Here is a 275,201-nt window from a genome sequence, read left to right as displayed (position 1 = left end):
ATTTCATATAATCTTCCTCACAAACCCTAAAAACAAAAATCAAGAGCATACATGAGCACTAGGACATAAGGTAAAGAGATAATTTTTGATACACAAAAGTTGTGGCAAAAAATTTAAAGCCCAAGTAATTAAATTGAAGATAGTCTTGGTCACCCTTGAATTAAAAGAAAAATGAAGCATTTGTAAAGCTTCAGAAAAAGCCTATAAGTTTATTAAAAGATAGCGAAAAAAAAGTGAACTGAAATTCAAGGCGTATACTATTATGTCTGGATGGAAGGTCAAATAACAAGGTATAGATAAAGTTCCTTATGTGTGTAAAGTTAGGTATTTTGGAATTGAGGTAAAATCCAAATCCAATCGTTCCAAAAAATTTGTGAGTGGAAGCGGTGGTTCACATGCTGGCAATACTTGGATGGTTGTAATTTGAAAGTCCAGAATTCAAATGAATTGTTACAACATGTGACAAGGGCTTTATTATATGCAACCTTTTTTTATGAATGTAGCAGTGGATATGTCCGCGTGTTTGAGTTATTAAAACAATGAGGTTTTGAAAAGCTGTATATACCTGGATGAGGCATATTTTCATCCTTTTTTTTCTTATCTTTTTTTACTAAATAAATTTCAAATTTTTACTATGACGACGGATGGGGCACAACAAACATCGCTTATATCTCTAATAACGGTTGTGGAACAATATATGTTGGTGTCGATTCGAGGACTACATCTAGTACGAGGAAATGATTATAAAGAATGATGATTCAGACAAATATTTACATATGGCGAGTTACAAAAAATTTTCCACTAGGGCGAGAAATATCCACAATTGTAAAAAATTGTTAGCACATATGGAGTGACACGTTAGTTATCGTTGGAAAATAGTTAGTAGCATTCATAAAGCTTCAGAGAATGCCTATAAGTTTATTAAAAGACGGCAAAAAAAAAAGAGAATTGAAATTCAAGGCGTCTACTATTATGTCTGAATGGAAGGGTATGGATAAAGTTTCTTATGTATGTAAAGTTAGGTGTGAGGTAAAATTCAAATCCAATCGTTGCACAGGATCTGTGAGTAGAAGTGGTGGTTCACATGATGAGCAATACTTGGATGGTTGCCATTTGAAATTCCATAATTCAAATGAATTGTTACAACATGTGACAAGGGCTTTATTATATGCAACCATTTTTGATGAATGTAGCGGTGGATATGTGCACGTGTTTGAGGTATTAAAACAAGGAGGTTTTGAAAAGCTATATATACTTGGCTGAGGCATATTCTCATTCTTTTTTTTTTCTTATCTTTTTTTACTTAATAAATTTCATATTTTTACCATGACAAGGGATGTGGCACAACAAATATCGCTTATATATCTAATGACGGTTGTGGAACAATATATGTTGGTGTCAATTTGAGGACTACATCTAATACAAGAAAAGGATTTATAAAGATTGATTATTCAGACAAATATTTACATATGGAGAGTTACAATGTATTTGCCACTAGGGCAGGAAACACCCAAACTTGCAAAAATAAAAAATGTTAGCATTTGTGGAGCCACATGTTAGTTATCGTGGGAAAATAGTTAATGGCTTCCGTAAAGCTTCATAAAAAGCCTATAAGTTTGTTAAAAGATCTGGAAAAAACAGATAACCGAAATTCAAGGCATTTACTATTATGTCTAGATGGAAGGGTAAAGATAAAGTTCCTTATGTACGTAAAGTTAGGCATTTTGGAGTGGAGGGGGTAAAATCCAATCGAATCATTGCACAGGATTTGTGAGTTGAAGATGTGGTTCACATGCTGGGAAATACTTGGATGGTTGCCATTTGAAAGTCCATAATTCAAATGAATTATTACAACATGTGACAAGGGCTTTATTATATGCAACCTTTTTTGATGAATGTAGCGGTGGATATGTGCACGTGTTTGAGGGATTAAAACAAGAAGGTTTTGAAAAGCTATATATATATACTTGGCTGATGCATATTCTCATCCTTTTTTTCTTATCTTTTTTTTATCTAACAAATTTCAAACTTTTATCAGGATGAGGGATTAGGCACAACAAACATCGCTTATATCTTTAATGATAGTTGTGGAACAATATATGTTGATGTCGATTCTATGACTACATCTAGCACAAGAAAACGATTTATAAAGAATGATGATTCAGATAAACAATTACATATGGAGAGTTGCGGTGTATTTGCCATTTGGGCGGGAAATACCCACAATTGCAAAAAAATTGTAGAAAATGTGGAGCGACACGTTAGTTATCGTGAGGAAATAGTTATGGCATCCGTAAAGCTTCAGAAAAAACCTATAAGTTTATTAAAAGATGGCAAAAAAAAAAAGAACTAAAATACAAGGCGTCTACTATTATATCTGCATGGAAGGTTGGATGGAAGGATATATAAAAAATTCCTTATGTATGTACAGTTAGGTATTCTGGAGTGGAGGTAAATTCCAAATTGAATCGTTGCACAAGATTTGTGAGTGAAAGCGGGGGTTCACATGCTGGGCAATACTTGGATGGTTGTCATTTGAAAGTCCATAGTTGAAGTGAATTGTTACAACATGTGACAAGTGCTTTATTATATGTAACTTTTTTTTTATGAATGTAATGGTGGATATGTGCGCTTGTTTGAGGTATTAAAACAAAGAGGTTTTGAAAAGCTATATATACTTGGCTGAGACATATTCTCATCTTTTTTTTCTTTTCTATTTTTACCTAATAAATTTCAAATTTCTACTAGGACGAAGGATGGGGCACAACAAACATCGCTTATATCTCTCAAAACGATTGTGGAACAATATATGTTAGTATCGATTCGAGGACTACATCTAGTATGAGAAAATGAATTATAAAGAATGATGATTCAGACAAATATTTACATATGGAAAAAAAAATGTTAGCACATGAGGAGCGACACGTTAGTTATCGTGTGAAAATAGTTAAAAGCATCCGTAAAATTTCAGAAAAAGCCCATAAGTTTATTAAAAGATGGCGGAAAAATAAAAGAGAACTGAAATTCAAGGCATTTACAATTATGTCTGGATGGAAGGGTATGGATAAAGTTCCTTATGCATGTAAAGTTAGGCGTTCTAGAGTGGAGGTAAAATCCAAATCCAATCGTTGCACAAGATTTGTGAGTGGAAGCTGTGGTTCACATGATGGGCAATACTTGGATGGTTGCTATTTGAAAGTCCATAATTCAAATGAATTGTTACAACATGTGACAATGGCTTTATTATATGCAACCTTTTTTTTTATGAATGTTGCAATGGATATGTGTGTTTTTTCGAGGTATTAAAACAAGGAAGTTTTGAAAAGTTATATATACCCGGATAAGGCATATTCTTATCCTTTTTTTAATTATCTTTTTTTACTTAATAAGTTTCAAATTTTTGCTAGGCCGAAGGATGGGGCACAGCAAACATCGCTTATATATCTAATGACGATTGCGGAACAATATATGTTGGTGTTGATTCGAGGACAACATCTAGTTCGAGAAAATGATTTATAAAGAATGATGATTCAGACAAATATTTACATATGGAGAGTTGCAATATATTTGCCAAGAAATACCCATAATTGCAAACAAATGTTTGCACATGTGGAGTGAAACGTTATTTATCGTAGGGAAATAGTTAATGGTTTCCATGAAGCTTCAGAAAAAACCTATAATTTTATTAAAAGATGGGGAAAAAAAATGAATTGAAGTTCAAGGCGTCTACTATTATGTCTGGATGGAAGGTTGGATGGAAATGTATAGATAAAGTTCCTTATGTATGTAAAGTTAGGCATTCTGGAGTGGAGGTAAAATCCAAACCCAATTGTTGCACAGGATTTGTGAGTGGAAGCGGTGGTTCACATGCTGAGCAGTACTTAGATGATTGTAATTTGAAAGTTCATAATTCAAATGAATAGTTATAACATGTGACAAGGGCTTTATTATATGCAACTTTTTTTATGAATGCAGCGGTGGATATGTGCACGTGTTTGAGGTATTAAAACAAGGAGGTTTTGAAAAGCTATATATACTTGGCCGAGGCATATTCTCATCCTTTTTTTCTTATCTTTTTTTACTTAATAAATTTCAAATTTTTACCTGGATGAGGGATGGGACACAACAAACATCGCTTTTATCTTTAATGATAGTTGTGGAATAATATATGTTGGTGTCGATTCGAGAACTACATCTAGTACGAGAAAAGGATTTATAAAGAATGATGATTCAGACAAATATTTACATATAGAGAGTTGCAGTGTATTTGCCACTTGGGCGGGAAATACCAACAATTGCAAAAAAATGGTAGCACATGTGGAGCGACACGTTAGTTATCGTGAGGAAATAGTAAATGACATCCGTAAAGCTTCAGAAAAAGCCTATAAGTTTATTAAAAGATGGGGAAAACAATAGAACTTAAACTCAAATCGTTTACTATTATGTCTAGAAAGTTGGATGGAAGAGTATAGAAAAAATTCCTTATGCATGTAAAGTTAGATATTCTGGAGTGGATGTAAATTCCAAATCGAATCGTTCCCCAAGATTTGTGAGTAAAAACGGCGGTTCACATGCCGGGCAATACTTGGATTATTGCAATTTGAAAGTTTATAATTCAAATGAATTGTTATGACATGTGACAAGGGTTTTATTATATGCAACCTTTTTTTTTTATGAATATGGGAGTGGATATGTGCATGTGTTTGAGGTATTAAAACAAGGAGGTTTTGAAAAGCTATATATACTTAGCTGAGGCATATTCTTATCCTTTTTTTCTTATCTTTTTTTACTTAATAAATTTCAAATTTTTACCTAGACGAGGGATGAGGCACAACAAACATCGCTTTTATCTTTAATGATAGTTGTGGAACAATATATGTTGGTATCGATTCGAGAACTACATCTAGTACGAGAAAATGATTTATAAAGAATGATGATTCAGACAAATATTTACATATGGAGAGTTGCAGTGTATTTGCCACTTGGATGGGAAATACCCACAATTGCAAAAAAATAGTAGCACATGTGGAGCGACACGTTAGTTATCGTGAGGAAATAGTTAATGACATCCGTAAAGCTTCAGAAAAAGCCTATAAGTTTATTAAAAGATGGCAAAAACAATAAAACTTAAATTCAAATCGTCTACTATTATGTCTAGATGGAAAGTTTGATGGAAGAATATAGAAAAAATTCCTTATGTATGTAAAGTTAGATATTCTGGAGTGGAAGTAAATTCCAAATCTAATCGTTCCCCAAGATTTGTGAGTAAAAGCGGTGGTTCACATGCTGGGCAATACTTAGATGATTGCAATTTGAAAGTTCATAATTCAAATGAATTGTTATCACATATGACAAGGGCTTTATTTTTTACAACCTTTTTGATGAATGTAGCGGTGAATATGTGCACGTGTTTGAGGTAATAAAACAAGGAGGTTTTGAAAAGCCATATAAACTTGGCTGAGGCATATTCTCATCCTTTTTTTTCTTATCTTTTTTTACTTAATAAATTTTAAATTTTTACCTGGATGAGGGATGAGGCACAACAAACATCGCTTTTATCTTTAATAATAGTTGTGGAACAATATATGTTGGTGTCAATTCGAGAACTACATCTAGTACGAGCAAAGGATTTATAAAGAATGATGATTCAGACAAATATTTATATATGGAGAGTTGTAGTGTATTTGCCACTTGGGCGGGAAATACCCACAATTGCAAAAAAATAGTAGCACATGTGGAGCGACACATTAGTTATCGTGAGGAAATAGTTAATGACATCTGTAAAGTTTCAAAAAAAGCCTATAAGCTTATTAAAAGATGGCGAAAACAATATGACTTAAATTCAAAGCATCTACTATTATGTCTAGATGGAAAGTTAGATGGAAGAGTATAGAAAAAATTTCTTATGTATGTAAAGTTAGGTATTCTGGAGTGAAGGTAAATTCCAAATCGAATCATTCCCCAAGATTTGTGAGTAAAAACAGTGGTTCACATGCTGAGCAATACTTGGATGGTTGTCATTTGAAAGTCCACAATTGAAGTGAATTGTTACAACATGTGACAAGAACTTTATTATATGCAACCTTTTTTTATGAATGTAACGGTGGATATGTGCGTGTGTTTGAGGTATTAAAACAAGAAGGTTTTGAAAAGCTATATATACATGGCTGAGTCATATTCTTTTTTTTTTTCTTTTTTACTTTTACCTAATAAATTTCAAATTTTTACCAAGACGAGAGATGGGGCACAACAAACATATCTTATATCTCTTATGTCGGTTATGGAACAATATATGTTGGTATCGATTCGAGGAATACATCTAGTATAAGAAAAAGTTTTATAAAGAATGATGATTCAGACAAATATTTACATATGTTGAGTTGCAATGTATTTGCCAGGAAATACCCACAATTGCAAAAAAAATGTTTGCACATGTGGAGCGACACGTTAGTTATCGTGGGGAAATAGTTAAAAGCATATATAAAACTTCAGAAAAAAAACCCATAAGTTTATTAAAAGATGGCGAAAAAATAAAAGAGAACTGAAATTCAAGGCATTTACAATTATGTTTGGATGGAAGGGTATGGATAAAGTTCCTTATGCATGTAAAGTTAGGTGTTCTGGAGTGGAGGCAATTCCAAATCCAATCGTTGCACAGGATTTGTGAGTGAAAATGGTGGTTCACATGATGGGCAATGCTTAGATGGTTGCTATTTGAAAGTCCATAATTCAAATGAATTGTTATAACATGTGATAAGGGCTTTATTATATGCAACCTTTTGTGTGTGAATGTAGCGGTGGATAAGTGAGCCTGTTTGAGATGTTAAAACAATGAGGTTTTGAAATGGTATGTGACCAAGTAATTCTGAGAGCGCTTCTCGATCATTATGATGCCTTAACTAATTATCTTTCCAAATCATTGTTCTTTCTCTTTGACGAGCTTGATTACAATTATACACATGACATTAATGTGAAAGTGCATGAAGGATTCCAAAGACAATTTAATCGAAAATTTATGAGGAATGTTGTCGTAAATCAAGGACCAACATACATCATATGACTCGTACATTTTAAGAACCCAATTGATGAACTGTATGAGAAGTTGAAAAGACAAAATAGTCAACGTGATGTGCCTCTTGAAGTTGGATATATACCGTTAGTTCAAATTGAAGAAATTGGTGAGGTTCCTATTTTGTTTTGTAAGATAACAGAGGAGTTTGTGAGAAATTTACGAGACATATAGCACTCCTTTAAATAACTGCAAGAATGTTAATATTTTATTTAGACTAGTCCGTGAGATAATTATTTCATTTATTTCATTTGTTTTCCTTTTTCATTAATAATTGTACATACACCTTAGTTGGTTGAGAATCCTTTAGTTTTTATTAAGTGTTTCTAGTAGTATGTTCATGTAACATCATACTTTTGGGAATTAAGTTTATGCATTTCTTGTTCTTAAATTATAAAGGAAAATATCAATGATTCAGATTTTATCTAAAATAAAAACATGATTGTTTTCGTATATCCATACATCCTTATAAGCCCAACTTCCATCAAATTATGCATATATAAAAATAAGAAATAAAATTGCCCAGAAACAAAGAGAACAAAAATTAAAATTAAAACCATCTATCACAATTACAACACCAAAATTCCTAAATTTAAATTTCACATAAATAACGCTGCTTCTGCCACTTCCTATTTGTTGGTCCCTTTTTTGAGTCTTTCTCTTCTGGGTTGATCTGCTTTGGAGAATGGAAAGGAGTCGAGTCAACACCAATTCCCCGATTGGATTTATGGCTTGCAAGAGGATTCCTTCGACTTTTGGAAAAAATTGAAAGTTGGATCAGGTTGAAAAGAGCGGGCAAGCTTGGGTTGGACCTTGATGATTCTGATCTGATCGCAGATTGCGTAGACGTGCCACTATTGGGTATGAGACCAGCCCAATAAACCTAGTATATGTGAAGTAGTTATATGTTTGATGGATTCAAGCTTGTTCTGGACTTCTAATCAAGCCATTGTGCTCCAAGGGGGGGGAGGGTACTGGCTTGGATGAGTTCTTTTCTATGCCTCAATCAAGATGACTTAAATATTCTTTCACTCATGCGTTGCTGGTTTGATAGATACGGGCAGTACCTGATCAAACAAGAAGAAAAACCGACGTTGCCCCCTCGATCGGTTTCAAAAACCTAGTACGACCCCAAGATAACCCTAGATAGGGTTGAGATATAGCCAATTCGGGCCCAATAATGCAGTTCGGGCCCAGATAGGCCCTTATCTTGTGGCTAATAAAGCCCTATTAGGGCTTGAAACCCTTATCTTGGGTCCGAATAACGAGAAACTTAAATATGTAAAAGAGGACAAATAGTTTTGTCTACGAGAATATATGAAGCAAAAAACGACAGATATTTAAAAAGTAACTAAAGTAAATTTCAGAAAGCAAAAAGGTTCCAGACGTTGAAGATCTCTCTATCCAACTCTAGTATGATGCCGGGTTGAAACAAGAGCCAAGGATTTATCTATTTAGCTGCTTTTAAATACAAATTACAATATAGAAGAAACATGAGATTTCTCTATCCAATTTAAACAGAAAATATGTTTATAGAAATTCAAATTGATTGTTTCAACAAGAGTCATACCATGAAGATGGCAGAGCAAAAAAAGATAAAGGCATGAGTTATCGACTGGTTATCTGAATAGTAAATTGGCTATTTGAAAAGGTCTTGAAGTTTGTTCAAGTGTTTTCAATACGTTGCATCTGGTTTTGGAGAGAGAGTCCATTTATGCTGTTGTAGAGCCTCTGTATTTATATGCAAGAATTCCTAATGATGAAGGTTGGATGAGGATACCTGGATGTTATCCAAAGTCAGCTATTGGTCTGTCTTTGTGAGTCGGTCCATAGGTGGGAGGAAAGGATATCTCATATGAAACTACTGATCGCAAGGGATGCCTCTATGACCTGTGTCCTTTCGTATCTAGAAATCTAGTTTGGAATCAGTTCCTTCCGGTTCTGTCGTCTATTATCCAGCTTGCTTTCTTGTTGAGAGAGACGGCGGTCAAGTTGTCATTAATGGTGATAACCTCTCTTCGGACCCTCACGTGGGTCGATATGCAACGGTTACCCAATTTCTTAACTTTAATGTAGACCAAATCTGGGGTCTTTTCGTACTACGAGCTTTTCAGAGGATTTCGCCCATTGCTGGCCCAAATCCAAAAAAGCCATTTTCGTCATTTCTAAAAGAAAAAGGTTGGGCTTGGGTTTAACAAATCTTATTTGAGAAATAAAACCATCTTTGACCCATTTTCCAAATATGGTAAAAACACTATTCCTATCATATAAACGTTTCTTCTACCCATAGTCTGAAATATCAATAATATCGAGGATATTTCAGTTTTTTCGAATCACGGATATTTCGGAACATATCCATGTACATATCGTATAAATATCGACAATAATATCGGAAAATATCGATGTCGATAATTTCGCTCACATTTCAGCAATATTTTATCAAAATATCGGTGTAATATCGCTAAAATATCGAAAATATCGATGTGAAGGAAAAAAAAGTTTTTTTTAGAAAAAAAAAAAGGGAAAAAGGGGAGAAAAAAGCACAAAGGGATATGAAGCCCTCCCATTTTACTCCTCCAACACCTTAAACACCATATCACTTATGTTTTTGTAATAATATGCTAAAATATTTATATTTATATGGATGATATGTTAACAATTACATGCAAAACTATTTTGGGGATTTGTCATTTGATGACTACTCTTCACAATACACTTACTCTACACATAGAGACGATGAAGATAGTGAAAAATTTGAACCTCGTAGGAACTCTATGTGGTACTAAGTCATTCATGTATCATACCATGCAATGTATAAAGTGTAAAATATTATAGTAAATCATTATATATAAATGATTACAGTGTATTTAATCTTTTTTCATTAATTATTACATATTTTTTACACTCATAGTGTTTGCCCGCTTGCAGTATAATCAACTTAAATTAGTTAAATCCATCATGCAATGCATTTCCTTCTAATTTTTTGTGATAAACTCATAGATAATTGACTAAATAAACATTCTCCAAAGTTTCAATAAAAATTTTCAAGTTTTTCTTACAATTTTCGTGGTTTTTATTCAATTTTTATCGATATCGATAATATCCCGATATTTCCATCGAAATTTCCATTTTTTTGGACTACCGATATTTCCGATATTATCGATATTTTAGACCTTGCTTCTACCTATAGCTGAACATCCACATCTCCAACTCTTTCGCCTGCCCTTCTCTGCTTCATGAGATGTGATGCTCACACAGTGCGTCCACAGAAGACAAAGAAGAAGAAGAGCATGGAGACCAAGGCCACGGACTCGTGCGCCGTCACTAGCGGCCAAACGACATCGTCCACGATCGACAAGCTCAGCTCCAAGCACCACCTCAGCATGCTCCGCGAGGTCCACCCCATCAACGACCGGAATGCTGACGCGGACCACCACCAGGACATTCTCTCTCTTGCTCTCTCAACTGCTGTCCTCACTTCAGTGACCCGGGCCTGCGGTTGCTTTCTCTCTAGTTTCGATTGGGTTTGCATTTGTAAGGAGAGAGAGAGAGAGAGAGAGAGAGAGAGAGAGGGCTTTTTTTATATGGAGAGGGGCGATGGCAAAATGGCAAAATGGTAAATGTAATGAAGTGGGGTCCGTTGATCCACGGCGGAGATTGGGGTTAGGATCAGACATGTGCAGCACTAGTTGGGGAATTCTTGTTAACAAGACAATATATGCAATTATTTCAAAAATAGTTTGGAGGGAAAATTAAAAAACGACTTGACAAGATTGAATTCAGTGACGTTCAAAAAGTTTTGAAAAGCTTTAGAAAATAGTGGCTTTCTTCTATTGGCTCGTGCAAATGGTAAGTCTGGAAAATAGATACCGCAATTGTTTAACTTTTTCTTTTTCGATACAATTGATATTGGGAGGGTAGAATTGAATTTATGCATAATTCAATACTTTTAATTACTTGAGCTATAAACTTCTTATATTTATTAAATTATTAATTAATTAACATATTTGCCATATATGTACTACCAATTGGGGATGGTAGGTGGCGCAATTATTGAATATTAGGTAGAAATGTATATAAAAATTATTATCGACTAATATTTTAACCAAAATTTGTTATTTTATATCGTTTACTTACATGAATATTTGAACTTAATATCTCTACTTTCAGTCACATACATCATGGTACCTGAGCTAAGCTCATTAATAGCTATATCGTATTATCATGGAGAGTAAAATTTTGTGATAATAGTTATCATTATTGTTAGGGAAACTATCAAGTTTATGTCATTTTTTTTGTATAGATCAAGTTGCTCGATCTCGATGGCTGGTGGCAGCTTGGGGTGGGTGGTCCGGGATGAGTTTAGGTGGTTTCGCTATGAAGCCCTTCATGCGGGGAACAGTGGCGAAAGTCCAACAAGGTTGGCAGTAGGTGAAGGTGGTGGTGGTGGTGGAGGCAGATTTAAAAATCATGATAGATGCTCTTCGGGGAGGAACCAATCTTGATGTAAGGACAAGGAGGATAGAAGAAATTATCCACGATATAGAGTCATGACACAATAACTTAGGTCGGTTTGTTACTCATGTTCCTAGCAATTGTAATACGGCTTTTCATTTGCTTGTCTACAATTTTTTAGTGCTTTGTGACGGTGGATGGGTTCACTTGCCTCCGCTCTGTTATCGTTCTCAGACGTCACTTTAATGATTAATTTATCATTTTTGAGATGAACAAAATATTGTAAAATATACCCAAAAAATAAACCTAGGAAATGTAAATGAATGATAAATGAGTGAGTTGGGATAAAAGTAATGTATCATATGGTTGAGAAATATTAATATTTAGACCTTACAAAACTTTCCAATGCTTGTTCCCTTATTATGCAATTCATGGGTGATACCAAGTAGTCAAGGACGACCCCATGATTTCAAAATGGCATGGCTAAATTTACTTTATGTGAAGGGGTTATGTTTGTATGGGTGTTAGTAGTCATAATCAATCAAGGACCATCCCTACAAGTAATTTGGGTTCAATTCAAGCCCCCATGGTACCGATGACTGAGTTCCCCCCTCCCCTTCCTAACTTTAGCCAAATAAATAAAATCATAGTTAATATTTAGAGTAATGCTACTCTTATCACATTCAGATATCGCTTTATGTGGCAGATGAGGTGTACAACTACATCAATTAAAATTAATTTAACATTTTATTTTCTTTTATGGTTTATTGATACTTTTTAATTGATGTTGTTGTACATGGTGGTATACAAATATGGTAAGAGTAGCATCATTCTAATATTAGGAACTATAATGAAAGGTTACCCAAGTGAAAGCGATGATGCTTTTGAATAGATTACACAATATAAACAATAGGTGGCTTTCACTTTGAATAGTACACTTTTTTTTTCCTTTTTTTTTTTAAGAATAGAAGTGAAAGTCATTCATTAACAGGGACTATTACAGAGGATTTAATAGCTAAAGCAAAGCCCTCAAATCATGGAGGGTTTCTGCCAACTCTCTGAATACACATCAATAAGCACAAGGCCCGGACAAACTTAACTACAAATCCAATACCAAACATAAATTATAGAGCAAACATAACATACAAGCTCAGTGCCAAACTCGAACCCAGCAATGGCCACTTGCCTTAGACTTCGAGAAGAAAACAGCACCACCATGAGAAAGGGTATATCCACTCAACTTCCTCCCAACACATAACTTAAAACCTTCTTATACTTTTGCATTTTACTTTCGTTATTTAAATTCAAACCATATGATGGTGCACATAACAATGGTCATTCATGCCTAATTGTTTAGCAAGTCTTTAAATTAAAATACAATATACTAACCCCATAAGAGAAAAACAAAATGTTGAGATAAAAACTACCTTTTACTTTAGACATTTTATAAATAGATGGATTCTCACATCTTCAAGCATAAGAATATAATAGACCATGTGCTGCAAATTGCAATTCATTTGAGATAAAAACAATACACGATGCAAACATCAAAATGATAGGATGCATAGCATTTATGGAAAATAAGACTCCTTGCTCTTTTGCTTTAACTCCAGAGTACAACTAACTCTTCATTTTCTTCTACTTCAAAGGGCAAATCTCGACAGAAAAAGAACCAGTGAAAGGGTCGTAAGTAAAACTACAATCCTTACGTTTCTCCTCGCGTTTCGAGCACTCATAATTCAAGTGTTCTTCTTGCTTCCCACAAATTGTACAATCCTTGAGAAGTGCATGTCCTATGCTTAGGCCACAACCAGCACAACACGAGTCTCTAAAGAGGCAGCCACATACAAGACATTCAACCACACAACTGTCGCCAACAACTGCGTTCTTTGGGACTCGACACTTATAAGGGCATAGGTATGTAGGGTGCTTATCCACCTTTAAACAATACTTACATTCACCTGTGTGCAATTTGTAAATCCATTGTTAAATACAACAAAAGCAATAAAAATAATCATTTTTTTAAAAGACCATGAATGAATGAAGATGATAAAACCCAAAAATTAGTATTGTGGGCACATTACATTGAATAACAACAAATACATAGATATTATGTCATACAAGAAAAAAAGAAAGAATATATACGTAAATAGAGAAGCTGCATGACCATTTTTTTTCTTTTTTTTGTCCCTATAATCGAAAGCTTACCATAACTTTCTCCATCCTTTGATTTTTCATCCTCTGATTCTTCAATCTCTGATTTCCAAAACTCTTATTCTTCATCATCTTATTCTTCAGTCTTGCTCCCTGTTTCCATGCAATTACATTGTTAAATATAAAAGGAAAAAAAAAAAGTGATGATGTCAAAGAAGTTAGAAGGAATGACATCCATGATCCCATCAACAAATAACTATATTATTAAATATCAATTCTACATCATGTAAACACCAAAATAACTTGGTTGGTAGGATAAATTATCTTTTAACATACGAGTTGCTTTCAACATGACATAGAATAACAACACATACATAGATATTATGTCATAAAATAGAGAACCTGCATACATATTTTTTTCTTTCTTACTCTAAAATAGAGAGTGTACCAATAGAATTAGGAAGGCGGAGGTTAGAGCCCTCATAAAAATAAGCAATAAGTTCTTCTTCCGTTGGTTCTGTAGTCTCTGGTTCTTCGGCCATACTATCTGTTTGCAAGCAATTACGTTGTTAAAAGGGAGGGGGAAGGGTGATGATGTCAAAAAATTAGTAGGAATGGCATCTATGATCCCATCAACAAATAACTATATTATTAAATATCGGCTATCCATCATACACATACCAAAATAACTTGACTGGAAAAAATCATCTTCAAAAACTGATTCAAAATTTTGGCATAATATATACCATCTAATTACTTCAACAAAAATAAGATAAAAACAACACTTTCTTTTTTCAAAACCAAAAAGTACAAGCAAATTTCATATAATCTTCCTCACAAACCCTAAACACAAAAAATCAAGGACATAAGGTAAAAAGATAATTTTTGATACACAAAAGCTGTGGCATAAAATGGTAATTAATTTAAAAGAAAATTGAAAAGCGTACGTACCGATTATTGGCGTATCGCAGTTGAGGAGGACCATAGTTGGAGAGAAAAGATCCTTTCCGCTGCTGTCCTTATCAAGCACCTCCGACTAGGAATCCAATTTTAGGCATTCCAAAGATGGGACATTGTCTTGTCCATGTTTGTGTAGAGCTTGGTATTTGGCTTTGCGGTTGTAAGAGAAAATAGGACGGGCGGTTTTGTTTTGGGTTTTGGTGTAAGATCCCACATCGACCAATGGAGAGGGGGTGATGTGCCTTATATGTGCACACCCGCATCCATCTAGCACGAGGCCTTTTGGGAGCTCACTGGCTTTGGAGTCATAGGAACTCCGAAGTTAAGCGAGTTGGAGGCTGGAGCAATCCCAGGATCGGTGACCCACTGAGAAGTTGCTCGTGAGCTCCCAGAAACAAAACCGTGAGGGCAGAGAAGGGGGCCTAAAGCGGACAATATCGTGCTACGACAGAGCCGATCCCGGGATATGACAATTTAGTATCAGAGCCACTCTACCGTGTGGTGCGAGTGTGCCGACGAGGACGTCAGGCCCTTAAGGGGGGTGGATTGTAAGATCCCACATCGACCAACGGAGAGGCGGTGATGTGCCTTATATGTACACACCCGCATCCATCTCGCACGAGCCCTTTTGGGAGCTCACTGGCTTCGGAGTCATGGGAACTCCGAAGTTAAGCGAGTTAGTGGGCTGGAGCAATCCCAGGATAGGTGACCCACTGGGAAGTTGCTCGTGAGCTCCCAGAAACAAAACCATGAGGGTAGAAAGGGGGGCCCAAAGCGGACAATATCGTACTACGGCAGAGCCGATCCCGGAATGTGACATTTGGGTCTCATTTTTCTTTTTCTTGTATGCAATCGATCTAGGGCCACAAGTAAAAGGGGTGGAATTAGATATTGCACGAGATTTTTTCCTGATTGAATAATAAATTATCATTAAAAACTAATAGACCCCAATTTAGACCAAATTCTATATGCATTCCCTGTCCCCTACCTATGTTTTTGTCATCTGTCCATCTAGTTAACCAACTAATAACTATGTTAACTCATATAAGAAAATTAATAAAATATATTATTTCTTATCCCTTCACTTTCCCAGCCCATCAACTTAGTACCGTCATCAAGCAAAGCTTGGACCTCCTCAACAACCAAATTTTGTCTGTAAAGCCATTGAAGCTGAATTTTTCTTTCAAAACTTTGACCTATTGGGGTTATAAACTTTGAACCATGGCTTGTTCGATTTTGTGGTCTCTTGTTCGTGAGTTTTTTCATAAAAGAATTTTAAATAGGAATCCTCAATAGTATCCAAATTTATCCTAATCAATAGCAGGAGAATTCAATCTGAATTTAGCATATAAATCTTATGAACACAAAAACCCCCCCAATTTGTACTCTCCTTTAGTTTATTCATCTGTTATATGTTTCTTATTCCTTAGGTTGTTGTTCTAATTGATGTATCTGTTTGCCGTTTTTCTGGCTTTTCAATGAAGCCTCATTTAGTGAAAAGAAAAAATATAAAACCGCAAATATAGTATATATATGATACACTTGGTTGGTTGAGTTGAGGCATATTCTCATTATTATTTTTTATTATCTTTTTTTCACTCAATAAATTTCAAATTTTTATCAGGATGCAGGATGGGGCACAATAAACATCGCTTATATCTGTAATAACAAATATGGAACAATATATGTTGGTGTCGATTTGAGGAGTACATGTAGTATGAACAAAGGATTTATAACGACAGATGATGCATACAAATATTTACACATGGAGAATTGCAATGTATTTGCAACTAGGATGGGAAAGGTCTCCCATTGCAAGAAAATGTTAGCATATGTGGACAAACACTTTCGTGATCGTGGAGAAATAGTTAATGGCATCCGTGAAGCATCAGAAAAAGTTTATAAGTTTATTTATAGCTGGGAAACAAAAAGGAAACTATAATTTAAGGCGTCTACTATTATGTTTGGATGGAAGGTTGGATGGAAGGGTGTAGGTAAAGTTCCTTATGTATGTGAAGTTACGCATTCTGGAGTGGAGGTAAAATCCAAATCCAAGCGTTGCACAGGATTTGTGAATAGAAGCGGTGGTCCACATGCTATGAAATACTTGTATAATTGCAATAGGAAAGTCCATAGTTCAAATGAATTGTTACAACATGTGATCAGGGCTTTATTATATGCAATCCTTTTTTATGAATATAACGGTAGATATGTGTGCGTATTTGAGGTATTAAAATAAAGAAGTTTTGAAACGTTATATGACCGACCGATTTTGAGAGCACTTCTCTATCATTATGATGCCTTAGCTAGTTATCTTTCCAAATCATTGTTCTTTCTCTTTGACAAGCTTGATTACATGTATGCACACGACATTAATGTGAAAGTGCATGAAGGATTCCAAAGAAAGTTTGAAGGAGAATATGTGAAGAATGTTGCCGTGTATCAAGGACCAACATACATTATACGACTCGTACATTTTAAGACCCCAATTGATGAACTATATGAGAAGTTGAAAAGAAAAAATAGTCAACGTGTTGTGCCTCCTGAAGTTGGATATCTACTATCAATTCAAATTGAAGAAATTGGTGAGGCTCTTATTTTGTGTGGTAAGATAACAGAGGAGTTGGTGGGAAATTTACAAGACATATAGCACCTTTTAAATAACTGCACGAATATTAATGTTTTATTTAGACTAGTGGGTGAGATAATTGTTTCATTTTTTTTCCTTTTTCATTAATAATTGGAATTGTTTCAGGAATTAAGTTAATGCATTTACTGTTCTTAAATTACTAGCCTCTCTGCACGCGCTTCCGCGCTTGCGAGAGGTTTTTTAAAAAAAGTAAGTAAATTTATTTTAGAATTAAAAAAGATAATGGGTAGTTGTGTTCCATAAAAATAGGATCCATTATCTGCTTTTTCTTTTTCTTTTAATTTTTTTAAATATAAAAAAGTGTGAATTTACCATATTATCCTCATTTAATTAATAATTTGAATTCTTAATGTTTGCATTAACCAAGGGCATTTTCTAGTATTTTATATATATAGATAAAGAAAAATATCAATGATTCAGATTGCATCTAAAATAAACATGATAGCCAATCCATGTATCCGTGTAAGCCCAACTTCTATCAAATTATGCAGATATAAAAATATGAAATAAAATTGCCCAGTTAGTTTTTATTAAGTGTTTCTAGTAGTATGTTCATGTAACATCATACTTTTGGGAATTAAGTTTATGCATTTCTTGTTCTTAAATTATAAAGGAAAATATCAATGATTCAGATTTTATCTAAAATAAAAACATGATTGTTTTCGTATATCCATACATCCTTATAAGCCCAACTTCCATCAAATTATGCATATATAAAAATAAGAAATAAAATTGCCCAGAAACAAAGAGATCAAAAATTGAAATTAAAACCATCTATCACAATTACAACACCAAAATTCCTAAATTTAAATTCCACATAAATAACGCTTCTTCTGCCACTTCCTATTCCTATCTACTTACTTCCCCCACTTCCCCTCACATGCTTAATGTTTCTCCTACCTACAACTGAACATCGGCGTCTCCGCCTCCGAAATTCGCCTGCCCTTCACTGCTTCATGATCGAAAATCACGCGCTTGATGCTCACACAGTGCATCCGCAGAAGACGAAGAAAAAGAAGAGCATCGAGACCAAGGCCACGGACTCGAACGCCGTTACCAGCGGCCAAACGACGTCGTCCACGATCGACAGGCTCAGCTCCGGCCACCACCTCAGCAGGCTCCGCGGGGCCCACCCCATCGGCGACCTGAATGCTGACGCGGACCGCCACCAGGACATTCTCTCTTGCTCTCTCGACTGCAGTCTTCACTTCAGTGACCCGGCGCTTGCTTTCTCTCTAGTTTCGACCGGGTTTGTATTTGTAAGGAGGAGAGGGAGAGAGGGAGCGGGGTTTTTATACATGGAGGAGGGCGATGGCAAAATGGTAAATGAAAATAAGTGGGGTCCGTTGATCCACGGCGGAGATTGGGGGTTAGGATCAGAGATGTGCAGCACTAGTTGGGAAATTCTTGTTAATAAGACAAAATATGCAATTATTTGAAAAATAGTTTGGAGGGAAAATTAAAAAACGACAACGAGATTGAATTCAATCACATTCAAAAAGTTTTGAAGAGTTTTAGAAAATAATGGCTTTCTTCTATTGGCTCGTGCAAGTGGCAAGTCTGGAAAATGGAACTTTTTCTTTTCCGATAAAACCGATATTGGAAGGAAGATTCCTACCGGTGCAGACCTAAATACTCTTATTATGCAATTCATGGGTGAGAGGATATTTTAGCTATTGAGCATACACAATTGGCTCCATAAACCACTTTCTTATGGAGAAATCGTAAAAATGTAACTTTAATCATACTCCCTATCCACATTCTAAAATATGAAGTCCTCTAGGAGCTTTTAAATCTGATGAGAGAGAAAAGATTCCTAATGGCTCCCTATAATTTAATGTTGCTTTATTTAATGAGTATTTTAAACCTTTATTTAATGCTAACTATTTTATTTTTTATTTTTTAATAGAAATGGACCAATCAAAAAAGAGTGATAGTATTTATGACTCTCCAAATTAATGAGTATGGTTGGAGTTGAAATTTTTTAGAGAGCTTCTAAAATAGTTTTCTTATATTGTTAGCTAAATTTTAGCAAACAAATAAAAAACATCATTGTGGATGCTCTTAACTAATCATAATCCATATTAATAGGGTGTTAGTTGGATTTACACATACATACGTGCTCCCAAATAGTCAAGGACGACCCAAGGATTTTAAAATGGTATGGTTAAATTTACTTTACGTGAAGGGGTTATGTTTGTGGGGTGTTAGTAGTTATAATCAATTAAGGACCATCCCTAGAAATAATCTTGGATGGTACCGATGTGTGAGTTCCTCCTTTCCTTTCCTAACTTTAGCCAAATAAATAAAATCATATTTAATATTTAGAAGTATTTTTCAGTATATGGTTAACTTTTGAAAAATTTCAAACGATAACGTTACAATTTGAAATTGAGCTAAAATCAAGCATTCAGGGAAAAGAAATTGTCAATCACGAAATTCAAAAAATCCAATTACATCAACTACTTGATTATTGTACACATTATCCCTTCAATTCAAATGACTCACTATCTTATTTCAGATACACAAGTAATATGTTGACAATCTCCTCCAATAATTCATTTGTTTGATACGAGTTAGATTTATTTATTTTTAAAGTTTGGTAAAGAAATGAGAAAAGCTATCCCAACAGAAAAAAAGAAAATTATTTAATTATGTCATTCTCATTTGTTAGATGTCGTAGACTATACGCTATTGAACGGGCGGCTGAGATTTTCCAAATTTAAATTACAAGTTCTCATATCTTAGGTGAGCCGTAGATCGTGTTATTGAATATTATAGATTTGAAGATAGAATGTATTTGCGTCGTAAGATATACGAACATACGATCCCGGCCAAACCCCAGACTCGCCTATTTTTCTTATTTTATATTTCCCCCCACCCCGAAATCTCAATCAATTTCTTCGCTGTTGTTTTCTTTTTAGTAATTTCATCGAACACTTTGCGAGCGCTATTTCACAGACCCGAAAGCGAACCAAAACCTAAATCAGAAGACAATGTCTCTGCGCCCGGGCACACGTACCGAGGTGCGCAAGAAATCGTACAAGACTGGAGTGGATGCGGACCAGGCTCGGAGGAGAAGGGAGGACAACTTGGTGGAGATCAGGAAGAACAAGCGCGAGGACAATTTGCTCAAGAAGAGAAGGGAAGGCTTGCCTCCGTCCCAGCAGCAACTGCTTGATGGCACCCAAACCGCCGTCGTTTTCGAGAAGAGGGTACTACTTCGTTTTATTTTATTTTTAAATCTTCTTGGTAATACTTTGTGGTTTGTTTTTTTTATTGAGCTTAGTGTCTTAGGGATTTTGAATCGTTGTGGTTGTGGGGTTTGTTTGATTTTTTGGTTTGAATTGTTGTGGGATTAGTTTGTATGGATGTGCTTGGTTGCTGAGAAAGTGAAGGAAAGGGAACGGATTTAAAAATGAGAATTACCGTTTTGTAAGAAATTGATTATAAGGGATGTTGAATCGATAGTTTGCTTAAGGCAACGGAGAATTTTCTGTTTATTCAAGAAGTAAGTTGTATAGCTTGATTCTTTATTCAAGAAGTAAGTTGTATAGTTTGCTTCTTTTTTGTTCAAGTCCTGGGGGCAAAGAAGAATGTTCATGCATGAGATCTTTAGAAAGTTGACTCTTTATGTTCCTCTTCTTGCAATTTGATCTTATATTAAAAGGGTTGGTCATTAATTTATGTTAGTGTTGTTTAACAGTTGGAAAGTATTCCCTCAATGGTGCAAGGAGTATGGTCTGATGATCCTGCTTTGCAATTGGAGGCTACCACTCAGTTTAGGAAGCTATTATCAATTGGTTTGGGAGCAGCTCCAATACTTGAAGTTCATTTCCTATTCCTATTTTGGTGAAATATTCGTGTGGTGTTCTTGACTTTTGGTTTTTCGTTTTTGTGTAGAACGCAGCCCTCCAATTGACGAGGTTATAAAAGCAGGTGCGGTCCCTCGGTTTGTGGAGTTTCTTGGGAGACATGATATGCCCCAATTGCAAGTACGGAATATTTTTGATGTTTGTTGTTAAAATGAAATTATCCTTTAAGGTGTGATCAAACACTGACGTTGACTTTCATCTTTATATGCAGTTTGAAGCTGCATGGGCTTTGACCAATGTTGCATCTGGAACATCAGATCATACACGAGTTGTTATTGAACATGGTGCGGTCCCCATGTTTGTGCAGCTTCTTAGCTCTGGCAGTGATGATGTCAGAGAGCAGGTTGTCTCTCTCTACCTTTCACACTTTTCATCAACTTGAGAGCATTGCCTTTGGATTTGGAATTTCTAAATATTTCGAGTGATGCATATCTGAAAGACTTTCCAGTTTCAATATGATATATAAGTTATTAATAAGTTTCAGAAATTTGACTTCAGAACACGGGGAAAAAGTACTTGGACTTTCTGAATGATTCTAAGTTATGCATGTTTGATATTCTTTCCAATTTCAATATGATATGTAAGTTAGTAATAAGTTTCAGAAAGTATTCTGCTCATTATTTTGGTATATATGCTTCTTTGTGTTCTAAGTTTTACTGGTTCTACAACTTATAGTTTCTCTCCCTTTTGACTGCCAGAAATTTCCATTTGTTTGATTGTACTGGATGAAAATCCTTGCTTTCTTGATTCTCTAACAGGCAGTGTGGGCTCTAGGAAATGTTGCTGGTGACTCTCCTAGTTGCAGGGATCTTGTTCTTGGACAAGGTGCACTAATGCCATTGCTAGCTCAATTAAATGAACATTCCAAGTTATCCATGCTAAGGAATGCTACATGGACTTTATCCAACTTTTGTCGTGGCAAGCCAGCAACACCATTTGATCAGGTTCGTGGGGATTTCGAGAATTTTTTCTGGTTAAAACCTTAATAATATATGTTAAATGTCAGTTGGCATCCCTTCCTAATTTAATTTTGGTTGATGCCTTACGTGACTGTAATAAGTACCCTTTCTGCTTGCTTATCTGCATGTGTTTTGTTTCAGGTGAAGCCTGCCTTACCAATTCTTCGACAACTTATTTACTTAAATGATGAAGAAGTCTTGACAGACGCTTGCTGGGCCCTATCATATCTCTCAGATGGTCCAAATGACAAAATTCAGGCTGTGATTGAAGCGGGCGTCTGCCAGCGACTTATGGAGCTTCTGACGTTAGTTTCTATACTCTCTACAAGCTATTCACATGTGGCAGTGGCCTTCACTGGTCCATAATATCTTAGTATAGTTGTTTAGGATACTCACCTTGAGTGATTTTTTATTCACTACGATTTGTTTATGCCAGTCATCCATCACCTACGGTTCTTATACCTGCTCTTCGGACAGTGGGAAACATTGTTACTGGTGATGATTCCCAGACTCAGGTATTAACACTAATTTGTATTTACCCTTTAGAGCCCAATGTCATCCGAATCTGCTCTTCCTGCAGGACAGCAGTTCTATGTTTTTGTTTTTATTTTTTATAATGCCTTGATTTTCATTGCTATGTATAGCAACAAAGTGACCTCTGTATATGTTCCAGTTTGTTATTGATAACCAAGTGCTCCCTCACCTCCATCAACTTCTCACACAAAATCACAAAAAGAGCATCAAGAAAGAAGCTTGTTGGACAATTTCAAATATCACAGCCGGGAATAAAATTCAAATACAGGTATAAATTCCGTTAAATTGCGTTTGGATTTCTGGATTTAAATTCGACTACTTAGTTTAAATTGTTTGCATCAAATGTTAAAAGAAAAACAAGAAAAGAAAGTTGTGATACTCACTTGTCATGAATTGAGAAAAGCATTTATAAGAACATATATTTCTTGAGCATTTGAAGTCCATCATGTTCCAAATAAGTGTATTTAAAGTGTGGATTTTATTAAATATAAAAATCACTACTTCTCTTGTTAGACAGTATGGACTAAGAAGTCAAATTCAAATATTTTCTTCTAAAGGTACCAAAGTACCAATCGTAGCGCAACATAAGTAAATTTTGCACCTATCAGTTTTTCTTATCTCATGCATTTTGTTAATGCATGGCACCCACTAAATCCACTGTACTACGTTTTCATGTTCAGGGTGGGTGTCTGGTGTTTCATAACCATCTCTACAAGTAGGATGACTGCGTGATATAACTGGATGGTTTTATTTGTACTCTTTTATTTAGTGGTAGATCGGTTGGGGGATTGTTGGGTAAGAGCCCCACACTTACATAGCCTAGTTGTCACAAGGAAGGGAGATTTTGTTTATTAGTTATTTTTATTAACACTTCTATTTTGTTTTGACTGATATTGTTTCTTACCAGTTATATAATTACTTGGCAAAGAAAATGCTTATAAATTTTCTATAGATGTTTTGAATGGTCTCTGTAAATGTATTGGAATTTGTTTTCTTAATCCCTTTTGCTTGTAGGAAGTTTTCTTGATCTTGTTTCTTGCCTTGTCCCGCAATTAATTTGATCTGGGAGGATGTTACTTGATACAGTTCTTACATTTTTTGTCTATTAAATTCCATTTAACAGGCTGTGATTGAAGCCGATATAATCCTCCCGCTTGTGCAAGTTCTCCAACATGCAGAATTTGACATAAAAAAGGAGGCTGCGTGGGCCATCTCAAATGCCACTTCTGGAGGATCTCATGAACAGATTCAGTATGCTCTACCTTTACCACTGGATTAGTTTTTCCACCTTCATTTTTCCACTTGCATACATGGACAGATAAATACATACACCCACATGGAAGATGCTATACAACCTAACTCTATTTCCAATTTTACTTCCAACTCTATCACAGGATTGATTCCACAATATTTGGGGTCCTACCTCATTGAGAGAGTTGAAAGAAAGTTGGGAAAAGAGTTGGGTTGTGCAACATTCCCCAGCCAGATAATAAATGGAAATACATGGTGCTACTCAGCTTTATCAGCTTTTGAGTGGAATCAATATATTGGCTGCCATTCTAATGTTGAAAAACACTGATAGTGATGACCTTCTGGTATATATTTGGACAAAGGCAAAGACAAAATACTCAATTGTGTTCTTTAGTTGAGTTTCTTCTACCAGATTGATTATGTGATAGTGTTCATACTATATCTTCCGATATTTTACATGCATGATTAATGTTCTTGCAGACACCTGGCTTCCAGAGGTTGTATTAAACCGCTCTGTGATCTTCTAATCTGCCCAGATCCAAGGATTATAACTGTGTGCCTTGAAGGTCTTGAGAACATTCTGAAGGTGGGTGAGGCAGACAAAGAAATGGGAATGAATGACGGGATCAATCTTTATGCACAACTGGTCGATGAATGTGAAGGTTTGGATAAGATTGAGAATCTGCAGACACATGATAACAATGAAATTTATGAGAAGGCTGTGAAGATCTTGGAGAGATATTGGGCCGAGGAAGAAGAAGGACAGAACATTCAGGAGAATGGGGATGGAAATCAGCATGATTTTACTTTTGGAGCAAACCAGCCCAACCCTCCCCCTGGTGGTTTCAAATTTTGATAGGATTCCGTTTTTCTAGCAGTGTAGGTTTCTTTACCTCCTTTTGATGAATTTCCAAACCTCATTTTGATTTTCCCTCACTGCCAAGGGCCAGGGTTTTTTGGTTGGCACATAGGCTTGTCTATGGAATTTGATAGATGTGCGCAAGCGGCTGTTTTCTATTATTACTTTGCATTTCCATACTTCTAATAGGAAAAAATTGTCACTCCTTGTGTTTTACCTGGAATTGGAGCAAAAATAATGGCTTCTGTTCTCAGCATGTTTTTGTTTTTTTTAAATTTACTTTTTAAGAATCTTTTGATTGATATTAGTTGTGTTAAGAAAAATTATTGAATTCTATGTTAACCGATGAAACATTCGGGTTTGGCTCGGGTTGCCCGCATTGATCTGGTCTCTGCTCCATTTGCAACAAAATCTCACAAAAGGACAACTTATCATCACCTATAGAATATAATCTTGATATATTCATCATCTCTCATGTAAGATGAGAAAATTCAAATGTAAGATATATAACAGCTTAAAATATTTTTTATTTTATTTGATATTTAATCAAAGATATATTGTAAAATTCGAACCCGGGTTAAATTTGGGTTAAGTTGAAGCGGGCAGGGGCAGCCCAACTCAAACTTTTTCGGGTTGAATTTGGGTTTGCTGCTCCTTCCCGTGTGAAGTAAAAACTTGCTACTTCACGTTCAAGCTGACCTGCCGAAGAAGAGAGCTTTCAACAATGGAACCCAATATCAACAACAAAGACCATGAAGAGAGAGAAGACGAGGAAGAAGACCAATATGGGGTTCTTCTATACTACAAATACACCCAAATTCCAGACCTCGACGAGCTCTTCACCTTCTACCACTCCAACTGCAACTCTCTCTCTCTCCTCGGCCGCGTTCGAATCTCTCCGCTTGGCGTCAACGTCACCGTACGTTCTGTTTCATTTGTAACATAATGCTCCCCAGTTTTATGAGATGGGTTTTCATAATTTCAAGCAAAAACTAACAATTGTTTTGATATGCCTCATTTCGTGTGGATTTTTTATTCTGGGCATTTTGTAATTGATAGTTTGGGCTTGGTTTTAGGTTGGGGGGAAGTTGTCTGCACTGAAGAAGCACATTGCTGCGGTTGAGTCGAATAGTTTGTTCCAAGGAACCGACTTCAAGCTGGCGGCTTGTGGTCGCCCATTGAATGACAAGGTTGCTGAAGAATGCGGGTTCACTTCTCTCTCAATTCGCATTGTCAAGGTGATTTCTTGCCGTTAAATTTTCTTGTCTGTTAAGGTGGTGGTTGTTTTATTTTTTCAAGAATTTGGCTTTGATTTGAAGTGTGCATTTATTTTTGATGTGGATGTTTTGAATTAAAGATTATCACTATGCTTATTACCATTTTATTGATTTATATATATGTCTATGTATTTACATCTTTTTATCATGAACTCAGGAATTGGTTACCCTTAGCTCTAATCCTCTGCTAAAATCACCAGAGTTTTCAGATGCTGGAAAGCATCTCTCTGCAGACGAGTTTCATTCCATGCTACAGAGAGCTGGTTAGTGACTCCCGTCTGATTTTTGCCTTTTTATTCATGGGCTGTTCTGGTTGTTGGACGTGTGAAGAGGAAATTGAAAACTTACAGGTATAATGGTATTCAATAATTGGTGTATGTTTTTCCAGGACAACTAGACAAAGAGAGCACAGAGCGCGACAGAAAACTTGTTCTGTTGGATGCAAGGAATTTGTACGAGACAAGAATTGGGAAGTTCCACACACCAGATGTGGAAACTTTGGATCCAGGCATTAGGCAGTATAGTGATCTGCCCTCATGGATTGATGATAACTCTGATCAGTTGCGAGGGAAAAATGTTCTCATGTGAGTGGTTATATTTTGAATATAAGTTGTCACTCTATCTTATCTTACTTGCAAATTAGTTTCTGCTGTTAGATTCTCAGAGAAAATCTTCCAAGGCAACTAGTTTTATTTTTTTCTTGTTGCATAATCGGTCAGTTTTCTAGGCATAACTACATCCATTAAATTTATACGCCGCTCACTTCATATTTTGGTGCTGTTACAGGTATTGTACTGGAGGAATCAGGTGCGAAATGGCATCAGCCTATATTAGATCAAAAGGTTCTGGATATGAGAACGTATTTCAGGTGCGCTCTTGTAAAGAAGAAGCCTTTTGTTTTTATAGAGTAAGATTCATGCTTCTTGATGATGAACGTGACGACCTCTCATGCTGTATGAATTTATTTGCAGTTATTTGGTGGAATACAGCGTTATTTGGAACAGTTTCCAGATGGTGGGTTTTTCAGAGGAAAGAACTTTGTTTTTGATCACCGGTATGATTCTTTAGGTGCTGAATGCCTCTTGTGGTCATAGTTGGTATACTTTTTTATTCTCCGATTTGGATTGCCAAATAGATGCATGTGAAGAAAAGCCCATGAATTTGTACCCACACCCTGTGCCCTATTTCTGTTTGGCTTGTCAATTTTATCTATATCTATCTGTTTATGAAGGTTAATACTAATTAAACAATGTCATTGAGTATTTTGGTGATAGAAATTCAAAATAAAAAAGTTGGAATACCTATTCTCTTTGTGACTGTAGGATTTCAGTTGGGAGTTCAGATGCAAATATTTTGGGAACCTGTCTTCTCTGTGGCGTGTTGTTTGATGATTATTCTTCACGCCTCCGTTGCTGTTATTGTAGGATGCTTGTCTTAGTTTGTAATAGTTGCCAGGTATGCTTTCTAACTTAGTTTTATCATTACTAATTGAATGATTGACTGTTTTAAAAAGCAATCTCATTATGTTAGTGAGCTAGTTCAAGCTTCGCTGCGAATTTGGTCACCAGTCTTTGGGTTCCTATATTATATTAGGGTGGATCAAGAAGATTTTTGCTTTTGTTTTATAAAAAATCCTGCATTTAAAATGGTATATCCTTTGTGTGTAAGTCTCCCTGAGTACATTGTCCTTTGGTGGCACTCTCTTTAGATTCACGTATTTGTGTCATTGTTACTGAATTTTTGAATTTGTCTCAGCAGAGGAAGGGCTCTGTATATGTCTGTGAGCTTTGCAAGAATCATCACAAGGGTGTTGAGTTGGTTTCTTCCTCTGAAAATGGAAGATTAAGTTCAATACCACAACAAATTGAGTGTGAAACTGTCTCTTCAGATGCTAAGCCCTCGCCTCAGCTGCCTTGGAGACAGGGTAAGGTCTGTAATCTTAATCTCTTTGTACCGACGCATCTTGCATTTGCAATTGGATCCTGAAGTATTAGACGTTCCTCATTTTCATTGTTTTGTTCCTAATGTTGTAATAACTGTTGTCCACAGCCGTTGGGTCTCCTCCAAGAAAACTCAGAATCTTGTGCTTACATGGGTTTCGACAGAATGCCTCAAGTTTTAAAGGAAGAACGGCATCCTTAGCCAAGAAACTCAAAAACATTGCTGAGCTCGTGTTTGTGGATGCACCTCATGAATTACCATTCATATACCAACCCTCAACTGTCACAGAGTCGCATCAGAATTGTACATCACCGCCTTCATCACTACTACAACAAAGTCCTCCACCACCGCCCTCGGAGCATTGCAGGAAAAAGTTTGCGTGGTTTGTAGCACCTGATTTCAGAGGAAAGAGTGAGAGTGAAAGCGACAACCCGGACAGGGAGTGGAAAATGGGAGATGGTCCATTTGATCCTCTGCAGTACCAGCAGCAAACAGCTGGGTTTGAAGAATCACTGGCATACATCAAAACTGTGTATGCTCAGGAGGGGCCCTTTGATGGACTGTTGGGATTTTCTCAGGGAGCAGCAATGGCAGCTGCATTAGTTTGTGCCCAACAAACCCGAAGGAGACTTTTACAAACTGGGGAAATGGAGTTTGGATTTGTGATTTTGTGCTCGGGGTTTGGCATTATGAAGTTAATGGAGGTTGAGGAGGAGAAAATTCAGATGCTGAAATGCCCTTCGCTTCACATATTTGGCAGTGACCATGGAAAAGACAGGCAGATTGCAAATCAAGCAAGCAGGAAGCTTGCCTCCTTATTTGATGACGGTTGCTCTGTTACCATTGAACACGACTCTGGTCATATCATTCCCACTCGTCCTCCTTACATTGATCAGGTCAAGGACTTTCTAGGCCGCTTTCTTTAACTTTTGGGCCATTCTGTTTTTGACAAAATGATATTCTAACTATCCTAGTCATATATGTCCCCTCATGTTAACCTTCATATTAGGCACATTATCATTTCATTAAGCATAAGTGAAGTACCCTAATGTATGATGATCAAACGGGCATATTATCTTCGGCCAATTGACCTAATACACGTCTGTGTACTCATTTGGGCCTTTTTGGTACTGTTGTTTGCTGTTTGGATCTTGTGAGCCCATTGGATTTTTTAATTTTATCTTATCTTGGCCTTATTGTGATGTGATAAATTTGGTTTCCTTTTACCAAAAACAGTAAAACAGTACAAAAGAGAAGGCATCTTATTTTGGATTTGTTTGTTACAAGTCAAGGTCAGTGTCCAGTACTGACTGACAGTAAGCAACAATTTAAAAAATAAAAAAGCAAAATAATTAACTTTGAAAAAAAATCAAAATCAAAATATCGGGAAGCGTGCTTACGCGTTAAGTCCATCAGCATGACGCGGCTTCACCGTCAAACATTGCAATTAACAAAACCAACCAGTCTCTAGATAGATTCCCTACCCTCTTCCACCTCACAGCTCCAAGTTTTTCAGCCAATCAGCAGTCACCACCTCACCACTGACCAGTCAACCCCACAACCATGGTTGAGTTATTAGCTGCCAAGCTCACTTAATTACTTAATTACAAGGGAGCTGCTTACTTAGATGTTTACAATGCGTACGGAAAGATGACGCGTGTCCCCGCGAACAACGCGTTTTCTTCCATCCTTTATTTATCCACCGCCCTATATAATCTAGAACCCTTCGTCTTCCTCCTCACCATTCATCTGGACCACCACCAAGCTCCCCTGTTTACTTACTTAACATACAAGCCTCAAGGTCTTCCAAGTCAGTCAACACCACACTCATAACTGTACGGATCTACCAGAACAAACAACCCACTCACTCTTCTCATTTCATCGCCTTAAAACCCATTTCAATTTTGAAAACCAGAAAATGATCTGAACTTTGATTTTACGATAACCGAGTAACCCGATAACCCAACACGGTTTAGATAAGGGAAGACGAAAGCTTCTATCTTGCTAGACTCTGAGTTTTTGTTTTTCCCGGTTTTGATGGCGTCGTCGGAGAACGTAGCGAGCATGATGGAGCCCTGGGCCTTCAGGACCAACACGTTCGCCGACTCGTGGATCTCCGAGACCTTCTCGCGCGACACCAAAACCCTCACCAGGGCCCTCCAGAAGTCTCTCTCCAACAACCCAGAATCGCTAGATTCTTCCTCCGATATGTTCATGCCGTTTCTTAACAACATCCTCCAACCCGACACGGCGCCCACCCCTACTGTTTCGGGGCTGTCCGGCTCGGAGGATCCCGATACGAGCCCAGCGCTGCCGAAACGCCAGCAGCGAAACGCGATTCCGGTGTCCGGTGCTGGTGGCGGCAAGGTTTCGAAACGCAAGTCTCGTGCGGCGAAACGGTCCCAGACGACTTTCATCACGGCGGACCCGAGCAACTTCCGCCAGATGGTGCAACAGGTGACCGGCGTTAGATTCGGTAACGAGCAAGTCCCCTTGGCGTCGATTCTGAAGCCGGAACCTCAGAGACCTGGTAGCCGGTTACCCGGGATTGGTTGCTGCATGCCGACCCTTGATACTTCGGCGTTTCTCCTGGAGCATCACAATCAGCAGCAGCAGCAGCTGGTAGGGCCCACGACGATGACGGGGGCTGGGCTCAACTCGACATTGACTGGGCTTGGCCCAAAGTCGTTTGGGCAGACGAGTATTGGTGATGACGTAGCATCGGCAGGTGGCGTTGCGTCTGGGGGATTAGGTTTTGACTCCTTCTCGAGCTTTCCCACTCTAGAGTCCTGGAAGGTCATGTGAGATCCACTTGACTTGACGAACCATCACGCGACACGTTGCGGTGATGGTGGTGTATGTGCTGACGTACCTGTCTATACGACTTAATATTAATATGTATTTTGTTTTCTCTTTTTTTATTTTTTTATTTTTAATTTGGTTAGTAGCTTTTTTTTTCTCTTTTGTTCCCTTTATATGATTTCATTAACGAACGGAACAAGGATGTATGGACTTCTGTTATTAGTTCGATTTAATGAATTAGAGTTTTTTTGTATGCTAATTTGTGACATTCTTTATTTACTATTTTGCCATTTTAATTGAAAATATCTGATTTTGGAGTTGAGCTAGTCAGTCAAGCAAAAGGAAACTTAAATTGAGCTTGACTTGACCTCATAAGATAATTAATGACTTCTTAGGTCTTTAATTAAATCTAATAAGAATGACTAACTACCAACTCAAGGCATGCACTACAGTCATATTTAATTTAAAAGTGCTATACTTTGGCAATTTTTATTATTATTTTTGATAGATACTTTGACAATTAAGATAAAACTATGATTCTTTTTATATTAAAGCATCCTCTTATTGGCAAATCTTTGTTTGACCCTACTCAGATCCTAAAGGCCTTTCTTCTAGTAATTTTCATTTTATTTTTTCCCTTTATTTTTTTTTTCCTCAATATTCTAAAGTATTGAAAGTGGGATCTAACTCGAGTGCAAGACAGCGGACACATTAGCTTGGCCAACTCAAGTGCAACTACAAGAAAACAAACATATTAAGTTGATGAATTGGCCCAACCCACTTATAGAGGAACAAAAAAGGGGCCGAAAATAGGGTAGTAAAGAACACAAAAGAAAGCCCAAAGGAGCAGTCGCCCAAAGTTTACCCAATAAGAGAAAATTGTGAAACAAGGGTGTATTGGTAATTTGGAATATGGCTAAACCCCCATTGAGACTGTCTTAAACCCTATACAGAAGTCTGACATGAAGTACCAGAATTGCCATCTTCAAACAAACAAATACTTTACCAGCTTCAGAGATTGTAGAGTGAAAGATTTGGGCGAAAGCAAAAATGAAGATCGTTTTAGGAAGACTTCTGCAGAGAGCGTCACTCAGACAGGTACCTTACCTCCCACTTTCGACATGCGTCTCAAATAGTTGTGTTTTATTTTTAATTTGTTTTCTTATTTGAGCACGTTTGCTTGATGCTTAATCTGTTTCTTTGATTTTTCAAGCTGAATTATCAAGTGGGTAGTTCTCAAATGGTCCATAGGAGTCCAAATTATGAAAATGATGACAATGAAGTCCAAATTGTTGTTGGATTTTGATGATAAAATGGTGTCTTTCAAATTACCTATATGGTTCTGTTTTCAATTTCGGCTTTTGTATTTTTTTTCTTCTTGAGATTTCTGTGTTGTTGTTGCTTAAACGCTCTAAATTTGGTATTTTATGAATTGGATTTACAGGCAATTGGACGCCGTGCATATTCTATCAAGAAAAGTGTTGATATTGGACAGCCATCTCCTGCGTCACATCCCCAGGTGCTGCTGATGCTTTAACATCAATGCATATTGGATGCATAGATAAATTTGTACAACTAGCAGGGTGCACGTGCTAGCGTTCACTGTGGCTTAAAGTGAAAAGAGAAAAATGGATTTATGCTTTGTTTGATGTAAGATTATTGCGTTATAATTGTTGTTTGCTTTTGCAGTTACTGAAAGAAGGGGAAATTACACCCGGCATAACTTCAGAGGAGTACACATTGAGAAGAAATAAGTTGTTGGAGGTGCTCCCAGAGAAGGGTTTGGCCATTTTTGCAGCTGCCCCTGTAAAGATGATGACTGATGTCGTGCCTTACACATATCGTCAAGATGCTGATTACTTGTATATTACCGGCTGCCAACAACCTGGTGGCGTGGCAGTTTTAGGTCATGAATGTGGTTTTTGCATGTTCATGCCAGAAGCAACGTCTCATGTATGCCCCTACTTCTGTGATAATATTTAATTCTATAGTATATTTTGTAATATTTAGCATAGTTCCAGTTGTTGTAGCTTCACATTTCTATTAATATGGTCATATGGACTACCAGTTTCAGATACACTAGCAATTTGGGACCTATAACTTGAGCACATAACCAAACATTGAATTGTATCTTTATTTCATTTATTGGTCTTCAAGGAAGAATGTTTAATTTTTATCATTTCATTCTTCTGAAATGTGCATGTATCATGTTCCTATTATTCTTGTAGAGAGGTTTAGACTGCGTATATAGTTCAGTACAGGCTACTACATAACTTACAAATATTAAGCTGTAGATAAATTTATAAGCAATTTTTTTTTTTTTTTCCGGGTCATTCTTTGGTTAGGATGTTATTTGGCAAGGGCAAATTGCGGGAGTTAGTGTAGCACTGGAAGTATTCAAGGCTGATAGGGCATATCCAATGAGCAAATTACAGCAGGTGAGTCTGACAATTTGAAATTTGGAGAACAGTTCTGATTTGAAAGTATAACAAATTATTTGAGTGCAATCTATTAGTCAGAATAACCATGCCCTGTTCGGTAAGAGTGCTTAAAATCAACCACATAGAGATTTCTACATAATCAATATCATTACAATGTTCATTTTAAAATGAACATTGTGTCAGTAATACAAATTAAAGTGACATTGTCATAGTCATACCAAAATGTGAGAACTTGTTTAACCTGAACAGCTCCATCCTGAGTTGAGTTTTTATAATTTGAACTTCTAAGTGCTGGGCAGTTGTGGCATCACTAGTAGTTATGCCCGTAAACTGCCCTCTAACCTTGTTATAGCTTAAAAACATTCTTACTTTCCTTAATTATGCATGCTATCATTATATATACGTTGGCTTTTCTTTTACTGACTGCAGATCCTGCCAGATATTATGAAGGGATCGTCCGAGTTGTTCCACAATGTGCAGACGGCTGTACCAACATATATGGAATTGGATGCTTTTCAGAAAGCAGCTTCCTCTGGAAAAGTGAAAGATGTTTCAGTTTTCACCCATGAGTTACGGTTGATAAAGTCACCTGCAGAGCTTAAGTTAATGAGAGAGTCCGCATCAATTGCTTGCCAAGTACTTCCAAATCTATACTATTGCTAACTATTTTATCAGCCCATATATCTTACAATGCTTTATCTCATTGCACGAATCTATATGTATGTGGCTTCACATGGGAACTGTGTTGGGGTGTTGGTGTCATTCTTTAAAAGTTATATTTGCACCATCATGTTGTAGTTTCTGTACAAGTTCATAGGATTTCTATATCTTTGAATAAGGTTAATACTGAATGTTCATCATAGATTATTCCCTGACTTGTATTAATCGTAGACATATATTGGTCTTGGACAGGCTCTACTGCAGACAATGTTTCACTCAAAGACACATCCTTATGAGGGTAGGCTATCAGCTAAGGTTGAATATGAATGCAAAATGAAGGGAGCCCAGAGAATGGCGTAAGATTTTTCCTTTCCTGGATGGTCGGATCTGAAAATGTAATTTATTATTTTATCCACTTTATATATACTATTTTACACTTGAAAATGCTGGTGGAATAACAGAAAACATTGTAATTGAAATTTGGTTTGTGATGGTATTGTTGGAGAGATTTTTCCTGTGTTTTCATGTTTTGCAAGGATTTACTAATTTCATCCTCCATTACCAGATTCAATCCTGTGGTTGGTGGTGGGCCTAATGCTAGTGTAATACATTATTCTCGGAATGATCAGAAAGTGAGCTAATTATCAAATCCACTATCTACCTTTTGTGTCATAATATAGACTAAGAGAACATAAATATTCTTCATTTATGCTTACAAATGTTTATGTACATTTTTTTCAGATAAAAAATGGGGATCTTGTCTTGATGGATGTTGGTTGCGAGCTTCATGGTTATGTCAGTGATATTACTCGCACCTGGCCACCCTACGGCAGCTTTTCTTCAACACAAGTAAGGCATTGCTGCTTCTTGTACAAATTCTATTGATTGCTTTCGTTTTTATTCCTCTGTTACTGAAGAAGCTAGTATTTCTTTTGTCTTTATCTCTATTCCATTTAGGCTTAGAGCTTACAACTGTATTTTCATAGTGGCATGCAATCTTATTAACAGAAATATGCTTTAGCCTCAAAGCTTTTTAACATGACATCAAAGATTTTTGCAGCCAAAGAGTCTTCTCAGGAGGAGCCAAATCTTGACACAGCTTTTAGCTTATTTTGTTGGTTTTTATTTTATTTTATTTTTTTGGAACTCTTCAACTTTGTTTTTATTTTGTAATTCTCTTAGTGCATTGGAGCATAATATTAATAAACGAGACTTATCCATGAATCTACATTTCAGGAAGAGCTCTATGATCTTATTCTGCAAACAAACAAGGATTGTGTGGAGCTTTGCAAACCTGGTGCTAGCATTCGAGAAATACACAGCTTTTCAGTATGATCTTTTGAGTCCACGTTGTTATGTTTCTGTTAATTTCACTTGACAATTTCATCTTCTCTGCACCCTCTCATAAGCAATGAGACCCTTATCTTACCCTAATCACTCTCTCTTGCATAGGTTGAAATGCTTATCAAAGGACTCAACGAGATTGGAATTCTGAAGGATTCTAGAAGCAGTTCCTACCATCAGCTGAACCCAACTTCCATAGGTTTCCCTGTCCATTCCTAGACAAAATTTTAATTTGTTGTTTTGCCGATATAGGCATGAATGAAGATATGGTCTTAGTTTGTCGAAGTTTGAATTGGCTAATCAAGAAGTATTACGAAGTTGATATTTTGTTATTGACCACCTTCTCTGTGGGTTTTTTGTTTTTGTTTAAACGAGGTCGATAAGATTTGTTGGTTTATCACTGTTCCCAAAATTTTAAGTTTTTAGGATGTGGGTTAACACTTATTTGTATTAGTTAATCAAGATGACATGTGCCACCAATATATTTTGTAACTGATAAATTTGTTCTCTTCTACTGTCCAGGTCACTATCTAGGAATGGATGTCCATGATTGTTCTATCGTTGGTTATGACCGTCCTTTGAAGCCAGGCGTTGTAAGTTGCCTCCCTTATTTCAAACTCTGGGATGTGCTTCATAGCATATTTAGGGATATAGGAGATAGAATGCAAGTACATATATTGCACACAGAATCCCTCAAATTGTCTTTTTTCATAGTGTGTCTTTATCCAATTGTATGTACACAAGCTCTGGCTAAATGTTTGCACTGCATGAGCGATTCATTGTACGCTCTAATCTTAATTTTTCGTTTTTGTCAAAACTGTTTTGTTTGTGCACAGGTGATAACAATTGAACCAGGAATCTACATCCCATTGTCTTCTAATGGTCCTAAGAGGTATTTTTGGGCTTAGCTCAGTCGACAAAATAATTGTTTTTTTTACCAACTTTGAAATGCTATAAATCAGTTTCCTTACTAGTCAGGCCCATGTACACTGTACCATTGCCCTTGGGCAAGCAGTTGATCTCAAAGAGGTTCAACTGACAAGTCCACCCTACAAAAAAGTTTTAATGCTATAAGCTGACTTCAAACATCATATATTTCTTTTAACTTTTTTGCTCTACTGCTATCCAATGGTGAGTTTGAATGAGAAACTTTTCACTCTGTTGAACGCCTCATGCTCATGCATAGGACATCAATCATCTTACCATATCTTTCAACCTTTTTGGTTTAAGTGTTCTGATACATAAATTGATGTATTTGGGATATATGATGCAGGTATCGAGGGATCGGAATAAGGATTGAGGATGAGGTCCTCATTACAGAGACAGGTTATGAGGTATATCATTAATGAGAAATTTTATATGATTTTTGTTTAGTGTTAACAATTTAGGTTTGCTTGAACCTCCCCGGGTCTCATTTGATGATCCTAGTTTTGTGAATTTCTGTTTTATTAATGCCTCTTTGAATAGCCATACGAATTGGATTTTGATTTCATAAAAGGTTTAGTTAGGAGGCAGATATTAATCCATTGTCTATTATGAGTGACTAAGGCCACTCTGTCTCTTTTCATATCAATTGTCCTCCAAGCAGCGTCACACATTCTCTGTCTAGCTGCTGTAGATTCGTAACAAGCATGATATTTCTGTGCATGCCAGGTCCTGACAGGGTCGATGCCGAAAGAAGTTAAACACATTGAATCCTTGCTAAACAACTTTCCCCATGGTAAGTATAATGCAGAGCCACAACAGTGAGAGAGCTTCATCCATTTGATGTGCCCTTGTAAAATAAGCGTATAATACAGATAGAAGGAATTCGCTCGACCAGTCATGTCATTCAAAAGCAAAGAGCTCGCTAAATGTTCCTATTCAAGGCATGGCATTTTCCTGCAGATACTTGACGTGGGCTTTTAGCAAACTTAATTCTTGTGTATCCAAATTTTCAATCTTTATAATTGTTCCCATTTTGTTCTATTGCTATTATCATTTTGGCCACAGAACAAGTTTTGCTTTTAAATGCAAGTATATTATTTCCAAATAGCTATCTAATCTATTTCTATGCCCCACTCGTACTCCGAAAGCAAATTGGACGTTTTTCCTCTAAACGATAAAGCAATGTGGATTAGTTAAGCACATTCTTTCTTATCGTTATAAAGAATTCTATAGTGATGGTCTTATATATGGTCCTTAGGTGAGGTCTTACCTCATAATTGTTAGATTAAATTGGTTAGCTTAATCCAACGGTTGAGAAATAGAACCTCACTTAAAGGCCATATATAAGGCTTTTACTATAGAATGACTCGTAAATATTAAAATTACTTTAATGTTCTGGCCCTTAGCAGACCTAAAAATTATTTATGTCCCATACCAGACCTAAAAATTATTTATGGGCCATATATATATATATATATATGCATGGAGGGTTTTGACCAGTGGGCTTGTTCAATTCAAGTGCATTTACATGGTTTGGTTTGGATGTTCATAGTTAGGGGGGGGTCATGGTTAACCATTAATGGAATAGGTTGAAGCTAAAGTTGTTGCATTTATAGGATGATTATGAGTGCTATATAGTATATATAATCAATGCATATACAACTTTATCTTTCCTACGCGCTTCGATTGTTTTAGCATTGCACCTACAAAAAGTTCGACAACGATGGATGATTTTAACACTTCTCTTTTAACTTATGTACTCTATAATTTATTAAAAATATTCAATCTGGCACAATCGCGCTAACCTTATCAAACTATCCGTGAATGATGATAACATGAGCTTGGTGTGATTTCTAATTCATGTAATTTATAATAGGGTTCATGGATCCAACGTGATCGTGATTGATTGGATTATTCAAATATCAACCAAGTAGTAAAATACATTTTAAAATCCTTTGTCAAACGCCTTTCGTGGACCCAATTTTCCTCCAAAGATTTGCAGTTGGCTTATACGAAATCATTTTCATTTTTATCCTACATTAGTCCCGTGAGAAACCAAAATTTTCTTTAGTTAATTCAGTTGAACAATCTTCTTTGGATTTATTATGAATGATGCCAAAACTTCGAAAAACAAAATCTTACAAATTAAGAAAACTTAGCACGACATAAATAGACTTAAAAAGAAAAATTCTTGCTCATTAAGAAAAAGATAAAGAAATCGGCCAACCTAGATGTTTGTTGTAGAATAAGTTTTCCAACAAGTAAAATGAAAGTAGATTGAATAACTCAGATACAATGAAGCAGACGCACTATCGTGTCATGCCCTAACCAATTTTGCAGGTGAAAGAGTTGTAAACATACATCTGAAACTCAACGTACTCGTTTAATTTTGTCTACATATGGACTCTTTTAAAATTTGTTGGATGGGCTAAATTGAAGTAATAAAGGGACCCCATATAAATCAATACATATACTGAAAATTTATTAGATGTAGGTGAGAGAGTGCGTCATTTTCTTTCCTTCATTCTCCTTCTCTCCTTCTCCCAACAGTTCACTTATATTTCAATCCCCATAAATAGGTTACCGTTCCCAACTACATCCCACGTGGAGCATTCTCATTGGTTGCCGCCTTAACCCTCCTCTTCCCCATTAATTTCGCCATAACTCCTCCCCAGCTGTGTCATGAATGCATGCTTAATATCATAGTTATTCAATACCCCTCCTCTACACCAAAATTACAAAGTGCCCATGCTTCTGCAGAAAAATTTATGTGAAACGAATAATACTGTTTCTCTATTTCCAATCGATCACGTATGAAAAAGTTATCAAACGTTGCATGTTATGATTGACAGGAATATCAAAACACTACTATTCTCATTTCACACAAGTGTTTCTCATATTTATGTGATAAATTAGCTTGGCTTTATCTAGCACATGAATATTATCATCATTGATGACAAGCATCATAAGTTTACCTCCATCTTGAGTTCATAATCCATTTTTCAAATAATTTATTCATTATGAAACTATCATACTTAACCAAAATGGCACATTTTGCAATTTTTTGGGAGATAGAAGGGCAACTTTTGAATGGCTTGTTGGAGATTTAGAGAATATACAAGGGCAAAGTTTTGGCTTCACACCTATATGAACCCCACCACTTTCAACTTAAACTCCCAACCTCACATTCTCACTTTCTTCAGCATTTTTTAAAACCCAAGAAAGCTCTACAAAGTAAAAGAAACTCGACAAGGAAGCAAGAAGATCAAAATGTCTCTTGTGACAGCAGAGATCAAGAGCAAGGCTGATGAGTTGTACCATGGAGATGGAATCTGCCAAGAAAAGTCAAAGAAATTGCTCACAGAAATCAGCCTGCCCAATGGCCTCTTGCCCTTGAAAGACATGGAGGAATGTGGTTATGTGAAGGAGACTGGGTTTGTGTGGCTTAAGCAGAAGAAGAGCACAACCCACAAGTTTGAAAAGATTGGGAAGCTGGTCAGTTATGCCCCTGAAGTCACAGCCTATGTTGAGAATGGCAAGATCAAGAAGCTCACCGGGGTCAAGACCAAGGAGCTCTTGGTTTGGGTGTCACTCAGTGACATTTACGTTGATGACCCTCCAACTGGGAAAATCACTTTCAAGACTCCTTCTGGGCTTTTTAGGACTTTCCCTGTGTCAGCTTTTGAGAATGAGGAAGCTGCTAACAAGGATGTCAAGGACAAGAAGGAAGTGAAGGAAGCCAAGGGAGCTGTGGAAGTCTAAGAAGAGGGTTTAAAATGTCAAGATGACTGCAAGTGTTTTCATATAAAGGCTTTGTCTTTGTCTGTTGGTTCTTGCTTTTTGTCATTCTGATTGTGTTCTGTTGCTTTCCAGTCCTTCTACTAGTGCTACTTTAAAATGAAATAAAATTAGAGTTTTTTTTTCCCCTTATATTTTGATGGGCAGAAGACAATCTTTTATTCCTTATGGTTAGCAATTATCTTTTTAACATTTAAATTAATAGCTAACAACCATGAAAATGAAAGCCTTCTCAAGCAGATTTCTTGCAAACTTTGGATTTTGGACCAAAACCAGAAGCCATGAGAGGCATAAACCAAAAACTTTGGATTAGATTCTGATCATTCAACCAACCTTGAACAAACACAATCACCCCATCCAATGCCTTGTACCAAATCGCAGAAGCCATTCAAGTTCAATCAATTCAAGGGCATTCAAGTATCATAATGAAAAGAAAGTTGCAACCAACACTTGACACTAGCCACAAAAGAGTCTACCAAATTCAGAAGTTCAAGATAGCTTCTTGATTACAAGGGCTAGTTTTGTAACTTGACCTCCACTACCATAACAAGAACTCGTACGAAACCTTTCCATTTGAACCAGTAATCACAGATGCAAAGCCTGCCAAAAATACACAATCAGACAACAACTAATTAAAGCTCCAAGAACAAATATATAGAAATAAGGAAATATCTGACGGTGCTCAAAGTCATACTATCATCATCATTTGACGCTGAAACTGCACACATGGAGTAGGTTTCAGCAAGCAGGTGGAACTGCAACTTTCAACTCTTATTCATTTATGAACAACGTTTTTCAGATGATTATTTATGAACAACTTTCTGCACCAACTTTCTATTTATTGATCTTTAGGTAAGGGCCCTAAGTTACCAAAAATGAGGATCAATGTGCGAAGCAGAATGGGAACAGGGATTTCATACATCACTTAGCCCGGAACATGGAAAGATGCTTGAACCAATGGAAGTCAAGCTTTTAAATGTATATATCATTTTCCTTTCGAAACTGAATAGTATAGGACCAAATTTTTGAGACTTGGACAAGGCTCTTGAAAATATCCTTGGATTTGGTAGTTCTTCCCATTTTATTTACATTTTTGTTCACTTTATTCATATTTGGCATGCTGGTAAAAGTTTTTAGGAAGATGCTACATAAGTTAGAACTCAGCTCTTTTCCTAACTCTTTAACTGACTCACATGAGGAGGAGGATCCACATGGATTCTACATTATTCTGCATCTCATCTCATGTAAAAGGGTTTAGGTTCTCAAGCATTTTCCAAGTTTTTTTTTTGGTCAAAACATTTTCCAAGTTTATGTGTTGGAAAATGGTAAAACTTTGCTTAATACTTCAATATAAAAAAACCTTGAACATGGCAAAGTAGAACCCTGATGTCAATAAGAGTGGCTGAAAGTTAGATAGATAGAAGTTCATACCCGAGAAGCCATAACCCATTTGCCACCAATCCAATCCTGATGAAGCCTTAACTCAGAGTGCTGAAATTCAATTTCCTCATAGGTGCCCCTGAAGTAGACTATGTATCTTGAGCCCCTAAGAACCTTTGAGATCACACCAACCCACCAACCATCATTGTAATATCCATCGACCTCTTGAAGCAAACTGAAATGATCAACAACAATTTCGGGTGGACAAGGTCGTATGTGCAGCGTATCAATCTCTTCTCTCAAAAATGCTGAATCATCTTCAGTCCTCAAACTCTGGTATTCAATAAGGAACTTGTCCTCCCCCACAGCTTCCACAATAGTTGCAGCAAACCAAGCACCATTAAAACCCTCTTCGTCACTGCTAACCTCAACTGGCGTTCCTTTGGTAAAAATCTCATGAGTTGACACTTTCTGCAACTTAGAAATCTCACCTTGTCAAATTTGAACTAAAGATAAATGAGATAAAAATGACCAACAATAAAAAGAAAAAGAATGTGCCCAGAAAAAGGAAGAAATGCTGACAGACCAAAATGGGTATACAAAAACCACAAAGGAAAGAAAATATCATTTTCTATGCTCTTTAGACTCATATCATCCAAATAAATTTGTTAAGAGTTTCAAATCTTAAAACCTCTAGTCAACATTGGCCCTTGTGAGGCATCATCATTGGTCATTTTATTAATGTGAAACTCTGATGCTTGATTTCTAGTGAAGGAGACTGGACCTCAAAATCTTAAGGGTGCTAGTTGTCTTATTTCCCAAAGTATGATATTGTGATCCCAATGCAAGAAATCCCTTGCAATCTTTTAGCCTACATGCATACACTTTCCTTCTTTATCTAATTTTTACTTTTTACAAATTGATCGGTAAGAAATTTAAATAAATCATATTCACTCAAGCTGCAGGAAATTAAGGAAAAAAAAGGGTCTGGGTCCTCGGTCAATCTCTAACAAATAAAAGGAAACATTTTTTGGGCCATTTTCCTACAAACCAAACAAGCCTAGAAAAACCTTTCGAAAAAAGAAAAAACCGAACTATAAGAACTGATAAGTTTGAAATTTTTTCTTACCTCTCCTTCTTCTTCTTCTTCTTCTTCTTCTTTCAAGGAAGGCTCCAAATTCTTGACGGCCGATCGGCGGTTGATGTTTGGATTGGGTTTGTTTCTGCGTCTCGGAGGCATTGTGGGGTTTTGGGTTCGTGCTTGGCAAGTTTGAGGCCAGTCAATGTTTTAGTTGTGGTCTTTCACTTTCAACTATGTACTTTGAGCAGTATATATTATGTCGACGTGTCAATAGTTTATTGGACAAACATGGCGGGACTTTAGGGAACAAACATGACGAGATTGAAGAGAAGGAGACCATTTAGGCATTTACCAAGAACTGCCACTTGGGTTTTTCAACAAAGTTCAAACCTTTTAGCTTTCTCTCCATCTTAATGAGTTTGGCTAAATTAAAGCCTCTGACTTTAGCTGCAAAATCCACTTTGAATCACAAACCCATGTCCAAAACAACCATAAATTTGTCAATTTTAGAGACCCATTTGCCCAAATGCCAAAATCTCAAGCAATTCAATCCCATACTCTCTCAGATGATCCTCACTGGCTTCATCAGGGACACATATGCTGCAAGTAGAATTCTCAAGTTCTCCACCGACTCTTCCTTCATTCACATTGATTTGTCCCTGAGAATTTTCAATCTGATTGAGGACGCAAATGGGTTCATTTGGAACACTATGATGAGAGCTTATATACAAAGAAACTGCCCTCAAAAGGCTTTAAATTTATACAAACTGATGGTGGATAAGAATGCGGAGCCTGATAATTACACTTACCCACTTTTGGTTCAAGCGTGCGCTATCCGGGTATCAGAGTTTGAAGGAAGACAGATACATAATCACATTTTGAAGACCGGTTTTGATTCAGATGTTTATGTTCAGAACACATTGATCAATATCTATGCTGTTTGTGAGAATATGAGTGATGCCCGGAACTTGTTTGATGAAATTCCTGTTTTAAATCCAGTGTCTTGGAATTCGATTTTGGCAGGGTATGTTAGGGCTGGGGATGCGGAGAAGGCAAAGCTTATATATGATCGGATGCCTGAGAGGAACACAATTGCTTCGAATTCTATGATTGTGTTGTTTGGTAGGACAGGTTGTGTAACTGAGGCTTGTCGATTGTTTAATGAACTGCCCGAGAAAGATATGGTTTCCTGGAGCGCATTGATTTCTTGTTATGAGCAAAATGAGATGTATGAGGAGGCTTTAGCTCTGTTTCTGAGAATGGTTGCTAATGGAGTTATGGTGGATGAGGTTGTGGTGGTCACTGTTCTTTCTGCATGTGCACGCTTATCAATTGTCCATACAGGGAAATTGATCCATGGGCTAGTTGTGAAAATTGGAATTGAAGCTTATGTTAATCTTCAAAATGCCTTTATTCACATGTATTCAAGTTGTGGGGAAATTATGGCTGCCCAAAAACTGTTCAATGCAGCCTACCACTTGGATCAGATATCCTGGAACTCGATGATATCAGGGTACTTGAAATGTGGTTTAGTTGAAAAGGCTAGGACATTATTTGATTCCATGCCCAAGAAGGATATCGTGTCGTGGAGTGCAATGATATCAGGTTATGCTCAACATGACCGCTTCTCAGAAACTTTGGCATTGTTTCAGGAGATGCAGCTTCGTGGAATCAGGCCTGATGAGACCACTTTGGTGAGTGTTGTCTCGGCTTGCACTCATTTGGCTGCCCTTGATCTCGGCCAATGGATTCATGCTTATATAAGGAAAAATGGCCTTAAGATTAATGTATTTTTGGGAACAACCCTTATAAACATGTACATGAAATGTGGGTGTGTGGAAAACGCATTGGAGGTTTTCCAGGGGACTGCAGAAAAGGGAGTTTCTACTTGGAATGCTCTTATTCTTGGGTTGGCAATGAACGGGTTGGTGGAGAAGTCACTTGAAATGTTTTCAGAGATGAAAAAATGTGGCGTGGCACCTAATGAGATAACCTTTATTGGAGTTCTCGGGGCTTGTCGACACATGGGCTTAGTCGATGAGGGGCGCCGCCATTTTGATTCCATTGTCCAGGAACACAAGATAGAACCCAACGTTAAGCATTACGGTTGCATGGTTGATCTTCTGGGGCGTGCTGGTATGCTCAAGGAGGCAGAAGAACTCATTGAGAGTATGCCAATGACACCAGATGTTGCTACTTGGGGTGCCTTACTAGGGGCCTGTAAGAAACACGGGGACCACGATATGGGAGAGAGGATAGGAAGAAAGCTCATTGAGCTTGATCCTGACCATGATGGGTTCCATGTATTGTTGTCGAATATATACGCTTCAAAAGGTAACTGGGATGATGTTCATGAGATTAGGGAAATAATGGTGCAACATGGGGTGGTAAAGATGCCAGGTTGTAGCATGATTGAAGCAAATGGAATAGTTCATGAGTTTTTAGCAGGAGATAACAAACACCCTCAAATAGAGGAGATTGAGAAGAAGCTAGATGAAATGGCTAAGAAACTGAAGATGGAAGGTTATGCACCAGATACGAATGAGGTTTCATTTGACATTGATGAAGAAGAGAAGGAAACTGCTCTTTTCAGACATAGTGAGAAACTCGCTATTGCCTTTGGGCTTATCTGTACAAGTCCGCCAACACCAATAAGAATAATAAAGAATTTGCGAATATGCAATGATTGTCACATGGCAGCAAAGTTCATCTCGAAAGCTTTCAATCGAGACATTGTGCTGAGGGATCGGCACCGGTTTCACCACTTTAAGCAAGGATCTTGTTCTTGCAAGGATTATTGGTAGCAGACTAGTATTACATAACCAAGTTGGTAAGAACATTATTCACCTAGTTAATGTTGGTTTATTGCTTTAGAACTTCTCCGGTTCTACCAAGAACTGGAAAGGCAGGGTGTGGCACCAACATGATGCTTTTGCAATCAAGCTACGTGCACTGACCACACCAAATAGATCATGGGGTTGAAGATCAATGCAGTTACTACTACCTCTGCAAGGTGAAGGAAGGCATTGAAGTTTATTATGTTGGATAGAGGGATGAATTCAGAGTTCGAGAAACCAGTGGTGGACATCTAATGGAATGATCTGAACTGTACAAAAGGTCTCATGTTTCTTTCTTTTTCATGGTCACTGGTTCTAAATCTGAAGACACTCTCTGTAATAGCATCCCACCATATAATGATGTGAGCAACAATTACAATAAGAAACTTGTGAGCATTGATTTTAAGGAATCTCTTACTCCAGTGAGCTTGGATGCTGTTTTGTTAGAATTTAGAATTTGATACGGGAGAGAACTTCATAAGGTACAGTGAGATGACAATGCAATTCATTAAATTCGATGTTGTTTAGCCGTTTCTTTGTTGTTTCATATTTATGGCTGCATGTTAATTCAATTCTTTTCGAATAATATTGCAGGTTTGGAGAGCTGTTAACAAAGAACTCTTGATTCTCTGGAAAGCAGGATTTTTCCCAAGATCGTTTTGTACATGTTGGCTTATAATAAAATAAAAAAACTAATCCTCTTTACCAGGCTGCCCAGTATCATATTCGTTTACAAAAATCTGAGGACATTCTGTTTTTGTCAGTAAGGTGTTTCGGCTTCTGTTCAAGTTCCATCAACTAGGTCATGCATAGAGCAATTTAAATCATTTATGTGCTCTGCCTCTTTCATATGCAAAATCATAACTTCCAAAACTCCATATACCAACTTTATATGAGAACCCACCTTATCTCCTACAACAAAACTATAAACCTGGTTTCTTACCTCAATCCAACTCCTTCCCGCCTCTTTCTTATTCTCCATACCTCTCATCAACTTCCTTGTATTCGCAAATTCCCCCCATTCACCTTCAGCTGCATAAATATTTGACAACATCACATATGTGCCCACCATATTTGGCCTCAAATCTAACATCCTCCGAGCAGCCACTTTGCCTAGATGTGGAAGCTCATGTTCTTTACAAGCTCCAAGAAGTGCACCCCAAACAGACTCATCCGGCTTAAATGGCATACTCTCGATTAATTCATAAGCCTCCTCAACTCGCCCAGCACGGCCTAGCAAATCCACCACACACCCATAAATGTCCTGATCTGGAGTAATTTTATAATCATTTATCATAGATTTGAAATACCTCAAGCCTTCATCAACGAGTCCGGCGTGACTGCAAGCACTCAGAACTGCCATGAACACTATTTGATCAGGTCTTATACCTGATTTTACCATCTCATCAAATAATTCAACAGCCTCTTTTCCATATCCATGAGCCCCATATCCGATCATCATGGAAGTCCAAGAGACTAAATTTCTATGAGACATTTGACTGAAAATTTTGTGTGCGTCAGTTATGCTTCCACACTTGGCATACATGTCAACAAGGGCATTAGCCAATGCCAAATTCTTATTAAGGCCTCCCCGAATAATTCTGCCATGAACTTGTTCACCATAGTTTAAAACTGCTAAGTTAGCACATGCTGATATGACGCTGCAAAATGTGAAGCTATTTGGACTAAACCCTTCTGTATCCATATGCGAAAATATAAGTAGGGACTCTTTAGAATCAAATCTTTCATATCCGGAAATTAAGGTGTTCCATGTGATCAAATCTCTTTGAGGCATTTCATGGAAGTACTGATTTGCCTCTGATAAACAACCAAACCTGCAATACATGTCCAGTATCGAATTCATGACAGGAAGATTGGACTCAAATCCGTGTTTAATCACTGCTGAATGTATTTGCTTGCCAAAAGTATGCGACCCGATTGAAGCACACGCTCTAATTGCAATTGAAAAGCTAAATGGGTTCAGTTCTGCTCCCTCCTGTTTTGCCAACACATTCAAATATTTCACGTACATTGCATAAAGTTATGTACACTGATCCGAAGACTGAATTCTACATATGCTGTAACAAGATATTTACATATTACCTATAGAATTCTTCGAAAAACCAATTCGTTTAAGGAAATGTGTAAGGATGAATCAGCCACGTACCAGCAACATTTGGCGGAAAACTTGAAGCCCGCTATAGCCATTACCTCTGTGAGTGAAGCCAGTGATCAAAGTAGTCCATGACACATCATTTTTTTCATGAATATCATTAAAGACCATGCATGCGTCGTCCATGCTAGCACAACAAGTAGCATACATGTCCATGAGTGCATTTTCCACATAAATGGATCCCTGCATGCCTTGCTTGATAGCCCCCCCATGAACCAATGCACCACACGAAAGAGCTTTCATGCCTTTACAAGCCTTCAGCACACTAGAAAAAGTAAAAGCATTTGGCTCCATTTCATTCCTCACCATCTCACAGAACAGAGCCCATGCATGGCTGTGGTGACTGCAAGACGTGTACCCAGCAATAATAGCAGTCCATGCAACCACGTCTCTCTCCGGCATTTCATCGAACAGCTTACGTGCTTCTTTGATTAATCCCCTTTCAAAACATGATTTAATTAAATTTGTAGCTAAAATATTGGGTCTTTTTGGTAAAATTGATGGGTTTGAATGGGTGGTAAAGTTCCGGGCCCACTGAAGTGAGTTTCTGATTATGGGTGGCATGATATGGAAATGAGTTCTGGATAGTGAATTTTGTGTGCTCATTTGTGCCGCACAAAGTCTTTAAACTCCTATTAATGGTGTTCCAAAGTATGCAATTTGGTTCATCTATTGAACTGAGAGACTCTTGTAGACGTGGATTAGGCGAGTTGGATAAGACAGTGAGCCCGTTCCATTACACCCAAACTTGAGTTTGTAAATTAAATTAATTTAAAGTAATTCAAATTATCGTTGCAAAATAATTTTTTTAAAATACTCTTAAATCAATAGATTCTATTCTATAAAAAAAATTAAAAATAAATAAAAATAAATATCAGTGGGTTCATATTCCAGGACATACCGATTACACAAAATCCTTTGAGATGGGCTAAAGGCCCAAAAGTTTTGTCAAAGTAGCCTTGTGTTGGCCACGCGGCCCTTAAATTATTCATATTTTAATATTATTTTATGTTGGAAATTAGGCTGTTTTTCCTTTTTTAAATTGGCGGATTCTTTTCTACTATTCCTAGTTAGATATCAACCAACCTCCTCTATATAAGGCACACTCGTCGACTATTGCTGCCACCGAGTGTACACACATATAGCATACGAGGGTCTCTCACGAAACCTTGAAAATATCACTTTTCTGACTACTTTCCCGCACTTTCTCGGCCACCAAACATCCCAGGCATGTTCCTACTGAACCAAATTCTTCTGGTTTCTTAGGAAAATTGCTCTCATTACTCCCTGATCATAAAGGTAGCATCTTTCTCGTTCCCTCAAATTTCCTCAGCAGCCAAACATGGGTTTATGTGTTTTTTTTAATTATTATTTTTTATTTTCGAAAATGTTGTTTGGTTGGTTGTCTGTTAACTCTTGCACTGTGCTAGAATACTTGTCACTGTTTCTTTGAGTTCTTGTCTACTTGAGCAACTGTAGGTGTTTTACTTTAACACAGCATATTATTTCTCTTTTTATTTTATGGTTTGGGGCAGAACTTAGAGACTTTGGGCTTTTCTGGTTACTAGTATGGATTCTCTGTTTTATTTTTTTGTCTCCCTTCAGTAGTTGTAATTTCTTGTCCTAGGTATAAAGGTTGCAACTTTTTTTATGTACTTTATTCTTACATCCATGCAATTATAATTGTTGCATTTATTTTCACCTTTTTGATATTTTCTTTGTAATATTATAGTAGGTGAATTTTGCAAGTTTTTTGTGCTAGAACGTGAGGTGGAATTTTGGCTAGTACTTTGGAGAGCCTTGACTTTACATTAGCATGTGGAATCCCCGGAAACAGTAAATTATGTGGAAAGTGAATCAGTCTGGAAGTATCATAAACTAGAACCTGTTTGCTTTGTTTGTCACTTTCTTTATCAGTTAAATGAGTTAGGGTTCTTGTTCATTCGCTTGTGATATATCTCCCGAGCTGATTTTGTTAATAATTTATGAGAGAAGAGTGAATTCAATAATCTGGATATTGTTCTTCTCCAAAAATAAATTTAGCCTCATAAAGGTTATAGTTCTAACTAACATGTGGTGAGAAAACGGTAGCATTTTAACCTACTCTCTATCTCTCTCTGCCGCACTCGCACGCACGCGCGTGCGCATTTGCTTCGTGCATATGGATTATCAATTCTTAAGTTGTTAAGATCTATTCTTAAATTGCAAGATAATGGAATTATAAGATCTGTTATAAAAGTTGCGGGTTTGTGTAACGGCATTGTTAAGACCATCTCTTAAATAAAAGAATCAGGGTATCATCTTTATATGCATGAGAATCTTACTGAATATCTTGACTCAGTCTGGTGTCAACTTGAGTTGCATTTCTATCATATACTTTTAGATTCTGTGTGTCACTCTGATTTTGTGATAAGTTGGCTTTCCTATATTGGCGTAGATTACCATCATTGCTTGTAACTCAAATATGATTATTGTGTATGGCTTATTTTGATACGCTTATGGTAACTATTAGTGAAACATCTCCTAAATATATATTAATCTTTCCTCTTGTGGTTGAACTTTGTCTTATGTACATTACAACCAGTAAAGGGAGGCATTATTGTAGCAGAGAGGCAGACAGCCAGACATGGCAGACTTAGAAAATTTGCTCCTTGAGGCAGCAGGAAGAACCAATTCAGCTGGGAAAAAACGGCAGCGACTTCCACCTAGGAAGCAACGTGGAGGTTCCTATTCTGATGACGGAAGTGACTCCAGGGATGAAGACTCTGATTATGATCGTAGTTATGCAAGCAGGAAGCCCTCTCGAGTTCCTCTGAAGAAGAGGCTTGAACATGAAAGGAGCAGTGATGAAGAAAGCGATTATGGCGATGGTTCTGACCATGAGGGTGCAAACAGTGATGACTCTGATGTTGGCCCTGATCTATACAAGAATGAAGCTGACCGAAAATGGCTGGCAGAGTTGAGTGAACTTGAAAGAGAGATGATTTTGACAGATCGAGCAGAAAAGAAAGATGGTAAGGATTTTATGGAGAAATTGAGATCAAAGAGAGGCAATGCAAGATCTACCCAATCAAGGAAAGAGACTTCTCCTCTTCCATTGTCTCGCGGTGTACGCTCATCAGCTAGGACTGCTGACAAGTCAGCTGCTATGGACGATGCATTGAATCAATTACGAGCAAAACGTCTGAAGCAACAAGACTCAAAGGCTCACCATAAGTTGAGGGACGCATTAAGAGCAAGTGAAGGTAGCCAGGGTACTTCACCGATCAAGAGCAAGTGGAGTCTGAGTAACTCCAGTCAAATTGAGAATGCAAGTGGGTTACACAGTGAAGATGAAGCATCAAGTGCAGATGGTGAATTGCTTGACAGCGATGATGACGTGTCAGAGCCACCAACATTTCAGGAGATAAAGGAAATTACTATCCCAAGGTCAAAACTTGCAAAATGGTTTATGGAACCATTTTTTGAGGAGTTAATTGTGGGTTGCTTTGTTAGGGTTGGAATTGGGAGATCATCAAGTGGTCCTGTCTACAGGCTTTGCATGGTTCAGAATGTGGATGCCATGAATCCTGACCGGCAGTACAAGCTAGAGGGTAAAGTCACACATAAATATTTGAATTGTGTTTGGGGCAGTGAAAGTTCTGCTGCCAAGTGGCAGATGGCTATGGTCTCAGATTCTGCTCCCCAGGAGGAGGAGTTTAAACAGTGGTTTAAGGAAGTAGAGCGTACTGCTGGCCGAATGCCAAGCAAACAAGAGGTATTAGAAAAGAGGGAGATGCTTCAAAAATCGAATACATATGTTTACTCAGCAACCACTGTGAAGCAAATGCTGCAGGAGAAAAAGTATGCCTCATCAAGGCCAGTAAATATTGCAGTTGAGAAGGATAAATTGAGGAGGCAGTTGGAAATTGCAGAAAGTAAGGATGATGAGGTGGAAGTTGAGAAGATCAAGACAAGGCTCCAGGAATTGGAAGCATCCAGGCAAACCCAGGGGAAAGATACCAAGGCCTTTAGATTAGCTGAGATGAACAGGAAGAACAGGGTTGAGAATTTTAAAAATGCTTCAGGATTGAAACGAGTGAATATGAATCTGAAAGCTGGGGAGGCTGGTTATGATCCATTCTCAAGAAGATGGACTAGATCGAGAAATTACTATGTTGCAAGGCCTGGAGGAGGAGGTGATGAAGCTGCTGAGGCAACAGTCGGAACTGCAGGTGTAGCCAGTAACGAGGACAAAGCAACAGCAACAGGAAAGAGTGGCATGGAAGCAACAGAGGCAGCGCTGGAAGCTGCAGCTGGTGCAGGGAAGTTGGTTGATACAAGTGCTCCAGTGGACAAAGGGACAGAGTCAAATATGCTGCACAATTTCGACCTGCCAATCTCGTTGGCTCCACTTCAGAAGCTTGGTGGACCTCAGGGCGCTCAGATTGCATACATGACGAGGAAACAAAAGATAGAAGCAACAGTTGGGTGCCAAGTGCGGGACGACGGGAAGAAGCATGCTTCGACACTGTCTGTTAACGACTATATCAGAAGAAGAGGGCTTCTCAACTAGATGCTCTACCCCGCTATCCGTTTAAGTAGTGGTTTGTAAGCTTTGCTTCTTTAGTTGGGTGAAGCCGCTCTTATAGTGTTATCGTTAGTCTAAATTTATATGCACCTTTCCAGGACTGTTTTTAAACCCAACTTTCAAGGAACTTTCAGTCCATTTTCTCTAAGTCTATCATATTGCATTATCTGGTTTACTGTTACGAATGCAAATTTTATGCTCGGTACTTAGTGAAAAAAGATCAATGGGTCCATAGCTCAATGGTAAGAGCATTTGCATTAATGGTCTCAAGTTCAAATCCCAATGACACCTTCCCCTCTCCCTTTCAAACTATGACAAACAAAAAAAGGTGGAAAAAGGCAATTTAATGAGCCTCAACTAAGTGAACAAACCATTCACAAACCTGGTAATAATTATATATTTTTAAAAAATAAAAAATACAGGTTTTCTCTAAGGAAATTTCAAAATAAGTCCGAAAGTCCCTCTGTTTGAATGAATGAATTGAAAATTATATAGAATTTTTAAATGACGGAATTTAGATCTTCATTGTTTGAATTTATGACATTTAATACTTTCAACATTTGGATTTATGTATGTCGAATTTTGTAAATGACATAAATTATAGTGAAAAATGAATTACTGCTCAATAAAAATTGCAAAATAACGCCTCTTTTGAGGGAAATTAAACTCGGGAATCTTACTTTTCAATTTTTACGATTTTTTATGCGCATCATTTAATAAGTTTCTTGCTTAAGTTACCAAACAATGGAAATAACAATTTCTCCTCTTCAATTTCCGACTTTTAGCCAACTTCTGAGTTATTTTCCTCCATCCAAACAGAGTCAAAATCATACTCTTACTCTGTTAATACAATATAATTCAATTATACATTATTCGGTGTCAAGTACATTAAAAGATACATGGAGTAATGTAAACATGTAGTAATTGTTACAAGTACATACAGATGACAGATTACCTTTCCTGCGGCACCCTTAATATTCCCACCATACCTGGTCATTTTAGTTGCTCATTCCGATCAACTCAACTGATTAATCGGATGGCAAAACAAATGCAAATATCAGAATATAAGAAACGAAAACTGTATAATGCACTTTGAAGTCGACGACTGTTCTCTATCCACTTTTTAGTACCCTATCCTAAACTTGTTGCTGTACAGTACAAATGCCAAATATTTGCCCTTGAAAGAATGAGTCTCATTATATGAGAATCTGAGACTTAGCAGCGCCTCTGGAGCATTTTTTGCGGCCGCTCTTGCTAAGTGCACAAACACAGATCTCAAGAAGTTCATAATCTTCGTCCCAGAATAACAAGGCCGCCTTCTCCGGATTCTCCAACAGCATTTTAGTTGTGAGGTACCCAGCAATAGTCCATGTTTGGTACAGTCGCGATTGCTTTCCGATAAACTTCCCCGTTCTGGTATCGTAGTATTCAGGCCAGCGGTCTGATCGAAGCCTCTTCTCAGCCAAATCAGCTGCCTTTTGAGCTAGATCAATTCTGCCCATCTTGAGGCACGCCAATGTGAACTGAAATAGGATAGCTAAAGAATTTGAGAGGGAACAGCTAAATTTGAATACATACTTAAAGAAGAAGGGAGGTATGCTGAACATGACCATAGATCACATTTTTAAGTCTCTGCTACCTTCCCTGCCTAACTTCTTCACTGAACCTAAACTACATAAATTCTGAAAGTTTCCAATCCCATAATATACAATGGTTGTATCATGACATCCAATTCCACAAAAATGAGAATTCCTCAAAGTATTTATCTAGCCAGGCAAGGCTTACCTGCCACAGGAGTGTCGGCCAAGATCCACTATTATGATATGACCAAGGGCTGTAGGAGTCAAGACAAACATATTTCAGTGATCATGAACAAATTTGACGGTACAACAAGACAATTAGCAAAAAATGTGCAGGCAACTCACGTATTCTTCGGGTCACTGCCAGTTATTATACGCCACTCTTCAAATTCCAAGGCAGGATAGCATATCTTAAGTGGCATATGCCCCACAAGATCATCCCATTTGGCTTCTATCAAATTCAGTACAGAGTCATTTTGCTTTGGAGTACCCAAAGATGAAACAATGGACCAAAGATTTCCAAGAGTGAAAAACCTAAAGTCCATGTGAGCTGGTTGTAGATTGCCAATAAAATACCCGCCTTCCTCTGGAATCCAGTCCATTAACCACAAAGGAATTTGTTCAGGGTAGATATTGAACTTGTTGGTGGCCTCTGTAGAGTACTCTTCTGTCTTATATCGATATATCTCATTTATCTTTTTCATATCCACCCAGTAATATTCTCTGATGTGGAATGACAACGCGCTGAGTCTGTTGTTGATTGCCCTTACCAAAATGTTGGATCCATCATTTAGAGCAAGCATCTCACGGGAGCACCGAAGAGCTGAGTAAAATAAGGCCTGAAGAATCATATTTGGCACAAATGATATTAGCCCAATGCGATACATAATTTAACTTGAATATGCTGCACTAAAACCGATAACACATGGCTGTCATAAGGATGGAATGACCATATAAAAACTGGCATGGTATCATACAAACGGACATGAACAGGACGCAGCCCAAGATTCTTAAAAAACAGAAAGACGTGAACAGGAAGCATAGTTTAAACAATTTTCAGTATTTATGTTCAACAAGGAAACCACCAACATCGTTAATTTGGACCTATAACCTGTTCCACGTCCTTTTTTACAATCTCTAAAAGGGCTCTAAGTGTGACATTCAAACAAAGTAGCCCTCTTATTGTAGACTACAGAAAGAACATAAATTGATGAATACTTTAACATTAATAAGCACCCTCAAGAACTATGCAAGAGAGCTTTTCAACTCACTTGGATCTCAAGGGGATGACCATGGATACCCATACGTCGGTCTATCATGCAGGAGCCATCTGTGACTAAAAGAGAAGGAAACATATCAAACCCATCAGTTAAGCACAGGTTCAGGATCATTTTCAAGCCTGTTTGAACATCCACCCTTTCCTGTAATGCATAGTCACCAGTTATCTTTCCATAAGCCCTCAACAGAATAATCCACCATAATCCTGCCAGAGAAGTTACCCAAATAACAAACCATTAGTCATTAGATACTACAACAGAGGAAATTCTTTAAAAATGAATTCCTTCCAAGAAAATCTACAAGATGCACAGGATGAGCACCCAATAACACCAGGATGGCAACAGCAGCAGACTGTGTGCAGCATCCTATAAAAGAATCACATTTTTCATTGGCACAACCAATAAAGTTCTGATATACTTACCAGAATCCACAGGTGCAACCCGGCCAATAGCTGATTCACCAAAATCGGGATCTAAAACTTCTTCGTATTTATTCCCATCGAGAGGCACAGTTCTAACTTTAAAACTTGCAGGCATCAATCCCTGCCCTGGGCTATAGCAATCAACAGTTTTCTCCCAACTCTAAGATGAAAGCAACATATAATTAGGAATTCAAGAAACCTGAATAATTAATTCAAGGTACACTAGCAAAGAGCGTGGTCCACATAAAAATTTACTGAAGTTATCTATAACATCAATAACTTGAGGGAGAACCATTTTTGTTAAAATATATAGCAGTTGATACGTATCACCACAGAAGAATGTAAAGCTTCACCAAAATCAAAGGAATATATGTTTTGGAAAGAAAATATGCATGATGTCAATCCTTGAAATCCAAAATTAGCAATGTCTAAATGAAATAAAAAGGAAATTTGAATATTTGACAACTTGTTAATTGATAAACCAATGATAAATAAGGTTCCAAACTTTCTATTCATATGGGTTAATCATTCATTAAAAAACTGATAACATGTATAATCAATGCTTGAGAGGAACGAAGTTCGATAAGTGGATGTGAATGATTACCTGCAATTGCAATGTATGAAGAAGGAAGTTCTTCACTATCTCTCCTTCTCCCTTAAGCAAGAATGCAAGCGCTGACGGAACAAAATCACGGATAAAGACCTGATCATAATTCAATGTTTGCTTGTCACCGGGATCATTTGCTGCAACAGTCCCCACAGGAGTCCCACAATACGTCACAACCGAATCCCTCAATAGCTTCCATGCGTCCTTCTCAATATCTGAATACTCTCTCTGCGCATTCACAACCTTAGCTTCATCCAAACCTTCCTGATTACTTATATTCTGTTTTTCATCACTAACTTCTATCCTCGACTCTTCCTCTCTCACAACATTCTCATCCTTATCAATTCTTTCCACTGTCACAGGTTTGACATTGATACCACCCTGAACATATATCCTCTCAAAATTGTTCTCATTCACACGAGTCTCAATCGACGTCGAAAGGTTTCGAAACTTGGACGCAAGCCTAGCAATCACAGAAACACCCCTACTAGTTGTGCCAACACTATAAGACCTAGATATAACCCCAGATTGGCCAAAACTCCAACTGGGAACCTGAGAAGCTTTGAGTGCATCATCGAAAACGTGTCCAGAGGCCGAAACACGAAAAGGGTTGGTGTGAAATTGGCTTATCTGCTCAAAATTGACGCAAAAATTGGACAAATTTCCATTCTTTGCTAAACCATGGTAGCATTTTGCAGGTGGGAACCCGAAAAGCGCCGAGTTTCGACAACTAGTTAGGATTCTACAAGTGGGTTTCATTGTCCAGTGACAAAGCAGACTAAGGGAATTCATAACAAAGAATAAGAAATCTGATTGATGAGCAAATCCAAAACTTTAAAAGACGTACGATATATTATAACTATATGCATATACAGCTACCCTGTTCCTTTGAAGATTGAGATATAGATAACAGCGTTGGGGTTTTCTTCAAACTTACAGAGAGGGAAGCCGCTCATCAGAGGAAGAGAGATTGTGGCAAAAGAAATGGTGTCTGAAAATTTTGGATGAGAGATTGGCTCAGATTAAATAGGGAAGTTAGCTTTTATACGTAAGCGGTGGCGCGTTGGGGACTCCGTTGAAAAAGGGCTCGCTTGGCAAAGAAAATTAATTCTTTAGATATTTTTCCATATAAATGAAAAAAATAATAATAATAAAGTTATCATGAAAATTATATTGGAAACTCTATTTATGACAATTTATAAGTAGATTTGCTTTTCTTTGGCAGAAAATAAGTAGAAGAAAAATAGAAAATTTACTAAAAGAAAAATAGAAAATGTAGATGTAGGCAAGTTTGATGTTTCCTCCAAAAGCATAAAAAATGGCGGCTTCTCCACGTTATACGGTACTTAGGGCCTTGGGCAAGTCTTGGTTAAGATTTTTATTTTAATTGTATGCAAAAATATAGCTATTTTCTATTTTATCATGGTATTTACTAATTTTCGTTATGGCCGTTTAATTCGTGGACGTAAGGCTTTGGAGTTATATTATATTGGATTTGCAGGTGAGGGATAGTGTTGGTGACGTGTCCATGGATTGGTATCCACTACTTTTCAATGTTTTCATCTGCCAATGTGCGCTTGAGAACAACCCAAATCTCAACAGCACGGAAAGAATTTGTAGCTTAAGTAATTAAGAATATTTGTTTTTGCATTTAAAGTTTTAAATAGGTTCTGTTCTCCTTTTTTTTAATATAACTTGTATTAAAAATAATAAAATAAATATCGGGCACCACTATAGATTTTTGCTAATAATAATGGTCATCGGCTCATTTTAAAAATTCTGGGCCAACATTCAAAACCAAAACCTCTGTCAAATGGGTTTGGAGATATTGCCCATTTTTGTTGGACTGACTTGGTATTGGGCCTCAAATTCATCTTTTCCATCTGTGTTTTTCTGTTCTTTTAGCATTTTTGGGCAGTGTCAGGTAAAGTAGTTAGTTAATGATATGGTATGATTATGAATGATAAGGCTGTGGATATAAGCAACAAAATCCAAGAAAAGGAAAGGAGGAGGAGGATAGGGAAACATGGCAAGGTTGGTGGTAGTGCAGCATCAGCAGCAGAGACAACCTTCTCTCTCTCCTCTCCGTTCTTCTCTCTCTGACTTCAGTGGCACCAGACTCCACACTCAACTCCAGGTTCTGCTTTCTGTGTCTGTCTTTCACAAATTTTGTTCTACTTTCTGTTCTAAGTTCCACAGTGTTGGGAATCTCAATGCACTGATTTACCTAATAAATGGACGGCTTGTTTTCTTCGATGATAATTTTATAACTTGGCAATTCTTTTAAGCCCTATTAGCTTTGAAGACATCCTTCTCAGAGCTTGGCTACAAGTAATGTAGTTCTTAACATCAATATACCATTTCCAGTATAGGAGAAAGGTATCACAGCCAAAAGAAGCATTACATGTTACAGCATCAAATGCAAAGAAGAGTCTTACAGTGGGTGGCATCCAATCCATTGGCGTGTTCTTGTCAAGACTTTTCGTCAAAGACGGTCTTCAGGTACTTACCATTTTCAACAATTTTGTCTTTCCTTTTTCCTTTTGCTTATGTGTCTTCTGCCTTTCGTTCTAGTTTTCCATTTCTTATGTCTCAGGCACTTGACTTTGAACTTACTTTGGCAGCTGAGTTTGCTTAGCAGACCAAGAACACCCATCACAGAGCAATTGTCAGGTGAATCAAATAAGGATTGTGCTTATTTTTCTTCAAAGGTATGCTAGAAAGTTGTCCTCTATGGCACACATTTGTGAATTTGCAATGAAAATTCCACATAATTTTTTCTACTTACTACATATTGCTAATATATAATCAGACTAAAGAATTTGCAGTTCCTAGGAGGAATGCAATGGCCTTAATCTTGTCATCTTACATCTTCTCTGGAGTCAGTTTTCAGAGTGTTGCATTTGCTCAACAATCTGTTATTGGGTTAAGGGAATACATAGATAGTTTTGATGGGTATTCATTCAAGTACCCTTCAAACTGGATCCAAGTCCGAGGTGCTGGAGCAGACATATTCTTTAGAGACCCTTATGTTCTTGATGAAAATATCTCTGTGGAGTTTTCCTCTCCTTCATCCTCCAACTACAAGAGCGTGGAAGATCTTGGTCCGCCTCAAGAAGCCGGAAAGAAAGTACTTAAGCAGTACCTGACAGAGTTCATGTCTACAAGACTTGGCGTGAGGCGCGAATCAAAAATTCTTTCCACATCTTCAAGAATTGCTGATGATGGGAAGCTTTATTATCAAGTCGAGGTAAGGTGGTGATTGATTGTGATGTTTGTAAATGTCTCTTCTATGCATTTTACAGCACTTATTAGATCAGCCATAATCTGCCTCAATGGTGGGGTTGAAGAACTCTAGGCTTCCTTTGGTTTGGTAAAAATTATATGATCTGTGTATGCCAACTAATTCTGAAAGAAGCATTTCTCACTTTGATTGTTTGCTTTAAGTTCTTTGCCTGCATTATTTGAGCACTTTATTTATCATGTTTTTTTTAAAATGTGTTTTCTAGGTAAACATAAAATCATATGCAAACAACAACGAGCTGGCTGTTATGCCGAAAGACCGATTAGTTCGCATGGAATGGGACAGACGGTACCTTTCTGTCCTAGGAGTTGAAAACAGTCAGTTATACGAGTTGAGATTGCAAACACCAGAAAATGTGTTTGTGGAAGAAGAAAGTGATCTTCGCCGGGTTATGGAGTCCTTCAGAGTGAACAAGATTGCTGCTTAGATACCATAAGGTTGTACAAAATTTTGTAATCCAAGGTTTCCTTTTCCTTGTCATCCTTTCTCTTAGTTGTTGTAAGATTGTTTAATTTGATGCATGCTCTTAGTTGTAAGATTTTTCTTTGGTGGTATGTTATGTTGTCCACATTTGAGAAATTTGTCCAATTGAATGATTGTGCCCAATTCCAATTTTTCGAAACCATTGTGGATGAATATGATAATCAAAACCAATAACATGAGGCAATTCAAATGTGAAATATTGAAAATTCTAACACCATCTCAAACAAACATTGCAACTTTTTTTTTGTTACAGTTAGTTTGTAATTTGCAGTACAGGGGACAAAATCTTCAGATATGAATTACACCTAAATTAAAGGAACTCTCAAGACCAAGATGCTATGTTACAAAAAACAAATTTACAAATGACGCATTGCAGTACATGATGACAATTAACCTCATTCCGAGCAACTTTGCAAATTGAAACTCATATTTATGACCTGACTTCAAATTCCCCTGCTCGAGTGAGAGCTCGAAAACCCTTGTAAGGCGGTTTTGGTAGATTTTTCAAATCCAGTTTATCTATTTGCAAGCCAGAGAGAGCAACACCCATGATCCTAAAACCCACTTGAAATGTGGGAAACACATGAAGGCGCTCTAATCCTGTCTCAAGCACTAATGTTCCAGACATTGCAGGGGCTTTGTCTTTAGGAATCCGCCCAATTGACCACGAGCAAGTCTACAAAAAACAAGAAGCTTTCATTATGTTAAAACCAAAATCCAACCAGGAGAACTATGCATTCTCATACTTACTTTTTCTGAAACTGCAGATATTGCAATCAGAAAGCATAACAGAAGTGAAGAATATTATTTGTCTTTAGAAAAGAAAAACAGAAGACATTCACTACAATTTCATCTAAGAATTACGACTGATAATCAAAATTCAAGGGCAGTTGTCATGCCAAGGATGAGTTAAATCACAATTCTGGGTTGTTAGTACCTTATTAGCGAGAATGTTCACTGTTCCATAATTTGAAGTCAGGTCAGCTGATAAAATGCATGGAGGCAGTTGAAATTGCACAGTTATTGAATCAATTGTCTTTCCAGGATCATTTCGTATTCCAACCAACACACTCACACGACATGTCCCGGCGTCTGAGGTTAGCTGGGGCTTTACGTAGATTGGAGAGCTCTTCAACTTTCTAACCCTGCATAAAGAAGTATAGAATTATTTAGAAAATAAAACAAGGCCAGAGATACTGAAATACTGCACACTTTATTAACTAGTCTTAGTATCTTCCCCCAAACTTATCCATATTGCACATTTAGATATTGAGCACCATAATAATTAACTATATTACCCTTTCTAAAACTTAAATAAAAACAGTGTAAATTTTAATAACCTAAGTGTCCCTTTAACACCGCACACCTGTAGCTCATCAGTTTAAACTGTCCATCAGGAGGCACAAATGACAGAATTTGTTGGGATTCCCAAGGGCGAAATCGAACACATGGATGGAATCTTACATCATCAAGAATAGAAGGGTTTGCAAATGAAAGAGTCAAATCAGGAACACCTGAGAGATGGGAGTTCACTTGCACTTCACCATATATCTCACATTTCACCAGGACCCCATCCCTGAGCAGCGCACACACAACTTAAGTACAAAACCTTGAGATTAAAGCATTCAATTATAACTACCAAGTCTGCAAATCTTCATACAATAATCATCACCATCCAAAAATGATAACATGTCTTATAAAATTATAAATTAAATTGCAACCATTATCTTCAAGTAGATTATTCTCCTCTTCAAACTTCAGATAAGGCACTACTATTCTCATCCAACTTATTCAAAAAGATTGCGGATGCAAAAGGGTGAACAAAATTTTTCATTCACTTGAAGAGGCCATGTGATTCATATAGTTTGAAAAATGAACAGAAAATCCCAAGCTCCTTATCTGTCTGTTTCTAGATTGTAAAGAGTCACCAATTACGAACAGGAAGCATAGTCATTAATACATGGAATCTTTAATCCATACCAAAAAGAAAAGGATGGAGATATCTTATCAAAGCATTAAATAAAAAAAACAAAGATTGACCTGTTTACAATTGCATCCATTTCTTCAACAAGATCAACATAAACTTCATTGTTAGCATATTTCGGGTCTGCTGTTCTCCATGGAATGCAAGATGATGTTGCACCTGGAAGTGTGTCACTCATGTTGGAACTGTTGCCTGTCACAACACTCAACATCTTGTTAACTATATTTGGTGGAGCAATCATCTCTCTCAGAATATTAGGTTCTGTAGTGAGAGGGAAGCCATTGTCAATCATCTCATCCAGAAGCTGCACATTGCAGTAAAGATTTTAGTCAATTTAATAAGCAAAACTCAATATGGAAAACACTAGATTCTATCTAATTAGCAGCCAGGTCCTAGTCAGTAAACAATCACAGCCATGGAGGGTAAGATGTTGAACTAGGCCACGTTGCTAAAATTCTACATTGTAAGCTGTTGACGCAACAATCACAGACTTAGAGGGTAAAATCTGTCCACACAACAGACAAGCATTCTAGGAGAAATTAAGACACTAGATGACAGCAATGCATTCACTTATGAAATCAAAATAAGCAGAATAAGTATACTTAAGACACTTGCCTCATATACGATGACAAAGTTATCTTTTATCAAGTCTTCATTCAAGCCACCAAGATAATCTGAAAGGACATCAGCTACCCTGCAAAGGAACTATAAGTCAAATGGTTAAACGTCAATCTTGTTTAATGCATACATAATGACATCATAAATGCAAACTACATTCAGCATTGATATTCACCTCAATGGCCATCAAAGGCGGCATTTCAACTTGCGTACATGCTAAAAACGTTATCCCCTCGCGAAGAATTTGGAAAAGATAATGGGTTGGTGAAGCAATCACTGGTTGCAGCTAATAACAAAACCACAAGTATTATATTGAGAAGCATAAAAAATGGAAACTGATAATGTGGCAACCCAAAAACTTAGAAATGAAGGCTAGAAAATATACAATTTGGTAACCAGAAAATAAAGGCCAGATTGCCATAGGTACCTTGGGGAAATCACCTTGAGAAATGGTATGTTCCCAAAACCATGCACATATGGAACGGTCCACACGCTGCCCTGTAAGCTGTTTCTCCAGCATTACCTCACTGTGAAATCCCAAAAATTAGCATAAAGTGAAATCTTTTTTGTTCTACTAAAATTCGTCAATTAAATTTGGAGATCAAATGGGAAATCTCTAAAAGAGAAAATTCAATGACTAAATAAAAGCAATACAAATTCAACTGGGTTGAACGTGATTAAACAAAAGAACAAAAAAAAATAGTAATTAGCTATGATATAATAGAATTCACAGATTTGGCGACTAACCCAGAATCTGATAGCAGAAAAATGCACTGCAACATCTCTCTATTTTCGTCAAGGCGGTAAATTTAACGAGAGTGAAGCTTGCGGAGATGAATGTAATCGCAGATTAGCTCATTAGCATCTCTCTCTCTCTTTCTCTCTCTCTCTGAAGCCAACGAAACAGAAGAAGAAAATACCTGCTTTAACCTCTTCAACAGCTGAACTCTTCTTCTTCGCATCCACATTGTTGGATTCAGATTCTGTGATTGCTGGGCTACTGGGTTTTTTACCATCAACCAATATTGTAGAACGAAAGAAAGGCCCAAAATTTAACCCGAAACCTAACCCAAATGAAAAGCCCAACCCAACTCATTGCCGTTTCGGAGCAATGGGCATTGCCGCTTTAAGGCGCGAAAGTGTTGGTCGGTACGGCGTCGTTTGGACATTTTTTTTTATTTTTTTGAGTGGCTGAGGAGTCGTTGGAGTGTGGATATAAACAAATCAAAAAAGAGTGGTGGTGGGTCATATCCTCTTATCCTCACTGAATGTTCGAAGGAGAGAACGCCAAGAGAAGAAGAAGACGACGACGACATGAATATTTCAAGAATTTCAGTGAACCCAAAAGAAAGAAAGAAAGAAAGAAAGAAGAAGAAGAAGGTTGGTCTCGTGGTGGATACAGAATTCTAGTAATAGAAGAGAGGCATGGCACGGTTGGTGGCTGTGCAACCGCAGCAGAGACACCCTTCCTTCTCTCTCCTTCCTCCTTCCTCTCTCTCTGACTTCAATGGCACCAGACTACTTCACTCCCAACTCCAGGTCCTCTCTCTCTCTTGTTTGAAATGAGTATAAGCTAGCTTGTTCGGTCAATTTAACTCATTTGTAGGAAAGTGTATAACTTTACATGCATTTCTTAGTTAGCGGCCATCTATTAATTGTTGCAGTGTAAAAGAAGGGTGTCACAGCCAAAAGTAGCATTACAAGTTACAGCATCAAGTGCAAAGAAGATTCTTATAATGGGGGGCACCCGATTCATTGGTCTGTTCTTGTCAAGACTCCTTGTCAAAGAGGGTCATCAGGTATTCTCATTCTCTTTCAACTTTCCAACTTTTTACTTTCTATCATTTTCTCATTATGATTTTGCTTTTATTTTCTTTTTTCAAGTTATTTGTACCAATGTACTTGTAAACTGGTTTTTCCTTGAACAATGTTTTCAATACGTTGATAAGTTATAACATCAAGTTTTTATCTTGGCAGGTGACTCTGTTTACCAGAGGAAAAGCACCAATCACTCAACAGTTGCCAGGTGAATCCGATAAGGACTACACAGATTTTGCTTCAAAGGTATTGTACTAGTGTCACTGAGGATTTAAAGTCCTTTACTTTAACTTGGAATTCTTTCCCAGATTTCCATTTTCTAATATTCATGTTCGGCTAGATTCTGCACTTGAAAGGAGACAGAAAAGACTATGAGTTTGTGAAATCCAGTCTTTCAGCTGAAGGCTTTGATGTTGTTTATGATATAAATGGTGCGCATGGTCTTTACCTTTAGCCTCTGTACTTTAAAGTTTTGCACTAGAATAAAGTTCTTGTTTACTATACTTACGCTTCTGTGATAATCTGTACTTCTGTTGGAAATTTTCAGGACGAGAGGCAGAGGAAGTTGTGCCAATACTGGAGGGACTACCGAAGTTAGAACAGTAAGAACAGCCTACTGATGGATTTTCATATCCTAATTAGTAAAGCAACTTGATTATTTCACCTTTATTTCTTGATGGTTCGCCAGTATAGCCATCTTGTCCTGGATACGGTTTTAGATTGGGACTCGTTGAAGTAGAAGTCAACTCTAATTAGCAAACATGTTACGCTTTGTGTGTAATATTGGCTTCTGGTTAGAAGAAACAAGACTATCATAAGAGATTTTATCAAAATATTCTGGAGTATGGAAGATTTGGAAATTCTACAATCTCTCCGTCATAAAGTCAAGCACCTTTTACTGGGGCTTATCATTTTACTATCTCCGTAAGGAAAATAAGCCTGCTAAATATGTTTAAATTGAGGAGAAGCCAGCTGATATAATCAGGTGTACAGAAGTTCAATGGTAATGATGTAGTAAGAGATGTATTGTGAGTCAAAATGGAACTAAAGAATCAATCATGACCTGGAACAATCAACTTTTATAGTGCAGATTAATGATTATGGTTTGTGTGACTACATTGTTCTAAAACTTAACCAAACACTAGCAGGGTAGCACTAATGTTTTGATGCGGAAAAGCTATAGAATTGCAGTTATTTTCTCTTCTATATAATGCCAAATTTTGGAAGATCTAAGAATTCCACTGATTCTCAGGTATATATACTGCTCTTCAGCCGGTGTCTATCTCAAATCTGATCAATTACCTCACTTTGAGGTATGTTTGGTGTTATAAATTGCTTACTTATTCATGTTTTGGGAAGTTGGATCTTTGTTTAAAGAGCATGTAAACAAGGCTTTGTTTTCTGGATACAACTGTGAAATGTAATTTGATCTTTGTCAAAGGCAGAGATTGAAGAATAGCCTTCCCAATTAGACAAAATTATAAATGAAAAGGTTCTAAAACTTTTAACTTGATTTGAATTTGGCATGTCAGAAGATGCAAACATGCTTTTCTCATTGTTGAGCTCAGTCTCTTCTTAGCCGACATTTGTAGATTTTAGTAGTACTCTTGTAGTGTGATTCAAATTTCAAATCAATCTTATCATGGCAGTGTGGAAATTGAAGCTTAATTAGTTGCTCTAGACTATTGATGATGCTCTTCCTAACTATTTTTCCTCTATGCTACTTTTTTATCCCTCCCTATTTCATTTTATTGTCTTTCCATAATTCTTAACTTGATGGGGCCTGGTGATAGACCGATACAGTTGATCCAAAGAGCAGGCACAAGGGAAAGCTTGAGACAGAGAGCTTGCTAGAATCAAAGGGTGTCAATTGGACTTCTATAAGGCCAGTCTACATCTATGGACCATTGAACTACAACCCTGTTGAAGAGTGGTTCTTCCACCGGTTGAAAGCTGGCCGCCCAATCCCAGTTCCAAACTCAGGGATACAAATAACACAACTAGGTCATGTTAAGGTTAGTGACGTGCCAGTCTTAATGTACTTTTAGACATATATATACATATTGTAATTGCAGCATGAGGGCAAGTTTTTAATGTGATTTCGTTTGCAGGATTTAGCGACAGCCTTCATTAAGGTTCTTGGGAATGAAAAGGCAAGCAAGGAAGTATTCAACATCTCTGGAGAAAAATACGTCACCTTTGATGGATTAGCAAAAGCATGTGCAAAGGTAATGACTGTCGATAAGTTTGTAGGTGGACAAAAGATTTGTGATGTTCTCAAACTAAAGTCTGTCATATGTTTTTTCTTTTGTTAGGCTGGTGGTTTTCCTGAACCTGAGATCGTTCACTACAACCCCAAAGAGTTTGATTTCGGCAAGAAGAAGGCATTTCCATTCCGTGACCAGGTGAATATGGTTGCAGAGCATGCATGGCTTGAAAAAACCAAATAGTTTACAGCTTGAACAAGGTGGAACTGATTATGTTGTTGATTTGTTGCAGCATTTCTTTGCATCGATTGACAAAGCAAAGAGCGTGCTTGGCTGGAAACCTGAGTTTGACCTGGTGGAAGGTCTTGCAGACTCCTACAACCTAGACTTTGGTAGAGGAACTTTCAGGAAAGAAGCTGATTTCTCAACAGATGACATCATTCTTGGAAAGAGTCTGGTTCTCCAAAGCTAATTGTTATCATCTCTTTTGCTCCCTCCATTTTCTTCAATCAGGATCAAGAGACTTGTTACTTCTCAAATCTATGGTGCTATAATTTTCCAAATTATTTTTCTTCAATGCAAATCCCCTTGAGCCAATTAGCAACCATCTTCCTTCAGAGGTTGGGATTTAGTCCAATGTCCAAACATTATCTTGAAACTTTCAGTGTGTCAAGTCCAGAGACTATCTAGAAATGTTAGCGCAAAAGTCCAACATATTATTAAAAAATAGACTGTGTGACTAGCCCTTTGAATTGTTCCAATGGATTGGGCTGGCGTAAGGCAATGAAATATATCTCATAAATGTAACTATCAACAATCGAAGATAAACAAAACAATTCCAAGCAATCACTCAGATTCAACCACATTGCTCTTTCTTTCTGGGGATACAATTTGAATATCGGTGCCTCTCAGAAGCAGCTTTGGGCCGATTTTGGCATGACAAAGTGAAAAAACAAACACTATCAATTGGTACAGAGAATAAATCAAATTCGAACACATCATCTCGAGTGCTTCTATTAACAACTTCAACTACAAGTTTATTACATTTGCATCTGAGTATATCCTTCTTTAAAAGTTATAATTTTTTGCTTAGTTTAATTGGAAAACTATTCTAGGAATGAGAAAATCACATATCAAATCAATTGAACTTGTCATTCACAGCGTAAGAAGGAAAGTTCCTATACTAAATATAAAAAAATGCCAAAAGGAGAGTAGATACAAATCAGTGGCTCAAAATCAGGAAATGATAAATAATCCGAAATATCTTGACCGTTAAATCAGAGATCCAAAATTTAAGGAATCGGTCATCCAAGAATATGTGACCGAATATTCTTTTTTAGAAAAATTAGCCATTTTCAGTCACTTTTCTCAGTTTCTGCTATGTTCGTGCCAAGTAGGTCAGTCAATAGTCCAATAGTTCACACTCCATAAATACATTATCTTAAACATATTTTACTATAAAAACCCAAAATATTATCCAAAAGATCTGGTCGGTTAGCGTTATCCTATGAAGTAATGGGGCCCTCTTATCCTAATTTAATTCAAATTGGCCCCACCTATTTAATTTCTTGTGCTAATTAAACTCAAACGCGTCTTACTTCGGACCAACTAACAAAACTAGAAATAAAGAGAAATAAATAAATAAATAAATAAAAAAGAGGGGTGCCTGGTTGCTTCTAGGAGGGTCTACGGTCTACCTTATGCCACGTGGCGTAGCTATGTTCTTGTAAGTTGGATGCTGCCACATGTCACTCCCCTCGCAATCGCGGGACACGTAAAAAATCCAATGGACCCCACTGCACTAGAATATCCCAAAAGTGACCGGTGGTTTGGGTGAAAGTTGGTTTTTACGTGGTAAGATGTGATTGGCGGGCCCCGCGTTAGTAATTTGAGTCTACAGAGAGCGTGCCACGTTTCAGTGCTTTTTTCGACGTGGCAAAGAGCCGGTGAGTTTCGTGTGAGGAGATTTAGAGGTTTGGTCTTTTTCGTTTGGTTGGCACAGCAACCTCTCTGGTCGGTGGTGGTGGAGCAAATATAAACATATGTATTTCTTAATTTTCTATTACCATTTTACCCCTGTATTTTTTTTTATAAAATAAAAATCATTGGTTTTGGCGCTTTTTATTCTTAATAGAAAGATATTTTCATGTTCAAACAAAAACAAATAAAGATATTTTTACGTGGAAATAAAAAAATCATTAATTTCAGTAAAAAGTGGAAATTTTTAATATATAATTTATTTTATAATAAATTTCCCCATACTTTAAAAGATGATATTGGGTTAATAATAAATTTCCCCACTACATGAAAGCAGCCTCGACAATTTCGTATGAATTGCATGTGTAATGATGAAAAAAATACAAGGTTAAAATCGTCTATGAAAATAAAAATGGTGGACGTAGACTTGGATGATCAACAGTTTATTATTTCATTAATTTGTAGCCCATGTCATGCATCGTCCAGTGCCATAATCTCCTCTGGTCTCTTTAACTGTCGGCATAAATCCACCACATTGAATTTGATGTTGATTTTTAATTAGATAACGCCTTGAAGATTTTAGGAGGAAGATTCTTTCATCTTTGAATATATTATGTTAATGACTAATGGGCCCCCAATGGAAAAAGCGACACTCCAAGACCAATCTTCCTCCAAAACTTTCCTCCCAGACCACCAGTAATATTAACTACTTACCATAAGCTTGCATTTTTAACCATAATTAATCCTACCCACCCGTAATTTCCCCACCCCAAAATCAATTAAAAAAATAAAAAATTACCGCCCCAAAATCCTATATAAACCCCCCCACCCCCCACTTCAACTTCATCATCCAAAACATCAAGCTCAAAACATTCTTAAGCAAACACAAGCGCTTTTCTTCTAATCACTTCCTCAAACCCTTAACCACTTCCTCAAACCCTTAACCTTCCTCTCTTCCTACCTAGCAAAACCCACTTCAGCTCAACCACCATGGCTCCAGATATAACCACCGCCACCACCATGGTCCCCGCCACCAAGGCAGCCAGTGGGCCCAGCAGGGCTTACGTCACCTTCCTGGCCGGCACCGGTGACTATGTGAAGGGTGTGGTTGGCTTGGCCAAGGGGCTAAGAAAAGTGAAGAGCAAGTACCCTCTGGTTGTGGCCATCTTGCCAGATGTCCCCAAGGAGCACCGTCAGATCCTGGTCTCCCAAGGCTGCATAGTGAAGGAGATCGAGCCTGTGTACCCTCCGCCCAACCAGACTCAGTTCGCCATGGCCTACTACGTCATCAACTACTCCAAGCTGCGCATTTGGGAGGTAACGTAATTTCCATTTCTGCGTTTGCATGCTTTCTACACGTGTCTCTTTATTTTAGGTTATTGGGTTTCAACGCGTGTCCTGTCGGTTAGGTTTTTAAGGTTACTATAGTAATTTTCATTTTTTTTAAAATAATACTATAGTAATTGGATTATTAAGTTTTATTTGTTCTAAATTTTTTTAATGAATTTTTGCAGTTTGTGGAGTACAGCAAGATGATCTACTTGGACGGTGACATCCAAGTTTTTCAGAACATTGACCACCTGTTTGACTACCCAGATGGCTACTTCTATGCTGTGATGGACTGCTTCTGTGAGAAAACTTGGAGTTCCAGCCCACAGTACAAGATTGGGTACTGCCAGCAGTGCCCTGACAAGGTCCAGTGGGCCCCTGAGTTGGGCCCAAGGCCTCCTCTCTACTTCAACGCTGGCATGTTTGTGTATGAGCCAAGCTTGCCCGTTTACCATGACCTCCTCAGAACCCTCCAAGTTTCTCCCACCACCTCTTTCGCTGAGCAGGTAAATATTGGACCGCCACAAAAAGAAACCTCTCAGTTGGGTTTTATTTATATAATCTGACATGAAATTTGGTGCAATTTTGGCAGGACTTTCTGAACGTGTTTTTCAGGGACAAGTACAAGCCCATCCCTTCAAACTACAACCTTGTGTTGGCCATGCTCTGGCGTCACCCTGAGAACATCCAGCTTGACCAAGTCAAAGTTGTTCACTATTGTGCTGATGTGAGTACTAATCACAACTTTAATCACAGCTTGATCACACAACTAATTAAGATCTCAGTTGCTAATTAAATTTTGTTTTTTCTTTTTTGTTTAGGGTTCTAAGCCATGGAGGTATACTGGGAAGGAGGAGAACATGCAGAGGGAGGACATTAAGATGCTGGTAAAGAAATGGTGGGACATTTATGACGACGAGTCATTGGACTTCAAGAACATTGTGGCTGCAGCCGAGGCTGGAAATGGCGCAGACCAGGTGGACCTGCAGGCATTCAAGGCGGCTCTGTCGGAGGCTGGCGTTGTCAATTTCAGAACCGCCCCATCTGCTGCTTAGTTGGCCCCTGCTGTTTCTCAAAGAGAATGAAGTCTATATAGAATGTATTGGATTTTTTTTTTCTTGTCTCCCTAGGATTATTTAACTTGGGAGTCATTTTTTTTTATGTGTAAGGACCCTTTTTTTGTTTGGTCTAAAGAGGATCATTCATGTCCTCTGTTATTTAGTTCTAAATATATTTTTAATTTATATACATTTGCAATTTGTCACTTTCACTTTGTCCTTTGAAGGCCAACCTTCGAACAAACTAATATGAAGCATTGAGCAAGAAACCAATACAGAGAGTATGAATGGTTCAAACAACCAATATCGGGAAACCCTCATCAGTTATTATTATTATTTCTAATTTATATAAGCGATAACGAACAGCTAAAACTTATTTAGCTGCGCTAGAGCACACTGATCGAAGTGTTCAACTTTAAAAGCATAGATTCTTGAAGCTGATTAATTTCCAGTGAGTCAACAGAGATGCCTAATGAACATCTTAATGCAAACTCATTTGCTTGAAGCAAAGCTGAATTGTTCTCCTAATTGTCTCTTCTGTGACAAGAGATGTGCTGCTTGGATTTGGGGCCTTACCTCCTTGTAAAATCTCACACAGACATCAAACTCCTCTTTCATCTTAGCTGCAGTGGCATTGTGGCTTAGCTCTTTGAAAGTCTCAAGGTTTTGGTCAGCTTGCTTCCCTGCTAGCTCTATAGAAATTAGTGAGAGTTTAGGCAGGTCAGCTGAGGTGGTGCATGGGACAGTTTGTAAATTTGTCACACTTTTTTTGGATTTTGGGTTTTGGATGCAAATCTTGGTCAGGGTCTTGTTAGAGACTGCAAAAGAAGAACCTATGAAAAAAGAAGCAACAATCACAATAGCACAACAGATTGCAGAGCTAGATGAAACCAATTTTTTCTTCTTTTTTTTGTTCTGTGGCCTTCTAATTAGTAACTTAAATACTGGCAACTTAGGCTTAGGTTAATGAATCATTTATATAAAGAATATGCAGTTTCACTTGGTTCTTAATTAAATCAAACCAAATTGACATACTACTCTTAATGCCGCATAAACTTTAAGATTGGTTGATTTGGGTTGGGCTTAAACTTCATATATTTTGTTCATTGGACTGATGTTTAAACCAAGCCCGCTATGGTTTTTTTGTCTGCTATTCCTAAGCTTAGCCCCAAATGATATGTCGTATACAACAAAGGAGATTCGTATGACATCTTTGTGTTAGCCTTCACTCAAATTATTACACTAATTACTGATTCTCGTGAATTTTGTGATTTGATATTTTGTTAAAACTAAGATAATACTTTTACTCCGAAGTATTAAATCTTCCCTAACCTCTTCCCCAATCAAATAAACCAAGAAGGAAATGTATTAATAGGCTAAATAGCATGCGCGATGTTTTACCATTACATTTCAATTAGAATCAAGAAAATTTAATTACGAAAAGTGTTATATCACACCAAAAAGATATTACAGTATTGCAATGTCATATATCACAGGAATTGAGAACAAGAAGTTGGTGTCCGTAACAATACTAATGAAAAAACGCAATATTAAATCAATAGTCCAAATTGCCGGTTTCTTACGCTCAGAATTCGAAGGATTACGACAGTGTGTAGAGGTATGAGACTCTGACACCGAGGGCTGAGGCTAGCTGAGAAGACTCACTCAGCACACCGCCTAACACTCAGAACCCTCTTACTAATAAAAATAGGCAGATGAGGATTTTGATTGCTATGGCTTTGGTTTCTTTGCATGACCTAATGGCTACCCAGCACAACTAGAATTAGGTCTTCTAGAAGCAACCAACCATTTGGATTTCTTAGAAAAAGTTTTAGAAGTTATCTGCTTATAATGCTATTACATGCATGATTATTAGACTATTAATGGTCACTAAACTTTGATTGTGTTATGTTATGAATATTGAAGCTACATGTTTGGCAAAGGATTCACAATCCTAGTCACGTGTTTTTTTTTTTTTTTGGTTGAGAAATTCTATGATTGCATTCATAATTCAGCCAAAACAGCCACTAGCCACAAAGGGCCGATACAAACTAGCCACAAAAGGGCAATTACAATAACGGAGTGGTCTGATATCAAAATTAAGACAATCTGATGTGTCTCCACTAACGATCAGGCAGGATCGAAGAAACTTTGACATAGGCATCCCAACTAAGATTGCAAACTTAGAATAATAAAAAAAAGATAAAGCTTGAAAAAATCAAGCCATAACAATACAAATAAAACTCTCACAAATGAGAGATGAAAAGCTCTCACAAATGAGAGATAAAAACTCTCACAAAAGGAGAGGTGAAAACTACACAGAGAACCCAAAGAGTCTCTGCAACTTATTCCAAACATAAAGAAATTGCAAAACAGATTATGGTGGAGATCTGACGCCGAAATGCAAGTGAAGATCTGACGCTGAGCCGCAGTCGCCTATAATAGTTGGATGAAAATCATAACAAAACTAAGACAAATAGGAAAAACCCTTTGTCTTTGAAAATGGGGGAAGAGGTGAAAGGAGGAAGAGAAGAGGGGAGATGGGGGAAGAACAATGGCTTCCTCCCCCCTCAAAGTGGAAAAAACTCTATGAGTGTTTTTTGGGAGAAAAGGGGCTAGGGTTTTTGGGACAATGACATCGAAATTGGTTTAAACACACAAATATCACAAAACGAAACAAACTCAAAACCTAGTCACGTGTTTGGTCGTCTAAAAATAACTTGAATTTGACTATGTCTAATCATTCTAGTCTAAAATGTAAATGAATTATTCCAAGAAGCTTATAGTTTTAGTGGTAGTTAAACACATTAACCCTTGCACTGGAGATCATAAGTTTGATTCTCCTCTCTCCCAATATCACTTGTATCAAATGTAGTAAAATTATCAATTAATTCCATCAAGAAGCTGTGATTAATCCAATGTAATCAATGTGAACCTCATGATAACATAACATGACCATAGTAGAATTTTATAGTGAGGGCCTTATAAAGCCCTTAGATGAGGCTTATTGCTTAACCGTTGAAATAAATTAGTTAGTTTGATCCAACGATTGAGACTAAAGGCCTTAAATAAGACCATCACTATAAAATGACTCCATGGCCATGGAGGTTTTGATTAGGCGGGCAGCTGGATCAACCCAATACTATGGGCGGACCATGCTAATCATATAGTAACCCAGCTCGAGTTAAGCCTTTGTACCAACCTTGGTTCTATATTGCACCAGCCCAAAGCTCAATATAGTGGCGGTCCTATAAGGTTTTGGAGGCCCTAGGCAAATTACCAAAATGTGGCCTTCTATTCTCTATGTATCTTTTGTAATATTTTTTCGATAAGTTAAAAAAAAATTATATGAGCTCAAGTAGGGGTTGGGCACTCAAACCGGCGAACCGGAAATCCGAACCGAACCGCATCGAACCAAACCGGAAAAAAACTGAGTTGACCAAAAAGTCAAAAACCAGTCAAAAACCGAACCAGACCGGTTTGGACCGGTTCCGGATCCGGTTTCATGTCTTTAAAAATCGAACCGGGCCGAACCGAACCGGTGAAACTAAAAAAATATATAATTTCAATATATAATTATATTTAATGCTATATTTTTAATTTCACTAAAAAAAACTAATATTTATCCAAGTTCAATGTCAAAATATCTCTCTTTTCTCACTTTAATATTTATTTTTTATATGAAATTGAATAATTTGTTAATTTTCAAGTAAAAAAATAATATTTCAGTTGAGAATTGTATTAAAAAACAATTAAAAATAATAATTTTTATAATCCGGTTCAAAATCGAACCGGAACCGGAACCGGACCGAAATCGGTTCAAACCGAACCGGACAGTTTTTGAATTTTTTTTTATTAAAACCGAACCGAACCAAACCGGATGAATAGTATCAGATCGGTTCTAATTTGAGGCAAAAACCGGTCCAAACCGAACCGTGCCCACCCCTAAGCTCAAGTCAGAATTATAACCTAAAAAGAAACAAACAAAATGTAATTCACCAAACAACAGACTGGATCCATGTCCATTTTAATTGAAAAGGTCTCATCCAGTCCAACTCACCAAACAAGGCCAAAGAGAACTAGTTAGCCACAGTTAGCTTAATGTCACAATGAGTAGTAAGCTACAGTTAGGTAAATGGCAATGTTGAACTTCTAACAAAACTATATTAATACATTATTACGACGTCAAAATTGATCTGCAATCCTTATGGTTTCAAAAAATTTATTTGGGAACAAGTGCTCAAAATTCCAAAAAATTTCATGAGGATTTTGTGATAATTTTGAAACCTGGCTAAAGTTTTGAATAAATTTCTTGTGTCTTCTTTTCTCACTAGAATTTTGTGATAATTTTCAAACGCATGAATAGTTTATATATATAAATGTTTTTGTTGTGAACATTGCATCATGTAAATTTGGTTTGTTAAATATTATAAATATATCAAAGTGAATCAAGGTGATGGGAGTCAATTAAGATATTGGAGAAAACTAATAAGTAAATATAAATGTTTATTTCATGCTCTCAACCGTCCACTCCCACATCTTATCAATTACTAGTACTTCAGTCGATGACACGTCAAAAGACAACTCATCATTATGCAAATTATGTAGATTATGTTTATCACTAATTAGAAGTAATTCAAGTCTATCCACACATTGGGTTTAGCTGCAATCCCCTATTCCCCTAGCAATCCTGCCCCATTGGTCAGGGATTAGATGAAAAAATGTTAACAAATTTTAATCATCCTCAGGATTCACCCTTTTTTTGTTTGGTCTAAAGAGGATCATTCATGTCCTCTGTTATTTAGTTCTAAATATATTTTTAATATATATGTTTTTGCAATTTGTCACTTTCACTTTGTCCTTTGAAGGCCAACCTTCGAACAAACTAATATGAAGCATTGAGCAAGAAACCAATATAGAGTATGAATGGTTCAAACAACCAATATGGGGAAACCCTCATCAGTTATTATTATTTTTTAAAATTTATATAAGCGATAATTTACTTTAACGAACAACTAAAACTTATTTAGCTGCGCTAGAGCAATATATCGATTCACACTGATTGAAGTGTCCAGCTTTAAAAGCACAGATTCTTGAAGCTGATTAATTTCCAGTGAGTCAACAGAGATGCCTAATGAACATCTTAATGCAAACTCATTTGCTTGAAGCAAAGCTGAATTGTTCTTGTACTGTCTCTTCTGTGACAAGAGATGTGCTGCTTGGATTTGGGGCCTTACCTCCTTGTAAAATCTCACACAGGCATCAAACTCCTCTTTCATCTTAGCTGCAGTGGCATTGTGGCTTAGCTCTCTGAAAGTCTCAAGGTTTTGGTCAGCTTGTTTCCTTGCTAGCTCTATAGAAATCAGTGAGAGTTTAGGCAGGTCAGCTGAGGTGGTGCATGGGACAGTTTGTAAATTTGTCATACATGTTTTTGGGTTTTGGGTTTTGGAGCAAATCTTGGTCAGGGTCTTGTAAGAGACGCCAAAAGAACCTATGAAAAAAGAAGCAACAATCACAATAGCACAACAGATTGCAGAGCTAGATGAAACCATTTTTTTCTTCTTTTTTTTTGTTCTGTGGCCTTCTAATGGGATTAGTAACTTAAATACTGGCAACTTAGGCTTAGGTTAATGAATCATTTATATAAAGAATATGCAGTTTCACTTGGTTCTTAATTAAATCAAACAAAACTGACATACTAATGTTAATGCCGCATAAACTTTAAGATTGGTTGATTTGGGTTGGGCTTAAACTTCATATATTTTGTTCATTTGACTGATGTTTAAACCAAGCTCGCTATGGTTTTTTGTCTGCTATTCTTAAGATTAGCCCCAAATGATATGTCGTATACAACAAAGGAGATTCGTACGACATCTTTGTGTTAGCCTTCACTCAAATTATTACACTAATTAATGATTCTCGTGAATTTTATGATTTGATATTTTTGTTAAAACTAAGATAATACTTTTACTCCGAAGTATTAAATCTTCCCTAACATCTTCCCCAATCAAATAAACCAATAAGGAAATGTATTAATAGGCTAAATAGCGTGCGCAATATTTTAATTTTTTACCATTACAGTTCAATTAGAATCAAGAAAATTTAATTACGAAAAGTGTTATATCACACTAGAAAGATATTACAATATGGATTGCAATGTCATATATTACATAAGTTGGGAATAAGAAGTTGGTGTTTGTAACAATACTAATAAGAAAACGCAATATTAAATCAATAGCCCAAATTGCCAGTTCCTTATACTCAGAATTCGAATATCCCTGTAAACACGAATTTCCGGTGACAAATGAGACAAGGACATGTGTACAAAATAATATTTATATTAATGAAATTTAGGGTTATAATCTCTGTATTGAATCCTCTAATTCGATCTCCAAAGTGTTTAAAGAAAATTTGTGTTTGATACAAGGGTTGTAGAGACTTGATCTTGATCAAACAAGTAGCACAAGGCTTGTTTGGTGTTTGGATTTTTCTAGGGTGGAGGAACCGGCACGAATTTGTTGTGCTTTGTGGCTCCTTCCAAAGTGAGGTGAGGAATGCAGAGAGTTTTCTATTTCTTCTCAGTGCTTTGTTTGTCTCAGCTCCCCCTTTTGTCTTGAGGCCTCCTATTTATAGGCTCCTGCAAGATGCTTGACCTAAATAGCTTTCCTTCTTTAAGACCTTCCTTTGTGGAATTTTGATTTGATTTAAAATTAATTCCGATAATTTGGCAATTTAACCAAATTATCTTCGATTGATTGACTTGATTAATATTTGAATTAAATTAGAGTCAGTCACAGGAGATTCTTCCCTTTAATATTGCCTTCACTTTGAACCGTTTGATGCACTCCGCTAGATGTCGACACATGTCACCTTTGACAACTAATGAGTCATACGCCACATGGGCGAATTTTGGGGCCCACAATTTAATCAACTAAAATTGTGGTGTAGCAGGAGAGTTGCCAAAGATAATGGCAAAGTCACAATAAACAGTGCCTGCATACCCGTCACTGTTGCTGGATAGAAAGAAATCGAATAGAAATAGATCAGATATGTCAAAAATAACATATCAAAAAGCTTGATGTCAAAAGTGTATTAAGTCCCCTCTCAATATAAAAGGTCCTTAAATATTATTTTAATATTTTTTAGTCATGGACCCCACTACCATTTACTTTATTTGAAAACTTTATGCATCATATGAGCCTCGTTTGCTTTTAAAAATATAATAAAATAATATGATATTTGGCATTTTGAGTAGAGTAAATTTTTTTCCAAAGTGTCAAATTAGAACATAAGCCATCAAATTCAAATTTAACATTTACATTTAACATCTCCGTTGGAGACGGAGATGCTCTATAATCTGACATGAAATTTGGTCCAATTTTGGCAGGACTTTGAACGTGTTCACATGAAATTTGGTCCAATTTTGGCAGGACTTTCTGAACGTGTTTTTCAGGGACAAGTACAGGCCCATCCCTTCAAACTACAACCTTGTGTTGGCCATGCTCTGGCTTCACCCTGAAAGCATTCAGCTTGACCAAGTCAAACTTGTTCACTATTGTGCTAATGTGATTACTAATCACAGATTAAGATCTTAGTTACTAATTAAATTGTAATTGTGTTTCTTTAGGGTTCTAAGCCATGGAGGTATACTGGAGAGGAGGAAAACATGGAGAGGGAGGACATTAAGATGCTGGTAAAGAAATGGTGGGATATTTATGATGATGAGTCATTGGACTTCAAGAACATTGTGGCTGCAGCCGAGGCTGGAAATGGCGCAGAACAAGTGGACCTGCAGGCATTCAAGGCGGCTCTGTCGGAGGCTGGCGCTGTCAATTTCATCACCGCCCCATCTGCTGTTTCTCAAAGAGAATGAAGTCTATGTAGAAAGTATATAGGGGGGCTTTTGTTTTGTTTTAATAATAGTATTGGTTTTTATTTTTCTTCTCTCCCTAGGATTGTTTAACTTGGTAGGCATTTTTTTAAAGTATGTTTTAGGAGTGTGAGGACCTCTTTTTTTTGTTGGTCTAAAGAGGATCTTTCCTGTCCTCTGTTCTTTGGTTTGATTTCAATTGTCAAGTTGGTGAACATATAGTTCTAAATATATTTTAAATTTATATATATTTGCAATTTGTCACTTTCGCTTTTTCATTTGAAGTCCAACCTTAGAACAAACTACTATGAAGAGTTGAGCAAGAAACCAATATAGAGTATGAATGGTTCAAACAACCAATATGGGGAAACCCTCATCAGTTATTAAAAATATATATATATAAGCGATAATCTACTTTAACGAACAACTAAAACTTATTTAGCTGCGGTAGAGCAATATATTGGTTCACACTAATCGAAGTGTCCAGCTTTAAAAGCACAGATTCTTGAAGCTGATTAATTTCCAGTGAGTCAATAGAGATGCCTAATGAACATTTTAACGCAAACTCATTTGCTTGAAGCAAAGCTGAATTGTTCTCGTACTGTCTCTTATGTGACAAGAGATGTGCTGCTTGGATTTGAGGCCTCACCTCCTTGTAAAATCTCACACAGGCATCAAACTCCTCTTTCATCTTAGCTGCAGTGGCATTGTGGCTTAGCTCTCTGAAAGTCTCAAGGTTTGGTCAGCTTGCTTCCCTGCTAGCTCTATAGAAATCAGTGAGAGTTTAGGCAGGTCAGCTGAGGTGGTGCATGGGACAGTTTGTAAATTTGTCACACATTTTTTTGGGTTTTGGGTTTTGGATGCAAATCTTTGTCAGGGTCTTGTTATAGACTGCAAAAGAAGAACCTATGGAAAAATAAGCAACAATCACAATAGCACAACAGATTGCAGAGTTAGATGAAATCTTTTTTTTTTTTTTTTTTCTGTGGCCTTCTAATGGGATTAGTAACTTAAATACCGGCAATTTAGGCTTAGGTTAATGAATCATTTATATAAGTATATGCAGTTTCACTTGGTTCTTAATTAAATCCAACAAAACTGACATATTAATTTGGAGTTAAAATGCCATATAAACTTTAAGATTGGTTGATTTGGGTTGGGCTTGAAGTCCATATATTTTGTTTATTGGACTGATGTTTAAACCAAGCTCGCTATGGCTTGTTGTGGAAAGTCATTTTATAGTGAGGATCTAATATATGATCATTAGGTGAGGTCATATCTCTTAATCGTTGGATTAGAGTAACCAATTTAAACCAACAGCTAATCAATTTGATCTAATGGTTTAAGAGATAGGACCTCACCTAAGGGCCATATATAAGGCCCTCACTATAGAATTCTTCTTGTGTGTGTGTGTTGTTCCTGAGCTTAGCCCCAAGTGATATGTCGTATACAACTAAGGAGATTCGTATGACATCTGTGTTTGCTATAATTTGTCTTGATCCATACTCAAGTCTGAGCCTTCACTCAAATTAATTACTGTTTCTCTTGAATTTTGTGATTTGATATATTTTTTTAAAACTAAGATAATACACTCTAAAGTATTCTTCCCTAACCTCTTCCCCAATCAAATAAACAATAAGGAAATGTATTAATAGGCTAAATAGCATGCGCAATATTTTGATTTTTTACCATTACATTTCAATTAGAATCAAGAAAATTTAATTATGAAAAGTGTTATGTCACACCAAAAGATATTACAGTATGGATTTCAATGTTATATATCACATAAATTGGGAACAAGAAGTTGGTGCGTAACATGACCAATATGAAAATGCAATATTAAATCAATTGCCCAAATTGCCGGTTCGTTATACTCAGAATTCGAATCTCCCTTTTCATAGATTATAGTAATTCAAAATACCAAATTGTCCAAAAAAGAAAACATCATATCTACTTTGCTCTTCATTGCCCTTGTACACATCTAGTTTTGACTTTGTTCATGTATACGTACAAGGAAATAATTATATACTTGCCTAAATTGAAAGCTTTCAATCCGAGCAATGTATCACAAGATTATCTTTTATAATTTGGGATTTAATGATAAAATCAAAGAATAACTCTCTCAGATTTGTTATATAAAACACTTGGATGCAAAATTAAGTAATAAGCGAATTGAATAGGAATGTAGGCAATATATATATATATATATATATATATATATATATATACATCAATGCGAAATCAACAAATCGGATTCTGATTCAGTGTTATGATTGCATGAGATACATTGAACTTTCTCTATGAAGAAAAATCAAAAGGGTTTGAAGCTTAAGTTGACTTTACAGGACAACGTTTTTCCTATAAATACACTGTCTCCTTCATTTCCACACATCACTTTCCAATCACCAAACCCTACTTGAAGCCTTGAACAAAGATCAAAACAATGGCTTGTCCTGACTATTATAAGTCTCATTCATCCCCACGTGTTCCAATGCTATTGGTTCTCTTCTTCCTCGTGATCAATATCACCCCATCTTTGGCTCAAGACACCCAACAACTGATCGATCATATTTGCAGGCAGATGGAGGAGTTTGGGTTTTGCAGCCAAACTTTCAAGGAGAATTTGAAGTCTCCAAACGCTGATATTGTTGCCCTCACCCAAATAACCATAGAGCGCGCTACAGACAATGCCACCAAGACACACGACTTTATCAGGCAGGTGCTTGACAACACAAACGACCCAGCACTGAAAAATGCCCTCAGAGAATGTGAGAATGCTTACCGTGTGCTGATGGAGTCGTTTGACTCGGCTGCGCTGTCATTTTTCCAGAAGGATTACGACAGTGTGCAGAGGTATGAGACTGTGACACCGAGGGCTGAGGCCAGCTGCGAAGACTCACTCAGCACACCGCCTAACACTCAGAACCCTCTTACTAATAAAAATAGGCAGATGAGGATTTTGATTGCTATGGCTTTGGTTTCTTTGCATGACCTAATGGCTACCCAGCACAACTAGAGCTAGGTCTTCTAGAAGCAACCAACCACTTGGATCTCTTAGAAAAAGTTTTAGAAGTTATCCGATTATGATGCTATTATATGAATGATTATTATATTATTAATGGTCACTAAACTTTGTGTTATGTCATGAATATTGAAGCTACATGTTTTCACAATCCTAGTCAAGTGTTTGGTCGTCTAAAAATAACTTGAATTTGAACATGTCTAATCATCTTAGTTTAAAATGTAAATTAATTCTTCCAAGAAGCTTTTAGTTTAAGTGGTAGTTAAGCATATTAATCCTCGTATTGGAGATCATAAGTTCAATTCTCCCATCTCACAATATCACTTGTATCAAATGTAGTAAAATTATCAATTAATTCTATTAAGAAGCTGTGATTAATCCAATATAATCCAATACGAACCTCGTGAATCGTGATAACATGCAAACAATGGTTTGAGTAGGCGGGCAGCTGGATCATAGTAAACCCAGCCCGAGTTAAGCCTTGGCTCAAACTTGGTTCGGTCTTGTACCAACCCAAACCCCAATATAATTTTAAAAGGGCATATGAGAGAAAATATTAAACTTCATATGGCAAATAATCTGTTTTTTTAATTAAAAAAATCAAGTCAAATTATGTTCACGAAAGAAACTTGGCTTAATTATTTAGGTATCCTTATTAACTAAGTCAAGGATCATGCCTCTATGCTTATCAAACTAGGGCAAATAATCTGCTTTTTTTTTAAAATCAAGTAAAATTATCTGTTCACGGAAGAAACTTGGGCTAATGATTTAGGTGTATCCTTATGACTATGGTGTGTAAATTTGCTCAAAAGAAAAAGGACATATGTGAGATTATTTTTGGAATATAAGATAAATGTTCCTAAGTTGTTCATGCACATAAAATCGCATACAAGAATTATATATAAGATAGTACATGCATGCATACTTGAGCAAAACAAATGGCTTCTGCTAATGCTCATTGCTGCATCAATCTTCTTCCTCTAGCCCTCGTCATATTCATCCTCTTCAATGCCGTCCATCCTTGCTTGAGTTTCAACCAGCCAACCCGACAGAGAATCGACAAAGTCTACCACCAAATGGAGGAGTACGGATTCTGCGACCAGACCTTCACCCAAAACATAAAAACTCCATCAGCGGACTTTGCTCGGTTGACCCAAGTAGCCCTAGACCAGACCACACAGAATGCAGCAAGCACACATGCTTTTATACTCCAGCTTCTTTCAAAGATAACAGACAAGCCGCCCAAGAACGCTCTGACTGCCTGCGAGAGCGCCTACTGTGTCGTCATGCAGGCCTTTCTTCAGGAGGCGGTGGGGGATTTTAACAGAAAAGATTATGACAGTATGCTTGAAGATGAAGGTGTAGCGCCTAGAGCTCAAGCCAGCTGTGAAATTACTTTCATAACCCCGCCTAGTCCGGTGGACCCGCTGAAAGAGATCCATAGGCAGATGGGAATTCTCATTGCCATGGCTGTGGTCACTGGCCATGAACTTCTTGGTCACCGAATGATGAAGAGCACCACTTGATTTATTAAATCTTGTTTTTTGTTTTTGTTTTTTGGGAAAATCAAGAACCAACACATTATATGTATGCAATAAGTTGGTGTGGTCTTTTATAAGAATGGAAAGATATTATTTCTACAACTTAATTTTACTAGTAATACTTAATTTATACCATTTTATCTCTTTAGCTCCTACCTATATGGTTCAAAACAAAATTGACCCAAAATTTCTCTTATTTATTTTCTCAATTCATGTACTTGTGTGTATAAACCAACAACAAAATTGATCCATGGTTCAAAACACAATTGACCCAACGTTAAAAAATGCTCTCATAGCATGTGACGAGGCCGTCGGAGACTGACACCCAGAGCTGAAGGCAGCTGTGAACAGTCATTGCCAAGTGGCGGGAATCCGTTAGACGGTCGAAACAGGCAAATGAGGATTGTCATTGCCATGGCACCAAGTTTAATTAACATCTAGCATGCAGCAGACATTGATGTAAAACATATTAAAACTTCAAATTATTCACATAAAACATGGAACCATCCTTGAATCAGAATGCTCATAGAATGAACACTGAAGTCGAACTAACCATACAAAAACTATCTCCTGAGTCACACAAATGGAAGATAATGTTGATCAAAAGATGTACATCTAGAGAAAATAGATCAAGCAACAACTACATAAGAGACAAGAGTGACTCCTGAGGCAGATCATCGGGCTAACAAGGCAACACGATCCTTCTGTATTGCCTGTGTCAGGTTGATATCAAAGAGCTCACATCGTATAGGCATCTCCATCTCATAGAAGGGGTTCTTTAAGACATAATCTGTGTACAATTCATAGATATGTTTCAAGAGACCTTCCATGTGCTGTGTCCCAGGCTCACAGACAACAAAGAACTTTGTCCCTGCAACAGAGATATTATCCTTATAAAAAAGCACTAGTTTTTCAATCTAAGACATTCATGAAATTTCACTTCCAAGGATTAATTGAACTGCAATAGGAACAAAAAGGAAAATGCATCCTACACCCTACTCAATAAGAATGTTTCAATTCAAAAGGGAAAAATGCCAAGCCTAAAATAACAGAGACTTAATTGCTCTGTAAAACTGAACAGCGAAACTTGTCAACACTGAAAGACACATTAACTTTGTGCTGAGCAAATTTCGGACCAGGCAGACAGATCTGAGTCCGCATCCAGGATATTAAACCACCTCATTCATCTTAAGAACAGAATTTGTCAAGATGTTGTATACCTTGTATCATTCGAGTCACTTTTTTGCTTAGGAACAAAAACAGAAGAGTGATATGGTATCCTAGAAGAAAGTAAAGAACTTAGAAAATCCAATATTTACTACAAGAACATGACACAAGGAAGAGGGCATTGCTAGATATGAAGACTAGATGGAGAAAATAAAATTTTCATATTTTCTTTTACCAGAACAAGATAATCTAGTTCTATGGAAATTGATAATATCACCCTCAATCATGTAGAGGGAAACTCTAGTTGTTTAGCCCATCTTCAATATAGAACCCGAAGATAGATGTTGCCTAAACCTCACACCCAATGGCTTACAAGTTACAAAAACACCACCATTAGTTGTTCCAGACATTAAACACATCAACTCACTCAATGAAAATCTTTGGCATTCACCTCACTTCCGAAACTCTCATTGTGTAGCCCATCTTCCAAAATACAGAACCACATAACATATGCTGCCTCCAAATGGCTTACAAGAATGCCACCATTAGTTATGTGAGACGTTAAACACATCAACTCAAATTAATGACAATCTTTAGCACTCACCTCACTTATGAATTTATTCCCCCCTGAAATAAGTTCACTATTTTTAATTCATGAGATCGCAACCTAAAACAATGCAATGCACAACATAATGTCACAAGTGAGACTTAGTTTAAACCAGTATTACAAGCAGTAGATCGCCATATTATTTCTTTGGCTCCTAAGTCTCACCAAATTAAAAAGACGCATATCGGTGTCAATCCGACCAAAAAGTCCTCAGAACCTCACTCTATTTACAATTTACAAAATCAAAATGCTCGATACAATCTAAGTCCTATCTGACATGTTACAGTAACTGTTAACACCAAATCATACAAATCAACTATATCTAAGAGAGAATTCACAATTTTAGTTGCAAATTGGTTGATAACTCAAAATCTTGGCACCCTTACCAAATTTGGTCAATGTGATTGAAACCCTCTAAAATACAGCACAGAGTTTGGAAACAGAAAAGGTTAAATTTTGAAATGTACCAGTGAGTGATTGGAAGCAATGAAGATCGAAAGTGTCAGCTTGGAGGAGCTCGATGCCGAAACAACCCGATATCGGCGACAGCTGCTGAGAAATGGCGTGCATAGAGTGCCACAAGCTTGCAACCCTCAAGCTATCATTAGTGTCCATCCGTCCCGAAGACCCATAATCCTAATTTTTTTTTTTTCCAGAAAAAGAGAAAAAAACCCATCAAAATTCGTTAATAGATGAAAAATTGAAGTTCCGATTACCAGAGTTTTGGGTTTCTTTTACCTTGTAGAAGATCAATCCACCTGATTTGTTGATGATGTATAGGCTGTAAATTGCTGCCATTTCCAAGAGGGGTATTTCGGAATCCAATAGAAATATATGAACAAAAAAGAAGAACGAAGAAGAAGATGCCTAATTGATCAAACAGAGGAAATCAAATCTTTGGCTCAGATTCATATATAAACCCCGAATAAATGGGTCCGACCCGAAATACTGTCCGGAATCCGGAGCCAGTTGGTTTGCGCAAATCGTTACTTACTTGTCTGATGTTTAGCGCGAAGATGCAGGTTCGAATCCTTCTCGAGCCAAATCTCATTGTTTTGGACTTCTTTTTACTTCCTTTTATTTGCTTATTTAAGCTTATTATCACAAAACGTTCATAAGGTTTATGAAACTATTATATTGTATCCTTAATGTTTTTTTGTGTCACTCGTAGTTCTCAAGGTTAGTACATGTGATCACAAATGGTCCTTGCCTTTAGGTTCCATAAAAACTCTGTTAGTTTGCTGACGTGGCATATATATATCACAAAACATTCTTGAGGTTCACATATTTATCACAAATGCTCACTACGAATTTTTTAAAAATTTTCATTTAAAATTCATAAAATTTTAATTTTCTTTTTAAAATTATTTATAAATGAAAAAACCATTTATAGAAGGATTTTAATCTTGAGGACTATTTTAGTTTTTTAATTTTTTAATTTTATGAATTTTAAATTATTTTTTAAAAACTCCATTAGTTTGTTGATGTTGCATATATATGAAGCCCACATCTACAATAATATAGTGTCACATGTATTTAAAATATAATATGTATTTTTAAATAATTTAAAATTCATAAAATTTTAAAAAGAAAACTAAAATTTTATGAATTTTAAATTTAAAAAATTAAAAAATTTCGTAGGGACCATTTGTGATAGGTGGATAAACCTCAATAATATTTTGTGATATATATGTCACGTCAGCAAACTAACGGAGTTTTTGACGAAACCTAACGGCAAGGACCATTTGTGACACACATACTAACCTTGAGGATCACAAATGATACAAAAAAACATTAAGGATGCAATTTGATAGTTTCGTAAACCTTAGGGACGTTTTGTGATAATAAGCCTAAAATAATTGAAGAAATAACTCCAGCCCAATTAGCTGAACTTGTATTTTAGCTCTAAACCCTAAAATAATATGACAAAATTGTATACTTAAAGCGTATAGCCGTTCGGCTATACTATTAAAATATATTCGAATATTTTTAAGATATCCCAGCGTGGCTATACTCATAAAGGGCTCGTTTGGTACACCGTATTAGACTCTGGATAGGAGTAAATAGTCTATGTCAAGTGTTTGGTGTCAACTTGTATTATTTAATTACCCGACTATTTTATACGGGTTGGGCTTTTAATACTCTCCTTACCTGACTAACTAATACAATCCACACACTCCGGTTTAGATAATACACGCTTAATTATACAGCTAAGCATGCGTTCTACGAAAAAAAATTAAACGCTCTTTTCATCTTCTTCTCTCTAGGGTTTTTCTCTGCTATCTTCTCCAAAGGTTATTTTCTTCACTCTTCTCCAGATATCCATCTCTCACTCTCACTCTCTCTCTCTCTCTCTCTCTCTCTCTCTCTCTCTCACTCTCTCTCTCTCTCTCTCTCTCTCTCTCCAATATGCTTCTTCTTACTTCTTCTCTATTCTTTATATATTTCAATTTTTTTATTAAATTTTTGTGGAATTAGGTTATGTATTTTTCATTTTTGAAATTAGGTTATGCTTACTTACATGAATGAAAGCTAAATCGAAAAAAAAAAGAAGTAAGAGGAGGCTCTCTTTATAAAAACCAACATTGCAATGTTGATACCTATTTTTATACGATTCCCAAGCTTGTGGCCTTGGCTCTTTTGATTGCAATGCTTCTGTTCTGCTGCTACTTTCTCCTTCTTGTTGTACATGATTATTTATATTGCTAAAATTAATGCATGGTTATTTATATTACTTTTACTGAAAAAATTTCCTTTAGATTATGCCTAGATATGGATGAAAGAACGATTGTGGTATACTTTATTATTAGATTGTGGTTCTTGCATATCATGGTTTGGTGCATGATGTGATTCATGACAAACTACAATTTGGAACAACGACGCCAACAATGGAATGCCAGTAGGAGTCAAAGGTTTTTCGGGATTGCAACTCGGTCAAATTATTTAGATAATATTATAGGAATTGATGACATACAATGTGTGAACCAAATTAGGATGGATATGAGAACTTTCCATTATTTATGTCAATTGGTTTGTGATGATGCGAGAGTGAGAACAAATGGTTTAGTAATCATAGAAGAGCAAGTGTGTATGTTTTTACATACACTCGCACATCATGTGAAGAATCGTACAATGAGTAGCAGATATTGATATTCAAAAGGAAATGGCTAAAGCATTTGGTGAGATGATTTCTGAGTCTATTGACCAATTGAAAACTATAACTAATAGTTTGGTGAAAGGATCAGAACCAAGACCTGACATTGCTGCTGAATTGGCAAAGATGGACTTGTCTATTAATGACCAAATTAAGGCACTACGGCTAATTTTGGAGAAAGCAAGTGATGAGAGAACATTCTTGACATTAGATGGTGCTATGAGAAAAGCATTTGTTCTTCTCTTACTTGGGACGAGGGTGCTGTGATTCACTCTTTGATGTAGTTTGGTTTATGAACAACTTTCCCTTTTGCTCTTATCACCTTAGTATGTGATCACTTTGAATTATACATTATTTGGTACTGTTTTTATTAACGTATGCGAGTATGTTGGAATTTTTACTACAATTATGATAATGGGTTATATGAAGAAAAAAAATATTGGCAAAAACAATTGAAAAACAAATCTTGTCATATGAATCTTACCAAAAAAAATTCGTGTCATTTGAATCTCAATTTCCATTAAAATTATCAAAGAAATTTTTTTTTTATTTTAAAAATAGTCTGATCTGATGTTATCCGGAACATCACCAAACACAGTATAACTTAGTCTGACTATTTATCCGGAACAGCACCAAACGCCTTATAATATTATAGATAAATAGTCAGTACTCTCCGGAACAAATTAATACTATCCGACAAAAATTAGTCAGTACAGTCCGACGTACCAAACGAGCCCAAAATATATTATTTTAGATGTACAGCCGGGCGGCTGTAAGCATTAAATATATTATTTTAGAGGTACACAAGGCTTGCACTCGCAGTCACAGCCTGAACCCCTCTCTCTCTCTCTCTCTCTCTCTCTCTCAACTCAAGGTTCGATTTTTTTCTTTTGTTTCGGTTGCTGTGTTGATTGGATTGGATTGAACTCTCTCTATGAAAACCATCAAATGTCATTCAGCTATTGAAATCTCCACTATGATAACAACTCTGATGCTATAAAATCTTAAAATCCTTTGAAGAAACTCTCTGATAATCGTTTCTCCATTTAAACAAACAAAAAAAATTGCAAAATCAGAAACATACGTAAATTGGACGCCATGGTAGCAACGGAGAGAGACTCGAACTCGTAGTTAGGCGGTCTGGGCGGAGCTAGGCGGCCCCTAGGCGGTCTGGGCGGATCTAGGCGGTCTAGGCGGATCTGGGCGGCCCCTAGGCGGTCTGGGCTGATCTAGGCGGCCTGCGCAGGTCTAGGCGGGTCTAGGAGCCAACGCAGGTCTGCGTTGGTGTTGAGGTCTGCTTCTCTAATAAACCAGAAGTGCCATGTGAAGAACAAGGATATTAGGAAGTTTCTTGATGCGATTTATGTGAGTGAGAAGAGGAGTGATTAGATTTTTGGGATTTGTACTTGTTAAGAGTGCTTTTTCTTACACAGGTTGGAGAAGTTGAAGTTTAGAACTGCTAGAGGTCAAGCTAAGGTGGCTGGCACACTTTTCTGCATTGGTGGTTTTTCACTTTCTGGAAAGGAGGATACCTATTTAAAGGTTCTGTAAAGAGGCCACTGATAAATATATCTGTTGGTGAGATGAGGCATGTTAAGGAAAACTGGATCAAGGGGGCTCTTCTTATTCTGACGAGTCACATTGCATGGAGTGCATGGCTAATCCTCCAGGTGATTTTATAATTGAATTAAGATGACAACCCTTTATGTCATGTAATGTCCAAGTTTAGTTCTTTGTCCAACTTTGGCTCTCTGGTCTCACAGGCTGTGGTCTCCAAAGTCTACACTGCTCGATTATCGCTAACCAAGATGATATGCTTTTTCGCATCGTTGCAATCTTCTTTTCTTGCTCTGTTTTTCACAAGAAATCCAATTTCATGGAGACTGGAGTGGAACCTGCAACTTTCAACCATCGCCTACTGTGTGAGTGTTCTCTTTCTGATATCTTATTATTAGGTTCGCAACGTTGATTTCAACAATTGATCATGCAAATTCTTATCCGAATCTGTAGTTCGATTTAAAAAACTCACAGCAGAACATGTAGAAGAGAACATTGGCTTTTGTGTGTGTGTGTGTGTGTGTAAAGTAAATAAATGGGACATCCTATTTTGTTGTGTCTTATTGGGTCTTTTTCTCCTTGTTGGTATTAGATATATTTGAATCTGTCACAAGTTCTGGTCTTCATCCACTCCTTACTTTTGCAATAGGGAGTTGTAATCTCAGCATTAGCCTACTACCTGCAAACATGGTGCATCAGTTACAAGGGACCAATCTTTGCAGCTATGTTTAGTCCACTTCAAGTCATTACAGTGGCATTGTTCTCAGCAATTTCTTTCGCAGAGCGACTTCACTTTGGCAGGTAACCTGAAGAACACAGACACCTTCTTCCTATTCCATCTTACTACTTCCACATTTGATGGTTTCACTTATCACGGTAGTTTGTTTGTCATGAAAATTAGTCACAAATTTGATGTGGATTTTGTGGAAGTGGTGGTGTGCAGCTTGATCAGAGCATTTCTCGTTATCGTGGGCCTTTACTGTGTGCTGTGGGGAAAGAAGGAAAGATAATCTTGTTGCTGAACAGACAGATAATGGAAAAGGGGTACTTGAAGACATGAAAGTGCTGGAGAATGATATTTCAGTCATAAATCCAGTCACTAGAGAAAGGACACATGATCATAAGAGTTCAGTTTCTTTTTACACATTATACAGAAGATCAATCCCAGATAAAATTTCACAGAGGTAAATGCACACCACCAAACTATAAATGATTGCCAAATTGATAATGGTTTGAGCCCTACAATCCAATCCATATGAACTTATTAATACAAATCAACAAGAGAAATCCTTGTTCTCTTTCATGGTGTCATTTCAGGGAGTTTTCAATATCAATCACAAACCCGTATATCACAACATTTTTTAGTAGCCTCTCAACAGCTTCATTTGCAGATTGAATTGGAATTATTTCAATCATTGGATGAATTCCATTTGAAGCAAAGAAATCTATCATTTCTTGGATATCATTTGTTCCACCTGTTACACTACCAGAAAAGGTTTTCATACCTGCCAAAAGGCCAATGCATGGAGTTCATTATATATACTTGCAATTGCAATAACAGTTGGATATATAAAACTGTCATTTCAATCATTTGAAACATGCCAATGTACCGATATGAAGGTTGGCAGGACTGATTTTGACTTCACTGGGGAATCCCACTACAAGACCAGAACTCCACCAGTTTCAATAGTTCCATGTATGGATCAAAAGGGTAATCACCAGATGCTATATCAATTATAAAGTCTACTGACTTCACCAGGGCCTACATAGCAAACAATATCCTATAAATACTAAACCTATAGGATGAGCCATCATTTCCACTATTTTTTCTGTAGTTCATGTGATGAGGTAAGAAACTTTATGTATTTTTACCTTCATCTGATTTCTTTCAGACGAGACCACAAAGCTTCCTCTTTCTTGGATATGCTAGTGCTGAAAATTGTTACATTCAAACCAAATGTCTTGCCAAACTTCACTGCCATGTGACCTAGGTCGCCAAGGCCAATCACCCTAGAATTTACCATGTTGGTTCATCATGTGGCGTACCATCGAAGCATAAACAGTAATTCCAGCACAAAGTAGAGGGGCTGCCGAAGCCAATGGATAGTTTTCTGGTATGCTGAAGCAGTACCTGTAATACAGGCCATTTAGATGTGAAATTTGAGGCGAGGGCAAAAAGGTAGTTCATACCCTTCATGGACAACTATATGACTGGAGTATCCTCCTTTTGCGATTGTACCATCAACATCAACACCATTAAAACTGTCGTTGCAGTACTCACAATCTCTGCATGAGTTGACATGAGTTCCCACTCCCATATGGTCACCAACTTTGAAGCGCTGAACATTGGAACCCACCTCTTTTACAATGCCTGCAATCTCATGGCTGGTTCCAAATAATCACAAACAGAACAGATGACTTTAATTAGAAAGATAATAAATTCAGGGTTACTTAATTCATCTATTATAGAATCAGTCCACATACCCAGGGACAACAGGATACTTTGAGTCACAGCCACAGCCGCGCGGCTATACTCTTTAAATATATTTCCAAACAAACACGAAGCTTGCACTCACAGTCACAGCCATTTCGTTTCTCTAGAAGCGCTTCCAAGCTTCAAAGACCCGGTATTGAGCCTCTCTCTCTCTCTTTCAACTCAAGCTTCGAAATTTTTTCTTTCGTTTTGGCTGCTGCGTTGATTGGATTGGACTGGACACTCTCTATGAAAACCATGAAATGTGCTATAAGTAGTTAGGCGGCGTCTAGGTGGCTTGGGCCGATCTAGGAGGGGCCTAGGCGGATCTAGGCGGATCTAGGCGGCCTGGGAGGTTCTAGGCGGCCCCTAGGCGGATCTAGGGGCCTGGGAGGTTCTAGGCGGCCTGGGCGGGTCTGAGCTTCCCTTTTTTTCCAAATGAAGACAGACGAAGCTTGCACTCGCAGTCCAATCTTCAAAATTCAAATACTCGGTCTTGAGCCTCTCTCTCAACTCAAGCTTGGATTTTTTTTTTTCTTCGGTTTCGGCTGTGCGTTGATTCTATTTTTTGTGTTATTGAAGTTGGCAACGTCAGATGAACATCCAAGGTAGTTTCTTAGTATACCAGAAAAAGCCCAGCAGATGGTTCTTTAACCTGAGGCACACCTTGCAGTTTGGCATTGGATTACACCATGCCGGTCTAAATGACAAAGATAGATCTCTGGTTGAGGAACAAGATTCAGGCATTTCTGTTTTACCTCAATAAGCATGAGTCTTTCCTGAAAAACACATTAGGAAAAGAGAATATAAAAAGATCATTTTCTTAATCTATATACTGATTAGGCATATGTATTAAATTATAGGTATTGGTTTGTACCAGCACATTGGCATGGGGTGTAAACCTTCTTGGTCATTATTAAGGTAAGGCAAAATTTGTGCGCTATCTTTTTCATTTGGTTCCTATATTCACAAAGGTTTCTAGCAGGAGTATATTGCAGCAGCTGTTCTTCAGAACAAATTTACGTAAGTGTTGATTCTCTTGCAGTTGCAGGGAACAGAATATTATGATGGGAAAACAAAGAGATATGTTGATTTTCCAATATCAATCACAGATATATTGCAAATGATGGTTTTGGTCACACATGACTATATAGAATAAAAAATGGAAAAAAAAAAAGAAATATGTGAATCAGATTACATGCTTTTCTCCCTTTATAATCAACAGTTGCTCAGATTCTACAAGAAAGATGGGAGTATATGTCCATCACAATCCGCCAGCGCCTAACAATCAATAAACACGAATCATATTACTTTCTGAATATTTGCCTCAAATACTAGGAATCAGGTTGTTTGGGGTTTTGAATATCAGAAAATCAAATAAAGTCAATGGATGAAGTCTTGCAGTCCTAAATCTAATCAATAAACCATTTTCCTTTTTATTTTTTCAAAAATCTACACCTATCTTTTTTTTTTGCTGTTAAAGTTCAGAACGCCATCATTTGCATTGCTGCTGTGACAATGATCCTCTTGTACTTAAATTTGGTGAAGACACAAGTTAAAAGCCTTTAAATGTGCCCTTAGTATTTGATTTATTGAGCCTGTACAAAATCTTACATGAGCGTAGTTTTCTACGGATGTTTAATCCAGCTTACTGTGGCTTGGACAATACTGAACCTGAGTTTGATATAAAGTGGATAAGGACCGCTTAGATGATCCACATGTCAAATCCAATCTGCTATTTCAGGTCAGAGTTGTCTTCAACTATATGTTTTTCGAATAAAAACTTCATGTCGTTTTGCTTTTTAGTTCTCTCATCGTTTTATTCTCTAACCATGCATGAATTCTGCATTCAAGCACATTTCTCGCAGTTAGAATTACCAATCAGTGATTACGTCACAGACTTGAAGTCAGTATTGGATCAAAGTGCGCGCGGATATACTATTTTTAAGAATCATTTATAAAACCAAGCATAGCCGCGCGGCTTGTAGCTTTCTCCTCAACCTTTCAGAATGTTGCAATTGTGATCAGTCATAAAAGTGAAGAACTTATTACGATAATTACATCATACGATTTTCCTTGAAGGTTGACTTATTATGATTATATTCTAATTAATCAGGGCTCTTGGCACTGATGATGTTTCCATAAAAATTACCCACTGTGGAATTTGCTATGCTGATGTAATTTGGACCAGAAACCAACATGGAGACTCAAAGTATCCTGTTGTCCCTGGGTATGTGGACTGATTCTATAATAGATGAATTAAGTAACCCTGAATTTATTATCTTTCTAATTAAAGTCATCTGTTCTGTTTGTGATTATTTGGAACCAGGCATGAGATTGCAGGCATTGTAAAAGAGGTGGGTTCCAATGTTCAGCGCTTCAAAGTTGGTGACCATATGGGAGTGGGAACTCATGTCAACTCATGCAGAGATTGTGAGTACTGCAACGACAGTTTTAATGGTGTTGATGTTGATGGTACAATCGCAAAAGGAGGATACTCCAGTCATATAGTTGTCCATGAAGGGTATGAACTACCTTTTTGCCCTCGCCTCAAATTTCACATCTAAATGGCCTGTATTACAGGTACTGCTTCAGCACACCAGAAAACTATCCATTGGCTTCGGCAGCCCCTCTACTTTGTGCTGGAATTACTGTTTATGCTTCGATGGTACGCCACATGATGAACCAATAACATGGTAAATTCTAGGGTGATTGGCCTTGGCGACCTAGGTCACATGGCAGTGAAGTTTGGCAAGACATTTGGTTTGAATGTAACAATTTTCAGCACTAGCATATCCAAGAAAGAGGAAGCTTTGTGGTCTCGTCTGAAAGAAATCAGATGAAGGTAAAAATACATAAAGTTTCTTACCTCATCACATGAACTACAGAAAACAATAGTGGAAATGATGGCTCATCCTATAGGTTTAGCATTTATAGGATATTGTTTGCTATGTAGGCCCTGGTGAAGTCAGTAGACTTTATAATTGATATAGCATCTGGTGATTACCCTTTTGATCCATACATGGAACTATTGAAACTGGTGGAGTTCTGGTCTTGTGGTGGGATTCCCCAGTGAAGTCAAAATCAGTCCTGCCAACCTTCATATCGGTACATTGGCATGTTTCAAATGATTGAAATGACAGTTTTATATATCCAACTGTTATTGCAATTGCAAGTATATATAATAAACTCCATGCATTGGCCTTTTGGCAGGTATGAAAACCTTTTCTGGTAGTGTAACAGGTGGAACAAATGATATCCAAGAAATGATAGATTTCTTTGCTTCAAATGGAATTCATCCAATGATTGAAATAATTCCAATTCAATCTGCAAATGAAGCTATTGAGAGGCTACTAAAAAGTGTTGTGATATACGGGTTTGTGATTGATATTGAAAACTCCCTGAAATGACACCATGAAAGAGAACAAGCAGTGGCGGATCCAAGAATTTTCATTTCGGTGGTCAATGTGTAAAAGGTTAAAAAAAATTTATACAAAACAAACCCATTGAAATGAAATGATAATACTCTAATTCATAGTTAATAAATAAAACTATACAATAACACTTGTATTTGTTGAACAACTCCTGTTGTCCTTTTCCGTTGTCATTTTTGCATGTTAGCTAGTTGACATTCTTTTTACTCCGTCTACAATCTCCGCCGCCCCAACAGAATTTCAACTCCTCTGTTTTGTAGTTAGTAGTTGTTCAAACCCTCTTTCTTTATGTCTTTTGTGTTTCTATTATTTGCCATCTGTATTGGATGATTTCATTAATGACCAAACGTCCTCACCTTTCACGTAGTTGACAGAAACTCATTCTCTCTCGTTCGCTCTGTATGTGCCTAGGGTTTCTTTCAACAAATGCCTAAACAATTAGCCAAGATTAAAAACATCAGAATGGAGGATCTAATCCCCCACAACAAGGAGGTCGACAAGCGTTCACCTGAAGATCTCTTCTTATTCTTCCCTTTTGTTGGCCTTCTTATCAATTTACTGAAAGGAAAATCATTGATCACTGTAATATATTGTCTCTCTCATGCACAACACAAGTGGGTTCTAAACTTCTAACTGCTGACCCAAATAACTCTTACATTTTGATCATAGATATCTTATGAAAAATAAAAATTATGGTAAGTATGCAAGCTCACATGGGTGTTGTAATTCTTCGTTGGTGTGTTTGGGCCACTCAGATAAGTAAAACAACCAACTCTGAAATACAAGTATTAGACTATTTCAAATTGCTAAGGCTGTTGTGTATGAAATTCAACAATTTCATCTTTGTGTCATATTTTCTGTTTAATTTTCCATCGTAAAGTTATTCCATTCGTGAGATTTCTAAAATATTATTATTACTATGATAATTATGTAAATGAACAAAGCATCTTACCTATGAGTCTGGATATTGTTTTTTCACAGCAACAGATTTGCAAGAAGCTTGATCGATGCTGAAATTTGTTTTAGACGAGTATGACATTTCATGTGAATTGGATGTGGTATGTTATAATAAATGTTGTTTGTAAATTTATTGATTTTTGTAAATATGAACTATGGATCAGTGGGTTTTTTTTTTCAATCTATGTACGGTTTTGTGCTCGTATTGATTACTTTTAGTTATGCACATATTAAGTTTTTCTTTTTAAAATCAAGGTTAGGATGAGAATGTCATCACATTCATGACAACCAAGGCAAAGGACCCATATGCTATTCTCAAGGCTAGATATCTTCTTCTACTTTTGTCAGCAGAAGTTCCTCCTCAAATAATACGGTCCCTTACGAATTTTTTTTCAACAATTCAAATTATTTATTTTTTAAATCTATATTCATAGATGATCCTTGCAAAAAATTAGACAAATTCCGTTTCGACATTCAATTGTAATCAATGAACATGGTGCTTCAAGAAAGTACTTGAATTTTAATAATTTAATTGAGTGGTCAAATGATATCAGATTTAAATGATTTTTTGTAGAGACGAGTATCTCTCAAATAAGCTAATGAAAGCTCTCTATGTGTGTATGTATATATATATATATACATATATATAAAGGTATTGTACAATATAGCCAATTTATTTACAAGGCGTTTTTGCGACTGTAATATTGTAGTTCATATTACACATAAAGAATGCATTAATTATAGTTAACTATACTAATAGCAGCTTCAAAGGCTTCCCACTTAGATTGAGACACTGTTGGGAATTCCCCTGCCAGTAAGTCCTCATTCGTATGAAGATTATGCAAATTATTATTATTTGATTGTTTACTAGTTACGTAGGTGAAATATATATATATATTTGAATTTATTTTTTCATTTGAAATTGGCTCTGGACCAAGGTATTATTAACATTATTATTGAACTGATTTGTTTACTAGTTTGTTGCATAATTAATTTGTTCTTGTTAGCCAATTTGAGAATTATATACGTGCTATGATAAAAATGTGCATGACATTTTAGTAAACAAATTAATTTGGATTCTGATTCATGCAAATTAGTAAATAATAACAATGGGAATCAACCTCATTCCTTTGCTAATTCTATATGTTTAGTAAACAGCTTAATGAGAATGATTCTTCCTATACCGATTCAGTAGTTTCTCAATTCCTATATTCTCTTATTCCTTTCTTTCTCCATTACTAATACGTAAACATGCCCTTAATCTACATGGAGACCGTCACCATTCCTCATTCCCATTCATCCCCGTTTCGTTGCCACATTGCACATTCCGGAAACGGTTATTTTTCTAGTTGGTAAAAAAATTTATTATTTTGTTGATTTCCACTTGGACTCTTTATTTGCAGCCACGTGTCTAACTCCAACTGGATGAGGTGTAATAAAAAGCACCAAGTCCGCAAACTTCCGGGATGTGACTGGTAACAGGCCACGCCTCCTCCCCTCCAAACTCACCCACCCCGCGAAAGCTTTAAAGACTCCACCATGTTCATGTCGACCCTCACAACGCTCTCTCTCTCCGATCTCATCCCTGCTCGTCTGCCTTCGACAGCAATCAGCAATGGGTGTGCAGGTCAACTCCGGACCGACGATCGAGATCAACGGCCTCAAATTCACCTACCCAGGAATCAACGGCCATCCTCCACCGGGCTCCAAGCCTCTGATAGAGGACTTCAACCTCACCCTCAACGCTGGCGATCGGTGCCTCCTCGTCGGATCCAACGGCGCCGGCAAAACCACGATCTTGAAGATCTTGGGAGGCAAGCACATGGTTGAGCCCCACATGGTTCGAGTGCTCGGAAGGTCGGCGTTTCACGACACCGCCTTGACCGGCTCCGGCGACCTCTCCTATCTCGGCGGAGAGTGGAGGCGAGATGTGGCTTTTGCCGGGTTTGATGTCCCGATACAGATGGACGTTTCGGCCGATAAGTTGATCAATGGGGTATCGGGGGTCGACCCACAAAGGAGAGCAGAGCTAATAAAGGTTCTGGATATTGATCTTTCATGGAGGCTGCACAAGGTCTCCGATGGTCAGAGAAGACGAGTACAGATCTGCATGGGCTTGCTCAAGCCATACAAGGTACTTCATTTCCATGTTTGACAGTTTCGTAGGTGTTTTGTTTGTGTGTTTTTTTAATGCTCACCAAGTGTTTGATAATTTGTTGTTGAAATGAAATAGGTTCTTCTGCTTGATGAGATTACTGTGGACCTTGATGTGCTGGCAAGAGCTGACCTTCTCAAGTTTTTGAGAAAGGAATGTGAAGAGAGAGGCGCCACCATCATTTATGCTACACATATATTTGATGGGTTGGAGGATTGGCCTTCACATATTGCTTATGTAGCTAATGGAAAGTTGCAGCTAGCTCTGCCCATGGATAGAGTTAAGGAGATGTACAAGTTGTCACTCATGGTTAGTCAAAAGGGTAACTTCAATATACATTCAATTTCTAATTGTTTGGTTCAATTTACAGAGATTGGATTGGGTTTGATTTGCAGAGAACAGTTGAGAGTTGGCTGAGGAAGGAACGTGATGAAGAGAGGAAGAGAAGAAACGAGAGAAAGGCAAAGGGCCTTCCTGAGTTTGAGCAACAAAATGAGGGAAGCAGCGGTGATGTTCGTGCAGTGAATAATGGCTGGGCAGCCGGACGCTTGAATTCCACCATTGCTGGAGAAGAGAACTTTGTCTTCAGCTCAAATAGAGTTCTAAGGCAATAGTGGATATACTTTGCCACTCAAAATCTTGGCAATATATGCTTACACTTGATCTGATTTTCCCATAGTTATGGGACTTTGAAACCTTTGTATTTCAATCTATTTGTACCTTGTATTCAATTTTAGTGTGTATTTCAATCTATTTGTATTCTTTATGTAACGAAAAATGCCATGAGCTTGGCTTCTCTCCATGTAAAACAATCATTATTTATTGATAAAATTTAAAAAGTAAATTTAGATTTTACCCATAAAAAAACTTTCACTTTTGGAAAAAGCCAAAGCTTTTTGAAAAAAGACAGAATAACCTCTCAACTTTCAAACCAAAGACATGCAAATGTAAAGGATTTCTTAGGAAATCAAAAAATAAATAAGGGCAATTTTGTCCATTTTTGCTTGTTTTAAAAATTTTCTCTCTCCTTTGGGCTTTTCCAAAGTCTCCCGCATTTTACAGCCAACAAGAAACACAAAGAATAACAATGAAATAATTAAACCATGCTAATAAGGGATACTAATAATAATCATGAATTAGCAGCAGCTAGCTGTTTCTTTAATTTGACGTGTCACGCCGCAATTGGATAAGAAGCTTCCCTAGCAATGCCACAGAGTCCTTCCTTGGCAAGAACGTCTCTCTGCAACCTCATGTATCCCCTCTCCCCCCAATCTTCTCCCCAAGAATTCTTGATCAGCCAATACTTAACCCCATCATCACTTGTACCGTATCCAACAATAGTCACAGCATGGGTTAAGTCTGTACCACATGGTCCACCGTATACACCGCCAGAATATTGCTGGAATTCAACGGCATTGGCATCAATGGCAACGGAAACCGGCTGGTAGGCAACAGCCTTCAACAGAGCATTTTCGTCATTTTCGGGCACATTTTCGAAGTCAGTTATGGTTATGGCACCAGATGCATCAGTCTTGTTGTAATCGTCAGCCTTGCAACTGCCTCCATCTACACCCTGGTAGGTGTAATCAGCTTCAGGTGCCAGGCTCCTGTTGCGCTCAATCATGTATTGGAAGGCATAACCAAAGTGACCACCACGGCAACCATCATTGTCCAGACCGACGTTACAATCAACGAGCTCCTGCTCCGATAGCGAAACTAAATTCCCTGTTTTGAGTTTGTTAAGCCCTTCTACAGCTGCAACTGCTGCGAACGCCCAGCCAGAACCTATAACATCATCATCATAATATATTAATATTGAGACAACAAATGTGCATAATTAATCAAAAATTTGTTTAAAATTAAATGTATGATTCAGATTCACAGTTTGACGGTAACGCTTTCTTAATCTTGCATGCTTACCGCATTCCCCTTGGTACTTGACAGGAGTCACAGCCCCCATTGAAATAAAGTTCACATCAGATGGCAAGTTAGTGACATTTTCATATCGAAAATGATCATTTGGAGCTACTTTCAGAGACTTGGAGATGATCGCTGGACCATGAAGTTGGCGACTAGAAAATGCTTCGGCGGAGAAAAAGGCCAAAATGAGGACAAGAGATGATTGCCAAGCAGAGGGATTGGAATTGGTTTGTGCTGAGCAGAAGAGCCATGATGATGATGAAGACGTATTTTTCAGAATGAAGAGGATATTTTCAGTGCGGTTTGGAAGTAGGATTCACTTTGTGGATTGGTACAACACATTGAAAATGGGCATGGGATTTTATACAAAAAATTGTACAGGTCAACGTGACTTTTTACGTGTGTAATAACTCCCCAAGATTAATATTTTTACCGTGTGAATTTTTGATCCTCCCTTTGAGGGAGTAAATAATTTTTTATTTTTTAGCTAAAATCAAGGGAAATAAATGAATTGATTCAATCGATAGTCAGAGCTTGGTTTTCAGTCTTATCCATTTTACCAAGGTCACAATAAAATATTAAAATTAGCGTGTCCTTCAATTAGGGTTTTGAATTATACGAAAAAAACTTAGTCTAAGTTTAATTAGCGTGTCCTTTTTATTGCAAATCATATTTTTATCTGGTATTCAATTATAGTGTGTACAATCATATATATCAATCATAACGTTTATTGACAATTCATCTTGTTGGTTGTCTGTGCAAAGCGTATGAATCATATTACACGGAAGTTGTCGGTTGTCTATGTAAAGCGTATGAATCATGTTACATGGAAGTTCTACCCGTTCTTGTGAGATCCAACGACAGCATAAGTAAAATATCATAAAAATTTAGAGTCACTGGTTTGTTGTATTTGTGTAGTTTACGAATGTGTTATTATATGTGAGACAGATGAAAGGGTCTAGTATTTTTTGTCTCATGATGAAAGATAAAAACGCCAATCATTCTAAGAAGACAAAGAAATGGTAACAATTCAACATCCATCCATTGATTGGAACTCTAAACACAACAGAATGTATGGAATGGCAGGGAAACTAAAAATCTTGAATTATTTAAATCTACAGGGCCAGACGGCATCAATCACTTTGTAGTAATTATCTAAACAAAATACATTCTTAGAATAGTAACACTAAGAAATTCATAAACAGAAGATAATGGACATTCCACTTTGACACATTCAAAACAAGAGGCTGCCGAAGTTTTTGTCATCGTTTTAAGCCTGCAACCAAAGTAGATACAAGCAAGCAAACATGAGTTTGAGAACCATCAAAGACATTTTTACTGCAATGAAGCAACAAGTGAGACCCACCTTGTTTGCTATATTGTTGGACAGCCAGTCAAGACCCTCATAGAGCCCTTCCCCAGAGGTGGCACATGTACTTTGGATGTACCTGAATCAATGACACAGAATGTATCAGATTTAATGAACATTTAATTGCTTTTTTCTGTGTGTGAGTCACACAGAGAGAGTAATCATAGAAACTATGACGAGAGTATTTAAGTAAAATACCAGTGGCGTTGACGAAGAGAATGGAGACCGAGTTTGTCAGTGATCTCAGCAGCATTCATTGCATTTGGGAGATCTTGCTTGTTAGCGAATACAAGCAGCACTGCATCCCTCAACTCATCCTACAGATTCAAGGACTGACATAATCATATACATGAAGAAAAAAAAATGCTTTTAAAAGTCATGTGATGGATTTCAAATGACCTTCCATATATTTTCAACAAACTTGGTGAAGGTCTTGTACGTTTTCCATCAATATAGCATGGTTTTACCTTAACTCTTTCTCAGAAAGAGCTTTCCAAAACAATCTCACTATACTTAGCATACAGATATATAATGTGTTTCTAATTACTATATTAAAAAATCCCTCAAGGGCCAAAAAACTAACAAAGCCTTCAAAAGTTTCAGTACCTCATTCAACATCCTATGCAGCTCATCCCTAGCCTCAACAACACGATCACGATCATTGCTATCAACCACAAAAATCAGCCCTTGTGTATTTTGGAAGTAGTGTCTCCATAAAGGTCGAATCTGGAGGGCCACACAAACATATAATGCACATGTAAGAGGGCATGATACTCATGATCAATGGTTGGTCAAAATCACTAAAGTAGCATAGACAAGCACACATATAGACCAGTTGCAAAAAAAAATGATATGCACAATTGAATAATCAACAAGTCTAAGACAGCAGATTTAACATTTGCTTAAAGAATAGAAAATGTATGCCAAAGCATGGAAAGCATTTCCAATATATGAAGGAAAAACTTTACATAAAAAAAAAAAGTTGGCATAAGTAAATGTAGCTTATGATTATGTTATGTGCTGATGGAGAACAACTAATCAGCACAAGACCGTCAATAAGCACAAGCAAGAAGAAGATCAAACATATAATTAAATCATTAAAGTATAGAAGCTGTCAGCAACAACAAGGATAGCATGTCCCTATGTGATAAGGAAAAGCTAAAAAGACAAGTTGGCACAAGTAAATGTAGCTTATGATTATGTTATGTGATGATGGAGAACAACTAATCAGCACAAGACCGTCATTAAGCACATAATCCATAGAATGGATAACCATGGTAGAAGTATCTCATACTGCCATCCTAGTACCAAAACATCTAATTAGCATAAGACCCTCTGCAAGAAAAAATACCAACAACTACATCTACACAACTCAGTTTGCCTAAAGGCCATGTGAAATTTTCGCCACAGTGTGGATAGCTTTTCCTCACATTTATTGAGGAAAACCTTGAAAGACAAGGTGGCAACAATACATGTAGCTTATGAATTTGTTGTGTGCTAATGGAGCAATATCTAATCAGCACAAGACCGTCCATAAGCACTTAGGAAAAAAAACAAACACAAACATTTACAAAACAACACATATGTGTATAAATTATAAATAACCATTATCGCTTGCATATTTAACAACATCCATCAAAGAAAATATCATTCGGAGACTTATGTTTGATCTACAAGTGCATCCATATAATGCCAAAGGAGATATGTAAGACGTTCAAAAATGTGCCAAATCTTTTACACCATATAAAATTTAGATAGCTTGTTAATGATTCCACAAACCTTGTCCTGGCCTCCAACATCCCAAACCGTAAAGCTAATGTTTTTATATTCCACAGTTTCAACATTGAATCCTGATACAATTGCAAACAGATGTAACTTGTTAAAACCTAAAAATGGTACGCTACTCATGTTAAATAAAAATATTACAACATGATAATAATATTGCAAATGATACCAATTGTTGGAATGGTGGTCACGATCTCTCCGAGCTTAAGCTTGTACAATATGGTAGTTTTACCAGCAGCATCGAGACCGACCATAAGAATTCGCATTTCTTTTTTAGCAAAAAGACGACTGAACAACTTGGTGAAAGATAACCCCATTTTGAAAAGCTGAATTCAGAATTCAATAGTCAGACACAAGTTCATCTATCATTAAGTCACAAACACTCAACTTGGATATTCAACTTATAGTGCATGGACAAAATCTAATGAAAAAAATGATAAGATTTTGAAGGAAAAAAAAATTTACTAACATGCAGAATTGGACATTCATATGACTAAAGATCTGAACTTTCATCAAAATCCAAATATATCAAAAACAAATAGACACAGAAATCCTTTGCGTTGGATATGGGCATGTTTTTCAGATCATGTGACCAAAATCCTTTCTTTTTCTTTTTATATGGGCTTATTGGCTTTCTATCAAATACTTTAATACAAATTTCTCAGTTCGAACAAATAGCCGTCAGAACAACCCAAACAAGCACGACAATAATAGATCTAAAACCAAATGTAAAAGCTACCCATCAAATTCAAAATAAAAACAAAGTCTTGACCTGAAATTTCGCAAAAGAAAGTGAAATCCAAATAGCAGATTCACATCAAAACCCAAAAACAGATCTTGATTGAAAAGAGAGAAAACACAGACTAATCACAAGCCAAAATAACGCTAACCCCTTACTTCTAAACCAAAAGTACACTAACCTATAAACCAAATTTAATATGCCTACTAATCTACATGAAAATGTATAGGCAAATGTTATTAGAGAGAGAGAGAGAGAGAGAGAGAGAGACGGACCTTAGAGGGGGCAGATCTGAGACGCTGCCCTAGAGAGAGAAGAGGTACGATGAGAAATGGGCTCCAGGGTTGGGAGACTATTTGGGCATTTAAATATGTGGGAGATAACAATCTTTCTAACGACGTTTGGGGGCCGTGAAGGATTTGAGCAACGTCATTCAGACGTGAGGTGCCGTTAGGGTTCGAGTGAAATGTAGTTATATTGTGTGACAAGGTGTAGAGCTGGGGGTGTGTATGCTCCAATGTGGTCCAATAGTTTATCTAATTGCTGATTTGCCTCTAAAAAAGCCTATTATACGGAATAAGTACGTTTTTAATGCTTTTCTTAAAGAAGGAAGGGTGGAAATGAGGTGAGTTTTACTAGTTTGTACGTACAATCACTAGTTTGTAAAATATAGGGTTTAGGTAGCTTTAAAAGATTAACTACACACATTATGTGATAAACTTCGTTGATTTGTACGTACATATGACAGATTTGTAAAATATATCAAATACGTAATTTATAATGTACCTAGCTTATTTATAAGAAATTTACAAGATTCGTGGTACAATTTGCCTAACTCTAATAAGAAATTTGCGAGACACATAACAAGCTTGAGAGATATTGTCATGTAGTAAGTTTCGCGCAGGGTTTAAGCATGAGGTCTATTTCTACTTGGCAGATTGCAAAATTATTTCAACATTATATGTATTCAATTCTGATATTTGTGTCTCATCTTCCATGCATTAGGCATTAGCTATGGCACTTGGGTTGAGTTTGAAAGAGAACATATGGCTACTAATGCGCATTTGGTTAATGACAAATATGTATAGCAACTGGGAGGCAGGTGATTGCGGATGATGATCAATCAAAACTGAACCATAAGAACAAAACAAAAGAAGTAAAAGAAAGCAACTTCACATTACAAAATCACAGTACAGTTGGACAAACACAAATATGACATGAAAGTTGGAGTCATTTTTGCTAGAAGAAACTTCCAAATGCAGCTCAAAAGAAAGCAACAACTGGTCCTTGTTGGCCAATCTAATATTACATTTATCTGGGAGGTTCATGAAGTGACCTCAGATAGAAAATGAAATGGCAGCATAGATACAATGCAAAAGGGGAAGTTTGCCTTTGCTGTTGTTCTGTTTGACCCTCTGTATCATCCCATAACGTCACTGTCGCTTTTTGAGTGCACTTGCAGCTGCAGTTCCAAGTCGTTTCTCTCATACTCCTTGGCATGATCTGCCTTTGTTGTGTCTGTTTCTTTTGTTGGCTTCTCAACCTCCGTCTCCTTGTTCTTCCCCCACAGAACAAGATAGAGCCCGCAAACGATCAAAATAGACCCTATGGCACTAAGTCAAGCACAATATGAACCAACAGATTAATTAGCAGAATCAAAGCAGGTGTTTATTAAACATAATTAAGTAAAGAACTTGGAGATGAGTAAACTGTATATACGTACGTTCCAAGGTATAATTTCTCCTCAAGCAGAGCCCAACTTGAAATGGCCACAATAATGAGGAGCAAGGGGCTGAACACCGACACGTAAAGAGGGCCTTTTCTCTGAATACTCCAGGAAGAGAGGAAGAAAGCTAGTGCAGAACCCAAAATTCCCTGAGATTAGCATCATGATCATGATTTAGTATGAAACTAACTAAAAGCTTAACAACTCATGATTAAGTTTATTATGTTAGGACAAACTAGGCATGCAAGCTAATCAGGTACATACAAACTAGGCATAATCATACATTCAACCCTCTGTTTAGTAAGAAACTTCCAATTAAAATGCTGTTAATTAAGCCAAGTGAAGAGCACATACACAATAGAGGGCTGAAATAAGCCGCATGGGATTTTTCAATGACCAAGCAGAAACTTTGTGATCAGCAATCACAGCAATGATCCCACACTCAAAGCTGGCCATCAAACACATCAATGTGGTGCTTGTATAAGGAGCTGGAAAATTCTCCCCAACTTTCGCCTGAAATTAAAAATCAAGAGAAAATAAATAAAATTATTGTGACAATAACAATATTATTCTGCATGCAGAACAAAACTTAGAACAGTAAAATGGGTAAGGATCAGTACTTTAACTTACTTGGATTATGAACCAGAATGCCCAACCTAAGGTGCTTATGATTACACAAAGGGGGCCCACAAAGGAACTTCCATTGGAGCTGGAATTTGCCTGCTCTCCCATTCTCTGAGCATATGCCCAGTGAATTTTGGACTCACCTAAGCCAATGATGTGTCCATGGTAAAATGAAAGCAGCATGGCTCCAGACACACACACAACTGTTCCCATCACCTTTGACAATCCTGGTTTGCTCTTTATTTTTGCAGATTCTTGTCTGCATAATTAAGTTCATCAAACAATCCTAACACAATTAATTGATTAATTAACATGTTGATTAGCACAACACATTACCTGAAAATGAGTGCAAGGATAAATGTCATTGCTGGAAGTGTATTGGTCAATGCGCATGCAATGGTTGGGGTCGAAGTCTTCAAACCAACAAAATAGAAAACCTGATTTGCAGTTGCCCTGCATTTTGAATTCATCTTGCTGCTTAGCAACATTGATACACTTAATTAAGAACTTAATTAGAAGTTAATCAAAACACTTACCCAGTTAAAGAGCATAGAAAAGTCTGGAAAAGAATAGGCATTGTGATCCTGGGTCTTGTTTTCCTATCAGAAAAAAAAAAACATCTTATAAACTTGAAATAGATTTTTTTTTTCTTTGGACCTAGCTATGGCCTAGAGCTAAGCAAAGAAGAAGGAAAAGACAAATGGTGAAAGATGACATGGCAACCATGCAAAGCTGGTGGGGCTTTGACTTATGCCACCCGTCAAACCACTAGGCGGCACGTTAAATTAAGTTCAAATACAGACAGACTGATAAAAAGTTGGACACAATTATCATGCATGGCCTTCTGCGTTTTTCGCGTGCTTCAATGCCAAAACAGATCTCATTCAATTCTGCATCAGAGTTTTTTGCGTCTCCGGATTTTCCAAGAACAACTTTAAATTAATTGCACACTTTCAGCCTTAAAAAACTCTTAAAACCACTTTAACTTTTCGAAGAAGGAAGGAAGAACAAGAGGCTCAAATCAATAAACAGTTTCTATTTGATCAAAATAATAATCTAACTGAGATGAAGAACAAAAAAAAAAAGGACAGAGAAACATTTTGTTCTCTGTTCTTTTCTAGATCTTCTTGTTTTTTGATGAGATAGGGGAAACAAACCCTAAAAAGAAACAACAACTAACTAGTACAGATCAAGTGAGGTCTAACAACTCCTAAAAAATTATCATCTAAAAAAGAGCTAACCCAAACTTCTTGTTTCTTTTTTCAGTGACCAACAAAACCCAAAATTAAACAATTACTTGTTTATACTATCAAAACTCACTTTCTGTATAAAATAATAAGAAACAAACAGGGAAAGCTTGTTTATACATTGAAAATCTTGAAACTCATTTGACTCAAATAAACTAAGCAAGTCAGAGAGACAAAAATCCATGAAACTTGACACATGCATAGCAAACCTAGCAAGCTAATGTGACTTGATGATACAATAAAACTAAAAAATATATGAGGATTTTGTGACATGCATGGACCGAAACTAGGAGATAGGGTTGTAATTTTTACCATTCCATCCAATAAGCAAAGGGGGCAATGGAAAGGGTGGCGAAAACTTGGCGATAAGCAACAAGAACAAGAGGGTTCATGTCAGATTCGATAGCAAGCTTTGAAATGATGTTCATTCCTGCATAGCTCATTTGGACAAGCACCATGGCCAAGAATGGCAAGTAATCACCATAGCCAGCCATTGGTATTTTGTTTTTTCTGTTTTCTGATCTCAAGTTCTAATTTGTACTATATATACACGAAAGGCAAGTGAAGAGAGAGAGAGAGAGAGAGAGAGAGAGATTTCAGAGAATGAGAAATGTGCAGGGCATATGTATTGAGCTAGCTATAGCTAGCTGGGAAAATAAGCAAAACAGAAAGTAGAAGAGAGTTTTGCGTGGAAATAAGAGAAAGAAGCCGTTGAAGATTGATTTCTTGTAACACTTGGGCTTATGCATGGCTACATGGTCTAAATGAGGTTGCCACTACCACATAAAGACGCTTTCAGTTTTTGTCTTTTAAGCAATTATTAGGTAAACGTCAGCCAAGCTGATGAGGTTGGTAGTAGGCGTAGCCAATTGAAAGTAACGCATTAATCTTTTCTGATGCAAACAATTTCATTCACCTTTACACCAGGAAGTCCTTGAAATATTGTGTTGGATTCTCTCTTTCTCAATATCGTTTATATTTATCATTTCATCTCATCATCGAGACTTACATTTAGAAAGAATGCTTGGGTTTAATTAGTACCTTTGGATCTATCACCAAATATGAAAATCACATAAAAGTTATCAATGAATTCACTCTGTACAATCAACCGCAAAGAGTGTATGTATTGAATTTACTTTAAAAGGGAAACCTGAATATATATGGATCTACCAACTTCCAAATACAATACTAGCTTTAGCTATAAGTGTACACGTTAATTTCCAATCATATTTACGTCCTCATCACTCACTATATAATATAAGAGTCCTCGCCAATTTAACATGAATCTCACATAATGGTTCCAAGCGTAAGAGATCACTTATTAATTCTTTACAAAGAAGTATAGAACTATAATTGTGCTAATGTTATCTCTCCTAATGCAAGTTAGCATTCAAGACGAAACTTTCCTTTTATTTCATTTCATGGGGAAGGAGATTCAAACTTGAAACAAAATTTGCTGGATAGTTGCGAGATGTGACAGGATCGGACAATCAATCCAACTATCCTGAATGAATTTGGGCGTCAGCCTTAATGAGAAATATCTTGGGCTCATATATGAGTTAGGTTCATAAAAATGCATGGGCCATAACTCAAACAGGCACAATATTGACCTTCAGTAAGGGAGGTGGTGCTGAAATTGCGGAGGTTTGATAATTGATTTTAGCGGCTTAGATTTGAAATTGTATCCAACACCCGCTTCATCACTGTGTTGACCCGGTGCGACTCGTAACAATGTACAAAGATATGAAAGGTTCAGGCATAACAAAGGGAGAAGATGAGGAGGAAGACGCTGAATCTTTGCTTGAGAATGGAAGAATTCAGAGGAAAGATAAAGGAGTTGTTGGGGAGGGCACTTTTGGTCGTTCTCCTCGTCCTTTTAATCTAGCATTGCATCATCAACAAATCCCAGACAAAAATGCAGCTGCTGCAAACCATGGAAGAATTGCACCTGATGATGAGAAAAAGGTACCCTCATTTTTCTCTTCACTAAATTTTGAATTGACCATGGGATTCATTTAACTGTATAAATCATTTTGAATGCTTTACCAAATTCTTCAATTTTATAAATAAATAATAAATAAATTTCTTGTAATGTTAAATTTTTTTTTAGGGGAGAGAGGATATTTTGAACAATGTGTTATGTTATGTGTGTGATGCATAATTTTTTTTTTATTTTTTTATTCTTGATGTACTTGGAGAGCAAATGCAGATGTCGGTTGTAGTAGAAAGATAAAAATGGATTAATTTAAGAAAAAAACTTATATAACACGGACGTAACATACAAGTTGTTCTCGTAATTTAAATCATAAGTTTAATTTTTCGTTCTCTTAATATTGCTTATAGAGAAAAACTTTAAATAATAAAAAAAAACAATGATTTAATCTTTCGTGTCAGAACACAAAAAAAAAAAAAAGAAAAAAAAAATTCCACGTCTGAAAATTGGAAGTACAGCTTTTAAAAGATGTGGGCTTCTTGTCCACTTTCAAGTCTCGAGTCACAGTGTGAAGCGAAGTGAATAGAGTTGGATAAAAATGGTGTATGTGCTGCAGGGGCTGGGTTGGGCTCAGTCGGTGGGTCTGATTCTGACACTCTCTGGAGCGGTGCTTCTGATCATTCTCTCAGCCTCAGTCGATGGCCATCTTGGTCCAACAAGGCCCGTCCACATCTTCAACTTCGGCGACTCCAACTCGGACACGGGTGGACTCGTCGCTGGACTCGGATACTTCGTCAATCCCCCCAACGGACGTACCTTCTTCCGTAGATCAACCGGCCGCCTCTCCGACGGACGCCTCGTCATCGACCTCCTCTGTAAGTCGACCCCTCCCTTTATACTTGTTAGGATCATAGGATTAGGAACCGTACGTCGATGAAATCGATCTTGTGAGTCTTGGGGGGGCGTAGTTGGCTGGCTCTGTGTCGGCAGTTTGGAGGGTGTGTGTTTTGGAGCTAGGAGTTTACTGTTGTTATGCGAGGAAACGACGTCGTGGAGTCAAAACGAATTACATTACATGACGACACGACGTCGTTTGACCCGAAATAAGTTGCATTATGTGATGACACGACTTCGTCAACGTAAAAGTCTTGATGTTTTTAAAGTTATGTTCTTTTAACTACGTTGGTTAGTTCTTCTGCACGTGCAATTAGATATGCAGTGAAAATTTGATTGATTCAATTCGATCCAAACTTTGGGAAGCTGCACGATATAATCACCTTATTAAAAATGTCAACAATGTGAATATAGTTTGACTTATTTCAGAATATGTGTAGTGAATTTGAATTAGGTGCAGCAAGCCATGTAAGTATGCTGCCATGGATATGGGGTCAAAAGGACATCAGTCAATACCAGTGATCAATCTAATTTGGATCTTGTCCAAGGATTAAATTCTAGTTTTCAATGAGATCTGATTAATCTAATATGGGGTAAGTTTTTAAGTTTTTTTCTGCCAGACAATCTGTCGATACGGGTATGGGCTCGTATCTTTTGTGATTTTAATCTGTCTCACAGCATGTGAATGTGCAGTTTAATAAACTGAATACTACAGACACAGCCTAGTCACCCTTGTGGTCTTATGACAGAGTGAGAGGAGCATGTATTAAAAAATGGAAACTAAGATAATGTTGTTTTCTTGTGCAGGCCAGAGTCTGAATGTGAGTCTTTTGAGCCCATACCTAGACTCTTTGGCAGGGTCCAGGTTCTCAAACGGGGCAAACTTTGCCATTGTCGGGTCCTCTACCCTCCCGAAGCGTGTCCCTTTTTCTTTGAATATTCAAGTCATGCAGTTCATCCACTTCAAGGCTACTGCAGGTATATTTGGAATTTGAATTTCCTTGCTGCTTTGACTGGATTTGCTTTATTTGGCTGATTACACACTGCTGAATGTGAACATAGATATTGAGCTTGTGAAAATATTCTTCTGTTGTGAAGATGTTGTTCTTCTGAAAACCAGCTGATTGAATGATACTGCTCAATGTATGTTTAGGTTCAAAACATTTGATAAATGATGACGGTTTCCAGAAAGCACTGTACATGATCGATATCGGACAAAATGACCTTGCCGATTCATTCACTAAAAACCTTTCATACGCTCAAGTAACAAAGAGAATTCCTTCAGTTATTGCAGAAATCAAGAGTGCGGTTAAGGTGAGTTCAGCGTCTATACAAACGATCATAAAAAGGGCAGGCAGAGTAAAGAAATTATGACAGAAATCCCTAGCTAAATTGATTTGTTAATCACTTTATATCAATGCTGAAATTTCTACTGCATCAATTGTAGGCTCTATATGATCAAGGTGGAAGGAACTTTTGGATACACAACACTGGGCCGTTGGGTTGTCTCCCTCAAAAGCTTTCATTAGTTGAGAATAAGGATTTGGATCCATATGGATGTCTTTCGAGTTACAATGCAGCTGCGAGATTGTTCAACGAAGCATTGCGCCATTTGTGCAATGGGATGAGATCTGAATTGAAGGATGCTGTGATAGTTTATGTAGATATATATGCCATCAAGTATGATCTCATTGCCAACTCCACCAAATACGGTAAGCCTAAGCCTACTTATGCTAATGCAAGCGAGTAGCTTGCTGGTTATTAAGTTCAACCTAGTTTAGGGCAGTACAACTAATTTTGAATGTGTTACAATGTAGGTTTCTCTAGGCCGCTAATGGCATGTTGTGGCAACGGAGGTCCTCCGTACAACTACAATGTTGGGCTGACCTGTGGTCATCCTGGCTCCCAGGTTTGCGACGAAGGATCTCTATTTGTGAACTGGGATGGAATTCATTACACCGAAGCCGCAAACACCATCGTGGCCTCAAAGATACTTTCGATGAATTTTTCCACACCACGCATTCCATTTGATTTCTTTTGTTGCAGTTAGTAAGGGTTAGAAAATCAGTAGCACTGCATGCTCAAGGCTTGAAATTGTAGCGGTTTACTTCCACTTCTCCTTGTACTGGAATGTCCAAATAGCAAATTACAGTTTTAGGAAGTGTATCATGTTGTTGTAAAACATTCTCTTAAGCCTCAATTTTGAATCCCTTGTTATTTTGGACTAGGCATGTGATTCTTTCATTAGTGTGTTTGGGCCTTTCAAATAGTAAAACAAGAAACTCTGAAATAACATATTTTTCCAGACGATCGTCTTAAAAAAAGAAGAAAAAGAAAAGTCAAAGTTATTGTTTTCTTTTCACTTCAATTGTGTTTTCATGAAGGGCAAATTAGTCTTTTTGGTATTAAAAATTTGGGAAATTTTGGAAAAACTGAAAGGGGGGAGAAATTTTTTAAAAGAAGTCAAAATAGACAAAATTGCCCTTATTTATTTTTGGATTTCCTAAAGAATCCTTTACATTTGCATGTCTTTGATTTGAAAGTTGAGAGGTTTTTCTGTCTTTTTTGAAAAAGCTTTTGCTTTTTCCAAAAGTGAAAGTTTTTTTGTGGCTAAAACCTAAATTTACCTAAATTACAGAGATACATAAATTCATCTTTGAGGACATCGTTCGACTTTTCTGTGTGTTTACAATTTCAAAAAAAAAAGGGCAACCACGACGACGAGCCACCAGCTATAAATAGCAATGTCGTCAAGGGCGAGGCTGAGCAGCGGCGAGGCAAGTCGAATTCAAATTCAGACGCCCCCCTAGGCAACCTCTGCGTCCCTATTAAGACCGACAAGTTTGGTGTCCCTTTATACGATGTAGATCTTGATGAAAATATGATGCCATAAATGTAAGATTTGCATTCTAACATAAACTCTAAAGATGGTCTTCTAATCACTTAAGGTTAACTAGTCCAATGTCAATTAGGATTACATGGATCGATTTAATTTAGGGCTTGATATATGACTGTTTCAGATAAATACAAGTTCTTTAGATTTCCTATTTTAAATGGATTGAGATACCTAATCCTTTTGGTTAAAGGAGTTTAAGCAATCCATGATGAGGAAGATTCTTAAACTATGCCTATAAAAGGGAGGTCCCTATGCTAACGTCTAATCACTCTCAATATTATTCTACCCCATCAAGAAGAGATTCAAGAGCCGGATAGCATAGAGAAACTACCCTACTGCAAATCTGCCTAAAACAAGTGAACCAGTCAAGAATACAATGTCGGATCAAGGTATGTGTTTTGAGTATATAAACCTATTAAAGTCTTACAATAAATACATTTCTACTCTTTCCGTAGGCACTTCCCTAGATCTGACGGTACGAACACACCTTCCTTCTTCTCTTGTTCTTGTTCTTATTCTTCTTTTTTTGTTAAATTTAGTGTGCAGGGTGAATATCGAAAGCAGAAGAAACGTCTCCTGAATTTCCTTGTAGAGGTGAGTAAAGTGTTCAGTTTTTTGCTGCTTTTCTTTGTCTCCAGTGGCAGAGCTACTCTTAGACCTGGAGTGACTAGGAGTGACCTTGGCCTCCCCTTATTTTTATCACTCCTCTATTATATTATATATAATATATAGAATTTGTAATAAACAACTTAGAATTTAAGTTAAAATTTCCTCCAAAACAAATTAGACATTACTCAATTAGAAATATTTAGTTCTAAACATGTAAGTATTGAATACTTAGATATTTTATGTAAGTATTGAATACTTAGGTATTTTATATACTTGTATTTTCTACTTCAACCCCTCCTTCCCCTCCAACTTTACTATTCTAGCGCCACCCTGTTTGTCTCTAATTTTTTATTTTGACAATGTAATTGGGATTGAATGTAGGAACTTGAAGAAATTACAGGATGTGAAATTTATATCCGCCCAAATGTTAGTAGTGTTACTTTATTTTGTTTTCTTTTCCTTTGATGGTTGCTGCATTGCAAATTTGTTTCTTTCCAGTTTGGTCTGGTCTTCCATCTCTAGCTGCAGTTGAATGTAGTGAGAATATATATAAAAATAATGATACGTGTTTAATGTTTGTTTGTTCTATATGGGGTTCTGTTCAAGCCGCAAAACTAGTGAAGTATATTGTGTGGGACTGCATTGGACGCAAAGTGTCAGAGGGGATTGAAAGATTATCTTTAAGTGTTCCATGGTCTTAAAAACTTGAGTTTATAATGAATTTGATCTCATCTCATCTCCAGGACAAATTATCTGGACCCCGCCCTAGCTAGGACAAATTAAAGTTTGTTAATTGTAATTATAATTAGTAGCAACTTTTTTTTTTATATAATTTTTTATAATTTTTTTTTAATGAGGAAAAGAAAAATCACAAGACAAAGCCTCAAGGGCAAGAGCGCCCGAAGAGGTCAAAATAAAAGGGGGTTCTAACAGATAACAGGAGTCCAAGCTCCCATAAAACTTGATTAGAAAAACCATGACCTAATTTTGCAACCGCATCCGCTGTGAAGTTAGCCTCCTTAAAGACATGTTGAAATCGAACGCTTGCAATAGAAGAAGACAGGGCCCAAATATCTTGAATAATCTGTTGGATACACCAGGGGGGTTAGCTTTACCCTAGATGCTGTCAATGACGAGTTTAGAGTCCCCTTCAATCACAATTTGATCCCATCCTCTATCAAGTGCAACAGCAAGACCATCACGAAGAGCAACATATTCAGCAACATTAATGGAATTTTCGCCAATATTGTTGGAGCTCGCAATGAGGACATGCCCCTCGCTATCCCGAATGACAAAACCTGTGGAAGCATGATAATTCATAAGAGACCCATCAAAATTCATCTTAATCCAACCGGTTGGAGGGGGATGTCATTTAATCATCATGGAGTCAGCTGAGTCAAGTCTGGCCTTCGAGTTAAGCCTCCAAAAGTCCAAACCAACACAGGCAGCAGCATGAAAACAGCTAGCTAGGGTGGCCTTAGAGTCATGGAACACCACATTATTCCTAGCCTCCCAGATTTGCCAACAGATAAGGAGGGCTTTGGAGAGAGGGTCCAATTCTGACTTTGTGGACGTGGGGCTCAGCGAAAGAAGCCAAATGTACAGATCACCAGCCTGCGAGGGGAGGGGCATGAGATCAGGAGAAAGAGCCCAAACATCCTTAGCATACTGACAGTCCATAAACATGTGTTGAATAGTCTCAGGTAAGCTCTGACAAAAGGGATATATCGGACTGATATGTTGCATGAATCTATGAAGCCTGGCTCTCACTTGAAGTCTTTTACGAATGAGCAACCAGACAAAATTCTTCACTTTTGGAGGAATGTTGAGCTTCCAAACTTTCTTAAGCAAGCCCACACGAGGGTGGGATGGCTGGTCCTCAAATTGTAAGTTGTATGCACTTTTGATAGTGAAAGAGCCATTTGGGTTGGGACCCCAGATCAATTTGTCCTGCAGATTAGATCTTGGCAAAGGAATAGATAAGATTTTCTCAGTCAAATCATCATCAATAACATGAGATAATTTTCCTTTGTGAAATAATTTGACTTTTGTGACGTCCTCAACGTCGCGAATGTGCCATTCCGAGATGGAACCCATTTTGATCCCCACAATTTAGGGATGCACATAAAGTGCAGGGTCCACAGGGAATTGAACCTAGAGCTCTGATACCAACTTTAAGGACCCGCCCCGAATTTTCTCAAAAACCCGAGACGAACCCTTTGGAATTCCTGACATCACCCCGATGTCAGGCCCGCTTACTAAAAACTGAGACTTCCTGCCGAAATTTCGGCAGAGTCTCCCCTATAAATTGGACATTTCCCAAAATTTCAACCTGCATAAAAACGCATTTAATATTCCCAACTGGCAGCATGCACAATATAATTTCATGCAATTCACACAAATGGCCTTCGGCCTTTCAATAATTCCTATCCAACTACCAAACCATTCAAATCCAAATTATGACTAATATTTAGTCTGCGGCTGCACCTAATAACCTCAGGCTGCCTACGTACCCTCCTTGAGGGATCAAGCCACACGTAGTTCTTCCCTAAAACTCAATTCCCCACTTGGGCGATACCTTATTTCATTTCATATAATCTCCCCATACGCCGGTACAACCAACGCCACGTATGGGGTCTGTCTCAACGCCGGATAACCTACGTCACGTGAGACCTGCACATCATATCACATAACTCCCCATACGCCGGTACAACCAACGCCACGTATGGGGCCTGTCCCAACGCCGGATAACCTACGCCACGTAGGACCTCAATATTATATCACAAAGTTCCCCATACGCCGGTACAACCAACGCCACGTATGGGGTCTGTCGACACGCCGGATAACCTACGCCACGTGCGACCTCAACATAATATTACATAGCTCCCCATACGCCGGTACAACCAACGCCACGTATGGGGTCTGTCCCAACGCCGGATAACCTACGCCACGCGGGACCTACTTTCACTTGGTGGTACTTGTAGTGGATCCAACATCCGAGGAGGTACCTAAAGTAGTGCGTATAGCACTCCAAACTGACAATCTAGACTTTGTTGTACCCTTGTACAACCACATATAATTATATTTATATAAATTACTTCTTATATTGTGTAACCCTCCACAACCATCTAGTACCCGATAATCTCCCTTAGAAAGGTGAGATTACTCCGGGAGACTCACGGTCAACCAAGGGTCAAACTACTCTCACCCTGGTCAACCGGACCTGCAGAACCCACGACCTCCAATTTCCGATCTGAAAGTCTCTATGGGTTCTACCAGGTATAGGACACTTGTCCTGCAAGTTTGGTTCAGATCGGACGGTCGGATTTCTCACGATCGCACGATCCGACGGTTAATATAAAATATAAACTTAAAATTATTATTCGGAACATCCGGGGCTCCGATTCGCGATCCGTGAATTCCTACACAATCCTAGAAATACCTAGATCGACATATATTAAATTTGGGACCATCCGACGGTCCCAACCTATCGAACCCGGATAACGCATAATATGCGATTATCCGTTCGATAGTCAAACGACGTCCGAATTGAGATCCGCGAAATCCTACGCACTCGTGACGGCACGAGGATCTCAAAACTGCCCAGAGTCACTCCACCACCCTCGCCCACGCGCTGCCACACGCGCGGGCAGATCGGGTGTCCAAAGCGATTATGGTTCGTCGAAAAATCTCGGAACCAAGACTCCAAACTCCTATCCTAGGTAAAACACCTCATTTGGAGTCACTTTTGTTCTTGGACCTATCCCAAAAAGTGACCGGAAATGTCCGATCACGGCGGCCGAAGTTTCGGCCGATTTTCAATTCGAAAATTGAGTTGCCTACGCTAAGAATTGATGTAATCCTACCCAACCATCAGCTAGAGCAGCTCGAGAGCTTCAAAATCCATACCTGGGTCGACGGAATTGGTGGCCGGAGGAGGGAGATCGACGGCGTTGAAGTTTCGACGACTTCCCGGCGGTTTTCTGCATTTTCCGGCCAGCACAGGTCGCGTCGCCGGCGGAGATCGGTCGGGGAAGGAAGGAGGGGCGACGGCGGTTCGAACGCCACCGGTCCCGTGGCCGGTGGTGCCCTGTGGCGGCGCCGGCGCCTCTTGGAAGGCGACGGCAGCAACGGGAGAGAGAGAGAAGAGAGAGGTCGCGCGGGGGAGAGAGAGAGAGAGAGAGAGAGAAAAAACCAGATTTTTATAAAAAAATCCCATTTTGAAATATTTACGATTGTGCCACTGGACTTCTTTTGACCATATCTCTCTCGTTACAACTCCGATTCGAGCCCACTACGTGTCTATGAACTCGTCTCTGTACGACCTATCTAAAAATATAAGTCACGGTCCCAAACTCTCTCCGGTTAAAAATATGACTAAAATACCCTTAAATAATTAAATAATTAAATGAGGGTAAAATTTGGGGAAATTTGGGGTCGGGGTGTTACACCACCCATCTCAAACCTTTACACAACACCTGTCTAGCATCCAAAATTGACTTCCAAGCCACAGAATGATTAGATTTTTTCTGTATACTAAAAAAAATTTCATATCTTAAATATTTTTTAGAAACAACCTTGACCCACAAGTTGGAATGGTCAGTAATGCATTTCCATCCCAACTTAGCAAGAGCAGCAAGATTAAAATGATTGGCCATTCTCACTCCAATGCCACCAAGATCTTTGGGCATACAGACCTCCTTCCGAGCAACAGGAGGAGTATCATCCCTGCCCCAAAAAAATTCCTGCAACACTTGTTCATCTCTTTGATCACCTGAGGGGGACACTTAAAGCAAGACATGACATGATTAGACATACCAGAAATATTAGATTTAATGAGAGTCAATTTTCCAGCTCTAGAGAGAGTATTAGCTTTCCATCTAGCAAATTTTGAACGAATTCTGTCAATTAACTCTCTCGCATTTTGGGGATCTTTCTAAAAAATGATGTTGTGAATACCTAAGTATTTGCCTATTGTGGTCCTGTGTTGTATATGTAAAACAGTGCTGATATTGTTCTTAACATGAGATTGGACTCTGGGGGAGAAGTAAATTGTAGATTTATGGAAATTTATACGCTGACCAGAGGCCTTTGCGAACGCTTCCAGGACAGCAAGAACTTTCCTGGCAGCAGCAGGCGTGGCCTTGGCAAAAATCAAGCAATCATCAGCAAAGACTAGATTAGAAATTCTATAACTATGAGGAGAAGAAAGCAAACCAACTTGGGTTCTAGTCGACTCGGTTAACTTGTTAAGGTGCCTAATAAAGGGCTCCATGCAAATAATAAACAGATAAGGAGATAAAGGATCCCCTTGTCTGATACCTCTGGAAGGGGTAAAAAAAACCCTCAAGGTTGCCATTAAGGAGATAGAAAAGGAGGCTGTGGAAATACAGTTCATAATTCTATCACACCAGTTGACATTAAACCCAAATTCAATTAAGCAAGCTCTTATATAGTTCCAATCTAGGAGGTCATAGGCTTTCTCCAGGTCTAATTTGAGAGTCATCGCACGCATGCACGGCCCCTTTTTTTCCTTTTAAAATCACTAAATAACTCATGAGCAATTAATATGTTGTCAAAAATGGATCTCCTTAGAGCAAAAGCTCCTTGATTAGGGGAAATTCACTTAGCAAGGATAGGCCGAAGTCTGGTAATGATAATTTTAGTGATGACCTTGTAAACTACATTACAAAGACTAATAGGTCTAAAGTGATCCACACTCACGGGGTTGTCAATCTTAGGGATAAGAGCAATATTTGTGTGATTGATAGGGTTTAGAGGGATGTTATTCACAAAGAAATCGTTGACCAATTGACAGAACAGGTGCTTGGTTTCAGCCCAAAACTGATGAAAAAAAAATTGCATGTAAACCATCAGGTCCAGGAGCTTTAAGAGCACCGATGCTTTTCACAGCGTCAAAAATTTCCAACTCCGAGACATGAGCCATAAGCTTTAGGTTGTCATCACTAGAAATACAGGGATCAATAATACTAATAAAATCTCGAATATTGGAAGTGGCTAGGGGATCAGATTGAGTAAATCTCTTTCTAAAGGCTTCGACAAAGATATTGCCCATATGGGGAGCATAAATCCAATCACCATTGGTGTCCTTAATTTTATGATATGGTTACGCTTTCTACGAATGGTGGCAAAAATTTAGAAAAACTTTGTGTTTTTGTCACCTAGCTGGAGCCAGTTAGCTCTAGCTACTACTTGGTTCTCTTTCTCATATGATTCAAATTCTTTCTTCCTTTTTTTATATCATCTTTCCAAAATTTTACCATTTTTGAAGAAAATAATAAATGTCGGGGGAAAAATAAAAACCCTTAAACTGCAAGTGTAACCTTATGACTCAAGAGTCAAGAGCATAAGGGTGCTGCCAAAAAATGAAAATACAAATCATGACAAGACTCAAGAGCATGTTGTGTAAGTGTAAGCTTATGAAAACAAAAGAAAATTTTTGTATTAGGTAAAGAGTAAGTATGTTGCAAACCAAAAGTGACATAATTGATAGATAGCCAAATAAGTCATGGCTTCCTCCATCGCTAATATTCTGATTGATCAAATAGAGAAACAAACAGTGTATCACTCTCTGAGTCGAGTTCGATTCCCCTCCACATACATACACTATATTGTAGTTTTCAGTATCGATATTGTCCAATAAGCCCATTTTAGTTATACACCTTATGTGGATAATTACATAAAATGAATCAAACAAAAGATGAATTTTACAACCAACTGTATTGCAACTCATATCTTACGCATAACACTCACTAGTAATGAGTGACTGGAGTAATTTATTTATTTTATTTTTTAAAAAAAATAAAAAAGGTAAAGTAATTTGGGCTTTACGCCTTTGATCTTGCCCAAATACTCCCTCGAACTCGCGAGGACCCACATTTCATTCCTGCACCAATTCCTCCGGCCTTTGAATCATCGATCCAACTGTAGTTCATATGGACGGACTCGGTTAAAACAAACACGGGATTAGGTTTAGTTTGCTTCATTCGTTAGTTTGTTAGGAGGAATAATCTTTTCAGTTATTAAGTTTACTTACACAGACTCGGTTAAAACAAACACAGGCTTTGTATATATAAAAAGCCTCATTCTAATGATTTATTCATAATGAGAAAAGTAGAATTTTCAATCCTCTTTCTTTAGGCTTCTTCTTCACTCTCGAGACTTATTGCGTTGGATAAAAATGGTGTATGTGCAGGGTCTGGGTTGGGCTGATCAGTCAGTGGGTCTGATATTAACACTCTCAGGAGCGGTGCTCTTGATCATTCTCTCATCCTCAGTCGATGGCCAACTTTGTTCAACGAGGCCCGTCCACATCTTCAACTTTGGCGACTCCAACTCGGACACGGGTGGACTCGCCGCCGGACTAGGCTACTCCGTCAATCCCCCCAACGGCCGTACATTCTTCGGCAGCTCCACCGGTCGCCTCTCCGATGGACGCCTCGTCATCGACCTCCTCTGTAAGTAGACCCCACCCTCGCCTCCTCCCCTTATACTTGTCAGGATCATAGGATTAAATTTGAAAAATGGAAACTAAGATAATGTTGTTTTCTTGTGCAGGCCAGAGTCTGAATTTGAGTCTATTGAGCCCATACCTAGACTCTTTGGTAGGCTCCAACTTCTCAAATGGGGCAAACTTTGCCGTTGTCGGGTCCTCTACCATCCCGAAGCGTGTCCCTTTTTCTTTGAATATTCAAGTCATGCAGTTCATCCACTTCAAGGCTATTGCAGCTGCAGGTATATTTCGAATTTGAATTTCCTTGAGTTATTTGGCTGAGCACACTGCTGTCATATGTGAACATAGATAGTGAGCTTGTGAAAATGTTCGTGTGTTGTGAAGATGTTCTTGTGAAAACCAGCTGACTGAATGACACTGCTCAATGTATGTTTAGGTTCGAAACATTGGATAAATGATGAAGATTTCCGGAAAGCACTTTACATGATCGATATCGGACAAAATGACCTTTCTGATTCTTTCACTAATGACCTTTCATACGTTCAAGTAACAGAGAGAATTCCTTCAGTTATTGAAGAAATCAAGAGTGCGGTTAAGGTGAGTTCGGCGTCTATACAAATGATCATAAAAAGGGGCAGGCAGAGTAAAGAAATTATGACAGAAATCCTTAGCGAAATTGATTTGTTATCACTTTATATCAATGCTGAAATTTATACTGCATCAATTGTAGGCTTTATACGATCAAGGTGGAAGGAACTTTTGGATACACAACACCGGGCCGTTGGGTTGTCTCCCTCAAAAACTTTCATTAGTGGAGAAGAAGGATTTGGATCCATATGGATGTCTTTCGAGTTACAATGCGGCTGCAAGATCGTTCAATGAAGCATTGCTCCATTTGTGCAACGGGATGAGATCTGAATTGAAGGATGCTGTGATAGTTTATGTGGATATATATGCCATCAAGTATGATCTCATTGCCAACTCCACCAAATACGGTAAGCCTACTTATGTTAAAGCAAGGAAGTAGCTTGCTGGTGAATTAGTTCAATCTAGTTTAGGGGCAGTGCAATTTAATTTTGATGAATGTGTTACAATGTAGGTTTCTCTACGCCGCTAATGGCATGCTGTGGCAACGGAGGTCCTCCGTACAATTTCAATGTCAGGGGGCTCTGCGGTCAACCTGGCTCTCATGTTTGCGACGAAGGAACCCGATTTGTGAGCTGGGATGGAATTCATTACACCGAAGCCGCAAACACCATCGTGGCCTCAAAGATACTTTCCACGAATTATTCCACACCACGCATTCCATTTGATTTCTTTTGTGGCATCTAGTCTAGGGTATGAAAATCAGCATCACTGCATGCTCAAAGGCTCGAAATTGTTGTACTGGAATGTCCAAATAGGAAATTACAGTTATAGGAAGTGTATCATGTTGTTGTAAAACATTCTCTTAAGCCTCAATTTTGTATTATAAAATTGGGGATCCCCTTCTGTTGTTATTATGGACTAGGCATATAATTCTTTTGTTAGTGTGTTTGGGCCTTTCAAATGAAGTCAAACAACAAACTCTGAAATAATATATTTTTCTAGAAGCTAGTCTTAAAAAGAAGAAAAAAAAATTCAAAGTTATTGTTTTCTTTTGACTTCAATTGTGGTTTCATGAAGGGCAAATTAGTCTTTCTGGTATTAAAATTTTAGGGATGGGCCCTTGGATTTGAGCCCAACGGGCTACAATTATTTCCCGCGTACTCCACTTTTCTTCCCTCTCCCCATAATGGGGATATATAAACTCAACTCTGGGTTGTTTGACTTTTCTCTGTGATTAGGGTTTCAAACAAAAATGGGCAATCACAACGACGAGCCTACTGGTAATGAATAACAATGTCGTCAAGGGCGAGGCTGAGCAGCAGTGAGGCAAGTCGAATTCAAATGCAAACGTCCCCATCAGCAACCTCCGCTTCCTCATTAAGACTGACAAGTTTGGTGTCCCTTTATACGACGTAGATCCTGATAAAGAAGTCAATATGATGCCAGAAATAAATTTCTACTCTTTTAGAAACTTATTTTCTTCCAATAAATAGTAAGAAAAGGAATGACAAATATGAAAATAAGGGCCTCTGTCGTAGGTACTTCCTTAGATTTGATGGTACGCACGCACCTTCGTTCTTCTCTTGTTCTTATTCTTCTTTTCCTATTAAATTCAATCCCCAATTTCTACCCTAATTAATTTCAAACCTTTAAATGAAAGTCTAATAAAAAATTGGTTTATTCATTATTTTATCCCTTGAAACGGACGCTCAGTCTCACTTTACCCCCTTAAATTGAAATTTTCTCACTTTACCAATTTCGTCCACTTCTATCCCAAAACCATTAAGGGTGATGATGTGCCATAAGCATTCTATTAATTTTAGCTATCTATATTAACTCTTATGTCTGCCTATCTCTCTCTCACCTCACTCTCTCTACCTCTCTCTTCTTTCCCCTCCCCCACCAACCCCCATCGCACCCCACCCATCCCCCTCATCTCTCTTCTCTTTGCCTCTCTCTCTCTCTCTCTCTCTCTCTCTCTCTCTCTCTCTCTCTCTCTCATACTACCCCTACCAAGAGAGAATATAGGAAGTGCGGTTGAGGAGATTTTTTTTTAAATTTTGAGTGGTGGTTTGGGTGTGTTAAGTAATTCCATGGGGGGTTAGGTACGGGGTGATGGGTTGGGTTTGGTGAGGGGAAAGGAGAGAAGAGAGAGGCAGAGAGGAGAAAAAGGCAGAGAGAAGAGAGAATGTATGCGAATGTAGTGAGAATGTATATATAAAATTAATGATACGAGTTTAATGTTTGTTCGTTTGTTTTGGATTGAATGAAAAAGAATGACCTAGTTGCAACCATAGGGGGTTCTGTTCAAGCCGCGAAACTAGTGAAGCGTATTGTGTGGGACTGCGTTGGACACAAAGTGCCTCCTCGTATCGGGGGGGAGGATTGAACGATTATCTTAAAGTGGTCTTAAAAACTAGAGTTTAATGAATTTGAATAATAATCTCATCTCATCTCCAAGTTGAGATTCCAGCTATGATGAATTTATGGTGGTGGTTTTATCTGGACCCCACCCTCCCAAGGACAAATTAAAGTTTGTTAATTGTAATTAAAATTAATTAATAGCTACTGCTTGGTTCTCTTTCTCATATGATTCGAATTCTTTCTTTCTTTTTTGATATGATCTTTCCAAAATTTCAACATTTTTGAAGAAAATAATAAATGTCGGCCTTGAGCTGTAAGTGTAACCTTATGACTCAAGAGCATAAGGGTGCTGCCGAAAAAAGAAAATAAATATCATGACAAGACTCAAGAGCATGTTGTGTAAGTGTAAGCTTATGAAAAGAAAAGAAAATTTTGTATTAGCTAAAGAGTAAGGGCGTTACAAACAAAAGTGACCTAATTGATAGATAGCAAAATAAGTCATCGCTTCCTCCCTCGCTAATATTCTGATTGATCAAATAGAGAAACAAACAGTATATCACTCTCTGAGTCGAGTTTGATTCCCCCCTCCACATACGTACATTATATTGTAGTTTTCAATATCGATTTTGTCCAACAAGTCTATTTTAGTTATACACCTTATGTAGATAATTACATAAAATCTGAGATACAAACTACATAAATGAATCAAACAAAAGATGAATTTTACAACCAACTGTTATTGCAACTCATATCTTACGCATAACACTCCCTAGTAATGAGTGACTAGAGTAATTTATTTTTAAAAAGAAAAAAAAGAAAAGTCACGCTCCGGACCTAGGGGTTGGAAGAAATTAAACATGCGCCCGGTGCATGGTTAAAAAAAATATGGATTTAAAATAAACTTATCTTATAAAAATAGCTCCAAAGTTTTACAAATGTACAATAAATAAAAAACAACTCTATCACTCCATCTAATTCATCTTCAACTAGTTTAGTCTTTGTCTTGCCTACTAATTCATCTGAAAAATTAAACATGGTGAGGTGTGAGCAACCAATGCTCAGCGAATAGATTATGTAATATGCCAATCAAGTAATGCCGTTTTACACTCTAGAAAATATAATATCTCGGTTATCCTTCATAGCATATAACCAACCACTTGACCCCTATTGGCCTCACTGCCCTATGTCCTACATCTATCCCTCGGATACCCCAACATTGAAATTCTCATGTTCCATGAATAATACACACTTCAAAAAAAATTCCAATCAATATATAGTATGAAAGACTGCTTAACTTGAAATAGAGAGATATTTGTAAATAAAACAAATCCATGATAATTCATAGTTTTCATATTTTATCACAAAATAAGAATTTTTAGAACGCATTACATAAACCACTCACCTAAATAATGAGAACCCTTAAAATAAATTAGCAAGACAACCTATCTACCTATGTCCATGTACTACCACCTAAGCCAAACTCCAAGAATTTCATCACCACTCTTTCTCCTCTTCTCTTACTTTCTCTCTCATTTTCTTCTTTCTCGTTTCTTACTCTCTTATTTCAATTCTAGAAGGTCCTATTTATACTAACATAAGTCGACAATAACAAAGATCCCATTGGATAATTGTTTGGCGGTTAAAAAAGGTGATATGCATGGAAACTATCTTATATAATATAAACTAATATTAGGGGGGCTTGAAAGATTATCTTAAAGTGTTCCATGGTCTTAAAAACTTGAGTTTACAATGAATTGGAATAATAATTTGATCTCATCTCCAGGTTGAGATTCCAGTTATGATGAACTTATGATGGTGGTTTTGGAGTGGGCTAAGCTTCCTTCCTCCATTGCTAATATTCTGACTGATCAAATAGAGAAACAAACATGATATCACTCTCTCAGCCGAGTTCCATTCCCCTCCACACCACATACGTACTCTATATACTAGTTTTCAATATCGACATTGTCGAAAAAGTGTCTTTTAGTTATACACCTTATGTTTGGATAACTAGATAAAATTTGAGATACATATCTTAGGCATAACACTCACTAGTAATGAGTGACTCGAGTAATTTATTTTTTAAAAGAAATAAGAAAAAGAAAAGTAATTTGGGCCCACTTTATTCCTCCGGTCATTGGATCATTGACTCAACTGTATTCCATATGCACAGACTCGGTTAAAACAAACACGTGATTAGGTTTAGTTTGTTTCATTAGTTTGTTTGTTAGGAGGAATAATCCTTTCAGTTATTAAGTTTACTTATAAAGACTCGGTTAAAACAAACACGTACTAGTCACTATTAATTAGGGTTAGTTTGCTTCATTAGTTTGTTTGTTAGAAGGAATTTTTTCAGTTATTCACAGGCTTTGTATATATAAAAGGCCTCATTGTAATGATTTATTCATAATGAGAAAAGTAGAATTTTCAATCCTCTTTCTTTAGGCTTCTTCTCCACTCTCGAGTCTCAAGTCTCGAGACTTATTACGTTGGATAAAAATGGTGTATGTGCAGGGGCTCAGTTGGGCTGATCAATCAGTGGGTCTGATAATAACACTCTCCGGAGCGGTGTTCTTGATCGTTCTCTCATCCTCAGTCGATGGCCAACTTTGTCCAACGAGTCCAGTCCAAATTTTCAACTTCGGCGACTCCAACTCGGACACGGGTGGACTTGTTGCCGGACTCGGCTTCTCTGTCAATCCCCCCAACGGCCGTACCTTCTTCGGCAAATCCACCGGTCGCCTGTCCGATGGACGCCTCGTCATCGACCTCCTCTGTAAGTGAACCCACCCTTGCCTCCTCCCTTTGTACTTGTTAGGATATAGGATTAAGAACCGGCAGTTTCGAGGATTAAATTCTAGTTTCTAATAATTTATAGGGTAAGTTTTTAAGTTTTTCTGCCAGACAATCTGTTTGTGATCTTTAATCTGTAACAGCAAGTGAATATGCAGTTTAGTAAGACTAAGATAATGTTGTTTTCTTGTGCAGGCCAGAGTCTGAATATGAGTCTATTGAGCCCATACCTAGACTCTTTGGCAGGCTCCATCTTCTCAAATGGGGCAAACTTTGCCGTTGCAGCGTCCTGTACCATCCCGAAGCGTTTCCCTTTTTCTTTGAGTATTCAAGTCATGCAGTTCATCCACTTCAAGGCTACTGCAGGTATATTTGGAATTTCAATTTCCTTGAGTTATTTGGCTGATCACACTGCTGAATGTGAACATAGATATTGAGCTTTTGAAAATGTTCTTGTGTTGTGAAGATGTTCTTGTGAAAACCAGCTGACTGAATGACACTGCTCAATGTATGTTTAGGTTCCAAACATTTGATAAATGATGAAGGTTTCCGGAAAGCACTTTACATGATCGATATCGGACAAAATGACCTTTCGTATTCTTTCACTAAAAACCTTTCGTACGTTCAAGTAACAGAGACAATTCCTTCAGTTATTGAAGAAATCAAGAGTGCGGTTAAGGTGAGTTCGGCGTCTATACTAACGATCATAAAAAGGGCAGGCAGAGTAAAGAAATTATGATAGAAATCCTTAGAGAAATTGATTTGTTATCACTTTATATCAATGCTGAAATTTATACTGCATCAATTGTAGGCTTTATACGATCAAGGTGGAAGGAACTTTTGGATACACAACACCGGGCCGTTGGGTTGTCTCCCTCAAAAACTTTCATTAGTTGAAAAGAAGGATTTGGATCCATATGGATGTCTTTCGAGTTACAATGCGGCTGCAAGATCGTTCAATGAAGCATTGCTCCATTTGTGCAACGCGATGAGATCTGAATTGAAGGATGCTGTGATAGTCTATGTAGATATATATGCCATCAAGTATGATCTCATTGCCAACTCCACCAAATACGGTAAGCCTACTTATGTTAAAGCAAGGAAGTAGCATTCTGGTGAATTAGTTCAATCTAGTTTAGGGGCAATGCAATTTAATTTTGATGAATGTGTTACAATGTAGGTTTCTCTACGCCGCTAATGGCATGCTGTGGCAACGGAGGTCCTCCGTACAACTTCAATGCCGGGCGGCTCTGCGGTCGTCCTGGCTCTCATGTTTGTGACGAAGGATCCCGATTTGTGAGCTGGGATGGAATTCATTACACCGAAGCCGCAAACACCATCGTGGCCTCAAAGATACTTTCCACGAATTATTCCACACCACGCATTCCATTTGATTTCTTTTGTTGCAGATAGTCCAGGGTCATGCTCAAGGCTTGAAATTGTTGTACTGGAATGTCCAAATAGGAAATTACAGTTATAGGAAGTGTATCATGTTGTTGTAAAACATTCTCTTAAGCCTCAATTTTGTATTATAAAATTGGGGATCCCCTTCTGTTAGTTATTATGGACTAGGCATATAATTCTTTTGTTAGTGTGTTTGGGCCTTTCAAATGAAGTAAAACAACAAACTCGGAAATAATATATTTTTCTAGAAGCTAGTCTTTAAAATAAAAAAAATAAAAAATCAAAGTTATTGTTTTCTTTTGGCTTCAATTGTGATTTCATGAAGGGCAAATTAGTCTTTCTGTTGGATTTGAGCCCAACGGGCCCACATTTATTTCCCGCATACTCCAAACACTCAACTCTTAATGGGGATACAAAAACTCAACTCTTACGACGTCGTTTGACTTTTCTCCGTGTTTAGGGTTTTAAATAAAAATGGGCAACCACAATGACGAGCTGTTAAGTGTATGCATTTTGAGTTTTTCTTTTGACTTTTCTTGATAATAGTGTAATAGAACATACATTGTAATCATCGAAGCTCAAGTTTCGATTAAGAATAGTTTCTCTAAGTATTCTTATCTGGCTGCTATCTTACGGAATATTAATCATATTGGCAAAGGTAATTTGTACATTGCATCATATTATATTCATTAGATTTTCTTAAGATTATGACTACTCATCTTCTTTTCATATGACTAGTCATCCTTTGCATTAGTAGGATTTCCAACTCACTGGTTTCCAGTTGGATTCTAACAAATCTTTTTGTCCTATTCTGTGAATTTTCTCAGCTGCCATGTGTACTTTTCTGACTAGAAATTTTTGGGTAAATACCCATTGATTCCTCATTTGGCAGCCGTTTCTTTTGATAGGAAGTTTTGAAAATGTTTCTTCATCTTTGTGCTCTCTCTTCTTCCTCAAGAGAAAACCACCATTTTCATCTATGAGTTTTCTAAATTGATTTTTGAAAACTGCTTTTGAAATATGAAATATACATCTAGCTAGAACAAACACATTCTTATATACATCTAGATCAGATTCAAGATTGGTTTCTTGAAGAAATTTGTCTTTTCTCCTTGAATCCAAATTGTTGGTTTCTGTTCGAGTTTGAGTTGGCTATCTAGTGCCATGGGATGAAAAATCTGAAGAAGAAGTTGCCATTGCCATGAAGGACTAAGCTGTTAGCTTTGCTAAGTTAGAGAAGAAGATTGCACAAAGGAAGTATGGCTTATCTTCCTAAATAGATATAGGATCTCTTGAGCTTGCTTGTGTTTCTTTGTAATAATGTTCTTTGTTTAGTGGATTGCCTGGTCAATTGATGACCTCCAGTTTTTCCCAATAGTGGGTTTCTAGGTGAACAAATTATGGTTTGCAGCTTCTTTATTTTCTGGGTTTGTGTTCTTGATAGTTGACTAGTAATCACATGATGTGTTGGCGTGACTTGTGGATATTGACTTACTTTCCTTACACACCAAGAATTCCTATTATAATTGTAATTGATTTACTTTATTTCCTGATTTCCTACTGTAAATAGATTTAGGAATTTATTATTTACTTGCCCATTCAGGTTTCGTTGTATTATAAATATGACCTCCTACAAAGAGAAGAATACACAGAAAATTCCCACAAACAAATATTCTCTCATAGTTTTCATATTTTAGCATGGTATCAGAGCGGCGATCTTGAAATTGCTGACTCTAGTTTCAAACCCCCGCCGCCGTTATGGGGGTTGATGATTTTTTCAACCCTCATGGAGGTAGCACCACCAACTCCTTCTCTCATTCTTAACCAACTATCGTTGAGTTGAGTGCCCAGATGGCTCGGCCCCTACAGATGCAGACTTTGACCCCGAACCCGATCCAGAATCAGGATCCTCTTTTGACGACCCCGACCCCGACTATGACGACGACGACCTCGACCCCGACTCCGAAGACGACCCTGACCCCCACTCCGATGATGACCCCAACCCCGAATTTGTCTCTGATTCAGACCCCGATCCCGATTTCGACTCCGACTCCGGCCCCAACTCAGGCTCAGATTTCGATCCAAATTCCTACTCAACCTGTATCCTATGCATCTTCCGCTGTACAGATTATGACTTCTAGACTAATGACCCAGACACATGGACCAAATTGCGCATATTGTGGTGATCCGAGACACACTTGTGAGACTTGTTTTAAATTGAATGGCTATCCCGATTGGTGGGCTACTCTTACAGATCAAGGACAATGCAATATGACCAGTAATGGTACAGGTTATGGATTCCATACTTCCGATAAGATTGATTCCAAGAGCTGGATAATTGATTCTGGTGCAACTGATCATATGACGTTTGATCCTGATGATTTTCTGAATACTACACAACCTCGACGAACCTGTATTGCAAATGCCAATGGTGTTACTTATCCTGTGACAGGGGCTGGCACTGTTGCACTCTCATCCACTCTCACCCTGTCTAATACCTTACTTGTTCCATCTTTATCCACTAAATTGTTGTCAGTTAGTCAGCTTACTGAACAATTGAATTGTTGTGTACTCATTTACCCGAGTTTTTGTTTGCTTCAGGATATTCACACTAAGGAGATTCTTGGTCGTGGTACTAAGAGAGGGGGGCTATATTATGTCGATGACTTCAGTCCCGGCGTGGCTAACAGTGTGACACATCCCTTTGATAGCAAACAAAAGCAAATCTGGTTGTGGCATCGTCGATTGGGACATCCGTCTTTTAGTTAGATGAAGCATCTTATACCAGATTTATTCTCAGATTTCAAAGACTCCGACTTCACATGTGATACTTGTATTTTGGCCAAGAGTCACCGTGTGCCCTACCCGTTAAGTACGAACAAGTGTACTACTCCATTTACGTTAATTCACTCTTATGTCTGGGGACCTTCGCCTATCACTGCTCCTTCTGGTGTTCGATAGTTTGTCATATTCATCGATGATTGTACACGGATGACATGGCTTTATTTGCTGAAGAATAAAAACGAAGTGTTTTCCCGTTTTTAGTCCTTCCACAAACAGATGAAAACTCAGTTTAATGCTCAAATCCAGATTCTTCGCTCAGACAATGGTGGAGAATTTGTCAATCATGACTTTCAGACTTACTTCCAACAACATGGAATTATCCATGAGACGACTTGTTCTCATACACCACAACAAAATGGTGTTGCTGAACGAAAGAATCGACATCTTCTTGAAACCGGCCGAGCACTTTTGATTGGCACTCATGTTCCTCGCCATCACTGGGATGATGTTATTATCACTGCAGTTCACCTGATCAACCGCATGCCTTCTGGTGTATTGACCTTTAAAACTCCCTTACAGGTGCTTGCGCAACACAGACCTCTGCCCTCTGTTTTGGTACTCACACCCCGAATCTTTGGATGTGTGGCTTTCGTTCATCTCCACAAAAATCAGCGTAGCAAACTTGATCCCTGTGCGCTTCGTTGTGTTTTTGTGGGTTATGCCACTCATCAGAAAGGTTACCGCTGTTATCACCCTCCTACCCAACGAACCTATGTCACTTTAGATGTGACCTTTCTGGAATCTGAGCAGTTCTTTCATGACCCATCATCCAATTCTGCGCTTCAGGGAGAGATACGAAGTGAAGAGCAGAATTGGAGAAACTTGGAAAACAAAGAAATTCTCCTATGTACAGACATGAGTGATCATCCCGAGTTTGGAGCACGAGATTACTTTCTGTTGAAAAGTGACCAATCGCCCATTCATAGCGATCAATTGCCTGACCCACCTGATCCATGCGAAGATATTTCAGATCCAAGTCTCACACCTACAGACAATACAGAACAACAAGATGAAGACCCCCTTTTAACTCAACAGTACCAACAGACCAATCTCCTGAGAATATCCTTGAGGTAACTACTCCTACTAGACTTGTGCATTTAGATGATAAAATTATTGGATATCAATTACTTTTTAGGCAAAATCGTGGGAAGCCACCAAACCGTTATTCACCTGATATTGGCAAGACATCCAAGTATCCAATTGCAAATCATGTATCCACTGAGAAGCTGTCTGAACCACTCAAGGCTTTTGTGAATCAGTTGTCTGCTCTCTGTATTCCAACCAAGGTTTTTGAAGCATTGAAAGATCCTAAGTGGGTCCAAGCTATAAAAGAGGAGATGAAAGCTCTTGAGAAAAATCAGACTTGGACATTGGAGACTATACCACGAGGAAAAAAGACTATCGGATGTAGATGGGTGTTTACTATAAAACACAATGCAGATGGATCTATCGAGCGATACAAGGCAAGACTTGTGGCAAAAGGATACACACAGACCTATGGTATAGACTATGAAGAAACTTTTACACCAGTTGCAAAGTTAAACACCGTCAAAGTCTTATTGTCCCTTGCAACTAATTTGGATTGGCCACTGCACCTTTGATGTAAAGAATGCTTTTCTACATGGCGAACTCACGGAGGAGGTGTACATGGACATTCCTCCTGGATATAATACTACTCAGACTAGAACAGTTTGCAGGTTACAAAAAGCATTGTATGGATTGAAACAGTCACCACGTGCATGGTTTGGACGGTTCAATATGGCAATGAAAAACAATGGTTTCAAACAGTGCAACTCAGATCATACTCTGTTCTTGAAACATCGAAAAGGGAAGGTAACAGCATTAATAATCTACGTTGATAATATGATTATTACTGAGAATGATAAACAGGAAATATCACAGCTACAAGACTATCTGGCTACGGGGTTTGAGATGAAGGATCTAGGTGGACTCAAGTATTTCTTGGGAATTGAGGTGGCTCGATCGCAGCAAGGCATATTTCTCTCTCAAAGGAAATATGTCTTGGACTTGTTGACAGACACAGGAATGCTAGATTGTAAACCTGCGGACACTCCTATTGTTCAGAATCATCATCTTGGAGAATATCCGGATCAAGTTCCAACTAACAAAGAAAGATACTAAAGGTTAGTGGGAAGATTGATCTATTTGTCACATACTCGACCAGACATTGCTTATGCGATGAGCGTTGTCAGTCAATTTATGCACTCTCCAAGTGAAGACCACATGAATGCAGTTCTTCGGATACTTAGATATTTGAAGTCTGTACCTGGAAAAGGACTTATGTTTTCAAAGCATGGTCATCTAAATATTGATGGTTATTCAGATGCAGATTGGGCGGGTAATGTAACAGATAGAAAATCCACATCAGGTTACTTCACATTCGTGGGAGGTAATTTGGTGACATGGAGGAGCAAGAAATAGAATGTAGTAGCTTTATCCAGTACAGAAGCCGAGTTCAGAGGCATGACTAAAGGGATTTGTGAACTTCTTTAGTTAAGAAAGTTGCTTATTGAACTCGGGTATAAACCTACATCCACAATGAATCTCTTTTGTGACAACAAGGCTGCTATAGCCATTGCACAGAATCCGGTTCAGCATGATCGTACTAAACATGTTGAGGTGGATCGACACTTCATCAAACAGAATCTTGAGGCTAAAGTGTTTCAGTTTCCTTTTGTGAAATCCGAGGATTAATTGGCAGATATTTTGACAAAGGCGATTTACAGTAAAGTATTTCACAATTCACTGGATCAGTTGGGCATTGGTGACATTTATGCACCAATGTGAGGGGGAGTGTTGGCGTGACTTGTGGATATTGACTTACTTTCCTTACACACCAAGAATTTCTATTATAATTGTAATTGATTTACTTTAATTCCTGATTTCCTACTGTAAATAGATTTAGGAATTTATTATTTACTTGCCCATTCAGGTTTCGTTGTATTATAAATATGACCTCCTACAAAGAGAAGAATACACAGAAAATTCTCACAGACAAATATTCTCTCATAGTTTTCATATTTTAGCATGATGTTCATGCATTTCTAGGTTTGTGTTCTTGGGGTTGACTAGTCATAATTATCTACTATTTGCTGTTTACTTGATTATGATATTTTTCACATATTTTCACCATAATTGTTGCTAGCACAGGGAATGCCTAAATTGACGGGTCGTTCTGAGTACCTAGGTTGTCACTAGTAATCTTCTAAGCTTGCAGGTATAGATTGTTATGCTCTGTGTGTGTGTTCTTTGTTATGGTTTCTCATGAGTAGCAGTTGACTAGTCTTAAGTATATTTGGTCAAAGTTTAAAGTGTGTGAAGATCACTATGTTTACTTGAATATCATTTAAATTTACCCATCGTCACCTAAGTACCAATTTATTTGTTTGTTTGTTTTGAATAGAATGACCTGGTTGCCGCTATAGGGAGTTCTATTCAAGCCGCGAAAATAGTGAAGCTTATTGTGTGGGACTGCATTGGACGCAAAGTGCCCCCTCATGTCGGGAGGGATTGAAAAATTATCTTAAAGCATTCCATGGTCATAAGAACATGAGTTTACAATGAATTTGAGTAATAATCTCATCTCATCTCCATGTTGAGATTCCAATTATGATGAACTTATGATGGTGGTTTTATCTGGACCCCACCCTCCCAAGGGCAAATTAAAGTTTGCTGATTGTAATTAAAATTAGTAGCTACTACTTTGTTCTCTTTCTCCTATGATTCGAATTTTTTCTTTCTTTTTTTGATATCATATCTTTCCAAAATTTCACCATTTTTGAAGAAAATAATAAATGTCGGGGGGAAAATAAAAACCCTTGAACTGTAAATGTAACCTTATGACTCAAGCGCATAAGGGTGCTGCAAAAAAAGAAAATAAAAATCATGACAAGACTCAAGAGCATGTTGTGAAAGTGTAAGCTAATGAAAAGAAAGGAAAATTTTGTATTAGCTAAAGAGGAAGGGTGTTGCAAAACAGAAGTGACCAAATTGATTAAAGTGCCAAATAAGTCATGGCTTTCTCCATCGTTAATATTCTAATTGATCAAATAGAGAAACAAACATGATATCACTCTCTCAACCGAGTTCCATTCCCCTCCACATACGTACACTATATAGGAGTTTTCAATATCAACATTGTCTAAAAAGTCTCTTTTAGTTATACATCTTATGTTTGGATAATTACATAAAATTTGAGATGCAAACTACATAAATAAATCAAACAATAGATGAATTTTAAGACCAACTACTGTTATTGCAACTTATATATTAAGCATAATACTAACTAGTAATGAGTGACTTGAGTAATTTATTTTTAAAATTAAAAAAAAAGAAAAAAAAAAGAAAAAGAAAAGTAATTTGAGCTTTAGGCCTTTGATCTTGCCCAAGTATTGAAGGAAACATGCATCTAATGCTTATCCTTTATAGCATGTAACCAACCACATTACCTCTATTGGCCTCACTGCCCTATGTCCTCGTGTGGTACTTCTATCCATTGGATACTCCAACATTGAAGTTCTCATGTTCCATGAATAATACGTACTTCACAAATATTCCAATCAATATGTGAAAGATTGCACCAAATTGGACATGTTTGACTTGAAATAGAGAGATATTTGTAAATAGAACAAATCCACGATAATTCATGGTTTTATATTTTATCACAAAATAAGAACTTTTAGAACACGTTACATAAACCACTCACCTCGATATAAAATCTTATAAAATAAATTGGCAAGACAACCTATCTACCTATCTCCATGTACTACGACCTAAGCCAAGCTCCAAAAGTTTCATCACCACTCTCTCCCTATACTTTCTCTTTCATTTTCTTCTTTCTCATTTCTTACTCTTATTTCAATTATGAGAGGTCCTATTTATACTAGCATAAGTCGGCAACAACAAAGATACCATTTGGATAATTATTTGGCGGCTAAGAATGTATGGAAACTATGTTATATAATATAAACTAATATTAATCCTATCACAAAAGTAGATAAAGTATCTAGAGATAAATGATAGTTGCATGTGCTCCTGCTCAAGGTAAACAATTGCATGAAATTGACGCCAACTCTGTCACAACTGGATTCGAGAATAAAAAATATTCTTAAATTATGGTGCGTGAACTGAATGAAAGAAAATAAAAAGATTGAAAAATTTGTTAAAATACATTACCATTATATATATGAAAAAATAAAATTATAATCTTACAAGTGTACAATATATAAATAAAAGTTTATCACTCTAAACTAATCCAACTTCTTTGGTTTTGGCTTTGTCTTGCCCACTAATTGATTTGAAAAACAAAATAGGTGAAGGATGAGCAAACCACCGCTCAATGAGTAGATTATGTAATATGCCAGTCAAGCAATATCATTTTACACACTCTAGAAAAATATAATAAAAAGATACACAACCCAAATCATATCACATCATTACTTTATATCTTGATTATCCTTCACAAATTGTACCCAGCACGTGACCCCTATCGGCCTCACTGCCATATGTCCCCATCTGGTACATTTATCCTTCGGATACCCCGTCACTGAAGTTCTCATGTTCCATGAATAATACATACTTCACAAAAACTCAAAATAATATATATTGTGTGAAATATTGCACAAATTAGATATGCTTGACTTGAACATAGAGAGAGATTTGTAAATAGAATAAACCCATGATTTTCACATAAGAACTTTTAGAACATATTACATAACCCACTCACCATGATAAGTATGAAATATTGCAAGACAAATACACATGCTCTTCATCCTCTCTCTCTCTCTCTCTCTCTCTCTCTCTCTCTCTCTCTCTCTCTCTCTCTCTCTCTCTCTCTCTCTCTCTCTCTCTCTCTCTCTCTCTCTCTCTCTCTCTCTCATTAAAGAATTGGAATGAATGATTGAAGTAAGGAAGCATGATATTTATAGGAATAATGTGACTCATCCCCCTTTGGCCAATGATATCACAACACCACTTATTACGAGCATGCAAGGTGGCATGGCAATGATGATTTGATTAAAATCAATTCGAAGCCTCTACACATGGATAATAAGAATAGTGTCATCTTTCAACTAAATGGATAATCTCATGCTAGGCCTAAGATTTAATAACATATAAATATTCACAATAAATATTTAAATAAGAAAAATTCATATTAATAAATAAATAATATATAGTATATGAATAATTATTATATATGGGGGCGGATCCGTGGCACCATATTTTTGACACAACTTTTGACACAAATTTTGAACCCTTAGATTTAAGCACTATTAATGGCTCAGATTAAATCTCACAGCTAATTTATTATTATCTTGGAAATAATACATTTATTCTAATTATTATTATTTTAATCTAATAATTATGAATTGGACTGTCTCCAAATTCTACCTCCCCCTTCCTCCATGCCCAGCGTAATCTCCTCCACAGCCTCGATGTGCCAAAAATCTCCATTTGCCTACTGCTAGTTATATGCAATTACTTTCTCTCCACTCAGAATCAAAACGAATTTGGGGGAGTTCCATGGAGGGCAGGGTAATCATGCTCTTAGGTTCTTGAAATTTCATTGGGGATGATCAAAATGAATCTCAATCAACTAACTGCTTGATCCTTTTTTTGTTTTTCTCAGCAAGGGGAAATAGAGGTTTTAATTTAGCAGCACCAGAAAAAAAAAACGAAAAAAAAAATTACAAAGATCAACCTTCCTCCTCCCTACGTCAATCTTCCCTACTGGGTATTTGATTTTGCTATATGGGTTGGGTTCGTTGTTTCTTGTTATGGAGGAAAATAGTGTGTGGGCAAAAAGAAGAGAGAAGTAAAAAAAAGGGAAAGTCATGAAAAAGAAGAAGAAGATGTCGTGAGATAGAATGTTGATGCTTTTAGGAAGAAGTGAAAATATAAATGTGGAGAGAGAAAATTGAATAGCAAAGTTAATTAAATTAAATTATAATTATTTTAAGTTGAAAGAATTAGTTTATTTAATCTCAGCCATTTATTGTAGTCTAATCTAAGGGTTTAAAATTTGTGTCAAAACTTGTGTCAAAAACATGGTGCCACGGATCCACCCCCATTATATATATATATTTTACAGGCTCTCACAAACTCCCATCTAAAGCCACCTCTTGCTAGTCAAAGGATGATTCACATATAATTGAATGCATCCATTTCACCTTAAAGAATGATGCCACGTTTTCAAGTTAAAATAATTATAATCATAAGCTAGGAAGATATATATATATATATATATAATTTTTAAAATAAATAGCAAACTATTTAATCTTCAATATATGTACTTTTAAAAAATACAGGTCTTCACAGACCCAACTGTATTCCAAGTGGATAGACTCGGTTAAAATAAACACGTGATTAGGTTTAGTTTGCTTCACTAGGTAGTTGTTAGGAGGAATAATCTTTTCAGTTATTAAGTTTACGTACACAGACTCGGTTAAAACAAACACATGCCAGTCACTATTAATTAGGGCTAGTTTGCTTCATTAGTTAGTTTGTTAGGAGGAATTTTTTCAGTTATCACAGGCTTTGTATATATAAAAGGCCTCATTCTAATGATTTATTCATAATGAGAAAAGTAGAATTTTCAATCCTCTTTCTTTAGGCTTCTTCTTCACTCTCGAGACTTTTTGCGTTGGATAAAAATGGTGTATGTGCAGGGTCTGGGTTGGGCTGATCAGTCAGTGGGTCTGATATTAACACTCTCCGGAGCGGTGCTCTTGATCATTCTCTCATCCTCAGTCGATGGCCAACTTTGTTCAACGAGGCCCGTCCACATCTTCAACTTTGGCGACTCCAACTCGGACACGGGTGGACTCGCCGCCGGACTAGGCTACTCCGTCAATCCCCCCAACGGCCGTACCTTCTTCGGCAGCTCCACCGGTCGCCTCTCCGATGGACGCCTCGTCATCGACCTCCTCTGTAAGTAGACCCCACCCTCGCCCCCTCCCCTTATACTTGTTAGGATCGTAGGATTAAATTTAAAAAATGGAAACTAAGATAATGTTGTTTTCTTGTGCAGGCCAGAGTCTGAATGTGAGTCTACTGAGCCCATACCTAGACTCTTTGGCAGGCTCCAACTTCTCAAATGGGGCAAACTTTGCCGTTGTCGGGTCCTCTACCATCCCGAAGCGTGTCCCTTTTTCTTTGAATATTCAAGTCATGCAGTTCATCCACTTCAAGGCTATTGCAGCTGCAGGTATATTTCGAATTTGAATTTCCTTGAGTTATTTGGCTGAGTACACTGCTGTCATATGTGAACATAGATAGTGAGTTTGTGAAAATGTTCTTGTGTTTTGAAGATGTTCTTGTGAAAACCAGCTGACTGAATGATACTGCTCAATGTATGTTTAGGTTCCAAACATTGGATAAATGATGAAGGTTTCCGGAAAGCACTTTACATGATCGATATCGGACAAAATGACCTTTCTGATTCTTTCACTAAAGGCCTTTCATACGTTCAAGTAACAGAGACAATTCCTTCAGTTATTGAAGAAATCAAGAGTGCGGTTAAGGTGAGTTCGGCGTCTATACAAACGATCATAAAAAGGGGCAGGCAGAGTAAAGAAATTATGACAGATATCCTTAGCGAAATTGATTTGTTTATATCAATGCTGAAATTTATACTGCATCAATTGTAGGCTTTATACGATCAAGGTGGAAGGAACTTTTGGATACACAACACCGGGCCGTTGGGTTGTCTCCCTCAAAAACTTTCATTAGTTGAGAAGAAGGATTTGGATCCATATGGATGTCTTTCGAGTTACAATGCGGCTGCAAGATCGTTCAATGAAGCATTGCTCGATTTGTGCAAAGCAATGAGATCTGAATTGAAGGATGCTGTGATAGTTTATGTGGATATATATGCCATCAAGTATGATCTCATTGCCAACTCCACCAAATACGGTAAGCCTACTTATGTTAAAGCAAGGAAGTAGCATTCTGGTGAATTAGTTCAATCTAGTTTAGGGGCAATGCAATTTAATTTTGATGAATGTGTTACAATGTAGGTTTCTCTACGCCGCTAATGGCATGCTGTGGCAACGGAGGTCCTCCGTACAATTTCAATGTCAGGGGGCTCTGCGGTCAACCTGGCTCTCATGTTTGCGATGAAGGATCCCGATTTGTGAGCTGGGATGGAATTCATTACACCGAAGCCGCAAACACCATCGTGGCCTCAAAGATACTTTCCACGAATTATTCCACACCACGCATTCCATTTGATTTCTTTTGTTGCAGTTAGTCTAGGGTTTGAAAATCAGTATCACTGCATGCTCAAGGCTTGAAATTGTTGTACTGGAATGTCCAAATAGGAAATTACAGTTATAGGAAGTGTATCATGTTGTTGTAAAACATTCTCTTTGTGAAGACCTGTATTTTTAAAAGTATATGTATTAATAATTTGAGAATTAAATATTTTACTACATATTTAGTTATATATTTTAATTGATTATATATATTGGTTATATTTGTTGAAATATAATCCTTCTGCAGATTTCCTAGAGCTGAAGTCATCTTCTATTTTTTGTTTTCCTGCTAAGTCTATTTAAATGATGTAATGAGAACCATTAGATCATAGTCTAGGTGGATTCTCTAGCTTAGATTTGGTATGACATGTGTAATCACCTAATAGGGTGACAGCTGTAATTTTGTTAGAGAGAATCACACTTCTCTCTCTGTCAGTCACACTATGTGTGTTGCAGAATTTGCTGAATTCAATAGAACAGTGCATTCCTATTTTTCTCTTCACTCTCTCTAGCAAAATGCTCTAGAATGAGCACCTCTTCCTAATCTAAAAATACACATACAAACTGAGAATTCTAACATGGCCTCAGAGCCAGGTTTGATTGTTTATTGGGCGTGAATCTGTGAGATTCGAGCTGGTGCTTGGCTGAGCTGACGTTGAGCTCACACAAAATTTCACGAAGCCTTTCTAGCTGTGTCTGATGTCTAACATGGCAGGATCAAGCTCTTCTGAGTTTCGTACACCAGTGTTCAATGGAGAAAACTATGAGTTTTGGAGCATTCGAATGAAGACCATTCTGAAATCTCATGGACTGTGGGATTTGGTTGAAAATGGCTTTGATGCTTCAATCCAATGAAGGAAAAAGGAAAGGAAGAAGGATCTAAAGCTGCTGAAGAAGAGAACTCTACATCGGCTGAGATTTTGATGAAAGATGCTCGTGCACTTGGACTGATCCAAGGTGCAGTCTCAGACCAAATTTTTCCCAGAATAGTGAATGAGGAAACCTCAAAAGGTGCATGGGATATTCTGAAGCAGGAGTTTAGAGGCGATAAACAGGTACGAAATGTGAAACTACAAGGCTTACGTAGAGAGTTTGAATACACTCGTATGAAGGATAGTGAGTCATTCTCTGGTTATGTAGCTAAACTGTTTGATCTAATTAATCAAATGAAAAGTTATGGTGAAGAGTTAACTAGAGAAAGAGTTGTGCAGAAATTGCTTATTAGCTTGCCTAGATCTTATGACTCTATATGTTCTGTGATTGAGCATTCAAAGGATCTTGACACTCTTGAAATTCAAGAAATGGTTGCGTCTCTCAAGAACTTTGAGCTCAAATTGGATAGGCACATTGAAAACTCCACAGAAAAGGCTTTTACTAGCCTAAACATAGAGAGTAAAAGCTCTAAGAATGGAAGTTCTTCTGGAGGTAACAAGTCTCAGAAGAACTGGAAGGAAAATGGGAAGAATTGGAATAACAAGTCCAACTCTAATTCCAAACCAAATGCATCAAATGAAGGAACTAAAACACCCTGCAAGCACTGTGAAAAACTGCACTATGGCAAGTGCTGGTTTGAAGGAAAACCAAAATGCAGAGGATGTGGAAAGTTTGGTCACATGGTTAGATATTGCCATGGAAACCAACCTGTGCAGAAGGTGAATTATGCCAATCAGGTTGAAGAAACTGGAACATTGTTTTATGCATGCAATGCTGTGACAGATGTGAAATTGAACAATTCTTGGTATGTGGACAGTGGTTGTAGCAACCACATGACTGGAGATGAAAGGCTACTGATAGATATTCGAAGGGATGTAACTTCCAAGGTGAAAATGGGGACTGAAGAGACAGTTCAAGTTGCAGGAAAAGGTACACTTGTGATAGAAACCAAGACAGGCAGAAAACACATTCAAGAAGTGATGTTGGTACCTGGTTTAGAAGAGAACTTGCTCAGTGTTGGTCAGATGATGGAACATGGGTATTGTTTAGTATTTGGAAAGGGAATGGTGACAATTTTTGATGATTGGTCACTGCAAAATCCTATAGCTAAGGTTCCAATGACTAGCAATAGGTGTTTCTCTCTCACAATGGTACCTGCTACTTAGTTGGTGCTGAGAGCAAGTGTGACTCACAGTTTGCAGACTTGGCATAAAAGGCTGGGCCATCTTAATGATCAAAGCATCAGGATGTTGGCAAATCAAGACATGGTTCATGGACTGCCTAGTCTGGAGAAGGATTTTGCAGTTTGTGAAGGCTGCAAGCTGGGAAAGCAGCATAGAGACTCATTTCCTGCAGAATCTACTTGGAGAGCTCAGTTTCCACTTGAATTAGTTCACACTGACATCTGTGGTCTAATGCAGATTGCATCAATGTCATAAAACAGATATTTCCTGTTATTCATTGATGACTATACAAGAATGGCTTGGGTTTATTTTCTCAGAAATAAATCTAATGCTTTTGAATGTTTCAAGAAGTTCAAAGCAATGACAGAATTGCAGAGTGGACACAAAGTGAAATCACTTAGAAGTGACAGAGGTGGAGAATTCATGTCAAATGAATTCCTTGCATACTGCAGTGAGGCTGGAATACAAAGACAGCTGACAGTAGCATATTCCCCTCAGCAAAATGGAGTTGTTGAGAGGAAGAACAGGACTGTGATTGAGATGGCAAAGTCTATGCTACATGAAAAGAGTCTTCCATATGAGTTTTGGGCAGAAGTTGTCCATACAGCAGTCTACCTTCTCAACAGGTGTCCTTCTAAGTCTCTTAAGAAAATGACACCATTTGAGGCCTACACAGGAAGAAAGCCAGGTATTGCACACTTGAAAGTGTTTGGATGCCTATGTCATGTACTTATTCCTTCTGTTTTGAGACACAAGTTGGAAGAAAACAGTCACAAATGCATTTTTGTGGGCTATGGATTGTGTGAAAAAGGCTATAGACTCTATGATCTTAAGACTAGAAAGATTATCTTGTCTAGGGATGTCTATTTTGATGAAGAAGCCTCATGGAAGTGGGAGAATCCTAGCAATGCAGATGTGAGAATGCCTATGCCAGATGGAAATCAAGGTACTGCAGAAACTGAACAGAGGCTATTAGATGAACAATCTCAGTTTTTGGATACTCAAATGCAGATGGAAGAAGAAATTGCACCTCAAGGGGAAGAAATGCTTGATAAGACTCAAAGGTTTGATCAGACACCTCACAAGTGGAGGAGTATTAATGACATAATGGCACAATGCAACATGTGCATTGTAGAACCTGACAGCTTTGAAGAAGTAGATTTGGATGAATCATGGAGATGTGCAATGGAGGCTGAATTGGAGATGATTGAGAAGAACAATACTTGGAAATTAGTTGACAGGCCATCTAACAAACCAGTAATTGGTGTTAAGTGGGTCTACAAGGTCAAACTGAACCTAGACGGTACTGTGCAGAAGAATAAAGCTAGGCTTGTGGCTAAAGGCTATTCACAGAAGCCTGGAATCGACTATAATAAGACATTTGCCCCTGTGGCAAGACTTGACACCATCAGAACTTTGGTAGCCCTTGCAGCACAAAAGGAATGGAACCTATTTCAACTGGATGTGAAGTCTGCCTTTCTCAATGGCATTCTAAAGGAGGAAGTTTATGTTGAACAACCTCAAGGATATGTTCAAGAGAGCAAGGAAACCAAGGTGTACAGGTTGAACAAGGCTCTATATGGACTGAAACAAGCCCCAAGGGCCTGGTATGATGAAATAGATGCCTATTTCAACACTGTAGGTTTTAATAAGAGCTTAAGTGAAGCTACTCTCTATATCAAAACAAGTGACACCTCAGGTATTATCATTGTCTCACTTTATGTAGATGACATTATATATACTGGAAGTTGCCCTAAAATGCTTGAAGAATTTAAACAAGATATGATGCAAAACTATGAGATGACAGACTTGGGTCTGTTGCACCATTTTCTTGGCATGGGAGTGGAACAAACTAATAAGCATATTTTCATTCATCAAAAGAAATATGCCATTAAAATTCTTGAGAAGTTTGGAATGAGAGACTGCAAGTCAGTGGCAATTCCATTAGTGGTGAATGAGAAATTGTGTAGAGAAGATGGGAGTGAAGTAGCAGATGAAAGTGAATTCAGACAGATTGTAGGAAGTCTGCTTTATCTGACTGCCACAAGACCAGATGTCATGTTTGCATCTAGCTTGCTTGCTAGGTTTATGCACAATCCCTCAAAGAAACACATGGGAACTGCTAAAAGGGTGCTGAGATACATACAAGGCACATTGGATTTTGGAATTGAATTTGAAAAGGGGAAAACAGCTACTCTAATTGGGTACTGTGACAGTGACTGGGCTGGGAGTGAGGATGATATGAGGAGCACCTCAGGATATGCCTTCACACTAGGCTCATGCATGTTCTCTTGGGCTTCCATCAAGCAAAACACAGTTGCTCTATCTACAGCCGAAGCTGAGTATGTGAGTGCTGCAGAAGTAACTTCACAAGCTAAGTGGCTCAGATTTGTGCTTGAAGATTTTGGTGAAGAACAGGTAGAAGGGACTCCAATTCTATGTGACAACACCTCTGCAATTGCAATGGCAAGGAATCCAGTTCATCACCAAAAGACAAGACACATCAGTAGGAAATTTTATTTTATAAAGGAAGCCATTCAAGCAAAAGAAATTGAACTGGTGTACTGCAAGACAGAAGATCAGATAGCAGACATTTTGACTAAGGCTCTGCCTAAGGATCGGTTTGTAAGGCTAAGAAGCTTGCTTGGAGTGAAATCAGCCAAAGGATTAGAAGGGAGTGTTGAAATATAATCCTTCTGCAAATTTCCTAGAGCTGAAGTCATCTTCTATTTTTTGTTTTCCTGCTAAGTCTATTTAAATGATGTAATGAGAACCATTAGATCATAGTCTAGGTGGATTCTCTAGCTTAGATTTGGTATGACATGTGTAATCACCTAATAGGGTGACAGCTGTAATTCTGTTAGAGAGAATCACACTTCTCTCTCTGTCAGTCACACTATGTGTGCTGCAGAATTTGCTGAATTCAATAGAACAGTGCATTCCTATTTTTCTCTTCACTCTCTCTAGCAAAATGCTCTAGAATGAGCACCTCTTCCTAATCTGAAAATACACATACAAACTGAGAATTCTAACAATATTTATGTGTGTAATTATCTTGGTATATGCAAATATTGTTATTATACTTTTATATTAATTATTATGAATACTATTATAATAATACTTATATATTTCTATGTTTATAATTTTCTTTGATTATTAAAAAAATACATAAAGAAGTTTTGTATTATCCACTTCATGCATGTTAAGTGGCTAAGTTCAAAAGTGCAGTAATCCCATTGCATTTGCAACACTTCCTGCTATTACATTTTATACCTAGCAGTTTTACATTCATTATCACCTTGTTCATCTATTTACCTTGCAGAGCATGAGACATCTCATGCTATAATAATAATTCTGGGTTGCTGATGACATAATTCTGGGCAACCAAGACGCAAAGTGCCTTCTCGTATCGGGGGGGATTTGAAATATTATCTTTTGTCGTATCCGATATGATGAAGTAAAACAACCAACTTTAAAACGAAAATAAAAGAGCTTCAACTATTTCAAATCGTTTAGGCTGCCTTTGTCACGGGATGATTTTTTCGGAGTCTTCCTTCCGTGCGGCCTTAGACTTGATCGTCTCTCGAACAAGTTAAGTCAGCCTCCTTCCTACAACACAAGATCGAACCAAGCAAGAACAATCTCAAGAGCAAGAAAGATAAGAACGCTTAAGAGAGTTTGGGAGAATATATGCTTGTATTGCTACTTAATGCTTTACAAGTTGTGAGGTGAGGATACACAATATGACATCTTCCTTATATACTGTTCCTATCCCACCTACTACTACAATAGATGGCTAAGATACAATCTCACCTACCGGCATCTACCTACCACTGTCACCAACTGTAGTCTACCTACTACTGTACATCGAATCTACACATGTGAGCTAAGAGGTCTAGCATGATCAATCAGACGGGCTGGGCCTTGAACATGCTGGCCGTGACACTTGTCACTGCATCGGTGAAATTTGTTGGAAAATTTATATTATTTAATAATATTTAATTTCTATAGTGAATGAAAAATAAGTGTTGTGTGTCTTATTTGTTTTGAACTTGGTTATTCTTTAAAGTGCAGTTATTAAATATTAAACGATGGGATTCAAATGATCAAGTGGTCTTGTTTCCATAGAGTTGTGTCTGCAACTTTTCAAATGAAAAGCTATTTATGTTTCAACAAGAGGTGTAATGAGTTTTATATAAACCAAATACCCTCACCTACTTGGATATAGAATGAAGAGAGTTCTTACCCGTGAAAAACAAAGAGTATCCCCAATACTCTATTGTTAAATTCTTCCTAGTTTTATCTTGAGAGTACAAATATATAATTGGTTCACCAGAATCTTAAATTGAAGTGCTTCAATTTCTAAAAACAATGTACCGTTTGTTCCACAATGTTAAATTGCTGTGTCTTCTGAATTATGGTTAGGATCAGTATTTCACTACATTGTCAACAACCCCGACTACGGTCAGAGAAGAGGTTTACAAGATAAGAGATCTTCATTTTCTTCTGTTAGTCAGTGGTCCTATTCATCGGGTACAAATGTCTGATCTTTTGTTATTGTTTCTTATAGATAACGTATGAGTTATTTAACAAGTTCAAGTGATCTATGATTCTTCAATGTGATTCCATCTCTTATGAGGCAACAATATGCCAGTAATATTGGTTGCAAGATGACGATTGAATAGTGCTCAGGTTCAATTTATCTATCTGTACTTGTGACATTTCCTTTCGTTGAAACCTCACAGTATTGCTTTTCTCGTCAAAGTGATTTGTTCAGCTATTTCTATTGAATTTCTGATGTTTTTTTGGTCAACTATATTGAATTTATGATTTGAGTGCAGAACATTTTGATTTCAGGCATTAAGAATACTGGAAGGTCCATATGACATCATCCGCCCTGGACATCATATTAATGGGATTTGCACAATGTATAGGATCAAGAGGGTGGGTATTGCTTCCATTTTTATTTGAAGTTGCAGTCATGTCTGTCAATTTTTCTGAAAACAAATCTAAATATGAAAATCTAATCTCGTGTATTGTGTGGTGTGCCAGGATATATATCGTAATTGGAAGCAACGTCTCATGAATATCCCCATAAAGGTGTGTAAATTTAGTTAGATCATGTTGAGTTTTGCTTCTTTTCTTGTTTCTCTAATTTTTCAATAATGTAATTGGAATGTAGGAACTTGAAGAACTGATAGGCTGTGAAATTTATATGCGCCCAAAGTCTTCTTTTTGATAGTTGTATCACAAATTTATTAATTCTGGTCTTCCCAAAACGAGTTTGATGTGTGTTTTGTTTTCAATGGAATAGAATGACCTGTTGTCGCCATAGGAGTTTTAGATCAAGAATTGAAGCTAGTGAGGCAGATTGTCTCCGCACAGTCCTGTTTTTTCAAAATGGATCTATATAATCAACCCAAGACTCTCCACAAGTCAGCCCATTGATCCATTTAGCACAATCAAAACTCTGACCAAAGAAACAAAAAAAACAAGCGCAAAACATTTTCTTCCTTCCTTCCTCTCGAAAATGGGTTCCTCCTTCCTTCCCCTTTCTTTTTTCTCTTTTCTGTTTCCTCTTTGTCATTTTTGTCTTCTCTCTCATTTTTCTTCTTTTCTTTCTCTTTCTTCTTTGTCATTTCTTTCTTCTCTCTCCTTTCTCTTCTCTTTTTATTTCTTCTTCATATATTACTAATGATATATGTTTTATTTTTGGTTCTCACTGTATTAATTAGCATACCAAAAAAATTAGGTTCTCATTGTTTATATAGATCTTCCACACCAAAAAAAATAAAAAAATTTAGCACACCCTTAGAAAAAATTCATGATTCCACCATTGTGTATAAGACAAGGGATACAATTAATAAAGCTGTGAGTTCCATTAGTTTCCTTTATTTTTGGTAAAGATTTATTTGCATACCTGAGATACAATGGAATCTGACAAACATACCCTTTGGTAAAGATTGAAGGTGCTTTGTAAAAAAATAAATATAAAAATTGCACTTTACGAAAGATTACTGAATGTCTATCAATTGTAAATTTTGGAAAACATGGTGACTAATTTGGCTAGATATTTTTCTCAGTGATCAAATTGAATTTTTGTGTAAAACATAGTGACAAAAAAAAGTATTTAACCATTAAAAAATAACTAACCCTCTATTTGGTTGAGGGAAAATAACTCGGAATTTAGCTAAAAGTCGGCAATTTAGGAGGAGAAATTGACAATTCCCTTGGAAATTAACATAGAAAATTTAGAAATTCTGCGTGGGAACAAACATGGAATTTGGAGGTCATAAATCCCAACTTTAATTTTTTTTAGGTCGAAAATAAAAGTCGTCATTTCTAAAATTCTAAGAGAGATTGAGTTTTTTTTTATATAAAAAAAGATAACTTTACAAAGAAAGGTTGAATTATGTATTTAAATATGTTACCCAAACAAGAAACTTTACAAATTCTAGATCATTGATTTCCGTCATTTTAAATTTCATCATTTATGAATTCCTTTGTACTTTTAAATTTTCTCATCCAAATGCAATGTAATTTCCACCAAAATAGGCGTCATTTCACAATTTTCATAGTAGTGCATTTAGATGAGGAAATTTAAAAGTACAAAGGAATTTATAAATGATAGATGTTAATGTGCTAGAATTTGTAAAGTTTCTTGTTTGGGTAACGGATTTAAAATATGGAATTTAACCTTTATTTGTAAAGTTATCTTTTTTTTGTAAAGGACCCATTAGTGTAGTGGTCTGGAGTATTTACTTCCTCAGACAAGGTACTGGGTTCGAGTCCTAGCATCCGTGTTGTGTGTCTGAGTTTAATATGCTACTTTTCAATAGGAAAGGAGCTCAAAAAAAAAATTGGAGGAGCCCCACGGGCCCACATTTGTTTTCCTAATTAATAGGGATACAAATAGGGGTGGGCACGGTTCGGTTTGGACCGGTTTTTGTCTCAAATTAGAACCGATTCGATACTATTCATCCGGTTTGGTTCAGTTCGGTTTTAATAAAAAAAATTTCAAAAACTGTCCGGTTCGGTTTTGAACCGGATTATAAAAATTATTTTTTTAAATTATTTTTTAATACAATTCTCAACTGAAATATTATTATTTTTACTTGAAAATTAACAAATTATTCAATTTCATATAAAAAATAAATATTAAATTGAGAAAAGAGAGATATTTTGACATTGAACTTGGATAAATATTAGGTTTTTTTTAGTGAAATTAAAAATATAGCATTAAATATAAATATATATTGAAATTATACATTTTTTTAGTTTCACCGGTTCGGTTCGGCCCGGTTCGGTTTTTGAAGATATGGAACCGGATCCGGAACCAGTCCAAATCGGTTCGGTTCGGTTTTTGACCGGTTTTTGACTTTTTGGTCAACTCGATTTTTTTCCGATTTGGTTCGGTATGGTTCGGTTTGGATTTCCGGTTCGCCGGTTTGAGTGCCCACCCCTAGATACAAATATCCCAATCCAGAATATATCCCCTTAACCTAAACCCCACACGGAGTTTAGAGAGAATTGTTCTGTGCCCATCAACAAACTCGTTTCTCACGGCGGTGTTCTGATGACAGAAATTCATTCTCTTTCTTTCTGCGCGCAGCCCGACCCGACCAGGCCATCATATTCAAAACTGACGACGACGTCGGTCGACTTTTTTCTCTTTGCCTTTGTGTCTGTCTAGTCTAGGGTTTCAAACAAAAAACCAACCACCACAACACTAGCCACCCAGGATGAATAATAGCAACGTCAACGGCGCTGCAAAGCAGCGAGACAAATACATCGTTGTATTTGACAAAGACGATGAAGACATCACTATGATACCAGAAGAAAAATTCTTGTCCTTCCGTAGGCCCTTCTGTAGATCCGATGGTACGTACCTTCTTCTCTTGTTTTTATTCTTATTTTTTGTTAAATTTACAAGAAACAATCCCAAATTTCTACCCTAATTTGAAACCCTAAACTAGCCCTTAAATGATGGCCTAATCAAAAACCCCTATTTAGTCCACTGAAGATCTAACATAGCTGTAATTCTTTGGTTCTGTGTTTGGGCCTCTCAACTATTTCAAATTGTTTAGGCTGCCTTGTCACCGCAATAGTGAAATTAAACTATTTTCCATCATAAGTTAAAGTTCCATTCTTGAGATATTTAAAGTATGATTTCTGTTGTAGTTTTTTTTTTTAATCCAAAAAGTTTAAAAGAACCAAGCCTTGTCACCTATGAGCCTTTGCTTGTTATTTTGTGTATTTCTTCTTTGTATAATCTACTCTATAGGTTGATCAATCAATCGGTTGTCCCTTTTTTTTTTTTCTTTTCTAAGAACAATGCACCGTTTGTTGCACATGTTAAACTCTTGTCTTTTTAATTATGGTTAGGATCAGTATTTCACCACATTGTCAACAACCCCGACTTCGGTCAGAAATGGTGTTTACAAGATAAGACATCTTCATTTACTTCTGTCAGTCAGAGTTCCTATTCATCAGGTACAAATGTCTGATCTTTTGATATATATTGTTCTTATCGGTAACCTTTGAGTTATTCAACAAGTTCAAATTATGTGTGATTCTTCAATGTGATTCCATTCTCTTACAAGGCAACAACATGCCAATAATATGGGTTGCAAGATGACTATTTGATGGTGCTCACATGTAAATTGTTTATTTATTTATATATTTATGTTAGAAATGTTTACGTCTCAGTGAAAATCTCAGGTTCAATTTATCTATCTTTACTTGTAAAAACTTATGGTGGCATTTCCTTTTGCTTGAAACCTCAAAGTATTGCTTTTCTCATCGAACTGAGTTTGTCAAGCTATTCGTATTGAATTTCTGATTTGAGTGCAGAACATTTTGATTTCAGGCACTAAGGATACTGAAAGGTCCATATGACATCATCCGCACAGGGCATCATGTTAATGGGATTTGCACAAAATACAGGATCACGAGGGTGTGTATTGCTTAAATTTCCTTCCATTTTTGTTATTGCTGCAGCCCTATCTGTCAATTTTTCTGTACACAAATCTAAATGATTAAATTCTTAACATTTATGCTCATATAAGCATTCTTACTGTAGTTCTGGTGCTGGACCTTTTAATTTTCGTATGTAACGTGGTGATTAGATTATTTGTTTGATGTTAGAAAGGTTTAGACCTTGTTAGGGTTTAGTGAAACAAGAATTTTTGTTCTTTTTTTGGTCGTACAAGAGTTGAGGTGATGATTATAGGAGGAATATGAGCCTTCTGGTGCTCTCCGCCACTCAAGATCTGTCTGTAATGCTAGCTGGGGATGTATATGCAAAATCTAAGTTTTATGCCTCTTTTATTTTTTATTTTCCCATAAATATGAAAATCTAATCTCTTGTACGATGTGGTGTGCAGGATATATATCATAATCGGAAGAAACGTCTCATGAATATCCCCATAAAGGTGTGTAAATTGAGTTAGATCATACTGAATTTTTGCTGCTTTTCTTGTCTCTCTAATTTTTGAACAATGTAATTGGTATGTAGGAACTTGAAGAACTGGTAGGCTGTGAAATTTATATGCGCCCAAAGGTTAGTCTTCTTTTGATGGTTGTGTCGTAAATTTGTTTATTCTAGTCTTCCCATAATGAGTTTGATGTGTGTTTTGTTTTCAATGGAATAGAATGACTTGGTTGTCGCCATTGGGGGTTCAGATCGAGAATTGAAGCTAGTGAGGCAGATTGTGTCCGCCTGCATTGTACGCACAGTGCCTCATAGTGTCAAGGGATTGAGAGATTATCTTAAGATGTTCTTGGGTATTAAAAAGTTGAGTTTATGATGAATAATGTTTTACATTATCCAGTAGCTATATTTTCTTCAATTATTGTAAAGACAGTGAGTTAACTTATGAGTGCTGACGTCATACGATCACACTTCTCTCATTTTGGTGGGTTGTTGGATCAAAACCATTTTCCTTTCCCTTTGGAGTATTATGAGTGATCAGAAGCCTTTACAACTTATCTTTTCTTTGTATTTCCTCTAGTTTCGTTCTCTCCTAATATTAATACCGCTTGTGTTTGTTTGTTTGTTTTTTAAAGCTTTTAAAAAAACTCTTTTTCCTACTTTTCTAACCTTATCACGATTCACGGGTGTAACTTTATGAAAAGAAAAAGGAAATTTAGGATTAGCCAAAGAATAAGGGTGTTGCAAAACGTGACCCAATTGATTAGATATATATCCAAATAAAAGTCATGGATTCCTCCACCAATAATATTCTGATTGATCAAATAGGGATGGATACAAACATGATATATATCTCTCTCAGTCGAGTTCGATCCCCTCCACGTACAAAAAAAAAAAAAAGAATAAAAGAAGAAGAAAAAACTCGTTTAGTTATACACCTTTTGCTTGGGTAATTAGGTAAAATTTGAGATAAAGACTACATAAAGAAATTAAAAGATAGATGACCTTGACCTTGATCACCCAAAACTCCTCCACTTCCCTCCTTAATAGGAAATAAATACAGCTTATTCATCATGTTTTGAATACCAGCCGAGCGGAATTGCTCTATATTCTTTCTTACTATGAAATGTATTCATTAATTCATGTTTCCCTCCCACTCCTAAGCCCGAAGATTCTTGTGAAGGCGAAAGAGAGATACACTTGTTGTAGCTCAAGCATATAACTCTCGGGATTATATATTTTCTCGTATGGACGTTGTTGTTATATATTTAAGCCATAATTGCTTGCTACTTATCACGGATTTACACACGGATATTTAAATAATTTACGATTTTTAGTCTTCCTCTATATTATTTTTTGTATTTACCTTTTGCTTTGCCATCCTAGAATGCTTGGTGTTTTAACTTTCGTCATGTTATGTGGATGCAATGTGAATTATTCGCGAAATGTCGATGAAAATCTGTTTCTTGAGCTTCAAGTTATTTTTACCAAACATGTACATATATATATTTGTAAAATGGAACAGTAATCCAAACAAAAAATACAGGACAATAAAACGAATATGAACAATGATTGAAACACTATAGGTGGGAATTTTAGAAGACACCAAGCTATATATGAATTTTAAGAGTCGATCAAATCCAAGGAAAGGATCCATATCCTATTTTAAAGTATCAAATTTTTGGCTAAGTTATTTATGTTATGTCTAAAGAAAAACCAGCAAAACAAAAGCATGTCATGATCAATCTAGTTGTTTGAGTGTTAATCTATCTAATTGGCAGACAATGATACTTCCAAATGGTGATATTAATTGCGCCATGAAGAGAACTTGTTAGAACTGTGTTGGTACGTACATGATTTTCAAATCCATAAACGAAAACTTGAGGTTCAAATTGATATGGTTTATATATCCTCAAGGACAAAGGTGAAATAGCCATATAGCATATTCAAAAACAGAAGAAAATATAGTGTAAGGAACCCTACCATTACAGACAATCTGAAGAAAAAGAGAAAGCATGACAGACAACTCAAACTTACCAGAAGAAAAGCAAATATTAAACAAAATCCAGACAACTGATGGAGTTATATATATAGCAATATTCAGATCTAGAAAATAAAACAAGTGTAGGATCCCTCATCAACAAACTCGTTTCTCACGGTGGCGTTGAACTCATTATCTTTCTGTCTGCGCCCACGAGCCACCCAGGATGAATAGAAACGTCAACGGCGTCGTCAAGTCTGTGTCTGTGTCTAATATCGCTTTAGGGGACAGAGATGATGAAGTCATCACTATAATACCAGAAGAGAAATTCTTCTCTTTCCGTAGGCCCTTCTCTAGATCCGATGGTACGTACCTTCTCCTCTAGTTGTTTTTTGGTCAGAAAATGTGAGAATGTGAAGGTAAAGAGTCTCACATTGGAAAGTTGTGAAACCTAGCAATGGCTTATAAGGAGTTGGGCTACTCTCCCCATTGCTAATTGGTTTTAGGTTGGAACCTCAACTTCCTTCATGGTATCAGAGCGGGTTGCCCACGTGTGAAAGCCCAACGGCCACACGTGCTTCACGTCACCCAAAATATGTTGTCCACGTGTTAGGTTTGAAAATTCACCACACGTGCGGGGGCGTGTGAGAATGTGAAGGTAAAGAGTCCCACATTGAAAAGTTGTAAAACCTAGCAAGGGCTTATAAGGAGTTGGGCTACTCCTCCCATTGCCAATTGGTTTTGGGGTGGAACCTCAACTTCCTTTAGAAAAAAAAAAAAAAAGTGTTATGCAACTGATAGGACTTGAACCCATGATCTCCACTTCTTCTTCTCTTGTTCTTGTTCATATTCTTTTCATTGTTTAATTTACAAGAAACAATCCCAAATTTCTACCCTAAATTACACCTTAAATGCAGGCCTAATAAAAAGTTTTAAAACCCACATGGCATCCCCATCTGTTTTACATGGATTAGGCAGTTTTACCTATTTAGTTTAGGCTGCTATATGAAATCAATGGCTTAGTCCGAGGGTACCACCACACCACACCAGTGAAATTAAACTATTTTCCATCATTCTTGAGATTTTTAAAGTATGATTATTTCTATCATAGTTATGTAAAAGAACAAAACCTTGTCACTTGTGAGTCTTTGCATGTTATATTGCAGCAGCTGATTTGCAAGAGTCTTGGCCGCAGTTGGAATCTGCTTTAAAAGAGTATGGCATTGCATGTGCACTGGATCATGTATGTTATAATAAATGTTGTTTACAAATGTTCACTTTTGTGTATTTGATCTTTGTATAATATACTCTAGGTTGATCAATCACTCATTTGTCCCCTTTTTTTTTTCTTTATAAAAACAATGTATCTTTCGTTGCACATGTTAAATTTTTGTATTTTTAATTTTGGTTAGGATCAGTATTTCATTACATCGTCAACAACCCCGACTACGGTAGGAGCTGCTGTTTCCAAGACAAGACATCTTCATTTACTTCTGTCAGTCAGAGTTCCTGTTCATCGGGTACAAATGTCTTATCTTTTGTTATTGTTAAAATGTTTACGTCTCAATGAAAATCTCAGTTTCAATTTATCTATCTTTACTGATAAAAACTTATGGTGACGTTTGCTTTTGCTTGAAACCTCAAAGTATTGCTTTTCTCATCGAACTGATTTGTCAAGCTATTTGTGTTGAATTTCTGATTTGAGTGCAGAACATTTTGATTTCAGGCATTAAGAATACTGGAAGGTCCATATGACATCATCCGCACTGGGCATCATTTTGATGGGATTTGCACAAAATATAAGATCAAGAGGGTGGGTGTTGCTTAAATTTGCTTCCATTTTTGTTTGAAGTTGCAACCCTGTCTGTCAATTTTCTAAAACAAATCTAAATGATTAAATTCATAACATTTATGTTCGTATCAGCATTCTTACTGTAGTTCTGGTGCTGGACCTTTTAACGTCCAAGAATGAGTGTAATGTGTGTTTTGTTTTCAATGGAATAGAATGACCTGGTTGTGGTCATAGGGGGTTCAGATCAAGGATTGAAGCTAGTGAGGCAGATTGTGTCTGGCTGCATTGTACGCACGTTGCCTCCTGGTGTCACGAGATTGAGAGATTATCTTAAGGTGTTCTTGGGTGTTAAAAAGTTGAGCTTGTGATAAATAATGATCAGAGGGATAATTACACCACTGTTACTAATTGGTTTTCTTAATCTCGAATATACAAGTTTTTTTAATTTATAAAATATTTATTAAATCGTTTGGGAATCTATTTTTCAGCCTTTTTTTTTAATTTCATTATTTTCACTTGAATCGAGCTGAATATACTTTTCCTTTTTCCCCTTTTTTTGTGTGAACTTGTTTCATCAAATTCACTCTTTTCATTAGCGTTGTCAAAGTATAATGCCTTTGAGTTGGCTTAGCGTGTACCCTTTGGTTAGTATGTTCAGGGAGGCAATCATGGTGTCAGCCTGCTTTGTACACACAATGCCTCCTGGTGTCAAGGAATTGAGAGATTATCTTAAGATGTTCTTTGGTATTAAAAAGTTGAGTTTATGATGAATAATGTGTAACATCCCTAAGTTGGGCTATTAAAGAAGTTAAGAGTAGTTATCTCTGCACTTAAAGGTCTTGTCCGAATCCTTCCTCTTTCAATATATATCGCTTGTATTTAAAATAAACAACAACAAAAATTTCTATGGAGTCAACTTAGGTTGCTTCTTCTCTAACCTCTCACATGGCGTCGGCTTTACATGGATCCCACAACATCATGAAATCCATCTTATGAGATTTATTAGATCATATATAGAAAAGATATCTAAGTGGGACCTATTGTAGGTTCTTGTGATGTCTTCAAACGTGGTCCAGTGATTGATGTGAATCAACTAATAAGTTTGCTCATTTTCAAAGGTTGCATTGAATGGATCAAACCTGGTGGTTTAATTTGCTGATGTCAGATATAACATCACTCAATTATTCTCTTTCTTTCATCAATTTCATGCTAATAGTAGTGGTTAAAACTTAAAACTACCCCTAATGGCTAATATAATAGTTTATTTATAACCCAAGAAGATATTTTCTGGTAGAAAAATAATTTCACTGATGGCCAGACCATTGAGAGACAGTGAAAGATTTTAGCAAAGCACATAGAAACAACTTAATTAGTAATTTACAGAAGCTTAATTAACGGTGCTTAATTTCTTAATGCATGCATTACAATATATAAGATACATACATAGTCAACCTGAATTCCACGTGGAGGAAGGTGCACTGCCAGATCATTTGACCTGCGCGCCTCCCAAGCTACAGAGAAAGCCTTAGGTCTAAACCATTACCTCCTTTGTCTTCTTTCTTATCATCTTCTTCTGTTTTAGAGGGACCCGCTTCTCCATGATGACCAGAGCTCTTATCATCCTCAAGGAAGTCTTCTGGTTGAAATGCTGGGTTCCAAGCCCCAGCATCAGCAGCCTTGCCTTCTTCTTGCATCTTCTTCTCATCTTTTTTATCCTTTGACTCATGATTGCTTGAGTTGCCCCTCAAAAGTTCACGCACCTCCCTTGTACTTCTAATCAGAGCAAAGAATTTCTGAATCTTTTCCTCTTCATCCTCTTCTTCACTTTCTATCTTCCTTTTCTTTCTCTCTCCTTCCATGTTTTCTTCTCTTCTTAGTTTTTTGTGAGAGAGAGAGAGAGAGAGAGAGACAGACAGACAGACAGAGAGACAGAGAGACAGAGAGAGAGGGGGAGGAGATATCAGATATGGGCTAGTATAGTTTTTTATTTATTTCTAAAGATTACATCTGAACATGGTCTTTTTCTATGGAGTAGTGCCCATTACTTAATGTGGGAGTGAGTGTATGGGTTGAGAGAGAGAGAGAGAGAGAGAGAGAGAGAGAGAGAGAGAGAGAGAGAGAGAGAGAAGCAATGGACATCATTTTGTTTTCTTCTGCATTGCTTCTATTATTTCTTTAACTGGCTTTGTGTGCGACGGAGAAAGAGAAAGAGAATAGCTAATCGATTGCTTATGAACTCGTAAGTGTGTTGCTTGACTCTATATAAGTCGCTGCCTCGTAATTTTTTGACAAGAAAGAGAAGACAGAGTCATCGATAAGAGGATGACACATTGACAAGAATGCCCATTCGAAACTCTGCATATTTTGACTCGCACAAGATTCCAGTAGTGTAAGAAACCAGTGGTACAAAGGTCAATTCACATTATAGATTGCACTTGCCCAAATAATTGTAAGCGTCATCCCCATAACGTAAGGTCCACCAACTTCGTAGTGACACCACAGTATTATGACATGTGATAATATGACATCTTGCTGGCCCTTGATTCCTTGATATATATATATCATGGGGTCATATCATGATGTAGTCTTTTTTATTTTTAAACCCCATCAAGCTATCTTTTCAAGGTTAAAAGAGATTATAAGTTTGAATCTCTCTTCCCACCGATTGAAAAGAAAAAGCATTCTTACACTTATAGAGAAGCGAATCAATCGAGCACTCATGACTCCCTTAGAACATAAATGGTTAACTCAATATTGTATACTGAGTCATTAATGATTATTTAATTTGGTGACACTTAATATAAACAATTTGCTAAAATGATCAATGATTGAAACATACAGTATCTCATCCAAAAAAATACATACAAAAAGAAACATATTATATGGCAATGTGAAGCAGCGTAGAAGCCATCTTGCACCATTGCTGACCACAGAATTTTCTGTATGGAATTCTGGAAACACAAAGCTATGAAGCGAAGTATTAACACAATCCAAGTGGAAAATAATCATGAATTACATGATAAGGTAAAAGAAAGAGCCCCAAGAAAATAACTTGTACAGAAATCTTAAATTGCTAGTCCTCTGCCCAGCGAACCCCATGTTTTGCCCACAGATAGTATGCTCCTACCGGGCCTCTACCCCCCAGCTCATACAGCTCCGGTGCTATATTTTTCTTGTCTATCTCATTCAGAATTGGGGTTAGAATATTCCATGCGGCTGCGAGCTCATCGCTTCTCAGAAACAGATGGTTGTCTCCATTAATGACATCAAGAAGGAGATGTTCATACGAATCAGGCACCTCTACATTGTACCTGCCATAGTAACGCAAACAAGCACTTTTAAGTCATATAAAAATTGTGTACTGCAGTAAACCTGGCAATGCTATGCTAGAGTGCTTACTTATCCTTATAAAGTAAATTCAGCTCCGGAGAATCCAACTTGAACCCCAATCCTGGAATCTTATTGTTAACTCTGACTAGGATGGCTTCATCAGGTGTATCACGCAGAATCAGTTCATTGGTAGCGAGGTCGATGTTGTGCCCCATACGCTCACGATAAAGGTTTCCTGGGACACGATGAAACTGTATGCGTATCTCCACTCTGCATTGTACAATTTGTACTCAGTAAGAAGATTCTAAGTTGTCAAACTAGATTCTAGCTTAAATGTTTGACTAATATAATGAATTTTCCCCCACAAAGTGGTACTAAAATGTATGTAACCTGTGTTGGATGAGTCCCATGCCAGCTTTGATCAGGAACGGCACACCATCCCAGCGTGCGTTGTCAATGTACAATGCAGCAGCGAAATATGTGGGGGTCAGGCTGTTCATAAATAGATCAACCTTATCTCTAGTACTCCCTTTATATTGGCCAAGTATAACATCACTGGGCTCCAATTTCCGGACTGATCTCAGAAGTTTGGCCTGAAAATAAGCTTGTCATAAAAACAACTATAGGCACTCCTTAGGAGTATAACATGCAGGCCTACCTTTTCATTTCGTATATCTTCCCCATCTAGACTTATTGGTGTTTCCATGGCAAGCAATGCTATTGTTTGAAGTATATGACTGTGTACTATGTCACGAATGATCCCGTAACCATCAAAGTACCTTCAGAAAAGGAAAAGAAAATAAGTTATCATGGCAGTTCTTTCTCAGGTTTTACTGTACGTACTCTAAAAGCAAGGATACAGCTAACAGGATTACCTTCCTGCTTGGACACCCAAGTCTTCTGATAAAATGACCTGCAACACAACTCAAGTGTTTTACATAAAATATATATACATATGAATATGTACATGCTACATATATTTCATTAGATGAAGAAAAAAAAAAAATAGAAAGATAACTTACTTGTACATTGCGTATATATGTACGGCTCCACAGCGGCTCAAATACTAGATTAGCAAATCTTAAAACCGTGAGATTTTCAATAAGGTTCCTTCCTAGAAGATGATCAATCCTGAAATAAGAGACACTGTAAATACATGAATGGATGATGTCAATCTTCTGTTTGATATGTGTAGAAAGTATAAACAGGAGACCTGTATATTTGTTTCTCTTCAAACTTAGAACGCAGAGACTGCGTCAACCGATGAGATGATAATACATCAAAGCCAAAAGGTTTCTCAATGATTACACGATTCCAGCCCTTCAGGGTTTGGGCATTATCAGCGAGAGAACATGCAACATTTATAAGTGCTTCTTGTGGCACAGAAAGATAAAATATCCTGTTCGCTTCAGATTTTCCCTGAGGTAGGTTAGCTGTTACAGAATCAATTATCAAAAGCATCCAGCTAGTAATTTCGAAAGGCAAATAAGTGCTATTTAAGACAGAAAATATTTTCTTAATATCTGTGCATTCATTTTACCTCAAACTGCTTCATCAGCACATTGAGTTTTGACATCCCTTCTCTGTTGTCATAACCTCCATTAATGTAGTGTGTTCTACTAAGGAAAACATCCATTTTGTCTCCACAGTTTCCTCTGAGAGGTATTTGTATGTCCAATGGTTAACTTAAAATGCAGACATCTTTAGGCCCTTTGAAAACGGATGCTATTACATACAACAAAAAATAAAAAACTAGATGACATATCATGGAATATAAGGTGACACAAGAAGCATACTGATGGTCAACACGACAAGTCAAAGTTGAAGCGATCATGGATCTCAGATCTTCATCTGTCATATTCTTTCTTGAATAACCAAAGATACTTACATTCTGCAGTCAAAAAGTAAAACAATGAAAGAAGGAAACACTTTTTTACTCAATGAAATGTAGAACAACTTTGTATAACTTGGTTCTTGGCCAAACAGGATCTTCATTGTACATGCTAGAACCATATTAATCATGGATTGATGATAGTGTCACAACAGAAATGCCCATAAAAATCTGGCTGGACAACGATAGCAAAGTCATCCTACCTCAGGAAGAAAGCCACTGTAATACAGCGCAAAAAGCGCTGGAAAAATCTTTCTCCTAGCCAGCTCACCAGTTGCTCCTATGACCGCAATGCAGAGTGAGGGTTCTTCACCACACTCAACGAGAAACTTGGAGGAATGTGTTTGTGGCATGGACGGAGATTCCACTGAAGTAGTGGGCTCTGTTACAGAAGCATGTGGTTGGGAACTTGGCAATGAACTTTCTTCAAGTTCTGAAGTTATTTTCGAAGTTTGATCATTGGAATCTGCAGATACATCATCTAGAATATGAAAAGACTTCACCATGAAGAAAAAGAGAACATTAATTGTAAAACACCCCTTCTTTTTTTCTTTTTTTTAATTCCTAACCATCAACGAATTTTAAAGTTGATGCGATATACCTTCATGTGATAAAGTCGAACCAGATTGATCTGTTGAGTGATCTTTGAATTGATTTTTAATACTCTTATACTCATTTGTAGGTCCAAGTTTTCTCTGATGCTGTTGATGGTGTAAGTTCTCAAGTATCCATTGTTTTAAGCCACAAAATTTTCGGCACAAATGGAGAGGTCCTCCATGAAGCACAACTCGTCCACCCGACCCAGAACGGAGGTAGTTTGCTGGAGCCTACGAACAACCCAAAAAAGAAAGAATTTTTCCTTAATTAGTACAGATGAAAACTAGCCCTGATGGAGCTGATAAAGCTAGAATAATATGCCCCCATCCCGAGTCCCTGCCCATTCCGACTTATGGGATGAGCTTGGATGAGCTAGAAATAGTCAATGACACTGAATGAAGCAATTAAACACCAATACACACATTTTTATTGGTAATGAAAATTATACACAATTTCATCTCACCCCCAAATCCCTCTTTTCAATCTCTTATTCCCTCTAGAATCTAATGAGACAAAAAAATGAGAGAAAGAGGAAGATGGATAAAAATGTCATAACCTCAAAGCCTGAAGCTCAAACCATCTTGACCTTACTCTATCTTCCTCACAGACCTGCCCCCCAAATTCAGCACTTTGGATTTTAGGAGTTTAAGACAAGTTAACTAACAAGACCTCACTCATGGTGCATAGACTCAAAATCTCATCACCCCACATCTATAATTATTAGAACCCATTTACAAAAGTCCTCCTTTTCCCCTATCTCAGTTATAGCTTCAGCTTGGTTGTCCAAAAAACACAAGACAAAGCAAAGCAAAGCAAAAGAAAAACAAATTTGATCATTTCCATTTTTCCTTTTTCAGTATCCAAAATTTTCACTGCTTCTCACCCATTTTCCCAGAAACCAAACACCCCATTTCACCAAATACTACACTAAGCACTATGCATCACTACACAAAGATAAAAGTACAAATGAATATACATATTTGATAGTTGAGAGCTCACCCCAAAAGAGAACTGGTAAGCACTGGAGGAGAGATAGCTTGGCCTTGAAACTGAGGATGGTACAGATACAGCTGAAAATGACATCGACATCCTTTTGATCTGTTTACGAGCTCAGGCTCTACATTCTTTTGATGTTCTGTGACTGTGAGCTCTCATAGAAGAATACAGAGGACGATTGCAACCAAAGGTTTGTGGTTTTGGGTGCACCCGATAAAACTATCATTGACCCCGTGAGATTAATCGATCGGTTGATAAGTTTTCATGGGTTAAACCAGAAATGATTAGGCGGCGGGTGAGAAAATGGACGGTTGTGATGGGATGAGAGAGTGTTATTTAATCTTACAATCTTTAAATTTTGATCTGTACTACGTTATCATTGCGTTACGTCATGTTCACGTACTTTTTATTTTTGTCGTTTCTTTAAAACCAGGGGCTTTGTCGGTTTGTTCTTATCCAGAAAAAAAAACTGAAACAAAAAAACAACAACAGGGGATTTTTCATGGGCTTGGTATAAAACCTTGTTTGGTTATTTAGGTTGGATCGGATGTAGGTCTTTATAAATCTCCGTGGCCCATTTGTACCCTACACTTTCTCATGGCTGCTATCATTTGTTCTCTAATTCCTTACAATTGACCAACTGACCAAGGGTAAGTTGGAATGTGGCAATCAAAGGAAAAAAACACACCAACCATTGATTTTAATCACCCAATATTTAGACTTTGCATAAACATGCCCTACATTTGTTCTTGTATAGAAAGTCTCATGCATAAAACAAGTTTACACAATAAACTCTTACAATCGTCTTTCATATATTCATCACGTGATTAATTATCGTGATCTGTGAGATATTTATTTATATAGGTTCTTTTTTATGAGTGGTTAAGCTACAAATACTATGATGCATTTATTGCGTTAAACAATTTCCTTCTTTTCAAAAAGGGAAGTGCTTAGTACAATAATTATGAAAGTAGTTTGGTATAATCTGTGACAAACCCACATGTGATCATAGCAAAACTCAATGGAAAAGAAGGAATCTTTGGGTTTAGTAGCTAAATTATCTTTGGTAGGACCAAAACTCAAGCACAAACAATAAACGACAAATCATTGGATAATAAACAGAGAGAACCAAAGAAAAGAAAAAGAAAGTTCCTCACCTAAATTAAATGTACAGTTGCCAACTCCAATAAAGAATGTATGCAATTATGTGGTGCGTGCTATCCATCCAAAGTTCCTCATTACCCCAATATTATATTTCAATTATCAATTATAAATCATCTATAAATCATGAATATATACTCTGTTTTTTGTTGTTTGATAGTGACCCTCCACTAACACGTTCCTTTGCATAACCTCCTCCTCCCCTTCTCTCTCTTTCTCTTTCCCTCTCTCTCTCTCTCTTATAATCAATCCACTTGGAATCTTTACCAGTTGTAAATAAATCATCTTGAGCAGATAAGACTGGTGGTTGAGGCTTGTGAAGATTACAGGCAAGAAAGGCTCTTCTTTTTTCTTTTGATATAATTTTCAGAATCTTGCATGTTTTAATTCCAAGGCTTTGTTTTTCAAGGTAGATTTCTGGGTCTTTGACTTATATCATCATCTGGATGCCTCATCAGTCTGATTCCAATTCGCGTTTTGGTTTTACTTTTTTGGGTTCGGATGGCTTTGTTTAAATCCAGTGTTTCATCTGTGTGGTTTGTCTTGGGAGCTAAATTTTTGGAGGGTCTAGTACAATCTGATATCCACTTTTATTTGATCTTCATGCACTGCAGGATATTGAGTTTTCAATTTATATCCAATTAACAAAATTTATTGTTTGTCAGTTAGTTTAGTGTCTGCCTTCATACAGAGCCATTTTCTCTTGTTGGTGGTGACTGCTGACTCTGAGTTTCTGGCCATGGGGATTTCTCAATTTTGCATTTGATATGGTTTTTCGAATAAAAATTGGTGTATGCAGTCTCATCCATAAAGATGCTTATCTAAAAGAAATGAAAACAAATGGGCTTCAGTCCTTTGATTGGTCTGACTGAACTTGATCGGTTCATCAAGTATTAAAATTGTAATTGCTAGACAGACAGTTGCTAATTGTTTATAGTTTAACTGTTTCAACAGTATCCATTCATATAATTGTTTAGCTGTTATATTATGGTATTAACTACTACTATGCTACGAGCATGATTTAAAGGAAGAGCATTGATATAATGAATCTGTTAAGAATCAGCTTTCGGATTTTAAAGTAACCAATGAGTTTCATAGATAAAAACTTTCAGTGGTGTAAACTCAGCAGGAGCTAAACCTAGACAGGTTGCTGATTGTAGACGTAGACTTCTTTACTCTGTATGTACTTGTGTTTATGCCTCTGCATTTTTTTCACTCATTTCCGGTAGTTTGATGCAGGTACTTAGATATTACTTCCGATTTGATGCTTTAACACATTCCTCAATTAGATATTAATAGCTCATAAATGGGGTCTGAAGGACCTTCAACAGTAACAATTCATGTGACTGGTTTTAAGAAATTCCATGGAGTTTCAGAGAATCCAACTGAGACTATTGTCAGTAATCTCAAAGAGTATGTGAAGAAGAAGGGTTCACCAAAGGGTCTGGTTCTTGGAAGTTGCAGCATTCTTGAGACTGCAGGACAAGGAGCAGTTGTTCCCCTATACCAGACATTGCGATCTGCTATCAGCGAGCAGGATTCTTCAAATTCCAGTAGAATTATTTGGGTGAGTTGTTCTCATGTCTGGTCCATTGCTTCTCATTTTCTAAGCTGGATCACACTTTATTTCAAGTTCCTTTCTTTCTGTCCTTAGAAGCTAGTCTGCTAAGCATATATAACTAGCTAGTAGACTTTAAAGACCCCTACATATCTAAGAATATCAGCATGGTTTGGGTTCAAAACTTGGGACTCAAATTCATTTATCATTTCTCCTTTTAAACAATGTTCTTTTGATTTGTTCATATAGGAACTGGATACAGCTCAAAGAATTTATAGGAATTTGATTTGATGATTGGTTCTTTCCCATCTGGTTTTTCTATTATGTGAAAGAAATTTTTTCACATAAAACTTTAGAAAATAGTCATTATCAACATCATCTATAGAGAAAAAGCTTGTGCACATGTATTAAAGATTTTACTAGAACTTTAATAAATAACAGAACTATCCATCACATCTGTTCAAGAGCATTTCATCGCTACGATTGTTGTACTTGCGCAGATGTATTCATGTGTCATGTGTCTTACCCTTTCTTAATTTTAACCGTAATTATGTAGGTACACTTTGGTGTTAATAGTGGTGCAACAAGGTTTGCTATTGAGCATCAAGCTGTCAATGAAGCTACTTTTCGTTGCCCTGATGAGATGGGATGGAAGCCTCAGGTTAGATAGAACTTGCAGGGGTTGTCTCTGGTTAATTGGGATTTTATTTGACATCAGCTTCGAAGTTCTTCAGATTTTGTTAACTTTTATCATATGTTTTGCAGAAAGTCCCCATTATTCCTTCAGATGGTGGAATTTCACATATACGAGAGGTAGGCTGGGTGGCCATGATTTTTCATTATATGCCTCCTAAAGATTTCAAGTACTTTCTCTTGCACCTCATAAATCATTAAATTTTTTTATGATTACTTGAAGAATACCTGCTTGAAGGACTGAAGTTGTCTTGAAAAATAGGTTGACTTTATACCTTAAATTTCTTTCCTCCATGATGGTTGCATGACGGTTGATTCAGAGGTCCTATTTTGTATTTGAGTATGTGACTACAATGGTTCCTCATTTTCCTCAATCTTGGAACTATTTCTTCTTCTGATTATGTGCAGACTTCTCTTCCTGTTGAGGACATAACAAAGGCCTTGGCAAAGAAGGGTTTTGAGGTGATGACCTCAGACGATGCAGGCCGCTTTGTATGCAACTATGTCTACTACCATTCCCTTCGGTTTGCAGAGCAAAACGGGATCAAATCGCTCTTTGTTCATGTGCCTCTGTTCTTGACCATAGATGAGGACACACAAATGCAATTTGCTGCTTCCTTGTTAGAGGTGCTCACTTCATTAAATTAGCAGTCCATCATCATCCAACCATATCTGTATGCCAAAGAGCTTGATCGAAAAGCTAGTATGAAGTTGCCACGTTTATTAAGGTGGATCAACGCTTCATAAATGGAAATGCTTGAATAATCAGGAAGTGTAATCAAAGCGAAACTGTATTGAAAGAACATTCTTAATTGTGATGTATTTTTCCATAAGTGTTTTCCAGCAGGTTCCGGTAACTTGCCGAAATTTTTCAATCCAGTATGTGAATGACATCCCAGTTTGCTCATGGAGCTTGCTAATACTTGTGTTATGTGCATCTCCTTCAATGTGATATTATTGGATTAAAAGAAAAGAAAAAAGTACATAAGGTGAAGAAACAGAAATCAAATGAGTAGATTTGCCATATACAAAAAACAGGGGAGGATCCAAAACAGAGCAAGAAAGTCAAAAGAGAGCAGAACAATTGCTTGAGTTCATAAGAGTGGGAGAAAAACTTTCCTCTGTGGAGATAAGGTATGATGCACAATGAATGACTAACAAACCGCTACTATTTTCATAGTAATGGGTATGGCAATTACTTGGCACTCTGAGGTTGCATCTAGAATTGCCAAAAGTCAGTGCTTTCTCTGTCGAGAGATATATGTGATGTGGTCCTGTATGACCTATTATGCTAGATGTTATAATGGTGCTCTATGGTCCCCCATTAGATGGACCAATCTAAAAACATCACTGAGCAGAGAAAAAACTTGCATATTCCGGTAGTATATATTGTTTAAGTATGTCTTTCTCTTTGTTTGATTTCTCAAAAATTTAAGAAATGACTTAAAAGTTTTTGAAAGTCCGTCTCTCTTCATGTAACTTGTCAAAATTTCAACGAATGACTTAAGAATTTTGTAATGAGTAACATTCATCACTAATGAGTAAAGCTCAATTTTTTGGGTATGTAACAATATGGACGGCCTCGAAATTTATAAAATCCTATGTAAGAAAGTAAACTTTCAACTTTTGGTTTTGTCATTTTATTTTCTTGCTGAATTCCTTTTCAACCCAGTTTCACCATAAGTCCAATGGTTCACTATAAACTAGTGGAGGCTGTTGCCTACCCACCCCCAGGCAGGCATATGCAGACATGAATTATGACCACAAAGTTCTTTTGTAATTGTGCATGTACCTTTTTCTGCTCTACTGCTATGTTTATTAGTGATAGTTTGTATGACTCACCCTTTTCTTTTGGCATTCACATCCATTGCTTCGCTTCGTAACATTGGCAAAATAGGATTGCAACTCCTAATATCCAAATTTTATTCATATAATTCTAGCTTATTGTTTTATTTTGTCCCAAGAGGGGAAATTCAGACACAGTGTCTTCTGATGAATGATGAATCGTCGAGAGTTATGCTTTTGGCCTCTAAATTATTTGGTTGTCATGATTCTGTTGCTCTTTCATTAATACGCTCTGGTTGTTATTTATAGTATAATAATTTTGTTTCCGAATTATGATCTCGTATGCATTATGCAGGGTATGTTCTGTGAAGGCTACATAATTTTGTTATTTCTAGCATAATAATTTTTTTATTTTTGCGCATCTCAAAACTACATAATTTCTGCACAAGGAGAAGCGTTCAATATTCTGCCGACTTTTAACGGCGGTCTTTCAAACTGCGAATAATACATTCTTTTGCAGCGCTTAAAGACGGTCTCTTTCGCTACTAAAACCCACGAAACACCGTTGCAACAGGTTTTGCTGTCACATTTTCACTGAGAATGTATTTTTCTCTGTGTTTTTGGGGTAGACGTTTGTTTTACTTCCCCTAAAATACTATGAGCAATTAGATAACTCATGTAAAAGCCACAACAAACTTGATTGCACCAATTCAACCCAACACTACAATATATGAAAAACAAGCAACAATTGCTAAGTTACGAAGCCGTAATGAAACGCCAGCTGTGTTAGAAGTAAACTCCACATTATGTGAATATAATTTTGATGTTTACTAATTTGATTACTGAACACAACTTGGATTTAAACGAGATTGAAAAGGCACTAGATTTAAGTACAAACCAAATTTCTAGCTTATCTACAAGCTCTTGGATATTAAGAACAAAACATAAAAATAAAGCATTCTACTACACCATATACCATATATAACAGACTCTTGGACTTCTTAATTACTTGTAATTTCGTTTAGAATAGCTATATTTCTTTGATATGTATCTCAGTTTACTTTTGATTGGTTAACACCTTTCCTTACCATTCTGTGGCAACATTTCTGGAGTGCCCCCCAACAAGCAGAAAACTGGTGGAATTGTAAGGGTCTGCACTGTTCCATATGCACTCCAGCAAATTGGATTTGACACAAATTTTCCTTGGGCAGGAAGCAGTTCCACTTCAGAGAGAGTGAGATTTGTGCATGGCATGGAGTCGCTGCAAGCAAAATGCATAGGTGGGCTTCTCACATCATATGTACCTTTTATCTTTGAGTACAAAATATCTGATATGTGAACTGCAGAGGTTTGGTTAGGGCATTTCTTGGTGAGGCAATAGTACTGATCTAACAAAATCGGGTTTCGAACGGTGTCCATGTGAATGTTTTGGAATGTTACTCTTGACACAGACCCTGATCCACCTTGCCAAGTTTTGATTCGAACCCCATTGTCAGAGTGCTTGATGATTGAGTCCTTAACTGTAATGTTCGAAACACATGCTCGAGAATTGCGAATTCCAAGACTTCCAATGCTACATGGGAAGAAAGAGGATTTGGGTTGAGTGAATCTTGGAGAATAATGGAACTTTAGAAACCATCCATATGTGCTTTGAAGCAGTGGATGTACCTTATTCCATGACTTGGACCACAAGTAATATTCCTAATCTCCACATTATAACAACCTGCTCCAATTGATACGCAGTCATCACCTACATGAAGTGTCAATAACCAAAGAGCAAGGTAAGCATTTGAGAGATTGCACGATGGACAACAAATTGGAAGCTTCTGTTGTGTAATTAGTAATTACCATTGGAGATGACTGAATTATATAGTTTCACATTGTTTGTGTTCTCTATGTGAATTCCATCTGTATTGGGACTTAGAGCAGGTGTTTTTATGTTAAGTGATTCTATGTAGACGTTTTGACAGTTATCGAACCGGAAATGAAACTGGGGGCTGTTCTTAACTTTGAGTCCTATCACACTCAGATTAGAGCTCATGAAAAATCTTATGGCCTGCAACATAAAGTTCATATGTAAACAATATTTCCACCAAAGTTGACCAATGCTTACTTCACAAGTTCTGAAATTTTTTTACTGTGACTTACAACTGGGCTATCACAAGGACCAGGCTGTGTTGTTCCAGTAAAACCCTGTTCCATTGCATATATATAAAAGAACATTGTGAGAAATTGGCCTAAGAGTAATAAAATAAAACCAATGGTGCTGTGAAAGAATAACAAAGATGCTTACTTTGTGCGGCTTGCAAGGAAGGTTCCACCATTTCTCTCCTCTCCCATCTATTACACCAGTACCTTGCATTGACATTTCATTGATTCTGTAGAAAACAAGCCATTGTCTCTTGCTGTTATTTCTTGGCCATGAATCAGGTCCATCTGGTGGCATTAGTGTCCCATCAATCTTCCCCATCAACCAGTCAACGAACACGTTAGATTTCGGTAAGACAAAAAAGTTACCAAATTTATCTTTGTCTCTCAAAGAATTTTGTTGAAAAAGCAATGCATATTTGTGTAGATGTAACTACACAATTCTAGAAAACTCAAGAATACTCATGTTGCTAGACTCTGGCGGTGGAGCATGATGGCTAAACAATAGCCACAAAAATAAATATCGTACAATATATAAGTTTCTAGTATAAGCCACACACTTGTGGCCGGAGGAAAAAGAAGCCAAGTTGGTGGACGTGGTGATGTCGGCAAAGAATGCCTATAAATAGGCATGCAATGCAATGAAACAAGGTGGAGTCTAACAAAAAGAACTCCCAATCTATTAGGGAGCCAAGAGCTGCCTAAAATCCTAAGCTAGAAAAGCTAGGAAACTAAGCAACAAAGCTAGCTATCTAGCTAATCAACTAAAGGTGGTGTGTACGACTCCCAATCCACGAGGGAGCTACATGTGAGATACCCAACCTATGGAAGAAGCTTGAAGACAAGAGCTCAAGCTGGGGCCAAATAGCCCAAACTAGTCTCAATCAAGTGTGGTGGCCAATAAGCCAATAAGCTAAGAAGGAGGCCAATTAGCCTACACCAAGCTATGTACTATTCTCCTCCAATGTAATAAAATCACTTTGTTTAACTATTGTCCCATTGTTCTAAACCCCTTCACACATAAACCAACAATGGTATCATAAACACTCATCACACATCCTAAAATTCCAACAAATTTAAATAAAGTTCCAGCCTTTAAGAGGAGACCTAGATTAATTACCTGCATTTTGAGGCCAGGTTTACATGGCCCTGTGAATATTGTAGACTGTATCATAAAGGTATGACCTTTAGGAACAAGAACTTCTGAATCTTCAGTTTGACAAGCCGTGTCCCAAGCCAGCTTGAATGCTTGTGTGTCATCAGTAACACCATCCCCAATGGCACCATAAGATCTTACATTGAAAATAGTGGTAGGATTGTAGCTTGGGCTAACAGCCTCTGGTGCCGGAGAAGGTGGCAATGAAATTCGAGACATCAGATGCAAACCCTTATCATGTTTAGTGTCAGTACTTTGAAGGCTGCCGTGTATCGGAGGAAAGAAGAAACAAAAAGAGAAGAAAAAAATTTGAATAACAAGTACCCAAGCAAATATCATGTTCAGCATTTGCTTTCACTTAGGTGCATGTGGAGCAAATGGAATGAAAGAACTTTTAGCTACTTATAGAAATAAAGTGCTTCTATTGTCCTAGAGTTTATAGCCAAATTCATGCTGTTGGATTTCAAAGAGTGCAACTGGCAACAAGGATTTTGACAGGCAAATTGTCAGTGTCATCAGCTAGGCATTGTAGGGTCAAAATAGAACTGTAGAAGCAAGGCACCCACGATAGGAAGTTGAATGCACCATAAGAGTTAAGATTTATACAGTACGTGACCACTTTGAGCACCAAACAACTTGCAAGAGATAACGCTACAAGTCTACAATCTTTGGGATAAGAGGCTATTGCTGCAGCAGAGTGAGTGTAAGTACGTCCATTTCATACTTAGAAATAAGTACGTCATTTTCATACTTCGAAAGTTTTAGTGGGAAGCTACTTTTGAAGGTCAGTCCACGCCTAACACCATTCAATAATGCATGTTGTGAGACCGACCAGTTCCATTTAGAGAGAGCTTGCTTTGGCTTTTTGGGCACAATGTGAAGAAGGGTCTGCATGCGAGGAGCTATAGCCGGCCAAGAGAAGAAAAGAAAAGGTTGGTGGATTAAAGAGATTTTTGAGTGGTTTACCATTTGAATGATTATGTGCACCCATTTTGGACAGGAAAAGTTGTTGCTTTGGGATCTTTAAATGAATCCCATTTTGGTTTTTCCATGATTATATTCACCCATTTCATCAGAAAAATGGCAGTTTGTTGTGAAACTGGAAGTTGTATAGCTAGCATGAGTCATGACAAGGGAGTTGTAATTGTCCTTCACCCGAGGTCCTAGGTTTGATTTTCTCCTCCCCAATATTGCTTGTATCAAAAACTCCCATTTTGGTTTTGTTTGTAATAACCAATAGCCTCTACACCCGAGATTCTAGATTTAATTCCCCCTCCATAAAATTGCTTGTAAAAAATAAAAATAAAATAAAAAAGAAGTTGTATAGCATGATGCAAAGGCCTGAAAAAAGAAAAGCAATGATATTAGCCATTTTTGGAAGGTTTTCCCTACATACGTATAGCTTGCAGCCAAGCATTATAGATGATGGGATTGAAAGTCTTGAAGAAGACAGAAAAAGACAGAAATGAAATCATATTTCTTTTGGGATTATTATGAGGTCAACAAAAAGCAAACTTCATGCTTTGAAGAAACTCAATCCACTGACCCACCAAACCAATAGTAGCTTCTGGCTGCTGGTGAGGTCCTTTTATCTTCTTGAAGCAGACACTTCTTTATGTCGACATTCTCTCTTGAATGTCTGAATTAGGGTCACTTGGTTCAGACAATTTCAGTCCTCAAAATGTTGAGGTGAATGAGGCACATCTTTAAGTATAAAAAAGCAGCAATGAAATAAGTAAAAGAACAGGTCCAGAGCTTCGCAGAAACGCCAAGAATTTTGATTTGCTTGCAGTGCTAGCAGGCTATGGCAACCCACCCAAGGCCCACATGATTTATAAATTATGTAAATCAGCCCGTCTATTATTCTAAGAAAGTTGACCAGCCTAAGCATGGCCAATGGGGACAGAAAACTGATTGGACGAATTGAACAATAAGTTTTTTTTTTTTTTTTTAATTCCAAAGGGCCTTATTAGTTATTTACCATCTGTTCTCCAGTCAACTGCATGGCCTCTCAAGGTGTTCTACAGTTTTTATCTTGTTGCTATCTAGGTAAAAAGTAAAAAGTAAAATTTTGAAGAATCCAATTAACCATATATTCATGAAAGTGAGAAGGGGGTTGTTCAGATTTTCAACTGATACCGCCCATAATTTGGATAACTTCAGTTTGGAAAAGTTTTTGTTTTCCTAATAATCAAAAAAGGAAAAGGTTTGTTCTATAACATTCATTTTCCTAAGTACAACTCCCTTGCAATGAACACTTTAGCACATTGCAGGATCAGATTTCGTCCAGACCTATGACCAAATTAACCGTGACAGCATCTTCAACACCGCTTATTAGAATCCTGTTGAAGAACAAATTATTTTTAGGAAGTTCACCCATCAAACAGGACCTCAGTGGCCTCGTGACACGTGTTTCGATGATCCCGTAAGCCTTCCAGCAAAATGGGGGTTCCAAATTCAACTCACCATCTCCCTGAGCAGCGCTGCTGGGTGCAGTTGAACCTGAGAAAGTGTGATGTTTGTACATGGAACTGAGTCACTGCATTAAGATGCACAGGTGGGTTTTTCACATTGTATGTGCTGTGCATGTGAAACATCATATATCTTGAGGGCAGCAGTTTGATTGGGGTAGTGGTCTTTGAGGCAATAGTATTGGTTGGTGATAATTGGGTTTTTGACTTTGTCCATTTCTATGTTGTTGAAGGTTATTTTTGGCCACAGCTCCTGATCCACTATGCCATGTTTTGATCCTAAGGCCATTATCAGATTGCTTGATCACTGAGTCTCACTGTGATGTTCTTCACACAGGCTTCAGATTCGTCTCTTCCCAAACTACCAATGCTGCAAACCAAGAAGAGAATAATCATATGAGTCACTAAGTTTTGGTCTTAAATCTTAATTAATCTTTTAATTACTGGAATAGAAGCCTAACTAAATTAAGAGGAACTTATTCCATGACTTGGACCACAAGTTACATTCGTTATGTCCACATCATGACTACTATCACCTGCATTAGGGGGTTTAGGTAATTAATTATCCCCTGCATAGTTCATTTGTTGAGAACTAATCAGCTTTGCTTACTGGTACTTAATTAATGAAGAATTAATAAGATCTTGTAGAATTATTTACCAGGTGAAATTCTTGAATGGTGTATTTCCACATTGTTGGAATCCTCTATGTGAATTCCATCGGTCTTCGGGCTATCACCCAGTGAGTTTATGCTGATGAACTCTAATCGGACATTTTGACAATCATCAAAGCAGACATGGAACTTGGGGCTGCTTTGAACACCGATCCCTTGAACTTTCAAGTTAGAGCTTTTCAAAAATCTTAGGGCCTGCATTATGAAAAAGTACAAAACGGAACATTACAACAGTTTCTTCATTCAAATGCACGCGGTGCAATCGCCTTTCATTTTCTTCAAAAATCGAATTTCGAGTTGTGATTATGCCTTACGTTGGGGGTATGATCACAGCCACTTCCTTTCTGCCGTTTTATTAATTAGTATAGAAAAAGCTACCTTACTGAAGTACAGGGGAGATTCCACCATTTTTCTCCTCTTCCATCTATAAGCCCACCTCCTTGCATTGTCATGCCATGGATTCCATAGAAGTCCATCCAATCTGATTTACTATTTCTTGATGACCATTTATTGGGTCCACTAGGAGCCACAATCCTCCCATCAAGCTTCACGTTTCAGACAAGAATTCCATCAGTTTTATATATCTATGCAAAAAAAATTTCTTCTTTTTAATTAGTAACATACATAATGTCACATAATTACCTGAAACAGTAGGTAAGATTTACAAGGCCCTTTGAATAGGCTACTTTGTGTAAGGAAGGAATATTTATCAGGAACAAGAAAAACTACAGAGGATCTTCCGATCTGGCAAGCGGCATCCCAAGCCTTACTGAATGCTTGTGCGTCATCAGTGACACTGTCCCCTGCGGCACCAAACGCCCCGTGCGCTGAAGACCTTGGCATCACAAGCAACCACACCAGGTGGAAGTGAATGTGGTGCTGATTTTGATGAATTATGTGATGCTGATTTTGATTTTGATTTATGTGATTCCGACTTTGATGAATGTGATGGGGGTGATTTTTGATGAATGTGGGGGTGATTCTGATTTTCTAGGTAGCTTGTGAAAGTGTACATTAGCTGCATGAACTGTATTTTGAATGGCAAGAATTATAAGAACTGACAAGACAATGAAGAGGGGAACAAATATCTGAGAGACTTTCATATCTTTTAGCTTAAGCTTGATTTTGAATAGAACCAAAACATAAGATTTGCCTATTTATAGGAAAAGCTCCTTCAATTTTTTACTGTTCTTGAGTAACCTTTTTAATAGGTAGAAGCCAGGTTCTGTCTGTTTGACAGCAAATGTGCAATTACTTAAATTGTATAATTAAACAGGTAATGAAAATAAACTGCAGTCTAGCTCGGATTTAACAGTTTCCAAATGTGCATAGCCGCACGGCTATACATTTTTTAATATATAAAAAAAAGAGGACCCCCCGGCGATTAGGCGCCACGTGTCAACACAAGTCTATTTTTTTAAGAAATTGAAAACACAGAGTATAGCCCTGCGGCTGTACTAGTTTTTTTTTACAAGATCCTCTCGCGATTAGGCAAAATAAGTATGGCCGCCCGGCTATACTATTTTAAAGAAATAGTGGTATCAAGGTATAGCCGAACGGCTATACTATTTAATGAAAAATAATTTAAAAAATAATTTGCTAGTTTCAACATATCCAAAGTAGATATTAATATTCCACTATATAATATTTCAATATATTTTTTATAACATATGTTATTCTTATTCAATAATATGTGAGAATTATTTGTATAATACGTGAATTTTGTGTGTCTTAAAAAATAAGTGTATTAAAAGTTAGAAATGCGTACGTATATGTATAATACAACTATTGTACGTTTGCTTCTTAAAAAACGTGAGACGTGTATAGAACACGAATGTATTACGTCTATACTATTTATTAAAGACAATTTATAAATAAATTTTTTTTAAAAAAAGGAGTAAAGCCGACCGGCTATACTATTCTTTTAAAATAAAAACAGAGCAAACGCACAGCGCCTAGGTGCCCACGTGTAAAATAGTATAGCCAAGCGGCTATACGTTTTAAAAAATAAAAATAAAAAGACTGAGTATAGCCGAATGACTATACCATTTTTTAATATAAAAAAGAGGACCCCCAAGCGATTAGGCGCCACGTTTCAACACAAGTCTATTTTTTTAAAAAAAATTTAAAACACGGAGTATAGCCGTTCGGCTATACGATTTTTTTTTAATAAAAAAAAGACCGTCTAGCGATTAGGCGCCACGTGGGAAAAAAAGACCGTCTAGCGATTAGTATCTTTAGGTCAATAATTTAAAATAAAAAAAATCTTTTCAGTAATTAAATTATATCTTAGCCTTGATTTAATTCCTTTCATCTATATATATAAAGCAAAAGGCAAAGAATGGTGAAACATTCAAAATACCAGAAAATGCCCTTGGTTAATGCAAACATTAAGAATTGAAATTATTAATTAAATGAGGATAATATGGTAAATTCACAATTTTTCGTATTAAAAAAATTAAAATTAAAAGAAAATTCAAATAATGGGTCCTATTTTTATGGAACACAAATATCCATTATCTTTTTTAATTCTAAAATAAATTTAAATTTTTTTTAAAAAAACCTCTCGCACGCGCTGAAGCGCGTGCAGAGAGGCTAGTTAGTAATTATGTTCTAACTATTATTTCTCTAGTGAATAATTAGTATTAAATATTTTAATTAACATCATAAATGATATTACTTAATAAATAGTATCTAGTTTTTAAAAAATTTAAATTTAATAAAATTCTTAAATACTAATTATTCACTAAGTAAACAATAATTAAAGTAATTAAAAAAGAGAAATTCTGATTATGGTTTTTATAGAGTATAACCGCGCGGCTGCAATTGTTTATGTTATAGGCTAAGACTTCATGAAAGAATCACAGAATTTACAAGGCAGCTAAGAAAGAAAAGAACAAAAAGGGTAAGGACAAAACCAAAATTCTGTGCTCACAAACAAGTGATGCTAATAGGCATAATTTTGTCATCATAAATAATTAATGTATAATTTATATTTTCACAAAACTAAATAAAGACGTCGTATAATAATATCATCCAATAAGAAATTCTTGGAGATTTGCAATGAGTTCTGAAATGGGCCGGCAAATCAAAGTAATTAGAAGACCAAAGACCACTTTTCTCATTAGAGACACATCTTAAAGTTACCGAGTACATGAACCACTTTCAAAGTTACTGAAAATGGTTGGAAGATAAACCAGTAATGTTACACGAATCACTGTTGATGACCACATCACTAATAAAGGTGGGATATTCTGCCTCTACGCTTCTGTTAAAGATGTGGTCCAAATGATTTTATTGGAGACACTATTTTTCGAGTAACCCAAATTCTAAAAACATGATCTGTCAAAATCATGTTGCAACATTTTGGGGTAACCCTTCATCAAGCATGGGACTTGTCGAGTGGAAAATGTGTCCTTAGGGCCAAAAGCTTTCCAGCAGAATGGATCCAAATAAGCCCCTCCCTGAGCAGGAACCAAGTCTGTGCCCAAAAGGGTGAGATTTTTGCATGGCATTGAGTCGCTGCAAGCAAGATGCATAGGAGGCTTTCGACTGTCATATGTGCCCTTAATGTTTGAGAAGCGAACACTATTTATCATTAGTGCTGAAGTTTGGTTAGGGCATTTTTTGCTGAGGCAGTAAAACTGGTCTATGATAATAGGATTTAGAACTATGTCCATGTGGATGTCCTTGAAGGTTACTTCAGATACACTGCCGGAGCCGCCTTGCCAAGTTTTGATCCGAACGCCGTTGTCTGAATTCTTGATGGTTGAGTCACTCACTGTGATGTTTGTAACACAGGCTTTTGAGTTGCCTTTTGTTGTGAAATTATTGCAAGCGCACAATCCATACAAGTAATATAGAAATAAGTAGAGTATCGTTCCCACGAAGACTGTAATTTCCTATTAACTACTAATTATGATTAATGCATAAGTTTATTTGAACAGTTGATTAAGAAGATTGATTAATTTTAAGAAAACTAAAACAATTATGAAAAATAACAATTTAATTAACAATAGAAAATTAAGATGATGAGACACTAGAGCATCCGACTTCACCATAACCAATTCTACTTAATTCTTATAGCCAATTAACCCTAATTACTATCCATGTTGACAGTTGGTTTCTCCTAATTCATTCGATATCCCATCTCGGGCTCAACCAAAAGTATTCTCAATTAACAACCCATTCTCTCTCGAGCAACGGATTTAGAAAACCAAGAACCCATTAAGTTCTATGAGAACCTACAAGAAAATTGCATGAGTCATGTTAGTCCCTCTCGGGCACTCATTCAAGTCATGGTATTTGTTACAAGAAGCAAACACCAAACATCTCCTCTCGGTCTCCGCTTGGATCATCAATTAAATATTAGCTAGATATTTAAATCATTAAGAACAGTAACAAATACTCAACATGAGATAATAATCAGAAATTAATATAACGATAGAAATTAAGTATTCAAGGTTAGGCTACATCGTAGCCCTAGCAAGGGAAATTAGTTCATGACAGAAGAAAATATAAACAAGAGAATTATTGTCATAAAACCAATTTGGCCGATGGACTTGATCTTCAGAATCTTCACAGGAACACCTTCAAAAGCTCCTCAAATAATGCAGCAGCAAATTCTTGGCTTCCTCTGATATTTCTCTGGTTGAATGAAAGTTGGTGGAAAAATATGGTAGAGAAGACGATGGTGGAAAAAGATGCCCTGGCTATTAGGTTAACGCTTTGTATTTATAGGCCAAGGGACTCCTCCAAAAATAAGGAAGATAATATTTATTTAGGAAGGAAAGGAAAAATAGGAATATTAGAAAAACTAAGACCTATTCTCAAAAGGAAGTAACATGCGGCTTAGTCAAAGAGGGAATTTGCTTTGGGGTTTTAAAGGGAAAATAGGAAAGTATTCTCAAGGGTCCAGCATATCAATTCAACTACACTTGTTTCATATCAATTCAATATAGGAGTAGATAATGACCCGTAAATAACGAGAAACTCTTTGGTATGACCGTCGCACCACCATATGGGATTACTCGTGTTATTATACGTATATCTATTCATAACACCTGAATTATTTTATTTTTCTGCTTTGTTTAAAATTATTTTTCGGATTGGATTTTAAAAGTCATTTGTCAAACAGCGTCCATTTAGTGATTCAGTCCCAAGATTCATGGCTTATGTCTCTCCATTTTCTGCTTCACTTTCTGAAGTTATGGCTTCTCTCTTGGCACAGAATTAGGCATTAGTTTCATTCTCACCTCAACTGTGCCTTTCTTGTATTGTTTGGTATAAGCATTACCAAACAAATCCTAGGTTAACTTTCATAATTCATTATTTGCACTTGCATTTTATGGCATATTCTTTGGCGCGTCCATATATTGTGGGCCGGCCACATCTCACTCCCATCCCAAATTCAACCTTCAAGTTCCAACTTCCAAGTGTAACAACCTCCTTCATTTCTTCTCGTGTTCTTCAAAACAAGATTAGGTGCTACATGAAGACAAAGCTCTTCTCTTCTTAATTCCCTAGAGTTTTTTCTTTCTTGGTTTCAACTTCCAAGGAAACAAAATGTTATATACCTATTTTGGTGTACGAAACTATAATCCCTTCTTGCAATATTGAATGTTGAATGAATCTTTAGCAAACAATGTCTAAATTAAATTTCATATTCGTGGAATGGGAGAGCAACTGAGACGTGCATTTGTTGCGTTTGGATGATGAAATTTGAATTCTAAGGAAGATATCTGTTGGAATTTAGGTGGTGTTGTTATGAGTGTTTGTGATATCATTGTTGGTTTATGTGTGAAGGGATTTAGTGACACTCTGATACCACTTGTTAGATTATTGGGTGAAGGGGTTTAGAAAAATGGGACAATAGTTTAACAAAGTGATTTTATTACATTGGAGGAGAATAGTACAAAGCTTGATGTAGGGTGATTGGCCTCCTTCTTAACTTATTGGCTTATTGGCAACCACACTTGATTTAGATTAGTTTGGGCTATTTGGCACTAGCTTGACCTCTCGTCTTCAAGCTTCTTCCATAGGTTGGGTAGCTTATGTAGCTCCCTCGTGGATTGGGTTGGGTGTTGTAGTGATTAACTCCCACCACCTTTAGTTGATTAGCTAGATAGCTAGCTAGCTAGTTTAGGTTGCTAGCTTACTAGCTTAGATTTGGGTAGCTTGTTCCCACATAGATTGGGACTTGTATTAGTTGACCCTTACATCGTTTGGGAGTTCTTTTTGTTGACTCCACATCCCATTGTGGGTTGCATGCCTATTTATAGGCATCTTTGCCAACAGCAACAAGTCCACCGACTAGCTTCTTTTTCTAGTCCCTTTTGTGGTGGCTTTTAGAGCACTTCCACCCATTTGTCATGACAAAGGGTAATTGGAGGTAAGGCTGTTACTATTCACATGAATAGTGGCATCCTTTGTTAAAGGCTTGTTGTGTTTCCACCCATTGTCATGGCAACTTAAAGGCAACCACTATTCACATGAGATATAAAGAGATGAATTTATATAGAGTTTTGGTATGAGAAGTAAAGAATATAGTTAGTTATTTATAATAAAATAAAATAAATAAATGATTTTTTTTCCCTTCTTTTTTTCCTTCAATTTTTTGTTATTTAAATTGATTGCCGACGGCAGCATTACATCAATTGCCCATGCAACAACATTGGCTGACTGTGCCTGAGGGCTTGCCCAGATTAGTGGGCCCCAAGCCTTGTCCAGGCTTGCCTTTGTGCGTTGGAGCCTTCTTGTGGGATAAACCCTGTCCTGCCCAGGCAAAAGGCTGGAAGTGCCCTTACTAGAAACTTCTATATTGTACAATATTATTTTTGTAGCTATTGTTTAGCCATCATGTTCTACCGCCTTGTTGTTTTCTCCGGCCACAAGTGTGTGGCTTCATCTAGAATATTCTTTACTTTTTTCTTTTTTTTTTGTGTTGCCGACATTTCATCTTCTAGTTTGTAGTTTCTTGAGTTTTCTAAAATTGTGTAGTTACATCTACACAAATACGCATTACCTTTTCAACAATATCACATTTTGGCCAGATTATAAGGGAAGGCAATGGATCTCTATAATTTGGGCAGGAATTGATGAACATGGTTTAAAAAACATGTACACGAGTAATGTGTTTTGTGGAACCGTAGTGTTTATTTTGAAACAAAAATATGGCAAACACTACAAGCACAACAAATAGCAGGATGAGAAAAGGAGAGAGTTTAGGGTTTAGGGTTTAGCATTCTCTAAATATTATTTGGCATTCCAAAAGTTTAGAGCATAAACAGTTGGACAATTCAGACAAAACAAGCAGCTTGCCATCCATGTGAGTGAAAAAATGAACTTTATAGCACAAGACACAACACATTCTCTTTAGTAGAAGAATTATATGAAGGAAATGTTTTAGTCAATACTATAAACCACAAGCTACAAGCCTACAAGCCTTGATGACAATCCATATCTCATCATACAACTTTACTAGTAACATGTTACATGTCAACTAGATCAAAAGAAAGAAATCAGGAACTAGATAAGGATCTGTATCGGTAGCACAAGCGCTAGATAAATGGCGTCCGAAAGACATAGAGGACTTATCCCCAGTCCACAAAAGGAAGCGGCGGATATCCACCCTCTGGAGGAGGCATTAGAGATGGAGGTAGATTGCCCCATGACATTCCCATGCTATCTCTGACCACCACATCTGTGAATCAAAAGGAAGAAATAAATTCTGTTAAAAACAAAAACTAAGACAGCAATGGTCACCTACCAACTGTCTCAAGTCTAAAGCAGCATATCATTTCAAGTTACCTGGCAAAGAGCTGCCCCCCACCAACTGGTTCTCTTGAAAAGTTGAAGACTGATTATTATCAATCAAACCTGTCAACACATTCCAACTCTTGAATTAGATACTGAAAACATATTTAATTCCTTCTCCCTCACATTAAGAAGAAAAAAAACACAAGGGGCATTGTTTTCAATTTCAGGTATCTTTACCTGGTGCCCCTTGAGTAACCATATTCTGCTGATTGTTCTTGGGATGAAGATATCTACAAGAATCCCCGTATGGGCAAAATCCCTACAATCCATGCCAAAGAAAAAGAAATTGACAATAAACAAGAAACCAAAACATATAAATCCAAAGCCAAAATCAATTCAAAACCAAGTATACTATCAAAGCAAACTCTGCCTCCAACACATTATTCAACAGAGTCAACACCTGACCAAATTAATTGGGTTGATTAAAGGAAAAATCAAAATCTGGATCCAACCCATTATAGTAGTAGTAGTGAAATCACGTGGGTAATCAATGAAAATGCGATAAGGAGAAAGCGATACCGTTTTTACAAAGCGGTTGCAAACCCCTTTTGTCAAGCCCTCCGTATAAGCATGACTGGGATCTGCAATCAACGGCAAACAGAGTTGTGATTATACATAGAAATGCATAGAGGGATGCTTGGTAGCTGAGAAAGCAAAGGAAAATGACTTAAAGAAAAGCTCAAAAGCAGAAGATAATGGTTGTATTTATATACCTTTGAAGGAGTCGTACCATTGAGCTTTGGCTCTGAGGTGTTGGAGACCTTGAAGATGGCGTCGCCTGGCGGATGGGGTGTCTTGGAATTCCTTGTCGCAGTATTCGCAGTAATACTTCCCCAACGGCATTGCAACTCTCTCTCTCTTTTTATCGAATTCGAGGTTTCTAACTATTTATAGGTTTTGGGCCTTCCGGCTGACAGAAAAATTTTCTTTTTGGTCCACAGAGTTCTTCAGTTTTAACTGTTTACGGTGATAAGTGGATTCACTTTTTTTTTTTTTTTTTTTTCTCTTAGAAGAAATCCTGCTTGCTTTCAATGGTAGAGATAAAAAACAAAAAATTAATATGAAACATTGAATCTTTCTTTGTTTTTTGGAGTTTAATTGGTGACCTAGAAACAGAAAAAAACAAAAAAGTTCAGTTAAATTTGTACATTTTTTTTTCACAAGCGATATTAAAGGAGGGGGAAGTTGATTTTCCTTCCGTGATGTAAAAGCTTCGTTGGCATTACCCACTTGGATGACTACATAAGCCATCTTGACGCAAATTCCGGCTCATCACTTTGATGGAATCAAGAAAACCAATACTTGGATTGGAAGGTTTATTGTTGAGAGATATCCATCACTTTGACAGAATTGTCTAAAAATTGCATAGGCTGAGGTTGACACAAATGATTTCAACTTAGAATCTATGGGAATTGCTTTTTTCCTACTACAATGAGAGGAAAGTAGCCTTCAATAAACTATCTGCCAAACAACTAGATTACATTGGAAATACGAAACCAGAGAACATTGGTCTGTCTTCTAGAAATACAAATACAGATAAACATTTAGATAAATGCTGCTGTTTGTCTTCTATGTGATGTTACAATCTGGGGATACAGGGATAAGGCAATCATAATACCCATTGAGGTTTGGACAATACAAGATTCAATAGAATACATCTAAATCTGCTATTACAAAACAAGGTCATACATTGAGGTACATTAAATATAATGGAGACAAATAGCAGGCCAGGAGAACACATAGCTTCCATATGGGACCACACTTGAGGTTTCTCACATCTCACAAACTAATCAGATGCCAAGAAAGGGACTTGCTTTCTCGCATGCTCTGGGATCAATTTCATCAAAATCTCCACAGGCACCCCCTTTAATTCTGATTGATAGACCAAGAGTAAGAACTTTGATACAAAGCTTAGAGGAAGAAAAAAGAAATTGTCTCTCAGAACAGCATCATACCGTGAGATTTAAAGTTAAATAAAGGTGGAAGGAAACGTCCATTCGGCAGGCGGGTGTTCAGGTCACGAAGCTCATCAAAAAAGGGGTGGGTCAAGGCATCCAGCTGCGTTAGAAATAGAAACATGGTTGAAAAATTAACAAAATGAAGATAATGGGAATATAAAAAATTAAATGAATTTTCTATTACTAGCACATAATGAAATTTTCTTAATGGAGTTTTGTAAAAAGAAAAAAAAAATGGAAAGAATGAACAATGTGGACATTAAAAAACTCCTGTACTCACAGCTGTGCACCGCAAGTTCGGAGAGTATTGCAGCAGTCTTGAAACCAGATCAACAGCTTCTGGAGGCATACGCTTGTGGAATATCTAAGGAAATAACAGATATAAATATGCTGTCTGGTTTAAGAAATATAAAATGATACATTAATATCTTCCTTCATAATACCTTGTGCCACGGGTGAGCTTTGATTTGAGGGAACTTGAACTCCGTATAGTTAGGATTCATGCATTTGATTTCCTCCCTTGTTGGAGTGCCCAAAACCTACAAAGAGAAAACGCAAGAAGTGAATCACCACACGATAAAAGATCAAAGTTCAAGATGCCATATTTTCACCAAGTACAGAGAGTAATGCATGTCCAACACAAGCATCTAAACAATCCTTTTATCCCTATTCATTGATACCTAAGATTAAATATGTAACTTGTACTGAACTGATAAAGATGTTAAACTTACCTTGATAATCTCCACAAGCTGGTCAACTCCACTCTCACCGGGAAACAGAGGCTGATGCAATAGAAAATTCCTTTCTATTAGAATTGTACAAAACATATATTTCAGAAAATGCAATTGAGCAAAGCATGTACCTGTCCAAGCAATAGCTCAGCAAGAACACATCCAACAGACCAGACATCAATAGCTGTAGTATACTCAGTTGCTCCAAATATGAGTTCTGGTGCTCTGTAGTATCTAGAGCAGATATAAGATATATTTGGCTCTCCTTTTACCTGCTCAATAATAATACAGTACAAGAATATACGCCAATGAAGCAAAAGCCAATATGAGTACAATTGGAAGACAAGGACAACAACAAAACAAAGCATACCAAAACTTTGGCACTTCCAAAGTCACACAATTTTACTTGGTGGGTATGCGGATTCACCTGCAAAAAATATGAACCAAATTTCAAACCTTTGCTGTTTTATTTACTTCATAACCACTCCCATCCCTCCACACACACACACACACACACACACACACACACACAGAGGAAGGCAGTGCTGCACACAACCATATGGTTAACTACATATTAATAGGCATATAGGGATAAGAGAATCAAAGTACATACCAGAAGATTTTGAGGCTTAATGTCCCGATGACACACTCCAATGCAGCGGTGAATGTAGGATAACGCCCTAAAGATCTGCCAAATATGGATGATATGAGGCAAATCTCAGCTAACAAAAACATAAACCCTCAAGGGCAGGGAACAAACAACATGCTTTGAGACACAATTCTAAGACTCAATTAGCCTAAGCCTTGGACTCATGGAGTAAGACCTTAGTCTAACAGTTGAATTCTTAACCTATATTTAAAGTATACAACAAACTGCTCAATTGATGTAAAATTGTATTCTAAAAAGGAAAAAATGTTGAAACATAGAAAACATCACCATATTCTTCAAGTGCAACTTACACAAAGGAAAAAAGAAAAGGCACACATGAAATTCTTTCATTGACATCATACCTGGTATGTGTAGAGTTTAACATATATCAGAGGCATCCGTTGGTTCAACTTGTTATAGTGTTTAATTACACGATGAACCGTTTCAGGAACATACTCAAGTACCAGGTTAAGATAAAGTTCATCCTTTTCAGTCGTTGAAAAGAAGCAATGCTTCAAAGAAACAACATTTGGGTGGTCAAGAAGACGCATAGTTTGCAGCTCCCGGTTCTTGTACCTCTTGTCTTGCAGAACCTTCTTTATGGCCACAGTTTCACCAGTCTCTAAGCACTTTGCCTGTACACATAAAAAATTAGAATTCAATAACAGGAAAACTGCTACTGATTTGAAGGGCCGTACATTTTCAACAGTGAATTATAAAGCAAAAGACTAGAATCTTACTTGGAACACAACTCCAAATGATCCATGCCCGACAACACGCTCAGCCATGTAACTAATTGTCTAATATTACAAAAGATACAACACTCCGTTAGAGATGCAATTAAATAAACTGGGGAAAGAAAATATCAGTGTCTACATCAACTGGAGACTAATGTGCACAGGAGAAACAATATACCTGCTTTGGCTGGCCATTTCTACCACCAATAGTTGTCACGATTATATGGCCTGTCTCTGTTCCGTTACCATCAACGACTGTGGCTTCCATTTCCTGCATCAGTGAGGCAGACCATGACTATTCAATAGCAGACAATTAATAATCCAAAAAATAAAAAATAAACTGTAAGGAGAAAAGACTATGATAAACACTTAACCAATGGCTTACATACTTTGTCATCCCTAATTTTCATGTCATTCATCTCCTCTGGCAGCTTATCCACACCAACAGCATGACCACTGGGTTCTCTCAGACCTGAAGTAGGTGCTACACCCACTGAAGCCATTCGTTGCAAACCTGTTCTGCTCTCTTTATTGTTTTTCCCTGATTAAACCAACCATCAACCTACTGCAATCAATTAAGCAGTGACAGTTAAAATTGCGACTATGAAACTGCAATATGTACAATCTGAGTAGCATTTCTTTACCCATTATCCACAATCCATACTAAGAGCTACGTAAAGTTTTATGAAATATAGAAAACAGGAAATTTGTAGCCGATCAACTCAGCTTAGCTGAAAATTAAACTCATATTTACCAGAAAATAGATAAATACAGGAAGAAATCAAAATTTGTAAACCACAGGCCACAACGGAAATTTTATGTACAGCACAAAAAAGAACAATAAATGAACCCCACAAATGAGATGAAGCAAATAAAAGGCAAGTCTTTGACCTTCTATACATACCCATAAACATATTAACATGAAACCCGAGATCCAACAATTAAAGCCAAACAATACAACCCAAAATTCACACAAATGAACTACCTGAATATCCAGTCATAATCATTCTCTCCCTACCACCAAAAAAAAAAACAAAACAAAACATTTATTTATAAATAATAATAAAAAATAGAGAAAAGGGGAGTTCAGACACTTAATCCTGAATACCAAAACAAGCCGATCCAAATACCCAAAACGAAACCAACAAAAACCACCAAATATATCACAGAAAAAACCCAAAAAAGGAAAGATAAAAAAGGAGCTTTATAGGAGAAGATACTCAGAGGAAGAAAATTGTACCGATTAAGCAATAATTGGCAAAGCTCAAGGCGGGATCATCTGAAAAACTAAGCCCGTCTTGTAGAATCAGAGGCGTAGATCCATGATCAGAGAGGATCTAGGTCTGTTTCCTCTTTTGGATTTGTGTGTTTGTGTGTTTTGTTTATTTTTGCTTTTTTTGTGTGGTGGTGCTGTGATGCGCTGGGGACAGTCAAAGAAGGACCCTTTCTTATTGGCTCAATATTTTTCAAGTTATTAATAATTTATTTACATTAAATATTAATACAGTTTTTAAAATAAGAAATATAAAATCTCATAAATAAGAAGCCTGTGCCTTGCTTTTTTGACCAGTCAAACTTTCTTTTAAATTTCCTCTTTTTTTAAAGTTTTTTTTTTAAATACATAAGATAAATAATTGAACACAAGACTTCAATTGTAAGGATAAATACTCGTAATTACTTTATACAAAAATATTAAAAAGCTCTTAGACTCTCTCTTATTATTATTTTTATTTTTATACCAGTGATAGTTTAAATTAATATAATCTATCAAAAGAAGCTCCAACTTGAATAGAAGAGAACCAACTCAATACCCTTGCTAACTGAACTAACTCTCACACAGTTTTAAAAAGGCAGGAAAGTAACAAATTGTAAAAGTTATTGATTTTGGCACCTTTTGCATAAGGGCACCCACATTTTCACAAGCTGGTTTTGCTTCACATTAATCAATTACTTTTTGTTCTTAAAATAAATAAATAAATATATATATATATATATTACTTTTTGGCATAACAGAAAGAAATAAAACATAAAAGGTCCAAATCCCAGAAAAATTCTACCCTATTTTTTATCAGACAGACCTAACGCCGGATAATGTCTTTTTTGGGTGGGCATATCTGTCTTTTTGTGGAGGGTGCCCTTTTTGTCAAGGAGGAGCGCCCAGAGTGAAAATCCAACATGCGAATATGCCACAACACCTTTTGCCGCTAAAAGAAGAGGCCTAACCTTAAGCAGATCTCATGAATTGATAACCACTCATAATAACAACCAAAATTTCCAACTTGCAGACCAACAACGTGTCTGAATCTGAACAAAGACACTAATTGGATGCCTAATAGTCAAACTTAATGAACAAATCAAGACTAATAAGATTGTGGCTAGCACAAAGTCGTGCTGTCATATTAACTCCTTATCCTAATCCTTCAACAATTTGACCAACAATAATGACACATTTAAATAATTCAGTATGTGAAAATCTCTCAGTTTTATACATTTTTTGTTCCTTTAAATATTCAGAAAACATGTACAAAGCTTCAGACTTCCAAGTCTTTCTTCTGGCTGCAAGAGATATGTACAAAGCTTCAGACTTCAAGTCTTTCTTCCGGCTGCACGCGTCAAAGACAGCTTTAGGCCTCGTATATGGCATGCAGGCTGACACCGTTTGAAGTCAATGTTCCTTGGCATTAGGCACCACTCTGAGCTGAGAATTGGGGTGCTCGGCCAAGGGGTATTATGAGATCCTTCATAAGCTCGTACTGTTCTGCACTTATCTGGGTGTTCTCCAGCACCTATTTAGCCAAAACCAAAATCGCAAGTACAGCTTAAGGTTTTTGTTTAAAAAAGCCCCCGACTATCCAGTATATAAAATTCAAAATCCGAAATTTAGTATGTTAATTACTGGACAACATGATCATCGGCATTAACATCATTATTAATTTATCATTAGTCTATGCATCCTTACATTTAGCCGATAAGAAAATCTAAGACAGCTTACCTCCATCTTATTCTCATTGTAAACAAATAAGTTAATGAGAAAGAAAAGAGTGTTCAGCCTCACCTTGTAAAACAGCATCCTTCTATTTGTCATGTGAGGAGTGAGTGCAGGGATCCTACAAACAGAGAGACCCTCGAGGAAAAGAAGAACAATCACTTGCCACTGTTTCATTCTGAATGCTGGTATCGCATCAATAAAGGACATTGTATTCAACATGCGGCCCTGTACAGAAACCTCTCAGTGACAGCTTCCAAACAATAAATAATTCAATTAAACAGGTTCATAACAGAATCATGATACTAAACAATGAATTATGTTTATACAAAATTAAAAATAAGTTATCATAATCATGTCACACTGAAATCACAGGTGTGAAAACAACCAACATGGTAATCATTATGCACATGTCAATGCGTATGATAACCCTGGTTTATCTCACATCAAGAGCCACCGTAAATAAGTACTAACATATATTTTCAATTGTGGGTTATAAAAAGGATGCTACTAGAATTCTATACAACAAATCAGCATCTTTTATATTTGACTAGAAGGGACAAACTAATGAAAGTCCGTTCATATAATATTTCATCACAATTTAAACAAAACACAAAAAGATTCAAAATCAATACCATTCCTTGCTCTAAACTAGATATTGGTGTTGGAAGCCTGAGTTCGGAAACAACTCCTGGTAGAGCCCGAGCAAAAGATTCGTCCAGAGTTTTCTTGATTTCAGAAGAGCGACCACCAGCCAAGACAATCTTAGGAGGATATTCTCTCCCATTAACTGAGAGAAATTCTTCATGAAAACTTTCATCCCTCCCGTATATATACGCTAATGTAGAAGATGTTATCCATGTAAAGAGTGAATTCCACATTGTTGCAAAAGGTGATAACTGAAATATATGAAAGGTTGCATACTATCAGAAAAATAGCCTGACAATGATATTAAATCAACCCACCCCCCTCTAGAAGTAAAAAGAAATGCACTCTCACGGTTACGCTGAAACCCTCTGGTGGAGCATCAAACCATGAATCCTCAGGGTCAAACAAATCAGAACATGGAATTCCAGGCTTTCTTGGCCACAGAGGAGCTTGTTCTGATTCAAGCATATCAACATCCTCAGTAGGCTCTTCTTCATCCAAACCATCTGGACGTGGCAATATAATAATTCCAGCTCCCGAAACTGATATTTGAAAGGACACATAGAAAGAACACTATTACATATCAAATTCAACAAGTGTAATTTATTACCTATTAACTACACTTCCACACAATGACATACCAGCACCACTGACATCAGATTCTCCAGATGCAACAGCTTCTGCTGCCTGGTTCAATGCCATGGCACAGGCTTCTGCTGATTCCAAAATCTCATTTTCTTGCAAGTCCAAACTCCCTAAAACATCAGCATCTTGCACTTCTCTAACCTCGCAAATATTTTTACTCTTCGTGCTATCAATCTTCTCATCAAACCAGGTATTAGAGCAACCAACTTTATTTTCCACTGAAGGCTTGTGCATACTGCTAAATGCATCAGAGTATTCCATTATCTGTTCCATCTCTCTCACCTCATAAAGGTTTCTGCTCCCAGTGCTATCAATCATCTCGTCAGCCCAAGTAACAGAACGATTAAGTTTCTTTGTCCCTGAAGGTTTAAGAGAGGATCTTAGCAAGGCCTCACCTGATTGCTCAGCCTTTTCAACAATGAACTCCTCTTTTTCTTCTTTAGTGCTTCCATTCAAAACAGTTTGTGAAGCATCTGAGGTCGAAGGCACCTCTCGAATGCAAACATCATCTTTCTTGACATTCTTATTTTTCCCCCCTTTTGATTGTCTGGATTTCTTTACAGAATCATTCTTGTTAAGACCAACTTTTCCTTTTGATTTTTTAAACTTGGTTTCAAAATCAGGCTCCCCCACACTTGGCGGGATTTTTGACACACTATATTCATCACTAGTGATTATAGTACTCATGAAATCCATCTCATTAAAAATTATATCCATCCCACTGCTCATCTTCGCATCTTTACCTTTGGACCCTACAATATAACATTCCTGAATCACTTTAACAACATTAACAGAAAACAACAACCAAGAAACAGTCGAATTCTAGCAACCTGAGCAAGCACTAGATTAGACTCTTCAACATACATACAATTCAATTTGATGAAATTCACAAAAACAACAGACCCCATATAAAGATTTCAAGCCCACATACCTTCTTTGTTCTTTTTGGAACCCAATGGCTTGGATATCCTCTCTTTCTGTGGAACATAGCCTTCAATAGCATTAGATGGACCAACGGCGCCCAAATCCCCTATATGTGTTTCACTCTTTTCTTCAATCTTCAACCTAGAAATCCCCAAGTCCCCAATACCCGTTTCAACCTTCTCTTCAATCTTCAACTTAGAAATCCCCAAATCCCCAATCTCCCCGAAACCCACTTCACCTTTATCAAAACCTACATCCCCAAAAGCCCTCAAGATCCTTTCAACCTTTCCAAAATCCAAGACATCGCACCTCTCCTCGCCCAAACTCTGAGCAAAAGCCTTGCTTTCGATAACACAGCGTGAGGAGCAATACATGTAGGTCTCGTGGAGGTCGTAGACCTTGTGCTCCTTGAGCGAAATGCGATAGTGACCCTTGTGGGGACGAGAAGAGTCGGAAGGCAAGGCATTGGAGCAGAGAGGGTAGCCACAGAGGTTGGCTATGGTGCGCTCTGTGACGACGTCATTGTAGTCGGAGCGAGAGATAATAGAGCCAGCCAAGTAAAGGTGGTCTTGGGTCTTGATGCCTTCGAGGAGAGCGAGTTGTAGCTTGTACACTGTGTCTTTCACTGAAATCCGTGGTTGCTGTTGCTCTGGTTGGCCCTTTCCCATTCCACAGAGAAAGGGGCTTGCAGATACTAATTAGGGTTTTCAGAGATTTGGGTTTAAGGTTTTGGAACTCTGAGGAATTTGAAGCTCTCTCCCACTCTCGTTTAGCTAATATTGCTCGAGTCCGCGATTTTCATACTGTTTGGTCAAACCAGGAGTGGTCAAACCGCGGGCATTATTTGGATAAAAAATTAAAAACTATCCAAACCTCTTTTTTATCATGGTAAATTTAGAGAAACATTTTCATAAATTATAATTTTTATTTTCCTACATAGTACATTTAATTATTTTATTGATGGTGTATGGCTGGACTTCTAATATTATTAGGCTCAATTGATCAAGACAATGAACTTATCTATTTGCCCCAAGTTCGAACTTATATATAAAAAAATTAATTTAAAAAATAGTTCAGCATCATTCATTACTCGATAGTTATTAGGGCAAAATAATTTCAATTTACATATTCAATATCCACACTAGGGTTTCATAGTATTATAACATAAATAAATTCTCTTGGAAAAATATCAAAACCTCCCTTATTTTTCCTCTCTACTTCTTGCAAAAGACAACTTCGGCATCCGAAGCTTTGATATTCTTGTAGGAGGATGGTGCATAATAGACCAACGAGTTAGTTGAATTGACTTAGATTTTTGGCGCGCTTCCAAATGATCGTAAGTTTAAACCCGCATGATACAAGATGTGTGAAGTTTTCCCCCTCCTTTTTCTAACTGTGGCCAAATAAAGAAGATATACATAATAGAAAATAATTAGGTTGGAATTAAATCTTTTTATTAAGTCTAGTCATCTTATGATATATACAAATCTATAGGTTAAAGTTTCAGTGCATATAAACTATAAATTTAACGATCCGTTTTCTGGGGAGGAAACAAAAGGAAAAATATGATATTACCAATATTTTCATTTGAAGCATGAACATTCTTGAAATAGTGGTTTCGGATGAATTTTTATCATATCATGTAGAAAATTTTGTGGATAGAAAAAGAGAAATAACCTTTTTAAGTATTACGATTAAAATGTTAAATATATCAACAAAATCCAACATCTGACCAGGAAAACAAAAACAAAAACAAAAAAAATCCAACATGTTTTGTAAGCATGGTGCACTTATCACACCACCTCTGTCCTCTGGCTAAACAATCCGACTGGAGGGGGAAAAATATGGAATTATAACAGCGCAGGGAAATTGCTAACAACAAAGTAAAGAAAATGATATCACATACAAAAATTTAATGCGTGTTTCTTCCCAACATGAAGACGGCAAAATAAAGATTATATGACTACTAAAGTACATCTCCTTTGATGATTGCATCCTGCGATGAAGTAACGAATTGTCCAAAAATCTTGCATGGTAACCACCCATTTCTTCAACTCAACCAGCCTCCACTCTAGGGCAGGGGATGATCCCATGGGTAAATTCAAATTATTCACCATATTGAACAAAGGCTCCACTACTTTACAGATGAGGCATGCAATTAGCTTAATAAATATCCTGCAACATCGAAATCAGTTTCGTTTAGCAGTTCCGATAATTTTCTTCGAACCTCCAATCATCAAATAAATACAAAAATTTAACGGGAGAACATTACCTCTATACTACGGATTTTGCTGGACTTGTCGGTGTACTTGAATTATCCAATCAACATAACCATTGGTTCCCCCCATCTGGTCCTCAACCAGATTGGCAAGTACAAGATGACCTTCTCGGGGCTGCTCACCTTGTCTTACAAGATGGCACAGCTGATAATAAGAAGCATCACTTTCTCTAAATTTCTTAAGTATCCTCATTAACTTCTTCGACATTTCATTATCGCGCTCACAAAGGGTAACCTGATCGCAGCCAAAAAAAATTAAAATGGAAGATCTCTTATATAAATTTAAGTAAATCCATCAAAAGTTGAAAAACAAGACTATGCAGAAAGTAATGATGCATGCTTGCACATGGACGTGAAAGATGATCAAACTCTTTGCCACCCCACCCCTCCTTTTGGACCTCTCATAATACTTTCTTTTTTAACTTTGTCTTTAAGGGAATTTGTCATACCTTTGATAACTCTGCTGCAAAGTCGGTCCCAAGTAAATTCTTAGCTATATCAGGTGGAAGAACTCTACCAAACCATAGAACATAGCGAAACCCATCATCAAATATGTAAAGGCCTCTGGAATCTAAGCTCTCAGCAACTAGTGGTAACCTATTCTCTATGCTTTGAAAGTCATCAGCCTCAGCATATGCCTGCAAATACAAGAAGAAACAAATTTAATGATTGATAAATGACATCACTCAACTTAAGTTAATGGAATCTTATTACCTTCAAAAGATACTCATCGAGCCGTATCAAACTAGGATATAGGAGCTTCAACAGTTTTTTAACAGGTAGAGTCATCATTGTGTGGCCTGCTGCACAACGTTCATCAAGTGACACGTCTGCATACCCTCCACGAAGAGGTGCTGATTTACAAAGTGCTAATCCATACAAAGGCAAGAACTTCAGAGACTCTGGGTATATCATCTTCCCTCCCAAGCGGTGTTGTACAGCATAGAGATTTCGAAATTCTTTGAGGGCTTTGACAATTCTTAGCTGCAAAGAGTTCCGAGCATCTTCCAACTTATGGGACAAAGTTTTTTCAATTGCTGCACATTATTTCTGAAGAACTTGAGAAAATCGAGATTCAAAATATATACTACACCACTAGAATAGAGTTTCAGTTGCCTACCTAGCCTGGAAAGCAAGGTGACAATGGCACCTGTATCAGCCTGTCGGTACATCTCTCCCAGATCTGTAACCACCGGTGCTGCAGCTGTATGTACTCTAATACGCCTTTCTCCACAGGATGCAGTGTATCTTTAAAATGTTAAAGACACTTCACAAATTGATAACCTTCACAATACCATTGTGGAATTCCCCCCAAAGCAATTTAAACTAGACAGTCATATATCCAGATCGAGTATAATGAATGAAACAACTTCATTATGTAACCTCAAAAAAGTACTTCGGTTCAGAAGAAGAATATCAGAAGGGACTGATTTTATAATGGAAATTTAAAGAGATACCAATAGTAATAACAGAAGTAGTGTTCACAACTCACATTGACAGCATGATATGTGAACAATCAAAAGATAAACAAGCACCATACAGGCATGTCTATGTATAGTTAAAACTGAAGGATACAGCAAAGCAACTTGGAAATATACTGTCTGAATAGTTAGTAACGTCTCTTCAAGAGATAACTGCATCGCAAATGCTTTATCACAATCTACAGCTGGAAGTGCTAGTAAGTCGGTGGACCTTAGCATAAAGTTCCCATGATAAGATGTAAAGCGGACTCCTAAAAGTATAAACAAGTAACAAAACATTAGCATATTTTCCAACAGACATATATGTATGTGAGCCCAAATGGGGTTGTTCTGGGGAATCATTAATAGCAGACCTTTTCCACATCTTATGCGCATGACTGCTTCCCAGGCAGTTTCCCTAGTAAGGTCTCTGGCTAACTCATGTCTCAACTTCTCTCCATGAATTGTGGATTGAAAATTTGGGTAATAATACACCTGACCCCCGGTATATTTTGCCAGAGTACCTACATTTGGAAGACCAATAGCAGTTATATAGTATACAACTTCTATGCACTCATGACTGAACTTTTTCTCATAGCACAAGAAGATCATGGGAGAGCATACATTAAACACAATAAGCATCGCACCCTGGTATGGGCCTAGCATTAGCTGCTGTATAAAGTTTCAAATATGCAAATTCAGATTCTTTCTTCAAAAATATTAACTATGATGAAAGCCAGGATCTTCTACTGATATTCCTCCGACTTCCAACATCATCTTGATCTTTGGTTCTATGATAGTGAAAACAGAATAAGATAAAATCACCATTATGTACCTAATGAGGCTATATCAGTGTACTTGTCACTGAAGGCATATACATCTACCCCTATCTGGAACTTGGTAAATTCTGCAGCCATCTGCTTGTAGAAAGGATCCTCTGGTAGTCTCAGTGGATGCTCTTTATCAGTTCCATAGACACGAAGATCATCTCCACGCAACTTCAAGCGGCCAACACCAAGAGATGGCAGTGTATTCTGAAAAATTAACAATTTTCCCCCAAGTTGGCTCTGCATAAACACACATGCGTGCAGAAGTTAATGCAGAGCAAATGAACAACCAAACTCTTAGAAATGCATAAAGAAGTAACTGAATAGCAAATTACTCGAGAAATACAAAAATTAACACACTACTCTATAATTGATTGAATCTTTTAGCCAAAGGCAAAGTTCAAAATGCCACGTGTGAGAAAGCTAACAGACCATAAGCATAAGTGAGGCCTTCAGAGCTGGGCCAAAAGCAGACTCCATATTAACATTGTCTTGAAACATGGACGGCAAGCTATCAAGGAAAGTCTCCACAACACTTCTTGATTCAGATAAATTGACAAGAAGATCATCTGGCAATGGAACAAATACGTCATCCAGATCTGAGACCACCATCATTTGAGGCTGAGTCAGAGAAGACTGCATGTGAAACCCACAGGAACTCAGCACATACGTTGGGAGTTGGATGAAACAGGAAATAATACGCTATGACAACAGGCAGTAACAGAAAGCACATACCTTCATATTATAAAAATGTATTGTGCTGTCAAAAGTTGCAAACCCAATTTGTGTTCTGGGGTAGCCAGGAAGCTCATCCAAACATGACCGTATAGTTTGGGCCACAACCTGCAAAGAGGTAATCAATAAATTTCAACAATTCCAACAGAGAGGTAGACAGGCCTTTAGTAGTAATTAATCAAAGAGATAATAAAATACAATAAATGGAAAGACACAGAACCGGCCATTGGGATTCATACTGTGAAAGTCCTTACATGAATACTTATAAACAAGAGAATTTCAGTAACTCAATCACTCAAGAGTTGAGTACTAGTTGCATGCAAACCCTATTCTATCTGTGTCATGTAAGAAAACACGCCCAAAGCTAGGCATCTGAACCAGCCTACTTTATAAAATAAAACCAGACAACATAACATATATGATATTGTTTGTTAACAAGTATGTCGTTTCTTCCTAATCTCAATCAAACCACATGTGTCATTATTCTCTCAGGGGCAACCAAGAACAATAGACACAAGCAATACTGGATATCTATGAACCAGACCAGACACAATAGCCCCAAAGGCTCTTTAGTTGTATATTAGTAATATTTCATAAAATAAACAGCTTGTCTGTAAAAGCATTAGAAAAAGTGTATACCTCAATCATACCACTTCTGACTGCTGATATGGAAACATCAATGAGGAAAAAATACAGTGGCGGCATAGGAGGCCGCACCATATATTCAGTTGGAGCAACAAATTCCACGCTACCCTGTGTAAGCTCAGGTCGCTGATCCAAATCAATTCTTCTGCCAGTGGCATCCAAATGAGCAAAGTAATCACCAGGAACTGAACAAGAAAGTAACTACAAATTATGATAGTTATTTCCAAAAACCAAACAGCGCAACACAGTGATTAAATTTAGCAAACAAAAACAAGCAGTATCCAGCAAGAAAACTTGACCCTGCATTCAGGTAGACCATCTTTAACAAAAATACACCAAAGCTGTTGTCCATTCATCATGATGAATGGACAACAGTTTTGGTGAATGAATATAATAACTTTATTTTGGAGCAAGCAGAAGTATTCCATACATATGTTGCAGGATACATTGCCCAAATACCTATTTAGGTAAGTACAATGGACAACAATGAGTAAAATGGAAGGCAAACTCAGCTCCTTAATGTTACCCAACATAGGAATGCAAAAAGTTGATCTTAGATGCATATTGTGTCAACATTTCATCCTTCCACATATGGTACATTTGTTTACAAAAAATAAGTACAATTTATTCTTTGAGGGAAAGAAGAAGAGCTAGTCCATTTACCATCATTAAGTAAAGCACAGATGTTGCAACGCCACTTTCTTCCAGCATCTGTAAATGTTACATACGGATTCACATATGTCCGACATCTTCTACAGCGAATAATCCCAGCAGAACCGAAATTAACAATTGGAACTTCCTCCTAAGGAGAGAACAAGAAACAAAATAATTACAGCGAATCCAATTTTAAGCAATTTTGATCATTCTAAGTATAGATGCACTAACCCCATCAGGTGGTTCAGCAAGTGGGCAAACAACCGCTCCTAAAGGTAAATGCCACCTTGAAGACAACGACTGAGAACTTGGTATTGCACCGGTTGTAAGCCGTAGAAATCTAGGATGGCAATTCATGGGGTACAACTGAGCAAGTGATTTTGGCTCCACATCACCACTCAAAGGCCTAGGCAAAGCTTTAGGGTCAAGTCCAGGTTCAATTGTTCCGGGAACAGACCCAATAGATAGTGAGCTGAAGTCTTCCGTCAGGGTTTGGACAGCACCAAGGGGAGGTCCGGAGCCAGGATGTTGCATGTGGTCTCTTGACTGGTAACCTAGTGGAGCTGCACCTGGAGTAGGTGGAGCATAACCTCCTTGGTGAGCAGCAAAAGGGGAAGATACTGCTGGTGGAGCAGCTGCATAGTTTCCTTGATGAGTAAGAAATGGAGACTGGACGGGTGGGGCTTGTGGATCTGCACTAGACTGCTTATGAGCAAATCCAGGAAACGATGCATGAACATTTGGTGGGGGAGCTGGGAATGACGAATCTGACGGAGACTGAAAAACATTCACACTTGGTGGTGCAGAATTTATGCTTTGAGGTGGAGCTCCCATTGGCACAGAAGGTATCTGCTGCTGCGGTCGTTGAAATGGTGCTTGACCGGCAGGAGGTTGAAATGGCAGTTGGCCTACAGGTGGACCACGTGGAGGGGGTGCTTGCGCTGTTAAAGGATATTGTGGTGTTGGGAAACGGGAGAAAGATCCAACGGTAGGTGGGACGCTTGATGTTGGCGGAGGAGGCACAGATGGATCATTAAACCTAGCTGGCGGGGTAGGCCTAAAAGGAGAGGTTTGTGGTCCAACTGCAGACCCAGATGATGAGAAAGGTGCATTAGTGTGTGGAGCAACTGGTGGAGCAGGTCTAAATGTAGAGGCATCTGATCCAACCACTGGCCCATATGATGAAAATGGCGTCTGTTGAGTGACATGTGGAGGAGGTCTAAAACCAGAGGCCTCCTGTCCAACCACAGGACCTGAAGATGAAAAAGGCATCATAGTCTGAGGAGCAGCAGCAAAAGGTGCAGTGGCAGGTCTTGTAGTAAAATTCGGACGACCAGGATTTTCAGTCCCCATAACTTTCGTTATAATCACCTGCTATTTCAATAGTAGCAATGCTCTCATGACCTATACCTGCTACTACATGCAAGAGAAGAGGTTTGAAATACCATCCAAGTAGGATTAAATGTACTCACAGCATTGGGCTATGGAAACATATAAACACAAAGAGAAGGACATTCAATTTTTTATTTTTTTAATAGAGAGCAAAACAATGGTGAGTGGGATCCATGCATCAAACATAACAAAGAAGTACCAATGGAATAAGCAAATAATGTATTTGAGAATAGATCAAGACCCTCTATGTCAACACTAAAGCTAGTCTAGTCTCAGAAAATTCATAAAGGCGCCCAAGAAAGAAAGTCGTCTTGTTTTCATAATCTTACATTTCTAACATTTGACTAGGCGCAAGCACCATTAACATTTCATTTAAGATTCCACTAACAAAGATCAGTAACCACCCAATTCTAAGTCTTAACCCCTAAGGCCTCACATGATCACAACATAAACAATGCATGATGGATCATGAGATACTATTAGTAATTACCCTATAACTAATTATGAAAACCAAACATGAACCAATGTGTAATCAATTAAGCTCACAACAAAATATTAACATTATGATTTCTAATACTAGGAATCATAATCCCATAATCCTAAAAGCTGAAATTACCAAAAAAAAAAAAAAAAGACGCGTAATTGAACATGCAATACATACACAAAGTAGCAGATCTTAATCATCAACAATCGAAATAAGCACTAATCAAACCCCAAATTTTTAGAAATTATCCATGTGGATCAAAGAGGATAAGAGAACGCACATGAAAAATAGAGCCAAATTTGTGCAGTATATGGAAATCGTACGTAAAACCCAAAGGAAATACGAAAGTGAAAGAGACCCAACTGGGATTGGTAGTTGAATCTCAGAATTTTGCAAATACCCACAGCAGGAAAAGGTGAATTCTATTGATGCACCAACAAGAGAGACTATTTGCGTTGAATTAATCGTAGAGGCACATCGAGATTCACAGAGAGAGAGAGAGAGAGAGAGAGAGAGAGAGAGGAAGAGGAAGCTTACCTTTGCTAGAGAGAGAAACAGAGAGTCTAGAGAGAGATTGACAATCAAAGAGAGACGAGAGAGAGTGTGTGACTGGGTTAATATTTTTCGTCGACCTCAACGACGTCGTCCTCTTCTCGTTTAAATTAGTATTCAAATTTGGGCTGGGCCCAATCGGATCTTTACCATTAAGGCCGAAAGTTGTTGGGTTGGGTCAGTCTTCCTTTTCTCTCTGTTTTTTTTTTATTTAAATATATTTTTTTTTAACTTTTTCAATTCTAAATAAAATGAAGTTCTGATTTCATAAGTTTTCGAAAAATAGATTATCAGCTGTAAATTTTATAATATGAATGAATTAATAATATTACGGATCAGACAGTATACAAAAGTTGTTTTACATTCGAATCCACTCATTGTGAATTTTTTAATTTATTTTAAAGGTAATATACATATATTAAGAGAATTGTTAGTAGCATTCTAAAATAGTTATTATTCGTTTTTTTTTTATATGCAAAAGTTAGTCTCTTTACACGGGCTTCTACGCCTGCGAGAGGCTTTTTTTTATAAAAATTTAATTTATTTTAGAATTAAAAAAGATAATGAATAGTTGTATTAAATAAAAATAAGATCTATTATCTGATTTTACTTTTAATTTTAATTTTTTTTAATATGAAAAAGTGTGAATTTACCATATTATCCTCATTTAATTAATAATTTCAATTCTTAATGTTTGTATTAACCAATGGCATTTTATGGTATTTTAAATGTTTCACCATTCTGTGCATTTTACTTTATATTTTACTAGCCCATTGACACATACTTACGCATGTGCCAATTGGTTTTCTTTTTTCTTTTTTATTTTATTTTTTGAATTAAGAAAATATAATATGAGTAGTTATGTTCCATAAAAGTATGACCTATTATCTGATTTGGTTCTTAAATTTAATTTTTTTAATATGAAAAAAATATGAATTTACCACATTATCTTTATTTAATTAATAATTTTAATTCTTAATGTTTGAATTAACCAATGATATTTTCTGGTATTTTGAATATTTCACCATTCTCTGTCTTTTGTTTTATATATACTAACAATAACGCTACGGGCACCAACTTGTTTACCAATACATGTGGCACATGACATGGCAACCCATGTCATCTGCCATCTCATCTATTTTAATTACATAATTTGTTATATAAATAAAAGAATTTCTCACCGAAAAAAGATATAATTTAAAATAAATATAAAAAAACCCCCCATTTTTTGAGTGAGAAATTCTTTTATTTATATAACAAATTATGTATTAAAATAGATAAGATGGCAGATGACATGGGTTGCCATGTCATGTGCCACATGTGTTGGTATCCAAAGTTGATAAACAAGTTGGTGCCCGTAGCGTTATTGTTTAACCCCTAGGTACATGAGCCAATTGGTTTTCTTTTTTATTTTTTATTTTATTTTTAGAATTAAAACAGATAATAGGTAGTTGTGTTCCATAAAATAGGATCCATTATCTGATTTTTATTTTTATTTTAATGTTTTTAATATGAAAAAGTGTGAATTTACCATATTATCCTCATTTAATTAATAATTTCAATTCTTAATATTTGCATTAGTCAATGACATTTTCTGATATTTTAAATGTTTCACAATTCGTCTTTTGCTTTATATATAGAGATAGATACAAAAATAATAAGTATTGCTTTTTTCTTATAAAAAAAATTTCCTTTTATTTTTGGCAAACGACTATGTAAGAAATTGCTGAGGTTGGCAAAAAAAATTGTAAGTATTGCTGAGGTGGCAATTATTTTGTCCAGCTCAAAATATAAATAGAAAGTAAAAATCAGGTCAAGTGGCTTCCTTTACTTGATAGCTCCATCTTCATCCGTCTCTCTGTTTCTATCTCTCAATTATTATTAGTTTCTTTCTCAATCTTCTTAATCTTCACCAGATTGATCCTCTTAAAACCTCTCATTTCGATCCAAATTTGTCCTTCGGATATTCACAAATCAGCTTTACTTTTCTATTTGGAATCAGTTTCAGAGACCAAATTGACAGAGAAATGCTCCATTGAATTCTTCGCCAGAAGCTGGTAAAGTTTAAATTTCAATCAATTTATTCTACTGGGTTGTGCTTTTTTCTTTCAAAGCTTGAAAATTTATTGCCCAAGAGCTGGCTTTAGCTTCATCAATCCCATTATTGTGTTTGAATTCTGCGTCGAAAGCTAGTCAATGTGGAATTCAATCAGTTTCTCCATACAGATCTTGTTGGGTTCTTTCAGATTCTGAAATTTTGAGCATAAAACTTTAGCAACTTGGCAATGATTTTGTTAATTCATATTTGGTACCAGGTCAGGTATGACGTATCAAACTATCAGGAGCTTCATTTGCGTGAAATGAGAAATTAGTTTGAAACCAGTTTGCCAATTTGTTCGATCTCTCGTAAAGTAAGTGCTTCAAGGAAATTTAATTATTATTTCAATGCTTTTATTTATTGGGTTTTGATGATTAGAAGTTGATTCATATTGATTTTGTTGACTGCTGCATATAGGGATACTCTGTTTTTGTGTGTCTGATACTCTGTTTCATTCCTGAGAGTTGCTAGAAAACAAATCTAAGCATAATTTTTTTATCTTTAGGTGATGCCCATAAGTATAATCTTGAATGTCAATATTAACTGCTGTTTAGGACAAAGAAAAGATCTTAAGTTTTATAAGTTTTTGAAGATATGAAAAGGGTGGTAAATGATGTATTATTTCTGATTGCTCTTTGAGCTTAAATTTCAATCGGGATTATAAATTTTGATGCTAAGTTTCGTAGAGTGAGTAATATTTAAATTTTACCCTGCTCATGATGTTGTGTACCATTTGTACTATTTGATACTATGCGGCACAAAGCTAAATCAGGCAAAGTTTTCAGGTCAACTTTTCACTATATGGAGAGCATGGCACGAACTGATAAACATTTGTTATTTCTCACAGTTTATGCTGATCAGCATACTCAACTAGCTGAATTTCCAAAATCCTACTATCCATGTCTAAAGTTTCTTCAATGGCTGATCATCGAAAAGGTAATGTCAAACCTGCAAATGGGAAGGCATCAGGAACCCCCACAGGGAACACCAATTCATATGCCATTGATCTCAATAACTTCAGCAAGCGGTTAAAGCTGTTATATTCACATTGGCGAGAACATAATAGTGATTTATGGGGTGAATCTGATGCACTCGCCATAGCGACTCCTCCAACTTCTGAGGATCTGCGGTACCTGAAATCCTCAGCACTGAATATCTGGTTGCTCGGTTATGAGTTCCCAGAGACTATTATGGTTTTCACAAAGAAGCAGATCCATGTTTTGTGTAGCCAGAAAAAGGCCTCTCTTCTTGATGTTGTGATAAAGCCTGCAAAAGAGGCTGTTGGTGTTGAAGTTGTTATGCATGTGAAACTCAAAAGTCAGGATGGAACTGGACTAATGGATAGCATATTTCGAGCTGTAAATGCCCAATCGAGCTCTGATGCTCCTGTTGTTGGACACATAGCAAGAGAGGCCCCTGAAGGGAAGCTTTTGGAGACTTGGACTGAGAAGTTGAAGAATGCTAATTTTGAGTTAAGTGATGTGACTAATGGGTTCTCAGACTTGTTTGCTGTCAAAGACCAGATTGAGATCACAAATGTGAAGAAAGCTGCATTCTTGACTTCATCAGTGATGAGGAGTTTTGTGGTACCTAAGGTCGAGAAGGTCATTGATGAGGAAAAGAAAGTTTCCCATTCGTCATTGATGGATGACACAGAAAAGGCCATATTGGAACCTGCAAGAATTAAGGTGAAGCTGAAGGCAGAGAATGTAGATATTTGTTATCCTCCAATTTTTCAAAGTGGAGGAGAATTTGATCTGAAGCCCAGTGCTTCAAGCAACGATGAGAACCTTTGTTATGACTCTACTAGTGTGATTATATGTGCTGTTGGATCACGGTACAACAGCTACTGCTCAAATGTTGCTCGAACCTTTCTGATTGATGCAAATTCTACGCAGAGCAAGGCTTATGAGGTTCTTCTCAAAGCTCAAGAAGCTGCAATTAGTAAATTAAAATCTGGGAATAAGTTAAGTGCTGCATACCAAGCTGCACTCACAGTAGTTGAAAAGGAGGCTCCAGAGCTGGCTGCAAACTTGACTAAAACTGCCGGAACTGGAATTGGCCTTGAGTTTCGTGAGTCAGGGCTTAATCTTAATGCCAAGAATGATCGAATTTTGAGGCCGGGCATGGTTTTCAATGTTTCTCTTGGTTTTCAAAACTTGCAGTCACAGACAAAAGACCCAAAGACCCAGATATTTTCACTCTTATTAGCAGATACGGTTATTGTTGGTAAAGAGACCCCAGAAGTATTGACTCATTCAAGCTCTAAAGCTGTAAAGGATGTGGCATACTCATTCAATGACGATGATGATGAAGTAGAAGAGCGGGCGAAACCTAAAGCCGAAAGTAGAGGTGCTGGGAGGAGTGCCATGAGTAAGGCCACACTTAGGTCAGACAACCATGAAATGTCAAAAGAAGAGCTACGTAGGCAGCACCAAGCTGAACTTGCCCGCCAAAAGAATGAAGAAACTGCTAGGAGGCTTGCGGGTGGGGGTTCTGCATCAATGGATAGTCGTGGTGCTGGGAAGACAATTGGTGATCTGATCGCGTATAAGAATGTCAATGATTTTCCTCCTCCAAGAGAGTTGATGATTCAAGTTGACCAGAAGAATGAAGCCATCCTCTTGCCCATTTATGGAAACATGGTTCCTTTTCACGTGGCAACTGTGAAGAGTGTTTCCAGCCAGCAGGACAGTAACCGGAATTGCTACATCCGTATAATCTTTAATGTACCTGGCACCCCATTTAGTCCTCATGATGCAAACTCCCTGAAGTTTCAAGGGTCAATTTATTTAAAGGAAGTTTCATTCCGTTCTAAGGATCCTAGGCATATAAGCGAAGTAGTACAGCTAATTAAAACCCTTCGCCGGCAGGTTGCCTCAAGGGAATCTGAAAGAGCTGAAAGGGCAACTTTAGTTACGCAAGAGAAGCTGCAAATTGCAGGAGCCAAATTCAAGCCAAAAAGATTGCCTGATCTATGGATTCGTCCCGTTTTTGGTGGTCGTGGAAGAAAGCTCACCGGATCTCTGGAAGCCCACGCAAATGGGTTCCGGTATTCTACTTCAAGGCCTGATGAACGTGTGGATGTTATGTTTAGCAATATCAAACATGCATTTTTCCAGCCAGCTGAGAAGGAAATGATTACCCTGCTGCACTTTCATCTTCACAATCATATTATGGTAGGAAACAAAAAGACTAAGGACGTGCAATTTTATGCGGAGGTGATGGATGTAGTTCAGACACTGGGAGGTGGAAAGAGGTCTGCATATGATCCTGATGAGATTGAGGAAGAGCAGCGTGAGAGAGAACGAAAGAACAAAATTAATATGGAATTCCAGAACTTTGTGAACCGAGTAAATGATTCATGGGGGCAGCCCCCATTCAAAGCGCTTGACCTTGAGTTTGATCAGCCCCTTAGAGAGCTTGGCTTCCATGGAGTACCTCATAAAGCCTCAGCTTTCATTGTCCCAACTTCGAGCTGTCTGGTTGAGCTGATAGAGACACCATTTGTGGTAATTACTCTAAGTGAGATTGAAATAGTAAACCTTGAGAGAGTTGGTCTTGGGCAAAAGAACTTTGATTTGACTATTGTTTTCAAGGACTTCAAGCGAGATGTATTTAGAATTGATTCCATTCCTTCAACATCACTAGATGGCATTAAGGAGTGGTTAGACACAACTGACCTCAAGTATTATGAGAGTAGGTTGAATCTCAACTGGCGTCCTATACTGAAAACCATCACTGACGACCCTGAGAAGTTCATAGAGGATGGTGGATGGGAATTCTTAAATATGGAAGTTAGTGATTCTGATTCCGATAATTCTCAGGAGTCTGACCATGGATATGTGCCTTCAGATATACAGTCAGATTCAGGTTCCGAGGATGAGGATGATGACAGCGAGTCATTGGTGGAGTCCGAGGATGATGAGGAAGAAGAGTCGGGAGAAGACTCAGAAGAGGAAGAAGGAAAGACTTGGGAAGAGTTGGAGAGGGAAGCAAGTTATGCAGACAGGGAAAAGGGGAATGACTCAGACAGCGAAGAGGAGAGGGCAAGAAGGAAGGTTAAGGCTTTTGGAAAGGCTCGGGCACCTCCTGACAAGAGAAATCTTGGTGGCAGCCTTCCCAAGAGGCCCAAATTTAGGTGACAGTTGTCTGCTTTTATCTTCTGTTTCTTTAACTTATGCAGCATCTTGAGCAACAGAATTAGATTTGAGTTGTATAACTCCAGTATTAGGGGTGTTCCATTTTGAAGATGTTACGCAAGAAGAGTAATGAGTTAACAAAAAGAAAAAAGTCAAAATGGGTGTTTTTTTGTTGTCTCTGTTCCTTCTGCGTGTTAAAACAAACTTTTTTTTCTTGTAAGATGTTGGAATAAAAAAATCACAAAAATCACAAAATATTGGAAAGTGGGGGGAAGTTTGGAAAAAGGTGGGGGGAAGTTTGGAAAAAGGTGGGGGTCTAAAGAGTTTAGTGGCTCCTATTTTTGGGGGAGCTGGTTATCCAGTTTTTAGTATAAATATTTTGCATTAAAGGAGAAAAAAAAAAAGAGGAGGACAGAGGGAGGGAGCAGAACAGGACAGAAGAAGAAAACTGCTGCAGAAAGAAAAATAGCACAACGGCAGACTGTGAAGAGATACCCAAAAAAAAGACAACAAGGCTTGGGGAACATGGCGGATGCATAGCCATGCTGAAGAAATATGACAGAGGCAATCAAGGCTCCTCTCTTGAGGTCCTCCGTTTTTTGGGTGGCAACCCTTTAATCAATCAAATGGATGGCAATCCATGTAGGGTGGCAACCCTTGGCAACCTTGAATCAAAATTTCTTGGATGTTCAAATATTTTTTTTTACCCTGAAAACAAATATGGGTTTTCACCCTCAAAACAAGTTTGGGTTTTGCACCCCAGAAACAAAATTTGGGTATTTCACCCTGAAAACAAATATGGGTTTTCACCCTCAAAGCAAATATTGGTTTTCACCCTTGAAATAAAGCCTGGGCATTTCACCCTCAAGAATCTTGGATACGAAATCCATCATGGGTGTGTAACCCTCAATCAAATACCCTGAATGGTATATCCATTTTTTTTGGGCATAAAACTCTTTCAGTGAGTTCTCAAGAGCACAAATCCAATTTGGGTACAAAACCCACAAACAAAATCATTGGGGGTTTAATCTCACAGCAAATAAAAAATAAGCTGTGCTTGAAAAGGAAGACAACCTTGTTGGCTGTTGGTCGGCCTGATACTGCAGATAGTAGCAGCAAATAACAAAAAAGAAGGAAGACTCCTGTCGAAAGAGAAAATGGAAGAAGAGTAAGAAAAAATGGGAAAGTGGCGTCAGCCACTTGGTTTCAAAAGGGGGAAGAAATTCAAAGAAAAAAAAAGAAGAAGTCAAAAGACAAAAAAATAAAAAAATAATAAAAAGTGGCGTCAGCCACTTTTTTTTGTGTTTTGGATTTATTTCAACTCTCTCTCTTCTTTCCTTCTTTTCTCTCTTCTTCACATGTCCAAAAAAATGGGCCAGTCAAAATATCACAGGCCCGAAATAAAATAATGGACTATCAAAAATAATTGTCCATTGATTTTCAAAAGCCCATAGTAATTAATGGGTAATCCAAATAATTACCCATTAAATTTACAGAGATCTAATTTTCCCCATGGGTCATCTACCCATACAAATTTCATTGAGATTAAAATCAAATCTCTCAAAAAGAAATTCTCAATTAATGGGCCACACTCACCCATTAATTTCCAATTTTTCTCATGGGTCATCTACTCATGAAAATTTCAATGAGATTAAATTCAAATATCTCAAACACAAATTCTCAATTAATGGGCCACACTCACCCATTAATTTCCAATTTTTCTCATGGGTCATCTACTCATGAAAATTTCAATGAGATTAAATTCAAATATCTCAAACACAAATTCTCAATTAGTGGACCACACTTACCCATTAATTTCAAAATTTTCTCATAGGTCACCTACCTATGAAAATCCCCAAATTATCTCAAAGATACAAATTCTAAATTATTGGGTCATACATACCCATTAATTTCCAATTTTTCCCATAGGTCATTTACCTATGAAAATCTTCAAATCGTCTCAAAGACACCAACTCTAAATTATTGGGCCACACTTACCCATTAATTTCTGAATTTTGGAACTACGTCGGTTTGATCCCCGTTAAGGGTACGTAGGCAGTCTAACATCTCAATAGGCGCAACCGCAACCAATTTGAATCACTGGTTACATCAACCAAATTCCCCCAAAAAATCAAATATCTACCTTTACACAAATCAATTTCGAACTACGTTGGTTTGATCCCTGTAAAAGGGTACGTAGGCAATCTAGAGATTCAATCTAGATGCAACCATCCCAAACATATTTCCATATCGAATCCCTGGTTTATTCAGCTAAATTCACTCAAACTCCTCAATTAAACCCATTCAAATTCTTCGTTTTGTGATGAGTCATTTATTCATCATGAATCTTTGAACTACGAGTGGCTTGATTCCTGCAAAGGATACGTAGGCATCCTGAGGTTGGACTTGGGAGCAGCTGCAAAATCAAACACACACGTTCTGTTTCTTTATGATGGAATCAAAGGGTTTTCCCTTGAAGCAAGGGATTGTAATTAAGAGACTTGCGTCTCGAATGGGTCGAACCCAAAAATAATAAAACCCCATTATTTAATTAGTGGTGGTGAAATTATATTAGGAAGATCACCATTTTCCTTCAACATAATTTTTGGCACGCCCGGTGGGACCCATTTACCTTTTCATCTCCAATCATAGAGTGACTAATGTTTGTTTTATTTATTTGTGTTTTTCACAGGTTAACAAAACCAGATACGATGGCACCACAAGTAACGATTTTCTTTCACAAAATTGAAACTACCAAGAATGCGTGCACCAAACGAGTAGGGTTCAAAAAGACTTTCATTGTTGGTGAGAGCCTCATCAAGTGCACTGTGCCAAAGCCCATTCAAAGGGCCAGACCTCAGGTCACTCCTAAGGTCGTGAAGACCCAATTGAAGAAAACTGCGTCCAAGAACGCTCTCCGAAATGGAAGAAAGAGGGCTGCGCGTGCTTTAAGAAAGAAAGAAGCAAAAAAGGAGTCTATTGAGGCAATCTTATCCCAGCTTTCTGGGACAAGCCCAATAATGACTGAGGGCAAGAACACCTTAACCACCCTGGCTGTGCCGACTCCCAAGAGAACAAATACTTCCCAATTTGTCCAAATCATGATTGGATCAATTCCAGTCAACCTATATCCTACAGATTCTGTTCTGATGACTTCCATCAACGAAGCTAGAGATGAAGGTCAAAAAGACGACTTCGTGAAGAACGTCGAGGTCCAAGAGGCCGAACCTCCATCAAGCCTTAGAGCCCATGTTGTGGAATCCACATTACAAGAGGTTTACCCATGTTCTCCTAAGGGTAAAAGCAGAGCCACGGTCATGAAAAAGAAGGTGGTGAACATACCTCATCCACAAAGGAAACGCGTGAAAAAGGTGAAGATAACTGATGTTTCAAGGGATCAGATTCTCGTATCACAAGGGGGAGTCCCAAAACCTCAAGATCAGTCGAGGACCTACGTGGGTCCATTGACTCGTTCTAAATCCCGAAACATGGTTGGGACGATTATTCCCGAGTTATCCAGTCTAAGCTCAACCTTGGATGATTATTTGCAATGGAATCCTCTCTATGATGATCCTGTATCTCAAACTCAAGAGAATGATTGTATATCATCCCAAGGGGCCAAACTTCATGAGGGAGTGGAAAGCATGCAAGTCATGATGACTGGTACTTCTAATACTGAGGACCAGTTACCTTTAATCCAAGAAATGATGCAGGACCTGCGAAGGGAAATGCAGCAGAAGTTGGCAGAAAAAGACGCGGAAATAGCGTTACTATCCGCTCGGCTGAAAGGAAAAAACATCATAGGTGAGCAAGACATGAGCAAAACAAATGAATCGACCGCCCAAGAACAACAAACAAAAGAGGAAAAAGCAGAAAGCTCTACGAGCACAATTTCCCCAAATGACATAAAGGTGTTAATTGCTGAAGGAATTCGTGAGTTCCAATTGTCTATAGCACCTCCTGTTCAAGGGTATCGAAAACCTTTCCCTTCTCACTATGACGCCATATCATTCCCGAAGGGTTATCAACGGCCTATATTTGATAAATTTGATGGCATAAGTAGCTCACCCCATGAACATTTGGCACATTTTTACTCAGCATGTGGCGAGACATCTCAGTCAGACGCTCTTCTGGTGCGTCAATTTGTCCAATCCCTAAAAGGGTCAGTTTTCACTTGGTATACACAACTGCCACCAGGTTCTATCCTGACATGGGACGACATGCAAAAAGCATTTTTGGCACAGTTTGTCAGTTCAAAGAAGAAGGTCTCGATCATGGACCTAGCTTAAACTACCCAAAAGCCAGGGGAAAGTGCTAATGACTTCATAATGAGATGGAGAAGCCTCAATCTTCAATGCCCGGAGAAAATTACCGAGCAATCAGCCGTGCAAATGTGCTACAACAACCTCATACCAGATATTGCGACTTTTGTTGCCACTGCTGAACCTCAATCATTTGATGCCTTGGTGTCAAAGGCGAGCAATGTTGAAAGACAAATTGCTCGTCAAAAGTCCGCGACCCAAAAAATTCAATTTGGGGAGAAGAAAAATGACAAGAAGTCTGCAAAAGGAGAGTCATTGGCCACTTTTGTCAAAACAGAAAAGAGAAATGACAAAGGCCAAAGCAAAGACCCACCCAAAAGGCTCACTCTCAAAGAGCGCAAAGAGGTTAAATATTCTTTCAACGATGAGGATGTGGAAGAAATCTTTGACCAACTTTTGGCCTCCAATGGTATTGCTTTGCCAGAATCAAAGCGTCCTGCTGAGGCTAACAAGACAAATGACCCTAGGTATTATCGGTATCATCGCCTCATCAGTCATACGCTCAAGGATTGTTATATCCTGAAAGACAAAATTCAAGAGCTCCTCAACAATGGTGGCTTGGTGATAGACTCTTCTCCCCAACATCATTCAGCTGCGGCAAATATGATAGAGGAAAAGCTCACACCTACCACTACACCACTAGACGGAGTGAAACTTGCAGGTTTTAATACTGACAATGAGGGTACAATTGTGCATGCCTATCCAAATGCACCGTGGTTTAGTGATCTTCAAATTCCCGCTCTTCATGAGCTTATGACTGCACCCAGTCTAGAGGTATGGGAAGATTCTTCGGCCGACGAATCTGCTGAGGGGTGGAAGACATTTGTTAAAAGAGCCAAGCACATGGCCAAACATTTCCCACCCAATCACAAATCTGTTTATCGTTCTGTTGTCAAGATTCGAGGCATGCCAGCCTCGAAAAATAAAAGGAAGAAGAAGAAGGTGCAAAAGAAGGTTCATATCCCTCAAGAGGATGAATATGAGCAACCCGCAAGGGTCCCTGTCACACTCACTGAATTCTTGCCAGTTGAGTTCTTCTCGAGTGAATCCGAGGTTGAGGAAGAAATTATCCAATGCAATATGGTTTCTGTGGGAGAATATGAGGTTGACACAGAGGTTGATGAGATTAACCTCCGCTCCGGTCGGAGCATCCCATCTGCTAATAAACAACAAGAAAATGAGGAAGCTGATCCCTTTAAAACCGAGAAGAAGTCAAAGGCGAAAGAGATTAAGGTCTCCTTGTCAGAAAAAGCTGTTGCAAGGGAAGTTCCACCGTCCTCTTCAAAAGCAAAAGACCTTGAGCCCGACACTAGTAAAACAAAAGAGCCTTCACAATCACATGCACTTAAGTATGATATCTGGGCTCATCTTAAGCGCATCCCCGCTCCTTTAAGTGTTTATGACGCTTTACAAATGTCGAGAGAGCTTAGAGAAGCACTTGTAATGGCTTTAAAGAGCCCGGATTTGTACAAATCATGTTTCAAATCAGTAGACGTCCACACAACTGAAACCTTGAAGTTTTGTGCATCGTGTCTGGCAGCAATTACCTTCGGTGAAGATGACTTCTTACTTGGATCCAAATTCCATAATCGACCTCTTTATGTCACTGGCGAAGTTGGAGGCACGATCATCAATCGAATCTTGTTAGATTGTGGTTCGGCTGTGAATCTTATCCCTTTAAAGACACTCCAAGCTATAGGGATGAGTGCCCGACAATTATCTCCATCTATGCTGACTATTCAAGGGTTCAATCAACTTGGGCAAAAAGCCATGGGTTCTATCGCACTGCAAATGGAAATAGGGGAACTATATTCAGATGCCCTATTCCATGTGATCGATGCTGACACTTCATACAATGTCCTCCTAGGACACCCATGGCTCCATACATATGGAGTAGTCCCTTCCACACTTCACCAGTGCTTCAAATACTCGATGGATGGGGAAGTCAAGACCGTTTCAGCTGACATGGACCCGTTCAGAGGTGAAGAGGTAAATTACTCTGATGTGAAATTTTACAGTCCACCAGGTATCTCATTCACACAGCCATCAAAGGTTGTTAAAGAGGAAAGAGTGACTGTTGAAACAGGAAAGGCAAAAAAGGTAGAAGTACCCAAACCTTCAAACGTAATTCGAGTGAAGCTAAAACCTCGTGGTACATCATTCTCAAAAGTGGAAGAAATCCCGACTGCAAAAGGCTCCCAAGCCAAAGATAATTGTCAAGACTTCAAAAAAGGAGCCTAGTGAAAAGGAAACAAGCTCCTCGAAACAAACAATGGAGTCACTGATGACGGCAAGCTACATTCGTCCTCTTCGTAAGATCAATCAGTCTATCCCAGGGGACGATTTGGTCATTTCGACTACTTTTGGCAAAAACAAGGGCCTGAGTAAACGTATAGTTCTTCACAAAAAAGAATCATTGCCAGAAACAACATTTACTCCATTAAAGATAAAACTTAGAGGCCGTAAAACAAAGAAAAGCAATGCTGGCCTCACAGTTCAAAATGAGAGTGGTGTGCTCAAAGTGTTTCTTCGAAGGCCACAGCTGGAAGTTTCCGAGTCCGAGATACTCACTAATATGGAACAAGCTATGTTTAGAGAAGATGAGGTGAATATAAGGCCGCTCCGCGTCTCTGTGTTCAAACGCTTAGGGAGCAGACAGCCATCCCGCATCTCAGTCTTTCACCGCTTGGAAAACCCTTCCAATTCTCAACAAGGGAAAGTCCATAATAAAAGGAAATGGAAGGTTAGGAGTCAAGAGAAAGCCGTGATCGAGAAGGTCAAAAGGGTGAAAATAAAGGATGACCTTGTCCAAGTCAATTGCACCTCTTTCAAAGAAGCGGTGGGCCAAGATGATGATCCTCAAGATATCGAGGGATTCATTGACATAGTCCAACCAGCTCCACCCCAAATGGAGGAGGGTGGTCAAGCCACAATTGATGATCTGCAAGAAATTAATCTTGGTACAGTTGATGACCCAAAACCTATCTTTGTCAGTGCTTCGTTAACGCCGCAAGAGTTAGAAGAATACACACAACTGTTGCAAGAGTACCGAGACGTATTTGCATGGAGTTATCTAGACATGCCAGGGTTAGACCCAAACGTTGCAGTTCACAAACTTGGGATACCTAACGAGGTTCGATGGGTGAAGCAAGTGCCACGCCGTTTTCGGCCAGAGCTAACAATCCAAATAGAAATTGAGATTGACAAGCTTATTGCTGCCGGTTTTATTCGAGAAGTCCACTATCCCACTTGGTTGTCCAATATTGTTCCAGTACTTAAAAAAAACTGGGGCACTGCGTATATGCGTGGACTATAGAGATGTCAATGATGCATGCCCAAAAGATGAGTTTCCGCTCCCAATCACAGAATTATTGGTAGATGCAACAACCGGTTTTGGTGCTCTATCGTTCATGGATGAATTCTCAGGTTACAACCAAATAAAAATGGCTCCAGAGGATCAATAAAAAACTGCCTTCCGCACTCCAAAAGGAATATATTGCTACACTGTGATGCCTTTTGGGTTGAAAAATGCTGGGGCAACTTACCAAAGAGCTATGACAACAATTTTCAATGACATGCTTCACAATACTATTGAGTGTTACGTTGATGATTTGGTGGTTAAAACCAGGAAAAGGGAACATCATTTGAGTGACTTAAAACGAGTTTTTGATAGACTCCGAAAGCACCAGTTGAAAATGAACCCCTTGAAGTGTGCATTTGGGGTAACTTCAGGCAAATTCCTTGGCTTCGTTGTCCGACATCGAGGAATTGAAATTGATCCCTCAAAAATCAAGGCAATCCGTGAAATGCCTCCCCCTCAAAATTTAAGGGAGTTGCGAGGGTTGCAAGGCAGACTAGCCTATATACGACGGTTCATCTCAAATCTTTCTGGAAGGTGCCAACCATTCTCGAGGCTCATGAAGAAGGATGTTCCATTTGTATGGGATCAAGCATGTCAAAATGCCTTAGAAAGCATTAAACAATACCTATTAAATCCGCCAGTTCTTATGGCGCCAATTAAAGGGAAGCCCTTAATCTTGTATATTGCAGCGTTAGAACGCTCGTTGGGGGCATTGCTCGCTCAACACAATGATGATGGAAAGGAAAATGCACTCTACTACTTGAGTAGAACACTCGTAGGGGCAGAACAAAATTACACCCCTATAGAAAAGGTCTGCCTTGCATTAGTGTTTGCTGTCCAGAAGCTACGACACTACATCCTCTCTCATAGAGTCATCTTGATTTCCAAGGCAGATCCGCTCCGATATTTAATGTCCAAGCCTGTGCTCTCTGGGCGAATAGCCAAGTGGTCACTCCTCCTTTCTGAGTTTGAGATAAAATTTGTGCCACAAAAGGCGATCAAAGGGCAAGCTCTTGCCGATTTCTTGGCTGCTCATCCTACTCCCGACAACATGGAGTTACCTGCAGATTTGCCTAATGAGGAGGTGTTCGCAATAGAATCACTTACATGGCAACTATATTTTGATGGGGCAGCAAGAAGAAACGGAGCTGGGGCAGGATTAATATTCATCACGCCGTCTGGGGGCTTAATCCCATACTCATTCTCCTTACTAACTTTATGTTTGAATAATGTGGCAGAATACGAGGCACTCATCATTGGCCTTGAAATTGCCCTCGAGATGCATATTGATTGTTTGCAAGTATATGGTGATTCACAGTTGGCCGTCAGACAGTTGAATGGTCAATATGCAGTCAGAAATGCTTCTCTCGTCCCATACCATGAAAGGGCGAAGTATCTCATGTCACAGTTTCAAGACATTCATGTTAGTCACATCCCGAGGTCGGAAAATGATAAAGCTGATGCACTAGCTAATTTGGCTGCATCGTTAACACTACCTAGCGAAAGGGATATCCAAGTCACCGTTGGGGAACGTTATTTGCTACCCCCAGCTATAGAGAGAATTGAAGAAGTTGTGGATTCAAACGTTATTACGTCCTCCGAATGTGAGGAGGAACCGGATGATCTTGATTGGCGCCATCCCATAATCGAGTATCTACTACTTGGCAAGTTGCCAAATGACTCAAGGAAAAAGGCTGAAGTCCGACGCAGAGTCACTCGATTTCTGTACTTAAATGATACCTTGTACAAAAGATCATTTGATGGTATGTTGTTAAGGTGTCTGTCGAAACAAGATGCAACTAAGGCCCTTCATGATACTCATGCTGGCACTTGTGGTGCTCATCAAGCTGGGCCAAAACTTTCGAACCAACTAAAGAGATTGGGTTATTACTGGCCAACAATGGTCCGAGACTCAATAAAATTTGCAACCACATGTAAAGATTGCCAATTACATGGAGACTTTATTCACCAACCTCCCCAACAATTGCATCCGACAACTTTGTCTTGGCCATTTGAAGCTTGGGGATTAGATGTTATTGGCATGATAAAGCCTAAGTCATCACGTCAACATCAATACATCTTGGCCGCGACTGATTACTTCTCTAAATGGGCTGAAGCAATTCCTTTAAAGGAGGTACGAGCAGACGATGTTACAAACTTCATAAGGAACCACATCATCTACCGTTATGGGGTTCCATCGAAGATTATATCTGACAATGCATTGTATTTCAAATGCAAGTCCATGACCAAGTTGTGCGAGAAGTATAAGTTTCAACACTCGTTCTCCGCGAGTTACAATCCGTCGTCAAATGGTCAAGCTGAAGCTTTCAATAAAGTATTGTGCAATATCCTAAAGAAGATGGTCTCAGGAAACAAAAGAGATTGGCATGAACGCCTCCCTGAAGCATTATGGGCTTACAGGACGACCATACGCAACTCAACAGGATGTACACCGTACAATTTGGTGTTTGGTTCTGAGGCGGTTCCACCATTAGAAGTCCAATTGCCATCGTTAAGGGTAGCATTACAGCTAACAAACCCCGACGAGAACGCAAATGTGAGACTGGCAGAATTGGAAGCTCTCGATGAGAAAAGATTGGCGGCTCAACAAAGGCTCGAAATATATCAGGCTCAGGTGGCAGGGGCATTCAACAGAAAAGTTAAGTTCAGATCTTTCTCAATTGGAGACTTGGTTTTAACTGTCCGAAGACCCTTCGTCATTACTAGGAAAATGCATGGTAAGTTTGAACCCAAGTGGGAGGGGCCCTACGTCATTACTAAGGTTTTCTCCAAGGGTGCCTACGAATTGTCAAACTCCGAAGGCAAGTGCATATATCCTTGTGTGAACGGGAAATTCGTCAAGAAATTTTACGCCTGATGGTTAAAAAAAAAAAGAAAAAAAAAAGAGACCCGTTGGACTGAAAACCCAAAAGGGCTGTTCAAGCAAAAGTTAGGGTAAATTAAAAAATGCTCGTTGGGCTGAAAACCCGAAAGGGCGGCCCAAGCAAAATTAGAGCACCAAAAAAAAAAAAAAAAAAAAAATTTTGGGTTGAAAACCCGAAAGGGCGGCCCAAGCAAAGAACTACGGTTGACTTGATCCCTAAAAAAGGGGTACGTAGGCAGTCTAGTCTCTAAAAAGCTAGATTCAGTCACAAGACCCCAAATCCCCCTTTATTACCTCAATTCAAGGAGGGTGAACTACGTTCGGCTTGATCCCTTCACAGGGTACGTAGGCAAGCTAGCCCAAAAGCTAGACGCAGCCGTAAACTATCATGAATTCATTCTTGTCCACCGATGGTGTTAGCACGTGTTTAAACTGTTGTATACTACGCAAAAGAACTCCAACTTCGCACGAGTATAAACTGTGAAATAGAAAAGCAAATCCGACAAAATCTTTATTCTGAAAATTGTTCTTGGTGGAAAAACTACATTACAAGAGCAAAAGAATACTGAACCAAAGGCCATGGCCCTACCATATTCATCGGAAGCATGTTCCTTGTGAAGATTTCCATAAGCATCCATCACCTGAAATCAAAGGTAAAAAAAAAAAACATATACATATGTTAGCTTATAATGCTAGTCAAAGGCATCTCAAGCTTTGCACGCGTAAAAAAAAAAAAAATGCCACACGCACAAAGCTTGAGGGGGCATCTGTTGGAATAAAAAAATCACAAAAATCACAAAATATTGGAAAGTGGGGGGAAGTTTGGAAAAAGGTGGGGGGAAGTTTGGAAAAAGGTGGGGGTCTAAAGAGTTTAGTGGCTCCTATTTTTGGGGGAGCTGGTTATCCAGTTTTTAGTATAAATATTTTGCATTAAAGGAGAAAAAAAAAAAGAGGAGGACAGAGGGAGGGAGCAGAACAGGACAGAAGAAGAAAACTGCTGCAGAAAGAAAAATAGCACAACGGCAGACTGTGAAGAGATACCCAAAAAAAAGACAACAAGGCTTGGGGAACATGGCGGATGCATAGCCATGCTGAAGAAATATGACAGAGGCAATCAAGGCTCCTCTCTTGAGGTCCTCCGTTTTTTGGGTGGCAACCCTTTAATCAATCAAATGGATGGCAATCCATGTAGGGTGGCAACCCTTGGCAACCTTGAATCAAAATTTCTTGGATGTTCAAATATTTTTTTTTACCCTGAAAACAAATATGGGTTTTCACCCTCAAAACAAGTTTGGGTTTTGCACCCCAGAAACAAAATTTGGGTATTTCACCCTGAAAACAAATATGGGTTTTCACCCTCAAAGCAAATATTGGTTTTCACCCTTGAAATAAAGCCTGGGCATTTCACCCTCAAGAATCTTGGATACGAAATCCATCATGGGTGTGTAACCCTCAATCAAATACCCTGAATGGTATATCCATTTTTTTTGGGCATAAAACTCTTTCAGTGAGTTCTCAAGAGCACAAATCCAATTTGGGTACAAAACCCACAAACAAAATCATTGGGGGTTTAATCTCACAGCAAATAAAAAATAAGCTGTGCTTGAAAAGGAAGACAACCTTGTTGGCTGTTGGTCGGCCTGATACTGCAGATAGTAGCAGCAAATAACAAAAAAGAAGGAAGACTCCTGTCGAAAGAGAAAATGGAAGAAGAGTAAGAAAAAATGGGAAAGTGGCGTCAGCCACTTGGTTTCAAAAGGGGGAAGAAATTCAAAGAAAAAAAAAGAAGAAGTCAAAAGACAAAAAAATAAAAAAATAATAAAAAGTGGCGTCAGCCACTTTTTTTTGTGTTTTGGATTTATTTCAACTCTCTCTCTTCTTTCCTTCTTTTCTCTCTTCTTCACATGTCCAAAAAAATGGGCCAGTCAAAATATCACAGGCCCGAAATAAAATAATGGACTATCAAAAATAATTGTCCATTGATTTTCAAAAGCCCATAGTAATTAATGGGTAATCCAAATAATTACCCATTAAATTTACAGAGATCTAATTTTCCCCATGGGTCATCTACCCATACAAATTTCATTGAGATTAAAATCAAATCTCTCAAAAAGAAATTCTCAATTAATGGGCCACACTCACCCATTAATTTCCAATTTTTCTCATGGGTCATCTACTCATGAAAATTTCAATGAGATTAAATTCAAATATCTCAAACACAAATTCTCAATTAATGGGCCACACTCACCCATTAATTTCCAATTTTTCTCATGGGTCATCTACTCATGAAAATTTCAATGAGATTAAATTCAAATATCTCAAACACAAATTCTCAATTAGTGGACCACACTTACCCATTAATTTCAAAATTTTCTCATAGGTCACCTACCTATGAAAATCCCCAAATTATCTCAAAGATACAAATTCTAAATTATTGGGTCATACATACCCATTAATTTCCAATTTTTCCCATAGGTCATTTACCTATGAAAATCTTCAAATCGTCTCAAAGACACCAACTCTAAATTATTGGGCCACACTTACCCATTAATTTCTGAATTTTGGAACTACGTCGGTTTGATCCCCGTTAAGGGTACGTAGGCAGTCTAACATCTCAATAGGCGCAACCGCAACCAATTTGAATCACTGGTTACATCAACCAAATTCCCCCAAAAAATCAAATATCTACCTTTACACAAATCAATTTCGAACTACGTTGGTTTGATCCCTGTAAAAGGGTACGTAGGCAATCTAGAGATTCAATCTAGATGCAACCATCCCAAACATATTTCCATATCGAATCTCTGGTTTATTCAGCTAAATTCACTCAAACTCCTCAATTAAACCCATTCAAATTCTTCGTTTTGTGATGAGTCATTTATTCATCATGAATCTTTGAACTACGAGTGGCTTGATTCCTGCAAAGGATACGTAGGCATCCTGAGGTTGGACTTGGGAGCAGCTGCAAAATCAAACACACACGTTCTGTTTCTTTATGATGGAATCAAAGGGTTTTCCCTTGAAGCAAGGGATTGTAATTAAGAGACTTGCGTCTCGAATGGGTCGAACCCAAAAATAATAAAACCCCATTATTTAATTAGTGGTGGTGAAATTATATTAGGAAGATCACCATTTTCCTTCAACATAAGATGTTAGGAAAGAACAAAATTAAAGGGTTTTACATATATCCTTTTATCATACTTTGGTTTCACTCACTGATGTTGGTTGCTATATGATTCCTCGGGTGAATTTTGTTTTTGGTAATGTGATACTTGCAGGTGAAGATGCGCCAAATGAGTAAACTTGGGTTTGTCTCTCAGTGGATCATTTATTTACAAGCAAAAGTTCCTGTCTCCAACATCATCTATTTAGTCCAAAAGGAAAAAGAACACACATGATCTATCTCAACTTAGACCGCTTTCGGTTGCTACTACTAGGAGGGGCTGGAGACTGCCCAAAGCTTTCATCTTCCTTCTCTCCCTCTCCTCCTCTCTGCCCAGCTCGTTCCCTTTCTCCCTGTCTGCATTGCTTGCTTCCTTCACCAACTCCTCCCGTGCCGTCCTCTGAATCCTCAAGAGTGATCAGGCTCAGAATCAGATGCTTCAAATTCAAGAGTTGGCATCATGATCAACATTAAAGATGATTCTGATAAAACATTTCCCATTGTTGTCCTGTTGACTGGACTGGAAACTATTTCTTCTTATGGTGGCAACATGAAAAGGGATCATACTCCCATATTATGGGCAACAGAAAAGCTTCATTCTTCGGGTCAATACAAATCATCATCACAACTCTCTTTGAGTTGGAGGAGGGAGATTATTATTTACATAAATTGTTGTAGGCATCAATTAAATCCGTTAAAAGCCCTTCTCGCTGAAGTTAAATTCAGTTAAAAAGAAATTGGTTAAAACTATTAATCTGACAAAAGAAAGGTATATAATTAACTACTCCGTGTTTTTGGATCAACATAACAACTGTAAGCATTTCGGCAAAAACAAGAGTTTTTTTTAGCCCTTTTTGGCAAATCAAATACTTGTAACTGCGGAATTACAATAACAAAATGGGGCAATCGAAAATCTACAGAAATACAAACCATAAAAAGAGACGATAAAGCTTTTACTTCCAGCAAGGATGCTAATCATGCTATCAATTTACAAGCAAAAGGTCAAGTCTTGTCTGCAACATAATCTATTTAGGAAGACCAAAATGACGAGGAAATTCCTTAAAAACAAACTAGTAGAAAATAAAAGTTCCAAGCTAGGTCAGGCAACCACTTCAATATAACGGCTAAGACAAACAAACAATCGCACAATCTATCTCAACTTGGTCCGCTTTGGGATGCTACTACTTGGAGGGGCTCGAGACTTCCCAAAAGCCTTCATTTTCCTTCTCTTCCTATCCTCCTCACTGTCTGACTCGTTCCCTTTCTCCCTATCTGCATTGCTAGCTTCTCTCTCCAACTCTTCCCATGTCTTCCCCAACTCTTCCTCTGAGTCTGCTTCTGAATCTTCCTCCGACTCGTCCTCTGACTCCACAAGCGATTCACTATCAGAAGCATCATCCTCCGATTCCGATTCAGGTTCCACATCAGATGGTTCGTAACCCTTGTCTGACTCCACTGAGTGATCAGATTCTGAATCAGATGCTTCCAAATTCAAAAATTCCCAACCTCCATCATCAATGAAGCTCTGTGGGTCATCAGTAATTGTCTTCAGAATCTGTCGCCAGTTCAGATTCAGCCTGCTCTCATAATACTTGAGGTCTGTCGTGTCGAGCCATTCCTTGATGCCATCAAGCGCTGTGGAAGGGATCGAGTCAATCCGAAGAACATCCCGTTTGAAATCCTTGAATACAATTGTCATGTCAAAATTCTTCTGTCCAAGCCCAACTCTTTCCAGATTCACAATTTCAATCTCACTTAGACTGACGACAAGGAAAGGAGTTTCTATCAGTTCAACCAAGCAGGTTGAAGTAGGGACAATAAACGCTGAGGATTTATAAGGTACACCATGGAAACCAAGCTCTCTCAGAGGTTGATCAAACTCAAGGTCAAGGCCATTAAACTGAGGCTGCCCCCAAAGATCATTCACCCGATTCACAAAGCTCTGAAAATCCATGTTGATTTTGTTCTTCCTATCCCTCTCCCGTTGTTCTTCTTCAATCTCATCTGGGTCATAGGCAGACCTCTTTCCACCTCCCAAGGTCTGAACTACATCCATCACCTCAACATAGAATTGCACGTCTTTGGTTTTCTTGGTGCCCACCATAATGTGATTATGCAGATGAAAGTGGAGGAGAGTGATCATCTCATTCTCTGCTGGCTGGAAAAAAGCATGCTTAATATTTGGAAACATTACGTCCACACGCTCATCTTGCCTGGTGGTAGAAAAACGAAACCCGTTCGCATGAGCTTCAAGAGTACCAGGAATCTTTCTTCCACGGCCACCAAAAACAGGTCGAATCCAAAGGTCAGACAATCTTATTGGCTTAAATCTGTTACCAGCTAGTTGGAGTTTCTCCTGAGTAACCAGTGTTGCCCTCTCAGCTCTCTCAGACTCCCTGGCCACAACTTGCCTTCGCAGGTTTTTAATCACCTGTACCACTTCACTTATGTGCCTTGGGTCCTTGGATCGAAATGAAACTTCCTTTAAATATATAGACCCAAGGTTCTTCAAGGAGTTTACATCATGAGGACTGAAAGGAGTCCCGGGCACATTAAAGATGATTCTGATATAACAATTCCGATTGGTGTCCTGTTGGCTGGAAACTGTCCTTATAGTGGCAACATGAAAAGGGATCATACTCCCATAAATAGGCAACAGAACAGCTTCGTTCTTCTGGTCAATCTGAATCATCAGATCTCTTGGAGGAGGGAGATCATTTACATTCTTGTAGGCAATTAAATCCGTTAAAGCCTTCGCTGCAGAACGATTGTCACCCGACCCAGATCCAGCACCCGCAAGTCTACGAGCAGTTTCTTCATTTTTCTGACGAGCAAGTTCGGCCTGATGCTGCCTGCGGAGTTCCTCCTTTGAAATCTCATGATTGTCTGACCTCAGGGTTGTCTTAGACATCAATGCCTCCGTCCCATTAGCCTCAACTTTCGCCTTTTTAGGTTTAGGTTCTTCTTCATCTTCATTAAAGGAGTATGCCACATCCTTAAGAGCCTTAGAACTTTTAATTGTCACCACCTCCGGCTTGTCATTGTTGATCACCACGGTGTCCGCTAGCAACAAAGAGAAGTTCTGGTTCTTTGGATTACTGCGACCACTCTGCAGGTTCTGAAAACCGAGTGACACATTAAACACCATGCCTGCTTTAACCACCCGTTCATTCTTTGCATTAATATTCAACCCAGACTCACGGAACTCAAGTCCAATACCTGTCCCAGCCGATTTTGTCAGATTAGATACAAATTCAGGAAATTCAGGAGCCTCCTTCTTCACCACAGAAATGGCTGCTTGATAAGCAGCACTGACTTTTTTCCCAGGCTTCAACTCGCCAATGGCTGCATCATGTGCCTTGAGAAGAACTTCATATGCTTTGCTCTGATATGAAGTAGCATCAATCAAAAAAGACCTGGCAACATTTGAGCAGTAACTCTTGTAGCGGGACCCAACTGCACATATGATCACGCTAGCAGAATCATAATAAAGCAACTCATCATTGCTGGCAGCACTGGGTCTGAGATCGAACTGTCCTCCACTCTGAAAAATCGGCGGGTAACAGATGTCAACATTCTCAGCCTTGAGCTTTGCTCCAGCTTTAGAGGGTTCCAGTATAGCTTTCTCTGTCTCATCCATAAAAGAAGAATGGGTGACTTTCTTCTCCTCATCAATAACAGTCTCAAGCTTTGGAACCACGATATTATTCATGACATTAGTAGTCAAGAAAGCAGCTCTCTTGACATTCACAAGCTCATCATTGTCCTTAACAGCAAACAATTCAGACAACCCATTTGTTACATCACCTAGCTGAAAATTTGCACTCTTCAGCTTCTCAGACCATGATTCCAAGAGATTTCCCTCAGGGACCTCCCTTGCTATGTGTCCAACAACAGCAGTATCATGGCCATCAGCCTTCAATTGAGCACGAATGGCATGGAAAATTGCATCCATCAAACCACTGCCATCATCACTCTTTACCTTCACATGCATCACAACATCTACACCCACAGCTTCCTTGGCAGGCTTTTTTACAACTTCTAGCAAAGACACCTTCTTCTGGCTGCACAAGAAATGAATCTGCTTCTTCATGAAAACCATGATCGTCTCCGGAAACTCATAACCTACCAACCATATATTCAATGCTGAAGATTTAAGGTACCGCAAATCCTCTGATGCTGGCGGTGTTGCTATTGCAAGAACATCAGAAGAACCCCACAAATCAGATCGATGTTCATTCCAGTGAGAATAAAGTAACTTCAATCTCTCACTGAATTTTTTCACATCAATGGAATAGGCACTTCCTGCTCCAGTGCTGGTTTTTCCATTAGGAGGTTGGCTATTTCCATTTCGATGATCAGCCATTAAGAACAATTTCTACATAAGACAAAGAGCCAACTAATCACTTTCTGCCAATTAAATTTTTAAAAAAAAATTAAGAAAAAAAATTCACACTTTCTCAATATTCAAAAATAAACTCAAATAGTTTAGCTATAAAACCCTAAAAAGCCAAATTGTAAATTAGGGTTTCGCGTAAGTTCGCATTCTATGGCCATCGCCAGTCTTAGAAAATCTAGCAAAACCCTGAGCATCATTGTTATCGTCCCCCTTTAATTTTCTGTTCATAAATCTTCAACTGATGAACAAATTAGGTTTTCCTATTTCCTTCCCCAAACATAGAAAAATACTGCGAAAACCACTTAATTCATGTATAAGCAGCGAAAAAAGAACAAGAAACTCACCTTTCTGAAACTTCAGAGATAGCCTTCTGCGAACTTCTGCGGTTTCGTAATGTGAATTAGGGTTCTGGTTTCGGACCCTAGGGCTTGGCGGCGACAAGTCCCCGATAAAATTAACCAAAAAGAAAATATATATATATAGAGAGAGAGAAAGAGATAGAGTGAGAAAGAAAACTTAGGGTTTCAGAACTAAGGATGAGAGAGAGAGAGAGAGAAAGAGGGATTTGAAGGGGTTTGCTTTGGATAACAAAAACGATGAAAATGAAAAAACTAGAGAAGAAAGGTTTTTGAACCAGAGTGCGAGTGAAAGATTTATGATTTTCGAGGGCTCTCGAAGAGGGACTTGAAGGAAACTGATTTTTTCTGTTGTGACGAAAAAGGACTGGACATTAAGCCTTATGACTTCTCCTGTAGGGCGTTTTTTGCGGTCATTGAGATTTCTTAGAGGGGTGTTTTGGGGGATTTGGTTCTGTTCTGTCAGGACAAGGGGTTTTTAGCATGACGGCGTCGTTTCTTTGAGAGGGAAACAGGACCAGGTGCTTGGCGCTTGGCCTCGCGACGTCGTTTCGCTTAAGCGGTGGCGGGAAAGACATTGGGCTGTGTTGAAAATAAGGCGGGAAATCATGATTTGATGGGAATAAGTACCTGTGATGATGAGCGGTGAACCGTCCGATTCTCTGATTTTTCCCATTTTAAGTTTAATTCTCAAACAATGCAATTTTATTTTTAATTGTAGCAAAAAAAAAGAAAAAAACAAACAAATAATTACTATCTTCTTGTTACAATTTGGTATTTACTATGCTACAATTTTGGCAATGCCACAAACATTTGTGTTTGGGAACAAAGATTAGTAGTCTTATTAGATTGTGTTTGGTGGGCATGTGATTGTGTTCCTGAGAAGCAGTGGTGGTCACTGGTCAGCCATCAAATCAATTTTGTGACAAATTTGAAAGGAAAAAAAAAAACCAACTAACCGAGTCAATGTTTTTTTTTTAATGAACAAATTATAACCTTTCATTAAACTTGGTAATTATCCTAATCTCCTATGTCTCATTATTTGTGTTCTGTTATTAACCCTCCATAAGTCAAAATAACCAGTTAAAAAAATTTAAGTCATACTACTTACAACAACATAAACAAATGTGTGGTTTCATCTTACGAGCCAATAGAAACAAATATGTAGTTTAAACTAGGATTTTTTTAATGTACGAGAAAGGATGATCAAAATCGAATGCAATAGGGCAGGCGTGAAGCACCTTGGAATCTTTTATATTTCAACCAACACAATATTTGTGCATGAATGAGTCCAATTCCTGAGACTGAACTCAAATGGCTTGGTCCAATTCAAACTCGCTTAATCAGTTCATGTTTATGATGCATGTGAACATTTTCAGTACCAGGCTCGTGTCATTGAAATTTAAATCTGATAAGAATGTGTCCCTCAAAACAAAAGAAGGGTTAACATCTAATCTAATGCCATGGCTGTCTTTGTCATACTTGCTTGGTCGCTTACCAACTTTTTTTTATATTAAATATATTTGTTTTGTTTTCTGGGTTGCTTGGCTTACTTAGTCATCACCAATGAACAGAAAGGGAGGCCTGCAATGCAATGCCATTGACTTAGTCAGGATATAAATATTTTATTTGCTTTTGCTCGTTTCAACAAGATATCATTTGATTGAAGCATTGGTCAAACACCAAATCTAGTTCTTTGATGGTTTTTAATTTCTCACCAAGCTTGTTTCTTTTTGCTATAATCTTTGTGTTAACTATGAGTATTATTTGTGATTTGCAAGTGGTGCTTGGGAAGTTTCCTAATCATCCTCTTCATTGCCAGTTGACATCTTTCAAAAAAAAGAAAAAAAAAATATTAACATTGAAAGTTCCAACCATGCAGGTTTCAAATGGAACTGTTCAAACTTCGACAGCGTCAAGTTTGTGCTATGCAGCTAGCTATAGCTACACACGTTTTACCAAATCCATACTTCACCATTCTTCTTAATTAAACTATAAATATGCAATTAAGACCAGCTATTTCCATCATCTCCGTCTCTCCACAGCTCACTTCCTCATCTTTTTTCATATAATTTTATCTTTCAGTACAATATTCATTTGATCCAATTTAAGTGTTGAAAATGAGTGCCGCAACGTTAAAAATGAGTTTGATATTCTTTTTGGCCATGTTTATGGTGGTCTTCATGGCATCAGCAGCTCCGAAAGTCGGTTTCTATCAACGGAGTTGTCCTTCTGCAGAGGCAATTGTGAGAAAAGCTGTGAACAAAGCTGTGGCAAAGAATCCAGGCATAGCTGCTGGCCTCATCAGAATGCATTTCCATGATTGCTTTGTTAGGGTAAGCTTCATTCACATGCATGAATAATATTCTACATTTTATAATTAAGTATATTAGAACTAATAATTAATCACAACTAACATATATGTTCTTTATTGTTTCAGGGTTGTGATGCCTCTATCCTACTTGATTCAACTCCTGGACAACCATCCGAAAAAGAACATCCAGCAAACAATCCGAGCTTGAGAGGCTTTGAAGTGATCGATGAGGCCAAGGCCGAGATTGAAGCTAAATGCCCCAAAACCGTGTCATGTGCTGACATCCTTGCATTTGCTGCTCGTGACAGTGCACTCAAAGTTGGTGGGATAAATTATGACGTGCCTTCGGGGCGGCGAGATGGAAGAGTTTCCCTCCAAGATGAGCCTACGCAGCACCTCCCCCCACCTTCCTTCAACGCCAAGCAACTTGAGGATAGTTTCGCCCGAAAAGGCCTTAGCTTGGATGAAATGGTCACATTATCTGGGGCACATTCTATTGGCGTGTCACATTGTTCTTCCTTCTCTGATCGCTTGTATTTCTTCAATGCTACTCATCCACAAGACCCTTCAATGGATCCCATTTTTGCTCGAAACTTGAAAAAGAAGTGCCCTCGATCATCAAACAATGATCGAGTTACGGTGCCACTTGATGTTCTTACACCAAATAGGCTTGACAACAAGTACTATACTGATTTGAAGAACCATCATGGCCTGCTTACATCAGATCAAACTCTTCTTACCAGCCGTTCGACAGCCGGGATTGTGAGGAACAATGCCAGATTTGGTGCAGCTTGGGCTAATAAGTTTGCAGCAGCCATGGTGAAAATGGGCTCCATTGATGTCCTCACAGGAAGGCAAGGTGAGATCAGGAACAACTGCAAGGTTGTGAACTAGAACACATATATAGGGATTTATTGGCTCCGTGATCAAATTGGAGCTTTGTTTTGCTGGTCACACACACATAATTGTATGAAATTGATTCATTAAACTTGTTTATTAGTAAGCTTTTTGTGTTTAATTTTTAATAAACACTCCAATCGCAAACCTATGCATTAAGTTTGAACTTTCAACCATGTGGCAATCAACATCTTCATATAAATAATTAAAACAAATGAATTAATAATACCATGTGTAACCAAAAGAATTGTACTAAAGTAACTAAACTAATTTGTTGGTCCAACCCAACTTGTCAAAGACTGAATTCAGTGAAATTGAATATTAAAATTTTCCCTCTTTCTGCCAAGTCACATCTGTTCTCAGTGTGGTAGGTTTATGAATTAAAGCAGGTCAGTAGATTAAACTGCAGAGGTAATAAAGTGCAAGGAATATGCCAATGTCTTGGGATTTAAGGGCTCTTACCCATCTCAGTTTGTGTTAGGTACCACCATAAATTCTACAACAATGCCATAAAATCCCACTAGAGGGATGGAGGAGGGATGGTCAGTTGGCATCTCCCCACCTACACCTAATAATAACTTCACTGAAAAATGGTTAGTTAGTGTCATTTTTACCATGGTTAAATATCAGTCACTTGAATTTTCCAAAATGACCTTGAATTAATTGAAGTCCCATAAGTTAAACCACTGCATTTAGCAAGGCAAGCATCCCTATTCCATGTATGGTAATTAAGAGAAAAGGGTTATTTTGATTATCCTGAAATGGAGATCTTTTGTACTATAAGAAGGAGGGTGGGTTTGTCATGATCTTCCTTCACCCCTGTAACAAATTTTAGAGTGTGACTCAAAACTGTAGAGAGAGAGAGAGAGAGAGAGAGAGAGAGAGCTCAAAGCAGCAAAAGGTCAGCATGGAGAGAGTGAATAAGGTGATGCTGATCCTGACCACTATCCTAGTGGTTGCTGCATTGCATGTTGAAGGAGGAAGGCGGATCAAGAGTCATGATGAGAATGGAGAGGGCGTTGATGAGCCTCAGAACTTCTATGGAGGAGCTGCAGGAGGCATCTTCCCAGGCCCTCCAGGGTTTGTTACTGGGGTTAGCTTTGGACCATCAGGCCTCTGCACTCTCCCTGGAGGCTGTGTTCCAGTCCCAGTCCTCCCCACTATCCCTGCTGTTCCTTCTGCTGGTGGCTCAGTCCCATTTACACCATGACTCAGAGACCAGTTTGGCTAGCTGCACCAGGGTCTGCTACTTGTATCTGGTTTTAATGATCTGTTTGAAATCTTTCATTAGGTCTTAATTTGTGTTTGGTTTAGTCTTAATTAGTGTGCTTTTCTGGTTTGTGGGTGTGTTCAGTGCTGGGTCTAGAACAACATGCTCTAAGTTCTTGTAATGCTAGCAGAAGATGTAGCTACGGATATAGGGTTCTCACTTGGCTGCCACACGTTGTACTAGTTTATCTATATATATATATATATATATATATATATATGTTATGGTTGATAAATGTGATGGTGTGTTATTGTAGCAGCCCTAGAAATGAAGAAGAAGAGTCACCTCACTTCACTAGTTTCTTGCTAATCGCTTTGTCCCGTGACCATGAGCCTTATTCGAAGAACTACTTCTCACATTACATTTGGACCCACTTACTTGTTTAACATATCGGCTGGAGGTGAAATTCTGTTACATGTGAAATTAAAAATTAACATCTTACATTTGCCCATCTTCCCTGAGATTTTGACATGAACAAAACTACAGAACTAATATTTCCAATATTACAAGAACAGAGACTGAAAATGCAAAGTCAATGAATAGTACAGTTCACACAACCAGAAAGTGTAATTTGGCCTTTTATTTAAAGAAAAAAGATTAAAAACATCATTCCACTGTTTATTTATTTTTTTTTAATTTAAAAAAATAGGGACCCTAGTATAGCCGGGCGGCTATACTTTTTGAATATAATATATTAAACGATATAGCCGCGCGGCTATATTATTAATTTAAGGAAAAATTTAAAAACACGTATAGCCGTTCTATATTCTTTTAATATATTATGTTTAAAAGTAGGGGAGCGGGTGTACTATTTATTTATAAAAAATAGACCCAAAAATAGTATAGCCGTGCGGCTATACTATTAATTGGAAAAGACATTTAAAAACACCGAGTATGGCCGGCCGGCTATACGATTAATTTGAATAAAAATTTTTAAAGAAACACGGAGCATAGCCTAGCGGCTATACGCGTGATTATATTTCAATAGTATAGCCGCACGTTCTAACCCGCAGGATGAGAACGTGGAGGATGAGAGATGGGATCATGGTGCACCAACTGGTACTGATGCATCTCTGGGCATTGACCCGAACGTGCAGGAAGAAAACATGGAGGATGAGGGATTGGATCATGGTGCACCACCTTCACATGCATCCCCTAGTGCAATTGTAGCAGAGGATAAGTACATATGATCTGTTTTGAATTTACCGTTCATGATTTTGATGTCCTTTTCAGGCACCGTAAAATTTTACATACTATACAGATCAATATTCACGACGATGTCATTCATTCATTGTGTGCGCTGTTGGAAGAAGCTCAGCGGGACTTGAAAGCCAAGTTCAATGAAATTATGGCAAATAGGAAAAGATCAATTGGTGATGCTGTTAGCAGCAAGAAGAAGTTGAAGATCAGTAGTGATGCTACCAGGGGCAGACCCACGTTAGTGCAAAGGTGGTCAATTGACCCCCGCAATGTCGGAATCCTCCATCTGAGTGAAATATGTTGACCTCTGCAAAAAGCTGGATGGCGTTGTGCAAGAGTTGCCTATCATCTGTTTGATAAAGGGCACAGCACAGCAGCAACCCTCCTGCGCAGTGTAAGCAAGTGACTATGATGGAGATCACCGACACTCATCGATCAACTACCCGGCACTCTCCCTGCTGTGCCCCAGTCCTCCCCACTATCCCTGCTGTTCTTTCTACTGGTGGCTCAGTCCCATGACTCAGAGACTAGTTTGGCTAGCTGCACCAGGTCTGCTACTTGTATCTGGTTTTAGTGGTCTGTTTGAAATCTTTCATTAGGTCTAATTTGTAGTCTTAATTAGTGTGTTTTTCTGGTTTGTGGGGGTGTTCATTGCTGGGTCTAGAACAACGTGCTGGGTGATCAGCTCAAAGTTCTTGTAATGCTAGCAGAAGATGTAGCTACCGAGCTAGGGTTCTCACTTGGCTGCCACACGTTGTACTAGTTTATCTATATATGTTATGGTTGATAAATGTGATGGTGTGTTATTGTAGCAGCCCTATAAATGAAGAAGAAGAGTCACCTCATTTCACTAGTTTCTTGGTAATCTCTTTGTCCCATGAGCATGAGCTGGAAGACGTGCTTTACCCTATTCGAAGAGCTACTTCTCACATTACATTTGGACCCACTTACTTGTTTAACATATTGGGTGAAGAAACTTCTCATGGCTATCCCTGAAAAGGTGCATATATAAAGTGTTGGTAGATCGAGTTTAGTTCTTGCTGCTTGTCTTTTCATCCCGCACACCATACAAGAGATTTTGCATGTTCCCAGCATTACAGACACGTCTTTAGTTTGACTCTTCACGGAGCCAAGCGGTTAGGGTTTAGAGTTTAATAACTTAGATCTGTTTCCAGGAAAAAAATGATTGACATACGGGACTGCAGCAAAAACGAAAATGAAAATAAATTCAATAGATTTATAAACAACTTTTGTTATAATGTACCATATCCAATTCACATGCCATGCCAAACTCTGCTAAAGCAGATTCCACTGCCGGCCAAGCTTCTTGCACATCAGTTATGCAAAGGCTCATAGGCGACAAGGCTTTGTCATACTTTAGAAAACTCGAGAATGGAATTTATCTTATATGGGAAATTTAGCTAGAAAAATTATTACAAAATGATGAAATAGTTTGATTTTACTGGTCTAGTGGTGCCCTCAGACTAAGCCATTGATTTCATATAGCACCCAATCAAACTTTTACCCAGGCAGAGAACACAAGGAAGATGATCTTCACATAAGTTCTATTTTTGTTTTTAAGTTTTATCTTAAATATGATACATGAAAATATGACGAATAAGAACAAGAGAAGAAGGTACCTTGGGATCTAGAGAAGGGCCTCCAGAAAGAGAAGATATCTACTTCTACTATTTTGCTTCCTTTTTCATCGTCTTCGCCGACGAAGAGCCAGAGTTTTGTTTGGAATTGGATGCTCAGGCTCACAATTGACGTTGCTATTCATCATGTTGTTGATTTTTTGTTCGAAACCCTAGACACAGAGAGAAAGAACGAAAAGTCGGAAGGCATCGCCTGTGGATTTGAATATAACTTGTATAACAAGCTAGAGATGAGATCACAGAGAAAGGGAGGAAAGTTTAGAGAGGAAAAGGTTACCGAAAAGGATTGTTGGGTGAGGTTGAGTTGTGCCCGGAGAGAAAGAAAATGAGTTGCCATGAGCGTGAGGAATGTGTTTTTGTGAGGGCAGCAGAACGATTTTCCTCGAGAGGTTTACGAACAAGGATACCTCTATCCTTATAGTCCTACTTACCTGTTTATATATTACTTACCCGTTTACATTGTCTTACTTACTCGTTTATATTATCCTGTTGTAATTGAGATTTATTTCATATTTTATATTTTTTTTAAAGTTAACACATTTTTGTACTTCTTTATAAATACCTTCATATTTGAGAACAATACATATCAAAACAAAATTCTCATATATTTTGTTTGACATAGTATCGGAAAATTCTCTTGTCTAAACCCTTCAACAACTTCAACCGTCCTCAAAGAGTTTTTGGTATGATATCTAGAGTGGTGTTTTTGTTTTTGGGTCTGCTATTGAGAATATCTAAACTGCTAGGTGCTTTGTTATTATTACTATTATTATTATTTTGTCAGAATAAATGCTTTGATTTATTTTTCCTTCTGTTTTTCTTTTAGGCTTACCATGAATCACAAACAAGACATTCCTCCTGCTTCTGAGGCTGATGACATCGGGTTGGGCGAGAACTGGTGCGCCTTGAGTGATATTGAAGATTTGAATGCGAAGCTGGCTGGTCCTTCTTCATACACATTTACTGCAGTTTCGGATTCGTATGTGCCTCCTCTTTGTGACACTCAAATCCCAGTGAACACGTTGGCGGTGGGCTTTGAAAACGATTATACATGGAATTTGGCTGCTCCTTCCCCTGTTCTTTGCGACAAGGCTGATGCATCCCCTGTTCCTCGCGACAGGAAGCTCGTGACCGACTGCATTGTTGGTAACGCGGATCCCTTGTTCCTACGAGACGATATAAACCTAAATTTCATGTGTACAAGTCTCTTCGCAAGTTGAGTATATTTTGAGAGGTTGAGAATGTTGGATTTCTGCTCACAGTCAACTTATGAGATGGTGGTTTTTGTTTAGTCCATGTTAATATTTTGGGGTCTGAGATGTGCTTTACCTAATTATTTGAGTGCATGGAATTGTGTTAAGTTACTTTTAATCTTTTTTTAATAAATAAAGGCCAAATTACACTTTCTAGTCGAGTGAACTTTACTAATTTTCTTAGCATTTTCATTAGAGAAAATTACTGAAAGACCCCCGAATTAGGACCCTTATTGAACTTAACTCTTCGAACTAAAAAGTCAGCCAATTTAGCATCCGAATTAATTAAAATCGTCAATTTCACACATACCTTTAGATTTTATGAGATTTCATCCAATCTTGCGTCAAACCCAACCACGTGAGGCTCACGTGTAACCTATTTTGATGGCAATTTCGTCCTTCTAAGCCATTTCCCTCCCAATTCTCATTGGCGCTAACCAGATCGTGATTGAAGAGCATTTTCTCTAATTTCGTCCTAAAGTGGAATGTGTGTAAGTGAGAAGAGGAAGTTGAAAATTCCTGCAAAGCTTGGTTATGGTTAGCTCATTGAAATTTTGGGAAGAACATTGAAACTAAAGATGACGAGATGTGTGGAATTATTTCTAACTCAAGCGCTTTTGGGCCTATTGGATAATCGCTTCGATGACGTCGGACTTGGCAGCAGGGCATTTATGAGATTTTGAGGGCCATGTACGGAATTTAAATTGGGGCTTCACATAATCTAATATGAAAATACTATAAAAAAGAATTTACCATAACTTAATGTCATAAAACAATTTTTTTTTATAACTAAAAGTCACCATCAATAAACATGTAATTACAATAAAAAATCAAATTCATAAAAATTTAGGAATTAGGAATTAGGGTTTTCTCTTTTTGGTATTGAAATTCTTGAAATTGAAAGAATAACAAAAATTGTCAAAGGATTGAAAAAAGAACCAAAGAGAGATTGATGATTGATGAATGATGATGAGTACTTACGAGAAAATCGGAGTTTAAGATAAAGAAGAAGCTATGAAATTTTTGTTTTGTTTTGTTTTGAGTGGAAGAAAGTACTTTTTTTAGAGGAGAAACCCCTATTTTTGCGTTTTGGGGGGGATAAATGTGTTACTGTTTTTTATAAATATGTTACTTAGTTCGACGTTTCCTATTTTTTATTTTATAAATGTGTTACTGTTTTTATTTATAATTATTTAAAGTTTGTTGTTATAATGCAAAAATAATTTTTTTTTTTAAACATATGAAAAGACTCAATGAGACTCGAGCCCAGGGCGTTCTATTAAAGGGATAGGTGTTAAAAAGCCAACTCCACCACACACACTTTTGTGCTAATTCTAAACATGCTAAAGTATATATACAACTCCTATAATATTAATATATATAATATAAAGATAGTTTTAGTTCTGTAGTTTTGTTCATATCCAAATATTGGGGAAGATGGACAAATGTAAGATCTTAATTTTCAATTTAGCATGTAACAAAATACCACCTCCAGCCAATATGTTAAACAAGTAAGTGGGTCCAACTGTAATGTGAGAAGTAGTTCTTTGAATAAGGTAAAAGAAACTAATTTTATATTAAAAAAACCTTTCTCGACGACATTTCGTCGGCACAAGTCTATAACGGCAAATTTTTGCCGGATTAGACCTCTACCGACAAAAGTTACCTCTGCCGATGAAATTTTGTCGGGAGAGTTTTTTCTGTTTCTTTTTCTAAATAAATATAAACTTAGTATGTTAAGGTTAATAAAAAAATTTTAATTTATTTTAATTAATTAAATAATATATTTGCCTAATTTAATTAGTTAAATCAGTAATTACAATTTAATTATTATTTATTTAGTTAATAATTAGTATTCAATACTTTAATAATTATATTACTTAATAAATAGTAATTAAAATTTTCTATTTTTTAAAATATAATATTTAAATCTATATATATATAAAGCAAAAGGCAAAGAATGGTGAAATATTCAAAATCAGAGAAAATTTCCATGGTTAATTCAAACATTAAGAATTAAAATTATTAATTAAATAAGGATAATATGATAAATTCATATTTTTCCATATTAAAAAAATTAAAATTAAAAACAAAATCAGATAATAGGTCCTACTTTTATGGAACATAACTATCCATATTATCTTTTCTTAATTCTAAAAATAATAACTAAAGCATAAAATTAAAGTAATTAGAAAAGAGAGAAATTCATATTTTGCTACTTAAAGGGTATAGCCGAGCGGCCATACTTGTAAAATATTCTATTTTTAGTGTGTATCCGACCGGCTATACGTTTTAAGATATTATATTTCTGAATAGAGTATAGCCGCGCGGCTATACGTGATATTATATTTTGGCGTATAGCCGCCCGGCTATACCGTTAAGATATTATATTTATCGAGTATAGCCGCGCGGCTATACCGTTGAAACATTATGTTTTAGAGTATAGCCGAGCGGCTATACTGGGCCATAGATTGGCTTATTTTATGTATAAAAAAGAAAAAAGAAAAAACAGTGCATCGAATGTTCATCGCTAGCCAATACGACGTCACTTGCAGTAGTCTTTCTTTACTCTCTGCCGTTTGCATCTGGATCCGTGTTTGTTTGCTGAGAAAACGGAAGGATTGTGCGACAAACTCTTCAGTATTTGTTTGGTAAATTCCTTCTCAGGAACCCTCGGCCCAGCTCAATCTCTCTCACTGTTTGATTGAGTTACTTAGAGCTTTTTTCGTAAGTCTAGCTTTTCATATAGCACTATGTGTGATCTAGCTAGGTATGTAAAGGAGTAATGTGTTGTAATTTTTCTTTGTTTTGCTTGATATGCATGAGGGATTAATGGGTTTTATTTTGGTCATTTTTGTACGCAAATTCATTCATAGTTTTGTACCTATCTGTATGCAAAAAAAAAAAAACTCTTGCAGTGCACATGTAAGATAAGAACATTGTGAAGGATGCTTCAACAATCTGTTTTGATATGTTAGGCCATTCTGTAGTTTGCCGTTTGGATGAAGGAATTGAAATTTACATGGAATTCTAAAATGACAGAATTTAGATTTCCATCATTTCAATTTTTGGCAATTGAAAATTTCAGTGTTTGGATTTATGTAAGTCGAATTTTGTAAACCACAGAATTTTGTAAATAACATTGTGGAAATTGTAAGATAAGAACATTGTGAAGGATGCTTCAACAATCTGTTTTGATATGTTAGGCCATTCTGTAGTCGCCGTTTGGATGAAGGAATTGAAATTTTCATGGAATTCTAAAATGACAGAATTTAGATTTCCATAATTTCAATTTTTGGCAATTGAAAATTTCAGTGTTTGGATTTATGTAAGTCGAATTTTGTAAACCACAGAATTTTGTAAATAACATTGTGGAAATTGTGAAATGTTACCTATTTCGGTGGAAATTAAACTTGGGAATTTGATGCCCCAATTTCCACGATTTTTTCCGCATGTCATTTAATAAATTCCGTGCTTAAGTTGCCAAACAAAGGAATTGTCAATTTATCCTCTTAAATTCCGAGTTATTTTTCCTCATCCAAGCAGACCATAGATGTTTCTTGCTGAGTGGATGTTTGTTCAAGTACTTGGGTGCTTTATTCTTCTTGTTTTGTGGAAGCACATGATGTCTTTTCTTTGTGGAAATGACGTCATTTTTGGCTTTGCGGCTAATGTTTTACCCAATAAATTCTGTTTTGCAGAGGAGAGAAGAGATACAATGGATGATAGCTGTGCTGTTTGTGCGGAGACACTTCAATGGGTAGCATATGGCCCCTGTGGCCATCGTGAGGTCTGCTCCACCTGCATTATCCGGCTCCGTTTCATATGTGGAGACTCCCATTGCTGCATCTGCAAGAGTGAATCTAGAATCGTCTTTGTCACGAAGGTTAGGCATTGCAAAATGTTATTTTTGCTTTGGTAGAATTGAACTGTCAGACATATTAACATGTATTTTTCATCTATCTTGTTAGATCCAATACAACCCAGGATGGTTTCTTATTAAGAATATAGAGGATGAGTAATGATGTACAATTATTGATAGAATATATGACAAGTTAGTATGTATAATTACTTCTATTTTTCTTGTTTTTTTGAAATTTTTCTTGCTCCTACAATTTCTTTTTCCCCAGGCTTTAGGCAACTATACAAGGATGATTAATGACTTTTCAGTTTTCCCAGCTGATCCAATGGAAGGTCAAGTTGGACTGTACTGGTATCATGAAGGAACACAAGCATTTTTTGATGATCCTGATCACTACAAGATGATAAAGGCCATGTGCAGGCTATCGTGTGGCGTTTGTGATAAGATAAATGAACTAAGGAGTGAAGGGTCAAAGAGAAAAGGGGAGTTTAAAAATGTTGAGCTGCTGAAAAATCATTTATTCCATCGTCATGGGCTGTTCATGTGCAGTCTGTGTTTGGGGAGTAGGAAGGTGAGAAACATTTAGATGACACTATATGATGATGTATAATTGTTGTATCTCATAATGTTGTACTTCTGAGAGAATGATACACTGAGGCTTTGAGCATAGGCATTTTTCCTGTAGATCTTGTATGATAACGCACTACATGATATAATAGTGATCACTCTTTTGTAAGACAGACATGAGATATCATATAAACATTGCTATATTTTCCATTTTTTGGTTATACATTGATGCTTTAGGGGTTTATACACTTTTTTTCTGAAATCTTGCTGAATTCTTCTCTCATTTGGAAGCATGAAGCATGAACCTTGATGCTGATGCTTCGTATTTTCACCCTGATGTCTCTGACTTCAAATTTTACTACAGATATTTATCTGTGAGCAAAAGTTATATACTAAAGCACAATTGGATCGGCATACAGAGACAGGTGATTCAGAGGTAGATGGTAGTGAGACTGAAAGAGGTGGATTTAATGGACATCCTATGTGTGATTTTTGTAAAAATCCATTTTATGGAGATAACGAGCTGTACATGCATATGTCTACCGACCATTATACTTGCCATATGTGCCAAAGGTAACATGTTCTGTTTATGCAAAGGTAACCTGTTCTGTTTATGTGAAGGTAAGTTTTAGCAAACTTACATCCACCATTTTCAATGCAGGCAGCATCCAGGACAGTATGAATACTATAATAAGTATGATGATTTGGAGGTAAATTATTTTCCGTTCCCAACTGGTTATTATTCATGCTTTGCAAGTACAAATTCATCATTGAGATTGCCTTCTCAGTTGACATGACATCCTATTTTGCAGAATCATTTTTCCCAAGCACATTTCTTATGCAAGGATGAGGACTGCCTAACAAAAAAGTTTGTTGTTTTTGCAACTGAGTCTGAGATAAAGGTGATATTTTAGTGCATATCAAATTGGTCTTTATCCATCTCTTTTCTGTTGTTAGTTCTTGACTATAAGGCAAACATATAGTTGATTTTTCTTGCATGTTATGTTGAGGTTATGCTCACTTGAGTTTATATCTGCAGAGGCATAATGCCAAGGAACATGGAGGGAACATGTCTCGCTCTAGGCGTAATATTGCTCTTCAGGTTTGTATGTGATATAGTTGATGTGGCAGTTATTGCTCTTAGTTTTTTTCCCCTTACTTTCCTTGTTGTGTCCATTCCATTATAGGTTTTTTATAGCCATCTTCTGTATCCACTTGCATCCTCATTTTTTCATAGATCTTATATGATACAGATTTAATTGTGTGCTTGCTTATTCTTTCTTAAAAGCAGATACCAGTGAGCTTCCGGTTTAGGAGAAGTAATGAGCAAGAACTTCATGGTAGAGGACATGGTTCTCATTTTGATGCTGCGGACAATCAACTTTCCTTGGCCCTTCAAGCTAGCCTTGACACAGCCACTGTGGAAAGGTGTCATAATACATCCTCTAGTACCCAAGAAGTTTTTATTCGCCAAGAAACAAACGAACTTGAAACTATTGTTGGTTCTTTTGAGTCATTGGCTACTGCAGAATCTGAGCCATCTTCAAGATGCTCTCATGAATTAAGAGAAAACTCCCGGAATGAACTACAACAAGAATCAGCCTTCCCTCCACTTCCGGTGGCTCAAAGTGACAGGCGATTTAGAAATGGTTCAGAAGGATTGAGTGGTAGTACAATGGCTTCTCGCATACGTCGGCTTAACAAAGTAACAGTCCTGAATTCTTCTCGATCCTGGTCCACCACAAATCGACAACCTAAATCATCTGCCAGTAGTTCTCACCAGAAAAAACCCTCTTCGGCCTCTGGGCTCATGTCATCGTCTAGCTCTCCTGTATTTTCCCCAAGTAAGACTGCTCCAGTTAGACAAGCTGTAACTACTGGGTTTGTATCATCCAATTTTGCTAGTTCAAGAAATTCAACTGGAACCAGCAAGGTCACCCACTCTTCTTCACCTCCAAACCTTATCAAGAGTAGTTCTTTGAACTCTGATTTTCCTTCTGTTTCTGCTACTCAAACAAATAAAGAACCTGCAAGTAGTCGGAGATTACCAAGGGTTGGAGATGTACACACTGTCAACAAGTCTCTTGTGGAAAAAATCCGTGATGCTTTAGAATCTGATGAGAACAAATTCTCTGCATTTAAAGAAATATCTGCAGGGTACCGCAAGGATATAATTAACACAGAGGAATATCTTGCCTATGTCTACCAGTTTGGCCTGTCACATCTGGTTCTTGAGCTAGCTAGACTCTGTCCTGATGCTGAGAAGCAAAGAGAGCTTGTTGAGACTTACAATTTTAATATGAAGAGCAGTGGTTCTCATGAAATCAATTTGTGTAATGGCAGCAGCAAGTCAAGGAGCAAAAGTTCCAAGAAAGGAAAGGAAAAGTGTGAAGATAATGGAATTAGCAGTTCAAAATATGCTTTGCCAGATTGTCCTATCAACCCTGTGCGGAATTTGCAGTCAAATCATAAACCTCCAGTAGAAGATGCAGCAGTCTTTTTGAAAGATGCTATTCATTCTGCCAAAGGAAAATCAAAGATTTCAATTGAGGATGTACTTCCAGGAAATCAAATGCTGACGGGTCAAAATGGTTTTCAGTCAACTGGTGGCAGCTCAAATAAAAATTTGGGAACTGGGGGAGGAGGTAATAAGCAACGGAAAAAGACTCCAAAGTTTCTCAGAAACCGCCTTGGTAATGATGCTACTGAACTTTCAGAACTTGGTGATTGTGAAGAAAAAAAAGATGGAGACAAGGATCCACCAGAAGGGTTGCCAGTGCATGGAGTTTGGCAAAATGGAGGTGGTCATAGACTCGTGAAGATGACCATGAGGGATCATATAAAACGATAATTTGTCTAATCCAAGTGAACTATCAGTTTGTAATTATGAGGGCTGGCACCAGATGGAGTATCTCTCTTTGTATGAATGTGCTATTGTCTGTTTCATATGTGGTCTGTATGTTTTCTGCAGCTACTAGTGTAGATGTTAATGGAGTTGTGGCAGCAGATTTTATTTAGAAGTGGCCTTGAAACAGACATGATCTTTTTTGTTTCTGGGTATGCCTAATAGACTGATGATTAGCGTTTCTTATTGTGATTAACAGTTAGACAAGAATGGCTTTACTTGCCTGGATTTTTATTGTGATTCATTTAATGGCGTCACTTTGAATGCATTGCACATATGATTTGAGTTGAATATGAGCAATCAGAAAAAAAAAAATATATATATATATATATATATATATATATTGCCAAGTGTTTTGGCATCATAAGATTTGGAAGCCCCAGAAAGACTTCTCAAGTCTTGGCATTAAGCAGTATAGCTAGAAGAAATAATCCCCCTCCTGCCATTGATATTCTGAATCTAGGTGAGACTTATTTGATTGATGTTGTTTTCCCTTTTTTTCAATGGTGAAAGAAATAAGTTTCTTCATAAGAACTGAAAACCAAAACAGCTGGAGGGTGGGGGTTGGGTTGTACTTTGTGAATCTACAGAATTTTATTTAGAATTTTATTTATGTTGTTTTTCCTTTGATATTTGATCATACGGATATAATCTATATTGTATTATACGTTCATAAAAGTCAAGCATGCGGGGATAGCTCAGTTGGGAGAGCGTCAGACTGAAGATCTGAAGGTCGCGTGTTCGATCCACGCTCACCGCAAAAACCTAACTTTTTGTATTTTAACTTTAGTTATCAAACGGCAGTCTTTGGTGTCGTATTACTCAAAGCTGAGAAACAGAGAGAATGTGATGTGAGAGCAGCGGCAGCATGAAACGCAACAAAATCACTATTTTTTTTTTCTTCTTTAAAAAAGACAAAATAAAAACCAGTATTTAATTTTCATTGTGAAAGCAAATGCATGAACGAATTAAATAAAAGAAAAGAATGAATTAAAGGAATGTATAAGAAGAGAAGTGGAGAAAAATCACAATTAAAAACTGGTTTTTTTTGTGATATCATGCCTGCTAATATTCAAGAACCAGCTCAAATTAGACCAACCATAACCCAACAACCAACTTAACATTGCCATCTTTTTTCTTGTTCTTCTTCCTTTAGTGTAAATCAAAGGAGGGGTTAGGTAGAGACCAGTTGCATTTGCATGATGTGTAGACAACGTGGACTCCAATACTTGGTGAATAATGATACAACCCTACCCATGACCATGATCTTATTAGTTTTAAAATGTAATTAAGTTTATTATTTATGCCCTTTTTTGTGTGATTATATGTGTGTTTTGTTGATTCTTATGCAACTAAGCTATGTCATACCACACCTTTAAGGCTACAATATTAGACCTAATTACCCACCTAGGTTAAAAGCAAAGTAAGTAGCTTTTACATTAAATTATCACGCGGGTATAGTTCCTTGCGCATTTAATAATCAAATTAAAAGCAAGTCCTCAATTATGTTGATGTTATTTTGTTTTATTAATTTATTTTTCTAATGTTGAAAGAAATATCAAGTTAGAATCCCCTCTCTTTGTTTTATTAATTTATTTTTCTAATGTAAATGCGCCTCTTATTAATTTGTATACAAATTGTGATTTATAAACATGAGCAATCATGCAGCATGCAAAGAGTGTCATGGAATTTACATAATTTTTAATGATCAGCATGTGTGTTTTCGCTCAAATTCACATCCCGGAGTTGGTGAACCCCAAAATAACCCACCAACCCCATGCACATACAATATAGTATTAAATAATGAATCAATTCTCCAAATTAGGTGTAAAACAAAAAAGAGGCTGCAAATGCAAACATCCATGGGTAAAGGATCAAAACCAAGTCAGACAGTCTGTCACTTTAGTCCACCGACTCCCTTCAATCCCAGCCCTCAATCCATCCTGATCCAACGGCCACCATCTACGTCATAACTAAAAACAAATATTAACCGTCAATTCCCACAGATGAAAAAAGTATATATGAAAAATAAGTAATATATTTGTCAATGTGACAATTTGCCAATTTGTCATTGTATATTTAAGCCACAAGACCCTCCTCCGTCTATAAATAAAGCCCCGGAGTCTTGTGTGTCAGTGTGGCAAAGATTCCAGCTTTCGGGTACCTACCAAGACACTGTGAACACGCAAAGCTCAGCCTCGGGACTCAGATATTCGCTTAATAAGTAAGCACTAGAGTAAGAGCCAAAAAATTCCATGCAAGGCTTTTGCTTTTCTTGTTTTTCATTTGTAATTTTGCTGCAATTCATTTGGCTTTGTACTCGGCTTGAATTGTCTGTTTTTTGAATTGTTTTTGAACTTTCAAAGCTGGGTTCTTTTTTCTTTGAGATTGAGTTTCTGGGTTTTTCTTATTATTGTTGTTGGGTGCTCTTATGTTATGTGTTCAATATGCGTTTGTGATGAAGTCTCTGTTTCAAGTTTAAGTGGAAATGAGCAAAGTTAGTTTGTGAGTTAAATAATTTTCCAGAGTGCTCAGTTTGAACTTGGCAGTTTGGCAATTTTATTCTGAAGTTATATTTCTTTGTTTTGTTTGTAATGAGGACATGTGAATGGATCTGAATATATTCGTAGAAGAGAAATGAGTCAAAAGTTAATGTCTTTGGCACCTAATTTTGTGATTGGTTGAGAATTTGAGAGTGGATGGTGATATAGCTCTGTCTGACTTTGTATTCTTGTTTCTTTGCTTGAAAGTCTTGTGATGTGGTTAAATGGTTTTCCTAGTTTTGCACCAAACTCAATTACTTGCTTTCATTTTTACTTTTTGTGGACAAATTTTACTTGCTTACATTACTATAGCTATGATCGCTTGAACTGGAAGAGTGGTACTTTCCAGCTCTCTAGATCTGAGTCCAGATTTGTGATATTTTCTATAATTTATGGTTAACAGGACTGATTCTCTTCCTGATAGAGTTTTTAGCTTTTTTCTTTAATGGGTGTGTGATTGAAGCTTGTCTGATGACCTTTTCTTTAGTGTAGTTACTTTGGAGGAAAATTTTATGAAAACTCTCTTCCCATACTTTTAATATAGATTATTCATTTACTTTTGCATCTCTATATGTCACTTAGCTACAGATGACTTATATGCTGAGGTACTTACTAACTCTAATATCGGTTCGTTTTCAGCTTGTAAAAATGGACACTTTCCTGTTTACTTCTGAGTCTGTGAATGAGGGACACCCTGATAAACTCTGTGATCAGATTTCTGATGCAGTGCTTGATGCCTGCCTTGAGCAAGATCCCGACAGCAAAGTTGCCTGTGAGACTTGCACCAAGACCAACATGGTCATGGTCTTTGGAGAGATTACAACCAAAGCCAAAGTGGACTATGAGAAAATTGTACGTGACACCTGCCGTACGATTGGATTTGTTTCAGATCATGTTGGCCTTGATGCTGACAACTGCAAGGTCTTGGTTAACATTGAGCAACAGAGCCCTGATATCGCTCAGGGTGTCCATGGCCACCTCACCAAGAGGCCTGAGGAAATTGGTGCTGGAGACCAGGGTCACATGTTTGGTTATGCCACTGATGAGACCACTGAGCTTATGCCTCTAAGCCATGTCCTTGCTACCAAGCTTGGTGCCCGTCTCACCGAAGTTCGCAAGAATGGGACCTTGCCATGGTTGAGACCTGATGGCAAAACACAAGTCACTGTTGAATACTACAATGACCATGGGGCTATGGTTCCAATCCGTGTCCACACTGTTCTCATTTCTACTCAGCATGATGAAACTGTTACTAATGACGAAATTGCTACTGACCTCAAAGAACATGTCATTAAGCCTGTTGTTCCTGAGAAGTACTTAGATGAGAAGACTATTTTCCATCTTAACCCATCAGGTCGGTTTGTCATCGGTGGGCCTCACGGTGATGCAGGTCTCACTGGCCGCAAAATCATCATTGACACCTATGGTGGTTGGGGAGCCCATGGTGGTGGTGCCTTCTCTGGCAAGGACCCTACCAAGGTAGACAGGAGTGGTGCCTACATTGTTAGGCAGGCTGCTAAGAGCATTGTTGCCAGTGGTCTTGCTCGCAGGTGCATAGTGCAGGTCTCATATGCCATCGGTGTTCCTGAGCCACTATCAGTGTTTGTTGACAGTTATGGCACCGGAAAGATTCCGGACAAGGAGATTCTGAAAATAGTAAAGGAGAGCTTTGATTTCAGGCCTGGAATGATTGCCATAAATTTGGATCTCAAGAGGGGTAGGTATTTGAAAACAGCTGCTTATGGACACTTTGGTAGAGATGATCCTGACTTTTCATGGGAAGTGGTGAAGCCCTTGAAGTGGGAAAAGCCTCAAGAGTAAAATATGTGCTTCTCTCTCTGCCTGCAGTTGGTCAATAATCTCCTTTCGAAGTCAGAAGTATCGCTTTTGCTTGCTTGTCATTGTGTTTCCCTTATTTTTTTGCTTTTCAAATATTTCCATTTGGCATGTTTGGATCACATTAAAGAAAATGTATTGAATTTTGAGTCTAGTGGATGAAAACATGTAAAAAGACTGATTTCTGTATTAGATTGCTGTGCGCAAGAAAGCATCAGCTGCAAAGCAACATCAATGTCTTGATACATTTGTTTGGTAAACAACGAAATTATGATTATTTATCCACTCGTTTTCTTAAAATTTTAATTTTTTGTTCCTTCGTTAATTTGGCTCAGAGCCTAGAAATATTCCATCCAAATGGCTGAGAGGAAGGAGAAACATAATTTATCTAACATTACAAACTTACAACTTAAAACATATCTTGTAGGGGGCTATAATAGTTTTGAACATTATTACCGACAGGTTTACATACAAAAAGATGGCTACCTAGTGCATATGACATTTTCCTCATATATGGTAAGAGGGGGTTTCACCTCCTCTGGAAGTTCAACCGCCCTATGCAGAACGCAAAAATGGATGCGAAAGCAATGGGAAAAGCAATGAGAACCACTGCAACCAGAGCCAACTGATCATGGTGAAACCCAAAGTAATCCTTTAAGAAGTCAGACACTGTTTTGTTTTCCCCAAATACTATAACCTCCTTGTTTATGTCTCCATATTGTGAAGTAAGCAAACCGTGTAGTGACCAAGATGTTGGAGTCAGGTAATACAACCAAATCCACCATTTAGGAATTTGCTGCAAGAACAACAACGGATCCCAAGTCAATTTTCTATATGTTACTTACTATGTAAATACTTTGTTCCAAAAATCTTGACAAGGGTCATTGGTTTGGGTTTCGGCAGAGAAAGAGTAGGCTTACCGGTCTAGGAATCAGAAAACCGGCAAACAGATTGTATAACGTGTAGAACACCGACGATAGAATTGCTGCTATCATGAAGTTTGGTGTCAACGACACGAGCATCAATCCCATGTAGTTGTGGTACATCAATGAACAAAACACAGCATAGAAGTACCAGAAAACCTTATATGCTGATCCATAATATCCAATCATGGGATATGTGATGATCAGAAATATGACTGCCTGGATAAATAGGTAGGGAACTTCTACTGCCACCTACGAGGATATCAATGATTAGTGTAAGGAACAAATTACCAAAATTTGAGAGGTTTATTGAATTGAAGTTTGTTGTCAGTTTAAAGTCATGGATAAATACTTCTAAGAAAATTGTACCTGTGCGAGTGAAAAAGCCCATGGAGAGTACATCCCTGCAAATTTCTCCCTATACATAACAGTTCTCTCTGTTGCAACATATTGCAGAACTGTTGAGCAGTTATTTATGCCCAAGAAGAGGACGCCAGCGTACATTGAACCAAGTATGTTAAATAAGTTTTGCTGGTTGGTTCTGAAAGACAGAAAAGGAAAATGACATGATATGAGGGCTTACAAATTAGATATGAGTGGCAAAAATAACATGATATGAGGGCTTACATATGCTGTCCTTGGTTCCAAAATAATGCCCCAAAAATTATGGATGATACAACCGTATGCATGATGCGCATCAAGTTGTACGGAGGACTCCTCCAATAAGACAAGTTCTGCTTCCATAGACAAGATTTGAATTGCATCCATCCATTTTGAGAAAAGCGGGTAGAAAAATACAGATCTCTTGAACCAGGAGGTGGGGTGCTCAACTGTCTTACAAGCTCTATATTGTTCCTGCAAATGGGATAGTAGGAAATGAGTCACATTGCAGCTGCTTGTCATAATTAGACCATTAAATGCTCCTGCTATTCTAGAAAGATGGGATCAAGCAGATGGATCACATCTTCTGCCAATGCTAGTTTATGATCCTCATAGGTGATAGAGGCTCGAGGCTCCTCTGCATTACCATTATGTTTTAAACAATAAACTTTTTTTTGGACATTACTCAACACCAGGACTATTCATTTCGGTAACTGTACTCACTCATGCAAAGAAGATTTTCTGTATATTTGGGCAAAATCAACACCAAGTTCAGCTTCAGCTGATGTAGAAGTGACCTCAAGCATCCACGTTGCTGGATTGTAGTTATCTCTAATTTTATGAACACCAGGAATACTCTGCAAGAAAATTCATAAATGAAAAGATTAAGAACCTAAGCTAAAAACTTTATATTACTTAAAGCAGCTAGAACTTCTGAAATCAGAACTATTGCAGACTAACCTGAAAATATTCTATAACCCTACTCGAGTGCTGGCCCAATGGTCCAGAGTAGATTATACGTCCTCCAGTTTTCAAAAGAATTAGCTACATTCAAAGGAGAAATTACTAACAAACAAAAAGCTTTTTGGTTTGACAATTGCATTCTAATATCAAAGTTTTATCTGTAAACATCCTATTTGTTTTACCTCATCAAATGCCTCAAATATATCGATATTTGGTTGGTGAATGGTGCATACAATTGTTCTTCCTGTATTAGCTACATTCTTCACTGCTCGCATGACTATTGCAGCAGCTCTTGCATCCAAACCAGTTGTAGGTTCATCCATGAAGATTATGGAGGGGTTTGAAACAAGCTCCACAGCAATTGTAAGCCGCTTACGCTGCTCAGTTGATAGACCACTAACACCAGGTATGCCAACCAAGGCATCTTTTATCCCATCAAGCTCAATGGTCTCAAGGACTTCATTCACAAACTCCTGTTAGAAATCCAGCAGCTTTAAACAAAAGTATCCCACTAATCAATTCAGAGCCAAAATTTGATTGGATATCTTTACATATAGGTCTTACAGCTTTTGTTTTTGAGTCAATCTGAGATGCCAGACGCAGCCAAGCAGAAAAGATCAGAGATTCTTCTACGGTGATTTGTGGAGAATGTACGTCGGTCTGCTCACAGTAACCCAATATCCTAGCAAATGTTTCTTGAACCTTGGGATACCCACCAATCTTTATGTCTCCTTCAGTGTATCCACTAGTCTTTCTGCCTGCCAGAACATCAAGAAGAGTTGTTTTCCCAGCTCCACTGACACCCATCAATGCTGTAAGAACACCAGGACTAAATGCTCCTGTAACATCACTCAGAAGCTGGAGTTTTTTCTGATTAAATCCACGTTCCCTGGTTTCCTGGAACACAAATACAAGAAAGAAGGAGATTAACATCATGTGATGTGGAAAGCTTTTGATCCTGCAACCACCAGAACCCTAAGGAAAAGAATACTTAATATGCATGGTTACCGAAGGAATAACATAGTATTGCACATCTTGGAACACCAGTGTCAAGGGAGTAAAAGGTAAGACCATCCTGCCTGATAATTGAGAAGAAAAAGGCAACTGTAAAATTGCTGCAGAATATTAATGTGACAAATAAACAGGAACAAAAAGAGAAACACAAATTTACGAAACCTTTATTGGTGGTTTTAGGAGGATGATTTGTCAACTTTTTTTCTACATTGGCATCACTGAGGTAGTCATCAGCTCTGTGAATTTGGGAGAGCTTTTCATGTGAAATGATACCACGAGATGATCCTGGAGCTGAGTGGGAATAAAAATGGGATGAATCAATGTGTTTCAATTCAAGTACCACTTCTTGAATTTAAAATAGGATAATAGAAAAATCAGCTTACACTTCAAGAAACTTAATGACAAGGTATATCCGATGCTGAAAACTATTGAAAACCCAAATAAGGCACCAAGTGATATCCAGTAGAGATATCCATCAAAGTTTAGCCCACGGCTTCCAAGTACTTCTCTCCCAATAGTAGTGTTTGCGGATAGCATCTACAGATAAAAAGCAAAAAGCATCTATTTGCTCTGAGTCTGAGTAGTATGATTATTATTTTTGTAAATGCCATAGAATAAGATCAAATCTTTTCTGGTCTCAGTTGCTTTAAATTAGGGGAACTAATAATAATGAAATGATATGCTCACCTTTTGCCATCGAGGAGAAAGAAACTCATTTACAGAGAGGCCTATCTCTCCATATGTCAGGGGGGAAACCCAGAAACCCCACTCTAACCAAGCAGGCATGGAAGCTGCAAGCAACAACATAACTAATTAAAAAAATTCTTTCAGCTTTGTTTTTTTAATTGACTGGAGAATGAGGGAAATAATCTTACGTTTTTGGATAACAAATCCACTAAATAGCAAGAGAAACAATATTGCAAAGCTACCAGCTGTCATAGTGGCAACCATAGTCTGAAAGAATGAGGCCAGGAAGCGAAACATGGATAGTGATGTTAAGTGAACGGCAAAAAGTAGCAAGAACTGGCAGAAGAACCTAAAACAAAATCACAGATGATGATGAAGGCTCAGAGTCACAACTCAGAATATGAATTTCTTGTGGTAAAAGAAAACCTTTAACTTGAACTCACCTCTGGGCCTCAGGACTGTATCCAATGACATAATAAGTAAGAGAAGTCCAAACCAGGGCTTCCACAAATGAAACAGGAACTTTTAATAGTGTTGCAGGAACTGCATAAGCCCAAGCTGGGTAGAAACACAGGTCTCTCTGTTTGTAGAAAACTTCCAGTCTTTGAAGCGTCATTGACATCTCAGGAATTCCATCGACGAGAAGTATGATGAGAGCAAAGAACAAGGCACCCATGTAGTAGTTACCATGCAGAACATCAACATCCATTCGAGTTCTCAAAAATACAGTCATCGTAATAAATGCAATGGTGATAAGCTGCAGTGAAAATGTCTTATGCTTCAGAATCCCCAAGTCCTTAGACACAGACAAAAGTGTTTACCACCAAAACAATGAGTTAAGAATTGTAAATGCAAAAGCACAAATGATGACCTGAACTGTCTTGAACACATAGATAAAAGAATTCCTCCTCATTAGAAGAAGTTCTCTCGATGCACAAGCTCTAAAGAGTTCCCATTTAGAAAGAGAATACACACTAAAGGAAAGAGAATTCTTATGGTTTTGGGGCTCATCGTCTGTCTGTATGAGATCTTCATCTAGCTTCTTCCCAAAAGAAGAAGTCTTGAATTTTTTTGAGAACATATCAATGGATACATAGTTGTGAGGTTCCGCATGGTACCAATAGTGTGATTGATCCTTTTTAGAGATTACCTGAAGAACCAAGATGTTAACTGTTGCTTTAATTTGAAAAATGAAAGCATGGAAATAAAAGCATCATAAGCTGCAATTCACTTGCCTGTTGAATGAAATCAGCAACCCCTTTCCTCTCAGGACACTTAAACCCACAATCCTCAAAAAATTCCAAGACATGATCCCGCGGACCATGATAAACAATCTTCCCTTCTGACATTAATATAAGGTCATCAAAGAGATCAAAGGTCTCCGGTGCAGGCTGAAGAAGTGAAACTAGTAAAGTAGCATCTGTTATATGCACCAGCTGCTGAAGACAAGCAACAATCTGGAATGCAGTGGAACTGTCCAAGCCATTTGTTATTTCATCCATGAACAAAGCTTTCGTGGGACCAATGATCATCTCCGCTGCAAAGTTTTAATTGACACCAGGTAGGTCAAAGTGGATGTTGGAAGTTAGTAACCAGTAAAACCAGTGAATGTTATGGATTTGAGCACATTGCATAACCTTCTATAACTATCAGTGTCTCTATTTGCATTACCTGTTGTCAGTCTCTTCTTTTGTCCACCAGAGATACCTCTTCTCATGGCATCTCCAACCAGAGTGTCAGCACATATATCAAGTCCAAGGATCTGCAAAACCATGGCAAATATTGTAACACTCTGAGAAGCATTTGTGTGGATTATAGGAAAGAAGATTAACTTCAACTCTGTTGAAGGCGAATGACCTTCAATATGTAGTCTGTCTGAAGGGTTCTTTTCAGTCCTTGAACAGAAATTGCCTGTCATAATCAACAATAGGGTGCATAACCTTGATGATGAACACAAACTGCAAGATACCATGATCTCGTAAACATGGAATGAATATATCAGTAAAGCTTGAGTACCTTCATGTAGGTATCTACATCTGGATCTGGAATAATTCCTGCCTCCTTCTCCCTTTTACTCACTTCCAGCATAATATCTTTGTAGTCAGAAAACATAAAATCACTGTCCTTCACCATTAGGTTGTATACAACTAAACCGCAATTATCTTAAACTCAACAAAACCTACCAGCTCGGCTTCCAATACCCTGACAGCGGGCTGAAAAATCAAGTGTTTCCCTCACAGTCATCTCAGGAATGTGCACGTCGAGTTGGCTTATATAAGCTGAAGTTTTCTGGGGGACAAACTCCCCTAGTTTGTGTCCGTTGTAGGTAACTTCGCCTGACCACTATTCGAGAAAAAGTAAGACAAAACAAGCAACTATGAAGTAGGAAAACAAAGATTTGCATCACAAGTCACAGCTTCGCACTACTTCCACATTACTAATGGCTGTTTTTGGTCCTCGAAAGGGTCATCACTCATTACAAAGATACGCAAGTATAAAGATATACTAGAAAACCTTGAGGGATTTGTCCAGATTCCCTGATAGCGCCTTTAAAAAGGTGGTCTTCCCACATCCTGGGGGGCCAAGCAGTAAAGTTAACCTGCAACAGAACCAATTAGCACCAAGACGAGAAATCCACCAAGGTAACAACCATTCTAACGAACTTGGCTTAGGTAAATTTAGTAGACTGAAGTATGCTAGCCTACCTTCCAGGCTTTATTGTACCCCTAAAGTCTTTAATAATGCTTATCGTGGCCTCACGAGACTTCAAACCAGGAAACTTGGCAAAAACCTGTACAGAAATCTTAAATAAATTCTGGTTGAACATATAATATAACCTATAAGCTGCCATATTTGGAAGTGCCAAAAAAAAAATCATATCCAAATTATATATAAAATGTTGTACAGTAATAATGGGTTTGACTTTGTGAATGGTTGAGTTGTAAAACTACTCTTGGCCATGATGTGTACTTACAGAAAGCATGCTTTTGACAGAATTCCATAGAGTTGGGAGGGGTTTTCCATGAACCACCTCACACACTGCTTCCACAAACAGATCCTTATACCTCACCTCGACAGTGGGCAATTCTACGCCAACCCTACAAGAAGTATGAATCCGAAGAAGATATTAGTTACTGTGAGAATGTGAAGGTAAAGAGTCCCACATTGGAAAGTTGAGAAACCTAGCAAGGGCTTATAAGGAGTTGGGCTACTCCCCCCATGACCAATTGGTTTTGGGGTGGAACCTGTTCTCACAGTTACCACATGCTTGGACAGAGGAACTGATATGAGTATAAACATTGAAAAAAAAGGGAAAGAGAAGCATCAATGCGTCGGAAAATTGGAAAACAAATTAGGAACAACATCCATTTTCTTAGTAAGTAAAAACCAATAAATAGCAACATCCTTGTCTGAAATTTAAGCTTTGCCTAGGCATCAATGGCATATACCACTAAAATTAGTGCCTGCAAGTGCAGCATCAACTCCATTTGAATTTATCGTTGTTATATATTTATGTTCCTACACATATACATAAATGACCATGAGGCAAAGGAGAAGAAAAGGCTTACCTGTCAATCCTATTTCTAATTTTACGCAAGAGACGAAGGTTGTCATTCTCAATGTGTTTGATGAGCTTCTCTATGAACAGATGTCGTTCCAGAGCTCGAAGCTTGGTAACATCAACCACTCGCTTTCCTTCACCATCAGCCTCATTTTCATCCTCACCCTGATCAAACAAAGATGATTTCAATCGTTCAAATGTTGGCAATCTCTCAATAGCTGCCCAGTGCTCAGCATATTGAGCATCAGAGTCATCTTTGGCAGAACTCAATACTGAATTGCCTCGGAAACTGGAGGAGCGACTCTGAAATGATAACCTAAGGCTTCTTCCAAACTCTTCCAACTCAATTCTTAGTGACTCTATCTCATCTCTACCGACCATCTGAGCCATAGTCGTTAAGTTAGATAGAACTTTGAAGAAAAACTAAGCAAGATCAATTGTTGATTTATATATACTAAGACTATAAAGGTTGATGAAGTAAGCTGATGCATCATTCTTATTCTTGGTCTCCAAGGAAATTGAAAATGCTTTCTGTGAGAAAACATGTTACTTTAGGCAAACAACACAATTTGTAGTAAATGTCACGTATCAAGACACAGATGCTGACACAATATATTCGAATATCAATCGCATAATTGCTGGCAAAGTAAGCATTTTATGATGTAGTTTTGCAGAGATCAAAGTTGCCATATCTCAAAAGTAGTTATTCCTCCGTTGGCTATCCACTAGGTCCAAGTCAATGTGATAAAAATATTGAGCTGACTGATTTATTGGAGCCTTAATAGGGAAGAATACTTGGGAAATTAGGATTATAGAGGAAGAATAGGTCATACATGGGGCCCTTGATCGCTGCCCTTCTTGTGCAAGAAAAAAAAAACATTGAACTACGTCGACATTACTTAATTATATCAATAGCAATTTGACCAGAACAAAGATAAGTTAATTTAGAAACATTGTCTTGCTTGGCAAGATATGCATGATAACAATGATATGTCATTGTCTCTTTGTTGCTAATTTCCAGTTTTGGTACTGTTGGGTCTCTGGATCATGAATTACCATTTACAGAAATACCACGTTCTTATGTGAAAAAGATTGCAGTAAAACTCTGTTAAGTAGACCCCTATTCGAGTATCAGGAACCAACAAAAAGATAAACCACAGAAACCATAAACTAAACCCTAGTGATTAAGTTAAACATACTCCCCCACAGCATAATCCATACCTTAAAATCATCAGACCGCAGCTAAGATCGTGATCAGCGGCAAAATGCTCAAAAAAGAGTGCCCTGCAACCAAACATGTATGTAGATGTCAACCAACATAAGGGTCAAGAAGATTTCTAATCTGAGAGATGTAGTGTAGTGTAGGCACAACACTCACCTGACTAGAACAAAACAACTTCTTGGGCTTTCTGAAAAGTAAAAACAATTACTGATATGCCTCTAGTAACCATATAAATAAATAAATAAGTTGGCTGCCTGCCTCTTTACATTAAAGCCAGAAGACAACCAAGACAATGGAAATTATATCAAATACCATCTGTCCAAAACAACCACCTGAGCATGTACCTATTTTCACCTTGGCCTTTCATGGCCCTCAGAATGAAAGAAAGGGTGTTAAATCATGGAAGATTCTGTGTCCCCTTAACCTGGGCAGGATGTACAACCTACTTGGATACGCATATAGCCTAGTACTGATTGGATGGTTTGTTTGGGTTCAACCCAAAGCAACCTTCGAAGCACAGTGAGATGTCCATTTTCTTGGTGCCACAGAAAAGCTCATACATAGCTATGATTGTTGACAGCAACATCAGACATGTTTTTCCTTTCTTTTCTTTATCTCTTTCCCTTGGTGCTCTCTTAGTCTATTTTGCACTACCTTATGTCCTTTAAACAGGCTGTACCTTGTATCCAAAATTGTCCAATTCAATTTGGTTCGTCAAAAGTAGTAGTCTGAAGCATGTTAATGGAGATGAACTTCTGTCCATGCCAGAAACTGAATCAACCAACATTCATCTAGTTGACTTCATTAGAGTCATTATTTATAAAACACAGTCGGTTCTTTTATTAATTTCTGAGCTTGTCGTGGCTGCAGCGTTCTTAACACAATCATAAAAACAAAATTTTTTTATCTAACTTAAAAAACGGAGCATTTCATCCAACAAATTTGAAGAGCAATCATTCTGTACATAGCCCCCCATTGTCTTGGGTTTTTCACAAACACCACCACTTTGATACACAAACAATATATCTCTCCATCTACCAGAAAGAAACAAAAGGAAAAATGAAGGGAGAACAAAAAAAGGAACACAAGGATCATCTCTCTCCCCCATCAACCCCCTCTCCCCTGCCCTAATAGCATCAGATCAGACAGACACCCAAGAATTTGGGAGCAGAAAAAAAATTAAGAATCACCCTCACTTTCTATATTTCTGAGATTCTCAACTGAACCACTGGCTTAATTACGTCCGCTGATAGCCTTTGCTTTCTGATCTTGAACCCGGATAATCACTCCGATCAGTATCTGAATTTTCCTTCTGGGAATCAATGTCCATGCTGCCTGCTTCAGTTCTTCGGTGTCTTCGATCCTGAACATCAAGAAGAAAACTTATATTCAAAAGACAGCTGAAAATCATCAAATCAAATGTCCAGCCATTGGTTGACCAGTAAATGTCAATCAGCTGGGATCCTATGAGGACCAACACCATAATGGATTAGAGCATGGGAACACAAAAGGTAGTTGTAGAGAAAGGGATTTGGATAGAAAATTGAGCAATTAAAATGCATGAGATAATCAATTGATTAAATCTTTTGCATGAACAAAATATTTTGTTCATTTGAATCAAATTTTGAATAATTTATTCCAGGCAAGACAGTACTAGAGTTTCATTCACTATAAAAAAGGTAACACCAATTCAGGAGACAGCTAAAAGGGTCTAGAATGCAGATGTAACAAGGACAAAGTAAGAGGCAACGTGGCTAGTTAGAAATGGAATCAGATATTTCATCCTGGGATTCAGAAGCAAACAAGATCAAAAGTATTGCAGATTCATTATCCTTCTTCAGACATAAATTCAAATTGCAATCCATCAGAAATTGTGTTTCAGAGATAGAATGAGAATCTAACCTCTCTTGGTATGGGATATTCCTCGGACTCGAGCATACGGACAACTTGGCCCATCTTGGGTCTTTTTTCAGAATCTGGATCAACACACCTCAAAGCAGTCAAGAGAGCTCGTTTTAGGGCTCTTGTTGATGGTCTCACCTCAATGTTTGGGTCTACGACTTCTTCAGACCTTCTGCTTCCAACCATCATTTTTAGCCAATCGACCAGATTTACCTGTGAGCATTAAAACTACATGTCAAACAAAACTCCACAAAGTTGCAAAATTATAACTTTATTGACATTTCTGTCTGTAGAGTATCCTCTACAGAATAGAGATAAAGAAATTAACGCAATGAACATTTGTAGTTGCAATATTATAACTTTATTGCCATTTCTGTCTGTAGAGTATCCTCTACATAATTCTGCACTCCTAACTAGATTTAGACTGTAAACTGTCAATGGTAACTGTCTACCATACACTATTGAATACATTCGTTTAAGGGGCATTCACTACTTAATACAGATAATAAATCCAACTTGCATCAAGCTTCTTTATGATTCTATGTTGACAAGAGTCTGGTATTTTAGGATGGTTAGAACTTGCATCAAGTTTCTTTGCTATTGATTTTTATAACTTGTGCATACCTCATGTGCAGGGCGACCATAGTCCACAGGGTCTCTTCCAGTAATTGCTTCCAAGAGCAAAACCCCGAAGCTATACACGTCGCTCTTTTCATTCAAAAGTCCGGTATTAGCATATTCAGGGGCGACATATCTGAAATGTTTTTTGGGAAGCAGGGACAAGAGAAATAATTAATCCTCTATCATCAATTAATCGATTTATTCTGAGCATCTAAAACTGAAAGAAACAGCATTGGTCAGGGGCCAAAAGGGTCATGCTCAAGAAATAATACTAACCCAAAGGTTCCCATAACGCGAGTTGTCACATGACTTGTCCCCGCACCCAGCAGCTTGGCCAGGCCAAAATCAGATACCTTGGCATTGAAGTCTTCATCAATCAATATGTTGCTAGATTTAATGTCTCGGTGTACCACTTTTGGTTCAATGGCCTCGTGCAAATAGGCAAGACTGCGACAAGTATTAGCCCATTAAATGAGAACTAGAAAACCTGGAAAAAAATTTGTAAGCGATTTGACTTACGCTTTTGCAGTTCCAAGGAGAACCTTTATGCGTGCTTCCCAAGTGAGATATCCATGCTGACGCATTGCTCCATGAAGCCATTGCTCCAAGTTTCCATTGTTGACATACTCATAGACCAAAATTCTGAAATTTTGAAATGCAAATGAGACCAACTATTGTAGTTCAGGTGTTACTTCAACAGCAGTAGGCTATTATATACTCAATACTGAGAGATCAATCCACCTCTCAGATATTAAAGCCACAAAAGCTTCTTTGTTTCCACCTAATTTATGGGGACCTACACGTACTTTGATATTCATTTTTTCGTAAGAAAACAATTCAAAACATAGAGTCAATCAGTTAGTTCATCAGACTTAATAAACTTTGAAAGAAAATGGTACCTATGAGTCCCTTCAACGCAGTATCCCAGTAGACGAACCAAATTCTTGTGGCGCACATGGCCAATTGCTTCAACTTCCACCCTAAATTCTTTCTCTGCTTGGCCTCTAAAGACGTTAAAACAGTTCAAGTTAAGACAAATTCATGGAAACAAGAATGGTGAATGGACAAACCACAATAGAGTCGGGATATTAGCAAACTCACAGGTTGTTTAGGATCTTTTTAACTGCCACTGGAGTCCCATTGATGAGATTTCCCCTGTAAACAACTCCATATCCGCCCTCACCAAGGACATTTTCCTTTGAAAACCGATTTGTTGCAAGCTCAAGGTCCCTCAATGTAAACCAGTGGCCCCAACCCAAGTGAGAGAATTCAGGCAGGCCAACTAGAGGAGACGGGGCAGTTATTGGATACGATGAAGAAGCCTTATACACCGTAACAGTGCTGGAACTCCCTTCTTCTCCAGATTGGTACAGGCCACCATCGTTTTCTAATTGATTAAATGAACCTGACTGGCTGCTATTCTCTCCATTCTTCGATTTGCCCATACCCAAATGGAGCATGATCTTATCTGATTCTTTGTCACTGGATTTGTCGTGAATGGTGAGAAGAATTCCATCACGAGGAGCAAATTCACTTGCAGATACTTGCTCCACTCGAACTTCCTTAATTTCTTTTGAGACAGTTGGGATTTGACTAAGGGGAATCTTGTCCCTAGCTTTCCTTGATTTCTTACGTGAAGTAAGGCACATTGATAGCACAGAGAGGATAATTATGATAAATAATGCAACAGCTATTCCAATTACTTCCCAGACCTTCAGATTAAAGAAAGCTTCCTTGGATAACTCTGCTTTCAGATCGGAGGCCATTCTATCAGATACCAAAAACCCTACACATAGCAGAATCTCACATTAAGATTGCTTCTGATTCATCATTTATATCACTGTCAAAATCTTTTCTTTCAAATCCATTTGCATCAACTAGGGATGATAAAATTACAACCTGGTACTTTTAACCAATTCCAAACAAAAATGAAAACTGAAAAAAAAAAAAAAAAAAAAAAAACTACCAATAAAGGAGAAAACTTGTCAGAGCCACATAAACCAAAGAAGAATGATGCAGGGGTTAAGCAGAAACGTCAAATTATTAGTAGACAAACCAAAGCAGTTCAATAAACATACGGACAGAACAGAATGCATATACAATAACTCAATAAACAAATTCATTCTCTGTGGGGGTTGAGAATGTGAAAGTAGACGAATGTTAATAATTGAAGAGAAAATTTCAACCTCTTACCTATGTGTGATGGAACTCAAAAGAGCAACCTTGAAATGCCAGATCTTTGAAACCCCTTCAACATTCCTTGTCCTAAGACAAACAATTAAACACACAATTCCAGATCTCTGACCAAGAAAAACCCAGAAACATATATCAAGAAAGCCTCTTTAAAGAAACCCAAATGAGCCCAGTGCTCAAAACTAAAATTAAAAGTTAAAAATAAAATATATAGCCAATAAAACTGGAATTCCTATATGGGTTTTCTCTGTGGGGCAAATGTGTGTCTGAATCTAAGTTGAGATGGAGCTTTCTGGCACCAGCACTGAGCCATCTCAAAAATCCAAACCCAAAAATAACAAGAAAGATCATGTACCTGTGCAAAATGGTAGAGGGACATGGAAAAAACTGATATTTGTGAGTGGTGGGGATATAAGAAGAAGGGATGGAGTTATCAGGGGTAGGTGGTGAGTTTGGAGTCTTCAGACTGAGATGCCTTCAAAAACATAACACATACAGTAAAACAGAAGCATGGAATTCTGTGATGTAAAGGTCTTCAGATTTTCCTGATTTGATATGAACACGACTGATTGATTACCAGTAATTTACTTTAATGTCTCTCCCTTTTTTTTTCCATTATTGTGTATTTATTTATTAGAATTGATTGCTGTATTTGTGTGCTTGCTTCTGTTGTGAATTGAGTTGGGTGTGTGAATCTTAGATATCAATGTGGTCACAGCTCTCAAGTTTTCTGCTCTTTTGTTACATCTGTTGTCATTTTTAAATATTAAAATATAAAAAAATAAATTTACCTTTTTTTCAGATTACAATTCTCGAATCTCAGCCGTTACTTGGTCAAGTCAAACACCTCCCTCTGTGTTCATAGGTTACAAGTTATTTATAAAGGCAACCAACTGTTAGCATATCGGATATGCAATGCAAGTACGAGCAATTAGTGAAATTTGGAATGTAAATGCCATCTGTCACCAGTTGTCTTCAACCTTATCAAAAACACCAGTTGTTGTTTTTATCAAATTAAACAGAGATTGCTTTGCTTCTTGCTCTGTTTCTACTTTGTAAAGTTTGTAATGGTTTCTAATCTCCCACCTGTTCATAACTACACTTCAAATATGAGCTCTTGCCAAAAGGATTATAAATCTCAGGTTTGATTGTAATAAAAAAAATTATTAGCATGCTCTTAATCATTTGAATTATGCATTATAGTTAAATTATGCATCCAACGACATCCGAATTCTTATCTTCCTATGAACTAAGAAAGACGAAGGGGTGGGTCACAGGACAGCAAGGCATGTGGTACCACCACAAGGAAATTCGGTTCACCATAAAAACTGAAATAAGAAAACAAATATGAATTATACAAAAACATTATTATTATTATTTTAAACTATTGAAATGCAGCATGCTACAGGGATTTTTTTTTCCTTTGTGATTTGTCAATGCTATAGGGAATCAGTTGTTATGCAAAAGCAGTAGTAGAATACTATTATATCATATAGTTTTCAGTGTGCTTCCCCTCTTGGCTGCAAATTTAAAACTCGTAACACCACACAACATTCACTTTTTTTTTCTTTTTTTTTGAGCCAATCAATATGTTAATAGGTTTAATAATTAAATAAAACTATATTTAAGAAAAAATTAGTTCATCCATAAACTAATAGGTCAGAAAAAAAAAAAGGGAAAATATTCAATGATTTATTTGAGTTATATTATATGTTCTAGAAATCACCGCTGGCAATTTGGTATCTGGCATAAGCTGTCCACTTCTTGGTAGTTTTCCTGCAACCTGATCTCAGTTTTATATTTAAACAAATAAAAATTGGGACCACTGGCTTCTTTTAGTTGAGATTTCTTGTAACATGGTCTCTTAGTCCAAATTGACCATTAGGTAAGTAAACAAGTTATTGAATATATCAATATGAATATTTCAAGGAATCATCACTAGAGCACACACACACACACTTACACTAAGGTTTGAGACTTTGTGTTATCCATAATAATACATATTTGATCGTCGAATTAGTCAAGTAGTCTATTCTTTTTCTGTGAAGCCATGTGAAGCAGTAAAAAGGAACTTCAACCCTATAGCCGCTCGTAAATCGCCCATCAAATCAAGTTTTCTTTGAATTTTTGTTAATTTGCAAATCATTATACCCCATATGGCCCTACGCATAGCTACCAAAATTATGTCCATGTCCATTCATATAAACATAGAAGTAGATCGATTGGTGCTTTTTATTTTGGTGTTGGAAATCATTAGGCGTTAGGAAATCGTCCATCAAATTAAAGAGGCTTGAGCTACCGATGTGTACAAGCTATTAACAACCACCACAACATTTTCAATGTCGACATTATCAACCCCGTATTGAACAATTGCTTGTGCCTAACTTGGCAAAAGAATCCCTCTCAAGCAATTGGCTTGTATAATTGTACGTGGATGTTAGGTGCCTGCATGGTTTTGTCTAAAACGTGCATGCGTATTGAAATCTTGTACGTAGCCATAACTGTGGCCAAATATTTATATATTTTGGATTTTATTTATCGGTTGCTTTTTCGTGTAGGCATGTAACACATGACATGGACCTAAATAATTCAAGCTAAGCAATCCCCATCTGCCATCCTTTACTAGGTTTCCCTTTCTGATGAATCTGATCCCTTGCTTGACATGCCAAAACCCTCATGCTAAAACTGACCATCATCACCACAGCATTGGCGTAACGTTTCCATGCAATGATCTGTTCAGTCTGTTGACATTGAATAAGTTATGTTTATGATTTAGCTGTGTGCCATTAATATTCTAATTTAGTATAAGGGAGGTCTTGGCCAGTTGATTAAGATAATGTGCATGTTCCTTTGCACCCGAGTTTAATTTTCCTCCCCGAACATTAGAGCCGTTTAGAATATTACTTTGTAAAAAAGAAAAAAACATAAGAGAGGTCTTATAAACAATAACGACAACAAAAAACTTGCTTTCAAGGAGGATCAGACTTATAAATTGATTGCATGCAATGTAAGCGACGTCCGTTGATTGATCACAATGCATGTGGCATAATGTTATAATTTTGATTAAAATTATGCATCTTCATTTAGCCGCGCGCGCAACCCGTGACTCTTATGTTGAAAATACTGCATTAATTGAGTTCGATTCTTTAGGATCCCGGTGATTGTGAATTTGATCTTTCTTTTGAATCATATGATTACGAAGTTTCTGAGTGACATGTTTAGACAACCATTACATGCAAGATTCAACCAAATAGATTTTTATAGTTGAAACAGATAAGTTGTTGATTTTACACAACTATTATTTTACGGCAGAATTAGGGAATTGAATTTGAGATTTCTTCTAGCATTAAAACGAAAAATACTATTAAATTAATGATTAGTTGATACACAATTTTATATTACGCTATATGTTTGTTTCCTTTTTTAAATAAAATTCTGTGAAATACATAAATGCACAGTTTAATATTTTATCTAATCACATCTGAATTTTGTAACATGTTGTGACTCGTGAGACTCTCAACCATGATGATTAGGAAGAATAATGAAACAAAATTGAGTGAATGATTAAAACTTAGCTGAATACCGTGGCATGACAAATAATTCTTGGCATGACATTGACATACGCCAATTCCATGCGGTGAATGAGGGGAATCCATGCAGATTGCAGAGATTTGAGGGAATGTGGACCAGAGCGCTAGCTAGCACGACTTTTTCGCCCACCAAAAGGCCCTCGTAAATTCCAAATTTTCTAGTTTTCTAAGCATGCTCTACTTCCCATCATAGGAATTGTTGTATGCGTCATAGTCTATATTATATAACAATAAAACAAAATAGTTATTTACATTAACACCCTTTAAGAATTTTGAGTTTTTTACAAAATTCTTTAAGATTTTAGAAATTACACGAACACCTTTTAAGGTTTTAAATTATCTTCATAAAATCCATTTCCGTTAATTTTTCGTCTAATGATTGGTAATTATATATATATATATAATTTTAAATGAAAAAGTTAGCCTTTGAGATTAGATTGCACATTCATTCATTAAGGTTAATTTTGTCACTTGCATACATATTTTTTTTGTAATGAAATCATCAATTTTTGGACGAGCAATCAACGAGAATGAATTTTGTAAAAACAATTTGAAACCTCAAGGGGTGTTTGTATAATTTTTAAAATTTCAAGGAGTTTTGTGAAAACACCAAAAACCTCAAGAGGTATTAGTGTAATAAAACAAAATGTATGTAACATTATCCTTTTCGAAAGATTATCCCTTTTTTGGGGGATTTTTTTTGCAAAATAGTGTTCATCTTTTCAACCATTGCAGAAAGTATATATGCAACTACTAACATGAATTAAATACCACCTGAACGAGCTAGGGTTTATAGAGGGACAAGAAAAGACTTTAGGAGGTGAAAAAGAGAGGAATAAACTAAAAAGAAAGATATATGGCACTGCAAAAGAAATATTGATTACAATTCCTCATCAACTGAAAATGAAAGAGCGATATGATTTATAGGGTGGCTCGTCTACATTATCCATAAACTTTGAAAAAGAAACCCTAACAAAATTTGATTTGAAAGATATCGTTTGGTATCCTCTGAACCTGCAGATTCAGTTAATCATCACATAATTATGTCATCAAGTTTTTAAATTTTTTTAAAAAATAGTTAGACATCTTGTGCCCTACCCACACCATATTATAATAAGCTAACTTGCAAATTAATTAGGATTATTTATTATTGTATATTCTTACAACTTGGATATGTGTATATGATCTAATTTGGTCACACTTTCCACAACATCCATATGGTATATGGTTGCTTATGTGACTTAAACAAGGACATTAGTGGTTAATATAGCATTATCCAAAATCCACAAGATATTGGTTAGGTGATTGTGTTGTGTCTAATTGTCCCTTTGAGTTTTGATTATAAAGCTTTAAATTTCCCCTTTTTTTATTATTATTTATTGGTTGAATATCAATATTAATTAGGCTCGAAATGAATTAAGATTGATGAAAATGAGTTTATTTTTAAAGGCATTTGTAATTGCACAATTGGATGGAAGGAGCAAAAGTGTGTGTTGAGGAATATAATAAGTCCCACATTTGAAACTTGATAAAAATAAATATAATATGAGTGGTTTCACTATTAATATCATCAAGATCTTTTATGATAGAACCTGGTTGAGTTGGAGACAATATCGGTATTATTAGTAGTGGGCTACTAACTTGTGTCTCTAAAATTTAACAGAATGCCGATCAAAATTGAGCAATATATATTCATGCACAGTATAACATATAAGAAAATTACAAAACACCCTTGAAAAAAAAAAGAATTTATAAGAAGATATAACCCAACAAATAGAAATGGCCAAAAAGACCCAAACAAATTAGTGAACAAGTTGTGGTGAGGCTTCTAGGATTTGCTAAACAACAAATGGCAAGACAGAGAAGCACAGGGTAGCTAAGCATTAGTTAATGGGTTCACCCACAAGGATGGATTTAGTGCAAACTGGCCATTTTAGAGAAACTGTCAATTGTGATAGAGATAATTAGATAGTACCAATTTTTTTTCTTCCCAAACAAAGAAAGTGATATTTGCCCATCAATTTCTCAAGCAAAAGGAAATATTGATGCATGATTGTTGAGAGCTCTTCCAATTAGAGCCAATTGAAAAGCTAAAAGACACACTAAATTAAAAACACTAGGATCTGTAATTGGGCCAGGATTGAATTTAAGCTTAAGCAACAGGTCTATATCAAATGGAGCTTGGAAAATGTATCTTCTCTGGGAATGGTTAATAACAAGGGTGCTAAAATTTAGTTAATGCAAAGCCATATGAGCATGGAGAGATGCAAATTTGGGGAGCTGAATACGGGAATGTAAAGGGTGTCTGAATTTTTTTAAAATAAGTTTAAACTGTTTAAATAAAGTTGTTACAAAGAATTTACAATGAGGCAAAATAATAGATCTTATATGTTTTCCATATGACCGTGAAAAGGAAAGAGAAGAAAGGCTTATGTAAGCCAACTCTTTCTACAATTGAATCTTGCGTCACAAATAATGTTGGGCTATGACTTACTTATAAGCGGAAGTACTTCCTATAGAAAATTTAATCAAAGTACTTAGGGCTCGTTTATGAGTGATTCTGAATATGCCATAATTACTTATGGAAAGAAGCACCTCCCACGTACTTCTTTAAAAAATCACTTTTTGTGATTTTAAGTGATTTTGGGGAGAAGCACCTCTCATGTGCTTCTCTATAAAATCACTTAAAATTACTTAAAGTGATTATTTAAAAAAATAATTCTCCATAAAAATAATTATCGGCCTTTTCAAAATCACTCCCAAAGAGCCCAAAAATGTTCTTTGAATACCCCACCACACCTTACAATTTTACTAGGCTACTCATATTAAAACATGTAACCACTGAAAAAGACAATAAATAAAAAAGGAGACACAATCCAGAGCTAAATTTGGGATTTTAAAAATCACGACTTGTTTGGTGGGCCAAATTGGACCACGCTTCTCAAGTCCTAGTCATTGTTTATGGGCTTAAGTTTGACTGAGATTGAACATGGCCTTTCGGGTCCAAGTCCAAGCCCGGACTCTGGAACCCAAACGACGACGACGAGGGCGAGGGTTGGGGCGAGCGTCTCGTCTTCTACATCGATTTGGCGTTTCGCCTTCTTCTTGTCTTCTCAGTTGAACGTCCCGTGGCTCTGATTCTGCCCTAGGTACGTTTCTATGGCTGGTTTTCTCTAGATCTTACAATGATGACAACTTTGATTTATATTCTCTGGTATTATATGATGCCTTCTGTGGTTTTAGATTTTGTCTTAATTTTGAGTTGAACTTGATATATTTAGGGCTGATTCGAGATTTTATTATATGGGTTTCCCTTCTGAACTTGAAATGCAATAATCCTAAATCAAGTTTAGGAGAAATATGAAGCTCCTCACAAAACCAGTCACCGTTGTGTTGTGGGTAGTGACAACTGGGGCAGTGTGGCTGCCAAGCTCATTGCCTTTAACACCCTCAAGCTCTCTTCTTTTCATGTCATTTCTGTTTTTATCGTTTGTTTTCTACATTTCCATTTTCTTTTTAGATGTAATGCAAGTCATAATTTTGGTTTATCCATTAAACTTCTATGTTTGCATTTGGTTGCTGTTGAGAAACTGAATAAATTCCTAAAGAATGTTGTTGTGCCAATCCGCATTTTCAAATTTCATTTGTCTGCCAATGCCAATAAATAACATTCTTTAATTAGCTTTTGCAAGCCAAAACCTTTCAAATTTAGGTTGCAGAAAAATGATCATTCGAATTCGAAAGGATGACACAACTTGAATTTGATAGTTGTCATTGGGCAGAAGATTGTTGGAATGACAGTTTTGTCGCATTATGCTGTGTAATAGCACCCTGAGAGTATGTTTGTTTTGTCTGAATTTTGTTTTGGTGCATTATGCTGTGTAATAGGCTTCTGAGTTTTGTTTCCTGAGAGTATATCTTCTCAAAACTGAAAACAATGAAGAATTATAAAAAGAATTACAGAGACAATTGTAGAAGGAGAAGATTGTTGTTATTTCTGATGATAATGAGAGTTTTACAAGAATGGTTAACCTTTATACAGTTAACACCTTCATCTTGAACTAATTGACCCAACGAACTCTCTAGCAGACTTCTAACAAACCCATATAAGCAACTAATCACAGAATGACACTTGTCAACATTTTATAATGACAAATGTCCTTGCTACACTATAAAAAAAACTCATGGAAGATACAAAGTCTCTTCTCATTCACTTCTCAGTTCGTTATTCGGTTCCTTTCTTTTAAATGCAATACTTTATACTATTTATAACTATCGTTTAAATTTTCCTTTTCTGTCACTTCTATGGTGCTAACCTTTTTGCATTTATTTAATCACAGTAGAATGAATTTTAGCTTGATGGTATTATTGAATTTAATATGAATTGGCTTCTTCAAGAATTACTGATTTTGATCAGTTTGAAAATTTTACATTGTGATCTTGTTTGCTAATTCATTTGCCTATACTTGAAACACGTTTGTTGTGAAAGTTATGTATTGCACACATTGTATAGAAACAGTTTTCTCTTGACAGAACTCTATTTTCGAATATGTGCTGGGCTTTTTAAACACAGTGTCTTCTTTATCTCTTCTCTATCTGTTGTATTCGTTAATCAATTTGGAACTAATCAATTGCTGCAGGTGTAAATGTGTATAAATTTAACTCTTAAGTGCCCTTTTTTGGCATATGTTCTATTTCGTCTACTTCTCTGGAGCTCTAATTCTTATCCTTTTTTGGGATATGTGAATGTGTACGAGTTTTCTGTTCTGATTTGTGTGGGGGTCTTGCTTTATTTCTCAATAGTATGCAATATGCAATTCATTGTTAATTTACAAGCATTAGCATTTGGATTTTCTTTCTTTTTCTTCTATGAACTACCAAATATGATTCAAATATCTGGTGTCGGATCTTCTGCCGACACCTTAGAACATCATGTACATAGTCAAACCCTACATTATTGTTCTATTATCAAGAAGGCCAACCAAATTGCTTACATTACATGCATTTGAGGTGGGAAAACCTTTATTATTTCATGCATTGATCCGACTAGATTCGGACATTTCACATTTTGCATTATCAGTCTGATTTATGTTTCTTAGTTTATAATTTTTATATGATATTAATTATTCCGTTCATTTTTGGTACAGCTTGATGATAATTCACTAAATCGCTTGTTCTTTTATCTTGCAGTTTGCATCAATGGGTAAATTCACATACTTCTCAGGCATTTGCCCCATGTGTCGCAGGAAGTGGCAATTAAAAGGTTGAGAAAAAAACATTGGAATCACTCTTCAAGTGCAGGGGTTGCAATTGTTATACTGGTTGATGTAAAGCGAACACCTGCTCCGTATATCTATTGAGTATTAGTTGATGTAAACTAAAGTAGCTCCATCTCTAGGTTTCAATTTTTTATCGTTTATTGTATTCCTCCATAAACCACATTTTTGTTTATTCGGTCTGATAAGCGATCCCCAGTGAGCATAAATAAATTTTGGCTTAAATGTTAAAATGGTCCCTGTATTTTATCTTATAGGCCAATTTAGTCCCCGTGTTATCAATTTGGCCAATTTGGTCCTTGTATTTGTATATATTAGTCAATGTGGTCCATTCCTTTAAAAATATAAAATTAATTAAAAAAAACTGTAATTGATGATAAAATTTTTAATTCAAACTGAAAATGGATATATTTCTTTTAAATTTCACCTTCCTCAATTTGCGCACACACCTCAACCACCTCCCAAACCCAGCCACCATCACCACCACCACTCCAACCCCAAAACCATAACCACCCTCACCACCATTCCAACCCCACCTAAACTACAACAACTCTCTCTCTCTCTCTCTCTCTCTCTCTCTCTCTGACAAATCATGAAGATCATCATAGCCTGTCACCGTAAGCTTGACGACTCTACCGCCAATTGATCATCCTGGCTGTAGCAAAAGTCGACCACATTCAGACCAATGGATCAGAGAGGAGAGAGAGATGAAGGGTAGAGTATGAGAAAATCTTAAACAGAAGATAGAAGAAAATTTGCAGCAAGAAAAGAGTAGGCATCAATTCTACTAAGAACCCTTCTTTTTTTTTCCTACAGGAATCGAGACCATTGGAGGTTGAGGTTGTGTGAGTTTTAATCATTTTAGCATTATTATTATTTGAGTTTAAATCTTTACAATTAATTACAAAATTTTAAATTAATTTTAAATGTTCTTTTTTAAGGTTTTAACATAATTTTGACGGAAAGGATCAAATTTGTTAACAGATACAAACACAAGGACTAAATTGGCCAAATTAATAACACAAGGACTAAATTGGCCCATAAGGTAAAACACAGGGACCATTTCAATATTTAAGCCATAAATTTTTGATGGGTAGTCTTTTTAAAAACTGTGATCCAATTAAGATATGGGTATGGGAGGCGAATTTAAAGTAATGACAACTTTTAGCGGCGGTTAAGTAGAGTTTTTACTTACGGTTAGCGGCGAAAAAAACCGTCGCTAAACTCATTTTGCCTATGGGGCATAAATTTTGTCACTAAAGGTCCGTAAACCGTAACCAATCGCCGCTAAAACGCACAGATTTAGCTACAATATGCTGATTAAAATGATTTCTCCTCCTGTTTTTCGCTAGATATTTCTTATCGTTCTTCTAGAATGCCCCAAGCGATTTAGAAAACTGCGAAAGAACAATTAGTTATCATTTATCACATTATAAATTTACAAAAAAGAAAAATTATGGAGTGTTCTTATTTCATGTGATGAAATGCTTGTAAGTTTTGGTATGTTTCTAATGTTTAGACAATGACTTCTTCTCCTACATAATGTAATTTTGGGATTCCGGATTGAAAAACAATATCATTTCTCAAATGGTTTGTGGATATAAATTACATGAAAGTTTTTTTTCTGAAACTTTTGCGGGGAGTTTTTGCGATAGGTGTAGACTTGGGTGTTAGCTGATACCACATGTTGAAATTCTTAGAACTTGGATATGTATGTATGGTCTAATTTGATCACACTATTCTCAACATCCATATGGTATATGGTTTGGTTATGTAGGATACTGGTTAGGTGGTTGTGTTGTGTCTAATTGTCCTTCCGAAATGATTTGAGTTTTGATTATAAAGTTTAAAATTTCCCCTTTTTTCTTGCTTGAATATCAATATTAATTTTGCTCTCCAAACAAATTAAGATTAATGAAAAAAATGCTCAGAGTAGAGCAATATATATCCATGCATGATACAAACATATTAGAAAGTCACAAGAAAAATACTATTGGGATGAAATACAATAAGCACCATAAGAAATGGCAAAAAAAAAAAACCAAACAAATGAGTGAACAAATAGTGGTGGTTTCATTATTGTCTATGCAGAGGCTTCTAGGCTTTGCTAAACAACAAATGCCAAGACAAAGAAGCACGGGGTAGCTAAGCATTAATTAATTGTTCACCCACAAGAAGGATGAGTTTAGTGGAAACTGACCATTTTAGAGAAGCTATCAACGTTGATACAGATAATTAGACGATAGCAATTTTTTTCTTTTCCATAATAGTGAATCCGTCCCCTTACATCCAATGTCGAATTTCCCTTATCGAAGATCTAATACGTTGAGCCAAGATCGATTTTAAGCCTAAGCAATGGTTCATATCATAGGGAACTTAGAAAATAGGGTTGAACAACAAGGTTGCTAAAACTTTAGTTAAGGCAAATCCACAAATAAGTTTCTCTTTCATCTTTATTTGGAGAAGATTGAAATGAACATAGAACCACTTTAAAAAAATAAAAAAAGGAAACACAATCCTGGGCTGTAGACTGTAGTTGGGTTTGAAAATTTTAAATGTACAATCGGAGACCCAAAACACCAAGAAAGAAGCATTGGCCATGCCAGCCCAGCCCGCTGAATAATGCCGTCTACACCAAACGCAGCGTTTAAGTCATAAGAATGGTGACTTATAACTTATAAGCCATCCCTTTTCTCTCTCCACTGAACGCAACATTTCATCTCTTTATTTCTGCCTCTACTACAGTTCCCGCCCAAAAGACGAAGCATTCAAAATCCTTCTCTCTCTAATGGACTTCAACGCAGGTACTGAGAGAAAACCCTAATTTCTTCCATTAGTCTTCTCCATTACCCTAGTTAATTTCCATTATTAAGGAACACATTTCAGGAGGTAAAGTCGCCGATCAACGACAACAGTGTGAAGCGATTTACAGAAGAAGAAAGCCCGACAAACCCACTCAAGATGTAGAACCCTCGTATGTTCAAATCTAATCTCTGTTGTGTTTATGTGTTTTTGTTTTGCTAAACCAAAAAGTTTCTTAATTTGTGCTCTCAATGTGTTTTTGATTTTGCCTATCTCAGAAAGCAGTCATGTTCGGCTCGTTATGTGGGAAGGGTGAGTTTGGCTCCTGCTGCTGGAGCTCTCAACAGGAAAACCAGTTGGACCCGTTCCCTTTCTACAAGGTTCATTTCAAAGCGCCCACCTTTTCTCTATCTCTTTCTCTGTTGGACCCGTTCTCTTTCTTCCGAGATTGCTGTTGAACTTGAACTTGTGTCTATCAGCGCTGTCTTGTGAGCTTTGGGTTTGTGTTTATTATGATTCCATTTGTTTTCCGCTTATCGGTTTTGTGGTATGAGCTTGATTACTATGTGGTTAGCGGTGAGGGGCTCTTTGGGTAGCACCCATTTACTGAATTTCTTTTTTGATTCTATAGATCGAGCTTGTTATAGTTAGTCACTGTTGTAACTTTTGCTTAAATAATGTAGCTACTATCTCATTCCAGCTTTTGATTGATTTTTTGTGCTTGATAGAGGGAGGACAAGTGTTGCTGTTGGTGTTTGCTTTGAGTATCATCCTCAACATAAGGAGCCTAAAAGAAAAGGAAAGAGAAAAGGAAAAGCTGCTCTTCCCAAAGTGAGCTCCTTTTTAAAGAAAAATTGTGTTTTCTGTTTTGCATGTTGTTATTAGCATTGCAATGCCTCAATTGCATGTACTCTATTAAAGTTTAAACACAATCGTACGCTGTTTTTAATGTTCGGAATCTCCAGGGGAAGTACAAATTTGAAGAGGAGAAGGCTTACTTTCAAGAGGTTGATGCCTTTGAGTTGTTGGAGGAGAGCCCCTCTCCCAAACCTACTACATGGGTTGCGGGCAACCAAACTGGTACTGTTGCATTACCCAAGTTGTGCTCTCCATTAGATAAATGGTTGTTCAAGAAGCTAAACTTCACTTTCGAGCCTTCCAGCACATTGTCTAAGATACTGCAGACTTCAACCATGCGGCCCATACCTTCAGAACCCATTGGTGGTAACAATTTGAAATCTTCAAGTTTGAAAAATTCTAGTAAAGTCAATTCTCGTTTGCCTTCTGTGCAAAGCAGATTTGAATTGAGTTTGGTTGATGGAAGTGTGCTTGAAACGGTGCCGGATGTGGGCAATGACGGTTGTGAAGATATAGTAGCTTCTGTAAAGAAACTCTCTCTGGCATCATCTTCATCAGATAGTGAAGATTTGGATCCATTTCGTGCTCTATTAGCAGTATGTGGACAGTCAGTTCCCTTAAAATTTAGGGATGTTTTTTCTTCCTATTGGTAAGCTCCTTGTTTGTAATATGTTTGCCTTTACAAGTTGAACTCCCCTTTTCCCGCAATATTTTAGCTGATCCTCTGCTTCTGTAAGCTAACATAACATACAAATTTCTTGAAACAGTGACCTAGACAAGATTACCAAAATCGGGGAAGGAACATTTGGAGAAGCTTTCAACGCTGGCAACTATGTTTGCAAAATAGTCCCAATTGATGGTAACATACTAGTGAATGGGGAAGTGCAAAAGGTACTTGCTGCAATCCTATGCCTTCTTCTAGTAATGGGATTTCTCGTTTTGTTGAATGATACTGTAATGAAGTTACTGTGCTCCAGAGATCTGAAGAATTGCTAGAAGAGGTCGTACTTTCCCGCACTCTTAATTACTTAAGAGGACATGAGGGTGATTTTCAAAATGCTTGCACCATGTTTATCGAAACCATAGAGTATGTATTTACTTTAAAGTTCTATCATTCCACAACTGCTTAAGACTTAATAGAATTGATTACTTGAATGATCGTATCAGTTGCAAGATTTTTATTCTGTCATCTTTCTGTGATCTGATTCCTTTACAGTTTGAGAGTATGCCAAGGCTCTTATGATGCTGCTTTGATCAGCGCATGGGAGGATTGGGATGAAGATCATGGTTCAGAAAATGATCACCCTAAGGCGTTTCCAGATAACCAGGTTTTTCCTTCTCTACTTGTCTAATATTCTTTTTGGTATATAAGCTCAAAGTCGTCCTAATAATCTTCCATAACTACGACTTGGTGATCTTCTCAAGTAGAAATGATTCATATACTATGAGGTTAACGTTACTTAGACTTATTCAATGCAACTCACAATTTTGCATACAGTGCTATGTCGTGTTTGTTTTAGAGCATGGTGGCAAGGATCTGGAAAGCTTTGTACTTCGGAACACTGATGAGGCACGGAGTTTATTGGTCCAGGTAAAGTATACACTATAACAGAATTCTTGTGGTGATTCCTGGAACTTCAATTTGTTTTTAAATGATTGGATTATCATTTCAGGTTACAGCTGCCCTTGCTGTAGCTGAAGCTGCATATGAATTTGAGCACCGTGATCTTCACTGGTATGGTTGTGTATGTAAGTATAATAATGACTTTGGAATCTATGAGTGCTGCTGACTTAGGAATATACATTTTTTACAGGGGAAACATCCTTTTAAGTCGGAATGATTCTGTTACAATGCCGTTCACTCTTGAGGGAAAACAGATGTTTATCCAAACATTTGGATTGGGGATGTCAATAATAGATTTCACTCTTTCAAGAATCAACACTGGTGAATTTTTGTTAAAATACTTTTGCAATGTGTTTGGTATGGTAGAGGATACATTAATTGTTGATGTAGCATACTTAACAAACATCAAATATGCACAGGTGATGACATACTCTTTCTAGACCTATCTTCGGATCCTGAGCTCTTTAAAGGTCCAAAGGGCGATAAACAAGTAAGGAATTGAAACTAAATTTGTACCAGTAATTTTATCTTTGTTGTATGAAATAAAATAAATGATAGTTAAATCATTTGCAGTCAGAAACATACCGGAAGATGAAGGAGGTAACAGAAGACTGCTGGGAGGGAAGGTATGGTTGATATATCAAATTTAATTATCATACACAAAAAGAGAAAATGTGTTAGTCAAAATTGAAAAGTAAAGAAGAATTTTTTTAGTGCTGAATCATTGTTAACTTCTGATCTTTATAGCTTCCCCCGAACAAATGCACTGTGGTTGATGTACCTGGTGGATGTCTTACTGCTAAAGAAATCATTTGTAAGTTTTTCTTAATTAATTTTAGAAAACTACTTACCATTATAATTTTTCTTATACAAATGCTACAACAGCGGCAGGGGTTCTCTATGCTGGCAACCACAAAGGGGTGAAAACTGATCAATTTTAAGTCTAATGTTTTAAAACTACGCACTGTAAGAAGAAATGACTTAGGTTTTTGACTGATTCATTCTATGCTAGGAACGAACTTCAAAAGACGAGAGAGATTTCCGTTCATTGAAGAAGCGTCTCGACAAATATCAGTCAGCCAGAGAAGCACTTCTTGATCCCTCTTTCAGTAATTTGTTGGTTGATGGTGGCATTTGAGAAACAACTAAGAATGACAAGATGTTGTAATTTTGCATTAACAACTGTAAATATTTGAGGCTCCAATGAGTAGGAAGAATATTGTGAATATGTAGTGAAGTGTACAAGATACTTGATGGAGTTAATTTTATTAATGAAAAATATAAGATAAGTGCAATAGTTTTGATTTGAAGAAGTTAACTTTATGAGCAACCAAACAAAACCACAAAGCAAATCTGCCATATTGTATATGCCCATATGATATATCCTGACTTTTGTCACCCCTTTTCCCCTCATATTAATCCGAGGCCACTTTTCCAAATTCATATTAAATCTATGAAACTTATATAACAGGTGTGACTGTTCTCTCTCTCTCTCTCTCTCTCTCTCTCTCTCTCTCTCGCTTGCTTTCGGCTTAAGACCTAGTCAGACAAGCTGCTTTTGATTCACT

At 37.4% G+C, this 275,201-nt stretch overlaps 43 protein-coding genes, 2 long non-coding RNA genes, 1 other non-coding gene and 4 pseudogenes across 64 annotated transcripts; 29 read left to right on the top strand and 21 right to left on the bottom strand.

The window, feature by feature from the left end:
• Window positions 18,158–18,562, bottom strand: LOC109949773. Its single transcript, XM_020565984.1, has one exon. It carries the CDS (start codon window positions 18,463–18,465, stop codon window positions 18,271–18,273), a length of 195 nt encoding a protein of 64 aa, XP_020421573.1. The 5' UTR covers window positions 18,466–18,562; the 3' UTR covers window positions 18,158–18,270.
• On the top strand, window positions 20,068–25,111 carry LOC18774931 (importin subunit alpha-4). Its single transcript, XM_007204968.2, has 10 exons — window positions 20,068–20,503; window positions 20,995–21,091; window positions 21,192–21,283; window positions 21,375–21,506; window positions 21,922–22,107; window positions 22,264–22,427; window positions 22,559–22,637; window positions 22,796–22,924; window positions 23,780–23,907; window positions 24,388–25,111. The coding sequence occupies exons 1-10, from the start codon at window positions 20,285–20,287 to the stop codon at window positions 24,761–24,763; spliced, it is 1,602 nt and encodes a 533-aa protein (XP_007205030.1). The 5' UTR covers window positions 20,068–20,284; the 3' UTR covers window positions 24,764–25,111.
• On the top strand, window positions 25,412–29,164 carry LOC18772711 (rhodanese-like domain-containing protein 6). 2 transcript variants are annotated; one of them, XM_007207982.2, is made up of 9 exons: window positions 25,412–25,685; window positions 25,843–26,004; window positions 26,201–26,306; window positions 26,432–26,627; window positions 26,830–26,911; window positions 27,015–27,097; window positions 27,366–27,498; window positions 27,802–27,967; window positions 28,093–29,164. In XM_007207982.2, the coding sequence occupies exons 1-9, from the start codon at window positions 25,491–25,493 to the stop codon at window positions 28,908–28,910; spliced, it is 1,941 nt and encodes a 646-aa protein (XP_007208044.1). In that variant the 5' UTR covers window positions 25,412–25,490; the 3' UTR covers window positions 28,911–29,164. The 2 variants fall into 2 exon arrangements, with proteins under 2 accessions (XP_007208044.1, XP_020421572.1); XM_020565983.1 differs by having other exon boundaries at window positions 27,799–27,967.
• Window positions 29,634–31,045, top strand: LOC18772132 (calmodulin-binding protein 25). Its single transcript, XM_007205697.2, has one exon. The coding sequence runs from the start codon at window positions 30,022–30,024 to the stop codon at window positions 30,787–30,789; it is 768 nt and encodes a 255-aa protein (XP_007205759.1). The 5' UTR covers window positions 29,634–30,021; the 3' UTR covers window positions 30,790–31,045.
• LOC18772969 (probable Xaa-Pro aminopeptidase 3) lies at window positions 31,732–37,265 on the top strand. Its single transcript, XM_007205072.2, has 14 exons — window positions 31,732–31,884; window positions 32,231–32,305; window positions 32,476–32,739; window positions 33,132–33,224; window positions 33,657–33,863; window positions 34,140–34,243; window positions 34,453–34,519; window positions 34,629–34,736; window positions 35,124–35,216; window positions 35,340–35,430; window positions 35,754–35,824; window positions 36,068–36,123; window positions 36,505–36,565; window positions 36,885–37,265. Exons 1-14 carry the CDS (start codon window positions 31,837–31,839, stop codon window positions 36,978–36,980), a joined length of 1,434 nt encoding a protein of 477 aa, XP_007205134.1. The 5' UTR covers window positions 31,732–31,836; the 3' UTR covers window positions 36,981–37,265.
• LOC18772925 lies at window positions 39,292–40,090 on the top strand. Its single transcript, XM_007205981.2, has one exon. The coding sequence runs from the start codon at window positions 39,429–39,431 to the stop codon at window positions 39,918–39,920; it is 492 nt and encodes a 163-aa protein (XP_007206043.1). The 5' UTR covers window positions 39,292–39,428; the 3' UTR covers window positions 39,921–40,090.
• On the bottom strand, window positions 40,002–42,641 carry LOC18774441 (DUF724 domain-containing protein 3). The gene is made up of 3 exons (XM_007205930.2): window positions 42,466–42,641; window positions 41,388–41,807; window positions 40,002–40,556 (listed from the first exon to the last, which is right to left on the bottom strand). The coding sequence occupies exons 1-3, from the start codon at window positions 42,574–42,576 to the stop codon at window positions 40,542–40,544; spliced, it is 546 nt and encodes a 181-aa protein (XP_007205992.2). The 5' UTR covers window positions 42,577–42,641; the 3' UTR covers window positions 40,002–40,541.
• Window positions 42,747–46,012, top strand: LOC18775382 (pentatricopeptide repeat-containing protein At3g62890). The gene is made up of 2 exons (XM_007207490.2): window positions 42,747–45,736; window positions 45,849–46,012. The coding sequence occupies exon 1, from the start codon at window positions 42,831–42,833 to the stop codon at window positions 45,219–45,221; it is 2,391 nt and encodes a 796-aa protein (XP_007207552.2). The 5' UTR covers window positions 42,747–42,830; the 3' UTR covers window positions 45,222–45,736; window positions 45,849–46,012.
• Window positions 46,020–48,472, bottom strand: LOC18773330 (putative pentatricopeptide repeat-containing protein At1g56570). Its single transcript, XM_020565133.1, has 2 exons — window positions 47,422–48,472; window positions 46,020–47,250 (listed from the first exon to the last, which is right to left on the bottom strand). Exons 1-2 carry the CDS (start codon window positions 48,031–48,033, stop codon window positions 46,039–46,041), a joined length of 1,824 nt encoding a protein of 607 aa, XP_020420722.1. The 5' UTR covers window positions 48,034–48,472; the 3' UTR covers window positions 46,020–46,038.
• On the top strand, window positions 48,529–52,164 carry LOC18775213 (protein RTF1 homolog). The gene is made up of 2 exons (XM_020565381.1): window positions 48,529–48,726; window positions 50,012–52,164. Exon 2 carries the CDS (start codon window positions 50,054–50,056, stop codon window positions 51,980–51,982), a length of 1,929 nt encoding a protein of 642 aa, XP_020420970.1. The 5' UTR covers window positions 48,529–48,726; window positions 50,012–50,053; the 3' UTR covers window positions 51,983–52,164.
• LOC18775567 (alkaline/neutral invertase A, mitochondrial) lies at window positions 52,815–56,899 on the bottom strand. Its single transcript, XM_007208269.2, has 6 exons — window positions 55,881–56,899; window positions 55,277–55,436; window positions 54,849–55,060; window positions 53,923–54,416; window positions 53,783–53,831; window positions 52,815–53,520 (listed from the first exon to the last, which is right to left on the bottom strand). The coding sequence occupies exons 1-6, from the start codon at window positions 56,673–56,675 to the stop codon at window positions 53,194–53,196; spliced, it is 2,037 nt and encodes a 678-aa protein (XP_007208331.1). The 5' UTR covers window positions 56,676–56,899; the 3' UTR covers window positions 52,815–53,193.
• On the top strand, window positions 57,810–66,990 carry LOC18772472 (chloroplast stem-loop binding protein of 41 kDa b, chloroplastic). Of its 3 annotated transcripts, none has more exons than XM_020565573.1 (10): window positions 57,866–58,020; window positions 63,937–64,071; window positions 64,250–64,336; window positions 64,431–64,521; window positions 64,638–64,692; window positions 65,343–65,403; window positions 65,884–66,105; window positions 66,202–66,318; window positions 66,406–66,495; window positions 66,590–66,990. In XM_020565573.1, exons 1-10 carry the CDS (start codon window positions 57,910–57,912, stop codon window positions 66,767–66,769), a joined length of 1,149 nt encoding a protein of 382 aa, XP_020421162.1. In that variant the 5' UTR covers window positions 57,866–57,909; the 3' UTR covers window positions 66,770–66,990. The 3 variants fall into 3 exon arrangements, with proteins under 3 accessions (XP_007208691.2, XP_020421162.1, XP_007207335.1); XM_007207273.2 differs by lacking the exon at window positions 57,866–58,020 and adding an exon at window positions 63,479–63,811; XM_007208629.2 differs by lacking the exons at window positions 63,937–64,071; window positions 64,250–64,336; window positions 64,431–64,521; ... (4 more) ...; window positions 66,406–66,495; window positions 66,590–66,990 and adding exons at window positions 58,251–58,385; window positions 58,508–58,594; window positions 58,696–59,133; window positions 59,393–59,800 and having other exon boundaries at window positions 57,810–58,020.
• On the bottom strand, window positions 59,883–63,197 carry LOC18774235 (AP-3 complex subunit mu). Its single transcript, XM_007205201.2, has 8 exons — window positions 63,020–63,197; window positions 62,700–62,799; window positions 62,448–62,558; window positions 62,270–62,359; window positions 61,711–61,958; window positions 61,037–61,246; window positions 60,608–60,815; window positions 59,883–60,346 (listed from the first exon to the last, which is right to left on the bottom strand). The coding sequence occupies exons 1-8, from the start codon at window positions 63,052–63,054 to the stop codon at window positions 60,101–60,103; spliced, it is 1,248 nt and encodes a 415-aa protein (XP_007205263.1). The 5' UTR covers window positions 63,055–63,197; the 3' UTR covers window positions 59,883–60,100.
• Window positions 68,877–70,867, top strand: LOC18775384 (galactinol synthase 2). The gene is made up of 4 exons (XM_007205440.2): window positions 68,877–69,591; window positions 69,789–70,109; window positions 70,196–70,330; window positions 70,425–70,867. Exons 1-4 carry the CDS (start codon window positions 69,265–69,267, stop codon window positions 70,656–70,658), a joined length of 1,017 nt encoding a protein of 338 aa, XP_007205502.1. The 5' UTR covers window positions 68,877–69,264; the 3' UTR covers window positions 70,659–70,867.
• LOC18773313 (galactinol synthase 2) lies at window positions 77,894–78,534 on the top strand. Its single transcript, XM_007208445.2, has 3 exons — window positions 77,894–77,917; window positions 78,092–78,226; window positions 78,289–78,534. Exons 1-3 carry the CDS (start codon window positions 77,894–77,896, stop codon window positions 78,532–78,534), a joined length of 405 nt encoding a protein of 134 aa, XP_007208507.2.
• LOC18773621 lies at window positions 80,975–81,547 on the top strand. The gene has a single exon (XM_007206336.2). The coding sequence runs from the start codon at window positions 80,975–80,977 to the stop codon at window positions 81,545–81,547; it is 573 nt and encodes a 190-aa protein (XP_007206398.2).
• Window positions 82,492–83,079, top strand: LOC18772911 (putative invertase inhibitor). The gene has a single exon (XM_007206644.1). The coding sequence runs from the start codon at window positions 82,492–82,494 to the stop codon at window positions 83,077–83,079; it is 588 nt and encodes a 195-aa protein (XP_007206706.1).
• Window positions 83,549–85,762, bottom strand: LOC18775162 (trafficking protein particle complex subunit 4). The gene is made up of 3 exons (XM_020567500.1): window positions 85,607–85,762; window positions 85,336–85,504; window positions 83,549–83,965 (listed from the first exon to the last, which is right to left on the bottom strand). The coding sequence occupies exons 1-3, from the start codon at window positions 85,664–85,666 to the stop codon at window positions 83,769–83,771; spliced, it is 426 nt and encodes a 141-aa protein (XP_020423089.1). The 5' UTR covers window positions 85,667–85,762; the 3' UTR covers window positions 83,549–83,768.
• LOC18775403 lies at window positions 88,032–90,866 on the top strand (annotated as a pseudogene).
• LOC18773577 lies at window positions 90,888–92,167 on the bottom strand (annotated as a pseudogene).
• Window positions 92,648–95,462, top strand: LOC18772527 (annotated as a pseudogene).
• Window positions 97,931–99,442, top strand: LOC18775362 (ABC transporter I family member 20). The gene is made up of 3 exons (XM_007205502.2): window positions 97,931–98,577; window positions 98,677–98,907; window positions 98,994–99,442. Exons 1-3 carry the CDS (start codon window positions 98,059–98,061, stop codon window positions 99,210–99,212), a joined length of 969 nt encoding a protein of 322 aa, XP_007205564.1. The 5' UTR covers window positions 97,931–98,058; the 3' UTR covers window positions 99,213–99,442.
• On the bottom strand, window positions 99,770–100,558 carry LOC18772742 (vignain). The gene is made up of 2 exons (XM_007208423.1): window positions 100,519–100,558; window positions 99,770–100,383 (listed from the first exon to the last, which is right to left on the bottom strand). Exons 1-2 carry the CDS (start codon window positions 100,556–100,558, stop codon window positions 99,770–99,772), a joined length of 654 nt encoding a protein of 217 aa, XP_007208485.1.
• Window positions 101,539–104,811, bottom strand: LOC18775110 (ADP-ribosylation factor). Its single transcript, XM_020567499.1, has 7 exons — window positions 104,687–104,811; window positions 103,842–103,998; window positions 103,667–103,737; window positions 102,494–102,613; window positions 102,086–102,204; window positions 101,885–101,966; window positions 101,539–101,794 (listed from the first exon to the last, which is right to left on the bottom strand). The coding sequence occupies exons 2-7, from the start codon at window positions 103,987–103,989 to the stop codon at window positions 101,789–101,791; spliced, it is 546 nt and encodes a 181-aa protein (XP_020423088.1). The 5' UTR covers window positions 103,990–103,998; window positions 104,687–104,811; the 3' UTR covers window positions 101,539–101,788.
• LOC18772373 (WAT1-related protein At1g09380) lies at window positions 105,561–108,743 on the bottom strand. Its single transcript, XM_007208166.2, has 7 exons — window positions 108,321–108,743; window positions 107,298–107,360; window positions 107,098–107,214; window positions 106,768–107,020; window positions 106,492–106,650; window positions 106,135–106,286; window positions 105,561–106,024 (listed from the first exon to the last, which is right to left on the bottom strand). The coding sequence occupies exons 1-7, from the start codon at window positions 108,500–108,502 to the stop codon at window positions 105,832–105,834; spliced, it is 1,119 nt and encodes a 372-aa protein (XP_007208228.2). The 5' UTR covers window positions 108,503–108,743; the 3' UTR covers window positions 105,561–105,831.
• On the top strand, window positions 109,432–113,063 carry LOC18773717 (GDSL esterase/lipase At1g09390). Its single transcript, XM_020567498.1, has 6 exons — window positions 109,432–109,973; window positions 110,558–110,816; window positions 111,643–111,813; window positions 111,989–112,149; window positions 112,283–112,547; window positions 112,653–113,063. The coding sequence occupies exons 1-6, from the start codon at window positions 109,740–109,742 to the stop codon at window positions 112,883–112,885; spliced, it is 1,323 nt and encodes a 440-aa protein (XP_020423087.1). The 5' UTR covers window positions 109,432–109,739; the 3' UTR covers window positions 112,886–113,063.
• LOC18774725 lies at window positions 121,542–128,972 on the top strand. The gene is made up of 11 exons (XM_007207497.2): window positions 121,542–121,818; window positions 121,919–122,095; window positions 122,251–122,411; window positions 122,545–122,809; window positions 122,914–123,138; window positions 126,940–126,944; window positions 127,281–127,542; window positions 127,755–127,925; window positions 128,078–128,238; window positions 128,371–128,635; window positions 128,740–128,972. The coding sequence occupies exons 1-11, from the start codon at window positions 121,542–121,544 to the stop codon at window positions 128,970–128,972; spliced, it is 2,202 nt and encodes a 733-aa protein (XP_007207559.2).
• On the top strand, window positions 139,481–141,937 carry LOC18773467 (GDSL esterase/lipase At1g09390). Its single transcript, XM_007207483.2, has 6 exons — window positions 139,481–139,757; window positions 139,858–140,034; window positions 140,190–140,350; window positions 140,477–140,741; window positions 140,846–141,073; window positions 141,798–141,937. The coding sequence occupies exons 1-6, from the start codon at window positions 139,481–139,483 to the stop codon at window positions 141,935–141,937; spliced, it is 1,248 nt and encodes a 415-aa protein (XP_007207545.2).
• Window positions 150,714–153,230, top strand: LOC109949879. The gene is made up of 6 exons (XM_020566717.1): window positions 150,714–151,080; window positions 151,585–151,692; window positions 152,069–152,155; window positions 152,586–152,633; window positions 152,717–152,761; window positions 152,853–153,230. Exons 1-6 carry the CDS (start codon window positions 151,078–151,080, stop codon window positions 153,006–153,008), a joined length of 447 nt encoding a protein of 148 aa, XP_020422306.1. The 5' UTR covers window positions 150,714–151,077; the 3' UTR covers window positions 153,009–153,230.
• On the top strand, window positions 154,840–156,773 carry LOC109949752. Its single transcript, XM_020565901.1, has 5 exons — window positions 154,840–154,978; window positions 155,780–155,856; window positions 156,026–156,133; window positions 156,340–156,426; window positions 156,618–156,773. The coding sequence occupies exons 1-5, from the start codon at window positions 154,840–154,842 to the stop codon at window positions 156,771–156,773; spliced, it is 567 nt and encodes a 188-aa protein (XP_020421490.1).
• On the bottom strand, window positions 157,732–158,531 carry LOC18775201 (protein NIM1-INTERACTING 1). Its single transcript, XM_007206490.2, has one exon. The coding sequence runs from the start codon at window positions 158,262–158,264 to the stop codon at window positions 157,917–157,919; it is 348 nt and encodes a 115-aa protein (XP_007206552.1). The 5' UTR covers window positions 158,265–158,531; the 3' UTR covers window positions 157,732–157,916.
• LOC18772820 (glucose-6-phosphate 1-dehydrogenase 4, chloroplastic) lies at window positions 159,207–163,599 on the bottom strand. Its single transcript, XM_007208257.2, has 12 exons — window positions 163,223–163,599; window positions 162,228–162,453; window positions 161,830–162,092; window positions 161,532–161,626; window positions 161,276–161,390; window positions 160,949–161,154; window positions 160,758–160,866; window positions 160,611–160,648; window positions 160,394–160,514; window positions 160,126–160,328; window positions 159,805–160,005; window positions 159,207–159,716 (listed from the first exon to the last, which is right to left on the bottom strand). Exons 1-12 carry the CDS (start codon window positions 163,310–163,312, stop codon window positions 159,479–159,481), a joined length of 1,905 nt encoding a protein of 634 aa, XP_007208319.1. The 5' UTR covers window positions 163,313–163,599; the 3' UTR covers window positions 159,207–159,478.
• On the top strand, window positions 164,526–167,553 carry LOC18773114 (pyrrolidone-carboxylate peptidase). 2 transcript variants are annotated; one of them, XM_007205816.2, is made up of 5 exons: window positions 164,526–164,709; window positions 165,620–165,947; window positions 166,495–166,599; window positions 166,704–166,751; window positions 167,040–167,553. In XM_007205816.2, the coding sequence occupies exons 2-5, from the start codon at window positions 165,687–165,689 to the stop codon at window positions 167,277–167,279; spliced, it is 654 nt and encodes a 217-aa protein (XP_007205878.1). In that variant the 5' UTR covers window positions 164,526–164,709; window positions 165,620–165,686; the 3' UTR covers window positions 167,280–167,553. The 2 variants fall into 2 exon arrangements, with proteins under 2 accessions (XP_007205878.1, XP_020420580.1); XM_020564991.1 differs by having other exon boundaries at window positions 164,528–164,789.
• LOC18774763 (polygalacturonase At1g48100) lies at window positions 169,488–172,191 on the bottom strand. Its single transcript, XM_007206136.2, has 6 exons — window positions 171,685–172,191; window positions 170,710–170,877; window positions 170,565–170,609; window positions 170,265–170,472; window positions 170,085–170,166; window positions 169,488–169,989 (listed from the first exon to the last, which is right to left on the bottom strand). The coding sequence occupies exons 1-6, from the start codon at window positions 172,066–172,068 to the stop codon at window positions 169,488–169,490; spliced, it is 1,389 nt and encodes a 462-aa protein (XP_007206198.2). The 5' UTR covers window positions 172,069–172,191.
• LOC18775455 lies at window positions 174,178–175,705 on the bottom strand (annotated as a pseudogene).
• On the bottom strand, window positions 182,191–183,865 carry LOC18772264 (zinc finger CCCH domain-containing protein 3). Its single transcript, XM_007206229.2, has 5 exons — window positions 183,394–183,865; window positions 183,200–183,261; window positions 182,858–182,939; window positions 182,672–182,740; window positions 182,191–182,564 (listed from the first exon to the last, which is right to left on the bottom strand). The coding sequence occupies exons 1-5, from the start codon at window positions 183,521–183,523 to the stop codon at window positions 182,455–182,457; spliced, it is 453 nt and encodes a 150-aa protein (XP_007206291.1). The 5' UTR covers window positions 183,524–183,865; the 3' UTR covers window positions 182,191–182,454.
• Window positions 184,124–188,186, bottom strand: LOC18775311 (shaggy-related protein kinase alpha). Of its 5 annotated transcripts, XM_020566007.1 has the most exons (14): window positions 187,996–188,185; window positions 187,741–187,769; window positions 187,145–187,296; window positions 186,934–187,026; window positions 186,759–186,818; window positions 186,381–186,653; window positions 185,983–186,057; window positions 185,740–185,796; window positions 185,501–185,641; window positions 185,370–185,420; window positions 185,082–185,177; window positions 184,919–185,002; window positions 184,636–184,738; window positions 184,173–184,552 (listed from the first exon to the last, which is right to left on the bottom strand). In XM_020566007.1, the coding sequence occupies exons 2-14, from the start codon at window positions 187,760–187,762 to the stop codon at window positions 184,467–184,469; spliced, it is 1,293 nt and encodes a 430-aa protein (XP_020421596.1). In that variant the 5' UTR covers window positions 187,763–187,769; window positions 187,996–188,185; the 3' UTR covers window positions 184,173–184,466. The 5 variants fall into 5 exon arrangements, with proteins under 5 accessions (XP_007205271.1, XP_007205272.1, XP_020421597.1 ...); XM_007205209.2 differs by lacking the exon at window positions 187,741–187,769 and having other exon boundaries at window positions 184,124–184,552; window positions 187,145–187,317; window positions 187,996–188,186; XM_007205210.2 differs by lacking the exon at window positions 187,741–187,769 and having other exon boundaries at window positions 184,124–184,552; window positions 187,145–187,320; window positions 187,996–188,184.
• LOC18775303 (putative RNA polymerase II subunit B1 CTD phosphatase RPAP2 homolog) lies at window positions 188,964–192,723 on the bottom strand. Its single transcript, XM_007208371.2, has 6 exons — window positions 191,966–192,723; window positions 191,031–191,786; window positions 190,741–190,931; window positions 190,377–190,640; window positions 189,811–189,969; window positions 188,964–189,541 (listed from the first exon to the last, which is right to left on the bottom strand). Exons 1-6 carry the CDS (start codon window positions 192,624–192,626, stop codon window positions 189,437–189,439), a joined length of 2,136 nt encoding a protein of 711 aa, XP_007208433.1. The 5' UTR covers window positions 192,627–192,723; the 3' UTR covers window positions 188,964–189,436.
• Window positions 193,636–201,053, bottom strand: LOC18775008 (protein transport protein Sec24-like At3g07100). Of its 3 annotated transcripts, none has more exons than XM_020565540.1 (14): window positions 200,971–201,053; window positions 198,789–199,970; window positions 198,567–198,705; window positions 197,898–198,088; window positions 197,259–197,366; window positions 196,956–197,159; window positions 196,532–196,763; window positions 196,071–196,220; window positions 195,812–195,968; window positions 195,357–195,484; window positions 194,951–195,273; window positions 194,686–194,874; window positions 194,231–194,471; window positions 193,636–194,133 (listed from the first exon to the last, which is right to left on the bottom strand). In XM_020565540.1, exons 2-13 carry the CDS (start codon window positions 199,908–199,910, stop codon window positions 194,238–194,240), a joined length of 3,177 nt encoding a protein of 1,058 aa, XP_020421129.1. In that variant the 5' UTR covers window positions 199,911–199,970; window positions 200,971–201,053; the 3' UTR covers window positions 193,636–194,133; window positions 194,231–194,237. The 3 variants fall into 3 exon arrangements, with proteins under 3 accessions (XP_020421129.1, XP_020421128.1, XP_007208425.1); XM_020565539.1 differs by having other exon boundaries at window positions 198,789–199,967; XM_007208363.2 differs by having other exon boundaries at window positions 198,789–199,973; window positions 200,971–201,035.
• LOC18774066 (FACT complex subunit SPT16) lies at window positions 202,822–221,555 on the top strand. 3 transcript variants are annotated; one of them, XR_002272141.1, is made up of 4 exons: window positions 202,822–203,042; window positions 203,301–203,396; window positions 203,931–207,283; window positions 207,318–207,489. XR_002272141.1 is itself a non-coding variant. In XM_007208063.2 (4 exons), the coding sequence occupies exons 3-4, from the start codon at window positions 203,983–203,985 to the stop codon at window positions 221,072–221,074; spliced, it is 3,246 nt and encodes a 1,081-aa protein (XP_007208125.1). In that variant the 5' UTR covers window positions 202,822–203,042; window positions 203,301–203,396; window positions 203,931–203,982; the 3' UTR covers window positions 221,075–221,555. The 3 variants fall into 3 exon arrangements, 2 of the variants coding, with proteins under 2 accessions (XP_007208125.1, XP_020422078.1); XM_007208063.2 differs by lacking the exon at window positions 207,318–207,489 and adding an exon at window positions 221,071–221,555 and having other exon boundaries at window positions 203,931–207,224; XM_020566489.1 differs by having other exon boundaries at window positions 203,869–207,398.
• Window positions 221,879–226,072, bottom strand: LOC18774600 (FACT complex subunit SPT16). Its single transcript, XM_007207091.2, has 2 exons — window positions 225,699–226,072; window positions 221,879–225,333 (listed from the first exon to the last, which is right to left on the bottom strand). The coding sequence occupies exon 2, from the start codon at window positions 225,319–225,321 to the stop codon at window positions 222,106–222,108; it is 3,216 nt and encodes a 1,071-aa protein (XP_007207153.1). The 5' UTR covers window positions 225,322–225,333; window positions 225,699–226,072; the 3' UTR covers window positions 221,879–222,105.
• Window positions 227,446–229,061, top strand: LOC18773098 (peroxidase 5). Its single transcript, XM_007207649.2, has 2 exons — window positions 227,446–228,046; window positions 228,151–229,061. The coding sequence occupies exons 1-2, from the start codon at window positions 227,831–227,833 to the stop codon at window positions 228,916–228,918; spliced, it is 984 nt and encodes a 327-aa protein (XP_007207711.2). The 5' UTR covers window positions 227,446–227,830; the 3' UTR covers window positions 228,919–229,061.
• On the top strand, window positions 231,177–232,244 carry LOC109949872. Its single transcript, XR_002272179.1, has 2 exons — window positions 231,177–231,371; window positions 231,453–232,244. It is a non-coding gene; the product is annotated as an uncharacterized LOC109949872 (long non-coding RNA).
• Window positions 236,814–241,927, top strand: LOC18774234 (zinc finger protein 598). Of its 4 annotated transcripts, none has more exons than XM_020566765.1 (8): window positions 236,814–236,953; window positions 238,004–238,188; window positions 238,433–238,735; window positions 239,096–239,304; window positions 239,393–239,441; window positions 239,544–239,633; window positions 239,771–239,833; window positions 240,023–241,927. In XM_020566765.1, exons 2-8 carry the CDS (start codon window positions 238,021–238,023, stop codon window positions 241,580–241,582), a joined length of 2,442 nt encoding a protein of 813 aa, XP_020422354.1. In that variant the 5' UTR covers window positions 236,814–236,953; window positions 238,004–238,020; the 3' UTR covers window positions 241,583–241,927. The 4 variants fall into 4 exon arrangements, with proteins under 4 accessions (XP_020422354.1, XP_007208083.1, XP_020422353.1 ...); XM_007208021.2 differs by having other exon boundaries at window positions 236,814–237,029; XM_020566764.1 differs by having other exon boundaries at window positions 236,814–237,072.
• Window positions 242,324–242,396, top strand: TRNAF-GAA. The gene has a single exon. It is a non-coding gene; the product is annotated as a tRNA-Phe (tRNA).
• LOC18775020 (S-adenosylmethionine synthase 2) lies at window positions 243,683–246,262 on the top strand. Its single transcript, XM_007207272.2, has 2 exons — window positions 243,683–243,860; window positions 244,819–246,262. Exon 2 carries the CDS (start codon window positions 244,828–244,830, stop codon window positions 245,998–246,000), a length of 1,173 nt encoding a protein of 390 aa, XP_007207334.1. The 5' UTR covers window positions 243,683–243,860; window positions 244,819–244,827; the 3' UTR covers window positions 246,001–246,262.
• LOC18774278 (pleiotropic drug resistance protein 3) lies at window positions 246,384–253,962 on the bottom strand. Of its 2 annotated transcripts, none has more exons than XM_020566083.1 (24): window positions 253,553–253,962; window positions 252,958–253,081; window positions 252,689–252,774; window positions 252,498–252,582; window positions 252,167–252,326; window positions 252,000–252,076; window positions 251,841–251,894; window positions 251,655–251,745; window positions 251,219–251,520; window positions 250,855–251,133; window positions 250,427–250,740; window positions 250,172–250,332; window positions 249,984–250,087; window positions 249,680–249,833; window positions 249,459–249,587; window positions 249,291–249,361; window positions 248,847–249,179; window positions 248,465–248,755; window positions 248,280–248,363; window positions 248,043–248,176; window positions 247,566–247,793; window positions 247,308–247,479; window positions 246,936–247,190; window positions 246,384–246,811 (listed from the first exon to the last, which is right to left on the bottom strand). In XM_020566083.1, exons 1-24 carry the CDS (start codon window positions 253,933–253,935, stop codon window positions 246,545–246,547), a joined length of 4,338 nt encoding a protein of 1,445 aa, XP_020421672.1. In that variant the 5' UTR covers window positions 253,936–253,962; the 3' UTR covers window positions 246,384–246,544. The 2 variants fall into 2 exon arrangements, with proteins under 2 accessions (XP_020421672.1, XP_020421671.1); XM_020566082.1 differs by having other exon boundaries at window positions 252,000–252,061; window positions 253,553–253,958.
• LOC18774199 (probable receptor-like protein kinase At5g18500) lies at window positions 255,640–260,200 on the bottom strand. Of its 3 annotated transcripts, none has more exons than XM_020566306.1 (9): window positions 259,839–260,200; window positions 259,484–259,590; window positions 258,392–259,076; window positions 258,190–258,294; window positions 257,810–257,932; window positions 257,567–257,737; window positions 257,294–257,423; window positions 256,670–256,882; window positions 255,695–256,130 (listed from the first exon to the last, which is right to left on the bottom strand). In XM_020566306.1, the coding sequence occupies exons 3-9, from the start codon at window positions 259,054–259,056 to the stop codon at window positions 256,005–256,007; spliced, it is 1,533 nt and encodes a 510-aa protein (XP_020421895.1). In that variant the 5' UTR covers window positions 259,057–259,076; window positions 259,484–259,590; window positions 259,839–260,200; the 3' UTR covers window positions 255,695–256,004. The 3 variants fall into 3 exon arrangements, with proteins under 3 accessions (XP_020421894.1, XP_020421895.1, XP_007207381.1); XM_007207319.2 differs by having other exon boundaries at window positions 259,484–259,555; XM_020566305.1 differs by having other exon boundaries at window positions 255,640–256,130; window positions 259,484–260,200.
• On the top strand, window positions 266,063–268,566 carry LOC109949840. Its single transcript, XR_002272149.1, has 2 exons — window positions 266,063–266,222; window positions 268,264–268,566. It is a non-coding gene; the product is annotated as an uncharacterized LOC109949840 (long non-coding RNA).
• On the top strand, window positions 271,071–274,965 carry LOC18771979 (serine/threonine-protein kinase haspin homolog). The gene is made up of 15 exons (XM_020566617.1): window positions 271,071–271,153; window positions 271,236–271,323; window positions 271,430–271,531; window positions 271,880–271,982; window positions 272,117–272,658; window positions 272,777–272,900; window positions 272,987–273,096; window positions 273,226–273,337; window positions 273,508–273,600; window positions 273,683–273,744; window positions 273,824–273,954; window positions 274,053–274,123; window positions 274,207–274,259; window positions 274,381–274,447; window positions 274,646–274,965. Exons 1-15 carry the CDS (start codon window positions 271,138–271,140, stop codon window positions 274,769–274,771), a joined length of 1,800 nt encoding a protein of 599 aa, XP_020422206.1. The 5' UTR covers window positions 271,071–271,137; the 3' UTR covers window positions 274,772–274,965.

This window comes from Prunus persica, chromosome G6 (assembly GCF_000346465.2).
Source record: "Prunus persica cultivar Lovell chromosome G6, Prunus_persica_NCBIv2, whole genome shotgun sequence".
NCBI classification, from domain to species: domain Eukaryota; kingdom Viridiplantae; phylum Streptophyta; class Magnoliopsida; order Rosales; family Rosaceae; genus Prunus; species Prunus persica.
This window is presented reverse-complemented; position numbering and strand designations above follow the sequence as displayed.

Excerpts from the sequence above, each read along its gene's own strand:
- LOC18772472 (XM_007207273.2), top strand. The coding sequence starts at position 63,698 with ATGGCACGGTTGGTGGCTGTGCAACCGCAGCAGAGACACCCTTCCTTC. Across the intron at positions 65,404-65,883 it reads ATCAATTACCTCACTTTGAG|ACCGATACAGTTGATCCAAA; the intron begins GTATGTTTGGTG and ends GCCTGGTGATAG. Across the intron at positions 66,496-66,589 it reads CATTTCCATTCCGTGACCAG|CATTTCTTTGCATCGATTGA; the intron begins GTGAATATGGTT and ends GATTTGTTGCAG.
- LOC18775110 (XM_020567499.1), bottom strand. The coding sequence starts at position 103,989 with ATGGGGTTATCTTTCACCAAGTTGTTCAGTCGTCTTTTTGCTAAAAAA. Across the intron at positions 102,205-102,493 it reads TGCATAGGATGTTGAATGAG|GATGAGTTGAGGGATGCAGT; the intron begins GTACTGAAACTT and ends TTGAATCTGTAG. Across the intron at positions 101,967-102,085 it reads TCTCTTCGTCAACGCCACTG|GTACATCCAAAGTACATGTG; the intron begins GTATTTTACTTA and ends TCATTGATTCAG.
- LOC18773098 (XM_007207649.2), top strand. The coding sequence starts at position 227,831 with ATGAGTGCCGCAACGTTAAAAATGAGTTTGATATTCTTTTTGGCCATG. Across the intron at positions 228,047-228,150 it reads TCCATGATTGCTTTGTTAGG|GGTTGTGATGCCTCTATCCT; the intron begins GTAAGCTTCATT and ends TTATTGTTTCAG.
- LOC18772911 (XM_007206644.1), top strand. The coding sequence starts at position 82,492 with ATGGCTTCTGCTAATGCTCATTGCTGCATCAATCTTCTTCCTCTAGCC.
- LOC18772132 (XM_007205697.2), top strand. The coding sequence starts at position 30,022 with ATGGCGTCGTCGGAGAACGTAGCGAGCATGATGGAGCCCTGGGCCTTC.
- LOC18774931 (XM_007204968.2), top strand. The coding sequence starts at position 20,285 with ATGTCTCTGCGCCCGGGCACACGTACCGAGGTGCGCAAGAAATCGTAC. Across the intron at positions 22,638-22,795 it reads GTGATGATTCCCAGACTCAG|TTTGTTATTGATAACCAAGT; the intron begins GTATTAACACTA and ends TATATGTTCCAG. Across the intron at positions 22,925-23,779 it reads GGAATAAAATTCAAATACAG|GCTGTGATTGAAGCCGATAT; the intron begins GTATAAATTCCG and ends TCCATTTAACAG.
- LOC109949773 (XM_020565984.1), bottom strand. The coding sequence starts at position 18,465 with ATGTCCTGGTGGCGGTCCGCGTCAGCATTCAGGTCGCCGATGGGGTGG.
- LOC18772373 (XM_007208166.2), bottom strand. The coding sequence starts at position 108,502 with ATGGCTGGCTATGGTGATTACTTGCCATTCTTGGCCATGGTGCTTGTC. Across the intron at positions 107,361-108,320 it reads TTTGCTTATTGGATGGAATG|GAAAACAAGACCCAGGATCA; the intron begins GTAAAAATTACA and ends TTTTTCTGATAG. Across the intron at positions 106,025-106,134 it reads GAGAAATTATACCTTGGAAC|TGCCATAGGGTCTATTTTGA; the intron begins GTACGTATATAC and ends TGCTTGACTTAG.
- LOC18772969 (XM_007205072.2), top strand. The coding sequence starts at position 31,837 with ATGAAGATCGTTTTAGGAAGACTTCTGCAGAGAGCGTCACTCAGACAG. Across the intron at positions 33,225-33,656 it reads CAATGAGCAAATTACAGCAG|ATCCTGCCAGATATTATGAA; the intron begins GTGAGTCTGACA and ends TACTGACTGCAG. Across the intron at positions 34,737-35,123 it reads GCAGCTTTTCTTCAACACAA|GAAGAGCTCTATGATCTTAT; the intron begins GTAAGGCATTGC and ends TCTACATTTCAG.
- LOC18773114 (XM_007205816.2), top strand. The coding sequence starts at position 165,687 with ATGGGGTCTGAAGGACCTTCAACAGTAACAATTCATGTGACTGGTTTT. Across the intron at positions 165,948-166,494 it reads ATTCCAGTAGAATTATTTGG|GTACACTTTGGTGTTAATAG; the intron begins GTGAGTTGTTCT and ends GTAATTATGTAG. Across the intron at positions 166,600-166,703 it reads AGATGGGATGGAAGCCTCAG|AAAGTCCCCATTATTCCTTC; the intron begins GTTAGATAGAAC and ends TATGTTTTGCAG.
- LOC18775303 (XM_007208371.2), bottom strand. The coding sequence starts at position 192,626 with ATGGGAAAGGGCCAACCAGAGCAACAGCAACCACGGATTTCAGTGAAA. Across the intron at positions 190,932-191,030 it reads ATCTGATGTCAGTGGTGCTG|TTTCGGGAGCTGGAATTATT; the intron begins GTATGTCATTGT and ends TTCAAATATCAG. Across the intron at positions 190,641-190,740 it reads CAGAGGGTTTCAGCGTAACC|TTATCACCTTTTGCAACAAT; the intron begins GTGAGAGTGCAT and ends CATATATTTCAG.
- LOC18773621 (XM_007206336.2), top strand. The coding sequence starts at position 80,975 with ATGGCTTGTCCTGACTATTATAAGTCTCATTCATCCCCACGTGTTCCA.
- LOC18775382 (XM_007207490.2), top strand. The coding sequence starts at position 42,831 with ATGAGTTTGGCTAAATTAAAGCCTCTGACTTTAGCTGCAAAATCCACT.
- LOC18772925 (XM_007205981.2), top strand. The coding sequence starts at position 39,429 with ATGTCTCTTGTGACAGCAGAGATCAAGAGCAAGGCTGATGAGTTGTAC.
- LOC18775384 (XM_007205440.2), top strand. The coding sequence starts at position 69,265 with ATGGCTCCAGATATAACCACCGCCACCACCATGGTCCCCGCCACCAAG. Across the intron at positions 69,592-69,788 it reads CCAAGCTGCGCATTTGGGAG|TTTGTGGAGTACAGCAAGAT; the intron begins GTAACGTAATTT and ends GAATTTTTGCAG. Across the intron at positions 70,110-70,195 it reads CCACCTCTTTCGCTGAGCAG|GACTTTCTGAACGTGTTTTT; the intron begins GTAAATATTGGA and ends CAATTTTGGCAG.
- LOC18773313 (XM_007208445.2), top strand. The coding sequence starts at position 77,894 with ATGATATTTGGCATTTTGAGTAGA. Across the intron at positions 77,918-78,091 it reads TATTTGGCATTTTGAGTAGA|GACTTTCTGAACGTGTTTTT; the intron begins GTAAATTTTTTT and ends CAATTTTGGCAG. Across the intron at positions 78,227-78,288 it reads TTGTTCACTATTGTGCTAAT|GGTTCTAAGCCATGGAGGTA; the intron begins GTGATTACTAAT and ends GTGTTTCTTTAG.
- LOC18774235 (XM_007205201.2), bottom strand. The coding sequence starts at position 63,054 with ATGTTGCAGTGCATTTTTCTGCTATCAGATTCTGG. Across the intron at positions 61,247-61,710 it reads ATGGATGCAATTGTAAACAG|GGATGGGGTCCTGGTGAAAT; the intron begins GTCAATCTTTGT and ends TGCGCTGCTCAG. Across the intron at positions 60,816-61,036 it reads TTTAAACTGATGAGCTACAG|GGTTAGAAAGTTGAAGAGCT; the intron begins GTGTGCGGTGTT and ends TTCTTTATGCAG.
- LOC18772820 (XM_007208257.2), bottom strand. The coding sequence starts at position 163,312 with ATGTCGATGTCATTTTCAGCTGTATCTGTACCATCCTCAGTTTCAAGG. Across the intron at positions 161,627-161,829 it reads ACAGTGGCTTTCTTCCTGAG|AATGTAAGTATCTTTGGTTA; the intron begins GTAGGATGACTT and ends TTTTGACTGCAG. Across the intron at positions 159,717-159,804 it reads AATTTACTTTATAAGGATAA|GTACAATGTAGAGGTGCCTG; the intron begins GTAAGCACTCTA and ends TTACTATGGCAG.
- LOC18774725 (XM_007207497.2), top strand. The coding sequence starts at position 121,542 with ATGGTGTATGTGCAGGGTCTGGGTTGGGCTGATCAGTCAGTGGGTCTG. Across the intron at positions 122,096-122,250 it reads CAAGGCTATTGCAGCTGCAG|GTTCGAAACATTGGATAAAT; the intron begins GTATATTTCGAA and ends ATGTATGTTTAG. Across the intron at positions 127,926-128,077 it reads CCACTTCAAGGCTACTGCAG|GTTCCAAACATTTGATAAAT; the intron begins GTATATTTGGAA and ends ATGTATGTTTAG.
- LOC18775162 (XM_020567500.1), bottom strand. The coding sequence starts at position 85,666 with ATGGCAGCAATTTACAGCCTATACATCATCAACAAATCAGGTGGATTG. Across the intron at positions 85,505-85,606 it reads GTGGATTGATCTTCTACAAG|GATTATGGGTCTTCGGGACG; the intron begins GTAAAAGAAACC and ends AAAAAAAATTAG. Across the intron at positions 83,966-85,335 it reads TTGCTTCCAATCACTCACTG|GGACAAAGTTCTTTGTTGTC; the intron begins GTACATTTCAAA and ends TCTCTGTTGCAG.
- LOC18774234 (XM_020566765.1), top strand. The coding sequence starts at position 238,021 with ATGGATGATAGCTGTGCTGTTTGTGCGGAGACACTTCAATGGGTAGCA. Across the intron at positions 239,305-239,392 it reads ACTTGCCATATGTGCCAAAG|GCAGCATCCAGGACAGTATG; the intron begins GTAACATGTTCT and ends TTTTCAATGCAG. Across the intron at positions 239,442-239,543 it reads ATAAGTATGATGATTTGGAG|AATCATTTTTCCCAAGCACA; the intron begins GTAAATTATTTT and ends CCTATTTTGCAG.
- LOC18774441 (XM_007205930.2), bottom strand. The coding sequence starts at position 42,576 with ATGCCTCCGAGACGCAGAAACAAACCCAATCCAAACATCAACCGCCGA. Across the intron at positions 41,808-42,465 it reads AAGAAGAAGAAGAAGGAGAG|AAAGTGTCAACTCATGAGAT; the intron begins GTAAGAAAAAAT and ends TCTAAGTTGCAG.
- LOC18775213 (XM_020565381.1), top strand. The coding sequence starts at position 50,054 with ATGGCAGACTTAGAAAATTTGCTCCTTGAGGCAGCAGGAAGAACCAAT.
- LOC18772711 (XM_020565983.1), top strand. The coding sequence starts at position 25,491 with ATGGAACCCAATATCAACAACAAAGACCATGAAGAGAGAGAAGACGAG. Across the intron at positions 26,912-27,014 it reads GATATGAGAACGTATTTCAG|TTATTTGGTGGAATACAGCG; the intron begins GTGCGCTCTTGT and ends ATTTATTTGCAG. Across the intron at positions 27,499-27,798 it reads TAGTTTGTAATAGTTGCCAG|CAGAGGAAGGGCTCTGTATA; the intron begins GTATGCTTTCTA and ends AATTTGTCTCAG.
- LOC18773467 (XM_007207483.2), top strand. The coding sequence starts at position 139,481 with ATGGTGTATGTGCAGGGTCTGGGTTGGGCTGATCAGTCAGTGGGTCTG. Across the intron at positions 139,758-139,857 it reads CCTCGTCATCGACCTCCTCT|GCCAGAGTCTGAATGTGAGT; the intron begins GTAAGTAGACCC and ends TTTCTTGTGCAG. Across the intron at positions 141,074-141,797 it reads ATTTGATTTCTTTTGTTGCA|GATCAAGCTCTTCTGAGTTT; the intron begins GTTAGTCTAGGG and ends CTAACATGGCAG.
- LOC18773330 (XM_020565133.1), bottom strand. The coding sequence starts at position 48,033 with ATGAGCACACAAAATTCACTATCCAGAACTCATTTCCATATCATGCCA. Across the intron at positions 47,251-47,421 it reads TTTTCCGCCAAATGTTGCTG|GAGGGAGCAGAACTGAACCC; the intron begins GTACGTGGCTGA and ends TTGGCAAAACAG.
- LOC18775311 (XM_020566007.1), bottom strand. The coding sequence starts at position 187,762 with ATGATTATGACTGGATATTCAG. Across the intron at positions 185,797-185,982 it reads TTAAGCCTCAAAATCTTCTG|GTGAATCCGCATACCCACCA; the intron begins GTATGTACTTTG and ends TATTTTTTGCAG. Across the intron at positions 185,642-185,739 it reads TTGGAAGTGCCAAAGTTTTG|GTAAAAGGAGAGCCAAATAT; the intron begins GTATGCTTTGTT and ends ATTATTGAGCAG.
- LOC18772264 (XM_007206229.2), bottom strand. The coding sequence starts at position 183,523 with ATGCCGTTGGGGAAGTATTACTGCGAATACTGCGACAAGGAATTCCAA. Across the intron at positions 183,262-183,393 it reads ATGGTACGACTCCTTCAAAG|ATCCCAGTCATGCTTATACG; the intron begins GTATATAAATAC and ends CGTTGATTGCAG. Across the intron at positions 182,565-182,671 it reads GGGGGGCAGCTCTTTGCCAG|ATGTGGTGGTCAGAGATAGC; the intron begins GTAACTTGAAAT and ends TTTGATTCACAG.
- LOC18772742 (XM_007208423.1), bottom strand. The coding sequence starts at position 100,558 with ATGGGGGCTGTGACTCCTGTCAAGTACCAAGGGGAATGCG. Across the intron at positions 100,384-100,518 it reads CAAGTACCAAGGGGAATGCG|GTTCTGGCTGGGCGTTCGCA; the intron begins GTAAGCATGCAA and ends ATGATGTTATAG.
- LOC18774199 (XM_020566305.1), bottom strand. The coding sequence starts at position 259,056 with ATGGCCTCCGATCTGAAAGCAGAGTTATCCAAGGAAGCTTTCTTTAAT. Across the intron at positions 257,424-257,566 it reads CGCGTTATGGGAACCTTTGG|ATATGTCGCCCCTGAATATG; the intron begins GTTAGTATTATT and ends AAAACATTTCAG. Across the intron at positions 256,131-256,669 it reads AATATCCCATACCAAGAGAG|GATCGAAGACACCGAAGAAC; the intron begins GTTAGATTCTCA and ends CTTGATGTTCAG.
- LOC18774600 (XM_007207091.2), bottom strand. The coding sequence starts at position 225,321 with ATGGCTGATCATCGAAATGGAAATAGCCAACCTCCTAATGGAAAAACC.
- LOC109949752 (XM_020565901.1), top strand. The coding sequence starts at position 154,840 with ATGAATAGAAACGTCAACGGCGTCGTCAAGTCTGTGTCTGTGTCTAAT. Across the intron at positions 154,979-155,779 it reads GCCCTTCTCTAGATCCGATG|CAGCTGATTTGCAAGAGTCT; the intron begins GTACGTACCTTC and ends GTTATATTGCAG. Across the intron at positions 156,427-156,617 it reads CAAAATATAAGATCAAGAGG|AATGACCTGGTTGTGGTCAT; the intron begins GTGGGTGTTGCT and ends TCAATGGAATAG.
- LOC18774763 (XM_007206136.2), bottom strand. The coding sequence starts at position 172,068 with ATGCTGAACATGATATTTGCTTGGGTACTTGTTATTCAAATTTTTTTC. Across the intron at positions 170,610-170,709 it reads TTCCTTGCAAGCCGCACAAA|GGTTTTACTGGAACAACACA; the intron begins GTAAGCATCTTT and ends GCAATGGAACAG. Across the intron at positions 169,990-170,084 it reads GGTCCAAGTCATGGAATAAG|CATTGGAAGTCTTGGAATTC; the intron begins GTACATCCACTG and ends CTTCCCATGTAG.
- LOC18775008 (XM_020565540.1), bottom strand. The coding sequence starts at position 199,910 with ATGGGGACTGAAAATCCTGGTCGTCCGAATTTTACTACAAGACCTGCC. Across the intron at positions 198,089-198,566 it reads CTGTGCTTTACTTAATGATG|TTCCTGGTGATTACTTTGCT; the intron begins GTAAATGGACTA and ends TTTCTTGTTCAG. Across the intron at positions 195,485-195,811 it reads TATTTCCAAGTTGCTTTGCT|ATACACTGCATCCTGTGGAG; the intron begins GTATCCTTCAGT and ends AACATTTTAAAG.
- LOC18775020 (XM_007207272.2), top strand. The coding sequence starts at position 244,828 with ATGGACACTTTCCTGTTTACTTCTGAGTCTGTGAATGAGGGACACCCT.
- LOC18775201 (XM_007206490.2), bottom strand. The coding sequence starts at position 158,264 with ATGGAAGGAGAGAGAAAGAAAAGGAAGATAGAAAGTGAAGAAGAGGAT.
- LOC18771979 (XM_020566617.1), top strand. Across the intron at positions 271,324-271,429 it reads ACTCAAGATGTAGAACCCTC|AAAGCAGTCATGTTCGGCTC; the intron begins GTATGTTCAAAT and ends TGCCTATCTCAG. Across the intron at positions 273,955-274,052 it reads TCTTTCAAGAATCAACACTG|GTGATGACATACTCTTTCTA; the intron begins GTGAATTTTTGT and ends AAATATGCACAG.
- LOC18774278 (XM_020566083.1), bottom strand. The coding sequence starts at position 253,935 with ATGGCTCAGATGGTCGGTAGAGATGAGATAGAGTCACTAAGAATTGAG. Across the intron at positions 250,088-250,171 it reads TGGATTTGTTATCCAAAAAC|CTTCCATGCCTGCTTGGTTA; the intron begins GTAAGATTATTT and ends TGTTGCTTGCAG. Across the intron at positions 249,362-249,458 it reads TCCTAAAACCACCAATAAAG|GCAGGATGGTCTTACCTTTT; the intron begins GTTTCGTAAATT and ends CTCAATTATCAG.
- LOC109949879 (XM_020566717.1), top strand. Across the intron at positions 152,634-152,716 it reads TCATGAATATCCCCATAAAG|GAACTTGAAGAACTGGTAGG; the intron begins GTGTGTAAATTG and ends ATTGGTATGTAG. Across the intron at positions 152,762-152,852 it reads AAATTTATATGCGCCCAAAG|AATGACTTGGTTGTCGCCAT; the intron begins GTTAGTCTTCTT and ends TCAATGGAATAG.
- LOC18774066 (XM_007208063.2), top strand. The coding sequence starts at position 203,983 with ATGTCTAAAGTTTCTTCAATGGCTGATCATCGAAAAGGTAATGTCAAA.
- LOC18773717 (XM_020567498.1), top strand. The coding sequence starts at position 109,740 with ATGTACAAAGATATGAAAGGTTCAGGCATAACAAAGGGAGAAGATGAG. Across the intron at positions 110,817-111,642 it reads CCTCGTCATCGACCTCCTCT|GCCAGAGTCTGAATGTGAGT; the intron begins GTAAGTCGACCC and ends TTTCTTGTGCAG. Across the intron at positions 112,150-112,282 it reads AAATCAAGAGTGCGGTTAAG|GCTCTATATGATCAAGGTGG; the intron begins GTGAGTTCAGCG and ends CATCAATTGTAG.
- LOC18775362 (XM_007205502.2), top strand. The coding sequence starts at position 98,059 with ATGGGTGTGCAGGTCAACTCCGGACCGACGATCGAGATCAACGGCCTC. Across the intron at positions 98,578-98,676 it reads GCTTGCTCAAGCCATACAAG|GTTCTTCTGCTTGATGAGAT; the intron begins GTACTTCATTTC and ends GAAATGAAATAG. Across the intron at positions 98,908-98,993 it reads TGTACAAGTTGTCACTCATG|AGAACAGTTGAGAGTTGGCT; the intron begins GTTAGTCAAAAG and ends TTTGATTTGCAG.
- LOC18775567 (XM_007208269.2), bottom strand. The coding sequence starts at position 56,675 with ATGAATTCCCTTAGTCTGCTTTGTCACTGGACAATGAAACCCACTTGT. Across the intron at positions 55,437-55,880 it reads TTCATACATTGCAATTGCAG|AGTTGGGAGAAAACTGTTGA; the intron begins GTAATCATTCAC and ends CTTTCATCTTAG. Across the intron at positions 55,061-55,276 it reads GGTTGCACCTGTGGATTCTG|GATTATGGTGGATTATTCTG; the intron begins GTAAGTATATCA and ends CTTCTCTGGCAG.